This window comes from Schistocerca gregaria, chromosome 3, assembly GCF_023897955.1.
Source record: "Schistocerca gregaria isolate iqSchGreg1 chromosome 3, iqSchGreg1.2, whole genome shotgun sequence".
In the NCBI taxonomy this organism is placed as follows: Eukaryota; Metazoa; Arthropoda; class Insecta; order Orthoptera; family Acrididae; genus Schistocerca; species Schistocerca gregaria.
This window is the reverse complement of record NC_064922.1, coordinates 388082218-388370575: the sequence shown is the minus strand read 5'-3', so window position 1 is coordinate 388370575 and position 288358 is coordinate 388082218. Positions and strand designations below refer to the sequence as shown.

Sequence of the window (288358 nt, the reverse complement as noted above, 5' to 3'; positions counted from 1 at the left end):
TTAGAATGTTCTTAAGTCTTGGTAGTGACTGCATGCAAAGGATTCCGAACCTCTATCTGAATATCAATGTTTTCAAGAGGATTGATTTTTTTAACTGTGTTAATTAACTAAAAATTTTATTCGTGTGACATACAAAACAAATCATGTGTCTAGGTCTTTTGTATGTCGCGCACTGACCCTTCTTACTTATTTACCAACACATAAATAAAACTTTGCTTTTTGGTAGACTCGAGGAGAAGTTGACCTCATGACATTCGTGAATGCGACAAGAACGTTGCCTAATGAAAGCAGTAATAACTTGTCACAGTGCCTTCAGCAACAATACTGGAGCCGCGTGACGTAGCCGCGCCGTCTTAGGCGCCCTGTCACGGTCCGCGCGCCTTTCACCGTCAGAGGTTCGAGTCCTCCCTCGGGCATGTTTGTGTGTGTGTGTGTGTGCGCGTAATTTTATTACCTTCTGCAACTTGTGGAAAGTAAAATTTGGTAGGAGGTACCCAACTGTACTTTAACCACTGAAATATTTCCTCGTCTGTCAGATATCGACTTCTTTTCGCCAAATGACCGGTATCGTGTTCATCCACAGTATTCTCGTCATCACATAAATCACTCACATTACTTACAGATTAATTGCTAGTAGACGCTGAATCCGCAATTGCCGGAAGTAATGCCCCTTCTCCAACATTAATTTCACTTTCACCTTTTAAGTTTTTAACAGTTAAGTGGATTTGTCGCTGAGACCCACTCACACTGTCTCCTGTTTAATGAACAGTGGGAAGCAAACACAATAACGTCTGCTTAGAAACAGGTGTTGAAGTGATCACGTTCGTCACGTTCATTGCACAAGAAGCAGATTGCATCGAACAGGAATAGCAGTGCCTCTACAACAACCATATACCGGCGGTAGTTGCAAGTACATACGTGCAAAATACTTGGGTCATGTATACAATATTCTAACGAGCGATGTTTTATGTTTTGCACAAACCCTGTGGAGGGGGGGGGGGGCACGTGCCCCTGTGCCCACCTCTCTAAATCCGCCACTCCTTCGAGAGAAGTACAACAGCACAAATAAATTACAGGCAGACAGAGTGTCAGAAGATGTAAATTTGAGAGAAGGGTCAGCAGAGGGAGCGCAAGAGGAACGTGACAAAACGTAATTAATGAAGATGGGGAAAAGAAAGCTGCGTGACTAACTGAGAAACGAAAACAGAAATAAGCTTAACCGGTAGAATCTGGGAGCATTTGTTTCTCTATCTAACAGAGGGACACTGGCTACATTCGTTACTTTAATACCGTTTATTTTGCGATTGAAAGTGGTATGACCACTGACCCTGAGAGTACCATTCAGCTGTGTAGTGCCATGGGTTACTACATGAGCTTTCTGTTCACATTAATCTGAGGATTGGCCACAACGTCGAGTCCAACAGCAGTTTTCTGCCTTCAGATTGTACCCGAACGCATTCTCTTGTGCTCGCTGCCCTTCACTTTTCCGTTACTTAGACGAAGCGATCGTAGGGCTATTGGGACTCGTCTCTGTTACTGGGCTTCGTTAACTTTGCTGTGGCCAACGATAGCGACGCCTTGCTTTTTCTGAGACAGCACCAGCTAGAATAATTACAGTGTCAAAATACTCTTTTATTGTGATTAGATGTTTTGGCATCTTACAACCTGTCTCGTGGTCTATGTCTACAACTTACGGACATTATCAGAGGACAGTGACGTGATGTGTCCGTTTCCGCCCAGTTATTGTTGATCATTTCCCTGTTACTAATTACGTTGAAATATGTGAACCAGTCCCCCACTTGGGACCAAATGATACAAGTCTTTTTTTTAATTTTTTTTTTTGGTCTTAATCAAGACTCCGACATGTCTCCACATAGTCTGCGATTATCTGCATACTGGAAACTAAGAGTGGTGTTCTCATGGGTCGTCTAATTGCTGGAATATGGAATTCATGGAACAGTTAGTGAAATGGTGTTCTGTGCATGCTAATCTCTCTGTAATGTAAAAGGCTGTGTTTACATTTTTCCTCTCATATGTAGGGGCATCTTGTAAGCTTCAATGATGAGGGCACTGACTATCGCTATTTTTATTACACATGAGAATTTGCCGAAGATGCAGTATTGTAGCCTATCTATCTTGTCAAGTTGTCTGATGTGGGGATAAATAGGAAGTAATAACTGCTAAGTGAACATAAGTGAGCCACCTTTGTTTTGCTCATGACACTATGTTGTTTGTATCTAAGGCAGATAAGCATGAATAATGAATAGAGCAAGGCTGGAAGTATGCCTGAAAATCAATTTTAATAACATTCAAGTAATGTAAGATTGAAAAGAAAACTGGCTATGAAATTGCAGAACCGGCTGGTACCTTTTTTGTCTAGGGAAGATGTAGTCAATGATTGGATGGAGACGGAAATAAACAATTAGACAAGTAAACATATCTGGAGTGCCATTAGAAATGTGCAATTTTAAATCTAAGATTCTTATGTGTTTGTAAATTAAATACTGTAATCAAAGTTTATTGTCGGTTTTGTTTTATGGCAAATAGACATGGAATTCCAAGGCTAGGAGCAGTCAGAAACCAAAGGCTGCTCAACGAGTAATAGATTGATGCTCCTTGGGAGTTACCAGGAGAGGCAGAAAACAAACAAAGGATCAGCGAACTTAGAACTTACAATGGAAGGCGTAATGATGTCCCTAACGAAAATGAAATGGACATTTGTGGGGACAACGTACAGGAGCGGTATAGGTTCGTGAAGTTGAAGATCAAAGCGAGCGGAAAAGTCCAGTAGACGCCTTTGGCCAGCAAGGCGTATTCCAAAACCAGCGCCCGTTTGGGCATAAAAAAATAAGCTCATGACAAAAGCTTTTTATTGGCCGTAATATTTTACTTCAAATCTACTTTGTTTTTCCACATAATAGTCGTTAACATCTGTTCACTTTCTGTAGCGCTGCACCAGCTTCTTTAAACCCTCCGCATAGAGTCTGCCGCCTGGAAATAGAACCAGTTGAAAACTCAAGTCTTGAATTCTACGCCGTTTCGAAATCGTTTTCCACCCAGCCATTTTTTCAAACGGAAGAAGAGGAAATAGTTGCTTGTTGCAAGGTCGGGACGGTACGGAGGGTGCTCAAAAAGTTCACAACGAAAACCTTGAATCTCATCCTTGATTTTGGCTGCGGTGTGAGGACGTGTGTTGTCGTCAAGGAGGATTATGCCAGACGACAGTTCCCCGTGGCGACGATTTTGGATTGCACATCTCAGTTTCGTTAGCGTTTCACAGTATACGCCAGCTGTAATTGTTGGCCCATGGTCCATGAAATCAAAAGGATGCCGTTGTCGTCCCCAAAAACGGTAGTCATCATTTTTCGATTCGAGAACGGAGGCTGCTTAAACTTTTTTGGCATTGGTGAACCAAAATGGAGCCACTGCATTGACTGCTGTTTCGATTCTGCATTGTTGTACGGCATCCACGTCTCGTCGCCCGTAATAGCGTGTGAAAACAAATCTCTCCATCTTGTCTGTAGCACTCCAGAAACTGTCGTGCGCTACGCATTCTTCGATCTTTGTGCTGATCAATGAGTATTTTTGGAATCCACCTTGCACACAGTTTGTGATATCAACGCCGTTCAGTGACAATCCTGTAAACTGAGTTTCGAGGAATATTTTGGAATTCAGTAGCCAGACCACCAATTGTCAATCACCAATCACTTAACAGTTTTTGGTTCACTTGATCAACGATGTCGTGGATCCGAATACTGGGCCTGCCACTCCACTGTTCGTCGTGAATATTTGTGAGGCCATTTTACAATTATCGCCATCATTTTCGATCCTGTTTGTCACTCATTATTCAGGTCCATACACTAAGCCCAACTCACGATGGATATCAGGAACTGAATATGCTTTTGCCAGCAAAAATCGAATCACACCGCACACTTCACAACTGGCGGGCCATTGCGATCTGCTCTCACCGATTGGTAAACGAAAACTGATCAAACCAGCACCGCAGTAGTTTCCTAACATGTCGATAGACAGGGCCGCACGCGTGAAACTTCTTTCAGGCCCACCATGGCCGTACTGTTCACCGAACGTTAATTTTGGAATGCGCCTCGTATGTCAAATGGCTGATGCTGATCATGAATGATGCTGATATAGTAATCCGGATACGATGTTGTACATGGTTGGTTGGTTGTTTGGGGAAGGAGACCAGACAGCGTGGTCATCGGTCTCATCGGTTTAGGGAAGGATGGGGAAGTAAGTCGGCCGTGTCCTTTTAGAGGAACCATCCCAGCATTTGCCTGGAGTGATTTAGGGAAATCACGGAAAACCTAAATCAGGATGACCGGACGCGGGATTGAACCGTCGTCCTCCCGAATGCAAGTCCAGTGTCTAACCACTGCGCCACCTCGCTCTGTTGTACAGGTCTTCAGTTGATGCTGTGGAGTGCGTGTACATTACTCAAAGCACTGCAGTAGGGTACGTCACTAGCCCCACCAGTTGACATATTAGGCGACATTTCTCTTCTTCTTCTTCTTGTTGTTTGATGCAGCTCAGCACTCTACCTGCCCATCAGCCGACATTCCCGCATGAATGTCGAGAACCTATGGCGCTACCGAAGGGAACACAAGACTATCAAAATATTTAGTAGTATATGAAACGGTGGAAAGGTCGTTTTTACCTCACAAATGTTTTCCATCACATTGAGAGCACGTGTCTCTACGGCCCTGGAACCTACATCCATTTGAACCTGCGTTCTGTAGTCAAGCCCTAATTTCATTCTACAGTTTTTACCAATTGCACTTCCTTTCATTAACAAATTGTGCCACAAGTTTCTTTTCTCCTCAGTTCGATTCAGTACGTTTTTGTTATTTATCTAATCTACCCATCTAATCTCAAGCGTTCTTCTGCAGCACCGCAATCCAAGAGCTTCTACTCTCAGCTTGTAAGGACTGTTTATCTTCCACGTTTGCGTTCCGTACAAAGCTACACTCCAGACAGCTACCTCCAGAAAAGAATTACAAACACATAAAGTTACATTCGGTGTTAACAAATTCCTCCTTTACAGAAATATTCTTGTTGTTGACAGTTTGTACTTTTTTCTACTGCAGCCATTGCCAGTTGTTTTGCTGTCCAACTATCGGATTTCACACTGTTGACCAAAAGAATGAACTATCCAGAAGTGGAAAGGGAAACGAAACTCCACTGTTTGAGAGCTATGTGACTTTATTTCAGTTGTAAAATGGAGTCAGATCTACAATGAACTTAGCTATATGGGCCTAGTTATCAATACGACATTGGACACCCTTTGGTCTTGATACACGCATTGATTCGCTAGGTAAGGATGCCCCTCTCTTGAGGAAACTGGGCACAACAGTTGTAATCAATCCTTTATATCCGGGACAGTGGTACTGGATGGAGTGGGCATCAGAGCTTGTAATATACATGTTCTATCGGCGACAGGTAGGAGACTCTTGCTGGCCCCGTGAGTACCTCAATATCACGCAGACAATATACACTAAGTGATCAAAAGATTCGGACACCTGGCTGAAAACGACTTACAAGTTCGTGGCGCCCTCCGTCGGTAATGCTGGAAATCAATATGGTGTTGGCCATCCTTAGCTTTGATAACAGCTTCCACTCTCTGGCATACGTTCAGTCAGGTGCTGGAAGGTTTCTTGTGGAATGGCAGCCTATTCTTCACGGAGTGCTGCACAGAGGAGAGGTATCGATATCGGTCGATGAGGCCTGGCACGCAGTCGGCGTCGCAGAATATCCCAAAGGCGTTCTGTAGGATTCAGCTCAGGACTCTGTGCAGGCCAGCCCATTACAGGGATGTCATTCTCGTGTAACGACTCCGCCACATGCCATGCACAATGAGCAGGTGCTCGAGTGTGTTGAAAGATGCAGTCGCCATCCGCGAATTGCTCTTCAACAGTGGGAAGCAAGAAGGTGCTTAAAACATCAATGTAAACCTGTGCTGTGATAGTGCCACGCAAAACAACAAGGGGTGCAAGCCCCCTCCATGAAAAACACGACCACACCATAATACCACTGTTGGCGCTACACACGCTGGCACATGACGTTCACCGGGCATTCACCATAGCCGCACCTTTCTGCCATAGGATCCCCACATTTTGTACCGTGTTTCATCACTCCACACAACGGTTTTCCACTGTTGAATCGTCGTATGTTTACGCTCCTTACACCAAGCGAGGCGTCGTTTGGCATTTACCGGTGAGATGTGTGGCTTATGAGCAGCCGCTCGACCATTAAATCAAAGTTTTGTCACCTCCCGCCTAACTGTCATAGTACTTGCAGTGGGTCCTGATGCAGTTTGGGTTTCCTGTGTGGTGGTCTGGATAGATGTCTGCCTATTACACATTACGACCCTTTCAACTGTCGGCGGTCTGTGTCAGTCAACAGACGAGGTCGGCCTGTACACTTTTGTGCTGTGCGTGTCCCTTCACGTTTCCACTTCACAATCACATCGGAAACAGTGGACCTAGGGATGATCAGGAGTATGGAAATCTTGCGTACAGGCGTATGTCACAAGTGATACCCAATCACCTGACCACTTTCGAAGTCATTGAGTTCCGCGGAGCGCCTCTTTCTGGTCTCTCACGATGTCTAATGACCACTGAGGTACTGATATGGAGTACCTGGCAGTAAGTGGCAGCACAATGCACCTAATATGAGAAACGTATATTTTTGGTGGTGCCCGGATACTTTTGATCACACAGTGTATGTGTAGAAAGTTACACTGACGTTGGACCGTAGCTTCTGCGTACTTTACTTTTTTAGCCAGGCAGTGTGGTTTCTCCTTTCGCTAATCTCCCAGTATATCTTTTTTTTAAATACATTATACAAACCATGATTTACTTTTCTTAATATCAGTCTAATGACCTTCTTCAAAAAACTGCCCTTTCCCTTCAGTTGATCTTCCAAGTCCGTTGCTGTCTTTGACAGAAGAAGGAGGAAAGAATAGAGTTTAACATCCCGTCGACAGTGAGGTCATTAGAGTCGAGGCACAAGATCGGATTATGAAAGAATGGGGAAGGATGTCGGCCGTGCCTGTTTCAGAGGAAGCATCCCGCCATTTTCCTAAAGTAATTTAGAGAAATCACGGAAAACTTAAATCTGGACGGCCGAAAGGGGATTTGAATCGTCGTCCTCCCGAATGCGAGTTAATTGTGCTAATCTGTTAGAGAATCACGATGTCATCAGCAAACCTCAAAACTATTATTTCTTTTTTCTGAACTTAAATTCCCTTTCCCAAATTTCACCTTGGTTTCCTTCAGTGCTGACTCAGCGCACAGATGAGATAAAATGGGAGACAGGCTAAAATCCTGTGTCACCCCTCTCTCAACTACTCCTTCTCTTTAACGTCCTTGGACTCGCACGACTGCAAGTTGGAGGTAACCGTTCATTCCCTGCTACCTTCATCAGTTCAAACAGTTTATTCCAGCCAACATTATTAATAGGAACGAGTTACAGACCAATATTCACAGTTCCGTACATAAGACAGAGTCCTAGTGGTAATCATTGCTGGTCCTTCTTATCATTTTCTACCCTTTAAAACACGCGTTTTGGGTTTGTTCCAGCTCTAACATTGTAGTGCAACGTGGAGGTACTTCCGACCAGAGGGTCAGACCTACAGTTTGCCGTCGTCGCGAATTGCTGCTAGCCCCAGCTGAAACCACTTTTTGTATGGGAATGTAAAGACTGAGGCTGCGTGCATAGTTCTCTGAACATTCGGTACTAAATCACCGAAGACTTCGTCGAACCGCGCTACAGTCAGAATGTCCACGCCTTCTCCGTAACACAGCATGGTTTTGTTGTTTTCCTTGTTTTTCGTTATGCGTCGATCGAACGCGTACAGAACAGTTCCTTACCAAAAATTTTTCCTAAGTGATTCATTAACTGCCACACACACAACATTCTTCACATACGAGGAGCATTCAAGTTCTAAGGCCTCCGATTTGTTTTTCTCCAGACTGGAAAGAGATAGAAACATGCGCATTGTTTTAAAATGAGGCCGCGTTCATTGTCAATACGTCCCAGAGATGGCAGCACCATACGGCAGATGGAATTTTACCGCCAGCGGCGAGAATGAGAACTGTTTTAAATACTTAAAATGGCGACGTTTTCCTTACTTGAACAGCGTGCAATCATTCGTTTTCTGAATTTGCGTGGCGTGAAACCAATTGAAATTCATCGACAGTTGAAGGAGACATGTGGTGATGGAGTTATAGATGTGTCGAAAGTGCGTTCGTGGGTGCGACAGTTTAATGAAGGCAGAACATCGTGTGACAATAAACCGAAACAACCTCGGGCTTGCACGAGCCGGTCTGACGACACGATCGAGAAAGTGGAGAGAATTGTTTTGGGGGATGGCCGAATGACTGTTGAACAGATCACCTTCAGAGTTAACATTTCTGTGGGTTCTGTGCATACAATCCTGCATGAAGACCTGAAAATGCGAAAAGTGTCATCCAGGTGGGTGCCACTAATGCTGACGGACGACCACGTGGCTGCCCGTGTGGCATGTTGCCAAGCAATGTTGACTCGCAACGACAGCATGAATGGGACTTTCTTTTCATCGGTTGTGACAATGGATGAGACGTGGATGCCGTTTTTCAATCCAGAAAGAAAGCGCCAGTCAGCTCAATGGAAGCACACAGATTCACCGCCATCAAAAAAATTTCGGGTAACCGCCAGTGCTGAAAAAATGATGGTGTCCATGTTCTGGGACAGCGAGGGCGTAATCCTTATCCATTGCGTTCCAAAGGGCACTACGGTTACAGGTGCATCCTACGAAAATGTTTTGATGAACAAATTCCTTCCTGCACTGCAACAAAAACGTCCGGGAAGGGCTGCGTGTGTGCTGTTTCACCAAGACAACGCACCCGCACAGCGAGCTAATGTTACGCAACAGTTTCTTCGTGATAACAACTTTGAAGTGATTCCTCATGCTCCCTACTCACCTGACCTGGCTCCTAATGACTTTTGGCTTTTTCCAACAATGAAAGACACTCTCCGTGGCCGCACATTCACCAGCCGTGCTGCTATTGCCTCAGCGATTTTCCAGTGGTCAAAACAGACTCCTAAAGAAGCCTTCGCCGCTGCCATGGAATCATGGCGTCAGCGTTGTGAAAAATGCGTACGTCTACAGGGCGATTACGTCGAGAAGTAACGCCAGTTTCATCAATTTTGGGTGAATAGTTAAATAGAAAAAAAAATCGGATGCCTTAGAACTTGAATGCACCTCGTAGTTTATCAGCTCTCCCGTAAGGCCAACCGCCTCGTGCAAGGCGTAGGAGATGCCACGAAGTAAGGGATAGTCTTTAGGAGTGAAGTACAATGCCTCCACTGCGTATTCCGTGTTACATTTTCGTCTTGTTTATTCGTTTTAGTGTACTCTGGTTGTCAAATTTCTTTTATATCGAACCAGCCCTTTGTTAAGCCTATGTAAAGTCGTACCAGGGTACGAGTTAAACTAATGTCTACCACGAATTGTCAAAACAAATTGTGTTATAACATTTACTATGTTAAGACGGCTATGTGGGATCGTTCCGAAGCCAATAAACTAAAAAAAAAAAAAAGTGCGTGCTCCGTGCTCTGAGGCCGCTACCGTAGCTGCGAAAGTCTTAAAGGAATCTCGAAAAGGAATAGCTATTGGGACTCTGGTGAAGACATCGACGACAGCAGTAATAGAGTGATTGTCTTCGCAACTGTAGAGCTGACGCAATGGCATCCAAACAGTTGTTTGTGGAAGAGGAGGGTCTTCGAAGGCTATGAGAGTACAGGCAGGAAATCATGCCAGCCTGAAGGGGCAGAGGGGGACCGTGCTCCACTTCATCTACCATATGAGGTACACCGTCAGGTGGCTTGCGGATTATGGATGTAGATGTAATAATTCCGCTGCTCTTTTGGACAGGTTGCTCGAGTCCTAGACTCAAACGTGAAGATGGATGCCATTCACTGCGCCACACAGGGTAAAGGATGACCACAATCTTGTGAAACCACCCGTATTCATTGGCTTGCTGACAACATGTTAGCAACTGACAGAAACTCTTTACCTATGATTGATAACAGATTTTTTTACCTTTTGTGGGAACATTCAAAAAAGATTTTTAAACCACTTATTTTTCATCTGCGGAAGCCCTGAAAAGTACTGGTTGTGCTTATAAAATTTATTCCAAGACTGACTGGGGAACACCTTCACATCAGGTAGGGAGCTGCTTGACATTACGTCACCGAAAGTAGCACTGTGAAGACCACAGGGAAGCAATCTTTACGGCTACCTAAAGCTTTAAACGTAGTAACTGCGTATGACAGATTTTCGCTTGATTAATTATGTCTCTGTTCTGATTGTTGCTGGATGATAAATCCTCCTAGTGTTATTTCATCTGTAAAATTAATAACAACTTTTATTATTCTCTTTTTTTATTGTTGTTGATGTGATCTCGACTTTTTCCATGAAGTTGAAATTCGTCCTTCAATTTTCATGTCTCGTGAATTGTTGTCATAACCCTGGTTGATCTAGAGTAGCGGGTTTAGCATAGAAATTTTTACAAATCCGCTGAGACTGAAATGAGAGGCTGCAGTGAAAGTGACCAAAGAGGACGTCTCGTCTTGTTGCCAGGGACAGACACTTTTTTTTTTTTAATTTGTGGCGATTTTATGTTTCCAAGGATAGCGGGGCCAGGACGTTACAGCTGGCACTTAAACGTGTGCTGTTATGTCGTCGCCATCTTTTACTCTGAATGTACAATTGATAGAATAATGAGTCTGATTGAATATGGTAAATCTAAAGAAGTCCGATAGACATAAAATTGTGGCGACCTGCAGAAAAAGAGAAGGAAGTTTTGTGATAACTAGCACTCGGTGTATTACAGGTCGCAAGCTCGTAACATTTCCCAAGCATTAGTGAGCTTACAATCTCATGATATGTTTTTTTTGTGAGGGTCTCTGAAACACACTGTCAATGTACCCCTGCTGCAAACAAATTTAGGTCAACTGCGATGTCATATAGCAGGAGCAGTGTACCCATCAACCTCAGACATGTTCACAGAAGCATGAGACGAGCTTGACTAACGTCTGGATATTTATCGCCTATCCACTGGAGGGCGCATTGAACGTTTGTGATGCATAGATGAAAAAATTCATCTTAACAGTAGTTGTAAAAAGTACATCAAGGTTTCATGCGGATACATGCAGTCTTGTAATACTAGATGGTTCTTTTGAGAATTTTCGCTGATCATCAGGGCTCAGTTCGAAGCAGGACTCATCTTTGAGATCCATTCTACTCTAGTCAATGAGACTACAGTGCGAAGGCTTGTATGGAGGCGACCCAGACAGTGTTAGGACTGCAACCTGAGTGTTTCCCACTACAGGATTCGACAACTAGGAGTAATGGTGTGGGGTGCCATTTCGTTTCATAGCATGACCTCTTTGATTCTCATTCGCGGCACCCTTACGGCACAGAGGTATATCGACGATATTCTACGTCCCGTTTTGTTTCCCTTCATGTAAGCCATTTTGGGCTTACATTTCAGCTAGGTAATACCCTCCCGCACAGGGCGAGAGTTCCTACTGCTTACCTTCGTGTTTGCCAAGCCTTACCATGGCCAGCAAGATCGCCGGATCTCTCCCAGTTGAGGACTTATGGAGAATCATGGGCAGGGTCCTCCAACCGACTTGTCTTTTGATGATCTAACGTGGCCCCTCAGGTCAACAACTCTGCCAGTCAACGCCAAGCCGAGTAACTGCTTGCATAATAGCCAGGGGTGGACCAACGCGCTAATGGCTTGCTCAGTTTGTGAAGCTCTTTCTTCTGAATAAATCATCCAATTTTTATGACATTCTAATCATCACATTTACTGATTTCCGTCCTATTCGAATAATACCCACGCCTGCCGTTGTTTCTCATCGAAAAACGGTACTTGAACTCATTGTCCGGTTGTGAATGAAGTCATCTTATGGCATTATTGGCTAGGAGCCACCATCTGGAACTGTTGGAATGTTTTGGGCAAGTCTTTCCATTTTGCACCACTTCGGCGACTTGCGCATCTTTTGTGAAGAAGATGAGATGAAATGATTGGGGGAACACAAACACTCAGCCAGGAATCGAGCCGAGGACCCCACGATCCAGAAGCAGTGACGCTAGCCACCCGATCACGAGCTGCGGGCTGTCCGATAGTATTCATATTCATCCGTAATGGTTAAATGGTCCAGGATCAGGATGACTCCAGCACACTTGCAATATCTCGTAGCCTACAAGTCACTACTCTTCACCGCCACCATCAAAATGAAAGTGGATGCTACAACACTTTTTAAGGTATGTGCCTCTAATGGAAATGTTTTATCTACAGCGCTGGTCATTTAAACTGAAACACCACGAAGGTGGTGCGCAACAAATGTCACATTAGCATGATTGTAATGCAAACTTCAATATGCAAATGATTAGTATTTAAATAGTATCACGCAAGATAAGCAGAGCTAAAGGGAAGATTATGCAGAGCGTTTATCTTTCATAAATCACATTTGAATGTTAGTTTTTGTGACGGGACCGTGTTATGCCTGTTGTAAGAATGAGCAAAGCGCACCAGCACGTGTCTAAATCCGATAGCAGCATGATCGTGCCCTGTCAAGGCTGCTGTTTATCATTCGGCAATATTGCTGCTCGCATTGATCGGAATCCTACGAGGATCTTGCTAACGTGGAATCGATGGGCTCAGGAGGGCCAGTCTCAGCGCCATGCAGGGTCTGAATAGCTCCACGAGATTAGCATCCGAGAGAACAGACATACTGTTTACATGACGTGCAGCATCGTACAGCCATGTCACGAAACTTTAGTAAATAATGGGCTTGTCTGGTTTAGAGCAAGATGATAGCCATATGGACAGCAACGAGAACTGTCAGTATGGTGACCTTTTGTGCGGCCTTTCATGATGCACTAGTAGAGAGAGGCGTACCAGCAGTGGTGCACCCAACAACAGCACTGGACGCAAGAGTGGTACGACGTCGTCTCCTCAGACGACTCCCGGTTCTACGCACTGTATCACGATGGATGTACCAGCGTGTGGAGGCTCCAAGGAAAATTAAGGCTACCGGATTGTTTGGTTATGTGGACCCAGCAACTAGTTTGACGTGTGGGGAGTCCCCAATGGGTACACAAGACGGTCACCTATGAGTCACATGGCCAATGGTTTGGGGAGGCCCCAATGGGTACACAAGACGGTCACCTATGAGTCGCATGGCCAATGGTTTGGACATCAGCCGTAACATTTTTTGCATGTCAAGACTAGGGGCCGTGCTCTATCTTCTAGGTCCTCATGGCGTTATCTTTCAATAAGATAATGCTGAGCACTCTCTCAGAGATCCTGGGTGACCCAACGACTTTGCAGCAGGTAGGGGATTACCGTGACTGGAAACGTGTCGCCCGGTCGGATGGTTCACGTTTCTTATTACAGCAGGTCGATGGCCTTGTGTGGACAGGCCATCACTCAGGCGAACTGCTACTCGAAATCGCATCGCGCCACAGACGCAGCGCGGTGGATGTGGTGTTATGCTATGGAGGATATGCTTCCTTGGAACCTGCGGTAGTAATCGATGGCACCGTGACAACTGTGGACCACTTGCAGCCAATCATGCCGGTGTCTTCCGCGGCGATTGCATCTCCCAGCAGGTCAGCTATCCGTGTCATAAGGCCAGAATCGCGGTGTAATGGTTTCAGGAGCATGATAGTGAACTCACGTTGATGTCTTGGCTACCAAATGCGACGTAAAACATCTGAGACGCGCCGGATCAGGGCCGACAAACCGCCGGCCCGTAATTTACTTAAATTGCGTGACCCGTGCGAAGACATCCGGTGCCACAAACCTCCAGAAACCTATCAAGGACTTGGCGAATGTATGCCGCGCAGAAATGTTCCTTTACTGCTTTACGAAGGTCGAGCAACATACTACTGAGTACGTGGTCGTAATGTTTTTGCCTCATCCGTGTATGTTGCGCACTAGTGCTGAATTATAAGTTGGTTTCTCTCCATATTAGGGGTAAAATTTGAATACATAAACTGGGTCATCTGAAGTACAACATTAGTTCAAAATCAGGAAAGTACATCAGAGTAAAGGCTGAAGCCGTATAAATTGTTTTGACTTCACAATATATGAATCATTGATCGTTTCAACGTCTGTTTTTATATATTGTCCGTATCTTCACAATACAATTTCCTTCAGGCATGCCTCTATGTTGAAGGACATTGTATTTTGAAGATACAGACACTGTGTAAACACAGACATTGCAACCTGTGCGGTAATCACAAATAGTGCAACTATAACGGTTGACTACGTGTCTTACGGAAGTCAGAATCGGTCTTGGAGGCGTGCTCGGATAGCCGAATTGTTAGGTCGACCGCTCGTGATAAGCGGGAAATCTGGGTTCGAGTCCTAGTCTGTTACAAATGTTCATGTGCAGCAAACAGCTGACGTCAATGCACAATCGCATAATACAAATCTATTTCGTATACTACAGTGTGTCTCAACCCTTTTGGGTCAAATTGAAACAAGTGATAGTGGGTCCACAATTGATTATATTGAGACGGGGAACCAATGGTCGGAAATACATATTTATTGTGTTATGGGTATACACAATAGTAGCTCATAGTGATTGTCCAAAGAGATGACCACCAATCTCAATGCATGCACTCTCTCAAAGATCCCTGGTGTCTGTTGTACTAGGAGATGGGCAGCTTGGACCCTAGCAATCAGGTCTTCAGCCAGTTCTACACGGGTTTTAAAACACAAAAGTCTTGATATAATACCAGAGGGAAAAGTCCAGAGGTGTGAGACCTGGTGATCGCGCTGGCCATGGAACAGGACCTTCCAACGCAACCGCGGTGGTACGTGTTGGTCAGGTGCTCACGGGCATTAACAGAGAAGTGGGATGGTGCACTATCGTATTCAAACCACATCCTTTTGTGAACAACAAGGGGTACAGTCTCCAAAAACTGTGGGGAATGTCCTCACTCCAAACATGGCTGTTGAGAACACAATCAAGGGTAAATGAGGCCTCATCTGTACGAAGGTCGGCACTAAGCATTACGGTGGATAATCCATTACCACAAGTCAACACAGAGAACAAATCCATTGGTCGCTGTGCTTGAACATGTCCTTTACCGGTTTTTTTTTTTTGAGTTATCAATGTTCTGAGTGGTTTGATGCGACCCACCTGTGGCAACCTCTTCATCTCAGAGCAGTACTTGCAACCTACGTCCTCAGTTATCTGCTGGACGTATCCCAATCTCTGTCTTGCTCTACAGCTTTTACCATCTACAGCTCACTCTAGTAGCACGGAAATCATGCCCTGATGTCTTAACAAATGTCCTATCATCCAGTCCTTTCTTATTGTCAGTGTTTTTCATACATTCCCTTCCTCGTCTATTCTACGGAGAACCTCCTCATTCCTTAACTCATCAGTCCACCTAATTTTCAACATGCTTCTGTAGTACATCTCAAATGCTTCGATTCTCTTTTGTTCTGGTTTTCCCAAGGTCCATACGTACACTCTCAGAAATTCCTTCCTCAAATTAAGACCTATGTTTGATACCCAGGAATACCCTTTTTGCTGTGCTAGTCTGCGTCTTATGGTCCTCCTTTCTCCGTCCGTCATGCGTTCATTTTGCTACCTTGGTATCAGAATTCCTAAATTTCATCTACTTTGTGATCACTAATTATGATAAGTTTCTCGCACTTCTCATGCCTGCTAATCTCATTACTTTCGTCTGCCTTCGATTTACTCTCAATTCATATTCTTCACTCATTAGAGTGTTTATTCCATTCCGCAGATCCTGTAATTCGTCTTCACTTTCTTTGAGGATTGCAATGTCATCAGCGAATCTTATCATTGATATCCTTTCACCTTGAACTTTAATCCTATCTGCAACCCTTCTTTTATTTCCGCCATTGCTTCTTCTATGTATAGATTGACCAGCGGGACAAGATCACATTCCCGTCTTACACCCATTTCAATCTGTGCACTTCGTTCTTGGTCTTCCACTCTAATTGTTTCCTCTATATCCTTGTACATATTGTATACTGCCCGTCTTTTCCTTTAGCTTACGCCTATTACTCTCAGAATTTCGAAGATATTGCGTCATTTTTCATTGTCAAAAGCTTTTCCCAAGTCGACATTGCCTATGAACGTGTCTCGATTTTTCTTCAATCTTGCTTCCATTATCAAACGCAAGTCACAACTGCCTCTCTGATGCCTTAAATTCTCTTCTGTTATGGTTTTCCCACGGTTCATGTCTCACTACCTTACAACGCTGTGCTCCTAAAGCAAAACTGATCATCATCTAACACATCCTCAGCTTTCCTTTCCATTCCTCTGTAAACTATTCTTGTCAGCAACTTGGATACATAAACTGTTAAGCTGATTGTGCGATAGTTCTCGCACTTGTCGGCTCTTTCAGTGTTGGGATCTGCGTGGATGATTTTTTTTAACGGAAGTCTGATTATATATCGACAGCCTCATACATTCTACACACTAGCGAGAATAATCGTTTTGTTACCACTTCCCCCAGTGATTTTAGAAATTCCGATGGAATGCTATCTATCCCTTCTGCCTTATTTGATTTTAAGTCTTCCAGAGCTCTTCTAAATTCTGGTTCTAATACTGGATCCCCATCTCTACACTGTTGATTCCTGTTTCTTCTTCTATCACGTCATCAGACAATCTCTCCCCCTCATAGAGGCCCTCAATGTATTCTTTCAACCTACGCGCCCTCTCCACTGCATTTAACAACGGACTTCCCGTTGCTCACTTAATGTTACCGCCGTTGCTTTTAATTTTACCGAAGGTTGTTTTGACTTTTCTATATGCTGAGTTAGGCCTTCCGATAATCGTTTCTTTCTAGATATCTTCACATTTTTCACGTGCCTATTTCGCCTTAGCTTCCCTATAGGTCCTATTCATTTCATTGATAAATGTCTTGTATTTAAGTATTCCTGAATATCCTGGAACATTTTTCTATATCCTTCTTCCTTCGATAGGCTGAAGTGTTTCTTGTCACCCAAGGTTTATTCGCAGTTACCTTCTTTGTACTTTTGACTGTGTTTCCAACTTTCGTGATTGCCCTTTCTAGAGATGTCCGTGCCTCATTTAAGGATCTTCCTGCTCAGCTATTCATTATTGCAGTATCTACAGCCTCGGAGAACCTCAAGCCTACGTCTTCGCTTCTTAGTATTCCCGTATCCAACTTTCCTAAGCACTGAGTCTTCCTGACTGGTCTGTTAAACTTCAGCCTACTCTTCATCATTACTAAACTCTAATCTGAGTCCATTGTGATAGGGATGTAACACCTGATCCAGCAGTACTCTCCACGCTGTGTCGTTCAAAGTGTGCGTTCACGGGCAAGTTAACAGGTGATTTTTGCTACGTTGTCAGCTACACTATTCAGCACCACCTCCTCAAAGTCTGGTGTGCGGACATGTCTTTGGCTGGCTCAAATGGCTCTGAGCACTATGGGCCTTAACATCTGAGGTTATCAGTCCCCTAGAACTTAGAACTACTTAAACCTAACTAACCTAAAGATACCACTCACGTCCATGCCCGAGGCAGGATTCGAACTTGCGACCGCAGCGGCCGCGTGGATCCAGACAGAAGCGCCTAGAACTGCTCGGCCACAGCGGCCGCCATGTCTTTGGTGGGAACCTTGGCGGGCTCTCTGTGGTGTGAACGACCCCGTCTCCCGTAAGCTGGTATTACGGAGGTAAAGTTCGTCCAGTTAGAATGACGCTCGTTGGGAAAGCGTTCTCTGTACATTCGAGCTGCTTTACGGGCACTACAATCTGCCGCGCTGTACATTAAATTCGTGTATGCCAACTCTTGTGACAAAAAACGTTCCATCTTTGATTACGCATCATGCACTGTGCACAGCAATACACCTCATCATGGACACATGACACACTGTCTGATGCTATTGACAACTCACACCACGGATAGAGGTGAGTGTGCGGCACAGGTTAAGGGGAGCCGGAACGATGAAAATGACAAAATTAACCTTTTTGTATTTCTTTATTATAAAATTATTTGGAGTTTTCTGAATAAAACAAATCAAGTTTCACCCTTCTAAGTGAATTCTAAGTGTGTTTTTTATCGCTGCATAGTTGACGCGCCGCTAAACGGTTGTAAGGACTTGGTGTGTCACCTCTGACGGCGCCGCTCGCTGGCTGCAAGCAGGGTATCTTTGCGGAATTAGATAGTGTTTTGTTTTCCAACGTTGTATGGCTAATGTGATCAGACGGGTTTACTCACCTACTAATTTGAGGGTTAAATGGAGTAGCGTTTACCGATATGAACAGTCACTTGTCACAGAGATAAACGCTGTACCAAGTGTTGACTTGTGGAGTTTGCTTTGTGTTGTTCAGCGGTTCAATTTTGCGTATTTGGCGAATTTTGCTCGTACTTGTAGCATATGAGGAGAGTAGTGTTATTTTTTCATACTGCATCAATAAATGAGCACCCACAACATGCGCTGTGCCCCACAGGTTAAGACAAATCGTGCAAGTACCAATCAGGAAAGGAAGTCCATAAAAACAGTTTGCCAAAGTCTGTAATTGATGTAATTAAACCCATATTTAGAGATTTATCACAGCCAAGTTTATTGGAAAAGTGTTTACATGCGAAAACACAAAATCCAAATGAAAGTGTAAATAATTTAACTTGGATTAGGATTCCCAAAAGAGTGTTTGTATAGATAAAAACATTATAGTTTGGAGTGTATGATGCATTGGCAACGTAAACTGAAGGAAACATTATCAAAAGGGATGTTGTGGTGTCACAACTAGTGCGCGATCGCCCATTTGTCTATTAAAAGCTTTACTTCAGAATGTATGTGGGCTGCAATGTAAGTCGGTAGAGTATTATACGGTCAGTAACGGACGAGTTGTGTCCTGCAGACTGACGTCACGACCGTCTGTTGCAGCTGCGGATGTGAAAGCAGTGGAGTAGCGCTGGCAGGCCACTTACATTATACCAAAGTAAAAATATTAATAACTAATAAAGGAATAACCTGAGGAACGTCATATTTGATGTACATCCTTCTGTTGCGAAAACAAACAATATGTCAAAGTCTGAAATCAAAAATAGTTGTATTTTGGAAGTTAGTAAAATTCCAAAAAATAAATACAGTGATGTAATAGTTCACCTTCAGTGACTTTGTACGATGATCAGATAACACTTTGTGTTCATATATAAATTTGGAAAGTTTTTAGTTTCAGAAAACCTCTGTAACTTTTCTATAATAATAATTTTAACAATTCTAAGTAAATATGTGTATTGTGTGTTAGGGTGCGTGTGAATGAGAATGCGTGCGTGAGAGTATGTGGGACGTTCGGCATTATTAAAAATCATTCATGTAGTTCTCTACAGGAACTGGCAAGTGTTCCAACTCGGTAACGAATCCACTAATGGTCCCCCTACTAGTGAATGTCGGATGTCCAAGTATGAATGATTATGTATAAGACAGCCAGAACATTCCCGACTAGATAATAAATTTCCAGATGTGGAGCAACGCTTATAGTTCATTTTGGTTTGTTTATTTAATTAGAGAGTTTTGTGTTACTTAATTTGATGACGTCAATGAGCCTAGAGAAGTGGATGGTGCTTGCTAGATTTTGGTGCGAGCCGCGTCCTAGAAGTGAGTTCTCATTGGTCGTAAGTGCCGACAGCCAATGAGAAGCGAGACGGTTGGCCGCCTAGCTAGGAGATATAGTTTTGAGTGTGGGAGAGTGAAAGGAGGCGGTTTTGCTGGATGTGACTTTTTGCATTATGTGTAAGATGAAATCTTGGGATGACTTCTGCGTTATGATCCAGTGTTAATGGTATCTGGTTGTGTCCAGAAACTGTTTATGAAAACTTTAGAGTGTTGTGATAATTCGTTCCGACGAAAATCACGACTGAACTTTGAATTATATAGCGTGGCGTTACTGAGTATATTCTTACTGAGTATTTTATGGCGAGAATAAACTTTAACTAAAAACCTAAAGACAACCACTGAATATCGTGTGCAGAAGTAATTGGCCGATCATTGTCTTTGTTACAAGTAATTGGTTTCGGAATTTGGGAAGGTAAAAGTTATGGCTGTTTTAGGTATGGTGATAACTGTGAGCAGAAACTTTAGTAATTTTCATAAATATGGGCTGATGATATTGCTTAACGGCAATAAAGATCTATTGAAGGTTTAAATTTGAACTTCATGTTTAAAGTAAGACTGACATCCCCTTTCCGAATCATTTCTTTAAAGTACATAGAAAATTTTCAGCAAATTTTACTTATAGCGGCCTCCGGCGTGTAGCTATGAGGTTACAGTTTCCTCAACACTGCTTTTCTGTGCTCTCATAAGTAGCTGCAGTCAGAAGTTTACGTGCAGAGATCTACCGCTGTAAAGAGGTAGATTATAAAAGAGGTAAATTATAAAAGAAATTGCATTGCAGAAGCAACGAAAAAATCCGTCGCAATTGGTGCATCGCACGCACGTAAAAAAAAAAAAAAAAAAAAAAAAAAAAAAAAACGTAACGTTTAGGTTTCCAACCATGACACAACACATTTTTCACAATGTGCCTAATTGGTGAAGGAAGGCCAATTAAGAGGTGCAGGAAGAAGAGACAAAAGCCTACAACACGAAGTAAAAGGGAAGAAAAGACCAGTGAAAAGGAAACTGACACTGGAAAAAGAAGAGGACGCTGATAATCCATTATATGGGGCAGGAATGTATTAAAAAATCTTTGGTGGTCATTTTCTGTAACTTCAAAATTTTCATTTTTGAGGAACATTTTCTCAAAAACTGCTAACAGTATATCAACGAAATTTATACACAATATTTTATACTTCTTTTCTTTCATTTTTATAACAAATTGTAAAAAAAATATTGTATAATTCAAGAGTTATAGAGGAAAAAGTGCAAAATTTTAGAGAAAAAATAAGCATCTGTTTAAAAAAATTGTAAAACAAAAACCAATAAATATTTCTTAACATGGCATTATAACTTTGTAGAAAAATATTCACTGAACATGTAGTCCAAATTTCAGAGCAATATGTTTAATGGTTTTAGAAAAAATGTTCCTTCTATTTGCTAAAATTAACATGGAGGAGATGGATCGTTCCGGCTCCCCTTAATGAGCCCGCGTGATGCATGTGGTCGTCACATGACACATCCTATGAGCTACCTTGTGTACTGTATGTAACCTAAGGACATCACATACATCCATGTCCGAGGCAAGATTCGTACCTGCGACCGTAGCAGTCGCGCTGTTCCAGACTGAAGCGCCTAGAACCGCTCGTCCACCGTGGCCGGCTACGAGAATGCGGCATGACCGCATTGAGCTTGGCTGTCATCGCTTTGAACAATTGCTATGTGCTTCGTTGCTGTTATTCGGTATACTTTGTGTATGTTTATAACAATATAAACAGGTATTTCCGATCATTGGTACCTGTCTCAGTATAATCGGTTGTGGTTCCATAACACCTATTTCGATTTAACCCAAAAGGTTTGAGACACCCCGTATATGAATGTCGAAGATACCTGTTGTTTTTGCTGATATCTGCAACCAACTGTCAAGACAGAAATTGCGTCAGGGTTTTATAGATATGGCATATTGAGGATGGGCAATTCCGCCAGCGGCAGCTATCAGCGACATTGGAAGATGCCCTGCGGAGAGCATAAGTTCACAAGGCGGAACCAACGGCGGGGAACCCGCAGATGTCCAGATAGGAAGAGCAAGTCTCCTGACTTGCCCGGCTAGGCGGATCTCCGCAGTCCCACGCGCTGCCCAGCGGCATCTGATGCTGCTGGGCGAGCCGTGTGCCTCCGTCCGTGTCATTTAACTGCCCACGATGTGTCATGAGCGTTTTTAAGGGGAGGAAATGATGAATTGTCGTAGGAATTTCGTAACCAGTAGGTGCAACCAGGAACAGATCTCATGTTGCTGGTCAGGCCAATGACATTCTAATAATCGAATCCAGGAGTCAGTCTATCTTTTTGATATTCACGAATGACAAGTTGATGTCGCTGAAGACATCCTCACAAAAGATGAGGATTCATACATCGACTTTCCGAGAAAGAGGATGAAGTTTCCAGTGTGGCTGGTGAGCGTTCAGAGGAGATTACACGCCAAGTGTTCGGCTTACAGTCGGTTACTTTTTTGTATCAGTAACAAAATGTTGCCTTTTTGTCTAATCTGCACATCAAGAATATACTTCGAACAATACAGCGCGAGGAAAACCTGTGGAATATCTTTTACACCCCTGTAAAAACCTTGTGAAGAAGCTGTGATGGTAAGTAGAATGAATGGATTATTCAGCCCAGTACTGGTGTGCCGAACTTGCAGTTTGTATCGAGCGCGAATGAGTACTCTTTCAATCGAAATGGTATATTCAGCTGCCATAGTTGCCATATCTGAAGTGAGGAAAAACTACACGCCACACTCAAATCACTAGCAACAATTCTCTGTAAGCTCCTGGGCTGGAATTATACAACACCAATTAACAGGACCTTATTTCCTGCCACCATCGCATGTCACCTGGTGTTCTGTTGAGATGTTCTGCTAGAGTTGTTAGACTTTTTTTTTAATAAAGCCGTCTAGATCGCATAATATTGTAAGATGATTATGATGATTGGTTTGTGGGGCGCTCAACTGCGCGCTTATCAGCGCTCGTACAAATTCCTAACCGTTGCTCAGCCCAATCTCGCCACTTTCATGAATGACGATGAAATGATGAGGACAACACAAACACCCAGTCATCTCGAGGCAGGTGAAAATCCCTGACACCACCGGGAATTGAACCCGGGATCCCGTGCTCGGGCAGCGAGAACGCGACCGCGAGACCACGAACTGCGGACAATATTATAAGATATTGCCATCATCAGATCACAACTTTGTTCTTGTAAAACATCATTATGAGTCGGTTTCAATAAAAACTGTGCCTAAGAGACGCCCTACTTAGACTTAGGTTTTATTTAAACTATGTGTTACGAGTTATAAGTTATGATGTGATGATGTCAATCACCGAAACGGCGCTATAAATAAAGAAATATACTAAGCAATTATTTTTGAGGTATCAGCCTTCTGACTGGTTTGATGCTGCTACCCACGAATTCCTCTCCTGCGCCACCCTTTTCATCACAGAGTCGCTCTTGCAACCTACGTCCTCAATTATTTGCTGGATGTATCCCAATCTCTGTCTTCCTCTACAGCTTTTACCCTCATCAGCTCCCTCTGTTGCCATGGAAATTATTTCCTGATGTCTTAACAGATGTCCTACCATCCAGTCCCTTCTTCTTGTCAGTGTTTTTCAAATATTCGTTTCCTCGCCAGTTCTGCAGAAAGCCTCCTCACTCTTCACCTTACCAATCCACCTAATTTTCAACATTCTTTTGTAGCACCACATCTCAAATGCTTCGATTTTCTTCTGTTCCGATTTTCTCACAGTGGACGTCTCACTATCATATTACGCTGTGTTCAAAATGTGCATTATCAAAGTTTTTTTCCTCACGTTAAGAACTGTGTTTGATACTAGCAGAATCGTCTTGGCCAGGAATGCCCATTTTCCAGTGCTAACCTGCTTTTTATGTCGTCCTTGTTCCGTCTGTCATGTTTCATTCTGCTACTTAGGTAGAAGAACTACTTAACTACGTCTTCTTTGTGATCTCTGTTCTCATGTCTGCTACTTCTCTATACTTTCGTCTTTACTCGAATTACTCTCACCCCATATTCTGCAATCATTAGACTCTTCATTCCATTCAACAGATCTTTTAATTCTTCTTAAGTATCAATGAGGACAGCAATGTCATCAGCGAATCTTGTCACTGATATGGTTTCATCTTGAATTGTAATCTCACTCTTGACCTTTCTTTTATTTCCGTCATTGCCTGTTCAACGTATAGATTGAACAGCAGGGGGTGAAAGATTACAACTCTGTCTTGCACCCATTTCAATCCATGCAGTTAGTTTTTGGTTCAAAACGGTTCAAATGGCTCTGAGCACTATGGGACTTTGTTTCTGAGATCATCAGTCCCCTATAATTTAGAACTAGTTACACCTAACTAACCTAAGGACATCACGCATACCCATGTCCGAGGCAGGATTCGAACCTGCGACCGTAGCGGTCGCGTGGTTCCTGACTGTAGCGCCTAGAACCGCTCAGCCACTCTGGTTGGCTTAGTTCTTGGTCTTCTACTCTTAATGTTCCCTTCAGGGTCTTGTACATATCGTATATTATCCGCCTTTCCATATAGCTTACTCGAGTTTTTCTCAGGATTTCAAACATAATGCACGATTTTACATTGTCGACCGCTTTTTCCATGTCGACAAATCGTGTGAACGTGTCTTGATTTGTCTTCAGTCTTGCTTCCATTATCAATCGCAACGACAGATCTGCCTCTCTGGTGCCTTTACCTGTATCTAGACCGCTTTATTCCAAAAACATCATGATCATAGACTCCTTCACGAATATGGAATACCATAAAAAACTTGTGCTATGCTTGATTGAGGCTATTGTCGTGTCTAGAGGTGGTATTACCCTCGTGTCTCATAGCCCTGACAAATTTTTTATCCACTATGCTTATTTAGATGTAGAACTGGATTTCATCGTGTGTCAGGTTGTGGATGAGGAGCTGCTTAAGGGGAGACGGAAGGCAATTTTTATCCCTATTCTGCCAATGCTGTTATACCCTTTAAATAGGTACACTTTTCAAAAGAACTATAAGTGGTAAAAGAATGAAATTTTTACTGCACATATAAATCCTATATGCCTAAATTTACAAGTAAAATGAACATAATACCTCTTATGGTATTAAAGAAAAAATTATTCTTTTACTAGTAAAATTTAACTTTTTTCTACATAAATTACTATAAAACAGTTTCTGTTTGTTTGGTGGTTCTTAATTTACTTGCAATAACTTATTACCATCTGCAGTACAAACTGACCAAGTTTCATATTTCTGACCCAATTAGTTTATACCTGATACCTGAAAGTAAAAAAACGTAGTTTTGAGAAAAATCCATTTAAAGTTTAATATTGCAATTCTAGAACAGTTATTTATTAGAATTACTTACCACTAATATTTTCCTGCACCATGCTGAGCATCATCTGAATCATATTGATCTTCTCTTCTCTTCGTCGCTCCTCTTTTCTGTCTGGCTTCCTTTGTGCATTTCAAATTAGCAATATCTGCTTTGCGGATTCTCTCTTTATCTATTTGAACCATGGATTTTGCAGTATTTCCACTAGATTTTATGCCCAACAATTCCGAAACATCCAGTTTTCTAATTACTCCGCATTGAGGCATAAAATAGCATCAGAAACACCAAATTTGAGGTCTGTAAGCTGAAAAAAGCCGTTTTCGGTAACCGGTTCCAAATGTCAGAATTCACACGTTCATTTAAACTCTGGGTTTTCCCATGAAGACATTTCTTCAACAAGGTATCTTTACAGAGGTCTCTAGATATGGGTTTAATATCATTCGTTACTGATGCAGGTAAAGAATGTTTGTGGTCATTTCTGGCACTTCTCCTGTACTTGCACCAAGTGTCAGTATCATTCGGGCAAAGCTCGTGCGTCAGGAAAACCATCTAGCAATACTATTATTGACCCCATTCTCTTCTGGATATGTCCAATGCACTCCAATTTAGAAATTTTGACATTAGGACCATAAGGTTGTTCTGCACATACCCGGTCATAAACCTTGCTGTCACCGACCCCAGATTGCACAGAGCGTCAGGAAAACCATCATATCTCACGAAAAAATAGTCGTATTTATATAAAACAAAAACTGTTTCACGCAGGAATGACCACGCATTTCAAATATGCTAAAATCTAAAAACCGAATTTTTGACGTCCACTTGCTTTGTGTCTCCCCTTAAGGAGAAGCACTTTCGCCGCTACAAAAGAAGTAGAGTTCCTGCGCAGCAAATGAAGCTGGCGACAGTCTAGGAATGGCTTTCTGTTAGCGGCGGCGAGATGCCGTAATTCTGTCAGCTGCGGCCCGTTCTATTCTGGGCTGCCGCTCTGGCGCGACTCCCACACCAGCAGCCGACATCCTGTGCGCGAGGCAGCCGCCGGGCCCTGCAGGGGTAAACACCGCCCTCTGCGTTGGGTGCAGAACCGACGCGACGCGTGACCGTCACGAGGCGCTGGCCAGCCGCCAGGTCCGCTCAGCTGACCGCGGAAGTGCCGGCGGTGGCAGCGGCGGGGGCGGACGCTTCTCACAGTTTTCTCAGTCAACTCGCGACAAACGCAATATTTCCTGGGAGGTCGAACACTGCTGTACTGCGGCGACTTTTGCGAAATCGCACCGAATTGTTCAATGAAATAGCTGTGGTACTGAAACGTAGCAAAATGGTTCAAATCTTATATCTCTGGCAGGAAACAAAGGGTGTTATTAGGAAAGAGACATGTATCAAGCTATCAGGCATCATTCAACTGGGAACTAATTACATGTGCGGTCCCACAAGGTCCCATTTTGGGGCCCTTACTTTTTCTTGTGTATATCAATGACCTTTCATCAGTAACATTACCAGATGCCAAGTTCGTTTTGGTTCAAATGGCTCTGAGCACTGTGGGACTCAACATCTTAGGTCATAAGTCCCCTAGAACTTAGAACTACTTAAACATAACTAACCTAAGGACATCACACACACCCATGCCCGAGGCAGGATTCGAACCTGCGACCGTAGCAGCCTCACGGTTCCGGACTGCAGCGCCAGAACCGATAGGCCACCGCGACCGGACAAGTTCGTTTTGTTTGCCGATGATACAAACATTGCAATAAATAGCAAGTCAAGCGTAGTCTTAGAAAGATCAGCTAATAAAATATTTGTGAACATTAATCACTGGTTCCTAGCCAATTCTTTGTCACTAAACTTTCAAAAAACACACTGCATGCAGACCAGAACTTGTAAGGGGTGTCCCACGAGTATATGTAACATACGATGACAAGAAGATAGAAGAAGTGGACAGTGTTAAATTCTTGGGATTACAGCTTGTTAATAAATTCAACTAGGAGGAGCACACCACAGAACTGCTGAAGCGTCTTAACAAATCTCTGTTTGCAATGCGAATTTTGTCAGACATAGGGGATATAAAAATGAAAAAGCTGGCATACTATGCTTACTTTCATCCCATAATGTCATATGGGATTATTTTTTGTGGTAATTCATCAAGCCAACCTAAAGTTTTCCGGGCACAAAAACGTGCAGTAAGACTTATATGTGTTGTGAACTCAAGAACATCCTGCAGAAGCCTCTTTAGGAAACTAGGGATACTAACTACTGCTTCCCAATATATTTATTCCTTAATGAAATTTGTCATTAAAAATATATCATTTTTTGAAACCAACAGCTCAACTCATGGAATCAATACTAGAAATAAGAATAATCTTCACAAGGATTTAAAGTCACTTAGTCTTGTACAAAAAGGTGTGCATTATTCAGGAACACACATTTCAATAACTTCAGTTTAAGAGAAGCCTAAAGGGTTTATTGGTGGCCAACTCCTTCTACTCCATTGATGAATTTCTCAGTAAAACCAACTGATTTATATATATATATATATATATATATATATATATATATATATATATATGTGTGTGTGTGTGTGTGTGTGTAAGTACGTACAATCTAACTTCTGCACCATTTCAGGGCAGTAATGTGTCCATTTAAATAGGTATTATAGTAGTTGTATTACATGTTTATTACCTTATAAATAAATAAATAAACTTTTTTATTTTAAATTCAGTGCATTAGTATTTGTAAAATGACTTTCATACAGTGTTCAATAAAAAATGACGATCATTCCACTTGGGATCTGTGGAATGATACATTAGCTTATTTGTTTTAGTTGTAAATATTTGTCATGTATTGTTGTTTTTCTGACATGTTCCACATCCTGGAGGACCTCCTCACTACGGATCAATTGGAATCAAAGTAAATCTAATCTAAGGTGGAGTGACTTCGTTTCCTACAATATCACTCCTCAAATAAACGTTCTGTTTCCCTTCCTGATACCTCTTCCACGAAGGGCGTTCAATATGTAATGCAACACATTTTTTTGTTTCTGAAAGCAGGTTGGTGTATTCAGGATTACAGTGCGTCATATTAATCCCCACTCTTTGCTACGCAGTCCTGTTTTTCTACATAATCTCTCTCCAATGTAACAATCTTACGCCAAGGGCCTGCAAGCCCGCAAGATACCACACTACCGATAGACATCAGAACCATCGGCTTCCTCCATCAATAACCTCCCCATCATCCTCGTACTGATTCCTCCAGAGTGCGTCCTTCATTGGGCCAAACAGATGGAAGTCGGAAGGAGCGAGATCTGGGGGGTAGAGTGAATGAGGAAAACAGTCCAGTGAAGTTTTGTGAGCTCCTCTCTGGTGCGCAGACTTGTCTGAGCCCTTGCATTCTCATGGGGAGGGAGAAGTTAGTTTGCACTCTTGTAGCGACGAACACTCCGAAATCTTTCCTTCAATTTCCTGAGGGTAGCACAATACACTGACTGTTGCACTGTGAGGGAGGACATCAGGCAGAATAACCCCTTCGAAGTCCCAGAAGACCGTCTCCATGACTTTGTCGGCCAAGGGCGCGACTTTGAACTTTACCTTCGAAGGGGGGGGGGGGGGGTGTGATGTTGCGCCGCTCCATGGATTGCGCTTTTGTTCCCAGTTCAGAGTGATGAACGCATGTTTCATCGCCTGTGGGTCTGCTATTTAAAAAAAAAAATGGCACTTTCAGCTTAGTAACGCGCATGTACACTACTGGTCATTAAAATTGCTGCACCACGAAGAAATGCAGATGGTAAACGGGCATTCATTGGACAAATATATTATACTACAACTGACATGTGATTACATTTTCACGCAATTTCGGTGCACAGATCCTGAGAAATCAGTACCCAGAACAACCACCTCTGGCCGTAATAACGGCCTTGATACGCCTGCGCATTGAGTCAAACAGAGCTTGGATGGTGTGTACAGGTGCAGCTGCACATGCAGCTTCAACACGATACCACAGTTCATCAAGAGTAGTGACTGGCGTACTGTGACGAGCCGGTTGCTCCGCCACCATTGACCAGACGTTTTCAATTGGTGAGAGATCTGGAGAACGTGCTGGCCAGGGCAACAGTCGAACATTTTCTGTATGCAGAAATGAAGATACAGGACCTGCAACATGCACTCGCGCATTATCCTGCTGAAATGTAGGGTTTTCCAGGGATCGAATGAAGGGTAGAGCCACGGGTCGTAACACATCTGAAATGTAACTTCCACTGTTCAGAGTGCCGACAATGCGAACAAGAGGTCACCGAGACGTGAAACCAATGGCACTCCATACCATCACGCTGGGTGATACGCCAGTATGGCGATGACGAATACACCGCGATGTCTAAAACACGAATGCGATCATCAAGCTGCTGTAAACAGAACCTAGATTCATCCGAAAAAATGACATTTTGACATTCGTGCACCCAGGGTCGTCTTTGAGTACGCCATCGTAGTCCCTCCTGTCTGTGATGCAGCGTCAAGAGTAACCGCAGTAACTGTTCGTGCAGATGGTTGTTATGTTGCAAACGTCCCCATCTGTTGACTCAGGTATCGAGACGTAGCTGCACGATCCATTACAGCCATGCAGTTAAGATGCCTGTAATCTCGAGTGCTAGTGATACGAGGCCGTTGGGATCCAGCACGGTGTTCCGTATTACCCTCCCGAACCCACCGATTCCATATTCTGCTAATAGTCATTGGATCTCGACCAACACGAGCAGCAATGTTACGATACGATAAACCGCAAATGCGATGGGCTGCAATCCGACCTTTATCAAAGTCGGAAACGTGATGGTACGCATTTCTTCTCCTTACACGAGGCATCACAACAACGTTTCACCAGGCAACGCCGGTTGTAAGTAGGCTGTTTAGGTTTTCATATTGGTAACGCCAGATAGCGCTCTGTATGAAAAATCACTGGCTGTGCTGTGCGCGGTCTGTGGCTGGTTGGCACTGTTGTAATACTCGCCATTGTAGTGTTGGGCAGCTGGATGTTAACAGCGCGTAGCGTTGCGCAGTTGGAGGTGAGCCGCCAGCAGTGGTGGACGTGGGAAAAAGATGGCGGAATTTTGAAATTTGTAAGAATTGATGTCATGAACTGATATATATATTATGACTATTAAGCTGGCAATAGTGGCGCTCGCTGTATTGCAGTAGTTCGAGTAACGAAGATTTTTGGTGAGGTAAGTGATTTGTGTAAGGTATAGGTAAATATTAGTCAGGGCCATTCTTTTGTAGGGATTATTGAAAGTCAGATTGCGTTGCGCTAAAAATATTGTGTGTCAGTTTAAGCAAAATCATGTAGAATTGTTCAAAGGGGACGTTTCATATGGACTACATTGGGTCTGCTCTGTGATGACCAACCTACCAATATTCTGCAAAACTTCGACTGACTCTGCTGTGGGTTTGCTCTGTTGTTGCCCATTACCTGTCAGCATGTCAAGAGTCAGCACTGTCTTTCCGTTGGAAGGACAACATTACTTCTTCAAGACTGCATGGAAATCCACTACTTCCGTGTGCATTTTCTTTTACTGTTCAGACATTGAGCAAAAACACTGCTATTTTACTGTGATGAACGATCAGGACTGTCTTTATGGACTGTGAGAAAAATTTAGCTTTTGACCAACATTGTATTAATAAGTGTGTGCATTTCATATCTTTGTTGTTGTAATTATGAAAAATTTTATCAAATCTGTATTGGCCACTGCCCAAAACAATTTGTAAATTTTTTGTGGGGAGCATGGGGGCTATGTAAGTAGGCTGTTTAGGTTTTTTTATTGGTAACGCCGTCGCCACGTAGCGCTCTGTATGAAAATCACTGGCTGTGCCGTGTGCAGTCTGTGGCTGGTTGGCATTGTTGTAATACTCGCCATTGTAGCGTTGGGCAGTTGGCTGTTAGCGGCGCGTAGCATTGCGCAGTTGGAGGTGAGCCGCCAGCAATGGTGGACGTGGGGAGAGAAATGGCGGAGTTTTGAAATTTGTAAGAATTGATGTCATGAACATATATATATATATATATATATATATATATATATATATATATATATATATATATATATGACTATTAAGGTAAATACATTGTTTGTTCCGTATTAAAATCTTTCATTTGCTAACTGTGCCTATCAGTAGTTAGTGACCGGTTGGAAACTTTCCTCATGTCAGCAGGTTGTAGGTTTCGCCACTGGCGCCCATCTTGTGTGAATGCTCCGAAAAGCTAATGATTTGCAAATCACAGCATCTTCATCCTGTCGGTTAAATGTCGCGTCTGCAGCACGTCATCTTCATGGTGTACAAATTTTAATAGCCAGTATTGTAATTCCGCAGAGATGTTTCTTCATTGCTCTTTATGATCTTCTGTTAAGCGGCGAGGAATCCATCGGGCATACGCCTTTGAGCACTCCAACTGTTGGAGGAGTGTGTCAGCACTACCGACAGAGACGTCCAGTTGGGCAGCGATGTGTTTGACCATGGTCCGTCAATCACCTGGGACGAGAGTGTTTGCACATTCCACCATTGCACGAGTCACAGCTGTGCGTAACGGCCGGCACACGGGGAATCGGACAGGTGTGCGCGACCTCGGTTCGGTGATGACAGGCGCCTCGCCCAACGATTCATCGTGCTTTTGTTCAATAACAGGTCTCCATGGACATTCTGCAAGCGCTTATCAATATCTGCGATGCTCTGGTTCTCTGCCAACAGGAACTCAAAGACAGCCCTCTCTGCCTGAAGTGCACCTCCATTACAGACGCCGTTTTGAAAATTACGTACAGCGCCGCCACTGATCGGAACTTCGTGAAAGTATAGGGGGCTGATGTTTCACAAAAAACATCGCATTTTTCCAGCCGAAAGCGGCTGAGAAAAAAATGTGTTGCGTTAGTTGTTGAACGCCCCTCGTATACATAAGGCATATTTCATTTTTACTTAAAATTGCTAAATCCTTATTCAAGCTGTATTGCGCTAAATTTTATAATTCATTGTATAGTTTTCGGACCATCGTGATAACAGTAAAATTAGTTTTTGATAAACATTTTGTTTAAAGAAATATTCCCATAGGAGAGACACCCAGTAAATTAGGGTGTCCCAAAAAACATCGACAAGGTTTAGGAACAGTTTCCTTACATCAAAACAAGAAAAAATGTCTGGTAAAAATGAGGTATATAATGCATACCTTAAGAGTTGTGATCACTTGTTCATCTTCGATACTATGAAACACATCTCTTCTACAGGGTGATACACGGGAGACGGACGGTTTTTAATGAAATAATACTCAGCCAACTTTAAAATTAATGCATGTTTATTTACACAAAAACAAAGCTCATTATCTACCATTTTAGTTAACAAAGTTATTTGCGAAAAATTATGTCGTCAAGGTGATGTCCATCATTTCGAATGCAGGACTCAAGTCTCTTCTCAAAATCCTCCATCACACGGACTAAAATCTCTGCAGGGATGTCAGCAATTTCTTGAATGATTGCATTCATCAACTCGTCCCAAATTTCGTGGTTTGTGGTTATAGACACAGTTCTTAAGGTACCCCCACAGAAAAAAAGGCACATACTGACAAGTTGGGAGACCTGGGAAGCCAAGGAACAATGCCAAAACTTTAGATAATCCGGTCAGGAAACATGCGTCTAAGAACTGTCATTGAAGCAGTAGGCGATTTGTGCTGTTACCAGTGGGGGGGGATGTCTTAGGGGGTTAGTATAATTATATATGTTACTAGCTTGGACCGTTGTGTTACCCATGGTTAAACAGTTATTTATAAATAGATGTTAATGCCGAAACTCACTATTCACGCGTATGCACTATCAGAAAAGCCACCCCTTGTTATATCTTTAAAAGTAGATTATAGGTAAGGCTTATTTAGACAATCATCTACATACAGGCATATGAGGGAAATTCAAAAAGTAAAGGCACATTTGTGAAAAGCTGTAGTTATTCTGATGATAGAAAACTGAAACATGTTTATTTGGACTTCAATGCAGTTTTCCCGACGTTTTACAAGGGTTTTTTTTTTTTATTTCATCACAAAATACGTTTTTCGGTTGCATCTGTAACCAATTTTGCACCGCAGTAATGACGTCTTCATCACTTTCAAATCTTCTTCCCTGTAGTGCTTCCGTTAAAGGTCCAAACATGTGAAAATCGCTTGGACCCAGTTTTGGACTGTATGGTGGATGTTCCAGCACCTCGAATCACAACGAAAGCAACAACGACAACATGAGAATGATGATTTAGTTCTAAATGTTTTGAAATGCTTAACTACATAACACTTTTTCAAAATTAATAAGCAAATCTATTATTAGTATTAATAGTAAGACTGTACTAAAAACTTTCAGTGTTCGGTTCCACAAATTTAAATTATATGTAAAGTTTTACTCCAGTGCGTGGGAAATAAACATCCCAGGTTGGGATGCATAAACTAAATCCAGAGGAGGGGATGGTCTGATGCAGAGGGGGGGGGGAAATCCCCCCCATCCCCCCCTGCAAATCGCACACTGCATTGAAGTGTTTTCAGTGTGCGACATTGCCCCATCCTGCTGGAACCAAACGCGTTTTAAAGGGATTCTTCGTCTTCTTAGTTCTGGTTTAAAGAATGTTTCAAGCATACGAATGTAACGAACCGCATTAACAGTAACCGTGGCGCCGTTCTCTTCAAAAAAAATAACGTCCAATAATGCCAACAGAGCCAAGAGCACACCAGACTGTTACGTTATCTGAGTGTAGAGGTCACTGGTGGATAAGGTGTGGATGCTCTGGAGCCCAGTAACGTAGGTTTTGCTTATTCACGGTCCCGTTTAAATGAAAATGACCTTCATCACTCATCAATAAATTTTCATTTTCATTCAATCCCAAAATCACTTGCATTCTGTAAGCGAAGTTTCCTCATACAGCAAAATCAGTTTCCTTAAGTTGTTGGACAATGAACATTTTGTAGAGATGGAATTTTAATTCTTTATGCAAAATTCGTCTAACCAATTCACGATTGATTCGTAACTCACTAGCATGACATCTAGCTGACCGTCCTGGGCTTCTGACTGCCGCTTGCCTTACCCTTTCAACATTTTCTGGTGTCGTTACTCTGCGTCTCGAGCCACGATGCTTCTTATCCAGTATGCTTCCAGATGATCTGAAGTTTTCCACCCATCTGAGGATTGTGTTACGGCTCTGAACAGCTCCATGTCGACCGACATTAAACCTCGCACGGAACAATTGCTGCGTAGCAATAATAGACTCACCACTTTTCACGAAACTATCATAGACAAACACCCGACGTTGTCCCCCTGCGCCGTATTGACTGAGTAGGTGAAATGGCGTCTTGTGTGGATCAGAACTATCCCTACCATGACCACCTCCCACCACCGCGCACTCAGTACTACGCAGTTCAAAACCGCCCGTCTCCCGTGTGTCACCCTGTACTATAAGGACTTTCATTTCCAAACCAAGAAAAAAATGTCCGGTAAATATAGGATCTAAAATGCATAATTTTATAGCTATGACCATTTCTTCATCTTCTACTGAACAAATGCTCTTAGCTCTTAATGTTGTGCAATTTACAGTCCATGTTTGCTAGATATTTTTTGCTTGTTTTGGTCCATACTACCTCCTCTCTGAATATTAAAAGCAAAGAACGTGAAGTAGAAGAGATATATTTCATGGTATCGAAGATGAACAAGTGCTCACAGCTTTCAAGGTAAGCATTTTACAGCTCATGTGAATCTGTCCCTAAAGTTTGTCGATGTTTCTTTGCGACAGCCTATATCAATGTAAAATATATTTTATTAGTGTTGATACCGCAAACCCAGAAACTGTATTACGATGCAAAAATTCTTTGTATGTCGTTCAACAGAGAACAAATGAACCCACTGAAGATGGAGAAACTTCTCCGAAATATGTTTGGATATTAAAATAAGAAGTACTGTGTTTGCTCAAGGCATAAACACATTTTTCGAATTGTATATTAGGAAGCAAATACGGCAAAAATAAAGAATTCAACCAAAAGATGAAAAGAGTCACGGAAACCACGAGCACTTTAAAATTACACCCCGCTAATAATTATTTGTTTTAGGATTGACATGTCTTTTTTAAAATCCCTTCTCCTCCTTTTTGAAACGTTGCATCTGTTCTGGCATAACCACTCTAGCACGTTAGATCGCCGGGCACTGACGTTTCCTAGCAGCTAATTTCATCTAACAAATGTATCGCTACGCGTGAGAGCGTTCAAGTTAATGGGAAGACTTGGTTTTAATGGATACAGCAATCCGGGTGACAGTTACTAACTTTTTAATAGAACTAATTAAGGACTGGCAAAAGTGGGCGAAAAAATATCTATGCCTATCTGTTATCATTATCTATTTATAATCTCTCGACAGCCCAACACACTGATACATTTTCTCTCTCGTTAATTCTTCAAGTTTGTGAACTAATTTTTAGCTTCAAGCGTCTCATTTTGCTTCATGTAATTAATTTCGAAATTTTATTGCTACCCCATGAGGGAGTGGCTTCACAGTATGTGTATTTAATTGAAGTGCTCTTGACTCCGTTACATTAGATTGGGCGTACTTTTTGTTCCATAGATCCATAGTGAGGAGATCCTCAAGGATGTAGGATGAGTCATAAAATAAAAATACGCAGCAAATATTTACAAAGAAAAAGAGATAAGATAATTCGCCTTCCACAGATCCCAAGTGAAATGGTCCTTATGGATGTGGAATAAAAAACGTAAACATATTTGCATTTAAAACGTATTTTAGGCTATCGTAGTCATGCATCATCAAATAAAAAATCAATTTACGACATTTATTTACTTTGATCATATTACTGCACATAAGATGCATGGAAATTAGATTGTCTGTAATACTGACATTATTTGTTATCATTAGTAACATACACACAGCAATCGGTTCTAATAGGAAATTCATCAATGGAGTAGGAGACATGCCTCCACAAATTCTTGAGGCTCCTCTAACCTGAACTTAATCAGTAGATATTTTGAAGCTGATGGTTTATTACTGAAAACGTGTATTTCCGAATATGGACACCTTTAGAGACAAAAGTAAGTGATTGCAAATCTTTGTGAAGATTATTCTTGTTTCTAGTATTGATGAACGAACTGAGTGGTTGGTTTGAAAAGAGAGATATTTGAAAAAGAAATATGAAAAGTGACACACAAGATATGGAAGATATGGACGGTTTTTGAATAAAGATTAGTCGGTCAATTTTTAAATTAATGTACTTTTTTGGCATCAAATCAAAGCTCATTACTCACATTTAATGTCAACTTATTGCGACTTATTTTTGAAACATAATGTCATCTAGATGATGTCCATCATTTCGAATGCACGATCCAAGTCTCTTCTCCAAATCCACCAATTCAACCAGTCACACAGACCACTGTCTATGCAGGAATGTTAGCAATTTCTATAATGACTGCATTCTTCAGCTGGCCCAGATTTCACGGTTTGTGGTTATAGACACGGCTCCTGAGGTGCTCAACAGAAAAAAGTCACACACTGATCAATCTGGAGACGTGGGAGGCCAAGGAACATTGCCAACACGTGAGATGATCTGCCCAGGAAACATGCGTCCTAGAACTACCATCGAAGTGTTCGCGGTGTGTGATGTAGCGCAATGCTGCCGGAACCAAACATCTTTTAAAAGAATTCTTCGTCTTCTCAGTTCCGGTTTCAGGAACGTTTCAAGCATATTAACAGTGACTGTGATTTTTTTTTTAAATGTGGTCCATCTTTAACGTCGCGAGTCAATAAGCAATAGCATTTAATGCACTATTTGGCAGTACAGCTCGCAGCTTTGGAGCCGTTGGCGGTGATAGAAACAGCAGCTTGTATCTCAGCGTGACTCACTCGCACTTGTCGCTAGCCTAGCCGTGGGAAGCGGTACCTGTGTCAATTCAAGCGACAAAATATTCAAACCCCTATGAATTTAAATAAAGTATATTAAATATTATTCAATATTGTTAAAAGTCAATATACTGCCCTTTGTAATTCAAAAGAAGATGGTGTAAAAATCTCAGCTTTCTAGCTGGCATAATTTCAGAGTTAGAAAAGAATACCTAAAACACTCCAAATCGACACTTGTAAGATTAAAGTCAGTTAGGTTTCATAACAGTTTTATCTTTTAGTATCATTTGATACTAAAGTTCACAGAACGTTAGGTCGATTTGTTTAGAGTTTCATAATTTAAAATGTTAACTATTTGACATTTCTCGTAATATAAAATTCAGATAAGATCAGTATTTATTTAATGTGTTGTTGTGTGAGTAAATGAGAATGTGTGAGAGTGTGTATGTGGGACATACGAAAAAATTCAATATTATCTCATGTTAAACATTACGTAACTATGTCACAGGAAAGTGTTAAGCAAGCAAGTTGCAATGAAAAATGTAATTTCCCCACCGTGCTGACGACGTACGTCCAAGGGTACTTGCTTTTGTAAGAAGGCAGCCAGAATAGCCATTTGAAGAGTAATAGTTTTCTAAAGTTATTTCAAGATTAGTTTTCTTTTCGTTTGGTTTTGTTAAACATTTTATTAATAGTTGCATGATGAAGTGACATAAATGCAGCTGTGAATGTTGATTGGCGTAAGACAGTTTTAGTGCGAGAAAGAACTCGAAGGTTTTGATTGGCTGGTCATTTTGAACAACCAATCAGAGTTAAGCATATTCCGTGTATTGCAAGTAGTTATAGGCCCTGGAAGGAACGGCAAAAAGGAGTCGGTTGCTAACTATCGGACATGAAAGTCATGTTGGACGTGTGCGTCTACGTTATGACTAAAATGAAGAAGTTACTGGTTTCTCGCGTCCAGATTGTATTGCCGTGAAAACAGCTGCATTTATGGACAGATTATGAAGATTTGAGCTTCGTGAAGTGTTTTGTTGAAAAAAAAACGCGTGTGAACTTTCGGGCTTTATAGAATTCTGTGTGGCATGTTTCATATTCCTCTATGGAATATTTGGCGCTCAATTTCTTTATTAGTAATCCACTGGAAAAGGACCAAATGTGAAACTCGTATATTGTAGCAGAGAAATGACTGTAAATAGCGTAGTATTTCGGGTCAGACTTAAGTACAGTTCTAGCTGCCTTGCGTGTGTACTGAGTTGTATGAACTGTGAGCTGCGGACAGTGATATTATTCGTTAATTAAATACGGGCTGATGGCAAGTGTTTAATTTTGAACCTAAAGAAATAAAATAACTCGTTGCAGAATTTTTCTAAAGAGATGACGTAATCGCCCTCCTCCCGAAATTTTTTATAAGGTATTACAGGATAGCTTGCTACCAGAGTTTAAGCGTACTTTGCAAACGTAAGTATTGACGGTGTTTTTCTTCGACGCTGCTTTTAACATCGTCTGGACAGTCTCTACGTATGCAAGGAAACGGGCTGGTGATCGGACGCCGTACTGAGATAGGTGGAACATTTGTAGTGGACAGGACGACGAGAGACAGTGATCAAACATTTACGCAACAATTCAAGCCCACCCCGCCGCACAGCCATGCTGAAAGACTCAAGAGAACATCAGACTGCCTTTCTCAGAGTTGTTGAATAAGATGTGGATGCTCGGGAGCGCAGTAACGTAGATTTTGGTTATTGTGGGTCCCATTTAAAGAAAATGAGCTTTACCGCTCATCAATACAATCACATTATCACTAAACATCACTTCCATCCTACAAGCGAAGTCTTCTCGTACAGTAAAATCTGTTTGCTTCAGTTGATGCACAATAAGTAGTTTGTATCTACGGAATTTTAATGTATGTAACCGATTCACGACTGATGGCTACTATGACGTCTAGCTGACCGTCTTGGGCTTCCGACTATCGCTTCTCTTATCCCTGAAACATTTTCTGCGTTACACTGCATGTCGGGCCTGTGCGCTTCTTATCCAGTTGATCTGGAGTGTTCCACTCATCTGAGGATTGTGTTACGACAGGGAACAACTACGTGTCCACCGAGAATGAATTGTACACCAAACATTCGGTGCATAGCTGAAACAGACTCACCACTTCTAACGAAATCGCCGAAAACGGACGAACAATGTTGCGAGACCTACTGCTGCACTTAACTGAAACGGCGTCTTCTGTGGAGAAGAACTACCCCCAGCACGATCTCCCACCACGGCGCTCTCAGTGCTACGTTGTTCAAAATTGTCCGTCTTCCGTGTGTCGCCCTATGTTATTTACGTCAAATTTCATTGACCAACAAATACACTCCTGGAAATTGAAATAAGAACACCGTGAATTCATTGTCCCAGGAAGGGGAAACTTTATTGACACATTCCTGGGGTCAGATACATCACATGATCACACTGACAGAACCACAGGCACATAGACACAGGCAACAGAGCATGCACAATGTCGGCACTAGTACAGTGTATGTCCACCTTTCGCAGCAATGCAGGCTGCTATTCTCCCATGGAGACGATCGTAGAGATGCTGGATGTAGTCCTGTGGAACGGCTTGCCATGCCATTTCCACCTGGCGCCTCAGTTGGACCAGCGTTCGTGCTGGACGTGCAGACCGCGTGAGACGACGCTTCATCCCCTCCCAAACATGCTCAATGGGGGACAGATCCGGAGATCTTGCTGGCCAGGGTAGTTGACTTACACCTTCTAGAGCACGTTGGGTGGCACGGGATACATGCGGACGTGCATTGTCCTGTTGGAACAGCAAGTTCCCTTGCCGGTCTAGGAATGGTAGAACGATGGGTTCGATGACGGTTTGGATGTACCGTGCACTATTCAGTGTCCCCTCGACGATCACCAGAGGTGTACGGCCAGTGTAGGAGATCGCTCCCCACACCATGATGCCGGGTGTTGGCCCTGTGTGCCTCGGTCGTATGCAGTCCTGATTGTGGCGCTCACCTGCACGGCGCCAAACACGCATACGACCATCATTGGCACCAAGGCAGAAGCGACTCTCATCGCTGAAGACGACACGTGTCCATTCGTCCCTCCATTCACGCCTGTCGCGACACCACTGGAGGCGGGCTGCACGATGTTGGGGCGTGAGCGGAAGACGGCCTAACGGTGTGCGGGACCGTAGCCCAGCTTCATGGAGACGGTTGCGAATGGTCCTCGCCGATACCCCAGGAGCAACAGTGACCCTAATTTGCTGGGAAGTGGCGGTGCGGTCCCCTACGGCACTACGTAGGATCCTACGGTCTTGGCGTGCATCCGTGCGTCGCTGCGGTCCGGTCCCAGGTCGACGGGCACGTGCGCCTTCCGCCGACCACTGGCGACAACATCGATGTACTGTGGAGACCTCACGCCCCACGTGTTGAGCAATTCGGCGGTACGTCCACCCGGCCTCCCGCATGCCCACTATACGCCCTCGCTCAAAATCCGTCAACTGCACATACGGTTCACGTCCACGCTCTCGCGGCATGCTACCAGTGTTAAAGACTGCGATGGAGCTCCGTATGCCACGGCAAACTGGCTGACACTGACGGCGGCGGTGCACAAATGCTGCGCAGCTAGCGCCATTCGACGGCCAACACCGCGGTTCCTGGTGTGTCCGCTGTGCCGTGCGTGTGATCATTGCTTGTACAGCCCTCTCGCAGTGTCCGGAGCAAGTATGGTGGGTCTGACACACCGGTGTCAATGTGTTCTTTTTTCCATTTCCAGGAGTGTATATTGAGAATAGGTCACCGTAGAACGTTCTTGAGCTCCCACCACGCTTTTAGATTCTGAAAACTTTTGCTTGCCTCCATGAGTCAACCCAAAAAATGATCTAGTATGATGCGGAACGAAAATTAGCAAAGTATTTTTCTTTATTTCCAAATCACCAACGTCTGACAACATCGGCCTTGCAAATAATGATTTGTTTACGTGCCAGAGGTTCTGTGGTGCGCTCCTCTCAGTTGAATGTGTTGATGTCTTACAGTTCTTCCTGTCTTGTGCTCATCATTTATTCTGTAGCCGGGGTGCTAAACATTGTTCTTCACCTCCTCCTCCTCGTTTATTCGCCTTATAACTACTGGATATACATCGTCAAGAATAAGCAGGATATAAGGGAGCAGCGCTACAGAGGACTACGAGAGATTCTAACTGATACAGGACACGTCTCCCTCATCAGGACGCGAAATATCCGAAATCGCTCTACAAATCTGCTGAGAACCCGGACACACGCAAGTAGCGTGAGTAAAGGGTCGCTATGTGTAAGGTGCGTGAAGCGCACTTTGAATAAGAAAATGCTATCAAACATTGAAATCAACGTAAAAGATTAGGTCGCCACCAACTCTAGCCACACAACAAATAAGAGGTTGGTCTGAGTAGGAAAATCACTTAATTTATTCATAAGAAAAACTCATAAAAGAACATTCATTATAAAGTCATTCATAAAGAATGGGATGTAATTATTAATATGATCCAGGCATTGTTCACGTGAAATAAAGTAACAAGTGCGTGAACACTGTGCATAAGAGCAGCTTGCAGCAACAGCCCTGAAAACAAGATCTATTCTAAAGCTTTTGTTTCAAATAAAGAGGGAATACTAATTATTGGACCTGTGTGCATGGAAACGCTAAGGATGGGCTAACAAGGAAACTACAAGGTAAATGGCTTAGGTAACAGAGACGTAACATCGGTACACTGGATAAGATTGGAGGTAAAAATATTTATTCCTTAAACATTGATGTAAGACTCGTGTACCCACCTGGTTCGTGGAGACACATTTTAGTAACATTAAGCCACGCAGTCGCGAACAATTAACATTTTACAGAGGACACATTTGAATAGTAAAGGATAATGACAGAGGGCCAACAAACTCTAATATTAACCCATGTGGATGGTTTCTACCAGACATAAAGTAATGAGAGAAAGAAAATTCACAAAGAAGCAAAAATTACCAAGATTCGGAAAAGATTAGAATGCATACACACGCAGTTGCAAGCACACAAATATTCACGCCGAGCCGAGGGCGCTTCAACATGTGAAACACCTTTGCGATACGTTCTCCTTACGGATCAAAGTCAAGTCTGCATTAGGAATCAAACTGAAAGTCTGCAAAAGCCTTACATTCCTTGCTGCGATCCAGAAAATCAAACTTTATAAGATAAAACGCGAGAGCAAAAGCTAAAAGCCCTCCTCTTGCTATGAGACAAAGCGCCACGCTTCGGCTGCAGATCATCGGCGAGCTGGAAGCTGGCTGACCGTCTCACACACTCCAACGTCTCCCACGCGAATCCGTGGCCAGGAAAACCCAGAGATGAGGTTTCCGTCACCAACCTAACACCGGTAACTTTCACACAAGGGGAGCAAACCTCTCTGCCTAACTGGAAACTACAAGGATTGGCCATTCTGTACGACTACCACTGATTCTCTGTAGCAGACTAAACCACCGTAAAGCAAATTGTAACACACCCACATTCATTCACTCACGCATGCCTGAGAGTTCTGTATCACTGGAAAGCAAATAAAATGATAATGAAAGGGGACACATGGGGTGCCTCCGACATTTAACCTTCCGCCGACTGCGGGAAGCTAGGATAGGATAAAGATGAGGAAGGAAATGGAGCGTGTCTTCTCCAAGGAGGCAGGTTTCTGATTGGTTGATTGACTGATTTGGAGGGGTGGGGGGGGGGTGAAGGGACCAAACAGCGAGGTCATCGGTACCATCGGATTAGTGGCGGGATGGGGAAGGAAGTCGGCCGTTCCCTTTCAAAGGAACCATCCTGACATTTGCCTGGATCGATTCAGGGAAATCACGGAAAACCTATGGCCGTACGATTGGTCCAGTGTGCTAACCACTGCGCCACCTCATTCGATGCACATTTCTGAAAAATCACTGAAAGCCCCAGTCTCGATGGCCAAGCAGGTGTGTGATCCCCACTCCTCCTGAGTCCGCGTCCAGCGTGTTAACCATTGCATCACCTCGCTCGGTTCGTCGAGAAAGAGACTAAAAAATTCGCGTGTAGATAACCTTAAGCGGCCCCCCGTTATGTACTATGAATATTGTGCCTCAGAACTGGCGTATGAAAATTCTGCCGAAGAGAAAACGGAAAAGACTAATATACTATTTTATTATTATATTGCTTCAATAAATAGGTACCGAAAATAATATGTCGCTTTTTACTTTCCGTCTCTTATATTTCCACAAAACGTAAATAAATGTAACATATTGTGCATAAATAGGCGAAGATATTTATCACTGTGTGACGGCGACAAGTCACTGGAAACATTAGCTACAGTAAAATACTTAGGAGTAATAAATCGGACCGACCTAAAATGATATGAGCATGTAAAACAAACAGCAGGAAAAGCAATTGTCAGGCTGATATTAAGAGAAATAATCTATAGAAAATTTAACTCATCGATGAAACAAGTGATTTAAAAAACACGTGTCCAACCAATTCTTGAGTGTTACTCATCCGTGTGGGACCCTTATCAGACTGGATCAATAAGAAGAGAAAAACAAAATCCAGCGAAGAGCGGTGGTTTCATCAGGGGATCGTTTAGTTGGCGTGAGAGCAAGGCGGAGATGCTGCAGACAATGCAAGAGACGCCTTGGGCAACAAGAGAGGCTTACTATCGAAATTCCGAGATAGTACGTTCCGTGTAGAGTCGGACAACAAATGCTCTCCTCCTGTTATCTATCGCGGAAAGCCCACGACGAGAAAATCCGAGAAACTAGAGCTAATACAGAGGTTTATCGACAGTAATTCTTCCCATGTGCAGTTCGTGAATGGAATAGGGAAGGGGAGGGTAGATAGTGGAATGAAAAGTAACCTCCACACACTGTAAGGTGGCTTGCAGAGTATAGCTCTAGATGTAGATACAGATACGTAGATTCCGACACTCTTTAATCAGTTTGATTCCCCAATTTCGTTCTGTCTTCTGAACATCTATATTGATAGACCATCCGGTGTTCTGGAAAATTCTTTGTTCATTTTGTGTGTTCATATTCCGCAAAACAGCTCACGCTGTAACAAGAAAAGTACTGGATATATTCTTAAAAATACCCCAGCACTCAAGACGCATTGTTAGATGGTTTACAGCATGTGTCAGAACATTCTCATACGAACTATAAGAAATGGAAGACGCGCCCTAGTGTTTCATTAATAACCATTCTAGCTTTTAATACACAGATTAGTCTTCTGCCTCTTCGCTCATATTGCTACAAAATACACAACGAACTGTTGAAACATTTCATAAAATGTTGCAATCGCTAGTGCTGTCGACTACATCCGCTCTGATGAACAACTAATAGCTGTAAAGATGTTTCCCCAGATGACAACTGTTACTAGCGCTACAATTCCTATTGGCAGTTGCCGTTGAGCTCTGTGGCTATAGGAGTCTGCTCAACTGCCGCAGTTCGCGGGTTGCCTAAACATGTTTTTGTAGGCGTTAAAGGCGCCAAAATGCAACGGCTTGCCGTCATTTATACTTAACACGTTCTTCCCAGCTTAGTTACTTCCGTATTCGGAATTTTTATCTTCAGGCGTTCCTGAATGCTGTTAGTGAAAAACGATTGTTCTCTAGCAGTACTTGTATCTTTGGAAACTCCTGTCAATAATTTTAAAATCACATTAAGCCGAGGTACTTGTAATTTGCCACAAGCCAGACAAACACATTATGTCCCACTCCCAATCCCTCACACGCAGAATCGTCGATCACAACTACTATCAATAAAACTTGAAGTAAAATAGCGATCACTATAGCAGGTTCCAAGTTTATTTCAATAGATAGAACATTGTAAACTAACTAGCATCTCACTGTGTAAACCGAGCGAAGTGGCACAATGTAACACACCGGACTCACATTCTGGAGGACGACGGTTGAAACCCGCGTCCGACCATCCCGATTTGGGTTTTACGTGATTTCCCTAAATCGCTTCATGCAAATGCCGGGATGGTTCCTCTGACAGGGCACGTCAGAAATCCTTGCCCATCCTTCACTGATCCACGGGACCGATGACCTCGCTGTTTTCCCCCCTCCCCCTCCCGAAATTAACGAACCACTAACTGTGTAAGCATTTTCAAATATTTATGTATTACACTGCAGTGAAAGTAAGTGTTATGTGTGATCTTAAGCATTCTGGGCGAATCAAATATCTGTATTGCTCTCGGTGTCCAGTCTGATACAACCGTGAGCGTAACACTATATTTCGACGACGTACCTTGCCTTCTTCAGGTGACACCTGTAGAATGAGCGTTTTCGTTACATCGCGCCTCCCTTTTATGACGCTGTCGGTCTTAGCACTTCCGTTTGTTCATATTTCATTAAGTACCCTAAACTCACTGCAGGCACGAAATGGCTACTAGGGTAGTGGAGTACATGTACCGTTCACTTGTGGGTCTTTTAGAATACAGAAATCGCTCAACAAGCCCAATTTGATACATTCTAATTTGCGACAAGGAAGAATGTCAGCCCCTGTAATTAAAGAAAGTAGCTTCATCATGGCAGATCAGAGAAATAAAATGTTAATATATTCCTGGCATGTAGAAGCTTCCACGGAAAGGTTCCAGAACTAATCACACTTACAAATGACGATAATGCCCACTTTAGTACTAGGGACCGATGTTAATAGCAATGAAATTTTAAATACCAATTGGAATGTACATCACAATGATCGGTTGAACGCCAGTGGTGGAAGCGTTTATAGCTGTAAAAAATATATCTAGTGAGGTCAAGACGAATTCCGAATGAGAAACAATATTGGTGAAGACAAGAGTTGAATGTGGATGAAACAAGGTAAACGGTTGCTTTTATGTACCCCCTGCCACAGGAGCAGCAGTGGCGCGGGAAACTGAAGATGAGATTTCGCTTAATTTCCCTAGTTTTCTTACAGTATTACGGGGAGATTAAAACTTACCAACTGTAGACTGAGGAAATCAAGAGATTAGGGCGAGTAGTAGGGACAAGGAACAGTACGAAATTGTTCTAAGTGCTTTATCTGAAAATCAGACAACCGACTCGTGATTTGCTTATCAACAGGCCAGAACTTCTTGACTCAGTAAGCGTAGAACAAGAAATCGCCGTTAAAGTATCAATGAGTACGCCAATAAACAGAAATGTAAAGAACGACGGAAAGATATTTCTGCTTAGCATGCGCTACAAAAAAAAAAAAAAAAAAAAAACGGATAAGATTACCTGAGCGGCCGCGGTGGTCTCGCGGATCTAGGCGCGCAGTCCGGAACCGTGCGATTGCTACGGTCGCAGGTTCGAATCCTGCCTCGGGCATGGATGTGTGTGACGTCCTTAGGTTAGTTAGGTTTAAGTAGTTCTAAGTTCTAGGGGACTGATGACCACAGCTGTTAAGTCCCATAGTGCTCAGAGCCATTACCTGAGCATCCACACATTCATATCTAGGATTGATAATTTTGAGTAAAAAAAGACAAAGTTAAAGAGTATTGTATAATACTCTTTAGGCACGTATGTGTCGAGCAAAGTTATGAGGGATGTGAAAGACCCACTGTGGTTCGACAGCCGTGCTGGAGAAATGCTACGGAAGCAAAGAGTGTTTCACTGTAGATTTAAAATGCAGCTAAAGTCTCACAGACAAACAACAACCGAACAAAGCCAAAATTAGCATAAGAGTACATAGTGAAGCGTTCAACGAAATCGAAAGTAAAAATCTACACTCCTGGAAATTGAAATAAGAACACCGTGAATTCATTGTCCCAGGAAGGGGAAACTTTATTGACACATTCCTGGGGTCAGATACATCACATGATCACACTGACAGAACCACAGGCACATAGACACAGGCAACAGAGCATGCACAATGTCGGCACTAGTACAGTGTATATCAACCTTTCGCAGCAATGCAGGCTGCTATTCTCCCATGGAGACGATCGTAGAGATGCTGGATGTAGTCCTGTGGAACGGCTTGCCATGCCATTTCCACCTGGCGCCTCAGTTGGACCAGCGTTCGTGCTGGACGTGCAGACCGCGTGAGACGACGCTTCATCCAGTCCCAAACATGCTCAATGGGGGATAGATCCGGAGATCTTGCTGGCCAGGGTAGTTGACTTACACCTTCTAGAGCACGTTGGGTGGCACGGGATACATGCGGACGTGCATTGTCCTGTTGGAACAGCAAGTTCCCTTGCCGGTCTAGGAATGGTAGAACGATGGGTTCGATGACGGTTTGGATGTACCGTGCACTATTCAGTGTCCCCTCGACGATCACCAGAGGTGTACGACCAGTGTAGGAGATCGCTCCCCACACCATGATGCCGGGTGATGGCCCTGCGTGCCTCGGTCGTATGCAGTCCTGATTGTGGCGCTCACCTGCACGGCGCCAAACACGCATACGACCATCATTGGCACCAAGGCAGAAGCGACTCTCATCGCTGAAGACGACACGTCTCCATTCGTCCCTCCATTCACGCCTGTCGCGACACCACTGGAGGCGGGCTGCACGATGTTGGGGCGTGAGCGGAAGACGGCTTAACGGTGTGCGGGACCGTAGCCCAGCTTCATGGAGACGGTTGCGAATGGTCCTCGCCGATACCCCAGGAGCAACAGTGTCCCTAATTTGCTGGGAAGTGGCGGTGCGGTCCCCTACAGCACTGCGTAGGATCCTACGGTCTTGGCGTGCATCCGTGCGTCGCTGCGGTCCGGTCCCAGATCGACGGGCACGTGCACCTTCCGCCGACCACTGGCGACAACATCGATGTACTGTGGAGACCTCACGCCCCACGTGTTGAGCAATTCGGCGGTACGTCCACCCGGCCTCCCGCATGCCCACTATACGCCCTCGCTCAAAGTCCGTCAACTGCACATACGGTTCACGTCCACGCTGTCGCGGCATGCTACCAGTGTTAAAGACTGCGATGGAGCTCCGTATGCCACGGCAAACTGGCTGACAGTGACGGCGGCGGTGCACAAATGCTGCGCAGCTAGCGCCATTCGACGGCCAACACCGCGGTTTCTCGTGTGTCCGCTGTGCCGTGCGTGTGATCATTGCTTGTACAGCCCTCTCGCAGTGTCCGGAGCAAGTATGGTGGGTCTGACACACCGGTGTCAATGTGTTCTTTTTTCCATTTCCAGGAGTGTATCTACGAGATGACACTGAATGCTAAGGAGTTTAGGTCTTATATTAAATCAGTGAACAGATCGAAGCCATCTGTCTAGACACCATAACAGCATAGAAACGGAAGTTAACACAGGGAATGCCGAAATACTGAACTCCATTTTCCAAGATCTTACTGCGGTTCCTCCTCTAACTCGTCGTACGAATGTCGGAACAGCAGATATCGAAAAGAAGCGACCACGTAGCAGAAAATCTACTGAAACTCCTCAACAGAATAAAGGAAACTGCACCTGATGGGATACCAATGCTACTCTATACACAGTACACTACAGAACTTGCTCCTCTTTTAGTAGCAATGTGCCGTAGGCCGGTGAAAGAGTGGAGCATTCCTAGTGATTGCAGAAAGGCTCAGGTCATTCCCGATTCCCAGAACGATCGCTGAACAGACGCACAGCACTACAGGCCTACATCGTTGACTTCACTATGTATTCCTGGAGAACGAAACATCCTCTGCGGGAATTAAAGCGAATTCCGCAGACAACCGTCGTGTGAGACCTAGCTCGTTCTGTTCGTCTGTGACTCATAAAAGGCAGTAGATACAGGCGTCCACGTTGATGCTCTCTTTCTTGACTTCCAGGAAGTGTTTTATACAGTTCCGCACTGCTGTCTGATAAACAAAATACGTACTAAGTATCAGACCAACTGCATGATAAGATTGACGAGTTTCTAGGAAAAAGAGCTCAGCATGTCATTCTTAGAGGAGAGAAGTCGTCAGATGTAGTGGCAGCTTCAGGTGTACCCCACAAGGAAATGTTAGACGACTATAATTTTTCCGCTGCAGTCAGGGACTGTGCGGCTGGTCCCGGCTTAGGTTCGAGTCCTCCCTCGGGTATGGGTGTGTGTGTGTTTGTTTGTCTTTAGGATAATTTAGGTTAAGTAGTGTGTAGGCTTAGGGACTGATGACCTTAGCAGTTGAGTCGCATAAGATTTCACACACATTTCCATTTTCTCACAACATACATAAATGGCGTAGTCAATAACGTCGGAAGTTCGATGAGGATTTCCGTGGATAATGCTGTTGTAGACAGAGAAGTCCGACAGTAGAGATCATTGACGCTTGGTGCAGGGTTTGGCAGTTGACTCTCAGCGTAAACGTATGTGAAGTATTGCACATAAATAGGCAGAAAGACCCATTAGTCGGCCGCGGTGGCCGAGCGGTTCTAGGAGCTCAGTCCGGAACCGCGCGACTGCTACGGTCGCAGGTTCGAATTCTGCCTCGGGCATGGATGTGTCTGATGTCCTTAAGTTAGTTATGTTTAAGTAGTTCTAGGGGACTGATGACCTCAGAAGTTAAGTCCCATAGTGCTCAGAGCCATTTGAACCCAGACCCACTACTGCATGATTGCACAATTGCAGAACAGTCACTGGAAGCAGTTAAATCCGTTACATACACCCTAACAGAAAAAACCGACGCACCACGAACGAATTATCCAAATTTTAAATGGGATGGAAATCGCTAGATGTGATGAACATGAACAGACAAACGAAGGATTATAATTTCACAAAAACTGAATTATTCATTCAAGCTAAAGAGGTTCACAAACTGAGCAAGTCAATAATACGTTGGTCCCCGTCTGTCCCTTATGCAAGCAGTTACGCGCATTGGCAATGATTGATAGAGTTGTTGGATGTCCTCCTGAGGGATGTCGTGTCAAACTCTCTCTAAATGGCGCGTTAGTCGTCAAAATTGCGAACTGGTTGGACGGTCCTGCCCATAATGTTCCAAACGTTCACAACTGTTTGGCAAACATAAAGACAAGCAGAAGAAACTCTCGCCGTGTGCGGGCGGATATTACACTAATGGCCATTAAAATTGCTACACCACGAAGATGACGTGCTACAGACGCGAAATTTAACCGACAGGAAGAAGATGCTGTGATATGCAAATGATTAGCTTTTCAGAGCATTCACACAAGGTTGGCGCCGGTGGCGACACCTACAACTTGCCGGTATGAGGAAAGTTTCCAACCTATTTCTCATACACAAACAGCAGTTGACCGGCGTTGCCTGGTGAAACGTTGTTGTGATGCCTCGTGTAAGGAGAAGAAATGCGTACCATCACGTTTCCGACTTTGATAAAGGTCGGATTGTAGCCCATCGCGATTGAAGTTTATCGTATCGCGACATTGCTGCTCGCGTTGGTCGAGACCCAATGACTGTTAGCAGAACATGGAATCGGTGGGTTCAGGAGGGTAATACGGAACGCCGTGCTGGACCCCAACGGCCTCGTATCACTAGGAGTCGAGATGACAGGCACCTTATCCGCATGGCTGTAACGGATCGTGCAGCCACGTCTCGATCCCCGAGTAAACAGATGGGGACGTTTGCAAGACAACCACCATCTGCAGGAACAGTTCAAAAAAATGGTTCAAATGGCTCTGAGCACTATGGAACTCAACTGCTGTGGTCATCAGTCCCCTAGATCTTAGAACTACTTAAACCTAACTAACCTAAGGATATCGCACACATCCATGCCCGAGGCAGGTTTCGAACCTGCGACCGTAACAGCAGCGCGGACTGGAGCGCCTAGAACCGCACGGCCACCGCGGCCGGCACGAATAGTTAGACGACGTCTGCAGCAGCATGGACTATCAGCTCGGAGACCATGGCTACGGTAACCCTTGACGCTGCATCACAGACAGGAGCGGCTGCGGTGGTGCAATCAACGACGAATCTGGGTGCACGAATGGCAAAACGACATTTTTTCGGATGAATCCAGGTTCTGTTTACAGCATCATGATGGTCGCATGCGTGTTTGGCGACATCGTGGTGAACACACATTGGAAGCATGTATTCGTCATTGCCATACTGGCGTATCACCCGGCGTGATGGCATGGGGTGCCATTGGTTACACGTCTCGGTCACCTCTTGTTCGGATTGACGGCACTTTGAACAGTGGACGTTACATTTCAGATGTGTTACGACCCGTGGCTCTACCGTTCATTCGATCCCTGCGAAACCATACATTTCATCAGGATAATGCACGACCGCATGTTGCAGGTACTGTATGGGCCTTTCTGGATACAGAAAATGTTCGACTGCTGTCCTGGCCAGCACATTCTCCAGATCTCTCACCAACTGAAAACGTCTGGCTAATGGTGGCCGATTAACTGGCTCGTCACAATATGCCAGTCACTACTCTTGATGAACTGTAGTATCGTGTTGAAGCTGCAGGGTCAGCTGTACATGTACACGCCATCCAAGCTCTGTTTGACTCAATGCCCAGGCGTATCAAGGCCGTTATTACGGCCAGAGGTGGTTGTTCTGGGTACTGATTTCTCAGGATCTATGCACCCAAATTGCGTGAAAACGTAATCACATGTCAGTTCTAGTATAATATATTTGTCTAATGAATACCCGTTTATCATCTGCTTTTCTTCTTGGTGTAGCACTTCTTGCTGAAATGAAAGCCCAGGATGGCTTGCTGTAAAGGGCAACAAAGCGGGGCGGAGAGTATCGTCGACGTAGAAAACGAAAGAGGTCCTACTATGAAATTGAATGGCACTCCTGGCCGTCTAACCGTAATGCGAGCGGCAGCCAGGTTGGTTTAAATGGCTCTGAGCACTATGGGACTTAACTTCTGAGGTCATCAGTCCCCCAGAAGCTAGAACTACTTAAACCTAACTAACCTAAGGACACCACACACATCCATGCCCGACGCAGCATTCGAACCTACGACCGAGCCAAGTTGGTATCCGACTGGTGTTCAGGGCGTCTCCAGACTCGTCTTCACTGGTCATGGGGGTTATTGAGAAAAGGGACTCATCAGTGAAAACACTTCTACTCGAATCAATGAGACTCCAGGCCAAAGACACGTCTGGAGGCGCCCTGGACAGCGGTGGGGTACGAACGTGACTGTAGCCCGTCATACGGTCTGACAGCCAGGTACGATAGTCTGGGATGGCATTTCGTTTCACAGCAAGACCCATGTGGTTGACATCCGCGGCACACTCACAGAACAGCAGTAAGTTCACGAAATTATATGCACCGTGTTCTTGCTCTTCATGGCAAGCCAACATGGTTTTACATTTCAGCAAGATAATGCCTGCCTGCTCAAGGCGATAGTTTCTACTGCTTGTCTTCGTGTCTGCCAAGCCCAGTGCCAGGGTTGGACCAACGAGTTGTATGTATCTGAAATTTTAATCATTTGTTTGTCTATCCATCTACAGTTCATATAACGATTTCCTAACTTCCACACCATTCGGATAATTCCTTCGTGGTGTCTTTTTATTTTTTTATTTTTATCTTAGGGTGTATCTAAGAGTGTGCGTACGGAGCTATTTACGGCAGAACGACCAAATGAAACTAATCGCAGGTAACGCAGATGCCAGAATGAGATTCACTGGAAGAATCCGAAGTGTAGGTCAGGCACAAACGAGGTCGATCACAAAACCCTCGACCAATACTTGAAAATTCCTCGTCGGTTTGGGATCTCTACCAGATAGGATTGATAGAGGGAGCAGATAAGATCTCAAGAAGAGCGCCGTGTTTCGTTACAGGTTCATTTAGTAAGCACGAAAGCACCACGGAGATGCTCTTTCAACTTCAGTTACAGAGGCCTGTAGAGAGATGTTGTGGATTACGTTGTGGTTTACTGGTAAAAATTCCGAGAGTGTACTCTCCTTCAAGAGTCGGCCAATATATTGCTTCCGCCTACCTACTACGTAGGCAAAAAAACGTGAAGGTAAGATGAGAGAGATTCGACTAACATGCGACGTAAGCCAGTTGGAACATGAAAGGGGTGAGCGAGGGGGAGGGGGTGAATGACAGTGGTATGCAAAATACCCTCTTCCACACATCGTAAGGTGGTTTGTAGTATATAGATCTAGATATATGTGCTTTTTGATTAACACATGTGTGCATTCGATTGCACGATAGCGTCTAGAAACACGAGACCTATTCGGGAAGTAAGGAACGATCAGTCGCGAATTGAAAACCACTGTGGAAAACAGTGTCTCCCGCCAAGTAGGGGTACCTGCCGAGAGATGTCGCCTTATTCCAAGCAACACCACATAACGTAACTATAATTCAGTTCCTTCTTCATGACAGTTATCGCCCCACACAGCAAGGGAAATGAGGACGCTCCTGCGGCGTTTACGATGGTAAGTGTTTGATGACCCACGATACCGACTGGTTTTACTCTCTCTTCAAATGAACAGCCAGCTTTGAAGACAACATTTTGGCACAGCCAACCAGCTGCAGTCCAGCGTAGAAAATTGTCGGAAAGCACAGGAGGCTGCCCACTATGATAGGGTATTAGAAAGTTGGTACAACACTACGACAGATGTCTAAGTCGTAGCGGCGACTATGTAAACGAGCTAGAAGGTTTTGTAAATAAAACAGTTTTAATTTTGATTGCTGTTTGCATTTCGCCACCGATCGTTCCTTACTTTCCGATTAGCCCTCGTGTATAACGTTCTTGCCATTTGGTCTTGGCTATTTCAAGAGCAATCTTAGTTGCAGGAAATTCAGTTCAATCTTTTATTGCGGTCGCTACTTCCCAAAAGGCTTTTAATACCGTACTCTGCGAAACACTAATATTTCTGCAACGTGACACTGAAAACTATGGTCTCCTGTTGTCGTAATAAGACCCTCATCTGCTATTCCACTTTAAGGGCTGCACCTCATGATTTTGTTGTTGAAATAATCATTAAACCATTTTAAATTTACTCTCTTGAGTCTGTGCGCAGATTAGAGTTCCACAGGCCCTACATATTTCATAACACTCTCCCGTGCTGAGACGCGAATTGTTGTGGCTTAAAAGGATGTGCGAGCTGTCTCATTTGTACGAGTCGCTGTATACTAGCTACTCAGCAACTGGCCTTTCAGTCTTCATGTGCATGAAGTAGTCTACCTACAAATTGTCGAATTGGATTTTAGATCATGACAGCTTCCAAAAATACTGATTATACTGCAGCTGTAGTTGACAGAGCTTTAACTATCAAATTACCATTGTTGGTAATTTGAGAATTTATTCTCATTTCTTCACTGAAATTTTCGTCAGGAGATTCGGTGACATTGAGCGACACGGAAAGCTAATAACGAACAGTTACCCTGATATATATCTTTCGTGCGTGCGAAGCAGCAAAAAATGAGGGAATATTCTGTCTATTGGAAAATAACCTTAAAAACCACACAAAGAGACACGTTTTGTACAATAAGGCACAGAGTCGAACAAGGGTCCACCGAGAGAAAATATTTAACACCATGCTCCATGGTGAGATCGGTTAGCCACAAAGGAAACGCTGTCACACATCGATGCTTACTATTTACGAGCACCTATGTCGGACTATAAACACTTACAAGACCGTGACGGTGAGTGCGAGCTGACAACTTCGCGAAGGCGCGACAACAGAGGTCAGATTGTGAAGGTCAAAAATCAAAACAGTCCCTTGAGAACGGTGTTCGCAGACCTTCCTCCAACAAGCAAAAATAATATTCTGAAATCATTATTACCTCAAATTCTTCGTGTAACGACGAAGCGCGATGTACTTTGCTGCAATAGTAGCCTATTAGAATTTTTAGGCGCCAGCTATATCCACATACTACTGTAACAGTTGCGCGTATTTGGTGCAATCTGATTTTTTTCCTTAGTTTTGGTTATCATACCTTTATTGCTAGTCAATAAGCGTTAAAATCGCTTCCAAAATGATAACATGCACATAACATTAAAATAGCGTTACTGTGACAACTGGTATATCATTACTTATTTGCGTATCTTTCGTTGGCACTGGTCAAGCAAAATGCAGCAACGAGCCCTGCTGTCTAATCTAAACAAAATGGAAAATACAATTCGAAAGCGCTGCTAATCGCTTTTACTAAAACTTTCTAAACTGTCCGTTACGTTATCTACACGGCATAACATGCGCAGAGAAATAGAGAACCAACCTGTCGGAGCTGCACAGCTTTAGCGGCGCCAGGTTCTATTAAATAAGAGCAATCAGAATGAAAAGAAAAATTCTTCAGTAACGACAGCACTCCAGACGACCCGCCCTCTGTCGCAAGGACGCAACAAGGTCGCTGTGGCTAGCAGACGACGCACCGAACAACGCGACGGGGGGGAGAGCTTGACCCGGCAAACACAGCACAAGGAGTAGCGCCACGGTCGCAGCGCGTCCGCTGCTACAGAGCTGCGAACACAGCCCACGGCGCCATTTCCTTAACGAACTGTGAAAAGAAATGGGAGATGCAGTTTTCTGCACTTCTCGTGTTGACAACTACTGGTCGAAGTGCAATCGACAGAACTGCCGATATCCTAACCCGCAACGAGATTATCCAGGGTTGGAACCAAAGTTGCTCATGTTGCTGACACTTGCTTCGCTCCTAGAGTGTATAGTCTTTGAGACGCAAGAGCCCAGACATACACAATTGACAGATGCACTGGCAAAGTGGGCGTCGTAGCTGTGCGAGTCCAATGAACAAGTTTCCCGTACGCGGAGCTCCTCCCCGTGATCGCAGATATGTAGTGATTTGAGAGATATGAACAATGCTGCATTTAAATAGACTCCCTGGTATTGTGTATAATAATCGCTATCGTGCTTTAATATGCTTGCTGTTGATCATAATAGCAACGTATTATCTAGTTCAGTGGGGCATAATGTGTACAAACATAGAAAGCTGGCAACATGTTGGCAAACTGGTAAGTCACATTCTGGGATCTCTTAGTGACATTTATTTTTCTCGTAACTTCCCGACTAATACCTAACTATATATTAGCTTACATACATCTAATAATTCTCTTTCTTCTCCAACCAAACTAACATAGTGCCAACTATACAGAAAAGGAGAAGCTACCGGTAATTTATGCAAACCTCTGTGCATAGACAAACAGATTCGTTCTCTCAAGTGCCACGCTTTTCATGCCGGAAAGGAAGCAGTCTTCTCGGCCGACTGGGAGGGAACACGTCTCGTATTTAAAACTTCGCAAAGGATAAAGGATGAATACACGGAACCGGTAACTTGGCTCAAAACTCGCGGCCTAGAAAATTACCCAAACGAAGACGAATTTAAGATGATGATTCGCGACGTTATCGCCCTGAAATTAAATGTGTCAATATCAAATGATCAGCTGAAAAGGCTCAGTCGTTTAGGCTTCTCCAAACACAATGATATTTCCGAACGGCATAATGAAATGAAAAATATTTGGGCTCTGTTACAGGATAATGAATATCTGTGCTCAGTTTTGTATGCCGACAGGGATCTATTCCCACAACTGATAGGCACATGTGGGCCATTTTTCGCTGTTGAATATGTGGAACCCATTAAAAGTGCACCAACAATATTATCACTGTCTGACAGCCGTGATGAATGGGCTGGTCGTGTGAAAATGGCAGTCATGATTATGGACCTACTAGACGAACTAGATACAAATCTGCCTGAGCCTTTTCACTTGTGTGATGTTAAGGTGAGTCACTTCGGATTGACAAAGGGTGAACAAAGAGTCAAGTTTTTAGACCTGGACTCCGTTTTGCCACGTTCAGTTGTGGGCCATATCACTGGAGGTGGACAGCAATGTACAAAGCATGAAGACTGTGATTACTTCGATTGCCGTTCCAAGTGTAACCTCAAGAAATTGCGCTGCGATGCTCCAGTGGTGAATAACAATTTACAGATAGTGTGTGAAAAAATTTTTCTGGGATGGACATTATCAAATACACTTGTTCTACCTGGACTACTAATGTCAGAACATACTCCTCCCTCTTTAGCAGCTTTGCTTCGCATTTGTGCTAATCCAGAGCATAAGAAAGAAGGGCTTGCAAGGGCACCTGCCTCAAGGGATGTGCAAAGACGACTTTATGCAACTTTAACTGAAATGCGAAATATTCTTGACAATGATTTATTTGTCTGAATTTGTTAACTTTTCTAAATACCATTTCCATCCTGCTTGTGTATATGTGGGCTTAACCTCCTCCTTGTGCATTGTGTAGACTTTTACTGGAAGAAGCATTAACATATACATTCCAGTGTCCGTATGTAAATGAAACCACAGAGTGCTGCAAAATGCTGTTAGCTAATGACCTAGAACAGCGTGCATAAAAATGAATTAAAAATGTGTTTTGGTATTCCTACATTCTAACCAATGTTTTGCAGAATTGGAGACTGTTCTAAAACTGATTCATAAGTGTAAGACAGATGGAAACACAAGTGTGTACTAAAAAATAAATGTTGCAGATGTGTCTTCAATGTTTTACTGCAAGAGAAATTTTATGATAAATTACTAGAAAATGTGATGGGAGTTATTCGGCTACTAAGGACTGTTGTTAATTTCTGGGCAACAGCAAAGAGCAGTGCATAAGTTAAGTCAGAGCTTTTTGTAGGCCTATATGTTTTCATGGTATCTCTATTGTAGTTATAGTGTGCATAACAGAAAGATTAGCTGTTAGTGTATTAAAAATGTATGTTATCTGGCTTAGTTATGATTTAACAGTTCGAGTACATGCCTATTTCTGACAAAAAGGTCCCCATCCAGCAGACAAACCAACATCAATATTTTCTTACACTAAGACATACTGTAGAGAGATAGACTTAATCCAGTATGTTGGCAGACGAGCCTGAGGACAAAACTCTACCCTCCCACCATTTTTATCCAACTGACCATGAACCAAGGATGAAATTTTTTATAATGGTAGAACTTTAAAGGCCTAACATTGTTTCAATGTGCCACTGTGATTTTGCAACCCCAGTTTCAAGAGCAAGTGAGTAGTCTGAGGTTACAGAAATGACATGTGAAATGAGCTGGTGAGCAAAAGCGTACAGTTGATAGTAGTAAATGTGTGAGAACTAGAAAAGCATGGAATTAATCACAGGCTGGTGTGGCACACAGCAGGATGCAAACCTTTTGTAACCATTACGACAGCTTACTTGAATGTCAGCTCTCAAGCGACCTTGTGTACATGTTAAGTGACTGGAGTATGAGCAAGCAAGTGCAAGTGCAGTGCTCTCTCTCTCTCTCTCTCTCTCTCTTCCCTCCCTCATAACATGTGGGGGGGGGGGGGGGGGGCACACAAAAAGGAATCTGCTTCCCACGAAACACTTTTACACTACTGTAATATGTTGTGTAACAGTATTTACTTTCCCCCCTTCCTTTTGCTAAGTGCACCTACCTTTTAGATCATTAGTACCCCTGTAGTCTGGTGCTATGCTATTGTCATTCCTCACTTTCATGCATGCAGGTTCTTAACTTGTGTAACTTTTTTTTCAAGAGGTACAGTATAATTGCACTTTCACTGTAGCTGCTAATTTTCGTATTAACGAAGATTAATTCCCTTATCGTGCATAATGATATTTCCAGTTGGAACTACACTTTTAGATAACCTTTTGCATGCTATGGTAATCATATAGCATTCACCTGTCCCCTACCACACCTCTCTCAGTTTTGAGATGAATGTTACTTATTCCCGAAGGATTCTATCACCCTGCACAGGAATATGGGCTGTTTTGAAACATTGTCAGATTTATTTCCTCTGGTCTGGAGGTCAAAAAGTTTTTTTCTCTCTATCTGTGTAGTTCTTGTTTTAATCTTCATGAAACTTGTTACAAGGGCCATTACTTATGTTTGTAAAACAGTATAGCATACCTAACATGTTTAATAGGCTACAAAACTTTCATATTATATCAAAGTACTTACGGACAGTTGAAGTCACCTTGATGTGAATATCCAACATTTTATGCAATTGTTTACTTTAAATTTTTAATGAACTAATTATGTGGAAAGAATGAGATATGTAAGAATATTCACTTTTCAACATTTTTCGAAATTCTTGACTTATTTTAAGGGTTCTTCACTACTACTTATAAAACATGAAATGTATCAGCACAGATATTTACTGAATTTAATTATTATTTTTCTGCATAAAGCTTCATGCTAAAGGGAAGATTCGAACCTCCGGCAGGAGGGTGAAATGGTGCCTCAAACCACGTGGCTACTGTGATCTGTGATCTGCGATCTCTCTCTCTCTCTCTCTCTCTCTCTCTCTCTCTCTCTCTCTCTCTCTCTCTCTCTGTGTGTGTGTGTGTGTGTGTGTGTGTGTGTGTGTGTGTGTGTGTGTGTGTGTGTGTGTGTGTGTTTTCCTTCTTAAGAAGGCTTTGACCAAAAGCTAAATCATAATCCTGTCTCAATTCAGTGTTTAATCTTTACAGTTAGTACCAATCCATTCTTTTCCTTATATTGTTGATATTGCCACCTGGAGTTTCCAGTGTAAGACAGTTTTCCCTACTTGAAAAAAAAAAAGGCACAAAACATTACATTGATATTGGAGCTATTACATTTTGAAATAATTCTGCTAATAAATGTCATAAAATTGTAGTTGCATGGTTGGTTTCCTTTTTGTATGAAATTGTCTAGCTTTATCCATATTACTATCGGTGACTACAGGGAAATGTAGCATGTGTTCCATTTTGTTGCCAAAATAATGCAGTACTGTATCTTGTGATAAAATGCTGTCACCAAAACTCTCCTTAAACTATGCGTCATGTTACTGAAGGTATTTGGAGAAAAAAAAAACTGTATCAACAGGTGTCACATCTGCTGATGCAAACTGCAACACTGTCTTATTGCTCATCACAATCTCACATTTTTATAATACTGTTTGCTAGAGGTTCACAGTTGCATATCAAAACATGTTATTTGCGTGGTTCGTGGGATAAAGCCAAAAATTATTTTTTACAGAAAGTGCTCCTCAATGGAAACGAAAAATTATTTCTAGTTCCCTGCAGTGTGCCTAATGCCTCAAACTAGTCTCATATCCAGTTCAGGGATAACAACTGAGGCTGACACAAAAGCTATGTTTGCTGTTCCGACTTAAGTCTTGTTTCACAGCAGTCATACAGTCTCTGCTGGCAATATTTTTGAGAGGGAGTGTGTGCTGCTACACACTTGTGATGGGGCAAGGTTGATAGAGAATTAAAAATCTCTATCCAGATATGTTACCATAATGCACAACACAAAGGCCAGACTGGTTCCTTCAGACTACTGCTGCTGTCCAGCCCCCTCTAGCAAGCTTATACATTGTGGCTAATGATTTTTTTAAAATTATGAACAAAGCACAGAAGTTTATGTACTCTTCCTTGTGATGTTAGAAATGTAATCTTTGACCTGCACAATTTAACTGCATTCAGTTATACTACATAATTATGTCTCCTTGAACATAATAGAAGTAGAGGATTATGAAGTGCCGCAATTATTTCATATTGCTGTCTTTTACCGTGTGAAACCTAATGGTATTAACCAAGCTATTGACTGAAAATGGAATTTTTTGAGCTTGCCAAGTTGTGACGTATTATGACTAGTCAGGGCACACACATGAATGATTGATTGATTGCCTATATGTATTTACTTTGTTAAATGTTCTTGTGCTGGTCCCTCAGTATTCAGCAATGTAAATAACAGACATTTTGTACATGCTGCTATTGAAGTGAAGGAAAAAATGGTACTAATACATTTTGAGCAAACTGTTCTGCCTATATGTATCAAATAAAGTACATTTTACCTATAACTACAGTGCATTTTTTCCCCTTCAGCCCCATGAAATTTATGCATAAACAAGGAATTGCGTCAACTGGTATACCCACAGGCAATTATTTCAACTGACTGCTGTGTCCAACTTCATCTGACAATAAATGGTACACCAAATTACATAATGTCTTTATTTGCAAATGACTTTTTTACAGTTGAAAGTAATTACAAAATATAATAAGCTAAAAGTTTTGCACTTCAGTCTTATTTTACAAAATGTCGCTACGATTTGAAATGTGTGTGTGTGTAATTTCAACACACTCGATTCCACAAACTAGTTGGAAGTGTTGGTGTCAAAAATATTCCACATACTTAACATATGTGACAATCTCTTACAACAAACTTAAAAGAAGGTGATGTGTACGAGCTATATTTAATTACAGCTCATAACAGTATATTATGGAAAAATAATTGCAACAGCAAGCTAATTATAAGTACACAGATAAATGTTTCCCTGATGAAACTTGCGTAAGTTGTCAACTTAATTTTACACTGCAGTAATGCACTAAAGATCCATTTGTAACAATGGAAAACTGGCTTCAATAGGCTACAAAAAGGTGTGGTGCTTTCACATCATGAAATGTTTAACAATGAATGAAATACGAACACGGTAAAATAGTTTTAATAAAATTAACTGAACACACTTATTTTTAACAAGGTATTGCTAATGAAATGTCACTTTATTAACAAGTAGATGTAAGCCTAAAACCGATTTAGAAGGAAGTTATAATTTACTTGTACTACCTCTGGAATAAAATATTCTTACAAATGTTTCAAAAATCATTACAAATTTTTCATCTTTACTATAATATAGAAGAAAAATAAATATGCACTTTTATAAAAATTACCTACTCCATCCTCTCACAAGTATGCTTGATCCAAAGTTACCAAAATAGAAAAATGTATATGACAGCAAACACAAAAAGAGACTTGATCTTAGTAAGACATCAACAATGGTGACTTTAAAAAGAAAGTGTGTGAACAATAAATAAATTTATATGGTGAAAAATACACAGTTCATTAGCATGATCAGTTCTAAAAGACTTTATTTGAAGTCTCAGAACCAACAAGTTCACACTCCTAGGAGGGACAAACACCACCAGAATGACTGCACAACATTTATCTATACAAATATGACGTTTTCATTACTTTATCCCTTCCCACATGTGAGTGAACACAACACATGTAACAACATCACAAGTAACATTGTGGCCTATGATTTATACCACATGAGACACAAAGAGAAATGTCTTATTGCTTACAATGAGCTTTTAGTTTCTGCTAATGTTTCCAAGCGTTTCATCACTTTAGACATGTCACCATTCTTTGACAGCCTCAAATACTTAGCTGTCCTTACCATCTCAAATTCAACCCAACCTGGCACACTTTTGATCAGCAGCTCAATGTGCACCTGAAGCTCAGCTGTAAGTAGAACAAGTAACGTAGGGATAAGTATCATATAACCCAATGTCACAGCAAAATATATCATGACATAAACTAAACATTGGTTCTACACGGTAAGAGCATGTTGTTTAATCATACAATAACCAGTTACGTATGTCTACTCAAGGCCCCTTCCAGTATAGTTGTCTTTTTAATAAGATATTTCTTTAACCTTTGGAGTAAGCGAACAATATTTTAGTAACCTTTATGTACACCCAAGTTAGTTCTTGTGCACGGCAATGCTTTCTTCATCTGACACGTGCAGCATTTTAAAACTGGAAACAGCATGCTTTTAAGCAAGCAAATAGTTGGTGTAGCTTGAATCAGTGGAATAAGAGCTGTTTTGCTTATAATATGCAAATAGTTTCTATGGCCATGGTAACACAGGCACAACAGCAGTTGCTCCGTGAAAAACGTGAAATCTTGGGAAGCACCTCTATGGAGTGTGGTACTACTACAGAAGAGAGGAAGTGGTGCAGCAAAGAGTTGTGTATAATGTAAGGTGTGCGACTTTCTTAATTTGAAGCACATAAGTAGAATCCTTACCATTTCAATCATGCAACTAATGACTCCAGTCTCTTAACCATCTCCTCGAAAATGGCTCTAAGCACTATGGGACTTATCTGAGATCATCAGTCCCTTAGACTCAGAACTACTTAAACCTAACTAACTAAGGACATTACACACATCCATGCCCAAGGCAGGAGCCGAACCTGCAACCGTAGCAGCAGTGTGGTTTGGGACTGAAGTGCCTAGAACCACTCTGCCACAATGGCCAGCTCTCCTAGAAAGATGTCATAAATAAGGTGAAGAATTAGTCCTTATACATTATGGAAAGGAGACAAAAATTGGGGTTTAATGTCCAACAAAGACAAGAATACAACATACTGAGCACAAACTCAGATTTGCAAAGGCTGGAAAAGGAAACTGGCCTTATATAGTCAAATTAACTATTCTCACATTTCACTTAAAGATTTAAGACAATCACGGAAACCTAAATCTGGGTAGCTGTGAGAAGATTTGAGCCCTGCTCCACCATAATTTGACACCAATGCCTTCACCACTATGCTACCTCATTTAGTGTACACACCATGAGTATGTATTAAAGTAGCAGAATGAATGTCCTGTATGTTAAGTATCTACTTTGCTGGTTTCCAAACCAACTGTGAACACTTCCCTATTTCTCAAACAAATACACCACATTAATTGATTCTTCTCTATTTGGATATGTTGTTGACAAACACGTCTGTTACAAATATAGTCCTGAACACATCAGTATAAATCAAATAAAAAAAATTCTCCAAAACAAATCTCTCCCCCATGGACATCTTATGCAGTATACCGTATTTACCTGATAGTAAGATGAGGGTTTTTCCCAAATTCATCATTCAAAAAACACAGGGTCATCTCATATTCATAAATTAAACTACTGCTGCGGAGGTAAACAATTTTAAGTTGTTTAGTAGAGTATGCGGGAGTTACTTACTTACAGATGAAGCTTTGGCTATTGAGGTCATGTGCAGATTTAGTTTGAAGAATTCGGTAGGGCAGTGCTAGGCTGGATCACATGTGCAGCGCTAGTGCAAAGGAATGCAAGAAACTATGGACTAGCCACTACAATAATCTGTTGCTCCAGTTAAAATTTGACAATTTTGTGGAACACAGGAGGAAACAGCATAAAATTCTATTGTCTTACAAACTCTTGTTCTATCTGAACAAGTTTGCAATAAAAGTCCTCATAAATGTATGGATATCATGTACAAACCTTAATGGTGCCTTTTACATAAATGTAACATTGAAAAGTGGAAGTATGTTGGTTTTCAATAACCATTACTGGATTCTGAACCCAGATCAATACTTTGTTTGATTATGAGAGACTAATGATTTACCAAGTGGGTTGCAAATAAGAAATTTTGTTGATTTTCACACATTAGAATGCCTACCAGTAAAAATGTTACCAGCTTTTAATCAGTTTTAGAACATGATGCTGACAATAAGATGAAACAAGAAGGAAAATTACTCTAAAATGAAATATCTAACAAATGAAATAAATCATATTAAACTGACTTACTTTTGTCATGAGGATAAATTACAGCGGTGAGACCTATCATTGAGACAATAGTAGATTGCAGGACGAGTGAAAGTTCAAAAATTGGCCTGAAACATGATTGAAACCTTTTATTCATGTATTAGTTGCTGTTGTTACATATGACTTGCACCCTAGAAGATATTGGAGTCTGTGTTTCACACTTATTTAGGCACAGAGTTACCGAAGGATAAGAGGTGGAACAGTGATACCAGCTTGACCGAGTTCTAGGTTAGAGCAGGGAGTGGAGTTGTGAGCAGGCAGCAAATTACTTCGTGCTGCTAAGCACTGGAATCCTACTAAGCACTGGAATCTATACTGCATACTTTGGATTCAGGCAAACTGCAATCTAAATGTGGTAGATGTTCCTAAAAAGTCATTTCTGGTCATAATTGAATTGACTTAAAAGTTGGACAAATACTCTACAATAGTATTCATTTCTGCAGGAGATGGTAAAAGTGTGGATATGGACCAGGGACATACAAAAGTGTTTGAAACCTGCAATGCTGTCAGCACTCACCGTGATGTATGATGGGAACAAGAGGGGGTTTTGTCAGCTGCTGTTCCTATGCAGCCAACGGAAAAGCAGTAGGCAGACGATAAGTTTGGAAGCAAGAGACATTGTAACATCCTCAGGTTGGCTGAGAAGTGAAATCTGATATGTATTTAAACAAAAACAGCTGTGTTCTTAGATGCCAGTGACCACAACGTGAGAAATCAACATATTTGAAAGAAACTGCAAAATATCTGCAATGGCGCAGATATAAATTTCAGCTGTTAGGGTGAAGATGATTGAAAACAGCGACACCACTGGGTTGGTTAGTGAAAAAACAAGGAAAGGAAACAGTCCACAAATTTTTGTTATATTCTTCCCTGGATTTCCACTGTCTGAGTTTGTAATTTGGTTTTCAGAATAATTTTCTCAAGAAGCCTGTTAAAAAAAGGAGGTGCATCTTATACTAGAGTAAATACGATATTTAAAAAGCAACTGTAGTGTTTATATAAAATCTATAACATTTCAAAACACAAAAACTGAAGGAAAAGCTAAACCCTGAAACAATATAACACATGCACCAGTTGATAGTTGTCTGTTTATCAACTGCCACACTGCATCATTTGGAGCAGGGCCGATAACAGGTGATGCTGAAATCTGGAATTTTCTGAATTTAAGATGAAATGGCAGCCAAATGTAAGAAACACTAAAAAGATTCTAACTGGGGATAAAGTCATGAATCACTACACAATACTCATCTATGCATTTCACTTTACTCAGTCTCTTACTTACGTCATGAAGAAAGACCTTTGGGCTCTATAAGCATGAACCCACATGTTTTCACATTAATTTAGTGATGGAACAGCAGACGCCGTATACAGGCCCCATAAGAGCTCTGACAGTGTGATTCAGAAAGTAAGGTTCTGAGCTACTGCCTTCACTACAAATTGATTTTACTTCAACTGTAATCCATGTACTTACATGAAGAAAGATTTTCTCTTGTGCTGTCTCGCAGCTTATCCAGGACAAGCTCCACTGGTAAAACTCTCCTGCGTTCCGCAACAAAGAGAGTACGTAAAATACGAGCTATTTCAGGAAGCCTAGTGTACCTTAATATTTCTTTCTCTTCTTCTGGTTTTATAGTCATTTCTTTAAGTGTCTTTGCTGCTTGTTTTGCTCGAACCTAAAATTGAAGGAAAGTACTGTATTAATTCTTTCAAAATAGCTTGTGCAGCAAAAAAATTAATGGAAGATAGTAAACTGAGTAGCAGTAAAAGTAAATCTTTATTACAACAAAGAATCAGAAGCGTGACCCCCCCCCCCTTTTTCCCAAACATTACGAAACTAGAATTATGTACAACACTAGAATTATGTCCAACACCTTTTTGACCCATTTAAATGCTCTTGACAAGTAATGACTTCAATTCCTATTAAGAAAAAATGTGTGAACTGTAAAAAGGTAATCCTAACTGGGCATCAATCAACACCCTACAAAGATGAATGTGGACGTGTGGTGACAATTTTATGTTAAATAAAATCTGAACTGGCATCCATCAAATAATGTTACATACCCACTAAGCTTGGGCTTCAGTACTGTGTAAATGGCAAGTTCACAACAAAAGAAAACAAAAATAAATTGAAGGCTACCATTGAATACATACATATAGCAAACAAGTTTAAATCTTTCAAAATCTTAGAAAAAACCCAAAGTTATGAGTTGAACTTTGTATTTATGATCATCACAATTCCCATTCTTAGGTAAGAGGCACAAACTAAAGAAAATAAAAAAGATCATTATTTAAGAAACTTTTGAGGCAAAACTATTTTTGTAATGTTAATTTCCATTTGATTTGTAGCACTCACTCACAAATTTCCACTTTATAATTGAAAGCTTAGAGCAATAAAATTACAGGTTAGAAAGAAATGATAAATAAAAGCCAAATTCAAGACTCATAAATTAACGAGACAACCACATACTGTGATACCAGCTAGGTAGAAGTATATATTCTCAAAAACTGCCAAATCCAGCATTAGTACTGCTCCAATTGAAAACTTTGCTGTACAGTTATTCATTGTCTTTTTTATGTAACTTAGAAAATGAATGCATTTGTGGCATCCATATGGTTTGTAGAGCCATACAACATTGAGGGATGAAAACATTAAGTTACTCCTTCTGTTGTAACATGTCACATCATATCATATTTAATGGAACAAAAGATGCTAGCCAACATCTAGGAAAACTGTAATGTCAAGACAGGTACGTGTGGTTTAATTAAATTTTCTCACATACATGAAATGTATTTGCATTTGCGAATATAGACCATCATCAGCTGTACAATGGAATAACAACAACGAAAATTAAAGGACTCAAACCTGAATTTCTCGCTTATCATGAGCAGCCACCTTACCATTAGGCTACCCGAGCACAACTCGTGGGCAGACCCAAACTTACACACGTCATCAACTATGTGCCTATAACGTGCACTCGTACATTCATTATGTATAGTCCCGTACAGGGGAGACACTTCAATTGAAGTTTGCTTGCCCGGCATCATTGAATAAATATGATATTGCATTGCCTGTGTTGTTCAGAAGGACAATGTAAAGTTCCTTCACATATGGAAGGAGGGGCTGACGGTGAGTCATGCTCAGACAGGATAATAGTGAGACGACAGCTCGCGATAAGCAGGAAATTGAAATTGAGTCGTGGCCCGGCACAAATTTTTATTGTTGTCATTCCATTACAAATCTGATGGTGGTCTGTATTCGCAAAAGCAACACAGGCATTGCAATATCATAATTTTCTAACAAGTTATCTGTAAATAATTTTTCATTTTGAGAATTCTCTAGGGTGAAATCAGTCTCAATTTTATGATATGGAATTAAATACGAATTGGGTATGTTCTTTGGAAATTTCCCACATGCAGTTTGTTTGAGAGTCGATGAATCAAACAGTGGCTGAAAGATGAACCCACCAAACAAGCTGCTGAATGACAGTTCTCGATGGGTGACATGTAAGCCAAACATGCAGAAGAGGGAAGCATCGGTATCAATCATGTTTAAAGAAGGCTTGCACACTGCTCTGCATATATGGCCACGTATTGTCCTACTGAAATGTGCCACATGGAGATGCCTGAAGAAAGGGCACTACTATTGGCTCTGAAGCAGCACTGATTTAAAAGTTGTTTACTTGTCATCAATATACAGGAACAGAGATGGCATGTTTTATGTAACTGTATCCAAAAGATCACACTTGGCTTTCGTACACCCGACATCACAAACTGCCCAACAGTGTTGACCATGGTAACATTTAATGTGAGTAAAGCCATCACAGGCGACACTAAAATGGCCGACTTCCAAAATAACTTCAACTTTTCACTCAGCATGCCAGCAACAGATTTAGGGTTCCCATTGCTTTTTAGTCACTTCTTGTTTCTGGACAATGGAAGCCAAAGCACGGAATGCATGCCGTCTATTCTTCATCAGACTGCATCAATCTCTGGATTTGGCAATTCACTGGTCACCTGTGGTGCCCAAGTATCTGCCAGTTACTGCAACAAACTACCTCCTACACACTGGTTCTACACACCCTTCACTGTCAAAGCATCAAACTCTGTACATGCTGTAAGTATGGCATCACAACCTCATTTCATGAAAACAGTTCAAATTTTTATTTTTCTTATGGTTAATCTCAATCTTCCCCTATGACTGTTGCCTCAACAGCTCTCATTACTACCATCTTCTCTGATGTCTTAACACGTCTTATCTTCCTATGCCTTTTTTTGGTTAGATTGCGAAAGGGAAGGACACAATGCTGCTGAAAATTAGTTGTGAGCAACAGTGAGTTTCCGGGGTTGGGGCAATTTTGATAAGAGGCTGTAAATCCCCAGTGAACCTACTTAGGTTTCTGCACTGAATCAGTTCAGAATGCAGGACAGACTATTGGGCATTATAAATCTAAATTTGGACTTTAGAGCAAGGAGGAGTTTTATGATGAGATCAGGATGAAAATTTGCAATCAGTTTGTGCAAATTAGGATCCATACAGCTTCTCTTTGTAGTGGGGGGAGGGGGGGGGGGGGGGTTAGTACAGACAGATGAGTTTTGAAATCTGGATTGTAAGAAAAATATTACTGCAACCAGGAAATCAGAGAAGTGAAAGAGAGAGCTTCAAGTGGAATAGTTCTTCAGTTATGACTTCACTAATTGCACAGCGCGCACATTGGAGGGAATATGAAAAGAACAGCAATTTAAAGTTTGAAAAAATATGCAGAAAGTGACAGAAAATACAGCACCATGAAAGGTAATTATTTTTTGTTGATATAACTTGTTGCACAAAGGGGATGGTAAATGACAGATTCAAAAACATTAATGTGCCAATTAATGCCTAAACTGCACAAAATATGCTCAGATGGCCAACAGACAAAATGTCTGTGCTAGGACATTATTTACAGAAATGTATTTGTTGGAATGCAATTAGAATAAAAAGTTTATTTGAAGCATTTAAAATTAAGTAACCATTTCCCTATAATTATCTAAAAACAAAGATGATGTAACTTACTAAACGAAAGCGTTGGTATGTTGATAGACACACAAACAAACACAAACACACACACAAAATTCAAGCTTTCGCAACCCACAGTTGCTTCATCAGGAAAGAAGGAAGGAGAGGGAAAGATGAAAGGATGTGGGTTTTAAGGGAGAGGGTAAGGAGTCATTCCAATCCCGGGAGCGGAAAGACTTACCTTAGGGGGGAAAAAAAGGACACACACACACACACACACACACACACACACACACACACACACACACTTGTAAAGGCAAAGAGTTTGGGCAGAGATGTCAGTCGAGGCAGAAGTACAGAGGCAGAGATGTTGTTGAATGACAGGTGAGGTACGAGCGGCGGCAACTTGAAATTAGCGGAGGTTGAGGCCTGGCGGATATCGAGAAGAGAGGATATACTGAAGGCCAAGTTCCCATCTCCAGAGTTCTGACATGTTGGTAAGTATCCAGATAACCCGTACGGTGTAACACTGTGCCAAGATGTGCTGGCTGTACACCAAGGCATGTTTAGCCACAGGGCGAACCTCATTACCAAACAACACTGTCTGCCTGTGTCCATTCATGCGAATGGACAGTTTGTTGCTGGTCATTCCCACATAGAAAGTTCACAGTGTAGGCAGGTCAGCTGGTAAATCATATGGGTTCTTTCACACGTGGCTCTGCCTTTGATCATCTACACCTTCCGGGTTACAGGACTGAAGTAGGTGGTGGTGGGAGGGTGCATGGGACAGGTTTTACATCGGGGGCAGTTACAAGGGTAGGAGCCAGAGGGTAGGGAAGGTGGTTTGGGGATTCATAGGGATGAACTAAGAGGTTATGAAGGTTAGGTGGACGGCGAAAAGACACTCTTGGTGGAGTGGGGAGGATTTCATGAAGGATGGATCTCATTTCAGGGCAGGATTTGAGGAAGTCGTATCCCTGCTGGAGAGCCACATTCGAAGTCTGATGAAGTCCCGGAAAGTATCCTGTCACAAGTGGGGCACTTTTGGGGTTGTTCTGTGGGAGGTTCTGGGTTTGAGGTGATGAGGAAGTGGCTCTGCTTATTTGCTTCTGCACCAGGTCGGGAAGGTAGTTGCGGGATGCGAAAGCTGTTTTCAGGTTGTTGGTGTAATGGTTCAGGGATTCAGGACTGGAGCAGATTCGTTTGCCACGAAGACCTAGGCTGTAGGGAAGGGACCATTTGATGTGGAATGGGTGGCAGCTGACATAATGGAGGTACTGTTGCTTGCTGGTGGGTTTGATGTGGATGGACGTGTGCAGCTGGCCATTGGAAAGATGAGGTCAACGTCAAGGAAAGTGGCAAGGGATTTGGATTATGACCAGGTGAATCTGATGGAACCAAAGGAGTTGAGGTTGGACAGGAAATTCTTGAGTTGTTCTTCACTGTGAGTCCAGATCATGAAAATATCATCAATAAATCTGTACCAAACTTTGGGTTGGCAGGCCTGGGTAACCAAGGAGGCTTCCTCTAAGCGACCCATGAATAGGCTGGCGTACGAGGGGGCCATCCTGGTACCCCTGGCTGTTCCCTGTAATTGCTGGTATGTCTGGCCTTCAAAAGTGAAGAAGTTGTGGGTCAGAATGAAGCTGGCTAAGGTGGTGAGGAAAGAGGTTTTAGGTAGGGTGGCAGATGATCGGCGTGAAAGGAAGTGCTCCATCGCAGCGAGGCCCTGGACGTGCGAAATATTTGTGTATAAGGAAGTGGCATCAATGGTTACAAGGATGGTTTCCGAGGGTAACAGATTGGGTAAGGATTCCAGGAGTTCGAGAGAGTGGTTGGTGTCTTTGATGAAGGATGGGAGACTGCATGTAATGGGTTGAAGGTGTTGATCTACGTAGGCACAGATATGTTCTGTGGGGGCTTGGTAACCAGCTACAATGGGGCGGCCAGGATGATGACAGCAATAGGACACGTGATGTAGTCAGCCAATAGCAAGATCACTCTTCAGTAGTGTGAATACACAATTAAGAAAAGTTATGGCTTAAATTAATACACACAGCATTTACAGATAATATTGGTCTTGAAGGTTAATAAGTTGGAAGAGAAGCTAAGCTTCCACATATAATGTTGATCTTTTTTGCGCGTGTTACACTTTAAGGTACATCACACAAATGTGCCAGTAAAATTTTTAATAACAACACAAATGTCTCATCTTCTGGCCTTGAAATTCTTCTAAATGGTCATCCTCAAAGAGTTGATTTTTTAAATGAGAGTCAAACGCTTTGTGATTTTGAGAAATTCATCGTGCATTGTCGCACATGGTTCATGTTGCGTAAAAGGAAATCTGCTCTGAGTGTAACGTTTTTCAAACCACTATTCGCAATATTTTCCCGCGACCTGTTAGAAATAGGTTCGTTTCAGCAGTTGCAAGAAAGCGCCAGATAACTGGCGTCACCGTGCTTGTGCACCTACGATGACGCAGGAAGCCCATATGTTCGTACGTGTCAAACATTATTTCATAAAAGAAACAAGACATCGAAGGATACTTCAAGAGCGTCGGGATTTCGCGAACCATACTAAAATGCACAATTCGGCTTAAAATGCACATCTGTATGTAAATTTTCTTGGACTACCAGTTGAAACTAGCCAATAGTGTGAAAATAAACTCTTTGTTTCAAATAATTGACTGCCTCAGTAGAAAGGATTAATAAAAGCCAAATCTCTTTAGCAAACCGGCAAAAATAACTTCATTGTTCTGTAAGGCGATTAATGCTTCACTGTAAAAGTTGGAAATAAAATCTGAAACTATTAGCATATTTTAGCCTGCCGTAATTATGCGAACGTATTTTAATTCATTTGATATCTCCCGGCTACAAAAATCCGTTTTGTTATCATTTAAAAACAAAATCACTGAACGTAAACACAGGTCACGTGGAGACGACACACCTCCCCACCACAACTCTGATTGCTCTGTGCATCAGGCACGGATCTACGACATTTCCTAACAGGGGCAATATTAAGTAGTGGCGCCCAGCCACACTTCCTTAACCAGAAGCGAGAGAAGGTACTACTCCTACGCGACTCAACTACGCATGCACAAGAGCCCGCCCGCAACTGCTCAAATGAATCTAATTTAAACAGTTGTCACGTCACGCTCATCGGAGGCAATTTGTTGTTATAAAGCATTGCATAGTGTTCCTAAAGCCTTTGACACACTTTATTGTTGGCAGACGCTTGTATGAACACTGTTTTGTTGTTGTATACAGCGCATTTCCTTTGCAACTTAAGTTTTATTTTCTTTTTTTCCCCTCCCATTCATGTTTTGTTGCTGCAGTATTATTCTGCAGTAGCGGGATACAATAATATCCTTTGTTAGAGTATTCGTTCTTACCAGTCAAAATTACAAAAATTCAACTGAAAATTAAAACAATGAAAAATTCCCGAAATTCTAAACAATTCCCGGGTTTTTTCCGGTTATCTCCCGGATGAAAATTTTCCCGGATCTCCCGGGTCGTACACACCCTGTTCTATTCTCTTCTTGTCTAAACTATTTATCGTCCACATTTCACTTCCGTACTTTGCTACATTCCATACAAATACTTTCAGAAACGACTTTCTGATACTTTAATCTAAGTTCAATGTTAACAAATTTCTCTTTTTCAGAAATGCTTTCCTTGCCATCGCCAGTCTACATTTTACATCCCCTCTACATCGACCATCCTCAGTTATTTTGCTCCCCAAATAGCAAAAATTATTTACTACTTTAAGCATCTCATTTCCTAATCTAATTCCCACAGCATCACCTGATTTCATTAGACTACATTCCATTATCCTCGTTTTGCTTTTGTTGATGTTCATCTTATGTCCTCCTTTCAAGAAACTGTCCATTCCATTCACTGAGCTTATGGGGCTCCCCATAACAATGCCATCTTTCTATTTCTACAACCCTTTTGTTCCCTTTGAAATATGTGGCTGTGAGACAATATTTACACAGTTCCGCAATATCAGGAGGGGAAAGTCCAATTTAGTTATTTCAACACTTCATTAATGGAACCATGTTGAAAAGTGATACTAATTCAAATCTGACTACAAATCTACCTGAAATATACTGTAACAAGTATACGAAGGACGCTTGCAAACTGGTGGAAGAAGTATGAATTTATAGGATATTGTGTAGTTGTAGAAACATGGCTGTGGATACTACTAAAAGGATGGTAAAAAAGACTAGAAGAGCACTACAGCAACTGCAGAAAAGGAGAAAAGGACAGACCAACAGTTGGGGGAAATGGAGACCACGTGATTCAACTCATTTACTAGCAGTCACAAGTGAATACCATTAAAGTCTCTACAGAGAGGCCACAGAGTTTACTAAACATCTCCATAATTTTAACCAGGAGGAAAGGGGGGGGGGGGGGGGGCTGAAACTGGTATCCAGAGTCTGGTGCTGAAAAAGATGTCTTCCATGATAGGGTGACAGCAACAGCAGATAACAGCAACCTGCAACTACAATTGCACTAGAGTTTAAAAAAGGAATACACCATGCCTCTGTGTGGGAGCACGTAAAAACAGCTACCTATGGTGTGCATATAAAAAAAATCTTTGAAAAGCTGTAACCCCCTTGAGAAGTCTTCTGCAGATGAGAACAAAATGTTGGGCTTCCATCGAGAAATTCATATGAATAAGGCACTATAGCCCAGAGCGTTTTAGTAATTGTGTCATTTTCAAATATAGAAGCTTCATTTTACAAATAGGAGGGAACACCACAGGATGTGGAAACTTCATAAGCAGTCTTGCAGTCAGGAAAGAAGATTTTAATTGTAATGCTTCTACATAAAGTTTCTTATTACTAACCTTCTCAAGCACAGATTTTGGAATTCCCTTATACAAATCTGTCTTAAATGCTTCAACCCTCTCATTCACTCTAGCTTCAGTTTTGCTTTGAGACTGTTTTTCACTTACAAGTTTTAAGGCATTTTCCATTCTTTTATTGCACTGAAAGATATCCTTTGCACATTCTGAAACAAAATAATAGTCATATGCCAACAAAATAAGTAATAACTAGCATGGCATTTGATATTTACATGTATATCTGAACTTTGTAAACCACCCAGTTACCAGTAGAATATACATACAGTACCAAAATAAGTAATAAAAGGAAGGGATTAGTTTGCACTACAGACTTGCCAAGAAAAACTCTGACCATCCACATGAAAAAAATACTTTACAAAACACATCTTACAGTGAGTTTCATAGTCAACACACATTCTTTTAAAATAGGTAGAAATTCTACAACAAGTCTTTAAATGCAAATCAATCAATATTATATAATTTTGTTTTCTAAATTAATAAACAAAAATTTCTACAATCGTCTCTATTTACCAAAAAATACTGAAAATACCATTATTTTCATATATTTGTGACACACTTATAATTACAGAATCCAAATATTGGAAAACATTTATATTCAGTAACAGACACAAAAGTCGCACTTAGGTGGATTGAGTCACTTTTGACTAGAGTGAAAAAGCTCCAAACCATGGAATTAGCCAATGCACACCAATGATTATCATAATACTTACAAGCACTACTTTAAATGATGTCCCTTATGTCAGTGATTTATCCTATTTTGTGACTGTAGCATCTACAAATATGGCAAATGGCACAAATGCTGCCCTAAGCTGTTCAGGAGCAACACAAAGAATTTTATGCTTGAGAGATCCTCAGTGCACTGAAAACCAAATGTCTTGTCTTTCTATATATTTTTGCTTTGAAATTGTCATCAGAAGACTGATTGCCTGTATAGGCCCTACCTCTTTAAAAGCCCTCATTTGCCACAGTATAAGGAACATTATTAATATGTTGCTACTAAATTACTGTAAACACAGAGACCATTGCCAAATACTTGGGATGTATTTGCAATTGCAAATATTGAGAACCATCAGCTGTATAATGGAATTTAAGGTGGTATGCCTGAGATATGTGAACAAACTACCGTATTTACTCAAATCTAAGACACACTTTTTCCCGGTCTTTGTGTGTGTGTGTGTGTGTGTGTGTGTGTGTGGGGGGGGGGGGGGGGGGGGGGGGGGGGGAATCCACCACCTGCAGCTTAGGATCATAGAATCGATGCAAAGTAAGTGGAAGTTCTGAACACTGTTTGTAGGTGGCACCACAACTAACTTCTGCTGTCAAATATACACAGCACTACACAGGCACAAAGATAAATACTGGCACCAAAACCTCTGCGTCAGGAAAAAAAAAAAAAAAAGAGTATCTTCTTTTTCCCCACCCCAAGTTTCGACAACTGCATTTTCATACATTATCCAATGAAGTAAATAGAAATTCCATATTGGTCATCTTCGAACGTAGCCGTCTTTCAAATATTCATAGGCAACAAAAATAAATTTCTGTACACAAAAATACCAACAATGCACAAGGCTTTAGGACTGTTGCACGAGTTGATACACTGGGGCTCATTAAGATTTCACGTAGCGGCACCTATTGCTTCGTGGAATTTTGTGAAGTGCTTGTTGGTGTTAGTGAACCATAATGAAGTGCTTTCAATTATAGTGCCAAATTCAAGACGGGAGTTATTTCTTTTGCGGAACAAATTCTAATCATGCTGCAGGTATGCAATACGAGATTGATGAGACCAACATCAGGCGATGGCAACTGCAGAGAGACAAATTATTTGAATGTTCAAGTAGCAGAAAAGCATTTAGTGGGCCAAAGTGTGGCTGATATCATGCACTAGAAATGATTTTAAATAAATTTGTTAAGGAACCGCGTCACAAATTCCTGCCTGTGAACAACGAAATTTTAAAAATTTAAGGCACATGAAATTACTAGAGAGCAAAAAATCGAAAATCTTAAGGCTAGTTGCAGCTAGATTGATCTGTTTATGAAACGCTGGGGGTTTTCACTTCAGAGGCGAACTTTAGTTGCACAGAGGCTGCCGAAAAATTATGAAGAAAAACTTGAGGAATTTCAGCACTTCATAATTAGGCAGCGCACAGAAAAGCAATACCTTCTCGGTAAGATAAGAAATGCTGACCAAACTCCCGTATATTTTGACTTGCCGTCACATCATATGGTTGACGCCAAAGGAAAGAAAGACATAAGTGTTCTTACATCAGGGGGTGAAAAACCGCAGATGTCCATCATGCTTGCAGATGGACATAAATTACCCCCACTCATAATTTTCAAGTGAATGACTACCGAAATCTGTAACTGTACAAGCAAACGAAACTGGGCGGCTTTCGGAGGACATGGTGCTGGAATGGATTAGGCGTGTGTGGAATAACATCCTGGCACAATGCTTAGTTTACGCAGTCTGTTGGTATTAGATGTGTACCCAGGCCATACAACACCTGCAGTTAAACGAAAATTAGAGGAAAATAAAACTGACTTTGCAGTTATTACAGGTGGGATGAGGTCAATTCTGCAACCACTTGATGTCTGTCTGAATAAACCATTTAAGGACAAGCTTAAACGCACATACACAGACAGGTTTTCAAAAAGCAATAGACAACGGACACCAACAGGACATGTAAAATGTGCAAGTTTGTCACAAGCGTGCCAATGGATTTATGATGCATGGAAATGTGTTCCAAATTAGGCTGTGCAACAAGCATTTAAAAAATGTTCGATATCCAATGCACTAGATGGTAAAGAGGACGATGCTCTGTATGAAGAAATGAGCAACAAAGAATGGAGTTATAGTGATTCAGAATCATGACTGATATTTTAAACATTTCATATTAGATGTATTACAAACCTAATAAAATTTTGTTTTAATTTCAGCATTTAATTTCTAAGTTATTTTCATTCTTATTTTATAAGTGTTGCTACTCTGCATTGCACAGGATAGAAAAGCGTGGAAAGCTGCATGAAACAAGTCTATGGACTGAAGACAACAACACACTCTGCGTTTGAAGTCATCAGTGAAACTCTACTACGAAAATCCGACTGGCAAGATTGTTTGGGATGTATGTCAATATGGCCAACTCTACGTTCTGAATTTTTTTCTTACCTATGACAAGAGGTGGTTGCTAATAGGAACTTTTCTGAATCGTGAACCACGTGCAGTATTCTCTTCACCATATGAATAAAACGAGTGTAAACATTATGCCATGTATTTTTTCATGTTTGCTGCTATCTCATTCAAATCCTGTCTGCCTAATAAACTAAGAAACTAGAGTGAGACAACAGTAAATGCGGAAGAATATACATATAATGTCAAGTTTATATTATTATTGTTATGCTGAATAGTGATACAGTCAGAAATGGCAACTGACTAGATTTGTAAATCTAAGATGACTAATTTCTGTGCAGAATGTAATGTACTAAAGAGGCGTCTCCAAAGATTTTCAAACGGAGAAAAATTTTCCCTAAATTCTCGTTCAGAACATTTTCTATTATACACAGTCTATTATTTGGTTCTTGTTGATCACTATCAAAGAAAGCAGCAGTGTAAGTAACAACAAATAACAGTCTCTTGCCATGGTTTCACTAATGAGACAATTCCTCTCTCTCTCTCTCTCTCTCTCACTCACTCTCTCACTCTCTCTCACTCTCCTCCCCCCCCACCTTTTTTTTTAAATTTTAAGTGGTGGTAGAGCACACAAAAGCAAGCCATGCCGTGAGCGGCGACAGGTCGTAAACACTCATTATCAGAAAGCGACAAACAATGCATGACAGTACAATAATGCGTTTGCAGCTTAGAGTGACAAACACCCATAACAAAGAGAATGGCAATTATCAGATCAAAGCAAAATAAGCAATCAATTCAAACCAGACGAAGTAAGTAAAAAAGGAAGAGCGCCCATGTAAATATGGCTGGAGCGCCTGACGCACAGCAATGGCTTCACTGCTAAGCTTATGACTCGAACCAAACTACTGTAGCTGTATCTTCATCCATTCGACCTAAATTGTGTCTCTTGTTACAATGGTCCGAATCTGTTTCGATTTGGTGGTGCAGTCTAACACTTATGTCTCCCCTTGAATTTCGAGTCTCAAATTTCAGGTGCAGCTTAGATACGAGAAAAATTTTTTCCTTAATTTCGAGTCCCATTTTTCAAGTGCGGCTTAGATTTGAGTAAATACGGTATTCTGCTAGTTATGGACAGATGTGCATTTCAAAGGGGAATATCACTTTATATTACTAAGCTTTCCTGCTCACAGAAGTCAATCTCCAGAAACATCCTACGACAGCAATAGATTTGAAAACCCCTACAATAATGACTAGGAACCTCAAAATGTCCCAACAAATGATTGATTATGCTGAGAATCGGCAGTATTTTCAAAAGGTGCACAACATGCTCACCTTATTTATGATGTTTCTCAACATTACTTTTCTTTACCCACCCAATTCAATAATTACAAAATTGGCAGAATGTTCTGTTAATGATAATGTTAATGTCCTGTTGTCATTCATAGCTGTCTGACCCATACTTGACAACACTACAGATAAAACCAACAAGGTACTTAATGTAAAAGTAGAACCAAAAATAACTATTTATACACTAGGAAATGACTGTTCAGTGTGGTTGAAGTACTTTGAGAGGTATTGTTTCCCAGTCACTAAAGTGCAGAATGCAGATACCATAAACGCAGTAAGGGCAAGTGTAAACAGTCTCGCCAAATGCCTCTGAGAAAATCCCACAAAAGGCAATCGAAAATAAGCTACTTTGCATTGAAATAAGTCAGATTGTACGGATATTTTGTTATATTTATAGGCATTAAAAGGCAAGCACTTAAATGTTATTTGTAATACTATTTATCTACCGCACATTTTTAACACCAAGCAAAAACAACAAAAGAGTAAAGTACTTAATTTAAACAAAAATTCCTGCTGGAACCTCAGGTTCAAATTCAAGTTCTGTGATAAATAGAAATGAAGGTGTGCATGCAGTCATGCTCAAAATATCTGTGGCTCTCAAAGATGAAGCTGAAGTTGTGGGCAAGATACGAAAAAACACTCTTGTATGCAGCAATAGTTTGTAATTTGCTTAATACTTCTGATAAAACTTGCAGTTTTTACAACAATTTCCCACCTGACTAAGCCATCTTTTATTATAATTATTGAGCTTAACACTTCTCATGACATTCTGTTGTGCAGTGTTTTTTTTTCACAATGTTCATGCTACTGAAAATTCTTCCCACCTCTGCATTTGACCATGGCAATACTAGAAAAAAAGTTGCTACATTCACTAAACTCTCAAACAGATTAACACCTCAAACATCTTTATATTTTGCTACCTCATGTCAGAAATTCAGGATATCAGAACTTTTTTCCATTTAATAGATGTTAAATTTTCTCACTTAAATTCTGCTTTTGTGATTGTTTCGTTGCGGTCTCCTAGATGCATCATTATTGGTATAAAAAATTCTTTGACTAGTTGCAAAGAATTTGAAACTAACAACACTGACATATTTCTCAAAACTTGAATATTATCAGGAAGTCTTGTTTGAAGTTCACTACGTGACTTAACCCTTACGCAGTTGCGCGGAGTGTTCAGAACACCACAGTCATCCTTATCAGTGGATTATTACATAATAGATATGAGTGTAACGTCATGTTCTTTGGTATCTTTCTAGGACATAATGTGAAAGCTTTGAGTAACAATAGAATCTACAATGGAAGCACAAGTTCCAAGAAAACACAACAATGTGCCTTAGGGTGTTGTCAGCATCCCGCGTGACTATGTTGCAGTGCTGCAAGAAAGCGCACAGTTGTGTTCCATAGCAGCTGCTTGTATTTTGTCGCTCTGTGCAGTTAAAACAGCTATGGATCGTTACATAATGGAACAAGAAGGAGTGTGGAAACTTCTGGAAGTGGTCTTAGACGAAACTTTTGAAGGAGGAGGAGGAGGAGGAAACAGACAGTTGTGAAGTTATCTCTCATCACAGTGACACAGAAACGGAGGATGAAGATAATCTGGAACTGGAACCACAAATAAGTGCAGCAGATAATGAAAGCAAGCAATATATATATTTTTTTTTTTTTTTTGAAAGAATAAGGTTACAAAATGGATGAAAAGTTGTCCTAGTTGCAACGTAAGAACTAGAAGTTTAGTTCTCATTATTCATCTCCCTGGTGTGAAAGCTATCACAAAATCTGCAAAAACTGCTGTGGACTGTTTTTCGATATTTATAAATGACAATAATTAGAATGATTACATCATGCACAAATATTTACATGCAACACACTGCATCAAATTTCACTAGAGACCATGATGTCAAACCAACAAATGAGAAAGAAATCAAATCTCTTCTAGGTCTGTTGATAGTTGCTGGGCATTACAGGGCAGGACACCAAAATCTAGAAGACTTATGGGACACAAATGGTTTTGGAATTACAATATTTCATGCCACACTGAGTTTATGGTACCTTCATTTCTTCTTGCGTTGTTTGAGATTCGATAATATTCGAGACAGACCACAGCGTAGAGAACGTGATCGCCTAGCTGCATTCAGAGAAGTGTTTGAATTATTCATGTCAAACTGTGTCAGTAATTATACTATGAATATACGACAGTGGATGAACAACTGGTTGCATTTAGAGGCAAATGCAATTTCTGACAGTATATACCGAGCAAGCCTGCGAAATATGGTTTGAAGATTTTCACCTATGTGATGCAAGAACATGGTACACTTTGGGGATGGAAATCTATGTTGGGAAACAGACAGAGTGTCCCTTTGCACTGTCGAACTCTCCTAAGGAGATAGTAAATAAGAATTGTGCGGCCTACCAAATGTACAGGATGTACTCCAGACTTGGTTTACACCAGAGGTTGTGAATTTACGAACAGCCTTTTTGGATTCAGAAAGGATATCACCGTAGTTTCATATGTGCCAAAGAAGAGCACAAACGTTATTCTCCTTTCATCTATGCATCATGACAGTGCCACTGACACTAATACTGTGGAGGAAAAGAAACCAGAAATTGAAACAATGTACAATAAGAACAAAACAGGTGTGGACACAACAGATGAAATGTCTGCTACTTATTCAACCTCAAGAAAAACTACAAGCTGACCACTTACCCTATTTTTCCAAATGATTGACATTGCTTGCATTCATGCCTTCATCATATACGCAAATAACAACAATGAGAGGATTTCCTGAAGAATGTTTTTACGTGATGCCGGAAGGTCATTAGTATATCACATAGTGTGCAAGACAGCAGCCAATTACTCCCTGCCTAAACAAGTTAGACGGAAAGCCGCTAAAATGGCGGGAATTGAAAACAGCAACTACGCACCACCTTCTGAACAAAGAATACATAATTACGCCCAAGCGATGCACAGTTTGTCCTCGGAGTGAAGATATGAGTTAAATCGCACTGTGCTCGATGTTTGAAAGTTGTGTGTGTGAAGCACATGAGAAATGTGTGGGGAAAGTGTTACAATAACGCACCTCTTGTAGCCAGTGATTGTGACCAATTTCATAAAATGTTTGCACGGGTTGACTGAACAAATGTTTAATCATATGTATAATGCCTTATGCCTGTAATACAGTATGAAGAATAACAGACATAACTAATTAAACAAAATATTGTAAGAAAATGGGAATTATTGCATATATTTCAAATAACCCGATTTCAATACTAAGGTAATATTCAATGAAACGATAATGTACCGGGAGGTAACATTCTAAATGGCCATTTGTGAAGTAAACACATTCATATCAGTGATATGCTGCACAACGTCATTATAGCCACTTTTATTTGGGGTGTTAGCAACACCCCGCGCGACTATTAATGTTACAAAAAGCATGAATCATACGTTCCATCACCTTGCAAATGCAGCTGGTAAGAGAGATCGGGCAGTCGCTAGAATTATGGTTTTCGTCCTTACCGGGCTTAGGTATGCGTATGATGGTCGCTCGCATCCAGGAAATGTGCTTTCAGCCCAGATGCAGTTGTACGTTTTAAGCAGGAAGTGCTTGCCCACAAGAGAGAGGTGCTGCAACATCTGAATGTGGATAGCGCCTGACCCTGGGGCAGAGGACCGAGATGAACAGAGCATTATCTAGCTCCCTCATAGTGAATGTGGCATTGTAGCACTCGTGATTCGGAGAGAAGAAGGGTATCGCCCGCGCCTCCTCCACTCATTTCCGATGGATGAAGGCAGGGCGATAATGGGAAGAGCTTGAAATTTCCGCAAAATGGCAGCACAAGGTGTTGGAGATAGCAACAGGATCCACGGATGACATTGGCACTTACTGTCAGGCCAGAAATGAGGGAATGGATCTTGGTTCCAGAGAGCTGTCGGAGATTGGCCCACATGACAGAGGAAGGTGTGTAACTGTTAAAAAAACTAGTGAATGAAATCCAACTAGCTCTTTTGCTATCCCGAAGAACTCGACGACACTTTGCACACATCTGCTTATAATAAATGCAGTTTTTCCCATAGGGTATCAGTTAAAAATGCGGAGAGCGTGTATCTGTGCACAAATTGTGTCACGGCATGCCTCAGTCCACCAAGGGACTGAGACAACATGGTAAAAAGGAAATGCGAGGAATGGAATGTTCTGCTGCAGTAAGGATAACAAGGATAACAATGGTGAGACTGTCCACCTGGTCATCACACCTAAGGAAATCTTGTTCTGTGAAGGTCGCCAGGGAGGAGTAAAGCTGCCAGTCAGCCTTAGTAAGCTGCCATTTGGGCATGCATATGGATGGGGTAGGAGTCAGCAGACAGAGAGCAAACAGGAAATGGTCGCTCCAGTAGGTGTCAAAGAACGGACCACTCAAGACGATGGGCAAGCTGAGCAGTGCAAAAGGATAGGTCCAAATGGGAATAGGTGTGTGAGGAGTCAGAAAGGAAAGTGGGTGCTCCAGTGTTAAGGCAGAAGAGGTTGAGTTGGTTAAGAATGTCAGCCACGAAGGCACCTCTCTGGCATGTCCTGGGAGAACCCCAAAGGGGATGATGCACATTAAAGTCACCAAGGAGCAAAAATGGGGGAGGTAGCTACCCAATAAGCTGAAGGAAGACTGCCCTGGTGACATCGAAGAACAGAGGTACATAAATAGTACAGAGGAAGAAAGTCAGGTGGGGAAGGAAAAGGCGAACAGCAACAGCTTGAAGATGGGTAGTCAGGGAGATGAGTTGACTATGAAGGTCATCCTGTATGAGCAGAATGACGCCCCCATGAGATGGGATGCCGAACTCAGCGAAAAGGTCAAAACAAATTGGTAAGTAATATGAAAGCTCAAAGCAGTCTTGAGTGCACAATTTTATTTCCTGAAGGCAGAGTACAAGGGGATGCTGTGATGCTAGGAGCAGCCATAAATCCTCTTTGTGGGACCAAATGCCGCGAACGTTCCATTGGAGGACAGTGATAAGGAGGAAGAGATGTAGGGGTGTCAACTCTGTGACCGCCAAGAGACTGCCAGTGGAGACTCGCTATTACAGGGCACAGAAGCAGGAGGATCCTGCTCCTGGGGACCACAGGGGCATCGGAATGCTTGTATGATCGGTCTGCGGTGTCCAACGCTGAAAAACGGTTGGTGGTGCGCACTGGTGAGAAAGGCCGGCCAGGCTAAGTGACCATGTGGCGACATCGTTAAGCAGGTTCTTCGAGTTGGTGAAGGAGAAGACCGTTTGTCTTTAGCAGACTTCTTCGAACCCTTCTGGTTATAGGAAGACTTGGGTGTTGTTTGGCTGGAGGGACAGAGGATGTCTTTTCGGGAGTACTCCTGCTGTCCTTTCCCGCCTACCAGTTGTGTAATGGGTAGGCCCCTTTAGGCGAGAGTTTGACTTTTTGTTGCACAGCAGGACGAGGGGACAACGATGCTACCTTGACACTGGGCAACTTCACAACCTAAGAGCCAAATTTGAGGTCACGTGTTTGCATGGCCATGTCCTTCATGGAGCGAGGGGTAACCAGAATTGAACTATAGGTGCCAGATGGGAGAACACATGGTTTGCGACTAGCCAGTAACTTGAGAGCTACTGGGTAAGGCACTTTTCCTTTACCCGAATCTCTTTAACAGCCCCCGCTCATCTAGATACACGGAACAATCCCGGGAGGAGGCGGCATGGCCACCCTTGCAGCTGATACAGCGGGGAGGAGGAGGCGGATGTTCGACCTCATGTGCATCCCTGCTACAGGTTCGCATGTGGCTGGGTGTCGACAAGACATTCTAGTGTGACTGAACCGATGACACTGGTAGCAGCCCATCAGATTCGGAATGTACGGCCGGAATGTGACGATTTCATAGCCCGCTTTAATCTTGGATGGCAGCACCACCCTATCAAAGATAAGGACAAATAGTGTGGGTAGGCACCACGGAGGAATCGACCTTTTTCATTACACAATGGACAGCAATGACACTGCTCATAGAGGTAAGATTGTATTTCCGTCTCTGTTAGACCGTCAAGCAACCTGGTGTAAATTACACCACAGGAAGAATTCAAGGTTCTATGTACCTCGACACGAACAGGATAACCGTGGAGAAGTGAGGCAAGAACTAGTTGTGCTTGAGAATCAGACACCGTCTCCAAAAGCAAAGAGCAGGACCAGCAATGGCATCAACACCTTTCTGAATAATAAACGGATGGACCATGGCAAAAGACTGACCACCTGCAGTACGTGCATGTTTACGTTTCATCTACATCGATGGAGGATGATTGACTCGTCGTGAGGAAATCCCCCACGATTGCCAGAGTCTCCGACGGCGCGCTCCTTCCAACTGGGTGACCCCTTCACAAGATTGTTCACACCTCAGGTCACACCTCCAGAACACCTGACAGAGGGACCAACGGGGGTGATCTGGGAAGGTTACAGCTCAGTCAATTACCCCTCCCTTGGTCTGTACCGGCGGTGCGTGTGAACCCTACCTGTCGACCCAGGGCTGGGAATTATGCGTTACCCAGTCACCTTTTACGCATCAGACACATGGGGCGGCCTTCAGGGGCGCACAGGGAGAAAGAAGAAAAACAGAAGATCCTTAAACACTGAAGCAGAGGAACAAGAGGAGAAGAGAAACAAAGAAAGGAAAAAGGAGTGAAAAAGAAAATCTAGACTGTTCGCAGGTCAGCGACAGAATGCAGAAAATTACTAATAATACCCCAGACATGTTCCCCGAGGGAGGGAAAAAAGAACAGCAAGAGGATAGACATACAGCACGGAAAGGAAAAAGTGCTGTAAAAACAGGGGCATCGAGGTAGCCAAGCACCAAACCTACGAAAGAGTGGCGAGCCGCCTCGGTGGGGTTGGAGGGGTCTGACATGCTAACATTAGAGAAAATGTAGGCATTTCTCAAAACTTCGCACTTATGATATTCCTCTAAATAAAACTGGCTACTAAGGTTGAGGAAGTAAATAGCAAAAACTCTATTACACTTCTTACTGTACCCTGAAACATTTTAGTAATGCAAAGCTGAAAAGGAGATTTTCTTTTTAGACCTGAGTGCTTGGTGAAATCTGGCGCTAACACAACCAAAAATAAGCAGCAATTCCTGCAGAAACTGACACCTCGTAACTCTGAACTCTACTGCTCATGAGCAGTATGCAAAAACTGCCAAAGGCCTACAGAGAGAGCGTGCGCGAGAGAGAGAGAGAGAGTGCAAGAGAGAGAGAGAGAGAGAGAGAGAGAGAGAGACTGAGACTTACCAAGGACATCTTTAGCAGTCCGATAACTAATTTCATTTGGCGGTTTTGGCAGTGATTCTGTTGGCACATCAGGCAACTTATCAATATCAAATTCTGGATGCCAACGTGTCAACTTTGATTTCTCCAGTATCAATGGTGGATCCAAAGTCCTTAAAAAAGCCTGAAAAATCAATTTAAAAAATCAGGTTAATTACTGTGAGAGTAAAGATCTCTACATAAATGTTGTAGTATGGGATCCAAAGGGGAAGTGAATAGTGTAAAATACATCTCTTCCATGTTTTAATGAAGACAACAAACCACTGTTTGCACCTTTATTTTTACACCAGGGTTCATTGCATGCAAAAGACGGAAATTACAACCAAAAATACCTGTCTGAAAGCAACTTTGCACAAGCACTGTTCCAAACATACTACTCCACGTGTTATACATAAATTATTTTTTGCTCCTTGCTTATTTCAAAGTTGTAATTATTTTCAATAATTTAACAAAACAATAAAACACTACTGAAACAATCAGAAAAGCATCTCTTGTTAATCTAATTCCATAGGCTATTTCAGGAGACATGACAAAGGCTTCTTCTGAGGAAACATTTCTGATCTTAGACTGCAACAAGTGTGGCTATGTTGCCCATACATTCCAAAAACTAGGAGAAAAAAAAAAAATCGCTATTGTTGTCACTTTAATCAGTGGTGGGGAGAAAAGTGAGTGTTCTTGCAGAACCAGAAGTAATAGTGATACATAGGTATCGCAATTTTAAAAGTGAATAACTGCTACAGGGTAAGTATGCAATTATGCACAACAAACCTCGGCTATTAACATATTAGTGCTACAAAATCAAAAGAACATTTTTTTTAAGGTGTGTATACAGATTATACCAGCAATGGAGGCACATCAGTGATGTCATACTATGAATCACTAATATGTTGACTTCATAGAGACTAGAACTTGTGTAAGAATGCAACAATGAAGCTGTCAACACTATTTACTTTTACACATTGACCATCTCATACTTTTATTATGATTTGCTGGTGGTTTCGTCTCCCTTTACTGGCAAAATTTGATTTGCATTATTGCCTATGAGTGAGTTTCACTTCTACAAGTGTACCTTCTTCATTGTCCTTTGCAAAACCATTGTCAATTCAAGTCCATATAAGCACAATACAATTATAAGTTTTTTTTGTGATACTATATCTCATGTTTGTTGCATGAAATGTAACCAAAAGTAATTGTTTCCCCACCCATAAACAGCTGCTGTACATGACAAGACTTTCAACTCCTAATAAAGGCAGCACATTTGGGGCACATATAGCACAAGAAGTGGCTAACAAAACAAATTGTTGACAAATCAAGGCTCCCAAAAAGTTTGCAAATGGTTGGCCAAAGGTGTAAATAATTAACAGCGCCATGATTGAGACACTGCACTAAATTGTATCATTCAATTATCAGAACCCCCACCTTATCAAAGAATTCACAATTCCGCACTTAGATTTAAATAAAGATAATAAAAATGTTGACTTACCTCATGCTGATCTTTCACTATTTCCAGTAATTTACTATGGAACACTTTCCTTCGCTCCAGAAGATAAGAGGGTGTCATTGTTGGTTCAACTTTTGAGTTATCTGCACCAACTAGAACAAACATTTCTTGTGTTACACATAATAAAAAGCCAGAGAAAGGAAGAAATTGGTCACTGAAACTAACGTACCTTCCTGCATTTTTAACAACACTGGCACCAGTGTAAGCTCATATTTCTCTTGCTTCACTGCACACCCAAAAACATGGCATTTCTGCTGAGTGTAAGTATATGCTTCTGGATATACATGCTTTATTTGACCCAGGTGAAATTCTGTGAATTCTCTAAAATGGAAGAGGAAACAATTACCAGTTCAGAATACAGAAATTCTTGCTCCTCACACCTTAACAAATGTATGCTTCAGGTACAATTCAACAACTCATTAATAGTTTTGCCTTTCACAAAATATTTCTTGAAACCAGGTACGAAAGAGAAAAGCTAAAAAGAATGATATTTTTGCAAGTGATTCTTACTACATTTTGTTAAACTTTTAAACTAACTTAAATTTGTGAATCAACATGTGCAGCGACGGCAGGTGCCATTGCTAGAGCTCTCACAAAAACAATATAGTGCAATAAGTTATTTTATTCAGTAAACAATAAGGTTGTGAATCTCTGTAGAGACCCCAACCTTACACCACGATTTCAGTGGCTGTCCACACTCCTCTGGGATTGGTCAAAATGCTTCAGCTGAACAGGTCCCTTCACAACATTATATAGATGTCATGTAAGGTGAAGCTGTTATTAGTGGTGCCCCCCTCCCTCCCCCTCCCCCCATGAGTAGGTGCATTACAATAGTAACATATCATTTCTTGTGTACGGTGTACATCGAATTTATTAAATACTGGAAAGTGGCGCAGACACACCTCCAACCAATCTACTTAAAGAAGACCATTAAGATGTGATACATTCCATAACAAAACACCAGATTTGTAGGAATAAGTACTACCTTGCAAAGTGCCTTGTTTCCAATGAGGATCTACAAATTCAAATAATATATGATGATAAATTTGACACAAGCATAACGTGTTTTATCACTCACCAGCACTTAGGGGCATCGGAGGATTATTGCTAAGAATCACTACTGATCACTGTGTGTGTGTGTGTGTGTGTGTGTGTGTGTGTGTGTGTGTGAGAGAGAGAGAGAGAGAGAGAGAGAGAGAGAGAGAGAGAGAGAGAGAACCCAGCATAGTAAAAAGCAGTCTCAAAAACTTACTTCCTAAGCATCTCGCGCACAGCAGGACTAACTTTGTTGAATGTGACAGCTTCTTTGCGGTTGTGCATCATGGAGACAACTGTATCAAGACAGCGGAATGCCTCAGCCAGACAACGGTAAGAGTAAGGCAAAGGTAATGATGGCACCTCAGATCGTGCAAGTGCTGCATATCGCTGATGAGCAGGTGATTTCAGAGGGCTCTTGAGTGGACTCAACAACTTCTGTGGTGTGCTGCTAACACTACTCTGAGGGCTGAAAAAGCAGCAAGAATTTAAATGCTACATTTCAAATCATCATTATGAACAGCTATATATTGAAATAATAAGGCCAATAACAAAAAATCATCAAATAAAACAGTATGCAAATGAAATTAAATTATTCATTTATTAAAGATAAAAACATTACACTATGAAAATAACTATTATTATACAGTATATCATTCCTAATTGAAGTTAAGTACCCATTCACACTGTACTACACTTCAAGAAAAAGTCCAAGTCAAAAATTGAAATACTGGAAATGATAAAAACAAGCACAGTACACCCATGTAGTTACTGTACAGGAAGTGGCATCGCACAAAATGAGGAGGTAAAGTGAGGAGGGGTGCGATCGGAGGTGGAAGCCACATAAATTTAGCCAGAGACACGAACAATGTTATGGTGAAACACAGCAAAACTACCCTTAGGTGAATTGTAGATGTCCTTTTGCACAACACTAGCACTGATCTACATCTGCATCCATACTCTCCGAACCACCGCTAAGTGCATCGTGGAGTATGCATCCCATTGTACCAGTTATTAGCGTTCCTTCTCGTTCCATTCATGTAAGGAGTGCAGCAAGAATGATAACTTAAATGCCTCTGTGTGTAATGTAATTATTCTAATCTTGTCCTCACTGTCATATATGAGTGACACACAGGAGGTTCAACATATTCCTAGAGTCATCATTTAAAGATGGTAGTTCACATCTGTCTTGATAAGTCTGCCAGTTCAATTTCTTCAGCATCTCTGCGAGATTTTCCCATGGGTCAAACAAACCTGTGATCATCATACATCATACTGCCCTTCTCTGTATACGTTCAATATTCCCCACTAGTCCTCCTTGGTACGAGTTCCACACACTTGAGCAATATTCTACATCAGGTCACATGGGTGTTTATGAGCAATCCCCTTTGTAGACTGATTGCACTTCTCCAATATTTTACCAATAAACCTAGGTCTAGCACCTGTTTTACCCACAACTGAGGCTACACGATCATTCCATTTCATATTCCTACAAAGCGTTATATGCATGTATTTGTAATCTTATCAAGATCTGACTGAATATTTGTGCAGCTTCTTTCAGATAGTACCTCATTATAGATAACTACATCACCCACAAAAAGGCCAAGTTTACTTTTAATATTGTCTGCAAGGTAATTAATATACAACATGAACAGCAGGAGTCCCAAAAGACTTCCCTGAGGCACATCTGAAGTTACTTCTATATCTGACGAAGACTCTCCATTCAAGATAACATGCTAACACAAAGTTTTCAATCCAGTCACAAATTTCACTCAATACCCAATATGATCAAACTTTTGACAATACTCATAGGTTTGGTACTGAATCAACTGCTGTTTGGACATCAAGAAATACTGCATCTACACAACTGCCTTGATCCACAGCTTTCAGTATGTCTTGTGAAAAAGGTGTGAGTTTGGTTTCACACGATCGATGTTTTCGGAACCCATGGTGGATGGCATTAAGCATTGTTATATTTGAGATCGCAACAAGTCTGAAGATTCTACAGCAAACTGAGGCCAAAGATATTGGATGGTAGTTTTGTGGATCACTCCTACTACCCTTCTTGCAGACTGATGTTACCTGCGCTTTCTTCCAACTGCCAGGCATGGTTTTTCGTTCAAGGGATCTACGAGAGATTATAGTTAGAAGGGAGACAAAGTCAGCCACAAATTAAGTACATAATCTTATAAGGATTTCACCAGGCCCTGGACCTTTGTTAAATTAACGATTTCAGCTGTTTCTCAACACATTTGACACAAATGCGGATTTCATTCACTTTTTTTAATGGTAAGAGGATTACATTGGGGCAATTCTCTTGTGCCTTCCCCTGTAAAGAAACATCTGAAAACAGCTTTTGCTTTGCTGCCCTCAATTTCAGTTCCTGTCTCATTTCCTATGAACTGGACACTAACTCTAGCGCCACTAACAGCCTTTACAAACACCTGAATTTCTTTGGGTTCTATGGAAGATCACTTGATATTATTCTGCTATGGATGTTACTGACGGTTTCAGTTATTGCTCAGCTGACAGCCAAACGCATTTCATTCAGCATCTCTATATCTAGAGTCTTATACTTTGTTTTATATGTATTGTGCAGTAGTCTCTGCTTCTTTAGTTCCTTTACAGTGAGTATGTACCACAGAGGGTCCCTCCCATTATGAACTGTTGTACTGGGTACATATCCATCCAGTGCATGGCCCATTATTATTTTAAATTTGAGCCATAGTTCCTCTAATGCCCTGGCCCTGTGATGAAATTCCTCACTGACGTATCACACTCCTGACTTTTTATCTAGTTTATTGCACATATACACTCCTGGAAATGGAAAAAAGAACACATTGACACCGGTGTGTCAGACCCACCATACTTGCTCCGGACACTGCGAGAGGGCTGTACAAGCAATGATCACACGCACGGCACAGCTGACACACCAGGAACCGCGGTGTTGGCCGTCTAATGGCGCTAGCTGCGCAGCATTTGTGCACCACGGCCGTCAGTGTCAGCCAGTTTGCCATGGCATACGGAGCTCCATCGCAGTCTTTAACACTGGTAGCATGTCGCGACAGCGTGGACGTGAACCGTATGTGCAGTTGACGGACTTTGAGCGAGGGCGTATAGTGGGCATGCGGGAGGCCGGGTGGACGTACCGCCAAATTGCTCAACACGTGGGGCGCGAGGGCTCCACAGTACATCGATGTTGTCGCCAGTGGTCGGCGGAAGGTGCACGTGCCCGTCGACCTGGGACCAGACCGCAGCGACGCACGGATGCACGCCAAGACCGTAGGATCCTACACAGTGCTGTAGGGCACCACACCGATACTTCCCAGCAAATTAGGGACACTGTTGCTCCTGGGGTATCGGCGAGGACCATTCGCAACCGTCTCCATGAAGCTGGGCTACGGTCCCGCACACCGTTAAGCCGTCTTCCGCTCACACCCCAACATCGTGCAGCCCGCCTCCAGTGGTGTCGCGACAGGCGTGAATGGAGGGACGAATGGACACGTGCCGTCTTCAGCGATGAGAGTCGCTTCTGCCTTGGTGCCAATGATGGTCGTATGCGTGTTTGGCACCGTGCAGGTGAGCGCCACAATCAGGACTGCATACGACCGAGGCACACAGGGCCAACACCCGGCATCATGGTGTGGGGAGCGATCTCCTTCACTGGCCGTACACCTCTGGTGATCGTCGAGGGGACACTGAATAGTGCACGGTACATCCAAACCGTCACCGAACCCATCGTTCTACCATTTCTAGACCGGCAAGGGAACTTGCTGTTCCAACAGGACAATGCACATCCGCATGTATCCCGTGCCACCCACCGTGCTCTAGAAGGTGTAAGTGAACTACCCTGGCCAGCAAGATCTCCGGATCTGTCCCCCATTGAGCATGTTTGGAACTGGATGAAGCGTCGTCTCACGCGGTCTGCACGTCCAGCACGAACGTTGGTCCAACTGAGGCGCCAGGTGGAAATGGCATGGCAAGCCGTTCCACAGGACTATATCCAGCATCTCTACGATCGTCTCCATGGGAGAATAGCAGCCTGCATTGCTGCGAAAGGTGGATATACACTGTACTAGTGCCGACATTGTGCATGCTCTGTTGCCTGTGTCTATGTGCCTGTGGTTCTGTCAGTGTGATCATGTGATGTATCTAACCCCAGGAATATGTCAATAAAGTTTCCCCTTCCTGGAACAATGAATTCACGGTGTTCTTATTTCAATTTCCAGGAGTGTATAGCTTTCTGCTTGTTTTAGTTGTTCTTTGTACTTTGGTAATCATTGTTGCCACAACTGTGTCATGATCACTGATACCAGTTTTGATATGGACATCCTCAAAGAGGTCAGGTCTATTTGTTGCCATTTGATCCAAAGTATTTCCATAGTGATTGGGGTTCCAAACTATATATTCTAGGTAGTTTTCAGAGGAGGCGTTTAGTAATATTTCACAGGATACCTTATCATGCCCACCACTAGCAAACTGTAATGTTCCTAATTGATTGTTAGATGATTAAAGTCTCCATCAATGATTACAATGATTACAGTATGGTAGGAGAACTTACAAACAAGTGAACTAAGATTTTCTCTAAAGTTTTCATTTACCTCAGGAGACGAGTCTGGTGGGTGATAGAAGGATCCAATTACCATTTAATGCCCATACCTGATACTGAGTAGTGCTCACACAATCTCAAGTGCAGCTTCAATTTCTCTCTCAGTGGATTTGAGTTTCTGGTCTATTGTGACAAATAGATGACCTCCATTTCCCATTAGCCTATTCTTTCAATGTACACTTGAATTTTCCCCCAAAATCTCACTGCTATTAATTTCTGGTTTCAACCAACTTTCTGTACCTAGCATTATGTGAGCTCCGCCACTTTTCAGGAGTGCTTCAAACTCTGGCACTTTGTTGCAAATACTTTGGCAGTTAACCGTTACAATTTTAATACTCTCACCTACAAGAGGTGTTTCTTTCAATCTTACACTCAATGTTCTCCGTGTCCTACAGCTATTGTTATCTGTATTGGATGGAGAGTCTCCTAATCTTAAAAAAAAATAAAAAAAAAAATTAACAAAATAAAAGAAGGGGGGGGGGGGGGGGAGAGAAGAAGAAGATCTTCTGTGCATCCCACACAGAGGGAGCCACCTGGGTAGCAGCCTTTGATGTAAAGTGCACACCTGACCCATTTAGGGGCACCCTGCAGCTCTCAGCCCTATAACATTAAGTCATTCCACTTGACTTACAACCAAGGGACCACACTTAATTCTGGGGACAATGCTGCAAACTGTGAGCTTCCTTGAAACTGTGTGCAAGGCTGGTCTTCTCAATCTTCTCTGCCATTCACTGGAATAATCCAAGTATGACCTTGAAACCCAGACAACAGGCATCTTGTGTTCCAATGTACGCCACAATCTGCAATTGCTTGCACCCTATAGGATAGTACTTGAGGTACCTTTGGTACCAGAACCACAGTTACATGACTTTCAGGTGCCCTTCCTAAACACCGATTCGCAGCACCTGTAAATGATTTGACAGTATTCAGAGCGATTTCCAGCTGCTTACAAACGTCAACCAACTCGTCCCGTGTTTGAGAACAGCATTCATAGTGGGGCTGCATTTAGCTAATGCAGTTAAGTCTGCTGATTATCTTTTAATCTGTTGAGCTAGAAAGTTGCTAATTACCTATAATAATTGAAGCAAATACACAAAATGAGATTTCTATTAACCCTAGAAACATCCAGCACGGGAAAAATTTCCTGTACATTTTTATTTTTTAAAAAATGGCATGGCAAGTATTTTTCTATGCTTTTGGGTCTTTTTCTATTTGTCTGTTGCCTATGCTGTGTGTTTCTATGGTTAAATTTTTATAATTGCAAGTACAAAATAGGAATTTTAGGCCCATGGGCACATTCTGCCCGGGCTTGGTACTCCACGCAACCATAATTCTTATTATCTTCCCTACAACCACCAAGCATGGGCAAAATTTGCCCGTATGTTTTTCTTTCTTTTATTCAGTTTGCAATCTCAAACATGAGTTTTACTGTGGTTTGTTTTGTTGAGTTTCACTTTCATTGTTGATTTTAGACTTGCCATTATTACTGTTAGCAGTTTGTCACAGTAGAGCAACCCCTTTATTGTAAAGTAGATTTTGTAAGATGAGATAGAGGCTTGAACAACGCAGAAGTTCTTGCAGAACTTTTTCTCAATGACGAATTATCAGATTTAAGTGATTTTGAGTCAGATCATACAGAAGTAGAAAACGATTCCAGTGAAGCAGCGGAGGACAATAAAGAAGAAACAAACCATGCAGGTAACGCTACAAATAAATATGTTACAAGTTCTGGCAGAGTGTATCTTGCAGATGCTCCGAGACATAGTAAAAGGGATTTTGGTAACATAGTCCATGAATGTCAAGGAATAACCAGTGCTGGGAAAGTAACAAGCATATGTGAATCATTTAAAAAAAATTCACTCCTGAATTAGTATGGAAAATACTTGACCATACAAATGAAGAAGCTGAAAGAGAAAACTTATCTCCCTTTAGCGATTCTGGAATATATGCATTGATGGGAATTTTAATTCTAATGGGATTTTACCAGGACACCAATATTCCTTTATCTGATTTATGCTAAAATTTATTGGGAAGAGTGATTTATAGAGGAGCTATGGGTAAGCTATTGAAAATTCTTCACTTTGATGATAAAGGCACCAGCTCAGAAAGACGTGTATGTGACAAATTTGCGCCGCTGCGTAGAGTATTGAATGGAATATTCACACGGTACTTCAGTAGTGGATCTGACAAAACAATTGATGAAATGTTGTCTTTTCAGAGATCATTGTCCTTTCAAAGTTTTCCTCAAAGACAAACCTGGAAAATAGGGAATATTAGTCAGAATGTTTGTAGTGCAGTTGAACAATACATAATAAAAATGGAAGTGTATGCTGGAAAAGATAGTAGACCTGCCAGTGGAGAAAGTCTTCTTGAGATTGTAAAGAGACTGGTGAAGTCAATAAAGAACATAGGCTACAATGTCACAACTGACCTCTCCTACACTTCTGTGGAGTTGGGGGACATTCTCTATCAAGACTACAAACTTACATTGGTTGGGACACTTAGATCAAACACAAAACATGTACCGCACCGAACTTTAGACGACAGCAGGCAGAGAGCTGTATTCCTCCAAATTCGCATTCACAGACCCATCTTCTAAGAAGCCGCCAGTAACAATTGTCTCTTACGTCACAAAGAAAAATCTGTTGATGTTGTCTACACAACATTGTAATGCAGGAATAGAAGTTGATACACCAAAAAAGAATACACGCATAAACCTGTACTATAATTGCACTAAGGGAGGAGTGGATGCTGTAGATCAAATGGTTAGGACATACTCTACAAAAAAGGGGTACAAGACGATGGACACTGTCAATGTTCTACAGCATACTTGATATAGCTGCAGTTAACTCATACACACTGTTCAAGATGAATGCGCCTAAATGGAATGAAGGGAAACCAAACGCCAATAAACTGTATCTCCATGAATTAGGCCACGAACTTTTGAAACCATACGTAGACGAGTGAGCCATGGATTTGAAAGGACTCCAGTTGCCTATTATTTGCGCGATGTGAGAAATCCTAAGAAAGAAAGCAGAGGTAAACAAAATTGCGGCAAATGAAGAACCAACTAGGAAAGCAGGGTGCTACTTATGCTTGAAAAATGCAAGTAACCAGAGAGCAAGAGACAACATCACAAAAACCAAGTTTACATGTGGAAGCTGTGGACGCCATCTGCGTCAGATTAATTCAGAATCAGCCATTTTGTGTGCAGAATGTAAATGTCATCTGTAAGTGAAAATATTCTCTCCAAGTAAAAAGTGTTTTCTGAGAGTTTTCAATGTACAATAACATGAATTTCAGCAAGTGTTTTCATTTCTGTTTTTGAAACTCTCTCAATGACAAAGCTGTGCTATTCATTTAATAGATCAAAGAGTGCATAGAAACTTTAGACAGCCTTTGTATTCAATTAAAAACCTTATCTTGTTTACGCAAACTTTCAGCGACCAAGATTTGGCCATTCTCGGTTTTTATATTCACCCAACGAGTGTTAAAAAATTAAGCTGTCAGTTACGTTGTCACTATTTCCTGTTAAACTAATATCTCAATGGAAACAGAATTACATAAAATAAACACATATTACAACAAATTACAGAATTTACAACTTATTGTAACACGGGCAAAAATTGTCCTTGGTTGGTGCTCTGTGTAACCTATAATACCTTGGTGTTTCTAGGGTTAAGGCAACAGAAAAACCTGTGGTAAAAGTTACTCATTTCCTAAAACTTATTGAGGTTAATTATAGTTATTTGGCAAACTAGAAAATGGAGTTAATTTACAATAAATGTAGGTAATATATACCCATCTTTAAGGGAAAACCAGATGTAACACAATATGTTTCTTAGAATATCTGCTATAGTAACTAAATCACAAACATCTATTTACTACAAATGAGATTATGCACAGGACAATGGTAATTTCCAAAATCCTTGATGAGCTCATTTGCCAGTACTGTCATGACCTCAATACTCATAACATGGAGTAACTAGGCTACAATATTCCAGAAATCAGGAATTAACAATGAACTTTCACTGAAGTACTGTGGAAACAAATATTTACTGAACACACCAATTTCATGAAGTACAGCAGGTCTTGTTCCAGCTTGTAGGAACATCGTAGAATATTGTATAGCTGGCAGAGACTTCATCATATTTGTTTGAAACAAAGATAGCTTTCTTGTATCATTAATCATATGATGTCAGTTTCAGTCTACTTCCCTCTATTTGCAAACATTAAAATAAGATGGCCAGGGGCTTAAGAGCACATAAAAAAGGAAGTTTAGCAAATAAAAGACAACATAGCAAAGACAATTTGAATTGAAGAACATATACTTGATACCATAATGGATGGGCATGAGATAACTAACAATCTGAGTGATGAGATTTCTTGTCCTCCTTACCGATAAGAGAAGCACTATAACACCATTGAACACTGGAAATTGAAAAAGTTACAACACACTAAAATCTTAAAACAGTCATCGACATACTATTGTCTCCATATTTCTTTCCTAATTTTGGATATAAATCCAGTTAAGTACACTGAATACATGTGTATATATGAAACTATATTATTTACCTAACTGGAACCTCTATGTCAAGTGCTTTGAACTTCTGTATTTTAGGTGTGCCAGGAGTTTCCAATGCTTTCCTTCTTGTTTCTAGTTCTTTCAGTTTTGTAGCACATCTGTTGATTTTGGTAACTTTTTCTTTCAGCTCAGCTAGTCTGGTGCTTCTTGATAATTTGTTTCTAATTTCAGCCAGCGACAACTCCTGTGATGGGAGACGTAATAATCATAAAATCTGGTTTGTTGACACAGATAAAACAAATCCAATACTCCAAACATAAAACAAGACATTTGTACTGAATTATTTAATGTATTTTGTTTTCTTCACTTAAATGGTTTTAAATAGCTACCTTTGGAAGACAGGAGTTCTCCTGCAGCCTTTTAGGAGTCATGAGTCCCAGTTCTTGGCGAGCATTGGTTATGTCTAGTGGCTTCCCAGCCTGTACCTTGTCCTGACCACTTTCAAGTGGTTCCATGGATTGGATTGTGTTAGATTTCTTTTCACATGGGGAAAGCTATAAGCAGACCAATAGAAAAATTAACAGCACAATACAAATCTCAAAATAGTGAAGACTTTATTCACTACACAAACTAACTTAAATGACTAATAACAAATTTACCTCATGTAGTAACTTATGCCAAGATTTCATCTCATTTTTCAGTATACTTTCAGTTATATTTTATTCAAACATGTCTCAAAAGTAATGCTGTAAGCCATTCAACACACTTCCATATTCAATCTCAAAGGAGATTCACAGTGGGGAGCATTTTATATTTTCCAGTATCAGAGTATCCAGTATTCAGAGTATCACTTACTTCCCTTTCATTTTTTTTCCTTCTTCATTGTGCTGCAGATGTGTGTTAAATAAAGGGATAACAAAACATGACTATTCATGGCAAGGGAAAGTGACGCAGATAAAAGCAGCCTGTTTTAACTATAAGGGAAATGCAATGAAATTACAGGAATGGAGAGCTGAAACAGACTTACCATTTATTTACAATTAAAAATACATTTATACTAGGGCTATCCACAAAGTACATTACATTTTGGAATTAAAAATAAATAAAGTATTGGAATTTTTTTAATTATATACAGATGAAAGCCTCACTTAAATACTACTTTTCTACATCGAGGCATTTAAATTAAGGTACTTATCGTAGCGATGGACGAGCTTGGAAATTCCTTCGTCGTAAAATTCGGCCACCTGCACCTTCAACCACGTGGTTACCTCTTCTTGAAGCTGTGCATCGTCATCAAAACGCTGCATAGCCAACCACTTCTTCATTGCTGGGGATAAGTGGAAGTCGCTCGGTGCCAGGTCGGGACTGTACGGCGGATGAGGAAACAACTCCCACTTAAAAGATTCGAGAACTTCACGAGTGGCATTTGCCGTGTGAGCCCGGGCATTGTTGTGAATCAGCAAGATCTTTGAGCCCAACTTTCACCTGCGCTTGTTTTGTATTGCTCTTCTGAGGTTGTGCAGAGTTTGGCAATATCTTTGAGAGTTTATGGTAGTGCCTCTTTCCAGGAAATCAACAAAAATCACACCTTTTCTGCCCAAAAGAGGTAACCACGTGGTTGAAGGCGCAGGCGGCCGAATTTTACGATGAAGGAATTTCCAAGCTCGTCTATTGCTACGATAAGTGCCTTAATTTAAATGGCAACTATGTAGAAAAGTAGTATTTAAGTGCGGCTTTCATCTGTATATAATTTTAAAAAATTCCAATACTTCATTTATTTTTAATTCCAAAACGTAATGTACTTTGTGGATAGCCCTCGTATAACATGCCTAAAGTGACCCCTGCAACATCAATACAGAGCTATGCATGTCTGAACTTTACATCGGGTGTGTCTGAATATGCTTAGATATAGATGGTGGCAACTTCAAGGCTAATGTTATCGTTCAGTTCCTGCATTGTACGTGGATTTCTGTTATGGACCTTGCTCTTCAAGTGTCCCTACAGGGAAAAAAATCGCACACTGTTAGAGCCGACAAACCTGGTGCCATAAACATTTGCTGACAGTTCATTCCTCAGTGAAGACCTTGTGGACTTATTCCTGGGATATCTTAGATGTGTGTCATTTTAGCCCATCTTGGTAGAAGAAGCAGTATAGTTTTTCATATTCAGTGAGTTGAGCACAAAATGCATCAAAAAATTCCACATTGAAACCATTTGAGCTTAGAATCAAAAAATTCTGGTCCAGTAATTTGTGTACCTGTTACACTGCACTAAATGCCAATTTTTTCCATTGTGATGTGGCTGCTGACATACAGTGTTAGGGTTGTAATTTCTTAGACTTTCCCGGCGGTTTGATGACATCTCGTGGAAATCGGGTTTTCTGCCAGATATCAGCATCTTCCAAACACAATATTTCGACGTCATTACTTGACGTCTTCATCAGGTGTTCCCTGAGACTGGCTGCTTGCTGGACCGGGTCGTATATTTATGCCTGCCCGGGGCCTGGTGTTCTGTTTGCCGTTCCCTAGTCGGTCCGCCCCCGCTAGTCGCGCTATCCTGCCGCTCTAGGTGTTCTCTATTCCGTCCGCGCCCGCTCTGGCCGTCTCCAACTGCGGTCGTGGCCTCCTGGTGTTCCCTTCTCGGTCCGCACCCGCGAGTGGCGCTCCAATGCCGCTCTGGACCACGACCGCAGTTGGAGACGGCCAGAGCGGGCCGGGGTCTACACAAAAACCACGGAGCAGCCACAATGGGCAAGAGTGTGGATGGACTCCTCAATAGCCATCACAAGACGAGAGCGAGGAAACCACTGGTCAATAGCTCGTGAACTGCTCAGGGAGTCACTATAGATAACGAAGGACTCACCTGAGCAGGAGCAGCTATACTGTAGGGCACAAGAGATGGCTACAAGCTCCACAGTGAAAACACTGCAGCCATCCAGCAATGAGCATTGTTCAGATTGTTCCCCATGAGTAAAGGCATAACCAACTCGACCAGTAACCATCGAACCATAGGTATAGATTACGGCACAGCCGGAAAACGTGGCAAAGATGGAAAGAAAGCGTCAGTGGAGGGCCTCAGGAGGGACTGAGTCTTTCGGGCCTTGTGCTAAATCCAGCTGAAGTCATGGGCGGGGCACATACCACAGGGGTATACACATATGGACCCGGAAAAGAGGTGGGAGAGTGAAAAAGTCAAGCCCAGAGAGAAGAGACCGGGCGTGAACCACATTTGGACATCCTGACCAGGGCCGCTGTTCAAGAAGATGGACGACTGAGTTGGGGAACAGGAGACGGTAACTGGGATACCCAGGCAAGCTACAAACATGCGCAGCATAATTGGCCAGCAGTCGTTGGCGCCAGATCCGCAACGGAGGGACACCAGCCTCCACAAGTTGGCTTTTGACAGGGCTTGTGCAAAAAGCTCCAGTTGCAAGTTGGATTCTGCAGTGAAGGAGGGGGTCAAGCAACTGCAACGCTGAAGGCGATGCCGAACCATAAACCAGGCTCCCATAATCGAGACAGGATTGAATGAACGCGTGATACAGTCGGAGAAAGGTAGACCTATCAGCACCCCAGCTGGTGTAACTCAAGCATCAAAGAGTGTTAAGATAGTGCCAGAACTTTTGTTGAGACTGCCGAATATGAGGGAGCCAAGTCAACTGGGCATCAAAAGGCAAGCCCAAAAATGAATTAATCTCCATCACAGCAAAAGATTTGCTGTAAAGATAAAGTCATGGCTCACAGTGAACAGTGCAGCGCCGGCAGAAATACATGATGCAGGTCTTGGTGGCCGAAAACTGGAAGCTGGGCGTGACGGCCCAAGACTGCACCCTGCAGCTGCTGTTCAGCAACCACAATGCCAGTGGAGCTATAGTACGGGCAAAAGCCATCAGCATAAAAAGAAGCCGTTACGGTCGTTCCCACAGCTGCAGCTAGCCCATTGATAGCAACTAAAAAGAGGCAAACACTCAAGACAGAGCCTTGCAGGACCCCATTCTCCTGGACTCGGGAGGAACTATGGGAGGGACCAACATGCACGCGAAAGGAACAAAGCGATAGAAAATTTTGAATAAAGTTCAGGAGCGGGCCCCGTAGATCCCATCCAAGCGTGGCAAGGATGTGAGGCCGCCATGCTGTATCGTATACCTTCCGCATGTCAAAAAAGAGAGCAACCAGATGCTGATGGCAAGCAAATGCCGTGAGGATGGCAGACTCCAGGCAGACCAGATTATCGGTGGCAGAGCGGCCCTTATGGAACCAACCCTGGGATGGAGCCAGAAGGCCCTGAGACTCAAGTAGCCAACTCAACCTCCGGCTCACCATGTGTTCGAGGAACTTGCACGGAACGTTGGTGAGGCTAATTCAGGAAAAGCCCAGGTAAGCTAAAGGGGGTCCAATATCCATGAAGTCGCCTAATCTTGGCCCAAACCTGCGTTTGAGAGGTACGGATGCCAATGGTGGAGATATACCTTTCCCAGTACTCCAGCTTCCTGCGGCGAATAAGGCGTCGGGCTTGGGCACAGAGCCGCTTAAAGGCAATGAGGTGGTCCAGTGACGGGAGCCACTTATGACGTTGGAGAGCCCACCTGCGATCGTGAATTGCTCCAGCAATCTCTGGTGACCACCAAGGCACAGCCCTCCACCAAGGGGATCCAAAAGAACAGGGAATTGCAGATTCCGCTACAGAAACGATGCCGGTGGTGATCGTGTGAACCACCAGATCAATGGTGTCATGAGAAAGAGTCTCAGTAGTGGTAATGGAGGTGAACAAGTCCCGATCAGCCTTATTCAAAGCCCATCTGGGGAGGTGCCTAGAAGAGTAACGCCATGGCAGTGACAGAAAATCGGAAAGAGGTCACTACCGCACACGTCATAATGCACATGCCAATGAATGGATGGAAGAAGGCCAGGGCTGCAGACTGAAAGGTAGAGGGCTGAGTATGTGCCATGCACGACACTAAAATGTGTGGAGACACCATTATTTAAGAGAAAAAGGTTGAGCTGTGCCAACACTTGCTCAACGACTGTGCCTCGGCCTGTTACCACCAATCCACCCTGCGAAGGGATATGGGCATTAAAGTTGCCCAGTAACTGAAAAGGTGGTGGCAGTTGGGCTATCAGTGCAACCAATACATGTTGTTGGACATCACCATCCGGTGGGAGATAGAGACTGCAGACAGGAACAGCCTGAGGTGTCCACACCCTAACATTGACAGCCTCTAAAGGTGTTTGAAGATGGACACACTAGCTGCAGGCTCCACCAGATACCCTCTCATAAGCTGCCCGATTCTTATAATGACCCCAATAGCCACGGAGGGCAGGGGTTCACATTGCCAGAAACGAAGTTTCCTAGAGAGCAATGCAGAAGAAAGGGTGAAGGCTGAGAAGTTGTCAGAGCTCAGATAGGTGGTGGAAAAAGCTGCTGCAATTCCACTGAAGAACAACATCGTCTGCAGCCGAAAAAGGTGTGAAGGGACTGAGGAGTCAGATTACACCACCAGGTCATATACCTCCACCAAAGGAGAGCCTGAATCTAGAACCATTGCGTCTGAGGTAGAGGCGAGATTGAGGTCATCAGGGGACGTCAGAAATCTCCACCTCATCCACAGTCGCAGAGATGGTAGGCAGCGGTTGTAGGGGGAGGGGGGGGGGGGTGTCACCCAAATTTCCTTGGTCTTAGGGTCTTTCTTTTTTGACTTGTCTCACTGCTCCTTTGGTTTCTCTGGCTGGGAGGGTTGCACGGATTCAGTCTCCGGGACTGAGGAGGATTGTGAAGCCATACGATCAGCTGCTTCTGGACATTTCAGCCACTGGCAGGTGTCATCCTTCCCACTAGGAGAAACCTGGGGAGGAAGGGACCCCCTTCCAAGCGAGAACAGCCGAAGAAGTGGCACACTTCTCTGGCTTAGAAGTGAGGACAGACGAAGAATGGGGTCAAACCCTACAGGGGACTAACACATAAATGCCAAAACATGTGAGACTCCTGTTAGTTGTCTCTCAGGACAGGGAGAAATACCACGAGCCTATTCTTACCCCCGAAACTGCAGAGGGGTGGACACTGAGACGTTCCCAAGATGGTAAAATATATGAAGGGCTGCAGACTGAGTGGCAAAAGAAGTTTTGATAAACGGCAAACTCTACCTACTCAGACTCCAATTCGCCAGACTTGTCTTCAGAAGTTTCCACGAAAAATTGGTGGTGTTGGAAATGTCCCAATCAGTCCTGGTACAGACCAGGAAGTGGGAAAAGGGTTTCACCTCAGGGGCTTAAGGGACAGCCAGGGAACTGAAGACATCAGGGCCAAAGATGCACCAATAGATGTTCCACTGCCAACTAAAGAGATAGCTATAGAAGAGCAGCTAGTTTTATGAAGTTGGTGCGTTTCATATGAAAAACCAACCACCCTTATACCACTCACTCCAATCTGCGACTCTCCTCCATAGGCACTACCCCAGATCACATACAGGGAGTATACATGGTCAAGGAAAAAATATTCCTGGCTTTTTCCCGAATTTACCGGTTAAAATACACTTTCTCCCAGGTGAAAAAAAACAGGTTTTTCCCTGTTAAATGACAGTATAGTTTTCCTTGGCAGTGTAAAACTTATCAATCCTTTGAATGTTTATGGTTTTATACATAGACACAGAAGCTCCCAACACTTTACAAAACGAAAATCAGAGGGGGGGGGGGGGGGGGGGGGCACATTTTGGAAAGGTCTTTGATGTGCAGCGACATTTACACTGCATATTTTTGTGTTACGAACGTATAAATTCAAGTATCATCAATCACTGCATGTTACTTTCCTAAGTATTGAAATTGAGATTGCGGCGCACTTTTGTAAGCCAGTCATAGCTGATTTAATGTGACCTCGCCAGCTGATGACAGCATAGGACATGTGATGTAGTCAGCCAATAGCAAGATGACTCTTAAGTAGCACGAACACACAAATAAGAAAAGTTAATGGTTTGAATTAATATACATAGTGTTGCTACAAGAAACGAAAAGCTTTCACTTATAAGATTGGTCTCTAAGCTTAATAAGCTGCAAGAGAAACTAAGCTCCCACATATAATGTTGATCTTTCTTGCGGAGGGAAGACTACCCACCTCCCCACTACAACTAAGACTGCTCCTCGCATCAGCCCCAAATGTACAATATTTCCGAACAGGGGCAATACTAGATAGAAGCGCCCAGTCGCACATTGGTAGCCATAAGTGGGAGAAGGTACTACTCAGATGCGACTCAACTGCACATGCACAAGAGCCCACCCGCAACTGCTCAAGAGAATCTAATGTAAAGAGCTGTCGCATCACGCTCATTGGAGGCAATTCATTGTTAGAAAGCATTGCATAGTCTTCCTAAAGCCTCTGAAACACTGCTCTTGGCAGACGCTTGTATGAGCACTGTGTGTGTGTGTGTGTGTGTGTGTGTGTGTGTGTGTGTCATCATACCAACGCTTTTGTTTGGTAAGTTACATCAGAATTGTTTTTAGATAGATTTTTCCCACGTGGAATGTTTCCCTATTCTTTTTTTTCTCTCATTCATGTTTTGTTGCTCCAGTATTATTCTGCAGATGTGAGATACAATAATATCCTTTGTTGGTTCTTACCACTCAAAATCATAAAAATTTAAGTGAAAACTAAAACAATGAAAAATTCCCAGGTTTTTCCCGGTTTTTCCCAGATGAAAAAATTCCCAGGTCTCCCGCGTCGTATACACCCTGATATAAGAAGCAGACTGGCATCTGCTTGTTCCAATATGCAACCTTCAACAGGAAACGACCACCACGTGGTATCGTGGCAACTGCATCACATCCTTACTTGTGGCATCAACCATTAGGTGGCACTCTGGTGAAACTCGTGGCAACCTTGCGTGATCGCAGCAGGCCCAAGTCACTACCCTCTGGATGGTGCCTCAAGTGCAGGTGTTTCCAACAAAAGCATTGCTAGTGAACCGAGTCATCATGCCAAGTGCCTAAAAGTGTATCAAATGAGGAAAGACAGGAGGATACGTCCTGAACTAAAAATGTTCAGATTTCTCATAAAAGGTGAAGAGAGGTTATGGAGGTGGATTTTGAATTCAGTTGAATGAATATATTAATTATAATTAAGAATCTGACCGGAAAGATCAGTTTGTATTCTGTCGAAATGTTGGAACATGAAGCAATATTGACCCTATGACTTTTCTTAGAAAATAGATTATGGAAAGGTAAACCTACGTTTCTAGCATTTGTAGACTTAGAGAAAGCTTTTGACAACGTTGACTGGAATACTTTCTTTTAAATTCTGAAGGTGACCCAGGTAAAATACAGGGAACGAAAGACTATTTACAATTTGTACAGAAACAAGATGGCAGTTATAAGAGTCGAGGGGCATGAAAAAAATGGTTCAAATGGCTCTGAGTACTATGGGACTTAACATCTGTGGTCATCAGTCCCCTAGAACTTAGAACTACTTAAACCTAACTAACCTAAGGACATCACACACATCTATGCCCGAGGCAGGATTCGAACCTGCGACCGTAGCAGTCTAGGGGCATGAAAGGGAAGCAGTGGTTGGGAAGGGAGTGCGACAGGGTTGTAGCCTCTCCCCGATGTTATTCAATCTGTATATTGAGCAAGCAGTGAAGGAAACAAAATAAAAAATTTGGAGCAGGAATTAAAATCCATGGACAAGAAATAAAAACTTTGAGGTTCGCCGATGACATTGTAATTTTGTCAGAGACAGCAAAGGACCTGGAAGAGCAGCTGAACGGAATGGATAGTGTCTTCAGAGGATATAAGATGAATATCAACAAAAGCAAAACGAGGATAATGGAATGTAGTCGAATTAAATCAGGTGTTGCTGCCGCAATGAGATTAGGAAATGAGATGCTTAAAGTAGTAAAGGAGTTTTGCTATTTGGGGAGCAAAATAACTGATGATGGTCGCAGTAGAGAGGATATCAAATGTAGACTGGCAATGGGAAGGAAAGCGTTTCTGAAGAAGAGAAATTTGTTAACACTGAGTATTGATTTAAGTGTCAGGAAGTCGTTTCTGAAGGTATTTGTATAGAGTGTAGCCTTGTATGGAAGTGAAACGTGGATGATAAATAGTTTAGACAAGAAGAGAATAGAAGCTTTCGAAATATGGTGTTAGAGAAGAATGCTGAACATTAGATGGGTAGATCACATAACTAATGAGGGGGTATTGAATAGAATTGGAGAGAAGATGAGTTTGTGGCACAACTTGACTAGAAGAAGGGATGGTAGGGCATATTCTGAGACATCAAGGGATCACCAATTTAGCATTGGAGGGAAGCGTGGAGGGTAAAAACCATAGAGGGAGACCAAAAGATGAATACACTAAACAGATTCAGAAGGAAGTAGGTTGAATTAGGTACTGGGAGATGAAGAAGCTTGCACAGGATAGAATAGCATGGAGAGCTGCATCAAATCAGTCTCTGGACTGAAGACCACAACAACAACAACAACAACAACAACAATTAAGAACTGATAAAGAGCCCTAAGCTCTCAATCCTGTTCAAATTCTGTTGATTTTCTATGATGACACAATGTGGCAATTACACTTCCTGCAAAGGAATCACACGATATCATTTGCAAATGAAATAAATCCCACCTCTCATCTGTAAGTTTTCGTTATTTATTCATCAGGATTTTGTTTGTAAAGCCATTTATAAGTGCAATGTGAAAAACAATGAAACATACTGACAACAAAGTTTAAGGCATAGTTTGATAACATTTGATGAATACATTTTAAGGAGAATTACTTCAACTTTCACCTTGCAAATGAAAATGGTTCAGCGCCCAAAATCATGATAGTGAAATAAATACATACAGACTTACAGTCAAACGGCAACAGTTACTTCATTTAAAAGAGTAATATGAGTGTAAAGCCTTGTTTACATCATAGCAAACGGTAGCAGTCACATGTTAATGAGCAATCACAGAGACCTGCATGTGTTCACTACCAAAAGTTCATATCTGCGAGCAAGTGAATCCTCATAAGGACTTTACCCAGTAACAACACTAGTTATAGCTACAATTAATAATCTTTGACACTGAGATATGATTATTCACTCGCTGCTTTTAACAAAGCAAGCAGATAAGTAAGAAGGTGTCTGAATTTTTTGTAAGCATGAAATGTGTGAAGGTAGTGCACTTAAAACTGAATTGCAGCTCCAGCCCTGTTTAGCATTATTCCAAAACTTTACCCAAATGTTGGTCGATGCCAGTCACTGGATGTTCATTGCACTTGACATGGAAATTTCAAAGCAGAGTATTAGTTACCAATAATCAATATAAAGCAGTTCACTTGTGAAACAGCAGATAAACACACTATGATGATAGTGTCAACACAGGGAGGATCCAAGCTTTGTTTGATGCTTCCCTAAGAGGCCAGCAACATCCTAAACACAAATGAGCACCAGTAAACGCGCATCAAACTTTTCTTTGATGTCTAATTTCACTAGGAACCATCTGCACCACGACTGTATTATTGTCAATATATTTTGGATAAATGGCAGTATTGGTCGTAAAGATTGAAAACTTTTATTTTACAGACTGATTTCAGTCACTGTGTGACCATCTTCAGTGCACACTATTCAAACCTTGAATGCCTGTATCATAGCAACACAACAAAATTTTCAATATGGTGTTACATGTACTGTGATAATTACTTCCAACAGATATCTTTACTTTCTGTTGGAAGTAATCATCACAGAACGTCGCCAAATTTTTTTTTGTTGATGCTTGGGTTCACTCCAACAGAAACTTGACTGTCAATTGTAATGAGCCTTCTATGACAGCAGTTAGGGAAAAAAAAAAAAAATTATTTGTACTGCTGCTAACGTCAGATAAGCGCCAATCAGGGAGAATCACTATGACAGTATCGGGAAGTGATTATTGATCATAAAGAGGAATTTGTCAGTAAATTATCGTAAGTAATTTAATTCAAAGAAGTTGAAAGGAACTTGAAACCTTTCTCGTACTGCATCTGCATTTGGATTTTTTTTTTTTACCCTCCTAAGCCATACTGGTGTCAAACAAGCCATGTAACAGAGTAAACACACAATATGAAGGATGACAAGTGTGTTGAATATGCAACTGCGTAGCTTTGGCAATTTATCGGAAAGCTTTTACTGCAATACAGCCTGCTTTCAAACACTAACTGATGAAATATGTTACTTTTCAATCATTTCATTTATTTATTCCATGTATAATTGTAAGAAGTATCTCTGCCGTAAAAATAAACTTCATTTGTAGACTTATGGAAGCTGATCTACTACTGTTACCTACAGCTTGAGTAGGCTGTGGGGTGAAAGCACTTCGTGTACAGCACTCCAGCTTCTGCTAGTCGTCAGCAAACACACCCTCAGACACTTCACCAAAGAAACAGCGTTGTCAATTCCATGACACTTTTAAATCAACAAACATTGTAACATCACCAGCAACACTTTTTGTACAACAATAAAATTATTCATGAGGCTGCTTGTTCCATCGTAAGAACGGGCAATCTTACTTGATCTGGACACTACTCAGACACAGCACAGGCCATCTGGCTGGGCAGCTGTTGCTGACTGTACCAATGGACCAGAATGACAAGCAACCACTCCTAAGCATACACAAAGAGGTAGCAGCTCAGACATCAGAAGTGTCATCCCTACGTTGTCAGGGAGCTCAACCAAAAGGTTACGAAACTACCCCACTACACGGACTGGCTACTGTGCTGGCTAAATACCACTAAATGACAACAGTGTTGAGGAAAAGATGGAAGAGGCAGGAAGGCCACATGCCAGAGATAGTAAGCAAGCTGTTTTCTCCCAGTTGGCTCACACTATCGAGACAAGATGAGGGAGAGAAGGTCAAATCCTAAGGGGGGACCAAAAATTACAAAAAGAACAGGTAAAGAGAAACAAGAGTAACAGAACTGTATGAGATAGCAGAAAGCAAGAGGATAGCTGGGCCCACATAAATAAGGACACCGAAAGAGGGAAAGGAGGAGGCAAAAGGAAAGAAACAAGGACAGCGAGGGAGAAGCACATGGAAGGAAATGCAGCCTGCAGAGAAAGAAAGGCCCACAACAGCTCAGGTCCCACATGTGTCACAGATGAACTCACAAAAGAGCCGTGCTCACCCTTGTGGGCATTGCCCTTTTGACAGCCGAATGTGTTTCATTTAGTATCTCTGTATTTATACCTCTATGCATCACTGTATATACAGGATGGCCCAGGAGGAGTCCTTAGTATTCAGGAATATGACAGGAATGATCATTAAAAGCAAAAGAATCTAGTAAATATGGGCTCTAAAATGCATTTGTTAAAAGCTGTGAGCACTCCATCTTTGATACTATGAAAAAAATCTCTTCTACTAAAGGCTCTTTATTTACCTTATTTTGTGAAATGGTGGCACAGACTATGCAAGAATGAATGTTTACTACACATGGGTTCGAAAGAGCACTCCTTAAGTGATAAGAGCACTTTTTTTATCTTTGCTGAAGTGGAAATCATCAGTTCCACTGAACAATACAGTATGCATTTTGGAGCCCACATTTATTGGACAATGGGATGGGTTGGGTACGGGGCAGGGGGCGGGGAGAGGGGGGGGGGGGTGAGAGGCAGGAAGCAGGGTTGGGTGTGGGTAGCTAGCTGCTCACAGGGAGGCAGCCGGTTTAATGGCTAGGAATGAGGGAGGGGTCTCCTTTGTCACAGAACCTTTGTCTTCTCTGACTAAACTGTCCACTCAGCTCAGAATGGGGGAGCCACCATCAGCTCCGAGGGAAGGATCAGGTAAAAATGAAATGAAATGATGGTGGACAGGACATTTTTATATGTGCATGGATGGTCAGATAGACCAAAGAAGTTCCTTGCTGGATTTCAAGTAATGAAAAAAGGCCAAGATGATGATCTAATATAATGTGAGACATTTATATCGGAAAATGTTCCTTACAGTGTTATAGTGTATTTATAGAAATGGTAGATTGTGATTCTACTACACTGCAGATTCAGCACTGCTTAATGCGACAGGAAATATTGTAGTGTTAGCAATTGCCGTGTAATATGGGTTTATCGGTTGTCAGGCTGTTCTAGAAAGATTAGAGTTTTCCGGACGTGAATTTGGTTTTGATACTGTGTTCAAGGTGGATGCAACCCTTTGCAGAACATTGTTGAAATAAAGTCTACAATCTTTTCAGTATCTCTTCCTCACACAGCACTTACTGAGCTACAGCAAGGGACCATTCTAAGACCATGGCACAGAGGTTCTTCCACAAGTCAAAGTATTAAACAAACTTTGTTACAATATGCTCCCAGAAATTCATCCCTGATTCACATAAGCAGATCATCCTCCCCCCCCCCCCCCCTCTGCTGCTGCACAACTTAATCCTTGCAGTACTTAATCACTTGTTTACGAGAAGAGGGAAAATGTGGAATTTACAGTTCAAAAAGATGTTGTCTCCAAGAGTTGTCTTCTCAAACTTCACAGTTTGTGGGGCGAAACACTGTCTAACGTGCAGTTAAAGAGTTACAAATACTACAGTTGTGTTAGTATGGCTGCACAACAATGGCTTCAACTAGGGAGATGACAACTGTCTCAGTTCAATCCCATGCTGTTAATAGTCGCTTCTAACAGCTAATTTCAGAGTTGTTTCCTAAATACATTTTATTCAACTTTAGTAATGCCATCAATATGAAAAAATAGATGACATTTATATAATGCAGTAAGTTAATTAACACAAACAGATGTGAAGTTCTGTGAACATACAATGTTATAGATGGAATCAAAGTTTAATAAACTTTAATGTTTATTTTCTGTTTTTCCCATTCAAAGACTTCACTAGTCATCTATGGCATATTACAGTTATTTTTGTTGTTTGTCCAACACAGTTTCTTCACTGAGTCCGAATATTTTTTCTAATGTAAATGGAAAGAAAATCTACTCACCAAGTGGCAGCATGGAAAAAACAAAGTCATCCAGATCTGGGTGACTTTTCTCAACTGTACCCTTTTCCTTAAACCTCTCCAGTCCTTTTCCTTCACCCCTCTTCCTTCCCATTCAACTATTGTGCCAGAAGAAAGAGCCACTGGCTCTGAAGGCTTGTGAAAGTTTAATCCTTTCCCTGCTGCCACTTGGCAAGTAGATTTTTTATCCTTCCATTTAAATTATATCATCAATAGGTGATTATTTTTGTTTAATATTTTTTCTGTTTCATATTTTCCCCCTGATAAGGATATGGGCTCATATGGAAAAAAAGTCTTCAAGACACAAAATTTACCAGTAACAATTATTAATAATTTTCAAAAACAGAAAGTAGGATATGATAGTTGAGGAAGGAACAAATAATACTCCTGTCCACCTATGTCGTAATAAAACAAGGTATTTTTACACTCATTACCAAATAAATTATATGAATGTGGATTTTAACACAAAGATCTGTTGATATCAGTATACCTGCAACACCACCAATTCTCCAGCTTCAGGAGAAATACCCTGGTTGAGCTGTGAGCTTCCATTCTCTGACGGTTTACTTTCAAGCAAAGTTTCCTGTAACCACAAGCAAACAATTTCGAAATCTAGAATGTAAAATTCACACAAAAAGATCTCTATAATTCAACAACATGTAAAATCCTATACTAACTGGTCTACCATCTTTCTCACAATATGAAAAGCAAATTGGGTAATTTTATCTGTAACACAAGAAATACACCAAGGATGTAATCAAATATTTCTTCTCTTGTTTTATTTTAAGTAGACCAACCGTGTGTGTGCGCGTCAAGACGAGTTAGCCATCATAATGGTACAAGAAACAGAAACAATAAGACCCATAGAGGAACTACATGAAATCACAGCCAAGACTGGACTACAGATATCACAAGAAAACATAGTTCATGAGCACCCAAAAAAACATATCACTACACACAAAATATGGGACAATACACAGAACAGAACATTTGGACTCAGTCAGCACAAGGAGAAACAACAAATGGATGAATGAAGTAACAATATAGATTACAGGAAGAAATAAGGTATCTAATGAAGAGAGAAACTAGAGAAGGCCAACAAACTGACTTGGAATCACTAAAATAAGAAAGCTACCTCACAAAAGGCCAAGCTACGACACAGCGGTGCTACCAGAAGCACTATGTGCAGCCGAGACCACAGTAGTACAAGGACAGACACGAATCAAACAGATAGAGAAGATGGTTGAGGGGGGTGGGGGAAGCCACCCCTCAGGAAAATATTCGGCACGACGCAAAAAGACGGGGTATGGATAAACTATATGAATACACAGGAAACGAAGACTACAGTTTTATGGACACTTCAGCAGAATGGCACCACACGGGATAACGAGACAGACCTTGGACTCAGTCAGCACAAGGAGAAACAACAAATGGATGAATGAAGTAACAAATGACATGGAACAACTCAACATCACACAGGAAACAATACAAAACAAAACACTCCTTAAGAACCTGATCAGAAGTGGAAAAAAAAACTACAAGAGACACCACACAACAAACGAAGACAACTGACTGAACAGAGACAACAAGAACATAGCCAGAAGGTGAAGGAACACTGGGTGAGCAGGAAAAAAGAGAAGCCGAAGGGACCAAAGGAACTCTGAATCGGCAAAGTTATCAACATGTAACTGACTAATACACCACACTTTTTTCTGTTATAGGGCCTATAGGCTCCAGTTACATGCATCAAACTGCAGGAACAATACATAACCGACTCAGGAAAATAAACTTTCTCCTAATTCTAATTTTTCCCCCCTGTTACAACACAAAGGAGGTCTCTTATTGAAGTTTGTGGAGAAACAAATGACAACTTCAAGGTTTGTTGATAACATCTTAATTCTGTCAGATACAACAAATTACTTAACTGGATGGGTCATACAACTAATTGACAGACACCAAATCAAATTGGTAAGAAAAGAGCTACTTTACAACATAACTTTATCAAAAGAAAGGATAATTTGATAGGGTGTAATAGAGGAATATTTACCGTTTGTGCAAACTATGTTGATACTTTGTGTGATGGCGGTTGGGAGCGACTGTAAATAAGAGATGCCTTTACAGTACTCCCAACAGCCACTGTGCCAAATGCAAACTTAATTTGCACGTAAAGTAGTGCAATTTGGTGATCATAGGAAGGTTATACCAGATATAGGTTGCAAGAGTAATGTAGAAATGAAAAACTTACAAAAGTTAGATTAACATGGAGAGCTGCATCAAACCAGTCTTCACACTGATTACTACAAAATCTCTGCCAAGCACTTAAATGTGAATTACAGAGTAGTCATGTAGCTGTAGATCTGATATGAGATACAATAAAAACTTGGTTCCATTTAAACTGCAGGATTGGGTGTACACACATTTGTAGTAAGTGGAGTTAGCATACAATGGCAGTCCAATCAAAATCTCTAGCCATTGCAGAGCAAACTGTTGATAACTATGCCTGAATAATGACACAAATGGTATCCGGTTGATGTATAACAAACTAGACCAAACTTACAACAACAACAGAAAGACTTGCTGTTGAGTTAAATGGTGAACATAAATGGTTCACGTAAAGAGCATCAGGATTGGAGGGGGTATAGGCAGTCAGCAAGTGAAGAAATATGTAGGATTTGGGAGCACAGTTACAAACGTTACGGTAAAGCTTAAAGTCAAAAAGACCACATCTGCATGCCTAATGGACATATTTGGGACTATAATGTTAAAATTAAGCCTTCAGCTATGGTTTGTTACAATGCTAATGAATTTGGAAACACTAAAGACATAATTTCTAAACGTTTCTGACATATCCGACGCAACTGTGCAAAATGTCTAATGTTAAAAATAGCACAACAAAATCAGTTTTCCCCACGCTAGACACTTTGGAAAATTTAACCCTTTAGGGACAATTGTAAATTGTGGCTGAAGAAATCATTCCACGTCTGTGGGGCACAAGCGCAAAGTGTCATTAATTTACTTAATACAACGGTTCTTCTTGAATGTGTCTGAAGGCTACACAAAAGCTGTGCTACACTTTCACTATATATTTCTGGCACTAAACACATCACAAGTTAAAAGTAAACTGCAGTTCAAACACAGTACAATAAGAAAGTCATTAAAACAGCTACAATGATTAACGAGTATACCTGTGTCCCACTTTTCTCGACGATTGGAAACTTCTTGTTTGCATTTTGAAACGATTCTCTGATATCACAGTTAAATGAAACTCTCTTTTCTGGGAGCGTCTTCTTTCCACAACGTCTAATGTTTGACTTATTTTTTTGTTCACTTAAAGTGCTTTTTTGCACAGGATTCTGGCTGTTCGAAGAACATTTCAATATAATTTTCCTGTTACTGTTTTCTCCATCAGCTTTAGAGTCACCTCGTAGTATCGTTTTGCATGAATCGTTTTGTATGTTTTCGTTTCGTTTATCAATGATAAGAACTTTAGACTGCGTTTTAACATCGTCTGCTGTATGTCTTTTGCGTTTGATAAAGTAATTTGTAATTGCACTCTGTGACATTTTTATTTTGAAATCTCACACACTACAAACACTACACTTCACACTCACTCTCCCGCCACTGCACAGTTCACAATATACCGCGTTTCCGGTTTATACTACAGCGCATCCAGTGGCAATACTATAATCAGGTGATGTAGCCTTTTGTTAAAGCTATGTTGGCAAAAATGATAATTTACATAAAACAAATATTCAACGAAAAGATGCACGCGCTCATACAATTACTGTTAATCAATTAAAAACAGGTAGTAATCTTTAGAACTAATTGCTACACGCAGTGGAAGTTGGTAGCATTTACTGCTTTCCTTTTTTTTATGCACTGTTGAATTTTCTTTGGAAAAATTGCTACTTGTAATGTTTCTAGCAATGGCGATGTCAGTGTATCTGTGTTTGAGGATGGTGAAGTTAAGTTGTGAAGTGCCTCCTAAATAATAGTGTGTGATAAACGTCTCCAGGTGTAGTAAATGAAGTCCAGTATGCTATTTAACCATATCATCATTGTGTTCATTGCGTCAGAGGGAATATCTAGGGTTTTGTTGTCACCGGCCGCCATGCTCAAACAATAACGATCGTAGTTTGAGGGATGTGTGTCAAATATTTGTATGTTTAAATTTGAGAAACATAAGTTGAAGCGTTGCTATGAATTCGAAAACTGATGTGAATCGGAGAGTATTTGCTATTAAAGCTAAAAAGAAACGCCCGAAACCTGGCAAAAGAAAAGGAAAAAATGAAAGAGATGGAAGAGCATACTCAAATAAAGTAGAACCATCTCATTCGTCTTCAAACGAAACTATAGAAGATGAGGATGATTATTTCAGCTCCGACGATGATGAGCAGGAGGATCCTGCAGATTATTGCAAAGGTGGTTACCATCCAGTCAAAATAGGTGATTTGTTTAACGGAAGATATCGTGTCACACGAAAGTTAGGTTGGGGTCATTTTTCAACTGTATGGCTTTGTTGGGATCTGTATGACAAGAAATTTGTGGCACTGAAAGTTGTGAAGAGTGCTTCACATTTTACGGAGACTGCCTTAGATGAAATAAAACTGTTGAAAGTCGTGCGGGAAAGTGATGTTAACGATCCTAAACGAAACAAAACAGTACAACTCTTGGACGATTTTAAAATAAGCGGTGTTAATGGAACACACGTGTGTATGGTATTCGAAGTTCTTGGTCATAATCTGTTAAAATTAATCATCAGAAGTAACTACCATGGCATTCCAACAGAGAATGTAAAATCTATTATTCGACAAGTATTAGAAGGTTTGGACTACTTACATACCAAATGTAAAATTATTCATACTGATATAAAACCTGAAAACGTTTTGGTATGTGTAGACGAAAATTATATTAGGAGACTTGCCTGCGAGGCTACAGAACTTCATACAATGGGCCTTAAACTGCCTGTATCATTAGTCAGCACTGCACCAAGGGAGGAACCGGATCCAAATGTAAAAATGTCAAAAAATAAGAAGAAGAAATTAAAAAAGAAAGCAAAGCGCCAGACTGAACTGCTGAGAAAGCAAATGGAACAGATCGAAGAGACTGAAGAACAGAAGAGGAGAGAGATGGCACTGGAACTGGAGTGCCAGTCACCAGAAGATAATAGAGAATCTGCTGAAACTCAGTCTGAGGTGTTTGATGAGGTGCATGATGAAGATGATGATGATGATGCCAGCTCAAAGGTAATAGACACAGCATATCAAAATGGGATAGATAAAAAAGAACACAGCAAGTCAATGGGAGATGGTGCTGCAGAAGAGACCTCAAGTTCTGATTCTCAGAAGCTGTGTAACTCAGAAAAATGTGATGAAGGAGCTGGTGAGAGTGGAACATGTCCTGTTAATAAAACAACAAGAAAGAAAGAAACAAAATCTGTTACTGGCAGACCATCCCGCCAATCTTCTGGGTATACATCATTTAGTCATGATGCAAAACCTGAACTGGACCCAGCATTTGTGGTGTGTGATATTGAAGTAAAGATAGCAGATTTAGGAAATGCTTGCTGGACTTACCGTCATTTCACCGAGGACATACAAACACGCCAGTATCGTTCATTGGAGGTCCTTCTGGGAGCTGGATATGGCACGTCTGCAGATATCTGGAGCACAGCATGCATGGCATTTGAACTTGCTACAGGGGATTATCTCTTTGAGCCACATTCAGGGGAAGACTATTCTCGTGATGAAGATCATTTGGCTCATATTATTGAACTTTTGGGTGAAATACCTCGAAGGATAGCTATGTCTGGCAAACATTCCCGCCAGTTCTTTAATAAAAAATGTGATTTGCGCCGAATCTCTGGTTTGAAACCGTGGGGACTTTTTGAAGTCTTAACTGAAAAATACGATTGGGACCCAAAGGAAGCAAGAGAATTCACAGCTTTTCTTCGCCCTATGCTGGACTTTGATCCAGAACGTCGTGCAACTGCTGCAGAATGCTTGAAACATCCCTGGCTAAATTAGTTTAACTCTCCGATTCGTTAGACATATAGCTCCAAAGACAATCTTAAAAATGTTTAGTGACGACATAGTAGCTAATTTAAAACTTGACTGGATCTTTTTACCTTGATATTAATTTCAGCAATTTTACTCTTTTGTGTTTCCTTCTGTAAATGTACAAGTATACAGAGAAGCAAAAACTTTCACCTTTTTTTATGTATATTTAATCATTCTTTCGAAGTGTTGTGTTTTTAAATGTGTGCAAGTGATGCTGAATACCTGTGCAGAAAGTTTATACTTCATTAGACATTTTGGAAGTACCGGTATGCATTGTGAACTTGAGTTTTTCCAAGCTTACCTTAGAACTGGAAAGAAAGCGATCGCCGATTAACATCTTTTAGATATTGTGTAAGTATACATATGTTTTTTCTTAAGAAAGATAGTTTTAGAGCTGAGACAGCACATTTGAAATTTGGTACTCTTCCTTAAACGAATTTTTTCTTTAAACAATAATTTTCTAGTTTGAAATTTTTGTGTAACAATATATGGAGCCATTGATTTGTTGGTTGCAGGGTTCCTTTGAATGCCACCAAGTAATAATAAATTCCTAGTTATGGAACAGTGTTCTTAAGTTCAACCTGAAATTGAGTTGTTCTTGTCCTTTCCAAGACAGCTCTCATTTCAGTACCAGTATGAGGAATTGCAAAGGGTGCCTGTAGACCTGTAATGCTATAATTAGGCTATATTTTAACCTTATAGTTACTTTTTATTACTATGCAATTTCTTCATACTTTAGATACTAATGCTAAGTATAAAATATGACTGTCAACTCTTTACAGGTCTCTGATTAAGATATAGCAATCATGCTTTTTTTCGGAATTAAATTCTTTTTTGTAGCAGTAAGAGTCTTTTTTCTGTTTTTTCGCGGCCTTCAGTTTCCTCCTCATTACTAAATTATCTGTGAATTTTTAATTCACTTGTAGTTTCTTCAGAAAAGAAGGTTAAATATTTAGCTGCTTTTCAATTACAGTTACACAGTGCCTTCTCTTAGTTGTATATTTCATAATGTGCACCAAAATACTACTTCGATATTTGTTATGCTGTACAGATTTATTGAATTTATTTTTTCAGTTCAAGTTTTTATGATGAAAATATGTTGAACACGGAACAAACATGGATGTAGACATCAGGCTACACTACAGATCAGTACACGTTTTCCACACCCTTTATTCCACTTTTGTAGGGTTTGTCAATCCATAACCAAATTGTCAGCTACCAATCTAACACATCTCTCGTACTACACTACACACAGTCTGACATCGCATCAAGGTATTTAAAAATGGGGGTGGAGAAGAACTAGGGCAGAATCACACATCACACACTGTTTCCTGGCATCTACTGATGGAATGAGGAAAAATCTAAATGTGAAGTCACTTTAAGAATGTTGCAGAAATTTGATTTCCTGGCATGTTTCCTGTTTCCGTGGATGCACATTACCAGCAGTTTCCACTCAGGTAGCCTGAGTGTTAATCAGCAGTGAGTGATGGCTTGAGAACAGTGTTTTGCCATTGTTTTGACTTCTCCTGTATGTACAATAACAGTCGTTTCCAATCACATTATCAGAAAGCATTCATATTTCTCTGCCTTAATTTGTAATGTATTCTGTCCAAAATACAGGATTTCTTCAAGACTTCAGCCAACAGGCCGAATAGCTGAAGAAATTTTATTAGAGACAACTCACTGTCTCCCATCATCGCCGACAGCCGAAAACTGTTGACCTTGTCAGTCATATCCACACCTACAAAGACATAAACAAAGCGATTTACCAAAATTCACACATGAATAACAGAAAAAAACTAAAATAACGTCAACATAACAAAACCAAAATCGTTAACACGGTGAAAAATATTTCGCTGAAAGCACAGTCACCACCGATACCACACATGTACAATGCTACCATGCAAATGAATCCCATACGCCATATAACACACTAACCATAAACACACCACCATAGAGAACCACCGACCACAACAATATGCCATCTATGAATACGCCACACACGCAAACTAAACCAAAAACCTCACCTAGCACACAACATACACACACCACCAATCATATCAAAATGACACCTACAGACACGCCACTATCACAAACTAAACTCTGCGCCATCGTGATGTCACACACCACAACAGCCTTACATCACAGGTCAAAGCCGACGGGTGGAATTGGACGCTTTGGTTAACCCCTAAAATTTAGTACCATGCCCATATTTCCATTGATAGATCTTTACTCCAAATAATTTACCTCTATGGAAATGGCAGCAAGGGAAAGGAAGAGCCACCAGGTGCACTCAATGTATATGTCTGGGGGGGGTTTGAGTCAATTGTTGAAGAGGCTGTTCCAACAGCCATTGAAGGAACAAGGTGCAACCAAAGGCAGATTGTGGCTTATGTTGGAACAAATGATGTCTGTCTTGGGTCATTTGGGTCATGGTTGAAATGACCCGTATTGTATGTGTAGTTTGAATGAAGGCCACAATTTGTACCATTTTCCTGGAACGGAACCATTGTCCCCAGAACTGATCGTGGTACTTGGGATCTGAGGCCATTGGAAGGATTGAATCAAAGCTTATATGACAAGCTATCCTCAGACTCTCTGGACTCGCACCATTGGGTTGAGAGCTGTAGGGTCCCCATAAATGGGCCAGGCATGCACTACACACCATTGGATGCTACTCAGGTAGCTGTGTGCAGGGTGCACACAAGGGTTTTTTTTAGATTAGGCAACTCTCCATCCAATTCAAAAAAACAATTGCTGTGGGAAACCCAGAAGTATCAGTGTAAGATCGAAAGAAATGCCTCCCATCCATTAGAGTATTAAAATCCTAATGGCAAACTGCTGAAGCATTCTCATCAAAGTGTCAGAGTTTAAAGCACTCGTAAAAAGCAGTGAAGCTGACATAATACTGGTACAGAAAGCTGGTTGGCACCAAAAATTGGTAGCACTGAGATTTTTGGAAAAAATTTAAATGTACATTGAAAGGATAGGGGTAATGGGAAATGGAGGTAGTGCATTTGTCGCAGAGGACAAGAAACTTGAATCTATCAAGATAGAAATTGAAGCTGTATGTGAGATTGTTTGGACATGACGCAGTATCAGGTGTGGGCAAAAAAGAATTAGAGCCTTCTATTGCCCACCAGACTTACCTCCTGAGTAACTGAAAACTTTAGAGAAAACCTCATCTCACTTGTACGTAAATTCCCTAATCATACTGTGATCAATTATGGAAGATTTAATCACCTCAGAATTCATTGGAAAAATTACAATTTTGTGGGTCAATGGAAGCATCAGATTCCACCCGTCGGCTTTGACCTGTGATGTAAAGCTATTGTGGTGTGGGACATCATGATGGAGTGGAGTTTAGTTTGTGAGAGTGGCGTATTTGTAGGTGTCGTTTTGATGTGATCGGTGGTGCTCTCTGGTGGTGTGGATAGGAGCGGTATGGGATTTGTTGTGAATAGTAGTTTCCACCATATTGGTGATGTCATTGGTCAAAGCAGAGGGGTGGAATTGGATGCTTCCGTTATCCAAATTTTGTTAGTGGTGGTCGTGATAAGACTTCCTGTGAAACTTTACTAAATATCTTCTCTGAAAACTATTTGAAACAGATAGTGATGCAACTGTGGCAACAATGATTACCAAAGAACAACTAAAACAAGCAGAAACATAAATATGTTCTGTGAACTAGATAAAAAATCGGTAGTGTGATATGTCATGAGGAATGTGAAACTGCGTGATTTCATCTCAAATCGTACAGGTCATGACAACTCGAGGTCATTAATTTCTCTGGGAAAAGTATATATTAGACCTCTATATCATAAGTGTTAATAAATAATATATTTTCATTTCATCTGAATTTTTTGTAGATTGTATGGCCTTTTCAAAAATGTATAATTTGATGATAACTCTTAAAACAGTAGAGGGGAGATTTCATGGTGACTCATGTTACATTTTGAAATCAGTGTTTTATTATGTTGCCTTTTTAGCAATCTAGAAACCTATATTTTCCTTTGTAACTCATCATTATATATTGTGTTATTCACGCAAAGATCTTGAATGAATATTAAAGCAGGGAAGCACATTAAAATTACAGGACAAGAATGTACTTTATAAAGTGACTCATATTACAAATGTGGGACATCCTATTGCTAATGTACATTTTAGATCAAAAGTGTCAGACTATTAGGGAGTATGGGTCTGGTTTTTATTACAGAAAATGCATATTATGACACAGTTACAGATTTCTAAAAATATTTATACTATGTAAAACATTGTAAAATATTGAAAAAAGCACATGACACAATGTTATGTGACTCATGTTACTTGCTACTTATTGTTGGAAAATCTTTTTCCTGTGAGCAGAAAAATGAAAATGCGTCATTATTTACCAAATAAGGTACTTATCATTAACATTTCACTTGGTAAACACTATGATAAATTATAAGAGTATGACACCTAGGAAAATAAACTGTAATTTAGTTAAAAGACAGTGAATTGAAATTATCCTCTTGCATTGACAACATCGGGTAGATTAGTTTTCTTATAATTTTGGCTATGTGTACAGAATTTCATCACATTTTGCAGGCCCATTTCCAATGGTGACCAGCATGCTCCATTGCACTGATTGAGCAAGAATTTCCAAAAATTGCACGTACCTTTCCAGCATATAATTTACCATTATATTCTACTTGGCACCAGCCTCCAATTTTCACACTTTCTAGTTTCTTCAGTATGATGATCTGCAGCAGAGAAATTCTCTGGAGATAGTAGATATCTTTGTAGTACTCCTTATCTTGTAGTGAAAGCAGTGAATGCTTTTTATGTTTAGTACTGATGATACTGAAGAAAATATTTGAGCCTCTAAGTAACTAGCCGGATTAACTCTCAAACTGATTCCTTGAATTTCATCAGCAGACATATGAAAAACCTGCATAGTTGTCGTACTGGCAGCTGTCTGAGCAAAAGGTGATGAATCACCTACTATGGATTTCATTTTTTTACCCATTCCACACTTGCCAATTTTCAACAGTATCAATTCCATCTATGGCTCCTTTACGATGGGGTGTAACAAAGTTCCAATAGATTTCCATGTTGTGGAACAGTTGAATTTTAGGTACAGCAACAGTAATATATTTGTTTTTAAATTGTGTGGCAGGTCCATCTAACCAGATTGAAACTACCTTCACATTTTCAGGTATAACCAACACTCTTGCCAATGTAAGTAATCACAGTATCCTTGGAATGGGTTAAATTTTCTGAAACAGCAACTATTAGTTGATGAGAACCTAAATGCCACAGTGACAATACTAACTTGTGCCTGTGCCCAATGTGCACTTTGTACCTCATATTGATAGTTACAAGTGTAACTTTCAGCAAAATAAACATGCAGCAATGCAAATGGCTTAGAACTTTCGCTCAGAGCCATTTCCTTTTGCTGATAATAAGATGCAGGCTGAGTGCTCTTTGTATGATAATGAAGAATAAACTGAGGAATTAAGGAAATTATGTGCTTCACTGTATCAGCTGTAGAGTCTTCTTTGACTTCAATAATTTTGAACCATTTTCTTACATAATTCAAAAATACCACGATAAATTCACAATTTCCGTATCATCAATTTTATAGGCTTTGTTGAAACCTCTACCATTTTGGCATGTGTTACCTTCATTCCACCAACAATAATAGAAAATGAACTAATGCAATTTTTACGTAAACTAAAAAGAAATGGAAAAGAATTTGGAAAAAGGAATTGATGCGTTCTACGCAGTGGGTGTCGAAAAAATGAAAAAAAAACTGTCCCACATTTACTTTCAACTAAAGCGGATTAGTGCTGTTGTTCTTACCTTACGTGTGTTTTCTGACGGTTTTGTAGTGAGAAGAATTAACATTAAATGGTCGAAAACTTTTTTCGAAAATTAGTAATTTCCATGTGGTTTTTCGTTTCTGGTACGTAGCTCGCATGACATGCAACAGAAACAATATGTTGTAGTGGCAATAATGGATGGCAAGAAAAAAAGCTTAAATATTTCAACTAACAATTCTACTGATTTTTACTGAAATTATGGTCCTGTTACGGTCGCCATTGTAACGTTCCCTCTTTCTGTTTATTTAGGTTTGATTTGTTTGATTGTTATTCTTTATTTCTATTATTCGGAATCTTTTTTTTTTTATTAAATTGAGCCTGAAACTTACGTAATAAATACTTCGTGTGAAGTACGATTTGCAGCATAAACAAAAATTAATTTCGGAAATGTAATCCACTGAATATTAAAAGTAAACCTTTTGAACAACGCGTGTGACTGTCTAGATACATTCAGAGGGTACGTACATTCGCGTGCGAGTGGTTGCGGTCTGATGAGAAATTTTCATTGTGAAATAATTTCGTCGTAACACACTCGGAGATTGCGAACGTACATTCAGAGTAGAGGCACGTACGTTCTATCATTCCCCGTGGCCTGGGTAAAAGAATGGCAATTATTTAAATCTAAGAGTATTTCTTTTGCATCGGACTAGTATTTTTATAAGAAAAAGAAGATTGTAGGTTCTGAATGTCCCGGCAAAACGAATCAGAAGTAATTTTAGCGGCCACGAAAGGAAAGTAGAGAGCACAATCACGTACCTCTATTGTTGAGCAGCGCCGTTTTGAAGATCTTCGGTTCCATCTAAAACTCGCCTTCTCTGCTTAACATAAATACTCCATAGGCATGGGAGTAAGGCTTGTTGTGCGATGAAAATAATATAAAACACATCTTGCATCTTTTAACTCATTCATTTACCACACACACACACACACACACACACACACACACACACACACACACACACACACACACTAGTAATTAGACAGTACGACATCCCACCAGCCCATCAGAACAAAAAGTAGTCGTTCATACAAGAAATAAAAAACGAAGGGCGAAATTGTTCCTATGTCTCTCAAAGATAAAAAGTTTACCAGATATTTCTCTGGTGTGTCACTGTAACAATTTTTCAGCACCTCTGCGATTAAATCACAATATTTTCAGTTCCTTTACACAACAAAGCTCACTGGGTGGCTGGCATACGATGGTCAATACAAATGTGATGCTGTAAGCTGAAATATTATCGTGTTTCCTGTGAAGGCTGCTGATAACATTTATGAAATTTTCATGATATTTACTCAACATACTTTATGAGGTAGTTTGCTGCTTAACTGCTTATGTGGTGGTTGTACTTCTGCAAACTTAAATTTCCCAATTTGAGCTTAAGGGTGTTCTTATTTGAATGCTTTGTGTTTCCGTGATGGACACGTCTTAAGTGATGAATATGAGTGGTTATTTTCTCATTATTTTCGCCAATAACTGTTGTGTTCTTCCTGCCTGGTGACTGGTGATTAAGGTCACGACAGTAGAAATCAGCTACCAACTCTGTATATTTAGAATTAAGACCTCTATTTTGTGAACTACTGCCATGGCTGGGTCTTTCAGACTTTCCATCTGATGAATTTCCACACAAGTCACGGAACAACTTATTAACAACTAGAACTTCATGTCCTGGTGAAGATGAGAAGTAGTTATTGGCTCAAGCCATGGCTTTACCCAGAGCACTATGTGACTTATACAGCGACAAACCAGCATTACTAGGCTGCGGATCTTGCTTCTTATGTTGCCTATGTTTTCTAACTTTCTCCCTAGTTTTAGCTCTTCTTTCTTTTAATAATAACAGTTGTTGCTTATGTTGACTCAACTGAAGGAGTTTGTTTCTGCTTCTGTTGTCCCCCCCTCCCCCCGTAGGTGCTTCTCCTTAAATTCTTCATATTATCCTTCACGCTTTAACTCTCCCCCTCCCACCTTCCTTTTCTGTCTTTCTGCTGCTGGTAAGAGCAGCATCATCTTTTTTTAAACTTAAAAATATATAACTATGACTCAGATTACACACATTACACATTTAATTTTCTGTTCTTACTATATTGTTTGAAATTGGGAATTTTTTAATAGTGTTGTTAGTTACACATTCACACAGAGAATTAAATTGCTGAACAAGAGAAAGCTAGCTCTAACATTCCAGAAAGCTAGCTCTAACATTCCTCTTTATATAAAAACTTAATTACGTGAAACTGACTAATGTTATATGAAAGTTCGTGCTGTTGTCTTATGTCATTTATCCTTACTTATAATTTACCTACATCAATTTTATACTGTTTTTGCAGTACTTTAGGGTATGTAACTGTAATATAAATAATGATGTACTAATTTTTATCTGCCACTTAGTTGAAATGAAGGTCCAGAATTTCCAATAATTCACATTCTTATCACATGAAAAACATAAGACCTTATAAAATAGCTATGAATTATGGAGGGAAAGCAATAATAGGCAACCAACCATTGTTGCCATACAATAAAAAGTCTGGCCTTTTGAAGCACTATGTATAAAGTACCAAATTTTAAGCTTTTTAAATCATCGGTGTGTCCTATTTAACACGGAATATCCTATAGGCCAAAAAATATATAACTAATAAACCAAAAGTACTGGAGACCTGGCAGGGGTTTGGCATTAAACTACCTCTTAGTGTGTTGAAATTCAGTTATCACCCGTACACTTACGAACTTCCTTTAGCTTACAAATTTAAGAGAAGAAAAAAAAAAAAGAAAAATTAACCTTAAGTTTTTCCACTTAAATTTTTTTCCTAATTTGAAAAGCCACATACCACTGTTTTTTCTGCCATATTATCAGATATTACTGGCGTAATTATGAACAATATCTATTCTGCTCCAGCTCTCTGTATTATGTAAGTATTTATTACTAAAAATGTAAAAAAATTGTGTTTTTACAAATTTTTTACTCCAAAAACCCCATCTGAAGCCTTTTGAGAACTACACACAATATTGTTTGCTTAACATATTAGTGATTAGTGCAAAGACAGTGGGTAATATTTTTCTGTGTAAGTATTAAAAATGTTTCAACATTTTGCATATCTCACCGAATTCCTAGTGTGCAATATGCATGTTGGCAACACTGTTTCCTGCATTCTTCTGTTTAACAAACAAGTGAGAATTTGCTCATAAACCATTCTGCATCGCATTTTGTATTTGATTTGAACTTCTTTCCTAGATACATTGTTAGTGAGGAAATACAGTAGTGAAAGACTGGAGTGTGTGGAATACAGAAAAAAAAGGAGCAAGAAGGTGGTGTTCATGGGACATAGAAAAACGCTTGACAGTTATTGGAAATCTTTCAGATGTGCTGCAGAAATATATTGGTCATCAAGTAACAGTATTAGCATCACATCCATTGTTCAGGAATTGCTACACTCGCTACAAGTAAAAATTTAGTGACCACCCACCTGAATGATAACAATCACCCAAATGTTAAACTGAAGAAGACATTGCAGATGTTTATATTCCTGGCTGTGAAGTTGTTGATGCATTGAATGTCAGAATTTTTGCTATAGCGCCTACTATATACCCTCTTAAACATCCAAGAAAGGTAAGAAGCACAAGAAGAAAACATGATTTAAAAGTAAGAATGGAACAAATTGAAACAAGTATTACATAAGCAACATCTTAAAAACTTTGTGAATTGTGTAATGTAGATACATTTGGTGCAGAACCTGAAGATAGTGATACGCGTACGGAATGTGATGTGTGGTGTGAAAACCTAAATACTGCTAGCTCAGCAGCCACCTATACTGAAAAGGTACAGTTACTGACTCCGATACAAGGTAGCTGCTCCAAGCAGCAGATACAGAAAGACATACCCACTTCCTCACATTATTTGATTTCAAAAGCTCATAAAATAAAGAATGAGAAAGGTATTTGGGCATGCCCAGATTCATACTGGAATCCATTGCAAGATGATATGCTTATTGTTCCTCTGGAATATTACCTAAGTAATGACAAAGATTGCAACCGGCAAAGTCCTAACCAGGCTGATGTTATCTCTGTTAGTGAAAATTGTGGAAAAGTTAAAAAATGTAGCTCCTAATGAAAAAGGAGGACTTAGATTTAAAAATTGGTCTTACAAAATTCTACTCCTTATGACCAAAACGGGTAAAATGCTAGCCAGTGAAGGAAGTATCCATATGTATTTACTGCACTAATTTGAAAAGTGTTTGCTTCGCCATAACCGTGTCCCAGGAAAGAAGTGAACAGATGGACCTGATGCTATTGTGTATATGTCCCGAGCCCCAAGATAATGTTGGTTGCACGAGTGTGCAATGTGTCATGGTGCTGGAGTGATGGCTGTTGAAGCATTACACTGTCAGGATACTGACAATGACATAACCTATGCATTGTGGGAGGGAGGGGAGTTGGTGAAGAAGACAGTAGAGCCAGAGAAGTTTGTTACAGAGGTTAGGCGTTTGGATCATGAAAGGAATAGCTCACCATCATATCTGGAGGATTCAGAGATAGGTCATAACAAAAGTAAAATCAACCATATCCCAGACTACTGACACATTAGTTCTTCATTTTGACTTTGTTGGTAACTGGTTTGTTGCTTTGCAGAACAAAATTCAAAATTACCACTGGCACACACTACAGGTATCAATATTCACATGTGTTGCCCAGTTCTTTGAAGCATCGCACTGTTTTGCTATTGTCAGTAATGATCTCATTCATGACTCCACACGCATGCTTCACTGACAGTATGATAATTGATTACATTGCATCTAGGGGCCATGCATTCCCTAAACGCGTGTGTGACTGATGATGCAAAATCTCTTTTTAAAAACTGCTAGAGGACTTTGTAGCGAGCCACTTCATTTCTTGTGTGTATGACAATCAGTGATGGGTGGGACAGATAAGTGACTCTCATAAGCTGCAAGATATAACTGTGTCCTTTATGACACCTCATGGTCCTGCTAATGCTTTCAAATGGCAATCATCAAAAGATCAGTGTGCAGTTCCCATTTCCCAAGTACTTCTCGTGTTGGATCATCCTTGTCTGTGTGCAAATTCAGCTCAGCTATACGAGTTCGATGGGAAGCAGATGGAAAAAACCAAGTGAACTCCTATCAACAGTGCAGTGTTGTTACATTGTAGGCAGTTTTAATTCATAGAAAGTCATGAAGAAGTACAATCATGACAGAAGACAATAATAATTTGTAAATAATTGGCATAAAATGCTTTTGAACGAAATTATGAATTGTTTTCCCACTCACTTGTAATGTTGTAAAGTAATTATTTTGATTCAGAAATACCAGTTTTGCATGATATTTACTTAAAATCAGCAGTCAATTTAAGTACTCAAGTGTCCATGATTTTTTTGACCTAGCGAGCAGAGCTAGTCTACCTAGCTTATTTCTCACATTTTGTACAGACGAGCAAGTTCTAAAACATTTAGGATGGTGGTTTTGGAAAAAATAATTTCTAAATAACCAAAAAATTTCAGATTCTTTCATCTTTAAGTACAAATATTTTGGCAGTTTAAGAATTTAATGCATTAATGTCATAGCTGACAGTTAGCAATCCTTCCACATTATCCTATCTCAAGACAGTTCACATCCTGTGGCTGTTCATATTTTCAAAACATAATTTTGAAAATTGCAAAAAGTTTCAAATTTTCATAGTTCATCCCCCCCCCCCAAAGATATAAAATAAAAATCATAAATCATGTCTCGTAGTATTGGGAACAAAGTATTTACTGAAAATAAATTCAGATCTGTATCACTTTTGGTGTCTTTATTACAATTTTTCAATTTTCCCCTCTTGTTGTGACATTTTCTTGAATATTCTCTTGTAGAGAGGTCTGTAGCATTTTAATAAATCATCAGAAAATAGAAATATTGTAGTTTTGTAGGTTGTGGATCTTCAACATGAATTTCTTGCAGCAAACTTTGAAATAACTGTGCGACACACTCTCTCTTGACCTGTATGGTTTGAGATGAAATCGCCCAACTTTCAGCACAGGACAGAAGCATGTAGAGGAACTATGGTTAAAGTTTAAAACAATAGTGGACCATGAACTGAATAGATATGAACCCAGCAAAACAGTTCATAATGGGAGGGAACCTCCATGGTATATAGTCACAATATAGAAACTTACAAAGAAACAGAGATTACTGCATAGTAGGTGTAAAATGAAGCTTAGGGCTATAAATAGAGAGAGACGGTGAATGAAACACATTTGTCTGCCAAGAGGACAATGTGTGATACCTCCAAATACTACAGTGGCAGAATATTGTCAAGTGATCTGTCACAGGACCCAAAGAAATTCTGCTTGTATGTAAAGGCTGTTAGTGGCACCAATGTGACTGCCCAGTTCCTAGCAAATGAGACAGGAACCGAAATTGAGGGTAGCAAAGCCAAAAGCTGAAATGTTTAACTGTGTTTTCAAGTGTTCCTTTACTAAGGAAGACCCACTGAATAGATGAATGAAATAAGCATGAGTCTTGTCACTGAAGGGGTGGAAAAAAAACACTTAACAAAGTTCTTGAGTCACTATAACCATACAGTAATTGTACAAAGGATGTTCACTAAGTAATACAACAGTTTTTTTCTCCCCTGAAAGCAGATTGGTTTTATTCGGGATCCAGTATACCACATATTAGTCCCTGCTCTTCTCGCTACAAAACCCTATTTTTCTTTCAACGTAATCTCTGTTCAATGTGACAGCTTATGCCACCTTAGTGGAAAGGCCTTTATGCCCCCCTGGTAACATTCTACTGGTCGATGTTGAACCCAACATCTTGCTGCGTCAATAACCTCACCATCATCCACATACTGCTTCCCACAAAGTGAATTGTTCATTGAGCCAAACAGATAGAAGTCAGAAGGTGCGAGATTCGGCATGTAGGGTTGATGAGAAAGTAGTTTTGTGAGCTGCTCTCGGGTGCACAGACTTCTGTGAGGTCTTGTATTGTCATGGAGAACAGGAAGTTAGTTTTTATTTTTGTGGTAATGAACAAATTGAAGTTGTTTTGTCAATTTCCTGCCAGTAGTACACTACACTTAAGAGTTGATCATTGCACTATGAGGGAGGACATCAAACAGAATAACTGCTTCAGAGTCCCAGAAGACTGTTACAATTACTTCACTGACTCAGGGTGTGGATATGAACTTTTTCTTTGGAGGGTAGTTGGTGTGGCACCACTCCATGGATTGCGTTTTGTTTCCAGTTCAAAGTGGTGAAGCTGTGTTTCATCTGTGATAAAGTTCGACAAAAATTTGTCCCAGTCAACCTCCTAATGTGCAAGCAGTTCCACGCAGATTCATTACTCTTTATTGTTTTCTGTTAGGTGGTGAGGAACACAGCAGACACACATCTTTGAATACCCCAACTGGTGGACAAGTGTGTTGGCACTAACACTCAGGACATCCTGTTGTGCAGCGAACTGTTTGATTGTGATCCATCGATTACCTCGAATGAGTGTTTCCACATGTTCCAACATTGCAGGTGCCACAGTTGTGTGCAGACAGCCAGCATGTAGGAGATGGGACAGATTCGCCCAACCTTGTTGCACTGATGACAGATGCCATGCCCAGCGACTTACACGGTTTTTGTTCATTGCCAGGTCTCTATAAACATTCTGCAAGTGCCTATGAATTTCCGTGATGCTCAGTGATACTGTCTGCTTGGAACACACCTCCATGACAGACACCATTTTGAAGGCTACATGTAGTGCCACCACCTATTGGAACTTCATGAAACTATAGGGGTTCAAGCAGGAATGTTACACAATGTCTCACAACCAATTCAGCTCTCTTCTCCCCCCCCCCCCCCCCCCCACACTCCAACCAAAATTTAATTACTCATTGAACACCCCTCTTATAAGACCTTATCCAAATACAGACATTTCTTGCAGTCAGCTGAAAGTGTCTAGATCATTTTGAATAACCCTGTATTGATCTATCTGCACCACACCCATCTTCAAATTAAATGATAGCTTATATTTTAACTAATGTTCAGTCTTGATCACAACACTTCAACATGACTTTGTAACAGCTGAGGAGAGCTCCACCTACCATCCTCCAAGGAAGCCATGGGTCTGAAGATGGTTATATAAATATAAGCGAAACCGGTCACCTATGTTATTGAGACATAAGTGTTGTGATCAAGACAGAACTTTAGTTAAAATATAATACCCTATTGATCACTGTTTCCAAAAATGTTTACCAAAAATTATAGCTTAATTGTAAGGATCTCTTCAGTTGGGTTACTTTCCCTATTGCCATGGTTAGCCTGACTCACTATTTTAAATAAGCTAAGAGTGAACAAGACAACTAGCTGGATAGTAGACACGGTGAGTCATCAGCCAGAACATAAAAAGGAATTTCTTAGACATGCTGGTAACTTCATCGTTATACCTAATAAACAAAATATGCTGTGTGATATTTCTGGGAAGATTCCAAATGAATACAAGTTATCCCAAAACTGGATGCTAGAGCAAAAATGAAAACAAAATGTGTAGTATTGAGCAAAACAAGATAGAAACATGCTTCATGACATAAAAGTATTGACCAATTTCCTCATTATTCATCGTCATTATCTGTAAGATGATGTATTGTTTAACACTTGTAATTTCAACATATATCACTTATGTGGGGAGTGATTTGAACATTAACTTGTTGAGGGACGGTAAGGCTTGCCGTATCTGTAGTGTTAAGTTAGCTTCACATGCTTTCACCACTTACGCCAAATGCAGAGTCCCCATTGTGTTTATAAGTAGGTGCTATTATATTGTTGTTGTAAACTCATTATGTGAAATCAGACAACAGAGCATTGTGTGTAGAGTTCTTAAGTATATGTATTACAAGAATGTTAGACAAGCTTTTTTTAAAAAGTCAGGAAGCAGTTTGGTGCACACTCTTAAGTGCTCTTTCAGGCTCGTAACACCCAACTTACAGAGACATAATTTAGTGCTTCTGACAACTCCTTTAGAAGGCTGTGATAATGATTTACAAACAGTAAAATCCAGGAAGGGTATCCTATAATGGTTGGTGATACAATTATCTTAATTTTGAGGTTTTCTTTCAGAATGATGTTATGGTGATGGCAATAAGCATAGAGAGTTACACAGTTAGTAGAAGGAAGAAGGGGCAGCTCAGCCAAAGTATTTGTAAAAATGCAAATTTTCTGCGATTCTCATAAACCCTTTCCAATAACTGGAATGGTTCATTGAACAAGTCCGATTTATTTCTTCCTCTTTCCTTTCCCAATCTGAGCTTGTGCTCAGTCTCTTCCGATCTCAATGTTGATGTGATTTTTAATCTTATCAACAGCGATCCCAACATATATTACAGCAAGATTATCACCTTCAATGTGATGCCTTATATTCCATATACTATATAAACAGTGGGGCAAAGAAAGTCTGCATAACAATTACACCATGCAGGTAGGAGGACTTTCGTTTGCTTAAGTTGTAAGAGCACATGCTGTCCAGCTTAATTTATAAATACCAGCTGAATTGAAGTGGTTTGTTGAGTGCAGCTGCAAAAACGCACTGCCAAAGCATTAAAGAACTCTATTACACTGAAAAGTCTGCTGTGGACATCTAGCATGGGGGAAGCAATTACTTTTTGGAAAGACTGACATTTTGTGATTCAAGAATATGATTAACTAAATGGTGTCATTTGACACAATTACAAAATGTTAACTGGTATCGACCTACACTGGTCATAATGGAAACAATAAAATGAAAGCAGAGGTCATGGCACACAGTATTTTGCTTGTATCATTGGTAAAGTTACAAGGCACATAATGATGGCAGGGTTAAATCATATTATAAACTGTAAGCAGGACATGAAAATATATGTAGTCTCAAGAAGAAACGAAAAAAGAAAGAAAATGTAGCAAGATTGAGATAATGTCATGATCAGAACTATCCACAAATTTGCACACATTTTCAGTAACCTTTTGTGTCAGTAGCCAAAAATTGAAGGCTGCACTCTTCCTTAGTAGTTTGCCTGTATTTCTTAAGAAAAATATTCCTTAACAAACTTTATACAATTCAACAGCATCATATGCCATCAAAAGAGATTTAAAGATTACAAAATATCTTAAAAATCATTCTTAAAGAGGTTACGATGAAATTGATAGTAAAATAATCAAATTATATTCAGTTGAGCTTTATAATATTTGTATATTAAGTTACTTAAGATACCAATTTCTTCATAGTGTTTTTTTTTAGCCAGACTAGGGTCCACTATTGCCAAACCACTCCACAAACAATGAGGAAAAACACTGGTGAAGAATTACTGTATTGCTAGTATTTTCGTCCATTCCCATCATGTATAAACAGATGGTACAGTAACATCAGTAAATCTGAATTTATTACTGCTGGAAATGTTTGAGTTATTGGCTAAGGAATTTGCTTGTGTGAATTAAAATATCCTCTGCAAAAATTGAATTGAAATATTACAGGACAGCACAGCCAGCTCAACTCCAAGTCATCAAATAGCAACAGGCTATCAGAATTTGTAGCTGTCGGGCATGGTGTATCACAAGGTTTTATTCTGAGTATTTGTAAAGATTTTCCACATGCATTCTTAAATACAAGTACAAGAAGTGAAAAGTAATACCCATAGCTTGTTAAAAGGGTAACTAATAAAATATTTGAAAACCTCGACAGATAGTGCGAGGCAAATGGGTTATTGGTAAATTTTGACAAGTCTCAGTACATAAATTTAAGTTGTTCTCATTGAACTCCACAAGCTATAAAAACATTTATTCACATATTGAAATACATGAAATAGAAGTGCTAAGTTGTTGGCATGGCAGATAGATTGCAGCCTTAATTGGAAAATTCACACTCAATAATTGGAGCACCTTATTTCAGCTAGATTTGCAGCACAGTGGTTACTGTTGGGTGTGATTTTTTTTTAAAAAAAGATAAGGTTTTCACATATTTCCATTGACTTATGAGTTAACATAATGAATCTGGGGATAATATGTTCAGAGTATGGAAACAATTATAAAAATTACATCTGATATTAGTTCTGAAATGTCATGCCGAAAACACTTTAAAAAACTTAATTTGGTAACTAGTTCACAATGCGTTGGCCTTTATATGTTTAGTAGTATCCTTTGTCAAGTTCATAACATGAATATAACTCTAGGCTTAATATCAAGCCCGCAAAGACGTTTAAGGGGGGTTGACGTCAGTACAGGAAGGGATTGGATACATGGGTACCCAAGTTCTGCAACATACAAGAGCATAGTAATGTCTTGTAGATAATGAGATGGAATTTAAGACTGGCTAAGGAACGGTGTTGGGCAACAACTTCTACTTCCTTGAAGAATAATTATACAGGCACTATTTATATTTTTTGATCTATTTAATAACATTAAGTAAATTCATTGTATTGCACTCAAATAAAATGCATGTCTTTGACTTCTTTCCACATCCATGAGACCACACTTTGTGAAATTGGTTGACTGTTGCTAATATAATATAATATAATATAATGTAATGTACCTTAGCAGTTGAGGACAAGTATGGGACTGTGTGGAACTTTAAAGTAACTCACTAACAGAAAACCCTATAGCATTTCCAAACTTAAGAGCAAAATCAATTCTAAAAGAACATGCCTTGGGGAGTATCCATTGTTTCCACTCTTGCAATAGAAGTTTTTCGGTCAATGAAAATGGTGGAACTGCCATATTAACAATCAATGAACACTCAGGGCTATGGCTGTAGCAGTGATGGAACACTTTACTGTTACTATCTCAGACTGAAAGGGAAAAAGAAGGGAAAAGACTTAGTATCTTGGGCCATCCAATGGCTGAATAAGATTCTTTCTCTACACGAAACATGACCATCAGACCACTGCCCCCCTTTTTTCTTTAAAAATAAATAAACAAACATTCCTTTGCTCTTTTGCTAAAATCTAGTCCGACACACAGCATGTCAATGCTTGGAATGTGGCAGCAATGGTTCCCTTCTGGAACAGTGCTAAGAGTTGTACCGACCCAATTAGCGATATTGCAGTGCAACACTAGCAGGTTTTTGGAAATGAGACACTGACCAGATGATGAACCACCATCTCACCTGGCTCTTTAGACACCCAAAAACTAGGAGCATATTACATTACTCCGTCTATGAAATCTGAGCCAGCTGGATGCAACTAGACCAATCTTTTTCACGTGAAACTCATTCAATTGTCATTTGTCTTTGATTGGCGTGTCAGATTGCTTTATTCAAAAATACTGTTGTCACCAAGGTACAAAAAAGAGAGCAAAGGCAGAACACCATTTAACCCATGATGAAGAGTCAGTCCAATTAAGTCAGGTGATTCAATATTTCCTGCTATTTGCACATTTGTTCTAGCTCATCGTTGAAAAATGGACAAAAAACTATAGGTTTTAGATGAAAACTGATTTGTACAGATATTAAATATTTAATGTTACTAATACTGAAGGGGGGGATACACATGACGTGTATTAACAACAAACAAAATATACTCCATGCGAGTCATTTAAGTCTATGAAAGCAGCAGGCCTCCCCCTGCTAGATGAGGACATTTTAATGCGCGAGTAGGACAAAAATTCAATGAAAAGGTTTTTTAGTGGGGAAAGAAGGCGTGGCAACAGAAATGGCAATGATCGGACACTAGCAGAATTTGCTGAGAACATCATGCTTTTTATCCCAAAAGAAAATAAATTGTAGATGGATTTGACAAGGATCAAGTAGAACAACTATTTAAAAAAATGTGCTTGATGTGCTAATCCCAAACCACTAAGTTCTCATAGAATGGTAATATTCAGAGCAAAAGGATGTACAAAACTGAAAAGATGTGAACCTATAAGGCAGAAAAAAATGTGTGTTATGTGAGACTGTTAGTAATAGGGTGGGACACCTGATAAAATAAAACAACAAATTAATCAACTTGGAAAATAATATTTACATTGGAATAGATAAATGAACAGTTATTCATGACTGGCACTTACACAAACAGCAAGATGTTGCACACAGAAAAAAAAAAGGCAAAAGAAAAGAATATTTCAAATGGAAGGAGGTAGTTACCAAGAGAAAGTGACAGCTTCAAAAATTGTTTCCTCGCAGCGTACAATTTAAGCAGAAACAGAAACGTGGTAGAATCTGTTGAATTAAATAACTCTTAGAAATGTCTTTAAGAGGATGTGATGAGGTATAATGAATAGTATTCCAAAACTTTGTCAAATTTCTGCATAGTCAGTGAAACAAATACTAACAAAGAGAGGGGCTGGCCAGCACTTACCTCAGCTCAGTACAGCCAATAGATACACAAAACGGAACATAAAATTTTTATCCTAGCTTTCGATACTTTGTTCCTTCATCAGGAAGGAAAGAGGAGGGGGGGGGGGGGGGGGGGGGGAAGAAGGGAAAGTGGATTCAGTTACTCACAACCCAGGTTATGAAGCAACAGGTGCAAGGTAAACAGGGAGGGTGTCTGTACTGAGCTGAGGTAAGTACTGGCCAGCCCCTCTATCTCTTTGCATAGTCAGTGATATTGACATAAACATGCACAATGATTACTAACCATAAAACTAATGCCAAATAAAATGTACGTAAAATAACTTACAAAATGACAGTGGAAGAAGACAAATCTATGAAAATTGGAACAATATAATTTTTCTACTTCACAGAAAATTTAAACAGACAAAATGTGAACTGTAAACTTACTAGTTCCTCTCAGCGATGTACAATATATTCACCGAAATTATTATGAACCACATGGAAAAGCAGGTTGGATTTTAATCCAACACAGGATGAAGCTGCTGTGGTAGAATGGCCCAGTTGCATATCTTGAATGAAATTTATAGAATGGAACATTGAGTATGAGATAACAATTTCTAGGGGTTCATTGTGATTGAGAAAGCCTTGGAGCAGGTTTTAGCAAAATGTTTACTAATATCTCTTGAAAAATAAAGCATTGGTCAAATCTTATGTTAAAATACTGAAGAACAAAAACACAACACTGCTACAGATGTCATTAAACTTCATTTAGATACTGAGAAATCCAGAATTGATAAAAATATATTGCAAGGAAGTTCCATATCACAAAACTGTCCTCAGCAGACCTAGTAGTAGTCTTTAGACACTAACTTGGGAGATGGAAAAGAAATACTTGTTAATGAAACCATGATGGTGGTGGTGGTGGTGGTGGTGGTCTTCATTTCAGCGATTGCTTTGTTGCCAGTCTCCGTATTACTCTTAACTTACGCAAGTCTCTGCACTACTACTGCAACGTACATCCAGTGGAACATATTTATTGTCGTGTAGCTTGGGTCACCCCTCTTACTTCTCACAACATTAGTGACTTTTCATTTATGCCTTAGAATGTGTCCTGTCAGCCAGTCCTTTCTTTTAGCAAAAGTGTGCCATAAGACTTCTAGTTTCATTCAGCCACCCAGCCAGTGATCATTATGCAATGATATGGGATTTGTCATCATAATACAATGAAAATAAATATTTCCAGTACAAATGCGCATTGAATATATTAATTCCAGTATGTTTTATGAGGGTGTTTAGCAATGACCTTGGCTAAGGAATCATACCACCATTTGCCTGAAATGATTTAGAAAATACACAAACTGTAAATCAAAATGGAAATGGTAGTATGACCTCAGTGGCTGGGAGTTCCCAGGGGGGGAAGTTGGGCCACCAAGTGAAAGTGCTACGCCAGAATGGGTGACTTGCACATAGACAAGGGGGGTAAAATGATGATGAAGATAGCACAACACCCACTCCCTGAGGGGAGAGAATCTCCCGCCCCAGCCAGGAATTGAACCCGGACCCCGATGCGTGGCATTCAAATGTAAATCAGAATGGCCAGCCAGAGCAACTGCTTCGTCCCAGATATATAATCTGGGTGAACAACTGCACTGTCTCAATTGGTTGGCCCCTATTGTGCAATGTTCTTTTGATCAGACACAGTTTGCACCAAATATCTTATAATACAAAACATAATTTTATAGTTCACCATGGTACACACAATGGACACCTACTGATGACTCTAGGACCAGGGAAATGCAAGTCTGCATATCCTCCCTTCAGTCCATCAGGAAAACTTGACTCAGTATTCCTCCTGATGCATGAGATGTGAGCTCAGCAGAATGACAAGACACTTCTACCATGCACTGTTGGTACTGGCACATTTACGTGTAAAACTATTACATTGTAATTATGTATTGTAATGTGATATGGTGTTCTAGTTGTCCTCTTCTATTATTAATGCCCACTCTTCTTCTTCTTCTTCTTCTTCTTCTTCCTCCTCCTCCTCCTCCTCCTCCTCCTCCTCCTCCTCCTCCTCCTCCTCCTTTGGCACTACATCCCAGGAAGGGACTGGACCGTCTTGATCACTTTCCGCCATTTCTCTCTGGACTTCGCAGTACACCTCCAGTTATGGCAACCAACTTAGGCAGTGTCTTCTGCAACCTCATGTCCCTTTAACAGTGCTGTGTCATTGTCCATTTTCCATGAATCAGTTCGGCTGGTATCTGAACAGGTTAGCCACTTGCCCAACCCCCAACTTGGAGGACCAAGTTTACTCCTTTAGGGAAATTGGCTTCACTACACCTCTAGAGCCCTCTCTGCCCCATGTTATGGAACACACCTTGTCTGGCACCTCTGTCAAGACCACTCTGTCTTGGGTGACCCTGCCAGTAGCTATGATGCCACTGGTACAGCTCTTGACTAAGACGCAAACCCTCCCATCTGACACTGAAGGTGCCTCCAACAAGGTGGCATACACTAGGAGGGCTTAATGCCTACTCTTGAGTATTCTAAATCATCTTTCATTGTGTTACATGCACTACTTATAAAGTATGTTTTAGCTGCATTTTAAATAGACATATTTTATTAAATCTTCATTAGTTAATCATCATAATACTTCTGTAGCACCAAATTTCAAAAACATCTACCTTAAAAGATTAATTGCATAGCCTGTTCTTTTATTTTGAAATAAACACTTTTTTTGTTTTTTTAACCCCCTTTTGTCATTATCAGCCTACTTGGCAATAAAAATTGTTATGCTTTCATTCTGATGTATTCCACATATGAGTGTAGGGGAAAGCAACATGTAATTACATTACTAATAAGAGTTTCATGCAACCATAGTATGTAAAGGCACCACTATCACATATTGAAGTCTAACACCAAAACAAATTTCTGGATGGATAAGGTAAAAAATAAAGGGAAGCCAGCTGACTGCTGTGTAAATGCTGTAGGAAAGTTCGGTAGAATGAAAATTCACTTTGATTAAAGGAGACCACTTACCAAAAAACAGAAACATTGAGTCATCAATAGGCACATACAAAAAGAAAGAAAAAAATTGCTTGCATTCAGAGTGATCCATTTTCAAGTTAGAGCAAAATACACTTGACTATGTCCCTACATGGTGCTGGCTTGGTGAACACTGCCAGTGCTGCATTTTGGCAGATGGACTAGGTTGTGACATGGGTAGTGTTAGGTGGAGGGGGGGGGGGGGGGTCAGGGGGGAAGCAGGGAGAAGCATTGGGGTGGGGGGGGGGGGGGGCCGCTAGTGACCCAGAGGGAGGCAACTGGTTTGCCTGCTAGGAATGCAGGAGGGATGGGTGGCAGGTACACAGGATAGATGTGTGAGGCAGGATCATCAGGGATGGTAGGGGTGGTGTATGCTGAAGGTTACATGAAGTGGTAGGGTGTGACAGGATGGAAGAAAGGGAACTGTTGGGTGGAAGGTGTGGGGTTTGTGGGCTACCGGAGATTGAGTCCAGGATGATTACAGGAATGGAGGAAATGATGCGAGGATAACTTCAGTCTGCATTGTCCAGGGAAGCTGGCAGTGGAGGGAAGGATACAGATGGTGCAGGTTATGAAGCAGCCATTGAAATTGAGCACCTTATGCTCAGTTGCAAGTTGTGCTGTCGGATGGTCAACTTTGTTCATGGCAACAGTTTGGTTTTGGCTATTCATCCATGTTGACGGTTGGTTGGTAGTCATACCAACATAATAAGCTGCTTAGTGTTTTCAGCAGATTTAGTTTATAACATGACTGCTTTCAAAGGTGACCTGCCTCGGATGGGGTAGGATAAGCCTGTGACAGAACTAGAGTAGGCAGTGTTGGGTGGATAGACTGAGCATGAGCAGGTCTCACACCTTGCCTACCACAGGGCTGTGATCCCTGTGGTAAGGGACTGGGTGTGGCATAGGGATGTGTGGTGCAAAGAAATGCAGAACAGAAACAGCTATTTAGTAGCTTTTGAGCTCTTGGTCATATGTAAAATGGAAAAAGTGCAACCCAAAGTGGGTTTTGTCATTGTGTCGGCATACATCACACATGGGATATTTTTGGACATACCTTATACGGTTATGCGAACCTCTTATTAGGTACATCATCATGTGTTATTTCCCCACACAATGATGTGTGGGATGTAACATGCTGTAAGTGTAATAATTTGTTTATTGGATTGTAGCTTGATAATACCCAATGGGATGAAATTATCTAACTGCTAAATAATGAAATAAATTGTTTATTTTGGAATAAAATAAGTCTTTGCAGGAAAAGATTTCCTTAGAAATATTTACAGAGACTGTGGACCATTGTGCACAAAAGGAATGCTTCTACTTTCTTCTTCTATCACCCAGATTTCACTTTCATATGAGGCTACATTTCAGAGAAATAGTTACAGAAGAGAGTTTCCAACACTTAAATTTATATTTGATGCAAACAAAGGTTTCTCTTTTTAAGAAACACTTCTCTTGCCATTGTCAGTTTGCATTTTATATCCTCTCAATACTGGACATTGTCAATTATCTTGCTGCCAAAATAGCACAACTCGTCTATTTTTAATGTCTCATTTATGAATCTAGTTCCCTGACTATCACCCTATTTAAGGTACTACACTGTGTACATTGTTTTACTGCTCATGACAGCCGGCCGGAGTGGCCGTGTGGTTCTAGGCGCTACAGTCTGGAACTGCGAGACCGCTATGGTCACAGGTTCGAATCCTGCTTCGGGCATGGATGTGTGTGATGTACTTAGGTTAGTTAGGTTTAAGTAGTTCTAAGTGCTAGGGGACTGATTACCCCAGAAGTTGAGCCCCATAGTGCTCAGATCCATTTGAACCATTTTTTGCTAATGACATTCATTTTACAATCTTTCTTTAAGATCCTGTCTACAGTGTGCAGCACATCTTCCAAGTTCTTTACCTTATCTGACAGAATTAGTGTCCTCGACAGACCTAAGCATTTATGTTCCTTTTTTCTGAACTTTTAATTCCCTTTCTGAATTTCTTCTTGTTTTCCTTTACCACTAGCTAATTTATACAGAGTGAATACGCTAATATGAGCAATAGATAGGTAACAACTTCATCTTACTGCATTCCACAGTTTCTGCTCACCTTTCATATCTTTCCACACATGTGTTTGCATTCTGGTTTCTGTGCAAGTTGTAAATAACCTTCACTCACTGTATTTTATCCCTACTGCCTTCATGACTTCAAAAATATATTGCAGTCAGTGTTGTCAAAAGCAAAGAAATTATATTGACTCCAAATGAAATGACAGTGATACATAAAACATGCACACATTTGTACAAAAGTGAAAACTCCTCTACAATCTAAAAGGACGCCTTGTTTAGGTTTTCTACCTATCTGGATAATCTCATTTCTCAGTATCAAACAAAGTGAAGCACCCAGAAGAGGAGAAAGAATGAAATGGAACTTCATAAGTCGAGAGGGTACGTGATATTATTTACAAAGAACTTTGCAGTAAGGGCCTACTTATCAGTATGACTCCCTCACACGTAGGCCTGGAATGCCTCCATTGATTTGCGTGGTAAGGGTACCATAAAGCCATTGTATAATATACTGAGGCAAGCTGGCCCACAGCTGTACCTGTCCATTGTATCCTGGATACTGAGACCGGGACAAAGTTGATGTCCAAACTGATCCCACACATATTCTATCAGGGACAGATCTGGGAACCTTGCTGCCCACTGGAGTACCTCATCACCCCATCACCACTACGAAAATACTGTTGCATGGGAGGTAACACCTGAGGATGCAGGATGTTCCTGACATAATGTTGTGCCATCAGAGGTTCTTCAGTCTCTACCAGCCATTACCTGAAGTCATACCTGGTGGCTTCCCATACTATGATGCCAGGAATAACACCACTGTGCCTCTGCAAAACAGTGGAAAAATGAGGCTTCTCCCCAGCTTAGTGCCATACTCATTGAAAGTAGTCATCCAGGGTAGTGCAGAACAACAATTCATCACTGAACACAGTGTAACGCCATTCACCAACAGTCCATGCTTCCTGTCATGACGCCACTCCAGACACAGCCGTTTGTATTGTGGTGTTTATGGGCACCTACTCATGGGATGGTAATTCCCCAGCTGTGCTGCTGCTGCTAGTCTCTGACCAGTTGTGTGGGATGACACAGAATGTTGTAGGGAGTCCATTACTCATTTTTGGATGGTAGGTGCACAAGTATCTGGATTGCATTGTACTTCATGCACAATATGGTGATCCTCTCTTGTTGTTAGATGTGGTTGGCCAAAATCTTTACCTTGTGTATGCTCGCACTCATGTTCAGATGCAGTCCAGTATCAGACCACTGTCACATCAGAGTGCTCAACACATCTGGATACTGCTCAGTTCAACCAGATGGCCAAATGAAGACCCACTGTGTCAGGTGCTGATAATGCTGTCTTACACGATTACATAGCATCGGAATGTTCTCCACAGTGATGACACAACATGAACTGTTTGTGCCACTTACCTAGGTCTACTGACCTATGATGTAAATGTGTACGAACTAAAATTGAAATCTGACCATGTCTTCTGAGTGAATTAGTGTAGTTTTTTAATTATTATTATTAATTCCAATGTCTTTTCTGTTATCCTTGGCCATGTCTGCATGTACATTCCCAGTTCTACTACATACCCATCTGTTATGGCCAATTCATCAGTTTACCAAGTCAATAATTGCTTGAAGTTTATTTCTTTTGTTACGTGTTCTTCCAAGCCAGTTGAATTTTTATTTCCTTAAACTTGCTTAAGTTCAAACATTTCAGCTGCTTTCTTGTAACTTCTTGAGTTTCTAAAAGCATGTCATTATTACTGGGTTACTTTCACTATTAGCTGTGTAACTCTCCCAATTAAGTATGAAATATGGTCTGCAATCTGCCACAGGTGAGTAGAACAGCAGAAGTAGAACTGGATACACTAACAGCAGTGAAACTAACAATATTTTGGCCATGAAGTAAAAAATAAATAAAATCCGAAAGAGACTCAGTTCCATAAACTGTTTGACAGTGCTACACTGCAATAGGTCCCCAGGAAAATTTTGAAGATCCTGTAGAAGTGCTGTAGTAAAGATTGGAAATCTGCAGAAGAGCTTGAGACTCACTGGCACGAAAAGCAAAATTCGTCCTTCTGAAGCAAGACAATCGTTGTGTTTGAATGAACATGCCCTTTGAGAATGGATCCATTATTGTGTGCAATGAGTACATTCCAGTTGTAATTTTAGTCTTGGAGCATAGAATAAAACATACTCAGATTGTGAGTACTTGCATCTATTTGCAACAATCCACAGCCAGTTGTTCTTCGTGTGTGTGTGTAGGGGGGGGGGGGGGGGGGGTGTTTCAGAACCCTTGGGCAATATACTGACAAAATTGGTGTGCAAGAGTAATCTGGTTGCCCTTGGTTTGTTCTTCTGTCTAGTTGTTCAATGGGACCATGTTGACTGGCCACTATACTCATATTTTTATTGAAGTTTAACCCTGATAGTGGCTTGTAGAACTCCACACTTCATATAGCATTTATTGACACACAGTTTTAAGAGTTTGGGTACCTTATTTGGTGAGGACATGGCATCTGCAAAACTTCACAATTGTTAAATGTCCTCAGATGCCTAAATGGGAAGGCTATCCTCCCATCAGGTGCAACAAATGTGGTGTTATAAGTTGATTAGTTCATAACACAGAAAATTATTCTGCAGAGAAGAGCTCTTTGTGAGACTCTTTACACAATAGCCGTAGAAAAACCATTTACACAATAGCCATAGAAAAACCATTGAGCTTAAAATAGTGCAGGGTGGCCATAATACAACTTTCTTCACTTGAGAGAGCCCCCATGGAAAAGCTAGAAGGTAGGATAGTGAAACTGCGTGGAAACAGTTGAAAGGACATGCGTAAAAGAAATAACAAATAAATTGTTGAAACTAATACATTTTAATTTCCACATGAGAGGATAACATTCATTAATCGCATACCATGTGTATATTCCAGGTTATAAACGTTGCTCAATGTGACAACCCTCTGTATCCACGACATCCTGAAACTGCTCTAGATTGCCAGGCTATAGGGAAATGGCGCTTCAACAGCTGCTTAACTGGATTTGCAATGTGCGGAGGTCCGCCATCTTGCATAAAAAATGATCCTATCCACACATCCATGCTGTTGGAGAGCTGGAATGATGTGGTTGCACAAAAGACACTAATTCTGCTTACCAGTGACTGTACTGGTGACAGGACTGGAAGCACCTGTGTCTTTGAAAAAATATGGCCCTGTGATAAATTATGCCCTAAACCTGCACCACACAGTGACCTTGTCAGGATGAAATGGTACTGGTTGATTTGCGTGTGGATTTTCTGTTGCCCGTATTTGACAGTTCTGTGTATTAACATATCTTGGGTGATGGAAGTGGGCTTCGTATGGCCACAAAATCTTCCATGGTCAATCATTGTCCACGTCCATGTGAGCAAGAAATTCTAAAGCAAAGGCTTGCAGGTCAACAGGACTCAACTGGATAGCAAAGAAAGATGTTTTGTAGGATTTCACGCACCGCGCTCACGGGTATGTTAAATGTTTGGGCAATTCTCCATGCTCTACTGTTTGCACTCTACCACTTGTCTCCTCCTGCATTGCTGTGGCCACTGGTTCCACTGATGTCGAATCAATTCGTTCTCTCCCTCTACTAGACTGCACACCAAAAGAGTCTGTCTTTTGAAATTTCGGAATAATTTTCTTGAGACCATTGCAGTCATCGGACCAACACCTTTTTTCAAACCCTTCAGTGTCCGGAACTTGCGCAGAGCAACGTTTGCACACTCATCATTCTTGTAATACAGCTTTACAAGCAGAGTACAATCCTTCATTGAGACAGTCATAGCAAACGTTGCAGATGTGAAAAGAGGAAAAGCCATGTACCGGGTGTGTTTGTACCAACTTCAAAGAGTCGTGTGCATGACAGGTTTTTCATTTACGTATTCTGACACATACAGCACCATCTAATGGTCAATTTTCACACCATTTTTTCTTCTGCCATACGTTTTCCCCCTTCTTCAGTAATATTCCGTTGTAATTTTACGTCATTCTGACCAGTGGTGTTATTTCTACAGCGTTCTGAAACTTTAACTTTAATTATAATCACCCTGTATCGGAGCTCCATTACTCCTAGTTGACCTACTTCTGCTGCAGAGCGAGCAAATTTTAAGCCTCTGGGATCTTCAGATTTTGGCTGAGATTGGCTGAAGTGATGCATTTGACACCGCTCATGCTGTGAAAAGTTTTCCAGTCACTAATAGTGGAGACAATGAAATCGAGATAGTTGAGTACATATTGCCAGCATGATAAACTTGGGCAGTCTCTTCAATGTAGCAAACAATTGATAGCTCCAGCTGTTCAGCTTTTTTACATTCCCTGAATGGAGGACCTTGTATACACTGCAGAACACCAACCGTGCCAGATCATTGCTGCTGCTCCATAACACAAGTGAAGTCCCAGTGCTGGTAGCTGGTAGAAATGATGAATTGCTTTTGAACAAGTATGTCAAGGCAATATTGTTGGTTGAGCCACTGACCATTGTCTAATAATATCAGCTAAAATAGGATTCCAAATTTCACTTAAGGCCCTTGTATCTATAATGTTATCTGCCAGTTTAACTTTGATTGATTCCTTTTCATACACAGCCCAATAGTGAGACGCAGGGGCAACTATCTGTCTCTTTCATCATACACCGGTCTGTGTCCCTTTGTTTGACAATGCTCAACCATTGCAGATTTATGAGATTGTAGTAATTGAGTGTGGCAGTGGTGCTCAAAACGTTTTGGAAACAGTGAATTGTCTGAATGGCAGGAGACTTGGTAAATGCTGGACTTCCTCAATCCTAGACAATCTTTTATCAAGCCAAGGGACTCTCTGACAGATGAAATATAGTTTTAATATTAAATCTCTTTAAAACCCTTCCTATCTTTGAAGATGTGCCGCCGCCACCCCCCCCCCCCCCCCCCCCCCCGCCCCATCAACCCACTACCCCTACACAGTAACTGATCTGTCTACATTGTTCTTCTGCTGGTCCAAACTCTCTAAGACACAAGTGACCTGTTTGTCAATGTAGCCATTTTGCGTAAACATGAGCATGAGGTGTTCTTAAGTCAAGCTTTCTGGGTCCAGGAAGGTGTAGGCCCTCCTTGTGTGTGTTTGTACAGCAGACAACAACTTGTATAAAAATATATTAGTCCATGTGCAGATCTTCGATGCAAAAAAGTACAATTTACAACTTGGCCATTACTGATTTTCATCAAATTTGGTATGTTTGTTGTACATGGTGAGAGAGTGATAAAGGCCAAATTACAGAATTGCAGCACAACTACACAACAAAAGTTATGGCCATCCGAAGTTCTGAAAATGAAAACACAAAAAAACACTGCTGACAGGAACGGCTGTAATTTCTGTTCTAATAGAGATGCACTAGTGAAACACGTAAATTTGGAAATGACTGGGTAAAGGCTTTTAAATGCTAACCAATGTAACCATACTTAAACAATGTATACAGTTCAGTTACGTTGACCCTTCACCTTGAATATTTCAAAACATGTCACAATCATACAAAACAATCAAGTTGTAATGACATTTGTATTAGCTGATATAAATTAATACGTACAGCCATGTGATACAATAAGGCAATACAAACTGCAACAAAATGACATAAACTACTGAAAAACATCTTCACTGTTAAAAAAAAAAGTCGTGATAGTAACACCTAGTAAGGCAGCAATGTGAACAGGCAAATAGCAAGCATTTTTAATTTGACTAATTACTGGTCAGCTTGTATGGTGAACAGGCTAATAACAAGCATTTTTATTTTCACCACTCACCGTTAAGCAGGCAATATGAAGAGGCCAATGGCAAGTATTCTTGTTTCGAACAATTACAGGTAAAGTTGTGAGGCGGATTTTTATTTTGACTAATCTTTCAAAAGGAGCAGGCCAGTAGCAAGCATTCCTGTTCCCTGACTGTTAAGTCAGAAGATAGGAAATTGTGTGAGTGAAGTGTTTTCATTCAAAGCTTGGATGACATTGTGGATTTTACATGTACAGAGGAAGTGTTGTTTTTTTGTGCCTTTACAAATCTACCAGGTGAAGATGGTGTTTGATAGGATTGTGTCTGCTGTAACTGCTTCAGGGAAAATAGACACAACATATGCAAGAAAAGTATATGTAAAGTGTAAATGTTGATGGTTGGTAAGATCAGTGGCACAATGACAGACCGCAAAATATGTGACAGGTGTAGGAAAAAATTAACAGTGGCCCATCCCAAGTACATTGAAACAAATAGGGATCAGTTGCATTAAATCAGTCTGCTATCTGTTGGTGAATCCCCAGTGAAGGAGAAAACATGCACACAGATAAAGCATGAGAAAGTGTCAGAGGTACTTCAGAGTAAATATATACCCAGTGTTGGAGAAAAAGTGGAGGGTGAAACAAATTCGGAATCTGTAATTATAACACAATTGAAAGAGATGTTAGGTACTAGCACCATAGGCAGTGAGAAGATCCAGATGTTGACACTTCTTCCAAAAGTTGGAGCATTCGAAGAATTGAAATTTAATTTTGGGGCCTCAAAACTATTTATTGAGGAAAGCTAAATAGTTAGTCAAAGTGGTTTCTTAGCAACTTCTATTCCAATACCTAGATGTGTCCTAAAGGAACTCATTGTGAACTATGTCATCAAATTTTGTAACAGAGAATAGATGAGCCACTGTTTGCCTGGGGAAAAAGGATTTTGTTACTGTCAAGGAAATGGTTCCAGGGTTCATAAGTAAAAATAACTGGTGTCGGGGAACCTGAATAAGCTTCATCAAGTATTCAGAGATATACATCCAGGGCTGACAATAAAATTATCAAAATTTTGCCACTTACGATCCAAGTACTGTGTGTTGGCTGATGCGAATGGTACCCAAAGTGTGTGTTTGTAGTATTCACCAAAATGTGAAGTTCATGTTGGAATGCTGCAGATGGAAAGAGTTGACATGTGATGCTGACTGTCAACCTGTACAAATACTGCCTGGTGTACATTATACGCAATCCTACACAGCCAACATATTATATGTCAGCATGTGAAAACTCTCCAGGTACACATTCTTTCACAACATACCTGGGAGAGTTGTTTGATGAAAATAGAATTAATGAAGTAACACACAAACTGCTGACATATACAGACAGAACAACTCTGCACATTCGCTTGTCTTCTACGGAAGACTTCTTGGAAAATGTCATCAACTAATTAAAAAGTTGTCACTGCTGCACTCCTTCAAAGCCACCTAACAGTCTGAATTTCTTCAACATGTGAAAGTGACATTTTGTGACAACGGGTACATTGTTATATGTGACTTTGCGGAGAATTATACATTTGTGTTTGAGGATGAGGTCCAAGGGTTTCACAGAAATGATGCTTAGGCCACTATTCATCCATTTTTTCTTTATTATAGGCATCCAGAAACCCATTTCATTTATCACCACATCAGAATGCCTTAAACATGACACTGTGAGTGTTCACCTTTTCCATCATTATTTGGTTAACTTCATAATATCTCATTTCCATAGAACACTCTAGTACATTTATTACTTCTCAAATGGTACTGCAGCCCAGTATAAAAACAGCAAGAATATTGCAAACACTTGCTGATGTAAGAACAGCAACAGGCTGAATATATGTTATTTCACCAAAAGAGACACAAATAGAGTTGTTTTGAAGAGGCGATATTACCCCACCAGGGCAGAGGTCAACGGAGTGCATGCAAAACCTCTTTCCTGGTTTCTTCTGCTAGATCCTCAGGAAGGTTGGGTACTGCTTGCTCCACAGAGCGGAAAGGATTCAGTGACCTTCTTGAGAGAGGGGGGGGGGGGGGGGGGGGTTCTTGGTGTGGGAGCAAAATTTAGGTATTCCTCAAAACTGATAGCTTGGCTTCATCAAATTCTTCACTAGTAAGATTAATCACAAGCCATCGATGTGTGTCATAATCAGATGTCATGGGTCGAGAACAACAGAGTCAAAATTTTGAAGACTGAGAAGTGAACATGCTCCTGTGTACTCAGTCTGATAATGCCTAAGGAGATCAATCCAACAATTCCCTAGATATTCTTAAGACAAATGAATGTGTCCTGTCACTAAGGCAAAACTAACATGCTTCTTAATACTGTTACCCATTTTGATTATTAATCTTGCAAATTTAGGTATATCATCTTGGGTACAGGGGCTCCACAGAAAAGCAAGTGCACACAGCATTGTCCCCTTCTTATGTTCATCAAACTTCCTTACAATTTCAACCATCTCCTCTTGTAGAAGCCCTCGCTGTGGTGAACAGTGGCCTTCGACTCTGCTGACAGTATGTATCAATGTATGCATCGTTTCAGCCGGCTTTACTACTGGGTAACTGTATCTTCAGTTGCATTAATGGACAGCATCAACAATTCATGGCACATGCGCTGTCGGTTTTCCACAGTATATAAAAGGGCTGCAATTCATGGTGTGATCCAGTTCCAGCATTCCCATCTGATGACGGCAGGCAGATGTACTATCTGTGACCTCCTACCCTTTCTGACACCTCCCTCTTCATTTTTGTTTATCCTTGTCCTCACTGTGTGTAACACACTCTCATTCTTTCCTTTTTAACCTTCCCCCTTCTAACCCTTACTCCTTACTGAGGAAGGAACCAAGTTCTAAAATGTGATTCACATTCAATATTAGAAGTTAACTGTTCTCATAATTGTTGGATTACCTGGTTCTAAAGTGAGGTCTCACCATCCCCAATAGAACCAACAGCTCCATTAAATACAATGTTCATACTGACCATAGTTTTGACGGAAGTTTTACTTTTGTGCTATTGTCAGCGAACAAATTATTTCGTACCTTATGTCCAAGTTTGCATGTTAATGAAGTCATCCCTTGTGCTTTTTCTTCACTGGATACAGATTAGTGTGCTATGTGTATTGTCATACTCAGAACCAAGCATTTTGTATAAAGGGTGTCCCAAGAGAAATTGCCAGTATTCAGGGAATGATAATTCGAAGCAAAACAGTCTAGTGAAAGTGGACTCTAAAATGCATACCTTAAGAGCTAAGAGCATGATCATTTGTTCAGTAGAATAGATGTGTTCCACAGTATCAAAGTTGAAATAGTGCTCATAGCTCTTAAGGCATTCATTTTGGAGCCCATGTTTACTAGACTTTTTTTTGCTTCGAATGATCATTTCTGTCGTATCCCTCAATATTGACATTCCTCGTGGTACACTCTGTATTTACATATTCTTCATTTATCCCCTCCCTCCCCCTGCCCCCCCCCCCCCCACCAGCTCTCGTGGGCCCCCTTCCCCTTGTCTCCTTTTTTTTCCATTAGGTTCCTATCTAGTATGGCCCACCAACTCTCGTGGGCCCCTCTTCCCCTCCCCCCTTGTCTCCTTTTTTTCCATTAGGTTCCTATCTAGTATGGCCCACCAACTCTCGTGGGCCCCTCTTCCCCTCCCCCCTTGTCTCCTTTTTTTCCCATTAGGTTCCTGTCTAGTATGGCTCACTCTTTATATCAACTTATCGCTATAGGCTTTCAAGAATCAACTATAATGATTTATTCTTTACTCTCCACAAATCATTCTTATTTTGAACAGGACAAAACAATTCAGAGAATGTTATGCATTACCACACTTGTCTTCATATCTGTACATGTAAGCTGGAGCCATCTACTAATTATACCATTCCTCATGTGGTGTTCACCATACCTTTAGGATCTGGGACTAACTGGTAGCCATTTCACAGCAAGTCTTTCCTCATTTGGAAGTATTTCTGCCTAATTTTGTCTCCATTTGCTCCTGTCCTATGCAACATTCTTGTGGAAACCAGTAAAAGTTTCCATATTGTGCCAAGCTCTTTCTGACAAGTTTCTAATCAGAAAAATAATCTTTGTGGCAGTTACCATGCAGAAGAAAGGAATTTGAGTTATTGCCAATCTTTTATGTGCCTTTCAACTGTAGTCTTTAATTAAGGTTCGCAAATCCCTTATCAGCTCAAAAAGTGCTTTCTTGCTACCGTCAATAAGTTTATTTTTGCTTCCACTTTTGTGTTTAATGTAAGTCATTTCCCACAAACTGTATATTTAGTAATCCAAAATTGAATGATATAGTTGGATGGATAAAAAAAACCTACTCACCAAGTAGCAGCAGAACACACACTTAAAAGGAGGTTATAATTAGGCAAGTTTTCAGAGCCAGGCCACTGGCTGATAACTTGGTGGTAGTCATGCCAATGTAAAGCACCGAACTAAGCACTGTTTAGCCTTTTGCATCGGCATGACAAATAGCAGTTTATAAATTAGGATGAAAGGGCATAGGCAGAAGGTGTATACTGCCAACATGTAATATTATGTTGCAGAGTATGCACTCAAACATGACAATCATGACCTCAGTGCCTGTTTCACCACATGCACCACCTGGATTATTCCCCCAGATACCAGTTTCTCAGAATTCTGCAGGTGGGAACTAGCACTACAACATGTCCTCGGTTCTCAAAACCCACCTGGCCTTACTTTTGCATTAATTTCTTCTGTTTCAGCATTTCTTCACAGTAACAAGTCCTTTCTTCACTCCATTTTAGTTTTCTACATCTTTCGTTTTCTTGCCTGTCTATTTTTCGCCTCTTTCATTCCCACCTCCGTTATGTACAACGCACTAAGCCTTCCACTTTCATTAACTCGTACACTATGTTTAAGCAGTAATGTGTCTTACATATTACCCTGTCTTCCACCTTTGAGCTTTCAGGTTTTCAAATCTCAGCGGGTGCAGTTCCCAACAACAGTCAGTCTGTCCTTGTCATCCTATCTGGTAAGTCTCCTCAGACCCACAGGTCTGGGTGACTTTTGCAAAATCTTCCCCTTTTCCTAGACCTCTCCAATCCTTTTCCTTCATCCCTCTTCCTTTCCCCTTCAATCATTCTGCCTGAAGGAGGAGCCACTGGCTCCAAAAGCCTGTCTAATTATAACATCCTTTCGTATTTGTTTTGCCACCACTTGGTGAGTTAATTTTTTTGATCTGTCCAACAACATTATTTTGTCAAAAATCCAAAATTGGAGCTATACATAGTGTGAACAGACTAGCCCCCACTCTCTATGCCAAACTACTTAATAAGAAGCACCTACAGACTGGTTTACTCCATGGCAATAGAGTGTGCGCACTTGCAAGGAGGTATTTATTTTCCACTAAATTTATTAACACTATACAGATTATAGAAATTAGTAACTAATGTAAGAAAGAAACACCCACAAATAGAGTTGTGTAAATCAGCAGTGCATTAAATTGCATTGCACCACTTGATGGAAAATTTATTCTTAGTCATCCTGTTGGGTAGTTGTAACATTGAAAGCCCACTTGCCATGTCACAAGCACTGCTCACTCTTTAGTTTACAGACAGTTTCTTATTTTGGAGAGTAATGCAAGAGATTTTACCTTTGCTCATCTAAACTACATACTGACTTACCTAACTTTCACTGAAAAGTCTTTGTCTTTCATGCTGTCCTGGCTTATTTCTCTGGCTGTCAGTGTTTGTCTTAAGAAATAAAGGAGTCATAAGCCAGAATATTTATTCGAGCGCCTCGGGCTAAACCAAAGACTGTCTTCTTTCAATTGCCTTGACCCAGACTTTCCATTATTTATTAACAATCGTTCCTAGATCTGTATTGTCAGTCCTACAGAAAAGGAGCAGTGTCGGTGGTAAGGACTGTCCCCAGATACAAGCTCTTTGTTATGTAAAGCAATGTTAATTTAGGTATCACTTTGTCTGATGACTTCTCTTCAATTTCTGAATTTTACTTATGCCAAGTGCAACAATTGTACGTTATTAATGTAGTATTGATTTAAATATGTCTGTATGCTGACAGTTTACAGATCTGCTCTTATAACAAAACAAAGTAATTTGGTAGCAGAAGTAGTATGTAATACTTTTCAACCAAATAAGTTTCTAAATAAAAATTATTCAGTGGAATAATAGAAGTTGTGACAATGAAATTTCTTTCGGTTACTTTTGTATTTGTCAGATGTTTAACATTAGGAAAGTAACCAGAGTTGCTTGCAGCATTATTCACGACTTTCTAAACTAATGGTAACTCTAATTATGAGGGATTTTTTTCTTCTGGTATTGTAGTTACGGATATTATTTGTCCTAAACTCTTACGGGTTATTTATTACAATTTTAATGTGAGAAAGTATGTAATGTAATGCTGTAGTTAAAATACCTAGCTCCTTAACCAACTGTCTACAAGATAACAGTGAGTGAGTACCCTATACTATTTTTATAGAAAGCTTTTGTGCAATGAAAACTTCCACCCTAAGAAAAGAGCTACTAAAATTTCATAATAAATTATTGAACGAAAATAGGCAAAAAATATTCACTTGTGGGTTTGTGTCTGATCAGTGCTTGTCACAAAGTGCAGGAATTATTGAATTGGCCTGTTTAGGAAGCTCTAAGGCATATTTCTCTAGTTACATACATGTGTCCAAAATATTGGAATATTCTGTACACACATTATTTACTGTGTTGTCTGTGGCTGCATGAGTTGTAAATAATTATAATATTTGTGTTAACAGGAAAAAGAAGTAATTCTGTTTGATGTATATTAAATGGAAGCCCATTCACATGTTAATAAGAGGGCCAATATTGAACCTCATGCAGCTCCATTAAAGATGTCTACAGCCCTCACCCCCCCCCCCCCCCCAATCCCAAAAAAAAGCCCCTGTCTACAGTTGTTGAATTTAATTGTGTACGACAACGCTCTTCATTCTTTTTGTTCAGAATAAAGTGAGCCACTTGATTTGTTAGCTATACCAGTACTGATAATGTCATAAAATCTTTGTTTTTCTGCTAAAATATTGTGAATTGCATTGTCATAATCCTTGCAAAGATAGAAAATACGACTAAAACTGTCTTGTTATTTATTCCCAAGACAAAACACTCTGTATAGCATATTAATTTCATTTAAAGTGGTAATTCATACTCATTGCTCCATTTTGTAATTTCACTCACAAATTATGTATGGCCCAATGTTGTTATAGATTACTTCTAGAGCCTGCTTCTTCCTTTGCTTGATTCAGATTCCTTTTTTTTTGTGTATTTTTTGTTAGTACTTTGTATATTACAGATAGGATAGAGATAAGTCTTTTCTTTTGTGAAATAGAAAATTTACAGTGGGCCTATCTTTCTATTTTTGAGAATTGTTGTCTTTGAAAGCCATCCTGCAAAAAATTTTGCCAGTTCCGGATGTATTAGTAAGAACTCCGCACATGCATAGATTATCTCTGTTGTTAATTAGTATGCAAGCTACCATCTTAACTGGTGAAATGTGATATCTGCCCAACTTAAATTATGGGGAAATGTTCATTATATCATCTTGAAGATTTATCCAATATGTACAGACCTCTGTGTGAATTCATTTACTATCACCAATTGAAGAGTTACTTACTCATCATTGTTCTGCTTTAATTTGGGCTAGAAACAGTTGGATCATAGGCAGAGTGTTCACCAGTACAATGCAGGCTAGTGTACAAAATAGTTATTGTTCTCCAACTTACATTACAATTCTACTTTAAAGATCAATCTTGCACTGTTAGGAAAATTGTATGTATGAAGTTAGGAAGGGGCACAGATGAAAGGACATAACCCATCGAGGATAAGGGAAGAACAACTGCTGCTGTCCACCTCCAAGGAAAATATCTTTGCAAACTGAACCTGCCCTGCCAGACAGACATAGTTCAAGTAAGATTATTGTTCACTCACAATGTGAGAAAAATAGTTATTTACTGAGGATCAGTTCGCTCAATAATGAGGAAAGGGGAGTAAGGAGGGGGAGAGATGAAGAGAGGCTCACATAGTTGGTTAAAGTTATCAATAAAGTGAAAGCTGTTTGTGTTACACACAACAAGATTGTGTGCTTGGAAAGTTTATTTTGACCTTTATACTCTTCGAGTAAGACAGAGACAAATGAATTACAATTAAAATGCCGGTCATACGCCTAACTTGGTAAGGTTCACAAGTTTGTAACTACCCTTTTTCGTGCATCCAAACGAAGTTGTTTCTGAACACTTCCAAAATCTTCACTGTCGCGAGTATCGTATAATGCAAGAAACTAATTCATTAGACATCCTCCAGAGCTGATATTGGCAGCTGTTTTTGTAATGGTGAACAATTTGAACTTAATGGCACGCGAAACTATCATAATTGTACTGTAGCTATCATTCTTGGAAGTCGTGTGTAGGTACTTCTTTCCATTGCGTACAACGTATGCTACTGCCGATAAACAGAAGACCCCACAAATAACACAGCGTAGTCCTCATGTATTCGTTACGTAATGTTTTTAACCTTGAATGTGATAAGGTTTGCAGTAGCCAAGTGGACAAACAGATAAGATTTTAACAATTTCCCCCGGTTTTCATGATGAGCCTATTCGCTTGACAATATTTCAGGTAACCGGTAAGTAATGCTCTGTATACGGTTACACGTCCTTCGTCACGGAAAATTAACCGTGTAAGAAACACGCTATAACACGCACACAAGTGTCCGGTTTGCGTTGTCTAGCGTAAAAAAAGATACTGTATGTCTTTATGCTGATGTAGATATTTTAACCATCCAGCATATGCTTATGGACATTTGTTTGGTGTTGTTAACCTTCCGCTAGTCGAGCCTCTTTTCGTGCCACACGTAATTGCGCCGCAGCTGGGAGGTGCTTTCCAATTAATTAAAAAAAAAATCGCAAACGTCTGGGCCCGTTGTAAACCCATGAATAAACTAGGAAACAACAAATTGTATGTGAGTGACTAACTTCATTGCATTTTAAAGTGAACAAACAAGCGCATAACTTAGAATCCATGCACTTAGACGCGTGAACTTTTGAGGTACGCGCGAAGGTACGAATTGTCAACTTGCATCATTGTGTGTCTAGTTTTGACCCGAGGTTTTTTTAGAGGTTACAATATTTATCATTTAGGCAACAAACCGCTATTTGTAACAGCTAATCGCGATAGGAATTTTTAATTTTTCCGTTATAACGGTGTTGACGTCAGAGATCGCAAATATACTCTTCTGTCGGATAAATCTTGCGAGACTCAAATTCTCTTTCCATCAGAGATACGCAAATACACTGATTTGACGGATATACCTTGCAAGAGTCGCGTTATTGGAGAAGCTGGATTAGGTCACTTTATATCTGAGTCCTTTTCCCTGCACAGTCTGGGTCCTAGTTCTGAACTGATAAAGGTTTTAGACGGCTAGTATTTAGTGACTGCTTACTAAGACAACACTGAACTACAAATTTGAAGCGAGTGTTTATAAATTGCATGATTTTGAGTTAGTTATGTTTATTTCAGCATAAAATTATACAAAATCATCATCTGCATAAATATTTAGCACTAGTTTTTGAAAAAAGTAATCTATATTTTGGTATAAATAACTCACCAACTAAATATGCATTCATGTTCCAAGATCCAGCATAACAAATTTCAAGTGAATAATTACTTGTATTATGTTATGTGCTAGCCATTTATAAATTTCAGTGCCATTCTGGAAGGACAGAAGGAAAATATTAAGAAAAAATGAAGATAATATTACATGAATGAAAATACTTTTTTAAGTCTGCTTTGTACCAGAACTATGTAATGCATAAAAGAAAATATATAAAGCAGCTGGTCACAAATGTGTATAAAGGATAACAAATGTTAAATGTCCGTATGTACTGTATATACAATTACATATTTTGTTCAGAGAGAAATTCAGAATGACCATCATCGCTTGGCCATACAATTGTACACAAACTCGGAAACATCCCATATGACAGTCCACGAGTAATCGGCTAAAATGGTAGGGTTCACTTTCCGGCATACCTCTTATCAAATGTGGCAATATCTTGATGAAATTGCTCCACATGCTCATCACTTGCTGTGCCACAATCTTTGGTGAAGAAGTCAATATGACTATGTAAGAAATGCATTTTCAATGACATGTTGCAACCAAGTTTTTCATAAAATGACAACATGCGATCTACAATCTCCTTGTAATTTATTGCTCATTTGTTCCCTAAGAACTGTAAACAGACTGTCTTTAAACATTCCCATGCACATTTCTTATCACCTTGTATGGTTCTGTCAAAAGTATGGTCTCTAAAAAGCTCTCGAAACTGTGAGCCTATAAAGATGCCCTCCTTTACTTTAGTATCACTTAAGTAAGGGAATTTTTGCATTAAGTACTTAAACACGTCACCATCATCATTCATTCCCTTGACAAAGTTTTTCATGGGACCCAACTTAATGTGCAAGGTCGGGAGCAGAATGTTTTTAGAGTCAACTAGAGGTTAACTCTTAATGTTCTTTATACCTCATTAAAGAGATTTTCTGGTGGGCTATTCATGTTTACTGTAATGAGATGCACGAGCTCGGCGATCCCATGCACAGAGAAAGCAGAAATATTTAGTATACCCTAACTGCATACCTAATAGCAGTGCAACCACTTTAAAGTCACCACAAATCTGCCATTGAGAGTCATTGTACTTGATGGCTTCGAGCAAAATTTTCATGTTTTGGTATGACTCTTTCATATGCACCACACTATCCCCAACTGGAATAGAAGGAAACTCATTACCAATATGTAAAAGCACTGATTTTAAGCTCAACTTTGACAAATCAATGAAGAGTGTCCATTCATCATGGTTGTAATTGATACTGACCATTTATGTCTACACAAGACACAAGAATATCTTGCATGTTAAAAAAAAATCAATTGTTGCTCTCTTCTGCAGTAGAATGAAACATTTACACTGCTTTCCGGAAAACTGCGCTGCTGAAATCTTGATGCTAAAATCTCAGCCTTATCTTTAGAGAGCTCCAAATCTCTAATGAGATCACTTAACTTATTTTGAGACAATTTTTGTGGATCATCAGTTGATGATATATTTGAAAGAAACTCTGGATTGTGTGATGTACATGGTTCAGGGCATTAAGAATACCCATCAGAAGTAATCTCATACTGTGTCGGTGGTTCAGGTATTGGCAATCCTTCCCCGTTTAGAACTGGACATATGGCAGATGGAATGTTAGGATAGATTACTGTTCACTTCTTAATCTTAGATATTCCCTTCTTGATAGTAACCATGCAAAAGTAGCAGTCACAGATATGGGTTGTTGACTCATACCATATCATGGGCACTGCAAAGGGCACTGAACATCCTTTCCCATGCATCCAATTCCTGAGATTGAGGTTGCTGGCACAAGTGTTGGAGATCACATGTGGAACCCAGGGTTTATCCTGATGGCCTATTTTGAACCCAAAATAACAACTGTAAGCTTTTTGAATCAATGGCATTATTCACTGTTTTTGTGAAGCAAATGCCACTTCTCCACACACATGGCAAAATGTGTCAGCACTGTTAACATAAACTCGTGGCGTTTTTGTTCACTTCATTAGCAGTCAACTTGAACAACTGGTGGTTTATCTGGAAACAAATGTACAAAAATTATTACATGCATCAATAAAGTCACTGAATTTGAAGAGGAAGGAGACAAAAAGATCACTAAAATTGGTATCAAAATGTTTATATCCAAAATATTGCACACAAGTAATTATTGTTGTTGTTGTTTTTTTTTGTTGTTGTTGTTGTTGTTGTTGTCTTCAGTCCTGAGACTGGTTTGATGCAGCTCTCCGTGCTTCTCTATCCTGTGCAAGCTTCTTCATCTCCCAGTACCTACTGCAGCCTACATCCTTCTGAATCTACTTGGTGTATTCATCTCTTGGTCTCCCTCTATGATTTTTACCCTCCACACTTCCCTCCAATACTAAATTGGTGATCCCTTGATGCCTCAAAACATGTCCTATCAACCGATCCCTTCTAGTAAAGTTGTGCCACAAATTTCTCTTCTTCCCAATCGTATTCAACACCACCTCATTAGTTATGTGATCTACCCATCTAATCTTCAGCATTCTTCTGTAGTATGACATTTCGAAAGCTTCTATTCTCTTCTTGTCTAAACTATTTATCGTCCATGTTTCACTTCCATACATGGCTACACTCCATACAAATACTTTCATAAACAACTTCATAACACTTAAATCGATACTCGATGTTAACAAATTTCTCTTCTTCAGAAACGCTTTCCTTCCCATTGCCAGTCTACATTTTATATCCTCTCTACTTCGACCATCATCAGTTATTTTGCTCCCCAAATAGCAAAACTCCTTTACTACTTTCAGTATCTCATTTCCTAATCTAATACCCTCAACATCACCCAACTTAATTTGACTACATTCCATTATCCTCGTTTTGCTTTTGTTGATGTTCGTCTTATATGCTCCCTTCAAGACACCATCCATTCTGTTCAACTGCTCTTCCAAGTCCTTTGCTGTCTCTGACAGACTTACAATGTCATCACAAGTAATACTAGGAACAATAACATAATCCATTGTTACTAGTTATTATGACTTTGACAAACAATTATAATATTTGATTTTAAACTTAATGTAAAAATCCATATATAATTATATCACAATTATCTCACCATAATAAAACAGCATAAAATGAAAACTAGGGCTAATTTTGAATTGTCTTTGTGATATCCGCAATCAGCACATTAGAACTGATTGGAATTGGCTATTTTCAGTCGATTTACATTTTCGTTGTGGCACAGTGCAATTAAACGATAACTAGCAACCTGCCCCAACACCGCTCGAGGAGCATTAAGTGGCAGGACGACGTGACGGCATGTCGAGCATAGGATAATAAATTATATAATAAACCTTCTTTGTGAATCAGCCTACCTATTAGTGAAAGCCGTACCCAAATCCCTATAATAGTTCTGAAATTAGCCCTCACACACAGACAGAAAAACTCGGCGGGGAACTTTAATTTGGTAATATGTGTAGATGCATGCAAATAATACAAAATGTTTTTTCTAAAAATTACGTGGAACAAATAGTCTGAAAGCTATTTCATAACAAAAATACATTAAATGTAATGGCAACAAATAGACTTGACTTCTTTGAGGACATCTGTGTTCAAACTCGTATCAGTGACCATTACTCAGTTGTGACGATGATGATTACTAAAGTACAAAGGGGAACTGAAACCAGTAGAAACACAAATGTTCAATAACTTGTTTAAGCAGACAAAGAGACATTCATGGCATATCTCATTAAAGAGGAGCTCGTAAGTTCTGACAGTCGACATGTACGTGATTACATTACAGAGCTTACTCAAGTGTTTCACAGAGTGTTCATTATACCACTTTGACTGTTTCTTTATTGTTCCACTCTTGAATAGCATGTAAGTCAAATGAACACCAAAATCTCTCCATTCAAGTTTAGTTTACTCCTATTTTACTACAATGGTCATTTCTCGCAACATAGGTGGGAGGCAGAACTGTGGCTCAAGTTTAAAAGAGCAGTTGACTAAGCACTGGACAGAGATGGAGCTAGTGAAACATGCCATGTTCTTCTTGAACAAGCATGTATTTCTTCGGACAACTTATCGCATTTGGGTGCACGTTAATGCAGAATACTTTGCAGCATACATTTACTGTGATACACATTAAGGATAGGTAATATTAGCTCGTTACCTTTTTGTTTGCAAGATTGACTTTTACTAGTCGTTTGTTTCACAGTAAAATAATTAGGATGGCATAGCATATATATTGAAACAGTTTTCCCATTCAGACAATGTCTCAAAGGGAAACCATTGAAAACCTTGAGAGACAAAAGCCAATCATACACTTGTCCATCTCAAGGATACTGTTGTTGATGATTTGAATCCTCTGATAAGTCAGAGAGGTCAACAATTTAGGAACTTACTTAGGTTGTTAAATTTGGGTAGCAGAGGTAAATAAATTCATAACTATAAAAACATCAGATAAGTAAACATATTTGAAAAATTCATGTTCATAACTCTGGAGAAGCTGGTGGAAAAAGAAATTACAAATGCTCCATTTGAGCAGCTTCTTGACAGATACGGTGGAATGGTGTCAGAGGTATAGGCATGAGTAGGTGAAGTTCCAGACATTCGAGAAGGCCACAGAAGAATAACCCATCTTGGCAGTGTGGCAGTGGAGGAGTGTGAATGAATCAGGAACAAGGTTGACAATGCTTAGAGTACGTGAGTATGGTGGGATTGGGGGGTGGGGGGTGGCAGAGTACGTAGAATAACAGGAATTAATATTGAGAAATTGCATAGTTCTTCAAAAAAGAGGGATTACTCCACAAGAATGATACATATGTTTCCCATAGTGAACCATCAGTTTTGGAAGTCACTCACTGAGCAAAACGTCCTAGCTGGTCCGGTTGTTAGAATAGGCCCGAGGTATCCCTGCCTGTCATAAGAGGCAACTAAAAGGAGTCTCACAGTTTTTGGTCTTATAAGTTCAGGTTCCATTTTAGGGTTTGACCTGCCACTTTCTAAATTCTACAGAAGTGCGGGCCATATGTGGAAGGACGTCTTACCTGATGCATGAGTTATCAATAGTGCCCTTAAATTCAATCTCTTGTCATGGGTTTGCGTCTCCACCTGCAATTCAGCTATTTGGGTGAGGACACTTTCCGGAGTATGTCATCTTCTTACATTGTCTCCTGTCCTCTTTCGCCTCCATGACAATACTGGATTTCTCTGCACCCAATATCCAGCATGGTAGCCAGTCCATTGTGCTGGGGCCATCATGTACCTATTTGTTGGTAGCCCTCTGATAACCCAGGGATCGCACTGCTGATGCCTGAGCTGTAAACTCCTTATGTATGCCAAGGAGTAGATGTCTGTCTTCCTGGGGCATCAGGACTCCCAGCAATGGCCATCATGCCAGGTGACCTTTGCTGTGGCTGGGTGGTGCCCATGGGGAGAGCCCCTGATCGGAGTAGATGCATCCGAGCGAATGACCCGCAATGAAGCGGACTAAGTCATCCTTTGCTGGTGACCGTATGGCGCCAGCAGTCTCTAAAAAGGGCAAGATTGAGTACAATGCTGACAGGTATGACCCTAAATGGTTTCTCTCCCTCGCTACACCATGGGAGGAACATAGGGCTACAGAAAGAAGAGAGCCATATTCGCCTCGGTATTTAGTCTGTAGCAGAATGGATTGGGACTTCTTTCTACCTATGTAGCCTCAGTTTTTTGTTGAACATCTTGAGAATAGGTGTGGGAAAGTGACAGCACTGTCCAAGATGAGAAGTGGTGCAGTCTTGATTTAGACAGCATCCCCAGCCCAATCCCAGGCGTTACTCACTTGTGACCAGCTGGGTGATATTCCTGTTCCGTCACTCCCCACAAAAGCCTTAAAACATGGTCCAGGGTGTTATTTTCCCTTGCGACCTCCTCTTGCAGTCTGACAACAAGCTCCATGCCAATCTAGAATGGTGGGTTGCTCATTTCATTTGGCACGTTTACAGGGGACCCAAAGACAACAGGGTTGCTATTGATGCCTTCATCTTGGCCTTGGGGGTAGTTCATTGCCTGAAAAAGTCAAGGTAATGGTTTACCAATGTGATATTAAACCTTACGTCCCTTCCCCTATGCGGTGCTTTAAGTGCTGGAAATCTGGGCACATGTCTTCCCACTGCACTTCCAGCATCTCATGTCAAGACTGTGGACGTCCACTGGGTCCAGATACTCCATGTGTGGCTCCTCTCAGTTGTATCAACTGTGGCGAACACCACTCCCCCTGCTTGCCAGACTGCACAGTACTCCAAAAGGAGTGGAAAATCATGGAGTACAAGACCTTGGACCAGTTGACTTACCAAGACGCTAAATATAAATTAGAATGATTACACCTCATTCGCTTGACTTTCACATATGCTGCAGCTACGTTACCATCGCCGTCACACATATCAGTTGTACCACACTGTGTGCCACGAACTGTGGGCCCTCCGGGTCTTCGCAATACATCTGCCCCCTTGGTGGTAGGGGGAATGTCTCCTTCTGTTGCTCCCAAAGCACCTACTTAGGGAGCAAGCACCCCCCCCCCCCCCCCTCAAAAAAAAAAGGGGGAATTTGGTTCCCTCCCACCAGGCAGAGAAGCAACAGCCTCCTCCCAAAATCTCCACTAATGCCACAGCAGACACTCACCAGTGGTTAAAGGACCCAAAAGCTGCTGGGCGAGGAGCTTCACTATCTTCCTCTGTTCCTGAAGCTACTTTGGAGAAGTCTGCTAAGAAAAAGGACCCTCCGGTGGCCCCAACACCACCACCACTCTGTACCAATTCTGCACCTGCGGATGAGGTGGAGATCTCAGTGCCCCATGAGGGCCTGGATCTCACTGAAGCCTCATCCCCAATAGGATAGATACAAATACTCAGTGGCAGCAGGTGACCCTGAGGTGTAACCTGTCTCCTAGTGTGCTTCATGCCTTCCCAGCCTCATGATAACGACATCCTTCAGTGGAATTGCATTTTTTTTCCGCTACCTGGCTGAACTACAGCAAAGTTTAAGCTATACACCCGCTTTCTGCATTGCCCTTCAGGAAACCTGGTTCCTAAGAATGCGGACCCCTGCCTTTCGCAGCTATAGGGGCTATTACAAGAACCTTAGTGACTATAATAGAGTGTTAGATGGAGTTCGTATCTATGTCCTGAACTGAATATTCAGTGAACCTGTGCCCCTTCAAACACCCCTTGAAACTGTGGCTGTCAGGATAAAGATGATGCAGGAAATAACTGTCTGCAATGTATATCTTTCTCCAGATGGTGCATTACCCCTGAAAGCATTGACTGCACTTATTACTAACTCCCTATACCTTTCCTACTTTTGGGAGACTTTAACACCATTAACCCCTTGTGGGGTGGCACTGTGCCTACTGGATGAGGTAGAGATGTCGAAACTTACCTGTTTCAACTCGACCTCTGCCTCTTACATACGGGGGTTGATTTATCCCTCTGCAGCCCAGGACTTCTCCAACCTTTCCACTGGAGAGTCCACGATGACTTGTGTGGTAGTGACCACTTTCCGATCTTCCTGTCACTCTCCCAGTGCCATTCCTCTAGACATGTACCAAGTTGGACTTTAAACAAGGCAGACTGGGAAGCTTTCACCTCTGCTGTCACTGTTGAATCTCCCCCACATGACACCATCAATGTGGTAGTTCAGCAGGTCACTAGAACGGTGGAAAACATGATCCCAGCGAAAGTCAGTACCTTGGTGGTCGCCGGAAATAGCCGAGGCCATTAATAAACGGCTCTGTGCCTGCATTCACCGGCTTACAAAAACATGGAAACGGGAATGTTGGGAGAGGTACGTCTCAACAATTGGCTGCAATGTGTCACCTTCCCAAGTGTTTGTGGGTACCATATCCTGACAGGTGTTACTGGCCTTAACATCAATGGTGTGTTATCTACCGACACAAATGCAATTGCCTAGCACTTTGCTGAACACTATCCTCGAGCCTCAGCATTGGAGAATTATCCCCCAGCCTTTGACTGTGTAAATCATGGAATTCTTTTAGATAAGCTAAATCATCATGGTTTGAGGGGGGCAGTGCACAAATGGTTTAATTCATACTTAACTGGAAGAATGCAGAAAGTTGAAATAAGTGGTTCATGTAATGTTAATACAACAGCTGATTCCTCAAACTGGGTGGCTATCAAGCATGGGGTCCCACAGGGTTCGGTCTTAGGTCCTTTACTGTTCTTGATATACATTAATGACTTACCATTCCATATTGATGAAGATGCAAAGTTAGTTCTTTCTGCTGATGATACAAGTATAGTAATAACATCCAAAAACCAAGAACTGAGTGATGTAATTGTAAATGATGTTTTTCACAAAATTATTAAGTGGTTCTCAGCAAACGGACTCTCTTTAAATTTTGATAAAACACAGTATATACAGTTCCGTACAGTAAATGGCACAACTCCCGTAATAAATATAGACTTTGAACAGAAGTCTGTAGCTAAAGTAGAATTTTCAAAATTTTTAGGTGTGTCCATTGATGAGAGGTTAAACTGGAAGCAACACATTGATGGTCTGCTGAAACATCCGAGTTCGGCTACGTATGCTATTAGGGTTATTGCAAATTTTGGTGATAAGAATCTCAGTAAATTAGCTTACTATGCCTACTTTCATTCACTGCTTTCGCATGGTATCATATTCTGGGGTAATTCATCGTTGAGTAGAAAAGTATTCATTGCTCAAAAACATGTAATCAGAATAATTGCTGGAGCCCACCCACGACCATCTTGCAGACATCTATTTAAGGATCTAGGGATCCTCACAGTATATATATTCACTTATGAAATTTGTTGTTAATAATCCAGCCCATTTCAAAAGTAATAGCAGTGTGCATAGCTATAACACCAGGAGAAATGATGATCTTCACTATGCAGGGTTAAATCTGACTTTGGCACAGAAGGGGGTAAATTATGCTGCCACAAAAGTCTTTGGTCACCTACCAAACAGCATCAAAAGCCTGACAGATAGTCAACCAACATTTAAAAATAAATTCAAAGAATTTCTAGATGATAACTCCTTCTACTCATTGGCTGAATTTTTAGATATAAATTAAGAGAGGGAGAAAAACTAACTTAACCATTAGTGTCATGCAATATTTTGTGTAATGTAATATCTTGTACAGACATCTTTCATTAACCTGAAACGTTCCACATCATTACAAAGTGTCGTATTCATGATCTATGGAACAAGTATTAATCTAATCTAACCAGCATTTCGCACCCTCAGACAGTAGATGGAAAGGAAACCCCTCTCGTACACTGAATGTTGCAGTGAACCCTATAATGCTCCATTTACAGAGTGCAAGCTCCTCAGCATCCTTGCACATTGCCCCGGCACAGCTCCTGGGCCAGATCGGACCCACATTCAGATGATCAAACATCTCTTGTCCGACTACAGACAACATCTCCTCGTCATCTTCAACTGGATCTGGTGCAATGGTGTCTTTCCATCGCAATGGTGAGAGAGCACCATCATTCCAGTGCTGAAACCCAGAAGATGCCTGCTTGATGTGGATAGCTATCAACTCATCAGCCTCAACAATGATAATATTTGTAAGCTGTTAAAATGTATGATGAGTCGGCTCAATGCCAGAGCGGTTTCCGCCAGGACCGCTTTACCATTGATAATCTAGATTCCCCCAAGTCTGCCATCATTTTTTAAAAATCTATGAAAGGCTTACGACATGACCTGGCTCCATTGTATTCTTGCTACATTATATGAGTTGGATCTCTGAGGCCCACTGCCGATTTTTGTCCAAAATTTCCTGTCGCTCCGTACTTTCTATGTCCAAGTTGGTGCCTCCAATAGTCCCCCCCATATCCAGGAGAATGAGTTCCCGCAGGGCTCTATATTGAGTGTATCGCTATTTTTAGTGGTCATTAATGTTCTAGCAATAGCTGTCGCGTAGTCGGTCTCATCTTCTCTGTATGCAGACGACTTCGGCATTTCATAGTGCTCCTCCAGTACTGGTGTTGACGAGTGGTGCGTACAGGGAGCCATCCACAAGGCACAGTCATGTGCTGTAGCCGATGGCTTCCAGTTTTCAATCGTGATGTTGTGTGCCATACACTTCTGTCGGCATCGTACCATTCATTTGGAACAAGAACTTTACCTTAATGACAATCCACTCACTGTAGTTTAGACGTATTGAATCTTAGGGCTGGTTTTCGACACCCATCAGCTGAAGAAAAAGTGATAGCAGCACCTCAATGCCCTACGCTGCATGAGCAACACCAACTGGGTTGCAGATAGCTCTACGCTGCTGCAGCTCTACAGAGCCCTTGTTTAATCCCACCTTGACTATGGGAGTCTGGATTATGGTTCAGTTGTGCCCTCAGCTTGCGGTTACTTGACCCAGTGCACCACTATGGCATTAGACTGGCAACAGAAGCCTTTAGGATGAGTCCGGTGACCAGCATCCTGGTGGAGGCCAGAGTACCTCCATTGAAGGTTAGGTGTGCACAACTGCTTGCCAGTTATGTTGCACGTTCGTATTTCTCCTGAGCATCTGAATTACCATCTCCTTTTCCCACCCACGGCGGTTCATCTCCTGCATTGGAGGCACAAGTCAGGGCTTAACAATAGCAGTTCCTGTCCAATCTCTTCTATTTGAAGTGGAGTCCTTCCCTTTACCACTTATACTGAAGTTCCATACACGTACACCTCCGTGGTGTAAACCTAGGTCGAAGCTTCACCTGGACATTTCCCATGGTCCTAAGGACTCAGTTAACCCTTCAGCTCTCCACTGTCACTTCCTGCCGATTCTTGATGTGTGCTGGGACCATGAAGTGGTTTATACTGATAGCGCAATTGGATGGTCATGTTGGCTTCGTGTATGTTCATGGAGGACATATTGATCAGCACTCCTTGCCATATGGCTGGAGTGTTTTCACTGCAGAACTGGCGGCCATTTCTCGCATTCGTGAGCGCATCTGCTCATGCCCCGGCGAGTCATTTCTTCTCTGTACTGGCTCCTGGAGCAGCCTACAAGCTATCGACCAGTGCTGCCGCTGCCATCCTTTGGTAGCAACCATCCAGAAGTCCATCTATGCCCTGGAATGGTCCAGTAGTTCCATGGTGTTTGTGTGGACCCCAGGCCACATCAGAATCCCAGGAAATGAACTTGCTGATAAGCTGGCCAACGTGACACGGAAACCGATTCTGGAGATCGGCATCCCCGTAACTGAACTGAGATCATTGTTACACCACAAGGTTTTTCAGCTTTGGGAGACGGAATGGTATAATCTCAGTACACACAACAAACTGCGTGCCCTTAAGGAGACTACAAATGTGTGGAAGATCTCCATGCAGGGCCTTTCTAACCTTCTGTTCCCACTCATTTTTATTTGAACATTTGGTATTCAGTTGACACATTCATTCCTTTCCTCCATCATTTTGAATGGTGTATAATGTGTCGTCGTAACTGGAAGATAATTCATGATCTCTTCAAATGCTGGAAGATAGTCAATCCATGCTGTCTACACTCCTGGAAATTGAAATAAGAACACCGTGAATTCATTGTCCCAGGAAGGGGAAATTTTATTGACACATTCCTGGAGTCAGTTACATCATATGATCACACTGACAGAACCACAGGCACATAGACACAGGCAACAGAGCATGCACAATGTCGGCACTAGTACAGTGTATATCCACCTTTCGCAGCATTGCAGGCTGCTATTCTCCCATGGAGACGACCGTAGAGATGCTGGATGTAGTCCTGTGGAACGGCTTGCCATGCCATTTCCACCTGGCGCCTCAGTTGGACCAGCGTTCGTGCTGGACGTGCAGACCGCGTGAGACGACGCTTCATCCAGTCCCAAACATGCTCAATGGGGGACAGATCCGGAGATCTTGCTGGCCAGGGTAGTTGACTTACACCTTCTAGAGCACGTTAGGTGGCACGGGATACATGCGGACGTGCATTGTCCTGTTGGAACAGCAAGTTCCCTTGCCAGTCTAGGAATGGTAGAACGATGGGTTCGATGACTGTTTGGATGTACCGTGCACTATTCAGTGTCCCCTCGACGATCACCAGAGGTGTACGGCCAGTGTAGGAGATCGCTCCCCACACCATGATGCCGGGTGTTGGCCCTGTGTGCCTTGGTCGTATGCAGTCCTGATTGTGGTGCTCACCTGCACGGCGCCAAACACACATACGACCATCATTGGCAACAAGGCCGAAACGACTCTCATCGCTGAAGACGACACGTCTCCATTCGTCCCTCCATTCACGCCTGTCGCGACACCACTGGAGGCGGGCTGCACGATGTTGGGGCGTGAGCGGAAGACGGCCTAACGGTGTGCGGGACCGTAGCCCAGCTTCATGGAGACGGTTGCGAATGGTCCTCGCTGATACCCCAGGAGCAACAGTGTCCCTAATTTGCTGGGAAGTGGCGGTGCGGTCCCCTACGGCACTGCGTAGGATCCTACGGTCTTGGCGTGCATCTGTGCGTCTCTGCGGTCCGGTCCCAGGTCGACGGGCACGTGCACCTTCCGCCGACCACTGGCGACAACATCGATGTACTGTGGAGACCTCACGCCCCACGTGTTGAGCAATTCAGCGGTACGTCCACCCGGCCTCCCGCATGTCCACTATATGCCCTCGCTCAAAGTCCGTCAACTGCACATACGGTTCACGTCCACGCTGTCGCGGCATGCTACCAGTGTTAAAGACTGCGATGGAGCTCCGTATGCCACGGCAAACTGGCTGACACTGACGGCGGCGGTGCACAAATGCTGCGCAGCTAGCGCCATTCGACGGCCAACACTGCAGTTCCTGGTGTGTCCGCTGTGCCGTGCGTGTGATCATTGCTTGTACAGCCCTCTCGCAGTGTCCAGAGAAAGTATGGTGGGTCTGACACACCGGTGTCAATGTGTTCTTTTTTCCATATCCAGGAGTGTATTTTGCATGACAGTAGGTTCACATTCTGAATCTGTTAAGTTCGCTATTTACTCGTCTGATGGGATTTTCTTTGGTACGGTACTGGGCAGTGAATATCGGTCAGATACCTGCTTGACTTCATGCTTCCCCCCTGCGGGTTCGGGGGTAAGAATAGGCCCATGGTATTCCTGCCTGTCGTAAGAGGCGACTGAAAGGAGTCTCAACCTTTTCGGCCTTATATGATGGTCCCCTCTCGGGTTTGACCTCCATCTTTCTAAATTTTTGTCGTGCATTGAGACCTTTAGCCGGCTTTCTCGTCGTTGCAATGGTGTCCCACTCGTTTTCCATCTCTTGGGCGAGGATACGTCCTTGGGTGCGATTACCACGCTGCGCTGTGCAGTGTTGCTTTTCGCTGCGACGACGACCTTATACATTTTTGCACCTAAGATCCAGCACGGTAGCCAGTCCGTTGTGGTGGGGCCGACATGTACCCTGTTGGTTGTAGCCCCCTGACAACACAGGGATCGCTCTACTGATGCCTGCGCCGTTTACTCCCCATGTATGCCAAGGAGTAGATGCCCATCTCCCTGGGGCATCAGGACTCCCGGCAATGGCCATCCTGCCAGGTGGCTCTGCTGTGGCTGGGTGGCGCCCATGGGGAGGGCCCTTCGTCGGAGTAGGTGGCATCAGGGCGGATGTCCCGCAATGAAGCGTGGTACATCATCTCTTGCTGGTGGCCAGCCACCAGCAGTCTCTAAGCGTTCAAGGGCTCATTTTAAAGCTAACGTTTATGACCCCAAATCGTTCCCATCCCTGGCAATGAATGATAGTGACATGTATTCGCCCAGGTATCTCGTCTGTACCAGAGCTGATGGGGAATCCTTTGTATCCTTGAAGCCTCAGTTCTTTGTAGATCATTTGGAGGACAAGTTTGTCTAAAATGTGCTCTGGGTCAGTTTTGATAAAAAACAGCATCCTCCGCCCAGTCACGCAGGTTGCTTGCTTGTGACAAGTTGGGGGATGTTAACGTTACCATCACACCACATAAGAGTTTAAATATGGTCCAGGGTGTTATTTTCCATAGGGACCTACTTCTGCAGTCTGATGACGAGCTGCACGCCAACTTAGAGCGTAGAGGTGTTCATTTCGTCCGGCGCGTTTATCGGGGTCCGAGGGACAATCAGGTTGCTACCGGTGCCTTCATCTTGGCCTTCGAGGGTGATACATTACCGGAGAAGGTCAAGGTGATGGTCTACCGTTGTGACGTCAAGCCCTATATCCCTCCCCCGATGCGGTGCTTTAAGTGCTGGAAGTTTGGCCATATGTCTTCCCGCTGTACTTCCAGCCTCACATGTTAAGATTGCGGACGCCCATCTCATCCCGATACTCCATGTGCTCCGCCTCCCATCTGAGTCAACTGTGGAGAGCCTCATTCACCTTGCTTGCCAGACTGCAGGATCTTACAGAAAGAACGCAAAATCATGGAATATAAGACCCTGGCCCGACTGACTTACACTGAGGCTAAGCGGAAATTTGAACGGCTACATCCCGTGCGCTTGATGTCATCTTATGCCTCCACTGTCACTCCTGCTCCAGCTCCTTTGGCTGCACCACAGACAGTCAGCTCTCAGTGTCAGAGGACCTAACCTGCCCCCTTGACAATGGAGGCCCCTTCTCTTGCTGTTGCTCCCACGCCATCTACCTCGGGAGCAGCACCCACTAAACCACCAGGGACACCAGTCCCCACTTCTAAGCCGGAGAAGCGTAAGTCTTTTTCGGCTTCCCTCGCTCGGAAGTGATCCCTTGTGTCACTCCCTTCCCAGGTTCCTACCAGCGGCACAGCGGACACCAACCAGTGGCTGAAGAAGCCACAGGCCGCTGGTCGTCGAGCTTCGCGATCATCTTCGGTTCCGGAGACTGACTCCTATAAGCCCTATCAGCAACGGCAACCAAAGGAACAGCGAGACAAAACGACACTGAAGCCCCATAAGACCAAGGCACCTGCGATGGCTCCGACTCCTCCACTACCTACAAGCTCTGCGTCTGAGGATGAGGTGGAGATTCTTGCGTCTGCTAAGGACCTCGCTCTCGCCGGTCCCAACAGATAGCATTTGCATGGGTGCTCCATTGGAGGCAGCAGGTGACCCAGCGGCGTAATCTGCCTTCCCAGTCCCATCACGCCTTTCTCAGCCATGGACAACACCATCCTCCAGTGGAACTGCAGCAGTTTCTTCCACCATCTAGCTGAGCTCCGCCAACTTATCAGCCTTCACCCTTTCCTCTGCATTACTCTGCAGGAAACTTGGTTTCCGGCAATGCGAACCCCCACCCTCAGTGGCTACCGGGGTTATTATAAGAATCGGGCAGTTTATAAAGGGTGTCTGGTGGCGTCTGCATATATGTCCTGAACTCTCTTCACAGCGAGTCTGTCCCTCTCCAAACACCTTTAGAGGCTGTCGCTGTTCGGGTGTGGACGCCACAGGCTGTTACCGTCTGCAGTCTTTACCTTCCACCGGATGGTGAAGTCGCGCAGCATGTTCTGGCTGCTCTGATAGCCCTATTGCCGCCACCTTTCTTGTTACTGGTTGATTTTAACGCCCATAACCATCAGTGGGGTGGGTCAGTGGCAACAGGTTGAGGCGCCATCGTTGAGCATTTATTGGCACAGCTCGATCTCTCGATATTAAATGATGGTGCCTTCACACATTTCAGTGTGGCGCATGGCACATCCTCCGCCATTGACCTTTCCATCTGTAGCCCTAGCCTCTTACCGTCTGTCCAATGGAGAGTACATGACGACCTGTGTGGTAGTGACCACTTTCCGATCTTTCTGTCACTGCCACAGCGTCAATCTTCTGAGCGCCCTAGCAGATGGGCTCTGAATAAGGCTGACTGGGACTTGTTCTCCTCCACTGCCGCTATTGAGCCTCTCTCTAACGATGACATTGATGCAGTGGTTCAATCGGTCACCACCGGCTTCATTACTGCCGCTGAATCTGCCATTCCCCGTTCTTCTGGGTCCCCTCGGCGGCAGACTGTGCCTTGGTGGTCGCCTGAGATCGCTGAAGCGATTAAAGCTCGCCGGCGGATGCTCCAGCGTCACAAGCGACATCCGTCCATTGAACACCTTATCACCTTCAAACGGCTGAGTGTGTGAGCCCAGCACATTATCCGTCAACGCAAGCAGGAGTGCTGGGAGCAGTATGTGTCCACCATTAGCCTCCATGTCACTCCATCGCAGGTCTGGGCCAAGATTCGCCGCCTCTATGGCTATCGGACCCCTGTCAGCGTCCCTGCGCTCTCACTGAATGGAGCAGTTTGTACTGACTCCGATGTCATTGCAAACCGCTTGGCAGAGCACTTTGCCCTGAATTCTGCTTCTGCCAACTACCCCTTGGGCTTCCGCTCCATTAAAGAGCGGATAGAATGTCGGAGTCTTTCTTTTTGCACTCACCATCCTGAATTGTACAATGTTCCATTCATTGAGTGGGAATTTCGCAGTGCCCTCGCCGCTTGTCTTGATATCGTTCCTGGGTCAGATAGCATTCACTGTCAGATGCTGAAACACCTTTCAGTGGACTGCCAGCGACGCCTCCTCGACCTTTACAACCGCATTTGGGTTGAGGGTGAGCTTCCGTCGCAATGGCGGGAAAGTCTTGTTGTCCCCATTCTGAAACCAGGGAAGAACCCTTTTGAGGTGGACAGCTACCGTCCCATTAGCCTCACCAACGTTCTTTCCAAGTTGCTTGAACGGATGGTGAGCCGGCGCTTGAATTGGGTACTGGAGTCTCAGGGTCTTCTGGCTCCGTCTCAGGGTGGGTTCCGTAAAGGCCGCTCCGCCACCGACAATCTGGTGAGCCTGGAGTCGGCCATCCGTACTGCCTTTGCCCGCCGTCAGCATCTGGTCGCTGTCTTTTTCGACATGCGGAAGGCATATGATACGACATGGCGTCATCACATACTTTCTACACTTCATGGATGGGGTCTTCGGGGCCCTCTGCCGATCTATATCCGCAATTTTCTGTCGTATCGTACCTTCCGCGTGCACGTCGTGGCCTCATATAGTTCCTCCCAAGTCCAGGAGAATGGTGTGCCGCAGGGTTCTGTTCTAAGTGTCTGTTTTTAATAGCTATTAACGGGCTCGCTGCGGCCATGGGAAATTCTGTCTCCGCTTCCCTGTATGCTGACGACTTCTGCCTTTACTACAGCTCTATTGGCATTGCAGCTGCTGAATGTCTGCTACAGGGCGCAATCCGCAAGGCGCAGTCTTTGGCTGTAGCGCATGGTTTTCAGTTTTCGGCAGCCAAGACCGGCGTTATGCATTTCTGCCGGCGACTCACTGTTCACCCAGAGCCGTGGCTTTATCTCGACGGCGAGCTTCTTACAGTGGTGGTGTCACATAGGTTTTTGGGGGTGGTTTTTGATGCCCGGTTGACTCGGTTGCCTCATATTCGGCAGCTTAAACAGGCATGTTGGCGGCATCTAAATGCTATGCGATGCCTGAGCCACACCAGGTGGGGCGCCGACCGATCTACTCTCCTACGGCTTTACCAGGCGTTAATCCAGTCCTGTCTGGTCTACGGGAGTCTGGCTTATGGCTCAGCATCCCCATCTGCGTTGCGGGTGCTGGACCCAATCCTCCACAGTGGGATACGCCTTGCCACTGGTGCCTTCCGAACCAGCCCTGTGGACAGCATACTTGTGGAGGCAGGTGTCCCTCCACTGTGGTTACGACGCCAACAATTACTGGCTGCTTATGCTGCCCATGTTTTTAGCTTGCCCGGGCATCCAAATTATCGTGTCCTGTTCCCGCAGTCAGTCGTTCATCTGCCAGAACGTCGGCCCCGGTCGGGTTGTCCGATTGCCGCACGTGTCTAACAGCTTCTCTACGGGCTTGGGTGTTTGCCTGTTCCACCTCCTTTCTGGGCCCCTCTGCGTACACCCCCGTGGTGTGTGCCGCGCCCTTGCCTTCGGCTCCACTTGGCACAGGGCCGCTTTTATTCCATCCTGGCCACATATTGGCTCTGGCGTTGTCTACACCGACGGTTCGATGGTTGCTGGTCGTGTCGGTTATGCACTAACTCTAGGGGACCATTCTGAACAACGTTCGTTGCTGGCTGGCTGCAGTGTTTACACTGCTGAGCTGGTCGCCATCTTTCGTGCCCTAGCGTATGTCCGCTCCTGCTCAGGTGTGTCCTTCGTTATCTGTAGCGATTCTCTGAGCAGTTTACGAGCTCTCGATCAGTATTTCCCTCGCTCTCGTCTGGTGATGGCTATCCAGGAGTCCCTGCATACTCTTGCATGTTGCAGCCGCTCTGTGGTCTTGGTGTGGACCCCAGGCCATGTTGGGATACCCAGCAATGAGAATGTTGACCGCCTGGCGAAAGAGGCCACCAGTGCACCATCTCTGGAGATTGGCCTCCCAGCGACTGATTTGCGGGCAGTCTTAGGCCGCAAAGTTCTCTCGTTTTGGGGTGCTGAATGGCACGGTATGACCACCCCTAACAAACTCCGTGCCGGAAGGACACGACGAGCGTGTGGCAGTCCTCCATGCGAGTCTCTCGTAAGGAGTCTGTCGTCCTCTGCCGCCTGCGCATTGGGCACACATGAATGACCCACGGCCACTTATTGCGCCGTGTGGACCCCCCTCTATGCCGCTGCTGCTTGGCATTGACAGTGGCCCACGTTTTGTTGGCCTGTCCACTTTTATCTGTGCTCAGGCAGACGTTTGCGGTGCCTGACACGCTCTCTGCTCTTTTATTAGATGACTCTACCATGGTGGACTTGGTTTTGCGTTTTATTCGGGCAGGGGGTTTCTATCCTTTAATCTGAGGGTTTTTTTTTTAGTGTTGATTCTGGCTTTTAGCCTCTGATTTTAAGCTGAGTTTTTAATATGTTCTTGGTGGTTGGCTTTTCCTTTTTTTTTTTTTTTTTTTTTTCATGCTCGGCCAACCAACGTCACACTGTGTGTTTTAATTTGTTTTGTCTGGTCTGTCAGAGTATTTCATGTCCTGTTTTGTCTGCTGTCTTTCCTGTTCATTTTTTTGTTCTCCTTGGGTGGTTTTAGGTTTTTTTTTTTCTCCAAAAGGGACCGATGACCATGATAGTCTGGTCCCTTTCATCCCACAAACCAACCAACCAACTTCATGCATTTCACTAGGAAAAGCATGTGAAATTAGTTGCATTATCAGATAAAATTGCATGCAGTTTACCAATGTGCAGAACAAAGTCTTCGAATAGCCTCCTCAGTATGGGTGAACACATTGCTGTTTCCAGTAGATAGAGCTTCACATACTTGCTAAATTCATGAAAAAAGGGAACCATGTACTTCCAGCCACCTATAGATGTCAGCTCAGGGCTACTGTCGTGCACACACAGTTATGAGTGGATTGCCTGGAATGATTGAATGCATCAGTCCTTGATACCTCTGCTGTATGGCTTTGCATTTTGGCAGATCTGACAAGACCTTATGTTGCATTGAACCTTCTTACATCTGGAAGGTAGCAGTAGACTGGAACTTTCTGGGCACACATAAGTGCTCCGAAGTGGTCCCATGAGTGATTCATATCAGATGAGTTTCTTTTTGTACACTTCCTGGATGCTTACGCACCTACTCATAGCATCCACATTCTTTCTGTGAAATAGTACAGTATACACTAGCTTGTAAAACTTATACAGTTTGGAATCCGGTAGCTGTTAAAGTTTTCAAATCATAGTAGACGACGGTTGATCTTGCTCTTGCAATGCTGTCATACTTTTGAATAGCTATAAATAGTAATTCTGGTTTATCTGATCTTGCAGTAACATGACAGGGAATTCCTTGCTTTGATCATCAAACCTGTTTTCTTATATTTAGCCCTTTGGGTAGCCTCGACAGGGCACCTGCAATAATGTTGTCTTTTCTTGTAATATATTTAATTTGGCAGTTATATCTTTGCAGAGATATTACCCATTAAGAGAGTCATGCACGTAACAGTTTATGTACCAGAAGAAGGCTTAAAGGATGAATGCTCAAACAACTGTGTGGGACCTATACAAATAGTAGTTGCACTTTTGAAAGGCCAATACAATTACCAATGCTTCTTGCTCAGTTGTATACAAGTGTTCACACAGTGATAAAGTTTGACTGGCAAATGCAAAGGGACAGAATGTTTGTGCTCCATTGATGATTGAGGTTTGGAATAAACAAGACCCTAACACTATGGAGGATGTGTAAGTAAATAAAGCAGATTCAGTTGACATGCCGTGCAGGTAGAGAACCACTGAATTGACCAGTGTAGTCTTACTATAATTGAAAAGTGCTTTGCATTCTTTTGCCTAATGCCAAAGCATGTTTCTCCGCAGTAGACTCAACAATGACTAGGTGTTCAGTGACTGATCTGGCATAAAATGCTCATAGTTCTAGGTTATGGAAAGTTTTTGATTCCTCGAATCTTCCTGAAGTCAGGCATAACCCCGTTTTGAATCTAGAAGATAACAGGGAAACCAAAGTAGGACTTCCGGAGGTTAGCTGTTACTCAATATTCATGAAATATCTCTAGTCCGTGGGCTAAAAGAAAAACATGTTTGTGTCATGATGATATAACAATTAGTGGATCATCAACAAACATGCATTTTCACAACAAAGACCTGAGCATGTAGTCAAACACAGAAATAAACACAACAGAGCTCACATGGAGAAAATGGCAGTGCATTTAAACTGATAGCTTCATCTGGTGAACAAAAAGGCCATGTACTCCCTCGAGGATAGTCCGAGGACTACTTGCCAGAATGAAGCTCTGAAATGTGTACAGAAGTACCTAACACAATTTAACTTTAATATTAGTTTGTCTGTATTCTCTGGATGTGTGTGTACTGAAACTGTCATGTTATTCACCATCCGGGTGTTGGGTACCAAGCAAACCTTCCCACCAGGTTTGGGCCCCATGAGGAGTGAACTGTGTATGGACTATTTGATGTATCTTCTATTTTATTGCATATTTTAGTTTGCAAGGAACAAGATAATAGCTCTGAAAAAAAGTTGGGTGGTGTGGGTAAACCTCAAGATAACAAATTTATCCTCAGATTATAGGTAGTGGGGTGAACCTCAAGATCACATGTGACCTCAGATTATAGCTGGCTTCTCTTCAGAAACACTGCAATAATCACTAGATTATTTGCTAACTGAGTCCTCTGCTCCGACATGAAGTACTCTGGTTGTTTAATTTCTCCTGTAATTGGTCAGGTACTCTGGCTTTGGATATCGCAGATTTCTACAGCTGTTACCCGTAATTAACTGAATAGACTCCCCATGCCAGCGTCGCTAGTGTTTGTCTTCACTCTGTAGTAGGTCTAGAAGGATCTTTGGAAGCAGCATTATCAGGAACCCCTGTATCTAAAATTACTGCCACAGGAATTCCTTCCTCTATAAGACTGCGTAGTGTCCTCATTGGTTTGTGTCTGCGTAGAGTTCATAATCTTTTAGACACTCTCCATCATCGTAATACATGAAGTTGACCATTTGTCTATAGCCCCAGCAAACACTATTGGCCGCCTCCTTGGTGCCTGAAATGGTCAGAAGTAGTTTAACTCACTCGTTCCACATTGTGGGGCATACTCCTCAGGAACATCATGGCTATCGACATTTAGTTCATTTGCCTATTACTCTTGTCAAGTCTAACTCACTGAAGTACATTAAATGCTCACTAAGATTGTTAAATTGCAGTTCATTAAAGTCTGTTGTACAGATATTTTCCATTTCCTGTAGTGAACTGAGGAGGGGGGGGGGGGGGGGGGGAGGAATTAACGAAATAGATCTTTGACATGGATTCCAACAGTCTGAATGCAGTATATCTGTAGTGGTAATTATCTCTTCAGGTTGAGTCGAAGAAAAGTGTTTTACATTGTTAAATATTCTGAATATATTACCAGAAAAACGTTTGCTATAACTGAATCCTTACCACCTTGTAAATAATTCTTCTCATCACATAAATGAATCAGAGATAACTTAGCACCTCCAAGTAACACAGCACCCATAAGAGTTTATATATTGTTATTGCCTCTTGCAAGTAACACACTGTGGAAAAAACATTTGTTTACAATTGTTGCACGGAACATGCCATAAATCACATTTAAATAAATTGTCTCTCAGGTCTGCAACCTGTATTAGTACCATTTCATATCAGTATGTTTTACCACAAGACAAATTAATATGAGCACATTGTGTCATTATGTTTGATCCATAATATTTGTTGGAAAAAAATTTGCTGATTGTGGTGGCTTGTGACTTGTGGCTCGTTGTGGCTCCTGTTGAGTGCCTTCTGTGATGGTTGCTGGAGTGGCATAATGGTGCGATGTAAATCTAGAGGTCAGGCTCGACTGAATAGAGCCAGTGACCTGATAGATATAGAGCTGCTGGGCATGGCCTCCAAGGCAGTTCCCTGAGCGCTCTAAGATCGTGGGATAGCATGTCACCAATTTATCCAGCCTTTATTGACAGTAGTTGACTGCTGATGATGCCACTGCTTCTGTATTCTAGCGGCTCCTGATTTTGCCTCACACAGGCTGAGTTAACCCCTTACCACACCTCCCTATCCCAGATAAAGTATGTACTAGCATTCAAACTGGAGTCCTTGCACACCAATGGCAATGACGCTATCTGTTCGGCTTGACTAACTATAAATACTGAACAAGTTCAAATAATGGCAGCCTGAATGGTCACCACTTTGCGTGACCCACAGAAAAGCTCCCCTAGGGAAACATGTTTGGCTACCATGCGGCCCCATTACGTCCTTTTTGTGCTGCATGCTTCTACTTTCACTATCCCTTTCCCCCTCTTCTTCTCCATCAGATGATTTTCTTGGTGCTGACCCTGCTTGGATCTGGTTTATGATTGGGCCTTGAGTTTCCACTTCTAGTGTATTCTACAATTTTCCATTAAATAAACATATGATACCCATTTTTAGGGTTGACCTGCTGCCAACTTTCAAAATTCTCCATAAGTGTGGATTGTGCAGGAAAGTCACCCAATGTGGTGTGTGCTCCACCTTGTGCCTTTCCATCTGTGATGCCTTCCCTTTAAAGTGTTAAAATGTCCAAAACCGAGCACCATTGTGGGGGGGGGGGGGGGGGGGGGGGGGGGGGGTTGACGTCAAGTGTCTGCATAGTGGTAGCCCCTGACCACGAAGGGATTGCACTGTTGGTGCCTGATCTGAAAACTCCTCTTGTATGCCAAGGAGTATGTGCCCATTGGGGCTGGGTCACAGGGACTCAGAGCTACAGCTTTACTAGCCAGATTGCCATTATTGGCTGGAGACTGGGTGGTGCTCATGGGGAGAGCCCCCATTCAAAGCAGGTGGAACCACAGTGGATCAGCATCAAGTGAAGTGAATATAGTTATTGCCTCCTGGTGGCTGTTCAGCCTCAGCAGTCGCTATGGAAGGACAGCCCTCTTTCAGTGCAGAGAGATACAACCCTAAAATGTTTCCTTCCCTGGCTAGGCCATGTGAGGAACTTAGGGCTAAGCGGCAAGCAGAACAATACTCCTCGCAATACTTGGTTTGTACAAGGATTCATCATGATTCCTTCTTGGCCTCAAAGCCCTTGTTCTTTGTGGAGAACTTAGAAGACAAATTTGGGGAAATGGCAGCCATCTCTAAAATGAAAAGTGGGTCAGTTTTGATCAAAATGGCATCTCCTACCCAGTCACAGGCACTGCTCGCTTGTAACAAGCTGAGTGATATACTGGTGACTGTCACTCTCCATACCAGTCTAAATTTAGTTCAAGGCATCATTTTTCACAGAGACCTGCACTTACAATCTGATGATGAGCTACATGCCAAGTTGGAGCTATGCGATGTACACTTCGTTTGTCGCATACATATGAGGCCAAGGGAAAATAGCGTTGCTACTGTTGCCTTCATCTAGGCCTTGCCTGAAAAGGTGAAGGTGATGAAATACTAATGTTATGTGAAACCTCCAGCAACACAGATCCCAGCCCTTTGTGGATACTGGATATATTATAAGACTCGTGCTGCATGTGACAGGGTATCAGGCGGAGTTTGCACATATGTTATAGACACACTGTATAGTGAATTCACACCTCTTAATACACTTTTGGAGGCTGTGGCTGTTCGAGTAAGAGTATTTCAAGATATTACCATCTGCAGTGTCTACTCCATTCCAGTGGTGAAGTGTCTCAGAACACACTGTTTGCTTTGGTTTTTCAGCTCCCCCCCCCCCCCACCTTTCTTAAGCTGGGGTGATTTCAACGACCATAACCCTATGTGGGGTGGAACCATGGTCACTAGCTGCAGTAAAGACATCGAAAATTTACTGGCACAACTTGATCTTTGCTTGTTGGATACTGGTACACCCCCCCCCCCCTCCACTTTCTGTTAGTAGCCCTTACCTTCTCCCACCCTTCCACTGAAGGATTGACACTCACTTGTGTGGTATTGACCATTTCCTCCTGATCTTCCTGTCCCTCCTTCAGTGTCACTCCCCTGGATGCCAGGCCAGATGGGCTCTCAACAATTTTGACTGGGATGCTTTTGCCTCTTTGTCAACCTTGCCTCCCCGCTGCATGGAGATATTGATGACAGCCCAGAATTCAACTACAGCCATTCTTCCAGCAGCTGATTTGGCAATCTGCTGTTCCTCAGACACACCATAATGGAAGGCAATACGTATCATCCTTGAAAATCGCAGAGGGCATTCAAGATTATATGCGGGCTCCCATTGAAGAAGCATCTTATTGTCTTTAAATGGTTCCGTGCCTGGGTCCGCCATCTAGTATAAAAACCATAGTGAGAATACTGAGAACAGTAAGTTTCAACCATTGAACCACATACCTATCCTTCGCAGGTTTGTACTAAGGTCAGATGTCTATTGATACCATACATCTGCAGGTGTAACTGGTATTACTTTGAATGGCACTGTCTGTACTGACCCAGATGCCGTTGCGAAACATTTTGCTCTGCGCTATGCTACCCACCTTTGCCACTCTCCTAAGCATCTGAACTAATGTCTCCTCTTTCCAAACATGGTAACCCAACTCCTGCAACAGCACCCCCAGTCAGGGATTAAGATTGCAATGCCCATCCGATCTGTCCTCTCTTAACTTCAGTTGTTTCCTCTTCCACCTCTCCTCTGGGCCCACTCACGTATGCCTTGGTGCATCCCTCGGTCACAGCTTCATCTTGACCTATCACAAAGTCCAAAAAACTCAGTTCATCCCGAGGTCCTCTGCCACCAATTTTTCTCCATTTATGGCACATACCAGGGTTCAGAAGTAGTCTATACTGCTGACTCAATGGTTGCTGACCATGTACGCTTTGCTTATACTCAAGCAGGACATTCTGAATTGTTCTCTTTGCCGGATGGCTGTAACGTTTTGATCGGGGAGTTGGTTACCATATCTCATGCTCTTAACCATATCCTTTCCTGCACTGGTCTGTCCTTTTCAATCTGCAGCAACTCCTTGAGCAGTTTGCAAGCTCTCAACCACTGCTATGCTCGCCATTCCTTGGTCATTGCTATCCAGGAGTCCCTGTATGCCCTTGAACAGTGTGGACACTCAGTGACCTTTGTCTAGGCCCTGGGCCACGTCGGAATCTTAACTAGTGAGCTTGCTGATGCCTGGCCAAACTGGCTACCAGTAAACCATCACTTGAGATTAGTATTTCCAGAAACGGACCTCTGCTTGGTATTATGCTGTCAAGTTTTAGGTACTTGGAATATGGAATCGCTCACTCTGACTTCACCAAACAAACTAAAGGTGATAAAGGAGACGATGAATCTGTGGAGGTCCTCCATGCAGTCCTCTCACAAGGACCTAACAGTCCGTTGGCTCATCAGCCATACTTGGCTGACCCACCGTCATCTCCTCTGTCACAGGGACCCATCCAACTGTCATTGTGGCACTCATTTGGCGGTGGTCTATGTTTTGCTGGACTGTTCCAACCTAGCCACCTTGCGGCAGTCTCTTAATCTCCTTGACTCTTTCCCGTGGTGTTAGGAGATGATGCCCCAATGGCTGGCTGACTTTTGCATTTTATTACTGAGGTGGGCATGTACCACTCTCTTTAAGAGAAGTTTGCTTACTCCTATCGACCCATTGAGGGGTTGGCAGAACACTGTTGCTGCCTCTGCCCAGACTAGGCTGCAGCGGCTTGGTGGTACAGCCCAGTCATATTAGACTTGTTCATTTTTTGTCTCTCTGTGCTTTTGTTGCCCTGTTCATGTTGCTAGTCTGTCCTAGGCAATCTCGGAGTAGAGTACCCCTGGTAAGTGACAGAGGCTGTGGGTGTATGTCTCTCATTGCACTCTGCTTCCAGGGGCTTCCGGCTGCTTCCTAGGTGGGGCATGTTTTTCGCCTTTCTTCTTTTTGTCCATTACCTCAGCTTTTCTGACAATGGTAGATCTTAGGGTTATCTTCCCCTGGGTTCCATGTGGTAAGTGAGGACAAAGGGATTGATGACCTAATGTCTGGTCCCTTTATCCATCCAAACAACCACCAACGAACTCGCAGAAATGCTGTAAAGCTTGAACTGACAGAAGCTTAAAGATACAGTTGTTATCATCCAAAAACCTGCTTGTTAAGTTTCAACTGTTAAGGGAAGAACCTAGAAATAGGTTAACATCCAGCATAACACTCCCATAGGGACCACAAATACAAGATTAGACTAATATAGTGGGCACAGAAGTATTTAAACAGTCATTCTTCCTACACTCCATACGCAATTGGCAAGGTAAGAAACCTCCATGTGATACAATCCAAAGGGCCTTCTGCCGTGCACTTCACAGTTGTTTGCAGAGTATGTATGTAGATACAGAAATTTTAACTTACTATCCACATTGAGGAAAGATGATCATTGTCCAGCACAAGCATAGGAATAGTGTTTGCATTGAGAGTAGGAGACAATACCTTCTCTCTTTGCGGCAAGTCCTTGCATGGCACACTTGCCTGGTGGAGCATTCAATTAAAAGTGTGCACACTTAACATGTTGTGTTGATTATATAGTTTAGGAATTAATGCTGAAATCTTTAAAAACTGAAACATATAGTGGCATTTACACAGGATGTAGTAAATTTTGTGGTGTTATCATATTTTGCAACAAATTTCTTTCAATGTTCTTGCAGGGATATTTTATTGACAAAGAAAATGCATTCATAGACCATTCCAGGATGGAGATACTTGACAAAACCTTCGAGTTAGTTATATGTTATATAGAATATTTGCATGATTTATGTTTAAATAATGGGGGGGTCATTTTACAGGTTATGTGCACATAGTTTATTTTATTTTTGTGGTTGAATGCTTGCCATTTAAAGAATTCTAAATAGGTCAGTGGCCTAAATAAAACTGAACACATTAACCATTGTGATTACTTGTATTTTGTGAATGCCATATGGCATGTACTGTTCAGTGTGAGGTACATTTTTTACATATGGAAACATAACAAGACCTGACATGTCATGGAAGAAAAATGAGAGAGAAGTCAGTGATTCAAATCATAGTGCTGCCGAATGGTGTCTAAACATCCCTGGTACCCACTGTCCAGGAAATCTGAGGGAGTCAGGCCCTGATACTAAGTCCCTTGCACCTACATTCAACACACAAGACCAAATCTACATCTACATCTATATTTATACTCCGCAAGCCACCCAACGGTGTGTAGCGGAGGACACTTTATGTTCCACTGTCATTACCTCCCTTTCCTGTTCCAGTCACATATGATTTGTGATAAGAATGACTGCCGGAAAGCCTCCGTGCACACTCGAATCTATCTAATTTTACATTCAAGATCTCCCCTGTAGGTATAAGTAGGGGGAAGCAATATATTCGATACCTCATCCAGAAACGCACCCTCTCGAAACCTGGACAGCAAGCTACACCGTGATGCAGAGCGCCTTTCTTGCAGAGTCTGCCACTTGAGTTTGTTAAACATCTCCGTAACACTATCACGCTTACCAAATAACCCTGTGACGAAACGCGCCACTCTTCTTTGGATATTCTCTATCTCCTCCGTCAACCCGACCTATGGATCCCACACTGATGAGCAATACTCAAGTATAGGTTGAACGAGTGTTTTGTAAGCCACCTCCTTTGTTGATGGACTACATTTTCTAAGGACTCTCCCAATGAATCTCAACCTGGTACCCGCCTTACCAACAATTAATTTTATATGATCATTCCACTTCAAATTGTTCTGCACGCATACTCCCAGATATTTTACAGAAGTAACTGCTACCAGTGTTTGTTCCGCTATCATATAATCATACAATAAAGGATCCTTCTTTCCATGTATTCACAATACATTACATTTGTCTATGTTAAGGGTCAGTTATCACTCCCTGCTCCAAGGGCCTATCTGCTGCAGATCTTCCTGCATTTCGCTGCAATTTTCTAATGCTGCAACTTCTCTGTATACTACAGCATCATCTGCGAAAAGCCGCATGGAACTTCCAACACTATCTACTAGGTCATATATATATTGTGAAAAGCAATGGTTCCATAACACTCCCCTGTGGCATGCCAGAGGTTACCTTAACATCTGTAGACGTCTCTCCATTGAGAACAACATGATGTGTTCTGTTTGATAAAAACTCTTCAATCCAGCCACACAGCTGGTCTGATATTCCGTAGGCTCTTACTTTGTTTATCAGGCGACAGTGCGGAACTGTATCGAACGCCTTCCAGAAGTCAAGGAAAATAGCATCTACCTGGGAGCCTATATCTAATATTTTCTGGGTCTCGTGAACAAATAAAGCAAGTTGGGTCTCACACGATAGCTGTTTCCGGAATCCATGTTGATTACTACAGAGTAGATTCTGGGTTTCCAGAAACGACATGATACGCGAGCGAAAAACATGTTCTAAAATTCTACAACAGATTGACGTCAGAGATATAGGTCTATAGTTTTGCGCTTCTGCTCGACGACCCTTCTTGAAGACTGGGACTACCTGTGCTCTTTTCCAATCATTTGGAACCTTCTGTTCCTCTAGAGACTTGCGGTACACGGCTGTTAGAAGGGGGACAAGCTCTTTCGCGTACTCTGTGTAGTATCAAATGGGTATTCCGTCAGGTCCAGTGGACTTTCCTCTGTTGAGTGATTCCAGTTGCTTTTCTATTCCTTGGACACTTTTCTATTCCTTGGCTTCGGTGTCAGCCATTTTATCGTTTGTGCGAGGATTTTGAGAAGGAACTGCAGTGCGGTCTTCCTCAGTAAAACAGCTTTGGAAAAAGGTGTTTAGTATTTCAGCTTTACGCGTTTCATCCTCTGTTTCAATGCCATCATCATCCCGGAGTGTCTGGATATGCTGTTTCGAGCCACTTACTGATTTAACGTAAGACCAGAACTTTCTAGGATTTTCTGTCAAGGCGGAACATAGAATTTTACTCTTGAATTCACTGAACTCTTCATGCATAGCCTTCCTTACGCTAACTTTGACATCGTTTAGTTTCTGTTTGTCTGAGAGGTTTTGGCTGTGTTTAAACTTGCAGTGAAGCTCTCTTTGCTTTCGCAATAGTTTCCTAACTTTGTTGTTGAACCACGGTGGGTTTTTCCCATCCCTCACAGTTTTACTTGGCACGTATCTGTGTAAAACGCATTTTACGATTGCCTTGAACTTTTTCTATGAACACTCAACATTGTCAGTGTCGGAACAGAAATTTTCGTTTTGATCCGTTAGGTAGTCTGAAATCTGCCTTCTATTACTCTTGCTAAACAGATAAATCTTCCTCCCTTTTTATATATTCCTATTTACTTCCATATTCAGGGATGCTGCAACGGCCTTATGATCACTGATTCCATGTTCTGCGCTTACAGAGTTGAAAAGTTAGGGTCTGTTTGTTATCAGTAGGTCCAAGATGTTATCTCCACGAGTTGGTTATGAGTCATTCCATGTCAAATCAATACACTTTAAATAAAAATTTTACCCCACCCTCTTAGATTTTGCTGAAAGTTGGTATACTTGTAATGGGCACTGAGACTAAGAAAAATACCAAATTTCAATTTTTTTATCTTAAACCATTCCTGAAATATGGCTATGTAAACTTTTCAAAAACTGACCAAAAATGTGTGAACGGACTTTTTTAAAAAAATTGTCCTAGGACCTGCCCTAATTGAGCTAGAGAACTGGGAAAGGTGTCATTTTGCAGCATTTTTCATGCTCTTTCCAGTGATAGACAAAAACATAGCTTCTAATTAATAACCTTTTTCAAAATGGTAATTAATAGTTTGATTTAATTTTTTTACAAAAAGTACATAATTGAAAATTTTCAAAATATTTCCATAACTACTTCATACTGTTGTAAATCACATGGCAAAATATAAATGTTGGATGATGATGGGTTCATTGTTGAAAAAAATTATTCCGGACACTTGTTTTTCACTAACGGCCCAAGTTTGACCAAACTGACCTTTAAGGTAGTACGTCACTGCTTTGCAACCCATCATCAGTTGATTGCAACATGGGAAACTTGTGAATACTGCCCAGGAGAAACTGTCATACGTAAAATTTTAAAAGACTCTTTTCGTGAAAACTTAATTGAACAAGTTTAGTTCCGACAGTGGATGTCAGTTGCCTGATGTAATCTGGAAATTGTTCAGAAAACTTCTGAAGAATTCATAGATTTATTATGTATTAAGATGTCGACTTTGATTCAGCATGACTTCATTGCCAAGCAGCAATGAACATTCCTTAACTCCACAAGAGGAAACCTTATGGAATCTGAATTTGTTGTCATATGTGATTTTTCAGGAAATTATAGTGTAGTTCTACAGGATCAAGCTCAGAGTTTCCACTGGACAAGACAACAGATTACCATTCATCCTTTTGTTATATATTACAAACAGGAAGACAAAATTGAGCATATGAGCTTTTTCATTGTTTCTGATTGCCTGGAGCACAATACAACTGCAGTTTACATCTTTCGAAAGAAGCTAATTTCATATCTAACAAATAAATTTCAAAAGATTCCAAGAAATATATACTATTATTCTGACAGTTCTGCCGCTCAGTATAAAAATAAGAAAAACTTCCTGAACCTTTGCCTTCATGAGGAAGACTTCAGCCACAGCACATGGGAAAGGGCCTTGTGATGGAGTAGGGGGTTCAGTAAAGAGACTGTCAGCTCGTGCAAGTTTGCAAAGGCCATACCAAAATCAGATCCAAACCACACAAGATCTATTTGAGTGGGCAGTAGATAATATCACAAATGTTGGTTTTGCATATTCCACTCAAGAAGACTACGCTGCTTCTGAAATATTCTTAAAAAGCCGACTTGAAGAGGCATTGACAATCAAAGGAACACAGCAATTTCACGCTTTCATTCCCAACACTACATCAAAATTAATAGTCAAATACTTCTCAGTTGATATGCAGAGTTGGGAGAGGGAAGTAACTACATCACCAGACAAACTGAAGTTACAAGATGTATCCGGCTATGTCACCACCAAAATTAATAGTCAAATACTTCTCAGATGATATGCAGAGTTGGGAGAGGGAAGTAACTACATCACCAGACAAACTGAAGTTACAAGATGTATCAGGCTACATCACCACTGTGTATGGCAAAAACTGGTGGCTTGGGTACAGTAAAAAAAAAAAAAAAAAAAAAAAAAAAAAAAAAAAAAAAAAAAAAAAAAAAAAAAACGAAGAACTTGATGAAGTGAAAATAACTTTTCTTCATTCATGTGGACCAGCTAAGTCATTCTCTTATCCTGCACATGCAGACGTCCTGTGGGTGTCAGTTGTGGATATTCTCACAAAAGTGAATCCATTTACTCCGGCAGGGAGAACATACATTCTTAATGAAAGTGATGTAAACCAAACCCAGTCAGCTTTATTAAAATGTAATATGTGAAGTTCCAAGACAATTTATTGGGAAACTGCTTTCAATTCAAAACTTAATTTTTGTCCCAGGTTAGTGTTAATGTATATTTTATAGAAAGTTATTTCAGAATTATTGTTAGTACCTATTGCGTTAAATTTAGCTATGTACAGATACCTGTTACTAAAAAACAAGCATTACGTATTTAATTCGTTTAATAGTTCCATTTCAAACATCATGGACCAGAACTGTTATGTAAATACTTGTACTTATTCATACTTTATTTCAGTTTGTAGTGAAATGCTCAATTTTTTTGTTTTTGTTATATCGATTGACATACTGTTAGTGAAGTTGTATGAAATTAAAATAAGAAATCAATTATAAAATATGCTGATTAGTTTTGGTTTAATAAGGTGATGTTTTGATACTTTTAATACTTTTTTTACTTACCTTTCAGTATATTTTAAAGAAATTCCTGTTTGTTAAAGGTCAATTTGGTCAAACTAGGGCCGTTAGTGACAAACAAGAGTGTGGAATAATTTTTTTTTAACATTGAACCCATCATCATCCCAGATTTATATTTTGTCATGTGATTTACAATAGTATGAAGTAGTTATGGAAATATTTTGAAAATTTTCAATTATGTACTTTTTGTAATAAAATTAAATCAAAATATTAATTACCATTTTGAAAAAGGTTATTAATTAGAAGCTATGTTTTTGCCTATCACTGGAAAGAGCATGAAAAATGCTGCAAAATGACACCTTTCCCAGTTCTCTAGCTCAATTAGGGCAGGTCCTAGGACAATTTAAAAAAAGTCCATTCACACATTTTTGGCTGGTTTTTTAAAAGTTTACATAGCCATATTTCAGGAATGGTTTAAGATAAAAAATTGAAATTTGGTATTTTTCTTAGTCTCAGTGCCCATTACAAGTATACCAACTTTCAGCAAAATCTAAGAGGGTGGGGTAAAATAGGTGTGTTGACTTTACATGGAATGACTCTTCTCTGTTTAATTGCTTGAGGTAATTTTTGGATAGTGCACTCAGTATGTCACTCGATGCTCTGTCCCTTGTCCCTACCACCTGTCCTAAACATCTGAGTGTCCCAGTCTATATCTGGTAGATTGAAATCTCCACCTAAGACCATAACATGCTGAGAAAATTTATGTGAAATGTATTCCAGATTTTCTCACAGTTGTTCTGCCACTAATGCTGCTGAGTCGGGAGGTCGGTAAAAGGAGCCAATTATTAACGTAAATCGGTTGTTGATTGTAACCTCCACCCATAATAATTCACAGGAACTACCTACTTCTATTTCACTACAGGTAAACTACTACTAACAGCGACAAACAGGCCATCACTGGTTGCATGCAATCTATCCTTTCTAAACACCATCTGTGCCTTTGTGAAAATTTCGGCAGAATTTATCTCTGGCTTCAGCCAGCTTTCCATACCTATAACGATTTCAGCTTTGGTGCTTTCTATCAGTGCTTGAAGTTCCGGTACTTTACCAATGCAGCTTCGACAGTTTACAATTACAATATTGATTGCTGCTTGGTCCCCGCATGTCCTGACTTTGACCTGCACCCTTTGAGGCTGTTGCCTTTTCTTTAGTTGCCCAAGGCCATCTAACATATAAAAAAAAAAAAAAAAAAAAAAAAAAAAAAAAAAAAAAAAAAAACACGGCCAGTCCATGCCACACAACCCCTACTACCCGTGTAGCTGCCTGCTGACCTATCCAGCGGAACCCGAAACCCCACCACCCTATGGTGCAATTAACATTGTAGCTGCTTGGACTGTGAAAGAAGGGTGTCAGTGACTATGACAGGACACATCATGCAGAAGCAGCAGGAGGAGGAATAATGGAGGAGGTGAGACAGAGAGCATGCCTTCCCAATCAGCTCCCTGTTGCAATTGCGCATGGAAAAGGGCGAGGGGGTTGATTGCGGCAGTAACTCCATTTGCTGATCCCTGCATTTTAAGTATTAAAGAGACCTCTCACAACATTGCTTAATAAGCATTTCTAGGCTATTCCTTGATGTTACTCCTGTCACCCTGTAGTATCAGCTGTTCATTGTCTCTCTCTGATTGTACTCATACTACCTGCTCTGTTTTGTACTATGAGTCCTAAATCATGTGAGTATCCTGTGAAATATAGAAGTGGTTACTTACCCAACATTTGATTTGATAATATCAGGAGAAAAAATGGTGTCTGCACAGAGATGGAACATCATCTGGTGCGCTACAATCCCTTGTAATAAATTCGGTGCTGTCAGGGAGACTACAGTTACATGGAACTACTCCTTCATTAAATCATAGATTTATTTCATGTGATGAGCCACCCTCAAATTGCGGTTATGGAGTCTTTCAGACAGTGAATCTTCTGGCTCTCCACACCAAGCTTGTGCTTTCTTTGTCTCTAATGTTGGTGGACAACATACAGGCAGTTGGACTGGGTCTCCATTTCTACAGAAAAAATTGTTTCTGTTCTCAAATCTAATGTTTTAAACTGCTTTTTGGCTGTGGACGGGATGATTGGGGTGCCTTCCAGTGTTTGCTAGGTCCTGGGAGCCCTTGACCCTTCCTTCTCCATTTACTGCCCCGGGTATCCCTCTTTCACATTGTATGTTTTTTATATGAATAGTCCTTACTCTGTTGCAACGGGGAGGGGGGAGGGGGGGGAGTACCCTTTCAGATAGCACTCCAGCGCATGCAAGATCTGAAGGATTCATTACTCTTGATAGTAACTGATTAGGAAAGAACAGTTGAACAGTCTTCTATGCACCTCTGAGAGGATAGGTTCTGTTCTCATCTTTAGCACTTTAACCATATGTGATCCATCGAGATTTTTCTAAATGATACTGCAATTCACGGCAACACTTTTTACCTAGTACAGAGCTGTCATAGGTTTTTATTAATACCCTAATGAATTGACCTCAAAAATTCAAAGTAACTCAGTGTTTCTTACAGTAAGACAGTGAGCATTTTCATTTTAACTTGCAGCTAAGTAACTGACATCTGTATTCTTTTCATGATAGTGTGGCTGTATCTTCATTAAAAGCTGTATTCCTTTTAACATCTGGTCATTTCTTGATAAAGAAATCCGAAGGACTTGCACAGTTCCAGCAGTACAATGTGACATCCCACATGTCCAGAATTGCTACAGAGTGGCTCCGGGAACACACTTCTGCATTTAAACATTTCCGCTGGCCACCAAACTCCCCAAACGAACATTATTGATCATATCTGGGGTACCGTGCAATGTGCTGTTCAGAAGAGTTCTCCATCCCTTTGTTGTTGTTGTTGTTGTTGTTGTTGTTGTGGCCTTCAGTCCTGAGACTGGTTTGATGCTGCTCTCCATGCTAATCTATCCTGCGCAAGCTCCTTCATCTCCCAGTACCTGCTTCAACCTACATCCTTCTGAATCTGCTTAGTGTATTCATCTTTTGGTCTCCCTCTATGATTTTTACCCTCCACGCTGCCCTCCAATGCTAAATTTGTGATCCCTTGATGCCTCAGGACATGTGCTACCAACCGATCCCTATTTCTAGTCAAGTTGTGCCACAAACTTCTCTTCTCCCCAATACTATTCAATACCTCCTCATTAGTTACGTGATTTACCCACCTAGTCTTCAACATTCTTCTGTAGCACCACATTTCGAAAGCTTCTATTCTCTTCTTGTCCAAAGTATTTATTATCCATGTTTCAGTTCCATACATGGCTACACTCCATACAAATACTTTCAGAAACGACTTCCTAACACTTAAGTCTATACTCAATGTTAACAAATTTCTCTTCTTCAGAAACAATTTCCTTGACATTGCCAGTCTACATTTTATATCCTATCTACTTCGACCATCATCAGTTATTTTGCTCCCCAAATAGCAAAACTCCTTTACTACTTTAAGTGTCGCATTTCCTAATCTAATTCCCCCAGAATCACCCAACTTAATTTGACTACATTCCATTATCCTTGTTTTGCTTTTGTTGATGTTTATCTTATATCCTCCTTTCAAGACACTGTCCATTCTGTTCAACTGCTCTTCCAAGTCCTTTGCTGTCTCTGACAGAATTACAATGTCATCGGCAAACAAAGTTTTTATTTCTTCTCCCTGGATTTTAATGCCTACTCCAAATTTTTTGTTTCCTTTACTGCTTGCTCAATATACAGATTGAACAACATCCCTTTCATGCCCCTCGACGCTTATAACTGCCATCTGGCTTCTGTACAAATTGTAAATAGCCTTTCGCTCCCTGTATTTTACCCCTGCCACCTTCAGAATTTGAAAATGAGTATTCCAGTCAACATTGTCAAAAGCTTTCTCTAAGTCTACAAATGCTAGAAACGTAGGTTTGCCTTTCCTTAATCTTTCTTCTAAGATAAGTCACAAGGTCAGTATTACCTCAAGTCTTCCAACATTTCTACGGAATCCAAACTGATCGTCCCTGAGGTCGGCTTCTAGCAGTTTTTCCATTCGTCTGTAAAGAATTCTTGTTAGTATTTTGCAGCTGTGACTTATTAAACTGATTGTTCGGGAATTTTCACATCTGTCAACACCTGCTTTCTTTGTGATTGGAATTATTATATTCTTCTTAAAGTCTGAGGATATTTGGCCTGTCTCGTACATCTTGCTCACCAGATGGTACAGTTTTGTCAGGACTGGCTCTCCCAAGGCTGTCAGTAGTTCCAGTGGAATGTTGTCTACTCCGGGGGCTTTGTTTCAACTCAGGTCTTTCAGTGCTCTGTCAAACTCTTCACGCAGTATCGTATCTCCCATTTCATCTTCATCTACATCCTCTTCCATTTCCATAATATTGCCCTCAAGTACATCTCCCTTGTGTAGACCCTCTATATACTCCTTCCACCTTTCTGCTTTCCCCTCTTTGCTTAGAACTGGGTTTCCATCTGAGCTCTTGATATTCATACAAGTGGCTCTCTTTTCTCCAAAGGTCTCTTTAATTTTCCTGTAGGCAGTATCTATCTTACCCCTAGTGAGATAAGCCTCTAAATCCTTACATTTGTCCTCTAGCCATGCCTGCTTAGCCATTTTGCACTCCCTGTCAATCTCATTTTTGAGACGTTTGTATTCCTTTTTGCCTGCTTCATTTACTGCATTTTTATATTTTCTCCTTTCATCAATTAAATTCAATATTTCTTCTGTTGTCCAACGATTTCTACTAGCCCTCGTCTTTTTACCTACTTGATCCTCTGCTTCCTTCACTACTTCATCCCTCAGAGCTACCCATTCTTCTTCTACTGTATTTCTTTCCCCCATTCCTGTCAAATGTTCCCTTATGCTGTCCCTGAAACTCTGTACAACCTCTGATTTACTCAGTTTATCCAGGTCCCATCTCCTTAAATTCCCACCTTTATCCAATTTCTTCAGTTTTAATCTACAGTTCAGAGTCCACATCTGCCCCTGGAAATGTCCTTTGCACTCTTACATATTTGTGGATAGCCCTGCAGGACTTAGGGTGTCAGTTCCATCCTGCACTTCTTCACACGTTAGTTGAGTACATGCCACGTCATGTTGTGGCACTTCTGTGCTCATGGGGGCTCTACACAATATTAGACAGATGTTCCAGTCTCTTTGTGTCTTCAGTGGAATTTAATCATTTGGTCACACCATAAGGCTTCATAGCCCCTAATTCCATTTAAAATATGTGGTTGTATCACTAACGTTGTCCTTACAACAGATATATTTATCATCATCCTGGAATAGACATTTTCTTTTGATTTGTGCGCCATGTGTCTTGGTATCTTGGCAAAGTGCTTGCCTATGCTCTACCATCATCTTACTGCAGAGTGAAAGTATTGGGGCCGAGTAGATTTTTACAACCGGTGTATCTCATATGTCAGTTATAAGTGACTAGTTCATAATATAAAATTGGGAAGTGATAATAAGAATCCTTAGTAGCTTACATTGTAGCAAAGTGCTTGTGTGTAGTTACTCTTGGGTTTGATATACTTTTGATATAGTCAATGCAGAGGGCTGCCAGTAAGTGTAGAAAAAAAGTGTTTACAGCACAGAAGCAGCAGACACAAACATAATTTTATTTGATTATGATTTTCAAAATTTATTCAGATCACCTTCAGATTCAACAGGATGCAGTACTTGAAAAATACACTGTCCAGTCATGAGTGTGACCACCTGCCGAAAGCCTAATAACAATTTATTTCTGTGTGGACGGCTGCAAGACATGCAGGAAGAGAATCACTGCGGTTCTCAAAGATACCAACACCAAGGTAAAGCTATTTCGACCAGTACTGTGGCCAGCTGCACTGGGTTTATCAGGTGGGGATCCATGGCACAAACAGCCTGATCGAGCTGGGATTCTCGATTGGGTTTAAATGCAGAGAGTTTGGTGGCCAGGGGACTACTGTAAACTCATACTGGTGCTCTTCGAACTGTGCACATACTTGACATGTTACTTTGTCCTGCTGGTAGGTGCCATCATGCCAAGGAAAAACAAACTGCTTTTAGGGGTGGACATGGTCCCCAAGGATAGATGCATACTTGTGTTGATCATTCTGTACCTTCCAGAATGAGGTGGTCAACCAAGGAATGCCCTTTGGTCTGGACCCTTCTGATGATTGTTGCAGGGTGTTTGCTTTCAGACATTTCATGCCATAAACACCAATGGTCTTCTGTCCAGTGGATCATAAAATGTGATTCATCTGTAAAAACCACTTGTCACCATTTAGTGGATGTCCAGTTGCGGTATTGGGATGCAAATTAATGCCTTTATTGCCCATGAACAGCTGTCAGCATGAACCAGGCACCAGTTGTGGACACCTATACACAAAAATGTATGCTGAACACTTGTTGAGGAGATATCTTGGTAGCCCCCTTGGTTCATCTAGGTGATCAGTTGCTCAACATTTGCATGTCTGTTCACTCATATGCATCTCTGCAATCATCATTTAGCCCAGTCATAATGCCATGATCCACCACAGTTGTCTTGGCACCCATTTTGGATAGCATCATTTTGCCATACATAGTACACTTTAACCACAACAACACACAAACAGTACACAAACTTAATCATTTCGACCATGCTCCCACCCTTGGCCCAAGATATAGTGGTCATGCCCTTTCACATGTTACATGAATCTCTTCTTTTGTGCATTAACGACAATGACTGCACTGTTTATCATGCCCCGCTGACACACTTTATATACCCAGCACTGCTAGGGCTATGTCCTGCTGTCTGCAAGTGGTTATTGCTTGTTGTTGTCGAACGTAGGCAGTGGTCACATTAATGTCGCTGGGCCCCAAATTTTCAGCTGTCTCTGCATAAGTTTATGCTGTAAAGTCTTTGAAATGGACATTTATTGTATCCTTCTCATGGATCAGTGGTGCGGCAGTATTTGGGAGCGATACTCAGTGTTAAATCAATTACCATAATAGTGTAATGCACCATTTTGTGGAACAGCTTTCAGTTACGGTCAGTTAATTTATACAGTTACTTTGTTATCTGCTTAGTTCTATAAATTGTTTATGACTGCCACTATTCTTCCATTGTGTGTGTGTGTGTGTGTGTGTGTGTGTGTGTGTGTGTGTGTGTGTGTGTGTGTGATGGGTCTTTTGCCACCAGCACAGTATGCATTCTAAAATGTGTAAATTCATGTTCCAGGATCACCATGTCTAACATACGCATTGGTGTCTTGGGAGCAGGCGTGGTAGGTGTGACAACTGCTTTGGAACTACAAAAGGAATATCCTTCAGCTTCTCTAACTATTATTGCTGACAAATTTGGTCAGGAAACTACAAGTGATGGTGCTGCTGGCATGTTTAGACCAGCCTCTAGTTTCTGTGGTCCTACTGAAGATATTAGCAGGTAAGTAACACTGTAAATGTCACTATTTGACAGTGTTGTGGCGATTGTGATATATTTGGTTCTCTGAAAATAGAAGTAATAGACTACTCAAGAGGATGCCATTATCAGGAGAAAGAAAACTGGCGTTCTACGGATCGGAGCGTGGAATGTCAGATCCCTTAATCGGGCAGGTAGGTTAGAAAATTTAAAAAGGGAAATGGATAGGTTAAAGTTAGATATAGTGGGAATTAGTGAAGTTCGGTGGCAAGAGGAACAAGACTTCTGGTCAGGTGACTACAGGGTTATAAACACAAAATCAAATAGGGGTAATGCAGGAGTAGCTTTAATAATGAATAGGAAAATAGGAATGCGGGTAAGCTACTACAAACAACACAGTGAACGCATTATTGTGGCAAAGATAGATACGAAGCCCACACCTACTACAGTAGTACAAGTTTATATGCCAACTAGCTCTGCAGATGACGAAGAAATTGAAGAAATGTATGATGAAATAAAAGAAATTATTCAGTTACTGAAGGGAGACGAAAATTTAATAGTGATGGGTGACTGGAATTCGATAGTAGGGAAAGGGAGAGAAGGAAACGTAGTAGGTGAATATGGACTGGGGCAAAGAAATGAAAGAGGAAGCCACCTGGTAGAATTTTGCACAGAGAACAACGTAATCATAGGTAAGACTTGGTTCAAGAATCATAAAAGAAGGCTGTATACATGGAAGAACCCTGGAGATACTAAAAGGTATAAGATAGATTGTATAATGGTAAGACAGAGATTTTGGAACCAGGTTCTAAATTGTAAGACATTTCCAGAGGCAGATGTGGACTCTGACCACAATCTATTGGTTATGACCTGTAGATTAAAACTGCAAAAAGGTGGGAATTTAAGTAGATGGGACCTGGATAAACTGAAAGAACCAGAGGTTGTACAGAGTTTCAGGGAGAGCATAAGGGAGCAATTGACAGGAATGGGGGAAAGAAATACAGTAGAAGAAGAATGGGTAGCTTTGAGGGATGAATTAGTGAAGGCAGCAAAGGATCAAGTAGGTAAAAAGACGAGGGCTAGTAGAAATTCTTGGGTAACAGAAGAAATATTGAATTTAATTGATGAAAGGAGAAAATATAAAAATGCAGTAAATGAAGCAGGCAAAAAGGAATACAAACGTCTCAAAAATGAGATTGACAGGAAGTACAAAATGGCTAAGCAGGGATGGCTAGAGGACAAATGTAAGGATGTAGAGGCTTATCTCACTAGGGGTAAGATAGATACTGCCTACAGGAAAATTAAAGAGACCTTTGGAGAAAAGAGAACCAGTTGTATGAATATCAAGAGCTCAGATGGAAACCCAGTTGTAAGCAAAGAAGGGAAAGCAGAAAGGTGGAAGGAGTATATAGAGGGTCTATACAAGGGTGAGGTACTTCAGGACAATATTATGGAAATGGAAGAGGATGTAGATGAAGATGAAATGGGAGATACGATACTGCGTGAAAAGTTTGGCAGAGCACTGAAAGACCTGAGTCGAAACAAGGCCCCCCGAGTAGACAACATTCCATTGGAACTACTGACAGCCTTGGGACAGCCAGTCCTGACAAAACTGCACCATCTGGTGAGCCAGATGTATGAAACAGGTGAAATACCCTCATACTTCAAGAAGAATATAATAATTCCAATCCCAAAGAAAGCAGGCGTTGACAGATGTGAAAATTACCGAACAATCAGTTTAATAAGTCACAGCTGCAAAATACTAACTCGAATTCTTTACAGACAAATGGAAAAACTAGTAGAAGCTGACCTCGGGGAAGATCAGTTTGGATTCCGTAGAAATACTGGAACACGTGAGGCAATACTGACCTTGTGACTTATCTTAGAAGAAAAATTAAGGAAAGGCAAACCTATGTTTCTAGCATTTGTAGACTTAGAGAAAGTGTTTGACAATGTTGACTGGAATACTCTCTTTCAAATTCTAAAGGTGGCAAGGGTTAAAATACAGGGAGGGAAAGGCTATTTACAATTTGTACAGAAAGCAGATGGCAGTTATAAGAGCCGAGGGACATTAAAGGGAAGCAGTGGTTTGGAAGGGAGTAAGACAGGGTTGTAGCCTCTCCCCGATGTTATTCAATCTGTATACTGAGCAAGCAGGAAAAGAAAGAAAAGAAAATTTTGGAGTAGGAATTAAAATACATGGAGAAGAAATAAAAACTTTGAGGTTCGCCGATGACATTGTAATTCTGTCAGAGACAGCAAAGGACTTGGAAGAGCAGTTGAACGGAATGGACAGTGTCTTGAAAGGAGTATATAAGATGAACATCAACAAAAGCAAAACGAGAATAATGGAATGTAGTCAAATTAAGTCGGGTGATTCTGAGGAAATTAGATTAGGAAATGAGACACTTAAAGTAGTAAAGTAGTTTTGCTATTTGGGGAGCAAAATAACTGATGATGGTCGAAGTAGAGAGGATATAAAATGGAGACTGGCAATGGCAAGGAAAGCGTTTCTGAAGAAGAGAAATTTGTTAGCATCGAACATAGATTTATGTGTCAGGAAGTCAGTTATGAAAGTATTTGTATGGAATGTAGCCATGTATGGAAGTGAAACGTGGACGATAAATAGTTTGGACAAGAAGAGAATAGAAGCTTTCGAAATGTGGTGCTACAGAAGAATGCTGAAGTTTAGATGGGTAGATCGCATAACTAATGAACTAATGAAGTATTGAATAGGATTGGGGAGAAGAGAAGTTTGTGGCACAACTTGACCAGAAGAAGGGATCGGTTGGTAGGACATGTTCTGAGGCATCAAGGGATCACCAATTTAGTATTGGAGGGCAGCGTGGAGGGTAAAAATCGTAGAGGGAGACCAAGAGATGAATACACTAAGCAGATTCAGAAGGATGTAGGTTGCAGTAGGTACTGGGAGATGAAGAAGCTTGCACAGGATAGAATAGCATGGACAGCTGCATCAAACCAGTCTCAGGACTGAAGACAATAACAACAGACTGAAAGCAGGCTGAAACTGTATTCATATGGCTTATGGTTGGAAACTGAATGTGTATTAAGACGGTGCCAGACTGAAAACTATAAATATTTACATTAATGAACATAAACCGAGGAAAAGCAAATACTGGCACAGAGCACACAGATATATAATGAGTTCACAAAGGCTTATGGAAAAGATCGAACACACACCTTCTCTCTCTCTCTCTCTCTCTCTCTCTCTCTCTCTCTCTCTCTCTCTCTCTCTATATATATATATATATATATATATATATACACGCACACAATCACCTGCCTGTGATTTCTTCCATATTATGTAATATTTTTTCTAGATAAGTAGTTTTGTAAATATTAAGTTGATGTCATAGTTGATATTCCACCTGTGCCTGGATAGGTGATTGGAAAATAGTCGTTTGAAACAATAAACTTCCACATTCTCAGAGAGGATTTCTTAAAATAGTGGTATTTTATTATTTTCATGTGTATTCAAAATAGTGCAGCATTATTCATTTTCTCCCAAGATGCCTGTGAGATTTTCAGGAATTTGATTGTTTTGCTCAGTACTTCCATGCAAGAGAAAAATCCATCTCTACTAATGTGTAATGGACATAATAATCTCACAGAATAAATATTATATTACTTTATTTGATCTATAAGTTATTGGTGTATTACCTCAGATATACATTGTGCTTTTTCCCCAAAGTACAGCCCTGAAGAATTGGGATGCAATTTACTTGTGTGACCCCTCAGCTGTCAGTATATTTTCATAACATAGAAACTGCAAAAGCAGTGTTTGTAAATTCATTGTTGTATATGGTCCCTTGTTCAAAATGGAATAGTAATATCACCAGTGTTTGTAAATTCATTGTTGTATATAAGGTAACGTATAATCAACTGTTGACATTTCATTTTTGCACCTACTATTGTCATGTTCACGGTTTCGATGTTGTATGACAGGTTCACTTTTTTTGTAACTAAAGGATAAAATTCAATCTTCACCACCGAGTAGTAACATCAAAAGAAAATCAACAACAAACTTCAACACAGTTATGCTTCAGATTTCAAATTCTCAGTTTGTTGTTATGCAAACAGTAGATCTAATAGACAAGCTGCAAAATGTATGATTCAGACAAATGTAATATGCAGTGTTGGATTGCATTGCAGAATAACATCAGAGAAGGGCCAAAAGCTGGGAAATATTTTAACATAAAAACTAGGTTCAATCTTCTGTAAAATTCCAAAGAAAAGATGGGATATAAAACTTGACAAGTAATCTATCTAAACCCTTTAGATAAAGCGAAGACTTTAAACATATCACGGACAGAATTCCTGGGGACTTTCAGCTGATGCCACAGTTTAATTCATAGAAGTGGCCCCTGTGTTTGATGAGCTACTTCACTTGCAAAGATTGTATTGAGAAATGTGTCAACTTCATGAGACATGTAATCCAAATGCAGCAGTGGCACCTATATCTCTACACTAGATATGAAACACCACTGGGACAACCTTCTTTTGGGGCATACCGAGCAATACAACACTGGACTATAAATGGTCAAAAAGCATCTCATTAAAAACAAGAAAAGAAAAAGAATTACTGTAATGGTAGGAGGTATGCAAGTGAGGGAAGCTGTCCCACTTTGTTGTTGTGAAGTGTAAAAATAGTCAAAAGAAAATTTAGTTTAGGGATTGGTGATTTGTTTCCAAGAAAGAGACTAGGAAATGACAGAATGAATGAAGGACTGTCTAGCTCCTGTTTGAAATTGCATACTTGATGCATTGCTAAGTAACAGAGCTGTGCTAGTGTTGGATACCTTTAGAGGTCATCTGACATCTGAAGTAAAGAACAGAGGTGAAGACATACCTATTCATAGTATGTGTTGATTGGACTTCTAACTGTAGACTGGGTTGATATACCTTTGGAAGGAAATCGTGCACTCACTCAACCTAGCAAGCTTAAACGCCATCAGTTAGCCTTATGTGTTAGTGGATTATCTCTCATGATGTACAATACACCATATTCTATCATCAAAGAGTGCAAGAATTGCCATGTGTCAAATTCTGTGGATGCTAGTAAGGACTACACATTTTTGGAGCAGAGTGACAAAAAATACTGACAGTTATGAAAAAAGTTCTGGTAGTGAAGTTGAGTGACATCAGCAAAGACTGGGAGGATGGTATTTCTGTGTAATTTATCTATATAACAACACTATACAAGCTATGATATAATTTTCATATTCAGTTTCTGTAGATTACTTAATAGTCATAGTTTACTATTTTACTTATCTTGTTGAACTGTGTTCAGAAACAAAAAATAGGATTTCATATATGCAAATTATGATGAAATATGAAATTAGATTATGACGATGTATAATAAAACACAAAATTAGATTGTGAAGCTCTTTGGTGAATGATACATCAATCAGAATGTGGTATGCTGTTTATTAACTCACTCAAATTTATCATTTTGCTCCATTGCCTCCCTGCCATTTACACCCATTCAGCACTGTAGATGGGCATGGCATGGCATGGCATGGCATCTACTTACACATATTCGGGAACTGGCATCACAAATAAAAATATGCTCGTATTTGAATGTTCTGTAGAGTAACTTTCACAGTAGAATGGGCATGAAAGAGGAAGAAAAACATAGATTCTCTGTCATTTTCTCACTATGGTTTGCCTCCCACCAGCCAATTAGTTGTGCAGTTTACATGTCACACCAACATTATTTAACCAACCAAACAACAATGTCAAATGATGGCTCATTTGAGTTAGACTCCTAAAGTAATTGTCGCCCAAAGGGAATCTTTTTAACTATGAAACATAAGTGGTCCACTTTTACTTTGGAATAGGAGGTCCTTTAACAGTCTGTATTAATGTTGATCCAAAAACTGCTTTCTGACCTCCTGGGTATTTTCATTAGTTTCTGTTTAGGGGTTACTGATATTTGATACAGAATTTGTTATGAACTTACAGTTTCTCTTGTTATTAATTTATAGTTTCATTGTTTTCTTGTAAGTCAGGTGTAGAAGGCAAAGGATAGTGTTAAAAAATTCCTGTCTACATGAGTTAAGATAATTTTGTGTAAATATTCCCCAAAATGTTAATTACCATTTTGTGGGCTTTGTATTTAGTGATGTGTTCTGTGACTGAATAGATTTTTGGCCGTCAGATGCCCCAAAGATTCAGAAAAAATATAATTTGATGTAGAATATGTATTAATACAAAAGTAACGTAGTTAAATTTAATACTGCTGATTTTCACCCAGGCAGTGGATCAATGACTCCTACTACTACTACGAAGATATCAGAAAATCAGCTGAAGCAGCACATGCTGGTGTAATCCAGATATCAGGGTACATACTTTCAAGTATCAACGAAGATATTGTTCAGGTAAGTAGCCGTCCTTGTGACATATTTCTTCAGGTTTTCCCAGCGATATGATGATATTTAGACGGCGTGACTCATTGTCTTCCTCAGTTGCTCTCCGAGACTGGTCTTTTGGACACACACACACACACACACACACACACACACACACACACACACACACACACATTTACAGACACAAGCAGACACTCTAGAATTTATTTAATTTATGAAAAAATGAATTAACTGTTATATTTTAAACTTCATGTTTACGAAAAACACAAATTTTCTAGTTAATTACCTCAATTTTTACCACAGTTTTTAATAGATTTGGAAAATTCTAGAGTTTCATACACCTTTAAGTTTGGTTTGTATGTCGTGCAAAATTCATCGAAGAATCTCTTTCCTATGAAGAGAAGTGTACCTATAGCAACAAATGCTGCCATTAGTAAGTAAAAAAAATACTTCGTTATTTTTTCGAACTTCCATTGCTATGAGTGTGGATTCTGAATCCTTCCTCGTCATTCTGACAAAGTTTTATGAATTTATTTGTAAAAGTATAGACAGTGTAAATTAAAATGTCCTGTGGTGCCTCTCCTGCTCCAAGACGGTTCGTTTGACGTCCTATCCCCCTTAATTGACATATTGTCACAAAACTACAAAACTCAACATTCTTATAGAAAACTCCAACAATTTAGTACTGTTCAGGCTGTACTTCAGATTTATGCCATGAGAGCACAGCATTGAGCACTTAGTCAAGATGGTGGCAGGCACTGAGAAAGTGTATGTTGTGCTTCAAATACATTCACATCAGTCTGTTGTTACACTGTCACTCCAGAACAAAGTTCAACAAAGATCCACCTACTGTCAACTCCATTTGGCGATTGTATGCAGAGTTTAAAGCTTCAGGATGCCTCTACAATGGGAAATGAATGGCTCGGCCTGCAGTGACTGATGAACAGATTGACCACATATCAGCAAGTTTCACACGTAGCCCACAGAGGTCAATGAACAGAGCAAGCATCGAGCTGAACATACTACACTTGAACTTCAGGAAAATCTTAAGGAAACAACTGATCCTGAAACGTTGTTGTTGTTGTTGTTGTTGTTGTTGTTGTCTTCAGTCTGAAGACTGATTTGATGCATCTCTCCATGTTATTCATCTGTGCAAGCCTCCTCATCTCCATATAACTACTGAAACTTATATCCTTCTGAATCTGCTTACCGTATTCATCTCTTGGTCTCCATCTACAATTTTCACCCTCCACACTTCCCTCAACTACTAAATTAGTGAGCCTTTTATGTCTCAGACTGTGTTCTATCAACTGATCCCTTCTTCTAGTCAGGTTGTGCCACAAATTACATTCCTCCCCATTTCTATTCAGTATATCATTGTTAGTTATGTGATCTGTCTATCGAATCTTCAGCATTCTTCGGGTTGCACCACATTTCAAAACCTCTTGTTCTCTTCTTGTCAATTATTCACTTCCATATATGGCTAAACTCCATACTTTTGGAAAAGACTTCATAACATTAAATCTATATTTTATATTAACAAATTTCTCTTGTTCAGAAACACTTTTCTTACCAGTCTACAATTTATTCTTTCTACTTAGGCCGTCATCAGCTAAGCCCATTTTACATAATTGACTTTCTGCTTAAAAACAACTACTGCTTATAAATCAGCAACCAACCATGACACAAATATGTCTATGATGTTGGTGATTGATAAATTGTGGTGCATGTCGAGTTCTAAATTTTTGAGTATACTGCACATTTGCAGAGACAAGGAACTGTGGCGGTGTCTGATAACATCAGAAGGGAACTATGGCGGTGTCTGGTAACATCAGAAGTTATAACTTAGTCTCGTTGAGCTGTCTTCTATTACAGAAATGAAATTTGTGCCTTTGTATCCTCTTAATATTTGTTATGTTGTTTGCTTTGTTTTTGTGGCACACTGAAAAGTTACCCAGGGTCTTGGTATTTTTTCGCGCAAGTCTTCTCCTACAAGAGAGATGAAAGATCTGAAAGAAAAAAGTATTTACATTTTACAGCAGAAAAAACCTACACTATGCATACAGAAGAACATAAATAGGTAAACGTGCTTTAGTGAAAAGTATTTCAACAGTGAAAAAGTCAGAATTATTGGATGAGAAAAATAATTTTCATTGTTACCTGGTGCTTATCTAGAAACTAAATGTATAGGATAAAGCCGAAAGGTGCTACCTACTGCATTCTATGTTATCTGATGTGTTTGCAAGTAAATATTATCATGACCAAATAAATATATATGTTCTGAAATCTTTTGGCGACACTTTTCTTATTCTTTCAGTTCTCAGGTGTGTGAACAATTTACCAAACGACCTTTCACATGAACTTACGCTATGAATTCTGCTTTAGTCATTAATAAACTCTAGTGTCATTGCTTGTTGTTTCACTTTGTTGCTGTATTTTGATTTATCAGTAAATAGGATAGTTGCTCATACTCTCACTTTCACCATTCTGATGATAAACTGCACACCAGACAGTTCTCACAGCACTGTCTAGTTTGGTGTTGATGTGAACAGAAATGACCACTTGAAACTGACGAGACTCAGTACAGGAGTAAAGTGCCAGGGACATTGCAGTACACAACCTTGTCTCGAGTAGTCCATTGAAACAAGAAAGTCAGTTGTGTAAAATGGCCTTTATTTTGCTGCCCAAATACCAAAACTCATCTACTGCTTTAAATGTCTTGTTTCTTAATCTAATTTCCTTAGCATCGCCTGATTTAATTTGTCTGCATTCCATTATCCTTGTTTTGCTTTTGTCCATGCTCATTTCGTATCCTCCCATTCTGTTCAGCTGCTCACCCAGGTCCTTGCTATCTATGACAGAATTACATTGTCATTGGCAAACCTCAGAGTTTTCATTTCCTCTCCCTCTATTTTAATTCCTGCTCCAAATTTTTCTTATGCTTCCTTTACTGCTTGCTCGCTGAACAGATTGAATAACGCCACTGCCTCTCTTTTATGCCCTTTAACTCATATAACTGCTGTCTAGGTTCTGTACAAGTTGTAAATAGCCCTTCACACGTTGAATTTAACGTTGATACCTTCAGAATATCAAAGGGAGTATTCCAGTCTGTATTGTCAAAAGCTTTCTCTAAGTCAGCAAATGCTATAAATGTAGGTTTACCTTTCCTTAACCTATAATCTAAGATAAATGTAGGGTCAGCATGGCTTTGCATGTTCCTGCCTTTCTCTGGAATCCAAACTGATCTGCCTCAAAGTTGGCTTCTACCAGATTTCCCATTCTTCTGTAAAGAATGCATGTTAGTATTTTATGACCAGGACATTGATCAGATAATTTGGTAATATTCACATCTGTCACCACGTGCTTCCTTGAGAATTGGAATTATTATTTTTTTATTGAATTCTTAGCAAATGTCTCCTGTCTTGCCTATATTGCACACCAGATGGAAGAATTTTGTCATGGTTAACTATCAGTAGTTTTGATGGAATGTTGTCTACTTCTGGTACCTTGTTTTGACTTAGATCTTTCAGTGATGTGTCATATTCTTCTCAGAATTGTATCTCCTATCTCATCTTCATCTACCTCCACTTCCATTTCTGTATTACCATCTTCTAGCTCATCTCCATTGTATAGACCTTCTACATACTCCTACATTTCAGCTTTCCCTTCTTTGCTTAGGACTGGTTTTCCATCTTGCCTTTTCTATTTATTTGATCCTCTGCTGCCTTCACTATTTTATCTCTCAGTGCTACTTATTCATCGTGTACAGTATTCCTTTCCTAAGTTTCAGTTAGTCATTGCCCAATGCTGCCTTTGAAACTGTGAACAACCTCTCATTCTTTCTTCTTAACTAGGTCCCTTCTCCTTAATTTCCTACGTCGTCGTAAGTTCTTCAGTTTTTTTCTACAGTTCATAAACAGTAAATTATGTTTGGAGTCTACATCTGCCCCTGGAAATATCGTACAGTATAAAATCTGGTTCCAAAATCTCTGTCTTACTGTCATATAATCAGTCTGAAACCTTCCAGTTTCTCCAAGCCTCTTTCATAATTCTTAAACCAAGTGTTAGTGATGATTAAATTGCGCTGTGTTAAAAATCTACCAGGCAGCTTCCTCGTCCATTTCTTTCCTCTAGTCCATATTCGCCTACAATTTTTCCTTCTCTTCCTTTTTCTAACTATCAAATTCCAGTCCCCCATCAGAATTAAAATTTCATCTCCCATAACTATCTGAATAATTTTTTTTACATCATTGCACATTTCTTCAATCTCTTCATAATCTGCAGATTTTTTGGCATATAAAGTACCACCACTTGCAATTGCTACAAGCCCTGACTCCCGACATCAAAGTCTAACACTTTAAATTTTTGGCACATTCGCAGCAGCTTAAGACAAAGGATGGCTTATGTGAGAAACTCATCCTCAAAGTAGAGGCAACATTTTTTTGTGAACAGCACAGTGAAGAGGCACATTGTGCAAATTTGGTGGCAAATCCCCATGCTACTATGCAGAACATATTAGATTAGATTAGTTTTTCGTTCCATAGATCCGTGTTGAGGAGATCCTCATGGATGTGGAACATCTGTAGTTTTTTTCCCCCTAAGGTAAGTCTTTCCGCTCCCGGTATTGGAATGACTCCTTACCCTCTCCCTTAAAACCCACATCCTTTCGTCTTTCCCTCTCCTTCCCTCTTTCCTGATGAAGCAACTGTTGGTTGCGTAAGCTTGAATTTTGTGTGTATGTTTGTGTGTCTATCGACCTGCCAGCACTTTCATTTGGTAAGTCACATCATCTTTGTTTTTATTAAAAACAAAGATTCCAAGACTTACCAAGCGGGAAAGTGCCGGTAGATAGGCACAATGAATAAAACACACACACAGAATTTCGAGCTTTCGCAACCGGCGCCTCCTTCGTCAGGAAAGAGGAGCCGCCAATTGCGAAAGCTCGAAATTCTGTGTGTGTTTGTGTGTTTTATTCATTGTGCCTATCTACCAGCGCTTTCCCGCTTGGTAAGTCTTGGAATCTTTGTTTTTAATATATTTTTCCCATGTGGAAGTTTCTTTCTATTTTATTTACATCTTTGTTTTTAGATATATTTTTCCCATGTGGAATGTTTCCCTTTATATATATTAAAAACAAAGAATCCAAGACTTACCAAGCGGGGAAGTGCCAGTAGACAGGCATAATAAAATAACACACTAACACACACACAAAATTTCCAGCTTTCGCAACCAACGGTTGCTTCTTCAGGAAAGAGGGAAGGAGAGGGAAAGACAAAAGGATGTGGGTTTTAAGGGAGAGGGTAAGGAGTCATTCCAATCCCGGGAGTGGAAAGACTTGCCTTAGGGGGAAAAAAGGATAGGTATATACTCGTGCGCCCACACACACACACACACACACACACACACACACACACACACACACACACACACACACAAGCAGACATATTTAAAGGCAAAGAGTTTGGGCAGAGATGTCAGTCGAGGCGGAAGTACAGAGGAAAGAAGTTGTTGAAAGACAGGTGAGGTATGAGTGGCGGCAACTTGAAATTAGCGGAGATTGAGGCATGGTGGATAACGAGAAGAGAGGATATATTGAAGGGCAAGTTCCCCTCTCTGGAGTTCGGATAGGTTGGTGTTGGTGGGAAGTATCCAGATATCCCGGACGGTGTAACACTGTGCCAAGATGTGCTGGCCGTGCACCAAGGCATGTTTAGCCACATGGTGATCCTCATTACCAACGAACACTGTCTGCCTGTGTCCATTCATGCGAATGGACAGTTTGTTGCTGGTCATTCCCACATAGAAAGCTTCACAGTGTAGGCAGGTCAGTTGGTAAATCACGTGGGTGCTTTCACATGTGGCTCTGCCTTTGATCGTGTACACCTTCTGGGTTACAGGACTGGAGTAGGTGGTGGTGGGAGGGTGCATAGGACAGGTTTTACACCGGGGGCGGTTGCAAGGGTAGGAGCCAGAGGGTAGGGAAGGTGGTTTGGGGATTTCATAGGGATGAACCAAGAGGTTACGAAGGTTAGGTGGACGGCGGAAAGACACTCTTGGTGGAGTGGGAAGGATTTCATGAAGGATGGATCTCATTTTGGGGCAGGATTTGAGGAAGTCGTATCCCTGCTGGAGAGCCACATTCAGAGTCTGATCGAGTCCCGGGAAGTATCCTATCACAAGTGGGGCACTTTTAGGGTTCTTCTGTGAGAGGCTCTGGGTTTGAGGGGATGAGGAAGTGGCTCTGGTTATTTGCTTCTGTACCAGGTCGGGAGGGTAGTTGCGGGATGCGAAAGCTGTTCACAGGTTGTTGGTGTAATGGTCCAGGGTTGGCAGGCCTGGGTAACCAAGAAGGCTTCCTCTAAGCGACCCATAAATAGGTTGGCATACGAGGGGGCCATCCTGGTACCCATGGCTGTTCCCTTTAATTGTTAGTATGTCTGGCCTTCAAAAGTGAAGAAGTTATGGGTCAGAATGAAGCTGGCTAAGGTGGTGAGGAAAGAGGTTTTAGGTAGGGTGGCAGATGATCGGCGTGAAAGGAAGTGCTCCATTGCAGCGAGGCCCTGGACGTGCGAGATATTTGTGTATAGGGAAGTGGCATCAATAGTTACAAGGATGGCTTCCAGGGGTAACAGACTGGGTAAGGATTCCAGGCGTTCGAGAAAGTGGTTGGTGTCTCTGATGAAGGATGGGAGACTGCCTGTAGTGGGTTGAAGGTGTTGATCTACGTAGGCAGAGATACGTTCTGTGGGGGCTTGGTAACCAGCTACAATGGGGTGGCCGGGATGTTAAGGTTTGTGAATTTTAGGAAGTAGGTAGAAGGTAGGAGTGCGAGGTGTCGGTGGGGTCAGGAATTTGATGGAGTCAGGTGAAAGGTTTTGTAGGGGGCCTAAGGTTCTGAGGATTCCTTGAAGCTCCGCCTGGACATCAGGAATGGGATTACCTTGGCAAACTTTGTATGTAGAGTTGTCTGAAAGCTGACGCAGTCCCTCAGCCACATACTCCTGACGATCAAGTACCACGGTCGTGGAACCCTTGTCAACCAGAAGAATGATGATGGATCGGTCAGCTTTCAGATCACGGATAGCCTGGGCTTCAGCTGTGGTGATGTTGGGAGTAGGACTAAGGTTTTTCAAGAAAGATTGAGAGGCAAGGCTGGAAGTGAGAAATTCCTGGAAGGTTTGCAGAGGGTGATTTTGAGGAAGAGGAGGTGGGTCCCGCTGTGATGGAGGACGGAACTGTTCCAGCAGGGTTCAATTTGGATAGTGTCTTGGGGAGTTGGATCATTAGGAGTGGGATCAGGATTATTTTTCTTCGTGGCAAAGTGATATTTCCAGCAGAGACTACGAGTGTAGGACAATAAATCTTCGACAAGGACAGTTTGGTTGTAGGACTAAGGTTTTTCAAGAAAGATTGAGAGGCAAGGCTGGAAGTGAGAAATTCCTGGAAGGTTTGCAGAGGGTGATTTTGAGGAAGAGGAGGTGGGTCCCGCTGTGATGGAGGACGGAACTGTTCCAGGCAGGGTTCAATTTGGATAGTGTCTTGGGGAGTTGGATCATTAGGAGTGGGATCAGGATTATTTTTCTTCGTGGCAAAGTGATATTTCCAGCAGAGACTACGAGTGTAGGACAATAAATCTTCGACAAGGACAGTTTGGTTGAATCTGGGAATGGGGCTGAAGGCCCTTCAATATATCCTCTCTTCACGTTATCCACCAGGCCTCAATCTCCGTTAATTTCAAGTTGACGCCACTCATACCTCACCTGTCATTCAACATCATCTTTGCCTCTGCACTTCCGCCTCGACTGACATCTCTGCCCAAACTCTTTGCCTTTAAATATGTCTGCTTGTGTCTGTATATGTATGGATGGATGTGTGTGTGTGCGCGCGAGTGTACACCTGTCCTTTTTTCCCCCTAAGGTAAGTCTTTCCACTCCCGGGATTGGAATGACTCCTTACCCTCTCCCTTAAAACCCACAGCCTTTCGTTTTTCCCTCTCCTTCGCTCTTTCCTGAAGAAGCAACCGTTGGTTGCGAAAGCTAGAAATTTTGTGTGTGTGTTTGTGTGTTATTTTATTGTGCCCGTCTACCGGCACTTTCCCACTTGGTAAGTCTTGGATTCTTTGTTTTTAATATATATAAGGGAAACATTCCACATGGGAAAAATATATCTAAAAAACAAAGATGATGTGACTTACAAAACAAAAGTGCTGGCAGGTCGATAGACACACAAACAAACATACGCACAAAATTCGAGCTTTTGCAACCGGCGGATGCTTCGTCAGGAAAGAGGGAAGGAGAGGGAAAGATGAAAGGATGTTGGTTTTAAGGGAGAGGGTAAGGAGTCATTCCAATCTCGGGAGCAGAAAGACTTGGGAAAAAGGGATAGGTATACAATAGCGCGCGCGCATCCACACACACACACACACACACACACACACACACACACACACACATTTGTAAAGGCAAAGAGTTTGGGCAGAGATGTCAGTCGAGGCAGAAGTACAGAGGCAAAGAAGTTGTTGAAAGACAGCTGTGGTATGAGCAGCGGAAACTTGAAATTAGCGGAGGTCGAGGCCTGGCGGATATTGAGAAGAGAGGATACGGTCCCTTCCCTACAGCCTAGGTCTTCGTGGCAAACAAATCTGCTCCAGTCTGGAATCTTTGAACCATTACACCAACAACCTGAAAACAGCTTTCGCATCCCACAACTACCCTCCCGACCTGGTACAGAAGCAAATAACCAGAGCCACTTTTTCATCCCCTCAAACCCAGAACCTCCCACAGTGCCCCACTTGTGATAGGATACTTTCCGGGACTGGATCAGACTCTGAATGTGGCTCTCCAGCAGGTATACGGCTTCCTCAAATCCTGCCCTGAAATGAGATCCATCCTTCATGAAATCCTCCCCACTCTACCAAGAGTGTCTTTCCGCCGTCCACCTAAGCTTCGTGACCTCTTAATTCATCCCTATGAAATTCCCAAACCACCTTCCCTACCCTCTGGCTCCTACCCTTGTAACCGCCCCCGGTGTAAAACCTGTTCCATGCACCCTCCCACCACCACCTACTCCAGTCCTGTAACCCAGAAGGTGTATACGATCAAAGGCAGAGCCACGTGTGAAAGCACCCACGTTATTTACCAGCTGACCTGCCTACACTGTGAAGCTTTCTATGTGGGAATGACCAGCAACAAACTGTCCATTCACATGAATGGACACAGGCAGACAGTGTTTGTTGGTAATGAGGATCACCCTGTGGCTAAACATGCCTTGGTGCACGGCCAGCACATCTTGGCACAGTGTTACACTGTCCGAGTTATCTGGATACTTCCCACTAACACCAACCTGTCAGAACTCTGGAGATGGTAACTTGCCCTTCAGTATATCCTCTCTTCTCGATATCCGCCAGGCCTCAACCTCCGCTAATTTCAAGTTTCCGCCGCTCATACCTCGCCTATCTTTCAACAACTTCTTTGCCTCTGTACTTCCGCCTCGACTGACATCTCTGCCCAAACTCTTTGCTTTTACAAATGTCTGCTTGTGTCTGCGTATGTGCGGTTGGATATGTGTGTGTGTGCGAGTGTGTACCTATCCCTTTTTCCCCCTAAGGTAAGTCTTTCCGCTTCCGGAATTGGAATGACTCCTTACCCTCTCACTTAAAACCCACATCCTTTCATCTTTCCGTCTCCTTCCCTCTTTCCTGACGAAGCAACAGCCGGTTGCGAAAGCTCGTAATTTTGTTTGTGTGTTATTTTATTGTGCCTGTCTACCGGCGCTTTCCCGCTTGGTAAGTCTTGGAATTTTTGTTTTTAATATATTTTTCCCATGTGAAAAAGTTGATGTGACTTACCAAACAAAAGTGCAAACATACACACAAAATTCAAGCTTTCGCAATCAACGGTTGCTTCTTCAGGACAGAGAGAAGGAGAGGGAAAGACGAAAGGATGTTCGTTTTAAGGGAGACGGTAAGGAGTCATTCCAATCCCGGGAGCGGAAAGACTTACCTTAAGGGGAAAAAAGGACAGGTATACACTCGCACATACACATGTCTTCCAATGTAACCAACCAGTAAATTGAAGATCTTAAATGGGTTTCAGCTTCATCACTAGCAGTTGAAGCAACTTGTGATAAAATGATACAGTGCAATGGTTTACCTTTTTGTATGATTCATTTCATCACCAAGTCACAAAGAAGAACTTTTAGGATTATTGCCACTCAACGGACAAAGAGCACTACGTAATGGCGTACATTGGGTATCAAGAGTAAATGCTTTGGAATGTTTTATATTCTTATTAATAGAAATTAAAGCATTTCTCCTTGAGAGGGTGTTCACTGTTCAGAATTAACAGACAGTCAGTGAATCCAAAAATTTTATTCGTGGTGGGTGTTACATAAGTCCAAAGCCACCTTAAATGTAAGCTTCAGAGGACAGTAAACAGTTTTTTCAAAGTTACAAGAGGGAAACAAATTCTCTCTTTTCTCTCAAGCTCTTGAAAGAGAAACTTTGATTCACTTTGCAAACTTACTGAAACATCGGCAAGAAAATAATTCTGATGTTGACATTTGCTATTTCCTAACTCCACTTTTAAATATAAGGATAGTTTTCTTAACAGGTTCCAGGAATTCAGAAACAGCAAAATGCTGTTAGTGTTTGTTTAAAAAAATCTTCTTAATGCTTCTGTAATGGAATTAAATTTTTCTTCCTTTAATACAGACGCTGATACTTCAAATGCAATTGCTGAATTTGGGGGGGGGGGGGGGGACAAGAAATTGTGGAGCTCAACAGTTCAATGTCTTTGTGCTAATGTAGAAATATTGGAGGAAAACAAAAGTGAGCTTAGTTCACAGCATAAGTGGTCAGCTTTGAAAGACCTGGAGAAGAAAGATGCGTTGGTTTTTAACATCTGAAATAGTATTCCTGAGTCACATAATCAGCAGAAAAAACTAATGTTTGCTATGCTGCATATTCATGTGAACAGTCATTTACAACCATAAATCTTTTCATGGGAATACTGGGAATTTGTCATACTGATGAGAATCTGGAAATCTGCTTGATATTAAAAACAACGTACAGACTTGCCTTACCCAAGCCTCCCAGGGAGATTTATTCAGGCCCTTGTTCACATTAGTGTTTGTCAGTAATTTTCATGAACTAATTTTATGAGTACTATATTTATAAGTATGGTATCAAGTTTTATTCAACAGCCCTACAGTATAGCCAAGGCTTAAAAGTTTACTTGAAGTTTACTAAGTTAATTTTAGGGAGCTTTGAGGAGTGAGGTGGTGTAGTGTTGAGATGGTTTGGACATGCAGAGAGGATGAACGACCATTAATAGATGAAACAGGTAAACAAGACCAGTTTGGGTCAAGGAGTCAGTAGGTGTTGACCTCTTTGAAGTATCTCAATCAAATTGAAGACATTTCTACCAAATGCCAGCTTAGAAGTTTCCTAATTAAGTTAATAACAGTGTACCTGTGTATATAGAGTAAGTTTAAAAAATGTGGCTCTCAAAATAAATTTCAGTCATTGTACTGCTGATATTTGACTCTCTTGACTAATGAGTTTGCTGACCACTGTACTAGGCCACATGATTAGTGTTGCTCAGACAACTGTTTATTTTGATACGCCTTCAAGTGATACTGTCAACATGAAAGGGCAATGATGTGAATAGTGATGAGAAGGCCTGCTAGACAGTAATTCTGGGAATGATAGTAGATGGAATGAGACTGAGGAAGCTGCCCCCTATGTGATTCTTACTAGGAAAATCATACAAAAGGGGAAACTGCCTGCAGGTTTACATCCAGATGTCAAGAAAAGTGTGGATTACAAATGACGTAGTGGTAAATTAGTGCAAGGTTGTTTGGAACAGAGTACCAGGCTCTTGTCTTAACAAAAGACATATCTTGGCACTAGATACTTTCAGGGGACACCTACCCAGGAAGATAAGGATCTGATACCAAAAAGCAACACAGAAGTGTATGTGATAGATCTTTTAAGTCTCACTTCTGACAACTTTATAATGAGTTGTTTCTTCATGGGGATTGTGCGTCACTCTGGCGGTCAAGTTATAGAAACCCTCAATATCTGTGCTGTACCAGTGGCTCCTTAATTTATGGAACAGAATCACAAGTGAATCTATAATGAAAGGATTCAAGAAGTGTGCTGCATATCCATTGTATTGAATGACGTAGATTACTTTTATTTGATCATTTCATTCTAAATTTGCTTCGGGTGCGTTTCTTGAGATATTTCATAATTTTGGCTGTTACCAGTAATTTATCAACAATAGGGAAAATAATATGTGAGCATAAAATGTGTTCCGTAATTTTACAACAGAGCACCATCAGGTATGTAGGTCCATTGTTATGCACATCTGTTTGATGACCCTTCTCAAAAACAGAAATTATCTCTGTCTTTTTTCAGTCTCTTGGAATGCTTTGTTGCTCCAGTGACATTAAGTAAACTTTTCAAGACAGGGAGCAAGTTCATTTGTATTTTCATCTAAAATTGTAGAGGAGTCAGATCCTACCACCTTTCCTTGGTTGAGTGATATTAAGTGATTTTCTGTTACACTCTCGTACGTGACAATGTATGTTTATTTCAATTAAACAGAAGCACACAACGTATTTGAAATATACTCTTTTATTTACAAATGTCTTGATCACATTTGGCAGATATATCACAGTTAACAGATATTGACTCTGTATTTGGATTTTTAGTTATGATGATAATTCGTCAAAGGCATCATGATGCACTTATTCTGGTTGCCTCAAATTGTAAATTGCCTGAATGATTGCTTGATGATACCTAGATATGTCATTTCTGTTAAAAGATACTTGAGTTTTAGTTATAATGACGACTTATTACAGTCAATACCAGTTAACAAATTTATTCACCAAATGCGACCAAGACATTTGCGAGTAAAAGATATGTCAATTTGGTGTTTGAGCAGTAAACAAAGAACAACTTGTGATAAGATCTTCCTCAGTGTATAATTTTGGAAGACCAAAATCAGCACTGTCATCATGATGACTGACTGACAAATTTTATCTATTTACTGACTGTACAGAAGACCAAATAATCTAATGTTTTTTGTCAGATAGTTCTTAAAATTTACTTTAAGCTGAGAGGATGAACTGGTCAGATCATTCACTCTGGCAGAATAGTGACATCATGGAGCCCTATTGATGTGATGTCCGAATACTGCTACAGTTGAGGGCAGCAGCCCGAAACCTGTTGTTCTCCACAAGGTTGTTTCTAGTTGCTGATGGGCAGTTGCCAACTCTCCCCTGCATAAATGTCATTTCCATGTCTTCTGTTACTGACAACTGTACAATAACACAGGGAACAAACTGTAGTTGAGTTGGCGTTAAGTTGATACTCAACAGTTGCACGGCTGCTTCATGGGCCAACCTCAACCAATAATGTAACGCAATTTTATAAATATCTCTATGGTGTTGCTTCAGCATTCTCACATCTCTGCAGGTGCCTACTGTTTTCACTTGCAGCCATTAGTGCTTCACAGTTGAAAGGGGGCAACGGTTCTGCAAGCTGTCAGGGACCTTCTTGTGCTGCCTCTACTGTACACAACTGTGACACTATAAACATTGTAAAATTTCACTGTTAAAAGTATGAACTACAAAGAACAAGAATAAAAATTAGTCCTGGTGCCTTTTGGTCAGTGCTAACACTCTTTTACAAAAGCAAAAACCCAAGCTACAACACAAACTGCATACAGGCAAACAAGCGACCACTTTGTTGTTTATTGTCATTACCAGCTTTGAACAGCCAGTTCACCGTCAGATGGATGCATTATGTTTATTAAAGGTATCACTTAGCATCTGTTGCATTTTTTGAGAGTTGATACTCTACAGCATTAATTTCATGAATGATAGCTTTTATTACCGTTCAGCAGTTGCTACCCTCATCATAGTAGCCATTAACAGAAAAGCTTTAGAATATGTTTTGTCGTGTATTTTGGTTTCATGAAAGTGATGAGGTCATTGACTCAAATATTTGTTTTAGGAGAGCATAAACCTAAGCAGATCCTTTATGGTAGAGTTTAAAAACAGAGGGTGGATCCATAAGGCTGACACTTTAAGTGAGCCAAGTTAAGACAGTGATTTTCTACAGAATATGCGTTGTGACATTTAATGAGGAATTAAACTCTTTAAATCTGAAAATAACAAGCCCTGCCTGATTGAAACAGTTAATTTTTTTTGTCATTTTCTTTGGGGAGGGGGAGGGATTAAAAGTCTGTCTTTCAGGCAACATAAATAATGTGGAAATGATTCCAGTACATATATTGTGAAGTTGTGTGCTTGTAATTGTAAGTAATTTTATAACTGCTGTGCATGGTTGCAGGGATATGTTGATGAAGATGTTAGTGAAAGTAGCGTCCATCTTTTCAGAGATGGTTCGGGATCACGGATGTTCAGTACAGAGTGTCAAACTGACAACTTTCATTCGTCTAAATATACAGATTGTTATTTTATTGGGCACCAGTTTTGATGTGATATATTTCAGGCCCCCTGACCGATGTGTAGGAAGATTCCCACCTCGCTTCCTGTCAAAATAGGGGCCAGCATTCAAAGATTGGTATCTGTAGATTTTTGAGAAAGCGATCACTTCAGCAGGTGATGTCTGAAGTTATCACTGTCTCAAAAATGTACAGATACTAGTCTTGCTGTCCCCTATTTTGACCGGAACCGAGGTTGAAATCTTCCTAGACGTTGGTCAGGGGCCCTGAAGTAGAGCAGGGCCTGGTATCCCATGAGGATGCTGTAAAGTATTGCTACAGTCAACAGGGAGACAAACCTTAAGGTGTTCAAATATAGGCCAGCTGATGGAACATCAGAGAAACATTGCAACAGAGATAACATAATAGAGGTTTGTAGTGGAAATAAAACTTGCAGAATTATTCAGAGACGGTTTGCACAAGAAGACCAAAAATAATATTTCAAAAAACTAATGTTGCTAAACAAATTGACAAGAATGGGAACAGTAGATGTGAAGACATGTAGGTCCTGGACCTCTTTAAATTGTTGGCAGTACTATACAAGTGTGTTACTTAAATCTGTAATAGCTACATTGGAGGGGGGGGGGGGGGGGGCGGCGGTGCAGATTATACTTTATTTGTGCAAATTATTTCAGAATTACTGAAGTGAGATGAAGAAACATTTCGTGTAAGTGACTCTTATTATCTGAGGTGTACCGTAGTGGTAATGCACTGGACTCATATTCAGGAGGAATGTAGGGCAAATCCCCCATTCAGTCAACCAGATTTAGATTTTACAAGATGTCCCTAAATTGCTAGAGGCAAATGCTGAGAAGGTTCATTTGAAAGGGTGCAAAATGTATCCTCCCTCAGTCCAAGTTTGCTCTAATGACCTTATCATTAGTGAGATGTCAGACCCATCTTCTTTCTTCCATTTTATCTGCATCACCATAACTGGATCCACGTACCTGTACCCATTTAAATTGTGAATAACATTGTTTTAATTGCTTAAAATTCAGAACAATTTAATAAAAGAATGGAGAAGAGAAAAATATAACAATTATAACAATAGGCCTGAAAATTAACTCCAAAAAACCAAAATTAAGTAATGTCAATATGCTGACATTAAATCAGAAAAGATTAGTTATAACTTGAATCAGCTGATGAGCTTATGTTTTTAGGGGAACTGCAAACAATTAGCAGATTGGCTCAGAAACAGAAATAGGGGAATTTTGTCTGGAAGTTCATTGGGAAAACTTTATGATATGTTCATTAGCAAATTCACAATTGGCCAACAACATAAAGTATATCTAATGCATGTGTACTGCCAGGTCAAACTATGACTAAGACATGAATCTTAAATAGTAAGGAAAAAACGTTTAGAAATGCTCAATGAACAGTTGAAGAAAGCATGTCAGAAATAACCGAAAGTGATAGTGATTTCAGAAGGAGTTGGTTGCGGTGCGTAGTAAAGGTGTAAAGGTAATTGACTAAAGAAGAAATAAATAAACACTCTGTTGGACTCATTACTCTAAGAGATGGCAAGGACAATGTCCTCGTGGTAGATGGTTGAATGTTAATGAGGATAAATGTGTGGGCATGTGTAAAGCTGAAACTCACAGTACCTCATGAGCTCTGTGAATGCTCCTTATCCAACCAGCTAATTAAAAAATTGCCCGCTGATGATGAGATGTAAAAGCAATTGTGAGGTGACAAATTGCAGTTTTGCAGTCATGATGTGTCCATTGAAGTTTACAATAAGAAATCCATGTTCGAAATCCAAAAGTCTGTGGAGCAACTGGTGTTGAAAATTTTAGAACAGACTTTGTGGGAACTCCATCAGAAAAACACTGACACACCTCTCTCCAGAGGTTTGGATTCTCAAACGTTAGGGTGAAGGTGGTGGAACAACTTCTTTGTGACGCTTCCCGGTGGGTTAAAACTATTTACTGAGCCATGACTCGAACTCAAGACCTTTGTCTTTTGTGGACATGTGCTTTACCAACTGAACTACACATGCACGAGTCACGAACCATCCTCACAGCTTTACTTCTGCCAGAATCTCATCTCTTACCTTCCAAACTTCACAGAACATCTCCTGCAAAAGTTGTAATACCAGCACTCCTGGAATGCCAGTCTTCCGTGAAGGTTAGAAGGTAGATGATGAGGTACTGGTGGAAGTAGAGCTGATCGGATGGGTTATGAGTCATGCTTGGGTAGCCCCGTCAGTAAAGCACTGTCCCATGGAAGGAAAAGGTCCTGAGTTCGACTCTGTCTGACATGCAGTTTTGATACGCCAGGAAGTTTCAGATCAGTGCCACTCCATTGCAGAGTGAAAATCTCATTCTGGAAACTTCTTTGTGGTCAGAAACTACCTATATATCTTATGCAAATAACAATATAAAACCAATGAATTTTCAAGCAAAGAGGATTTTTGAGTACAATAAGAAGATTAAACAGTGGTTTTGAAGGACAAAGAAGCACAAAGCATGTGGCGCAAGTTGTTTTAAAGATTGTAAAGTTGAAACTTTTTGATAGTATTCCTTGCTCTACAGCATGAGGGCAGGAACATTGTAGCCTACTTTAACAAATTGACTGTGAAGATACTTGCTCTCAATATTGTCACTTCACTGTTACAGATGGAAGTTAGACATAATTTGATTCTGCAATCATGAGACAACCAGTTTGTTACTAAGTAGTAATGCATGCTGAAGAAACACCTGTTTATTTTTACTTTCAAAAATATTCTGCTTCCAGAATCACTACCTGGAAAAACTTTTGCCTCTATTCAGAAGAGCAACAGAAGAAGAACTCTCTTTGTACCCAGGAAACTGGAAGTATGGAACCTTTTACACAACGCTTGTGACGGAGTGTCGAAAGTTCTTGCCTTGGGGGATGCACAGGTAATTTCTGTAGTCCTGATTGTCTACGGATGGATAAATAAATAAATAAAAAATAAATAAATTGTGTGTTATATCTTTATTTGTGTAGCACTGTGGTTAAGTCAACTGCAAGATCTTTTCCTTACTTCATTTTTGATACATAGAAAAACAGTTTTATTTGCCATCAGCTGAACACAGAGGAAACATTAGTTCACAAGGCTAACTTCAGTGCTGGCACCATGTGATTATTATCAACAAACACCATCCTGTGAGTGCAGCGCAAGGAAAACAAGGGCTAACCTACACTAATATTCAAAACACGTCAAGCAAGTAAATTGTACATATGAACGCACATATGAAAATGAAATTTCACCAATTATTATATTATAGCTTTTTTTGTTGTTGTTCTATTAGACACTACTGTCATCCAAGGTACATAGCCAGCGATAGCAGTTGGCTGTTAAGTACCAGGAGTGTATGTGCAGCTTACTTAACCTCCCCCCCAAGTGCTCCCCCTCCCCCCCAAGTGCTCCCCCTCCCCCCCAAGTGCTCCCCCTGCCCCCCCAAGTGCTCCCCCTCCCCCCAAGTGCTCCCCCTCCCCCCCAGTACTCCCCCTCCCCCCAAGTGCTCCCCCCCCAAGTACACCCCCTCCCCCCAAGTGCTCCCCCCAAGTGCTACCCCCGCCCCCCAGGTGCTCTGCCCCAAGTGCTCCCCTCCCCCCCAAGTGCTCCCCTCCCCCCCAAGTGCTCCCCTCCCCCCCAAGTGCTCCCCTCCCCCCCAAGTGCTCCCCTCCCCCCCAAGTGCTCCCCTCCCCCCAAGTGCTCCCCTCCCCCCCAAGTGCTCCCCTCCCCCCCAAGTGCTCCCCTCCCCCCCAAGTGCTCCCCTCCCCCCCAAGTGCTCCCCTCCCCCCCAAGTGCTCCCCCTCCCCCCCAAGTGCTCCCCCTCCCCCCCAAGTGCTCCCCCTCCCCCCCAAGTGCTCCCCCTCGCCCCCCAAGTGCTCCCCCTCGCCCCCCAAGTGCTCCCCCTCGCCCCCCAAGTGCTCCCCCTCGCCCCCCAAGTGCTCCCCCTCGCCCCCCAAGTGCTCCCCCTCGCCCCCCAAGTGCTCCCCCTCGCCCCCCAAGTGCTCCCCCTCGCCCCCCAAGTGCTCCCCCTCGCCCCCCAAGTGCTCCCCCTCGCCCCCCAAGTGCTCCCCCTCGCCCCCCAAGTGCTCCCCCTCGCCCCCCAAGTGCTCCCCCTCGCCCCCCAAGTGCTCCCCCTCGCCCCCCAAGTGCTCCCCCTCGCCCCCCAAGTGCTCCCCCTCGCCCCCCCCCCTAGTGCTCCCCCTCGCCCCCCCCTAGTGCTCCCCCTCGCCCCCCCCCAAGTGCTCCCCCTCGCCCCCCCCCAAGTGCTCCCCCTCGCCCCCCCCCAAGTGCTCCCCCTCGCCCCCCCAAGTGCTCCCCCTCGCCCCCCCAAGTGCTCCCCCTCGCCCCCCCCAAGTGCTCCCCCTCGCCCCCCCCAAGTGCTCCCCCTCGCCCCCCCCAAGTGCTCCCCCTCGCCCCCCCCAAGTGCTCCCACTCGCCCCCCCCCAAGTGCTCCCCCTCGCCCCCCCCAAGTGCTCCCCCTCGCCCCCCCCAAGTGCTCCCCCTCGCCCCCCCCCCAAGTGCTCCCCCTCGCCCCCCCCCCAAGTGCTCCCCCTCGCCCCCCCCCAAGTGCTCCCCCTCGCCCCCCAAGTGCTCCCCCTCGCCCCCCCAAGTGCTCCCCCTCGCCCCCCCAAGTGCTCCTCCTCACCCCCCCCCCAAGTGCTCCCCCTCGCCCCCCCCAAGTGCTCCCCCTCGCCCCCCCCCAAGTGCTCACCCTCGCCCCCCCCAAGTGCTCACCCTCGCCCCCCCAAGTGCTCACCCTCGCCCCCCCAAGTGCTCACCCTCGCCCCCCACTAGTAGGCTGCCCCCCCTACTGCTCTACTGCCACCCCACTGTTACCCTGGCTCCCCCTCTGGGACCCTGGCTCCCCCTCTGGGACCCTGGCTCCCCCTCTGCGACCCTGCCCCTCCCCCACACTGGACCTTGCCCAGCCGAAACGACTCCTCCCCCCTCCAACTGTGTAGCCTCCACCGACTGTGTAGCCTCCCCCCCTGCTGCGACGTCTCCCCCAGCTGTGATTCCTCGCCCCCCCCCTGCTGCGACGTCTCCCCCAGCTGTGATTCCTCGCCCCCCCCCCTGCTGCGACGTCTCCCCCCGCTGTGATTCCTCGCCCCCTGCTGCAATGCCTCAACCTCCCGTTTCGACGCCTCCCCACTGCGACGCCTCCCCACTGCGACGCCTCACCCCCCTCCACTGTGATGCCTCACCCCCCCACTGCGATGCGTCATTCCCCCTCCACACGACGCCTCTCCCCACCATGCCCCCTCCCCTCCCACTGCAAAGCCTCCCCACCTCCAACTGCGAAACCTCCCCACCTCAAACTGCGAAACCTCCCCACACCCCACAATGAAACTTCTCCCCCACTGCACCCCTGTCCCCCTCTTGCGCCCCTCCTACGTCGGTGCCCCCTCTCCTCACATCATCTACTCTCTCACCCCTCTCTACACTCTTTCACCCCTCTTAACACCCAGGTGTAATAATAGGCTCGAGGTATTCCTGTCTGTTGTGAGAGGCAACTAAAAGGAGTTCACACGTTTCAGCCTTTATGTGATGGCCACCTGTAGGGTTTGACCTCCAATCTTCAAAATTTTCGCAAATAGCGAATCAGCATTGAGATCCTTAGCCCACTTTCTCATCGTCGCATTTCAGTCCCGCTCATTCACCATCTGTTGGTTGAGGACATCTTCCTGGACGCGTTTTCCACCATGCATTATGCAGTGTCAGTGATGGCCATGGACGTCTTTGCACCTAATATCCAGCACGTTAGCCAGTCTGTTGTGGTGGGGCTGCCATGTATTCTTTGGTTGTAGCCCCCTGACCGCACAGGGATCTCTCTGCTGATGCCTGTGCCATGATTCCCCATATAAGCACACGATGAAGTGTAGTCCATCATCTTTTGCTGGCGGTGAAACACCAGCAGTCCTTAAGCATTCACGAGCTCAATTCAATGCACAGAAGTATGGCCCAAATTGTTCCCTTCCCTGGCCACACCGTGGGAAGAACATCAGGCTAAGGATGACAGCGGATCTTATTCACCCTGGTACCTTGTATTTTAGAGAGCTGATGGGGGAACTTTTCATGATGATGAAGCCTCAGGTTTTTGTTGAGCATGTGGATGACAAGTTTGGGGAGATAGAGGGATTATCCAAAATAAGATCTGGGTCAGTCTTCATCAGAACAGCATCCTCTGCCCAGTCACAGACATTACTCGCTTGTGACAAGCTGGGGGGATGTTTCTGTAACCATCACACCCCATAAGAGCTTAAATGGTCCAGTGTTTCATATTTAACAGGGACCTTCTTTTGCAGTCTGACAATGAGCTGCGGGCCAATTTAGAGCAGCAATGTGTACATCTTGTCTGCCGTGTCCACCAGAGTCCCAGAGATAAACATGTTGCCACCGGTGCCTTCATCCCGACCTTAGAGAGGGTGTTACATTGCTTGAGAAGGTCCAGTGATAGTCTACAGCTGTGATGTAAAGCCTTATATCCCTCCCCCGATGCAGTGCTTTAACTGCTGGAAGTTCGGCCATATGTCTTCCCGCTGTGCTTCCAGCGTCACATGTCGAGATTATGGATGTCCATCACATCCCAATACTCCATTTGCTCTGCCTCCCATCTGTGTCAGCTGTGGAGAGCACTGTTCACCCTGATCGCCAGACTGCAGGATTCTCCAGAAAGAAAGGAAAATCATGAAGTATAAGACCCGATTGACCTACACTGAGGCTAAGAGAAAATTTGAACGTCTGCATCCTGTATGAATGGCATCGCCTTATGCCACCGCTACAACAATTCTGGCACCATCAGCTCTGCCAACCCCAGTCACGTCTCAGAGCCGGAAGACTACACCTGCCCCCTCGATGGTAGGGGGCATTTCCCCTCCATGTTGCTCCCACACCACCTACCAGATTAAAACTGTGTGCCCAACTGAGACTCGAACTCGGGACCTTTGGCTTTCGCGGGCAAGTGCTCTACCAACTGAGCTACCGAAGCACGACTCACGCCCGGTACTCACAGCTTTACTTCTACTAGTACCTTGTCTCCTACCTTCCAAACTTTACAGAAGCTCTCCTGCGAACCTTGCAGAACTAGCACTCCTGAAAGAAAGGATATTGCAGAGATATGGCTTAGCCACAGCCTGGGGATGTTTCCAGAATGAGATTTTCACTCTGCAGCGGAGTGTGCGCTGATATGAAACTTCCTGGCAGATTAAAACTGGCATTCTGGATGCTCTGGATGCTGGTTCCCAGCAAAGCGGGGCCCCTGCCCTCCGTGGCTGTAAGGGACATTACAGGAACAGTAGTGACCATAATCGAGTGTCAGGTGGAGTTTGGGTTTATGTCCTAAACTCAGTGTGTAGTGGCACTGTGCCCCTTCAAACTCCTCTTGAAGCTGTGGCTGTCAGAATGACGACGACACAGGAAATAACTGTCTGCAACGTATATCTTCCTCCAGATGGTGCAGTACCCCTGAATGTATTAGCTGCACTTATTGATAAACTCCCTAAACCTTTCCTACTTTTGGGAGATTTTAACTCCCATAACTCCTTGTGGGATGGCACCGTGCTTACTGGCCGAGCCAGAGATGTCAAAAGTTTACTGTCTCAGTCAAACCTCTGCCTCGTAAATACTGGGGCCGCCACACATTTCAGTGTGGCTCAGTGGTAGTTACTCGGCCATTGATTTATCAATTTTCAGCCCAGGACTTCTGTCTATCCACTGGAGAGCACATGATGACCTCTGTGGTAGTGACCATTACCCCCATCTTCCTGTCACTTCCCCAGCGTCAGGCCCTCAGACGCCTTCCAAGATGGGCTTTAAACAAGGTGGACTGGGAAATTTTCACCTCTGCTATCACCGTTGAATATCCCCCACACGCTAATATCGATGTCACGGTTGAGCAGGTGACTACAACAATTGTTTCTGTGGCAGAAGACATGATCCCTCACTCTTTAGGATGACAGAGGCGTAAGGCAGTACCTTGGTGCTGGCCGGAAGTCGCTGAAGGAATTATGGAGCATCGGTGAGCTCTACAGCCGCATAAGTGGCACCCTTCCCCGGAGCACCTCATAGCCTTTAAATGACTCTGTGCCTGCATTTGCCAACTTATCAAATGACAGAAGCAGGAGTATTGGGAGAGATAAATCTTGGCCATTGAGTTCAACACGTCACCTACCCAAGTCTGGGCGAAGATCAAATGTCTTTTCGGGTACCAGACCCCAACAGGGGTTCCTAGTGATATCATAAATGGCATGTTATCTACTGATGCAAATGCGATTGCCGAGCACTTTGCTCGAGCCTCTGAGTCGGAGAATTACCCCCCAGCCTTTCGCACTCTCAAACGGTGGCTGGAAGTGAAAGTCCTCTCATTCACTACATGCCACAGTGAATCCTATAATGCCCCATTGACAGAGTGAGAGCTCCTCAATGCCCTTGCGCATTGCCTCGACACAGCTCTGGGTCCTGATCGGATCCACAGCCAGATGATTGAACTTCTCTCATCTGACTGCAAGTGACATATCCTCGTCATCTTCAACTGAATATGGTGCAATGGCATCTTTACATCGCAATGGTGGTAGAGCACCATCATTCCTGTGCTTAAACCCGGTAGAAACCCGCTTGATGTGGATAGCTATCGGCCCGTCAGCCTCACCAACGTTCTTTGTAAGCTGCTGGAACGTATGGTGTGTTGGTGGTTGGGTTGGGTACTGTAGTCAAGAGGTCTACTGGCTCCATGTCAGGGCAGTTTCTGCCAAGGTCCCTCTACCACTGATAATCTTGTGTCCCTCGAGTTTGCCATCCGAATTGCCTTTTCCAGACTCCAACACCTGGTTGCCATCTTTTGTGACTTTGTAAAGCATATGACACAACCAGGCGACATCATATCCTTGACACATTGTACGATGGGATCTCCGGGGCCCACTCCCGATTTTTATGCGAAACTTCCTATCATTCCATACTTTCCACGCCCAAGTTGGTGCCTCCCATAGTTCCATCCATATCCAGGAGAATGTCGTCCCGCAGGCCTCTGTATTGAGTTTCTCTCTATTTTTAGTGGCCATTAATGGTCGTGCAGCAGCTGTCGGGCCTCCATCTCACCTTCTCTTTATGCAGACGACTTCTGCATTTCGTACTGCTGCTCCAGTACTGGTGTTGCTGAGTGTCACCTACATGGAGCCATTCACAATTCACTGCCATGGGCTCTAACCCATGGCTTCCAGTTTTCCACCATGAAGATGTATGTCGTGCACTTCTGTCAGCATCGTAACATTCATCTGGAACCAGCACTTTACCTTAATGACGATCCAGTCACTTTTGTGGGACATATCGATTCTTAGTTCTGGTATTCTATGCTTGTTTGACTTGGCTTCCTCATCTTTGTCAGCTTAAACGGAAGTGTTGGCAGCACCTCAATGCCCTTCACTGCCTGAGCAACACCAACTGTGATACAGATCGCACCACACTGCTGCAGCTCTACAGAGCCCTTGTTCAGTCCCACCTTGACTATGAGAGTATGATTTATGGTTCAATGGTGGCCTCAGCATTGCGTTTGCTTGACCCATTGCTCTATTGCAGAGTTCGACTAGCAACAGGAGTCCGGTGACAAGCGGAGTAGGTTACGGTGCACACATTCATAGCTCTCCTGAACATCCTAATTACCGTCGTCTTTTCCCAACCACAGCAGTTCACCCCGCATTGGCAGCCCAGGTCAGGGCTAACAATTGCAGTTCGCGTGTGATCGCTTCTGTCTGAACTAGAGTCCTTCCCTTCATCACCTCTCCTCGAGGTCCATTTACATACACCTTCGTGGTAAAGCTGTAGGCTGAATCTTTGCCTGGAACTTTTTTGTGGCCCTAAGGACTCCGTTAACCCAGCGGGTCTCCGCTGTCACTTTCTCTCGATTCTTGAAGTGTTCCGGGGCTCTGAAGTGATTTACACCAAGAGCTCGATGGCTGATGGTAATGTTGGCTTCGCCTTTGTCCACAAAGACTGTATTGAACAGCATTCCTTGCCTGATGGCTGCAGTGTTTTCACTGCAGAACTGGTGGCCATATCTCGAGCACTTCAGAATATCCATTCATGCCCCAAGGAATTGTTTCTTCTGTGTAGTGACTCCTCGAGCAGCCTACAAGCTATCAACCAGTGCTACCCTCACCATCCTTTGGTGGCGTCCATCCAGAAGTCCATCTATGCCCTGGACAGGTCCCGTCATTCAGTGGTGTTTGTGTAGATCCTAGGACAAGTCAGTATCGCAGGCAATGAACTTGCCAACAGGCTACATAGGAACCACTTCTGGAGATGGGCATCTCTGAACCTGACGTGCGTTCTGACATGTGCTGCAGGGTTTTTTGTCTTTGGGAGACAGAATGGCATAACAGTATGCACAACAAATTGTGTGTCATTAAGTAGACTACAAATGTGTGGAAGTCTTCCATGCAGGCCTCTCACAGGGAATCAGTTGTCCTCTGCCGGCTCCACATTGTCCATGCTTGGGCGACCCGCAGTTACCTCTTGCACTGTGAAGACCCACCTCAGTGTCAGTGGGGTGCGTGGTTGACAGTGGCCCATATTCTGGTACACTGTCCCACTTTGACTGCCCAGCGACGAAATCTTGTGGTACCAGACTCGTTGTCGCTCATTTTATCTGACAACGCCTCATTGGCTGATAAAGTTTTACGTTTTATTTGTGAGGGTGGGTTTTATCATTTGATTTAAGTTTTATCTCATATCCTATGTCCCTCTGTGTCCTCCACCATAGTGCTTTTAGGGTGGCGGTTTTAATGTGTTGCAGAGTGGCTGGCTTTTCCTCTTTATTCACTGTGTAGCTGCTACAGTCACAGGTTCGAATCCTACCTCGGGCATGGATGTGTGTGATGTCCTTAGGTTAGTTAGGTTTAAGTAGTTCTAAGTCTACGCGACTGATGACATCAGATGTAAAGTCCCATAGTGCTTAGAGCCATTTGAACCTTTTTATTGTCGTGGTCGGCCATCCACTGTAATCTGATTTCTTGTTTTACTCTCTTCTGTTTCTAGTGTCTCTCTGTTGTTTCCTTGTCCTCTTTTGTTCCTTTTAGTGTTCATTGCTTTTCTTTCATTCTTGTGGTTTTTCCTTTCTGTCCATTTTGTGTTATATGTCTCGTCCGTTTTATTCTCACACTTGTGGAATTGTTTTATTAGGAACAAGAGACTGATGACCTCGTAATAGTCCCTTACCCCCTCTTTTAAACCATCTAACCACCCAGTCATCCCTCTTAACCCACTCTGACCCTGCCCCAACCTCCCTCTCCCCCTTCCTCCTCCCACTTTCCCTCTGTCCCTCCAACTCCCTTTTCTCCTTCGCCCCTCTCCCCCAAACCTCCTTCCCCCCTCCTCCATGCCCCTATCCACCCTTGCTCCCCCTCCCTTCCCCCTACCCCTCTCCTTTCTCACCACGTCTCCCCCTGCTCCCTTCCCTCCACTCCCTCCCCCACACTTTTGCTTCCTCTCCCTCTCTCCCACTCCCTCGTTTTTGTGGCCTAAAGCTTCACAATTTGAGACTTGTCCCAACTGAGTAATATAGCTTTCTTTAGTTCAGATCGTTCTGTAGAATATATAAACAGTTTTATTTTCTTCAATACTTCAAAAGTGCCAAATACTGCTTCACTTCAAATGTAGCCAGCATTGCATGAAAACCTAATTCCCTAGTGTAATAGCCTTTCATTCTGTCCATTGATAGTGATGTACAAATGATTTTTTTCTCATTATGACTTACTTGCATAGACAAAGAACTTGCTGGGTAACAAATGTGCAATCTGCTATAATTTTTGTTGGTCTGGAAGTAGTTGCTGAGAGATGAGCCTAACTTAAGTTTTCATTTTACACCATTTTTCTATGTGTGTGTGGGGGGGAGTGAAAGCGGGAGCGTGTGTGCATGAGTGCATAAGAGAGGGGGAGGGGAAAGTGAGGACGATGGCGATGAATGGAAGAAAGCATTCAAATAACATCCCTAGTGTTTTCTTACCAGCAGTTTCTGAGATATTCGAAAGGTTCCTTGGCAGCCATGATCCATTAGCAACTGGCACTCTGTAAAATCTATAAAGATCCCATTTGATGAATTTGCCATCTAGATTAAGGCTGTACCAAATAGGCCTCAAACATCATATGTCTTTCAAAGAAAATCAGTTTACTAGTTAGTTGAACATTCAGGCAAACTTCATAGCACAAGACAAGGCTTCAGTCTTTCACAAGTTCTGTACCTTGCTCAGCAGCATCCTCTGAGAGATGATAAGAATAACTCACTGTCAATACATCATATTCTTCGTTTTAGTAATAATTTTAATAGTAAACTTTTTTTTTTTTGCAGGTTTGAGGAAGCTGGTGGACAAGTCAAAAACAAACTTCTTAGCAGCTTTAATGATGTTTCTGGTGACTTTGATATTGTTGTTAACTGCCTTGGTTTGGGAGCAAAATATTTGTGCTCTGACCGTATTATGGTACCCATCAGAGGCCAGGTTCTCAAGGTATAAAATATAAATGAAGTATCTTTATTTCTTAGAAACTAGGTGTTTCTTTATACCATTGCAGTACTTGGTTAACCCCTCACTGCAGCAGATGGCTATCTGCATTCTGTGCTGGGGGTGGCTTTTGTTGTAGCTATACTGCTTGCCAAATGCAGGTGCTATTGCTGAGAGACAGCATTCTGACCAATATGAAATATTTATCATCCAATTTTTGAAAACTATTCAGTGAAAAATTATGACTTTCGCACATCTTTCAGTTTGATATCCTCACTCAATAAAGAACGGAGTTTCTTTTCCTTATCCATCATACTTACTGCACTGCATCAGATTAAGTAAATTGTTGCAAACAATTTTAAAGATTTTGTAGATGTAAAAACACATTGCTTATGGTGATTTTAGCTCGTACACTGCAGTGAATGAAATGTAGATAAGATAATGAAAAATTATTTTAAACTAAGATCAGATTGAGATCTCACTTCGTTCTCAAGTTATTGAGTTTAGTATCTGATAGATGGTCGCGTGTGACATACCCATTCCTGTCCATACACATAGCAAATCACATGGTTTTAGCAATCACCATATCTCATAAACAATACCAAAGAAGGAAAGTTGCTACTCACCATATAGAGGAGATGCTTGCTGAGTCGCGGTAAGATTTACACAATTATAGCTGTCAGCCAGCCATTAAGACCTTTGTCAGCAGCACACACACACACACACACACACACACACACACACACACACACACACACACACACACCTGCAGTCTCAGAGTACTGACACCACATTGCGAGCAGCAGAACTATTGCACGATGGGAGTGGCGACTGGGTGGAGGTACGGAGGAGGCTGGGGCAGAGAGGGGGAGGGATAGTATGGTGGATGGTGGGAGTGGTGTACAGTGAAGTGTTGCAGTTTAGATGGGCGGCACGAGAGGAGGTATGGAGGGGGAGGGGGTAAGTAGCGGAAAGGTAAGAAATTAAAAGACTGGGTGTGGCGGTGAAATGACGACTGTATAGTGCTGGGATGGGAACAGGGAGAGAGTTGCATGGGTGAGGACAGTGATTAACGAAGGTTGAGGCCAGGAAGGTAATGGGAACGTAGGATGTATTGCAGGGAAAGTTCCCACCTGCACAATTCAGGAAAGCTGGTGTTGGTGGGAAGGATCCATATGGCATAGGCTGTGAAGCAGCCATTGAGATGAGGGAGATCATGTTTGGCAGCGTGTTCAGCAACAGGCTGGTCCACTTGTTTTTTGGCAACAGTTTGTCAGTGGCTGTTCATGCAGACAGACAGCTTTGTAGAATGCAGCACAGTGGTTTGCAACGTATCTTGTAAATCACATGACTGATTTCACAGGTAGCCCTGCCTTTGATGGGAAAGGTGATGTTAGTGATCAGACTGTAGTAGATGGTGGTAGGAGGATGTATGGGACAGGTCTTGAATCTAGGTCTACTACAGGGATATGAGCCATGAGGTAAGGGATTGGGAGCAGGGGTTGTGTAAGGATGGATGAGTATATTATGTAGGTTCGGTGGACGGCAGAATACCATGGTAGGAGTGGTGGGAAGGATAGTGGACAGGACATTTCTCTTTCCAGGGCACGACGAGAGGTAATCGAAACCCTGGCATAGAATGTAATTCAGTTGCTCCAGTCCCAGATGGTACTGAGTTACGAGGGGAATGCTCCTCTGTGGCCGGACTGTGGGACTTTGGGAGATGCTGGGAGACTGGAACGATAAGGCACAGGAGATTTGTTTTTGTACAAGAATGGGAGGATAATTATGGTCAGTGAAGGCTTCATTGAGACCCTTGGTATATTTTGAGAGGGACTGTTTGTCACTGTAGATGTGACGACCATGGGAGGCTAGGCTGTACAGAAGGTACTTCTTGGTATGAAATGGGTGGCAGCTGTCGATGTGGAGGTATTGCTGGTGGTTAGTAGGTTTGATATGGATGGAGGTACTGATGTAGCCATCTCTGTGGTGAAGGTCCACGTTTAGAAAGGTGGCTTGTTGGGTTGAGTAGGACCAGGTGAAGCAAATGGGGGAGAAGTTGTTGAGGTTCTGGAGGAATGTGAATAAGGTGTCATCACCTTCAATCCAGATAGGAAAGACGTCATCAATGAATCTGAAGCAGCTGAGGGGTTTAGGATTCTGGGTTTTTAGGAAGGATTCCTCTAGATGGCCCATGAATAGGTTAGCATAGGATTGTGCCATGCAGGTGCCCACAGCCATACTGCGGTTTTGTTTGTAGGTAATGCCTTCAAAAGCGAAGTAATTGTGGGTGAGGATATATTTGGTCATGGAGACTAGTAAGGAGGTTTTTGGTTTGGAACCCATAGTGACAAGCAGGGCACCGTGTGGTAAAGGGACAGAAACTGTGGAGAGTGGGTCGAGGAAATGGTTGGTATCTTTTATATAGGAGGATAGGTTCCAGGTAATAGGTTGAAGGTGTTGGTCTACTAGAGCAGAGATTCTGTCAGTGGGGGCACAGTAGTTGGCCACCATGGGGTATCCTGGGTGGTTGGGTTTATGGACTTCAGGAGGAAGCATGTAGAAGGTGGGAGTGCATGGAGTGGTAGGGGTAAGTAGAGAGATGGACTCTGGGGAGAGGTTATGTGGGGGGCCTAAGGATTTGAGTAGTGACTGGAGATCCTGCTGGATTACTGGAATGGGGTCACTGTGGCATGGTTTGTAGGTGGACATATCTGACAGCTGACAGTCCTTCTGCCACGTAATCCTTGCGGTTCAAAACAATGGTGGTGGAGCCTTTGTCTGCAGGTAGGATTATAAGATTGGGATCAGTTTTTAGATAGTGGGCTGCGGCTCTTTCTGCAGGTGTAAGATTAGTTTGCATGTTGATGGATTTGGGGAATGATGATGAGGCAAGGTTCGAGGTTAAGAAATTCTGGAAAGTTAACAGGGAGTGGTTTGGAGGTAGTGGGTGCGGATCACAGTTGGATGGATGAGTGATCTGAGTTAGGCAAAGTTCAATATTGGTCTTTGGTTAAGTCTGATTGGTCGGGTTGGTGGTGAAAAAGTATTTCCACTGTAGGGACCGGAAGAAGGAGAGAAGGTCTTTAACTAGTCCTGCATGGTTGAATTTGGAAGTGGGGCAAAAGGTGATGCCTTTGGAAAGGGCTGATATTTCTGTGGGACTAAGGCTTCTGGAGGAAAGGTTCATAACTGTGTTGCGGCTCTGTTTAGGTTCTGGGTTGTGTGTGGTGGTGGGAGGGAGATTTGGAGGATGGGGGAAGTGTAGTAGGTCTGCGAGACAGGGTTTGTTACCTATGAGAGGGCATGGGGGAAGTTTGTAGGTTGTTGTAGAAGTGATGGACAGTGGTACTCAGAGGTGGGAGTAGGAAGTGAGCAGGATGGAGAGCTTTTTGAGGTGGCATTGTGCATGTTGCTTAAGTTCCTGCAGGACAAGAGTTTCAATGTGTGTTATGGGTTCCAGGAATTTGGGATTACATAGCAGGAGAATTTTGGGATGGAGAGAAGGTACTGCAAGGAGGATTGCGCTTCTTTGATATACTTTTGCAGGACTATGTTGGTGAGGGCTAAGGATTGGTGGAATCTGAACAGGTGGAGGTCATTGTGAAAGGAGGGGTGGAAACCAGATATGGGTAATTTGATGGTAAGGTCATTAGGGGGGATTTCATGAGACAAGCAACAATGCAGGAACAGTATGTGGGACTGGGATCTGGCTAGGGATGAGGAAATTTTTCTCCCACCTTCTACATGCTTCCTAAAGTCCATAAACCCAACCACCCAGGACGCCCCATTGTGGCCATTTACTGAGCCTCCGGTGAGAGAATCTCTGCTCTTGTAGATCAACACCTTCCAACCTATAACCTGGAACCTATCCTCCTATATAAAAGATACCAACCATTTCCTCGGCTCAGTCTCAACAATTCCTGTCCCTTTACCACAAGGTGCCCTGCTCGTCACTATGGATTCCAAACCAGCAATCTCCTTCCTATTCTCCATGACCAACTACATCCTCACCCACAATTACTTCTCTTTTGAAAGCATTACCTACAAACAAATCTGCAGTACGGCTGTGGGCACATTCATGGCACCATCCTATGCTAACCTATTCATAGGGTATCTAGAGGATCCTTCCTAAAAACCCAGAATCCTAAACCCCTCGCCTGCTTCAGATTCATTGATGACATCTTTTCTATCTGGATTGAAGGTGGGGGCACCTTATTCACATTCCTCCAGAACCTCAACAACTTCTCCCCCATTTGCTTCACCTGGTCCTACTCAACCCAAGAAGCCACCTTCCTATATGTGGACCTTCACCACAGAAATGGCTACATTAGTACCTCTGTCCATATCAGACCCGCTAACCACTAGCAATACCCCTACATTGACAGCTGCCACCCATTCCATACCAAGAAGTACCTTCCGTACAGCCTACCCACCCATGGTCGTCGCATCTACAGTGACAAACAGTCCCTCTCAAAATATACCAAGGGTCTCACTGAAACCTTCACTGCCCGTAATTATCCTCCTATTCTACATTTACATCTACATCCATACTCCGCAAGCCACCTGACGGTGTGTGGCGGAGGGTACCCTGAGACCTCTGTCGGTTCTCCCTTCTGTTCTAGTCTCGTATTGTTCGTGGAAAGAAGGATTGTCGGTATGCTTCTGTGTGGGCACTGATCTCTCTGATTTTATCCTCGTGGTCTCTTCACGAGATATACATAGGAGGGTGCAATATACTGATTGACTCTTCGGTGAAGGTATGTTCTCGAAACTTCAACAAAAGCCCGTACCGAGCTACTGAGCGTCTCTCCTGCAGAGTCTTCCACTGGAGTTCATCTATCATCTCCGTAACGCTTTCGCGATTACTAAATGATCCTGTAACAAAGCGCGCTGCTCTCCGTTGGATCTTCTCTCTCTCTTCTGTCAACCCTATCTGGTATGGATCCCACACTGCTGAGCAGTATTCAAGCAGTGGGCGAACAAGTGTACTGTAATCTACTTCCTTTGTTTTCGGATTGCATTTCATTAGGATTCTTCCAATGAATCTCAGGTGGCATCTGCTTTACCGACGATCAACTTTATATTATCATTCCATTTTAAATCACTCCTAATCCATACTCCCAGATAATTTATGGAATTAACTGCTTCCAGTTGCTGACCTGCTATTTTGTAGCTAAATGATAAGGGATCTATCTTTCTATGTATTCGCAGCACATTACACTTGTCTACATTGAAATTCAATTGCCATTCCCTGCACCATGCGTCAGTTCGCTGAAGATCCTCCTGCATTTCAGTACAATTTTCCATTGTTACAACCTCACAATACATCACAGCATCATCTGCAAAAAGCCTCAGTGAACTTCTGATGTCATCCACCAGGTCATTTATGTATATTGTGAATAGGAACGGTCCTATGACACTCCCTGCGGCACACCTGAAATCACTCCTACTTCGGAAGACTTATGTCCATTGAGAATGACATGCTGCGTTCTGTTATCTAGGAACTCTTCAATGCAATCACACAATTGGTCTGATAGTCCATATGTTCTTACTTTGTTCATTAAACGACTGTGGGGAACTGTATTGAACGCCTTGCGGAAGTCAAGAAACACGGCATCTACCTGTGAACCCGTGTCTATGGCCTTCTGAGTCTCGTGGACAAATAGCGTGAGCTGGGTTTCAGACATCCGTCTTTTTTGAAACCCATGCTGATTCCTACAGAGTAGATTTCTAGTCTCCAGAAATGTCATTATACTTTAACGTAATACGTGTTCCAAAATTCTACAACTGATCGATGTTAGAGATATAGGTCTATAGTTCTGCACATCTGTTTGACATCCCTTCTTGAAAACGGGGATGACCTGTGCCCTTTTCCAATCCTTTGGAATGCTACACTCTTCTAGAGACCTACGGTACACTGCTGCAAGAAGGGGGGCAAGTTCCTTCGCGTACTCTATGTAAAATCGAACTGGTATCCCATCAGGTCCAGCGGCCTTTCCTCTTTTGAGCGATTTTAATTGTTTCTCCATCCCTCTGTCGTCTATTTCGATATCTACCATTTTGTCATCTGTGCGACAATCTCAAAACCTAATTCATCTATAAGCGTGAGACGTTGGCAGCTCAGGACACATAGAAACATCCATAGCACTGTAGAAAAACCAAAGCAGCACATACATATATACATCTGCAGCACCTGGAAAACGGCATAGCAGGAGGTGTATACACACTCACAGAAGCAAAAGGCTTAAAAACTCTAAAAGTGTTGGTACATTGTCACAAAAACTATATTTTTAATGGCCAACAGCCCTATCATTAGATAGGACACACTACTTTTGTTCTTGGTATGGCAATGGGGAGTTCTTAACATAAATAATGGAATGAGCACAGGTAACAACTTGCCATATAACCGAGTGGTTGAGTGGTTGTTAGGCCCACGAACAGTGATGCTGATCTATCAGGCCAGTCCATCAGATATAACAGAATACATGTAGATCTGCACAGGTACATTGTCCTGGCTATGGCATTACCTTCCAATCATAATCCACAAACAGGTCTTCTGTTCCATATCCTCATATGTCCTTAATCTTCTGAAAACCTCCATGAAGTAGCTACAAAGGAGCATCCTCATCATTATTTACAATCACCCTGTACTGGAAGAACTATACTATATCCATTACTTGGGCTCCCACTACTTACTGTTTTTCCTGGAAATGAAGAAAATCATATCCATAATCATTCTCACAATTCCCAATCTGGAATTTCACCACCCTCCCAGTCTATGAGATACCCTCATCCATCCTTATGTAACGTTCATTCCCAACCCGTTTCCATATTGGTCATTTATCTGTGAAAGACTCGTGCAAGACTTGATCAGTCCAGCTACCCAGCACATCCTATTCCAGTTTTGTCACAGGCGTAACCTGCCCTATCAGAATCAGGGACATCTGTAAAAAATGTCAAGTCACATACCAGCTCTGCCATAACTTTTGCATGGCCTTGTGTGTGTACATAGCCACTGACCAGCTGTCCACCCAATTGAATGGCCACTGCCAAACTGGCCAAGAACAGGCTTGACCGCCCAAATACAGACATGCTGCTGAACACAGCATGTTCAACTACAGTGGCTGCTGTACAACCGCAGAAATGTTGATACCCTGTTCCCAGTACTATCTTCTCTGAACTACGTAGAAAGGATCCTCCTGGCCTCCGTCTCTACTAGCCCCCATTCCACACTAATCTCCATCTCTGCCACCATGCCCTCTGCTTCTCTTGGTCTATACAGGCAGCCTCCTCTCTGTGGTTGCTCCTTCCTCTGTTTTACCTCTCCCTTCTAGGCCACTCCTTCACATCATTTTGTTTCATGTGCAACTCTCCCTGCCTGCATCAGAGTGAGGTCACTGGTACCACATTTCCATCATGTGCGAGGGCTGCTTTTCCCTCCCAGCCATCAAGCACACATCCTTCCAAAACTCCCCTCTCTGACATCTTTCTCCCTGTGGTTAGTCGACCCAGTATGCCTACACCCTGGATGAGCTGCATTGCTGGTACAGTGTAGTCAGGTCAGACTACACTCCTGGAAATGGAAAAAAGAACACATTGACACCGGTGTGTCAGACCCACCATACTTGCTCCGGACACTGCGAGAGGGCTGTACAAGCAATGATCACACGCACGGCACAGCGGACACACCAGGAACCGCGGTGTTGGCCGTCGAATGGCACTAGCTATGCAGCATTTGTGCACCGCCGCCGTCAGTGTCAGCCAGTTTGCCGTGGCGTACGGAGCTCCATCGCAGTCTTTAACACTGGTAGCATGCCGCGACAGCGTGGACGTGAACTGTATGTGCAGTTGACGGACTTTGAGCGAGGGCGTATAGTGGGTATGCGGGAGGCCGGGTGGACGTACCGCTGAATTGCTCAACGCATGGGGCGTGAGGTCTCAACAGTACATCGATGTTGTTGCCAGTGGTTGGCGGAAGGTGCACGTGCCCGTCGACCTGGGACCGGACCGCAGCGACGCACGGATGCACGCCAAGACCGTAGGATCCTACGCAGTGCCGTAGGGGACCGCACCGCCACTTCCCAGCAAATTAGGGACACTGTTGCTCCTGGGGTATCGGCGAGGACCATTCGCAACCGTCTCCATGAAGCTGGGCTACGGTCCCGCACACCGTTAGGTCGTCTTCCGCTCACGCCCCAACATCGTGCAGCCCGCCTCCAGTGGTGTCGCGACAGGCGTGAATGGAGGGACGAATGGAGACGTGTCGTCTTCAGCGATGAGAGTCGCTTCTGCCTTGTTGCCAATGATGGTCGTATGTGTGTTTGGCGCCGTGCAGGTGAGCACCACAATCAGGACTGCATACGACCAAGGCACACAGGGCCAACACCCGGCATCATGGTGTGGGGAGCGATCTCCTACACTGGCCGTACACCTCTGGTGATCATCGAGGGGACACTGAATAGTGCACGGTACATCCAAACCGTCATCGAACCCATCGTTCTACCATTCCTAGACCAGCAAGGGAACTTTGCTGTTCCAACAGGACAATGGACGTCCGCATGTATCCCGTGCCACCTAACGTGCTCTAGAAGGTGTAAGTCAACTACCCTGGCCAGCAAGATCTCCGGATCTGTCCCCCATTGAGCATGTTTGGGACTGGATGAAGCGTCGTCTCATGCGGTCTGCACGTCCAGCACGAACGCTGGTCCAACTGAGGCGCCAGGTGGAAATGGCGTGGCAAGCCGTTCCACAGGACTACATCCAGCATCTCTACGATCGTCTCCATGGGAGAATAGCAGCCTGCATTGCTGCGAAAGGTGGATATACACTGTACTAGTGCCGACATTGTGCATGCTCTGTTGCCTGTGTCTATGTGCCTGTGGTTCTGTCAGTGTGATCATGTGATGTATCTGACCCCAGGAATGTGTCAATAAAGTTTCCCCTTCCTGGGACAATGAATTCACGGTGTTCTTATTTCAATTTCCAGGAGTGTATTTAGCGATGCAATCTTGTTTATGAACTTGTTTATTACTCAATGCTTCAATGTGATGGTGAGTTGTTACAGTTACTCCTTCTGTTGATGGTCTCCCACTATCTTGTTGTCCTCTTATCCCCCACCGCCAACTGCCTTTATTATTTCCATCTGTGTTTTGTCATTCCCTCCAAGGTCTTGCTGTCATCTTTCACCTGTCAGTTGCATGCAGCCCATTGTTAATAGTGTGATAGTTCAGTCTTGACTGACTGCTATAGTCCACTTTTACTTCAACTCCTTTCATTTCTCTCTGTCACGGAACTGCTTGAAACATTGAAAGGTCGAGTGCCCATACAGCTCTGTAGTCAGTCTCTCTCTCTCTCTCTCTCTCTCTCTCTCTCTCTCTCTCTCTCTCTCTCTCTCTCTCTCTCTCTCTCTCTCTCTGACATCAACTGTGTTTCCTGTGTCTCTTGTACTTGACAGGTGCTTATCTTCAGTTCCTCATAAATGTGAAGCTGTTAGTTTGAACACCATGATTGTTTACTAATATGAGACTTGATGAGCAGAAAGTATCCAGCTCAGCTTCAGGAGGCAGCAATCAGAATAGATCATGAGGCATGGCTTGTAGACCATTTTATGCAAATGATTGGTCATGTGTGATAGTATGTATTTTGGCAAAATCGCATATAAAGATGTGAAACAAATACTAACAAAGAGATAGAGGGGCTGGCCAGTACTTACCTCAGCTCAGTACAGCCGATAGATACACAAAAAACAACCGAAAATTTATGTTCCTAGCTTTCGGAATAAATGTTCCTTCATCAGGGAGGAGAGAGGGGAAAGAAAGGGAAGAAGGGAAAGTGGATTTAGTTACTCACAACCCAGGTTATGAAGCAACAGGGAAAGGAAAACAGGGAGGGTAGCAAGGATGGAGGCATGGTTGTCAGAGGGAAGCCAAAGATATTCTGTTGTAAGTACTGTGCCAGCTTCAAACCAAAGAGGATGCATACAGAAGTAAAGAGGTATATAGTATAAAGATATAGGTTGAAAAGATGCATGAATGGCTAAAGAGGAAAGAGAAAGAGAAGACTGAAGAGTAAATGGAGTGAGGTTGTTTAACGTAGGTTCAGTCCAGAGGGATGGCGGGATGAAAGGCTGTGTTGGAGTGCAAGTTCCCATCTCCACAGTTCAGAGGGACTCGTGTTGGGTGGGAGAAGCCAAATAGCACATACGGTGTAGCAGGTTCCTAGGTCCCTAGAATTATGCTGGAGGGCATGCTCCGCTACTGGGTATTGGATGTCTCTTAGGCGGACAGTTCGTCCGTGTCCGTTCATGCACTCAGCCAGTTTAGTTGTTGTCATACCAATGTAAAAGGCTGTGCAGTGCAGGCATGTCAGCTGATAAATGACATGTGTAGTTTCACACGTGGCCCTGCCTTGAATTGTGTATGTTTTACCAGTAGCGAGGCTGGAGTAGGTGGTTGTGGGAGGATGCATGGGGTAGGTTTTGCAGCGGGGTCGGTTACAGGGGTAGGAACCGCTGGGTAGAGAAGGTAGTCTGGGAACATTGTAGGGTTTAACAAGGATGTTACGCAGGTTAGGGGGGCAACAAAAGGCAACTCTGGGTGGTGTGGGGAGAATTTTGTCAAGGGATGATCTCATTTCAGGGGTTGACTTGAGAAAGTCATATCCCTGGCAGAGTAATTTATTGGTGTATTCTTGGCCAGGATAATATTGGGTGACAAGGGGGATGTTTCTGTGTGATCTGAGGGTAGGAACATTGTTGTTGGACGGGGAGGAATGTATTGCTCGGAAGATCTGTTTGTGGACAAGGTCTGCAGGATAGTTGAGGGAGAGGAAAGCACTGGTCAGGTTATTGGTGTAATTGTTGAGGGTTTTCGTCACTGGAGCAGATATGTTTGCCACGAATACCTAGGCTGTAGGAAAGGGAGCGTTGGATGTGGAATGGATGGCAGCTATCAAAGTGAAGGTACTGTTGTTTGTTTGTGGGTTTGATATGGACAGAGGTGTGGATGTGAGCTTCAACAAGATGAAGGTCAACATCCAGGAAGGTGGCTTGGGTTTTGGAGAAGGACCAGGTAAAATTCAGATTCGAAAAGGAGTTGAGGTCATGGAGAAAATTAAGGAGCGTTTCTTCACCATGAGTCCAGACCACAAAGATGTCATCTATAAACCTATACTAGGCCAGGGGAAGCAGCTGTTGGGTCTTCAGGAAAGCCTCCTCCATGCGGCCCATGAAGAGGTTGCATAGGACGGAGCCGTCCTGGTTCCCATGGCCATTCCCCTGATTTGTTTGTAGGTCTGGCCTTCAAAAGTGAAGTAATTATGGGTGAGGATGAAGTTAGTAAGTGTGACAAAAAACGAGGTTTTTGGAATATCTTCGGGTGGGCCTTGGAAGTGGTAGTGCTCAAGGGCAGAGAGACCATGGGTGTGTGGGATGTTTGTGTAAAGGGATGTAGCATCTATTCAGATGGGGTGATGTTGGGGGTTGTCGGGATGTTCTTCAAGAAGGACTGGGAGGCAACACTGGATTTGAGGATTTCCTGAAATGTCTGCAAGGGATGGTTTTGGGGAAGAGGAGGAGGATCCCTTTGAGAAGGTGGTGGGAACTGTTCTAGATAAGTTTCACCACTGGGTCTAGTATTTGGGGGCTGTGTTTGGGTAGTGAAGTGATATTTCCAGTTGAGGTTCCAGGTGAATGAGAGGAGATCTTTAACCAGGGCAGTGTGGTTGAATTTAGGTGTGGGGCTAAAGGTTAAGCCTTTTGATAGAACAGATGTCTCTGGAGGAGAGAGGGATCTGGATGAGAGGTTTAGAACTGAATTGGGGTTGGTGATATGTGGCAATTGACTGTGGTTATAGTTGAGATTTGGTCTGTGTGGGGTATGTGCTGGGATGGGGAGATTGAGTAGGGTGGCTAGGCTAGGTTTGTTGGCTACGAGGGGGGGTTTGTTGACGGTTCTGTTGTGGTTGGTGTTTGTGAGGGATAGGGAGAGGGACCCCACTTCTTAGGTGTTGCACTAGCACTGTGGATAGTTTTTTCAGGTGGTGTGTGGCATGGGACTCAAGTTTGCAGCTGGCTTCTAGGATGATGGTCCTGGCTGTGTCTCCAAGCAAGGGTTTGAGAGGTGGAGGACTTTGAAGAGAGATTAGAGCTGTTGAGAGTGGTGGTTACATGAAGTAGTGTAGAGATTCAGGACGAGTTGGGTGAGGGCTAAGGAATTGCACCCATAGATGGGAACTTTTAAGGTAAGTCCTTTAGGGGTAAGTCCAAAGGTTAAGGAGGAACGGAGGAAAAGTTTGTGGGATTGCATTTTGGCTACGGTAAATCCACCAATCTTTCCTGGACTTCCAGAACCTTAAATCCTTAGCCCTCACCCAACTTGTCCTGAATCTCTACACTACTTCATGTAACCACCACTCCCAACAGCTCCTATCTCTCTTTAAGTCCTCCACCTCTCAAACCCTTGCTTGGAGAACATTCCTCCCCGTCCAACAACAATGTTCCTACCCTCAGACCACACAGAAACATCCCCCTTGTCACCCAATATTATCCTGGCCTCGAATACATCAATAAATTACTCCGCCAGAGATATGACTTTCTCAAGACAACCCCTGAAATGAGATCATCCCTTGATAAAATTCTCCCCACACCACCCAGAGTTGCCTTACGTCGCCCCTCTAACCTCCGTAACATCCTTGTTAAACCCTACAATGTTCCCAGACTACCTTCTCTACCCAGCGGTTCCTACCCCTGTAACCGACCCTGCTGCAAAACCTGCCCCATGCATCCCCCCACAACCACCTACTCCAGCCCCGCTACTGGTAAAACATGCACAATTCAAGGCAGGGCCACGTGTGAAACTACACATGTCATTTATCAGCTGACATGCCTGCACTGCACAGCCTTTTACATTGGTATGACAACAACTAAACTGGCTGAGCGCATGAACGGACACGGACGAACTGTCCGCCTAAGAGACATCCAATACCCAGTAGCGGAGCATGCCCTCCAGCATAATTCTAGGGACCTAGGAACCTGCTACACCGTATGTGCTATTTGGCTTCTCCCACCCAACACGAGTCCCTCTGAACTGTGGAGATGGGAACTTGCACTCCAACACAGCCTTTCATCCCGCCATCCCTCTTCTGGACTGAACCTACGTTAAACAACCTCACTCCATTTACTCTTCAGTCTTCTCCTCTTTCCCTTTCCTCTTTAGCCATTCATGCATCTTTTCAACCTATATCTTTATACTATATACCTCTTTACTTCTGTATGCATACTCTTTGGTTTGAAGCTGGCACAGTACTTACAACAGAATATCTTTGGCTTCCCTCTGACAACCATGCCTCCATCCTTGCTACCCTCCCTGTTTTCCTTTCCCTGTTGCTTCATAACCTGGGTTGTGAGTAACTAAATCCACTTTCCCTTCTTCGCTTTCTTTCCCCTCTCTCCTCCCTGATGAAGGAACATTTATTCCGAAAGCTAGGAACATAAATTTTCGGTTGTGTTTTGTGTATCTATCGGCTGTACTGAGCTGAAGTAAGTACTGGCCAGCCCCTCTATATCTTTGTTAGTATGTATTTTGGGCAATCCCAAGGATACAACTGCTCAAGTTAGAACTGTTAATGAATATGTACATCATACTTACCTAACAGTTGTTCAAGAGACTGGGCTGGAAATGCAGGAGCTAGTACGATGTCTCTGCTAACCTCTTGATTGTCATGTCTTTCTGCTACCTGCTACTGGTTCCTCCATAAATAAAACTGCAAGGTAGCCTTCCTTAGTGCTTCTGTGCTCCCTGGAAAGATGTTCCTCTGGAGGCCAGAACAGTTTGTGTGAACTAACCTAGACTTAACGTTATACAGGGCCAGCTTTCTGTTAGTACCCATTGGGGAGCTTGTAAATTGTCTTGTCTGCAGATGCTGTCTGGCTCATACACTGATGAAAAAAGAATCACAGCACCAAAGAATAATTAATGTAGAATGATGAAATTTCAGGAATTTATTTGTCTAGGTAATATATTTAAGTGATTAGCATCACTAGATCACCAGTTAATGTAAGCCTGAGATAAACCAAAGCAAATTAGAAGTTGTGGTATGAGCATGTTGAATGCAAGCTTGCAAATGTGCCTGCATTGTATTGTACACGTGTCCCTCATTCAAATCTGTTGTGGGGTTGATAATGAAATCTTTGTCGCTTTAAAGGCATTTAACCAACAACTCACCTAGTCCAATCTCAGAGGTAACTAATGCTCATAATGGTTACTGTGTATATTTAAAGCAAATCTGATTTGCAATCTCATAATGGCACTACTAGTGTCCCTCTCATGCAACTAGTGAAAAATTTGAATAGATTTCATCTTTTGGATGTGGAAACACACCTACTATCTTCCACTTATGTCACACACCTTGCGATTTTTTTTCCTTTCCATCAGAGTGCTTCTGTGCTGACTGCTGTATACATTTGTGGTGTTAGAATTGGTTCTTACATTACAGCTTATGCATTGGTACAAGCTTCATATTACATGATCAGAATAAGAGCTGTACTACAACCTACAACTGAGTTGGAAGGGGGGGGGGGGGGGGAGACAAGGGACAAACAAAAAAGTACACAAGCAAGCATGCACTCAAAGACAGACAGTGGAGGGGGGGGGGGGGTGGTGAAACAGAGAGATTATTGAGCTGTTGAGAAGTGGTGTAATAGTGTACAATTTTCATTATCAACTTTTGTAGTCCTGTCTTCTTCAGTTGCGTGCATTATTACGGTATATTGATAATTTTTACTTATGGACCTCCTGACAGCAACTGAATAAAACACAATTTTAGTGCCATATGCGTTTTGCCTTTATTTTCTGCAAGGCATCATCAGTGGCCTGGAATATGTGCATATGTTTGCTATTTGATTTACATTTTGGTCACTCTACCTATAGGTTATAAACAGTTCTGATGGTTGGTATTTCCTATCAAGTAGTAATGTGTTGAACTGTTCTTACAGGTTGCATTTACAATTTCCTACATATTACGCTTCTGTTGCATTTTTGGTGTTGTTCTTCTTCTTATAAATTCCAATTTGTGGTTTTTTTTTCCGCATTTCACAGCACTATGCACTGAAAACTTGTTTTGATGCAATGTTTTGGTTTCTGCTGCCGAGTGTCAGATGTTTTGCAAAACATCAAATGTTACTGCCAAACTTTTTTTTAATTCCGTGTAGTAAGGAGCCTTTGCTGATGTGTGTTTGTTCATTTATCACATGTTTTGTTTTCAGCGATGGCTTTCTGAATGTTGAAGTTTTCTTGCATTTGTATAAGATGTTTGTCATGGTTTCTTATTCTCATAATTTTTATTTCTTGTTCCATGTTTGTAGGATGGAGATTACGGTGTTTAAAATGTTCTGCAAATGTGGAATGGTTTGTTTCGTACTTCCAACACCTGATTGTTCTTTGTATCGTGTTTTAAAATTCCTGCATGTCATGCCTATGTATACTGCATCACAATTTTGACATTCAAGTTTATATATACCTGATTGTTGGAATTTGTCCCTCTTGGTATCTGGTTGGCTTAGATGTGATTGGAGGGTTTGCCCAGACTTATATGCTATTTGGAAGCCCTGTCTCTTTAGGATATTTTGAACTCTGTGTGTTAGTTTATGCGTGTAGGTCATGGTGTACCATCTGGTTCTTTTCTGTGGGGAGTTGTCATTGTGTGTGTTTGTAAGTTTTCAGCTTTGAGTTCCCTTGTATTCTGGAAATGTTGTATTTGTTTTGTATTCGTGTTTTTATTTTTTGATTGAGCCTGTGGACTACATGCGTGTCATATCCATTGTTCCTAGTTATTTGTATGATTGTACTCATTTCTTTTTCATAGTTTTTCTTGTTGATGGGATTCTATGTAACACATGTCTTAGTGCTGCAAGTTTCTGGCTGTAGGGGTGGTTAGATGTGGAATGTATGATTGTGTCTGTGACTGTTGGTTTTTTAAAGATGTTAAATTGATGTACTTAATAGGAAATACCAACCACCAGAACTATTTATAACCTGTAGGTAGAGTGACCAAAATTTAAATTAAATAGCAAACATATGTACATATTCCAGGCCACTGATGATGCCTTGCAGAAAATGAAGGCAAAGTGCATATGGCACTAAAATTGTGTTTTATTCAATAGTTATCACATGGTCCATAAGTAAAAATTATCAATATACCGTAATTTTCATTATGTGTATTCCCCTATCCTCCACCTAATGCAATAGCATTGTATGAGAATGAGAGGACTGTAACTCCTTTTTAATGATTTTACAGAAGAGATGAAAGAAATTTCACGTTTCAGTGGCATAATAAAAACTTCATGGACAGATGTCTACACCACTAAGTTAGACACTTAAAAACTGTGTGATGGTAGTGCACCTTTAAAAATATTCTTTACTCGCTGAGCATTATTTACTGTTTGATGTAGTGCTAAGGATTCTAAGCAATTCAGTCTAAATAAATGTATTACACTTTGAAGATAAGCACTTGGCTGAGAAAAGAATTAATTTTCACACTAAAAACAGATGAATTCTAGCTAAAATAGATGCATATTGGTAGATGTTTGTACGAATGCCGCCACTGAATGTTAACTTCCTCATTACCTTCATTACAAACGTTACTTTCGCTGTCTGAATATTTAGCTTTCTCCGCTTGAAAACTTGTGTAAAATGCTTCGTACTCTTCGTTGATAATGCCAGTGCAGCAAAGATTCTCTTTCTGAATTTTTGTGTTCCCCGATATTTTGGTTCTGTCTGGAAGAATGTGTCAGAATTATAGTATTTTCAGGAAACTGGCAGACTTTTGAATTGTTGACCACGAAATGATTGAAAAGGATATTATTAATATAACTTCTATGATATTGAATCTGCAACACCTTAAGACATTGTACTTTAGTTTCTTCACTGGCAGTTTTCGTATTTTTCGACTGTTCCTTCTGTAAAACTCCAAAATTCAGTCCTTCTAGTCCATTTCCACTACTTCGTACAGCGTTTGTTTTTTATGCAGTCTGAACAATAGTATACCGCTAAAGATCATAGATGTTAAAAATTTTTGCAACCCTCTCTATACTGGCACGAACTGAATCGTACTCCATTGTGGGAATGTTCAAAGTTTCTACACCATGAAGAAAAATTAATTTCATATTGACTTCTCAATTTTGTTCTCCACAGGTGTCTGCGGACAAAACAACTGGATGGTCATCTGCAGTCTTCGGGCGTTCTTGAAATTTACATAGTGCTACTTCAGTTGATCCATATTAAGCCACACCTTCATGCCCCATGTCATTTGTAGCTTTTTTGGTGTCTTTATTTTATACTGAGTGTCGTATACAGCTATTTTTCTTCTGTAGAAAATGGCCTTAGCTGCTATATTTGGACAGTACCCTAAAGTTTCTAGATCCTATTCCAGTAAACGGCATTCTTCTGTTCAGGCTTGCTCTTTCATATAATTTTTTACCTTGTTCTGTGTGCGGGTTTTTCTCTGCCTGATGATTTTCCTCTGAAAGATATTGAAAGCGACAGCAGTGGTTGCATATATCTTTTGTAGTATTTGAAAATCTTAGTTAAACCCTGTATTGAATATTTCTCTGTGGAGCCAATATTTTTCAGGAGTTGATTGTTTCTGACATAATTTATGCCTTCTTTGTACAATCAGATCTCACGATGATAACTGTCACACCTCTGTTGGCAGAAATGCGAAGGTGCAGTGGGAAATGAATTTATGTGGTTTCTTATTCTCTCTCTTGTCATATTGGATCTCCTTACATCTGGACTACGATGCCCTCTCTTTTCAGCAGTCAAAATCGTGTTGCTGTTGTCTCTTTTCTTCTTATGTATCGCACAAATGTTTCTGATATATTAAAAGTTCTAAGGAGAAACCCTAGACACATATGAACTTCAGTCACCATTCAGGAGAAAGTACATCTTCGTCAGGTTTCTTTGACATTTTGCACCAGCAGAATGTGACCTTGCTTCATGGACCTCCTTAATAAGTGTAGCTAAATATTGTCACTGAATTTCTGTATCTTTCAATATCCAGAATCCATGGAACATCCTGCTCACTCCAGTCTCACTAATGAGCTCACTACACTTCCTTGGGTTTTTCAGCAATTCTTGTCCTCAAATGTTTGGCCGGCACTTCTTTTTTAGCAGTTGGTGTGTGTGCCATTCCTGACTGCCTATTCATTTTTCTTATATTCCTCCTCCAGTAGTCTGTTATAAAATGGAGCAAGAACACAGAGTGTGTGCACTGGCATTAACCTCTTTGCAGTCTGCCCTTCAAGAAACTAAACATAATCTGATGTGACAACGAAAGCAGTATGACCGTGTTGACAGTGCCTACAAAGGATAGTCTTTGTTTTGTCTAGTGTTTCTCCACTTGCTGATACTCACTGGGAAAGTGAAATAACTTGAAAGCATGTACGTGAACTGAGAGAACTGATGGATAGGCAAATGATTCAGCAGTGAGACACGATTTGACATTTTCACCTGACATCGCAAGATTTGTTATTAGGTGCTTGTCAACATACACTTCTCTTTCAGTATATCGGAAACTAGCACACAAGTGCAGTAACGTGGAATTATGCAAAACAAGCAGATATCAGTCTCTGCTGGATTAAAATGCATTTCTAAATTAAGTGATTAAATAAAGAGCCAGAAGAACATAAGTTCCGATAGATTTTGCTGGTTCCAAAATTGAGATGCACTTTGTTGAGGCAGAAGAATGTATGCCAGTATGTCTATATCTCTCTAAAATAAACTTGCAACATGGAGGTACACTGTTTTGACACAATATACAGCTGATTGCCATAAGAACGTAAGTAAACAAAGTCGAAAATGGCCATTTTTGGAGATATGTTGCCTTCTCACACGACATTAAGGTATTGAAATGTTTAATTCATCAAAACACAACAATATTGCACAGAAGACTAAACACATAATATGTTATAGATTTCTGTTATTCCTAATAAGAGACCAACATCTGATATAGAATATTGAAGTGATTCTTGGCTTAAATAGAATAATGTGCATAGTCTTAAAAAAATTCAGTAATCCTTCATTGTATGTAATTGTCCAGATGGTATGTTTCTCTCATTGTGATTGTGACTGGAGAAAATGTGTTAATCTTTCTACACTTCCTCTAATGAATTGATTGAAAGTACAAGAATGCCAGTCTGTTAGTACGCTACTCTTAAAAGTTCTAAATGTCATGTGTTGCAGGTGAATGCACCATGGATAAAAACTTTTCTCCATGGTGATTTTGATACTTACATAATACCTGGTATAGAGGCTGTAACCCTTGGTGGTTGTCGAAATTACGAGAGTTATGATTTGCGAGTGAACCGTTACGATACATCGTCTATTTTAGAACGATGCACTGCTCTTGTCCCAAGTCTCAAGAAAGCTTCTATTATCAGAGAATGGGTTGGACTGAGACCACATCGCAGTCCAGTTCGAGTGGAGGCTGAAAACATAAATGGCCTGAAGGTAATACTTTCGTTTGCAGTGGTTTTTGTAAGCTGTTTTTATAGTCTGCGTGTAACATCTCTCTGCATACCCTGCTGCTTGATATTGGGAGATTATTTGTGCATCTCCTTTTTCTAACCTTATCTCACACTTGCTGTGTAAATGTTTCTTGTTTAAAGCCTTTTTTGTGGAGTGAGTTAAAATATCAGCTTGGCCATTTCAGCGAAAAGCAGACAGGTTTATGAAGTAACCATTTAGTTATTAAATTCCTTATTTCATGTACATGGTATGTTATAGTGATGTGAAATAAGTTAATTTAACAGTCAAATATGATTGTGGTATAATCATTGCATTGAAGGGTGTGATGCAGTAATTGTTCTTGTAATAAAACGAATATGAGTGTGTTGTAAACAGGTTCGCTGTTGAGAATTATGTAATAGTCATTATTTCTGAATACCAATGTGAAAATTAGTTATTGTAAGTATACAGTCTCTGAAATTGTCTGCAAGAGACAACTGCGTCAGTAATATATACCAGGGTCAACTGATATTTTACCACACAGATTGCAGCAGAGAGATGAAATTATGTTACATGCAGTTCACTGTCTAAGCTTCTTTTCATCAAAAATTATTTTGATAATCAGTATGCTACAGGGCAGCACTTATCCTAAGCTGCTAAAATCAAACCAGTTTCATTAGCCTTATATTTGATTTTTTTTTTTGGAAATTAGTGAAGTGCAGTGGCAGGAAGAAAAAGATTTCTGCTCAGGTGAGTTACAGGGCTGTCACCAAAAATCAGGTAGCCATAATGCAGGGGTAGGTCTAGTAATAAATAATAAATGAGAAAATAGGAATGCGGAAAAACTACCGTGAAAACCATAGTGAACACATTTTTGTAGCTAGGGTAGAAAGCAAAGACCTACCACAGTTGAACAATTGTGTATGCCTACTTGCTCCACAACCAACATAACCTTGCTATGTTGGTACTGAAAATGGCTTAAAGCTAGGGGAATCTAGTCATTATTATTTCTGAAGGAATGGATCTTTACTCTTTGGCTTAACGATGGTAGCATCCTCTTGGGTAGAGTATTTAGGAGATCAAAGTCCACCATGCATATCTGTGAGTGGGGACTATTCAAGAGGAAGCTGACATTGGGAGACACAAAAATACCATTCTTTTAAAAAGGCCAGTTGGGAAACTATCGCAGAGTAACTGGATAAAGGCATAGTAAATTTCGCCCCAACCCCAGAGAATTATCAGGCATTTGTACAAATGCTATAGAGAATCTCCAGACAACATATACCACAAAGATGCCGACAGCAGTTCATTCCAGGTCTTTCTCATGACTCCAGGCATCTCCTAGCCAAGTATGAGGACTTATACAAAAAGGACCCCTTTAATCAAAAAACAATAGCTTGTGGTAAGGCTTTAAAAGAAATGCTAAGTGAAGCTCGGCAAAATAGATGTATTGAGACCCTGGAGAGGATGGATATGACCCATAGCAGCAAAAGAGCCGGGAATCTTATTAAAAAACTTGACAGAGACCCAAATGGCACCAAACAGTCTCCCGCAGTAACACCTATCCTCCAACAATTCTGTATTTACGACACTCACTATATTAGTGTGAGATCTTGGATATCCTAAAGGTATGCTGTTTTTCCAGTTTTTAACATATATGCCACTGCTGCTGCCTCCATTGTTACCCAAAGATGGGAGCATGTCCAGTATCATCTTCATCCCACAAGTGGGTTTGCTGCTTACATCTGCCTGTATGGCTAAGCAGGCAAATTTTGCACCTTGAAAAGCTCCTTGGCAGTTCCTTCTGTTCTGCTGTATCCCACCATACTGTAGTCCTATAAATTATCAAGGCCGTATTATAGTAGTGCTTATCCAGTACATACTCCTGGAGCTTACAAACCAGTTTTTTCCGCAGAATCTTCTAGTGCTCGTAAGAGCACCTTTTTCCTTGGAACAGATATTCTTTATGTGAAGAATCCATGATAATTTCGCATCCAGGGTTACCCCTAGATACTTTACTATTTCCACTACTGATAGAGTTTTGTCTAGAAGCTTGAGATTCCAGTGCATATACCGGATACATTTCCTCACAAATATATTAGTGGGACTAGAAAGTAATGTCATTTCTATGTGTGTTGATATTCATATGTCATTTATCAGCTAATTGTGTTCTTCAAAGTCACGTTAAAGACATTGTAAGGTTAGAGTGACTTAATTACTCATAATTAATATATACTGCAATTTATGGCGATATAGCAAGCCAAATACCTCAAGAGGTATGTGTCCGGCATCATTTTTGAGCTTCGCAAGGGTAGTAATGCAACAGTTGCTACAAAAAACATTTGAGGCCCTCCAGCATGCTGCATATGAAATAGGCCAGCAACTTTTCCTTTATTGAAATAAGAGTAGGAATTAAGTCAAAAGTATCATTAATAAGTATCCTTAATTTATTGTTGGCGACAAGTTTAAAACATTATGTCCTTAGTAAAACCATATATCTGTGTAAGTAATTAAAATATCCATGCTCGCAAATAGCCACAGCGTTCAATTCAGTATGGATACACAGATATGTTGTGGTGTCTTCTGCCAACAAATGTATCAGGATTATCAAATGTAGCGGGAAGACACTAAATATAGTGGGTGGGTGCGTGCTAGGAGGTGCCATATTAAATCTCGGCGAGAACTTTCCAAATGATTTATTTGCTTCCACTACAGTCCTCCATTCACCTCGGTCTGCATCACATGGCCCTGCGATGCTGAGGAAGCACCCCAGCGGCCTGTGTAATGCAACGTTGTGTTGTGCTGGCCTTGTACGCCAGCGGAGTTGTAGCATCATCAGGGTGCCACAGTTGACTTGACAGTCTGCATCCATGCCGACTCAGCGCTGCTCGGTGTGAACTGCAGGCGGCCAGCTGCGTCCTTCTTCTCGCTGGCATGGCTGAGATGATGGTGACAAACAAGCGCCCACTATCCGGCGTCCACATCTGCGGCCCTTGCCTTGGAAGTCTCCGGCATGTGTCGGGAGCCGAGACGACTGCTCGCAGTAGCGAGCCGAAGAGTGGCCCGCCCTGGCTGGCTGCGGACCCCACCTCAGCGTCAGAGGGTCGAACCAATGACCTGCCATGGACTGGGACAATGTTACTGCATGTAGCCCGGCAGTGTGATAAGACCCGCTGTCCAGGAGAGCTGCCACACTTGAATGAATCTCATTAGAAAATGTCACCTATTTATACTCGGCTGTACGCCTCTGTTTTGTCAAGTGCTCCGGTTCACATCGCGTACGCGTAACAATTAGGTTGGCCAGTGGCCCTCTTCTGCCTGTGACTTGCGCCATGGAAACTGCTGTGTGCGCCCTCTCCAGCAGTTCTATGCCCCCGTGGCCTCTGTTTGCCTTCGCAACTGCTGGTATATGTAACTTATTGAGTTCCAGCCCACACCTGACTGTAACTCGTGCTCCGAATATTGCACAAAACTTACTTTCCCTATCCTAAACAGTGGTGTCGCTACATTATTCTCCTCTTCGGAAAGACCTGGTCCCTGAGTCATCCTTTAACTAACTCTTCAACTTGTTTGGTTGGCACTTATGACATATTTTCCTACTACTGGAAGGGTCTAGTGCCCTCTTAAAACCATGACATGAAACAAAACGTACAAATTTCTAACTGCACTGCTTGATCGACCCCTTACCTACTCGTCTCATGCCCTTGGTATCCATTCCACTGGGTCTTGGACTACACTTGGTTCCCTCTTGGAATTAGCTCTCCGCCTGATCAGAAAGAAAATAACACATAACAAAGTTAAGGCTGCGATGGCACACGCACAGAGGTGCTCAAAATGATTATTATTTGCCATTGCCTTTCCCTATACTGAGCGACATGTTGCACAAGCTGTCCGGCTGTTATGCGCCCCTTTTGCTCTAAAATGAACTGGTTTACAGATCTCAACAGACCTGGCTCCAGAGTTTGATTTAACAAGGTCAGATTCTGCCTTGGCAAAAATTCTAAAGTGGCTTCTGGCCAGTACAGCTGTGGCTGCATAACATTCAATTGTGTGACTCCTGAAATTGACGCTGGCAGATGGAAGGTTGGTCCTATTATGTTACACTTCGTTCCATTGATTAAAATTCCGCTTCCTTCGAGCTCTACATGTTTCGCTTGTGTAAACACTCCTTGCTCAAAACAACTTGCTACTACTACCAAATTCTCGTAGGTGGAAAAGATCCAATGCATCTCAACCTGTGGTAAGCTCAATTTTGGCACCACAATGTACCTTGGACAGTCTATTCCTTTTCCTCTGGCTAAAAATAACTGAACCGTGCATGTGTCCCATATTTGTAGCTTCACAGATTTTCTTCCAACGTTCACTATTTTTGATCCAAACTCATCACCGATCGTGTGACTACTTTTATCCTTAAATTTACATTATATGAACTGGTGCAATAAACAAGACTTTCCTGACCCAGCGCTTTCGATAACAAAGAATTTAAACAGGAAATCGTACAACTCTTACATCGTTCAACACATATTTAATACGGCTTTGCTGCAAAATTTACTCCAATGCATTTATTTCTCCAGAACTGCATTTGATTTCTCCTCCAACAACATTCCACATACGTCAGCTGCTACACTTCCCTTTTCAGTGACCTAAGGACAGGGATCGCCATTGCCCTTCCTCCCTCTTCAAAAAGACTGCTGTTCCTAGCAGGCTCACAATACTCGAAAACACGTATAAAATACAATGCCCAGTTACTCTACGGCAACCCAATGATACATGACACAAAAGATAAAAAAAAAACTAAAAATACTCTACTTCTTTCTAGATCACAAAGCATACGATACTTCATTCTGTACTCTTTCTTCCTGGTTTTCTCTGTGCTTAGCAACTTCTCTTCACTCTCCCTTTCTTCCTCTTTTCTTCCTGTGACATGCCTGGAATCACATCCAGGCAACCCTTAAATGGCTGTAACCGCTCAGTGTGCGCTATCGTTGTTCTAGTTGGCAACTGAAGCTTAACATTAAAGGGAGATGTTGTTTCAACAACTTGGTATGGCCCTTGGTACCTACTGAGGAACATCTTCATTTTCCCTTTTTGTGTGTTGGGGCTGGACAGCATTACCCATTGCCCCACTTTGTACTGCGGTAAACTTCCTTTTCGCTTTACTGCATCTTCCTGCATTTCCAGAGCCTTTGTATTCAGCTTTTGTACCCGTTTCCAAACATCTCGAATTGTTCTCGTGGATTGACATACAGATTCACCGGTCCTTTCTTTCTGTAGCTTCACTGCATCAAACGGTGACAGCCTGTATGGACTTTTGCATTGTATGCACGTTCAATATGTTTCAAATACTTGTCCCACTGATGGTGATGAGACTCCACATAAAAACGCAGCATCTTCCCGATTGTTCTGTGTACCCGTTCTGTCCTTCCGTTGGCCTGTGGATGCAACGTGCTCATCCTAAACTTCTTTACGTTCAACAGTTTACACAGCTCCTTCATTAAATCCTACATGTGATTGGTCCCTTAGTCAGTAATTATTGTCTTCGGTACACCAAACTTCAAAATCCAGTTGTTTACTAACACTGCCTATTGACCTGACATAGCCACCATCTCCACATACCTTGAAAAATGGTCTATTATTGTGAGAACGAATTTGTTCCCCGATGGTGTTCGCCTAAAAGGTCCTAAGATATCGATCCCCAGAAAAGAAAACGGACATGTTACTTCCGGTAATCATTGTAGCTGTATCTGTTTCCGACTCAAATCTGCTCTCTGTGCACACGGTATACAATTCTTGACACACTGATCCACATCTATTTTCCTACCTCTCCACCACTCTCCTATTCGTCGCTTTACACCCTCCATGACCAGATAACATTTGATCATGTGCTTCCTTTAAAACCTCATCCCTCAACTTCGCTGGCTCTGCTACCCTTGGCCCTAGCTTCGTTTTCCTTCAAAGAAGACCGTCAAACACTTTAAACTGTGGCCGTGTCTGATACAATTTACACTCGTTTCCGTGTCCTGTAATTTTTGCCATACCGCTAGGGCATAACCTATGACTTCTACTTTTTCCACCTTGCTACTCAGTGCATCCACATTACTGTGCTTCTTCCCAGGCTTGTGCACCACCTCATAATCGAATTCACTAAGCCTCACAGCCCATCTAGCAAGTCTAGTGGACGGATGCTACAACCACTTCAACTCAGCATGATCTGTCGCTACCCGAAATCTTCTCCCATATAAATAACATTTAAAATATGTGGTTCCATAGATTACGCTAAGCATCTCCCTCTCGGTTGTTGAGTAATTCCTCTTTGCTGCATTCAACTGCCTAGACGCATAGGCTAGGGATGTTCTTTCCCATCAATTTCCTGACTAAGAACACACGCTAATGCTTGTTCGATGCATCGCATGCTAGTATAAATCCTTTTCAAAATCTGTAAACACGAGAACCAGACTTGATGTTAACACTTCTTTCAGTTTGTCAAACGTTTTCTAACAGTCTTCTGTCCTCTCAAATTTCACACTCTTCCGTAACAATCGCGTCAATGGCTGTGCTAAATCTGCAAAATCTTTCACAAACTTTCAATCGAAATTGCAGATTCCGATGAATAACTGCACTTCCTTAACTGTTTTCAGTTCTCGAAAATCCCTTACAGCCTGTACCAACCTCGGATCTGTTCACACTCCGTCCTTACTGATAATATGACCCAAATATTTTACATCTTCTAATGTGAAACGACACTTCTCGAGGCTCAACAAGAAATGAACTGCTCTTAACCTCATAAAGACTTTCCTTAACTGCTGTCTATCTTGTCTCGTACTACTTGAAAACACTATGTCATCCAAATAGACAAGACACTGTCTAGCAACCTCTGAAATGTTGTCAGAGTGTTTTTTTAAACTGAATGTCATTCTGATGTACTAGTGATGGCCTCCAGGTGTAGAGAAAGCAGTTTTTGGACGATCCTCTGGAACCACCTCTAACTGATGATAACCACTTCTCAAATCAATCATAGAAAAGTACTGGCACTGTCCTCAATGATCCAAAGTCTCCGATATGTTTGTAATGGTGTATGCGTCCGTTACTGTCTTATTATTGAGGTATCGGTAGTCACAACAGAACATTTATTTCTTAGTTCCATCCATAGATTTTTTAGGCACAGTGACAATGCCTGCTTCCCAGCAACTATTACTATGCTCTATAATACCATCCGCAAGCTGCTGATCAAGGAAATCGTCCACAATTGGCTGCAAATATCTCGGTATTCTGTATAGTTTATGGTAAACAGGTGCTTCACTCCTTGTTGGTATCCTATGTTGCACTAATGGAGTTGCTGGTAAAGGCCCTTGTGGAAAAACAAATCCTTAAATTCCCACAATAATTCCTCCATATGCTCTCTTTCATCTCCTTTCAAATGCTTCATTTTGTCATACAATGCATTTCTATCGGCAGTTAGTGATTTATCGCTTCACCTGCCTCTCCAACACCAATCTTCATCATCTGCTACATCTAAATTTGCTACTAAAAACTCCTTTCCTCAAATTCGCGTCTAGAGCGCTAAAATTATCCACGTTCATGGGAACTACTCACCCATCGTTACCCTCCTGTACATGTACAACACTACGTTTCACAAAACACTCCAATGAATCCAAATCTTCATTATCTTCCAATGGTTCAGTAACACTTACTGTACCCACAGATAGATTTGACTACACTTACACAAAGCGACTTCTTGGTGTCACTAGACACACAGTCATGCGAATTAAGCCTTAAAGCTAATGTACGCGGTTCAATTGGTTTGTTCATTACGCTAAATGCCCCTCGCAACAGCTCTGCATTGACAACAGTTTCCCCTAGCGGAAATAACATTCCACCAAGTTCCACAGTTCATTATCCGAGAGCAATTTTGGCATGATGTTGATGCAAGAACTCTACTCCTAGGATCATGTTGTAGCCCTCGCTTACCCATGGTACCACCTCCTTGCATGCATTAAATCGGACTTTCCCTATGCGAAAGTCAACTGTCACTGACCCCAAAGGCATGACCTCCTTATCCCCCACTCCACGCAACCTATAACATGGTGGGTGTAACTTCCTCTATCCCATTATATTTTTAGTAGCCACTGACATTTGTGCCCCTGTGTCCAACAAAATCATAAACTTTTTAGGTCCTACGGATCCTACCACTGAACATTCCACCCCTGGATACGTATTCATAGCATTGAAATTAAACGGGAGCTCCCTTTGGTGGGTCTTGGGCCCCCTCTGCCATTTAACTCTTGTCCACCTCTCCTATCTCCACTTCTCCATCCTCCACGATGCTGATTTCCACCCCTTCCTCTATTCCTCGGTGACTGGGTACATTGCCTCTGCACATGTCCCGTATGACCACACTTATAGCATTTTATACTGCTGCAAATACTGTCGCCTCTCACGTACCCCTGTTGCCAAGTCTATTTCCTCACATAGAATTGCCAGCTGAATGGCTGAATACAAATCTTTCGGATTCCCTTCAAGCACTTTCTGTGACATATGCGCTGGTAACACTCTCAAAAATACATCAAGTGTCCTTTGCTCAACCTCCTGCAACTGAACACTATTCGCTTCATTGTTCTGACCCACCTCGTAAGTATATTCATTAATTTCCCTTATCCTGTCTGTAAATTTCTCCATCTCCCCCTGTCTCTTTATCATTGTGCTTAACCTCTCCCTAAAGTACCGAGCACTATTCTGTTTCTTGTACCTTTGTAAAAGCCCTTCCTTTAACTGTTTAAACTGTCCTGCCTTCCTTAATGCCTCAGAACACCTTACATATGTTTTTGCTTCACCCGTTGGTCTAATCTTGGCTATATGTAACAACTGCTCATCGGATCCCCCATTCATCACCGCTGAAGTCTCCAAGTCCTCCACAAATGAAAACACATCCTCAGATGCCTTGCTATAAAATGGAATAATCAAACTTGTGGCAGCTGGATCAATCTCCTGCACCCTAGGCAACAACAACTGATCAGATGCGGTTTCCTGCTCACTTCTAGAAGTTAATTCATTTCTCAACTGCATACTGACTGCTGTCAATTGTGCTACTTTTTCCATCAAAATCCGCACCGCTTCTCGTTCCGACACACCTCGTGTCCTTGACTCTGCCAATGTGTTGCTTTCGTCCCCAGTTAGTCCCATTTCAACTTATAAAATCCCAAAAACCAAAACATTTAACTGCAAAAATTATCTGATTCCGTATACCTCAGTCCCATCACACTCAAATTAACCCAAAGGTAATTAATACCTCAGTCCCATCACACTCAAATTAACCCAAAGGTAATTAAATATCACAAAAACAATGTTAAACATCAAAAAATGTGACTTGCCAGGAGACATACTCGAAAAAACAAAAAAGAAAGAAAACGTCCGACACTCAAAAAGAACAATTTTGTCAGCACTCACCACATCTTGTGACTGTACTGCAGGCAGTGGGCTGGAACGTCGTACTGGACAGACGTCATGCTCTATTCTGACACCAAATGTTGTGGTGTCTTCTGCCACCGAATGTATCAGGATGACCAAATGTAGCGGGAAGACACCAAATGTAGTGGGTGGGTGCCAGGAGGTGCCATATTAAAACTCAGCGAGAACTTTCCAAATGATTTATTTGCTTCCACTACAGTGCTCCATTCACCTCAGTCCGCGTCACATGGTCCCAGAATGCTGAGGAAGTACCCCAGCGGCCTGTGCCACGCAACGCTGTGTCGTGCCAGCCTTGTATGCCAGCGGAGTTGCGGCATCGCCAGGATGCCGCAGTTGACTCGACGGTCTGCGTCCCTGCCGACTCATCGCCACTCGGTGTGAGCTGCAGGTGGCCAGCTGTGTCCTTCTTCTCGCTGACATGGCTGAGAACGCGGTGACAAACAAGTGCCCGCTATGTGGTGTCCGCATCTGCGGCCCTCGCCTCGGAAGTCTCGAGCGTGTGTCGGGAGCCGAGACGATTGCCCACGGTAGTGAGCCAAAGAGTGGCCCGCCCTGGCTGGCTGCGGACCCCGCGTCGGCCTCAGAGGGTCGAACCAACGACCCACCATGCACTGGGACAGTGTTGCCCCATCTGTTGTTGTATGTAGCCCGGCTGTGTGATACGACCCACCGTCCAGGAGAGCTGCCACACTTGAATGAATCTCGTTAGAAAACATCACCTATATATACTCGGCTGTGCACCTCTGTTTTGCCAAGTGTGCCGGTTCACATCATGTACGCGTAACACTTAGGTTGGCCAGTGGCCCTCTTCTGCCTGTGACTTGCACCATGGAAACTGCTGGTGTGCATAACTTACTGCAATCTGGCCCACACCTGGCTGTACCTCGTGCTCCGAATATCGCACAAAACTAACTTTTCCTCTCCTAAAGGGTGGTGCTGCTACAGATAGTTCAAGACACAATAAACAAACTATGCTGAGCACTACAGAGTTCTCTCTGTACAGTTCAGCATAGTTTGTGTATTACAAGTTCAACTATCAGTATTGCTATTGTGGACTGTCCTCTGTGGCTATTTCTAGGAACACAGGATGCAATAAACAAGCTGTGTTGCACAGTTATAGAGTTCTGCAACAAATAAACAGTCAGCCATCAATTTGAGTGATATTCCAAATTTATTCAAGCACCTAATTAGTAGTCGCGAACATAAGGAGAAATCACTCAAAGTATTTGTCTCCTAATACATCAACCAAGCTTCTGTCTCACCTAGATTTTAGTTACAAACATGGTGCACTTGGTACAAAGCCAATACAATGTTTACATGTTAACCTCTTTATGCAGATTACTAGTAAATGTTCAGATCTGTGTTAAATGTATAACAGATGTTGGTAATTTCTACTTCTTTGGAATGATCAGTAACAGTAAAGATATAATTTACTATTACTGCTTTTAACAGTGCAAGGAAATTGATGTATTTAATTGTTTAGGTACTTTTCTAATAATGTTACAATTTAATGCAGACCTCAAAAAGAGTTTTGCATAACCTCGGTTCCGATAGTTCCAGATCCTGTACAGAAAATTGAAATAGAGATCAACATAAACGTCATATCCGCTCTTTTTATCGCTCATGAAAACCAAACTTTATATGTTTTATCACCATACAGCGAGACCTTCAGACGTGTTGGTCCATATTGCTGTACACATACTATCCACAAGTTCATCAAGGCACTGTTGGTCCAGATTGTTCCACTCCTCAACTGTGATTCAGCATAGGTCCCTCAGAGTGGTTGATGGGTCATGTTGTCCAGAAATAACCCTTTTCAATCTATCTCAGGCATGTTCGATAGTGTTCATGTCTGGAGAATGTGCCAGCCACTCTAGTCGAGCGATGTCATTATCCTGAAGGAAGTCATTCGCAAGATGAGCACAAGGGGGTGTGAATTGTCATCCATGAAGATGGATGCCTCGCCAATATGCTGCCGATATGGTTCCATTATCGGTCAGAGGACGGCATTCACATATCGTACAGCTGTTAGTGTGCCTTCCACGACCACCAGTGGCGTACGTCAGCCCCACATAATGCCACCCCAAAACAACAGGGAACCTCCACCTTGCTGCACTCGATGGACAGTGTGCCTAAGGCATTCAGCCTGACCGGGTTGCCTACAAACAAGTCTCCAACAATTGTGTGGATGAAGGCAAATGAGAGACTCATCAGTGAAGAGACGCGATGCCAGTCCAGAGTGGTCCATTCAGCATTTTGTTGGGCCCATCTATACCGCACTGTGTTGTGTCATGGTTGGTTGGAAAGATGGAGTCGGGACTGAATTTGCGCATCATGCATCCTGTGGCTACATGAAGAGCATATTTCAATATACTGGCGTTGCTGTCAGGGTTCCTCAAAGCTATAATCTGTAACGGTCGTCCACTGCAGTAGAAGCCCTTGGGCAGCCTGAGCGAGGCATGTCATAGACAGTCCCTGTCTCTCTACATCTCCTCCATGTCCGAACAACATCACTTTGGTTCACTCTAAGACGCCTGGACACTTCCCTTGTTGAGAGGCCTTCCTGGCACTAAGTAACAATGCGGATGTAACTGAACCATGGTATTGGCCGCCTAGGCATGGTTGAACTATAGACAACTCAAACCGTGCACCTCAATTCTGGTGGAATGACTGGAACTGATTGGCTGTCGCACCCCCTCCATCTAATAGGTGCTGCTCATGCGTGGTTGTTTACGTCTTTGGGCTGGTTTAGTGACATCTCTGAACAGTCAAAGGGACTGTGTCTATAGTATAATATCCACAGTGAACGTCTATCTTCAGAAGTTCTGGAAACCGGGGGGATGCAAAACTTTTTGGTTGGTATATTTGTTTCTCTGGAAATGACTTTCTAGGTTTTAAATCTTGTTTCAGATTTATAAAAAACTAAGTAAGATGTTAGTGTTAGTATTTGTGTGAATTATAAGTGTATGTTAAAATTTCAATTTGAAATGCAATGTATCTATTTAATATTTGGGTTATATCCTTCCACAACAGTTTCGACATGATTTGCAGTACATTGTGAATACCCCATCCTATTTAATATTTGGGTTATATCCTTCCACAACAGTTTTGACATGATTTGCAGTACATTGTGAATACCCCATCCTCTATGCTTTCTAATGAGCTGTAAATTAAAAATACATAGATTTTGAAGCTAAGTTTTTCATCACATTATGTGGCATTTTTTCTTTAATAATTTGATTGGGTTTTCAGTTTTTGACTCAAGAGGTGGTCATTACCAAAGTAAACCAAGTATTTTTCACTGTTAAATTGCATATCAATATATTATTTTTAGATATTTACATGCCACAAACAAAGAAAAATTATAGTTTGTCAGAAACCTTCCTATTCTGTATTAACTCGTGAGAATATAAACGAAACATTATAAAACTACATAAACATAAATGTCAGAGGCAGTGTTCTTAGGTTTATTTCTTCATCTAATCATATTCTGTGCGACAGTTGAGCATGCAAACTTGTAGTGAAGAACCTGATACACAGGTCTGGCTCCAGCTGCCAGTGAGGCGCGTGCGTGTGTGTTTTGTCATCTTTTTTTGACAAAGGGCTTGTTGGCCAAAAGCTCATTTTCCAACAGTCTTTTTGTTGTGCCGTTCTGTGTCTCAGCATCTCTGCTATATGGTGAGTAACAACTACCCTTTCCGTTGTATTGACACAGTTTAAAATGTTACAGAAGACAGACTGAAATATGGCATATCTAGAATTTAAAGTATTTATAGATTTAAAAAAAGCTTTTGGAAATGTAGACTGAAATACTCTTTCAAATTTTGACGGTGGCATGATAAAATTCAAGGAGCAAAAGGTTACCTACACCTTGTAGAGAAACCAGACTGCAGTCATAAGTATTGAAGGACAAGAAAGAGAGGCAGCAGAGAAGGGAATGAGACAGGATTGTAGCCTATCCTCGTGTTATATCTACTCATAGAGCAAGCAGTAAAGGAAATTAAAGAAATTTGGAAAAAGAATTAAAGTTCAAAGATTGAAGTTTTTTGATGACATGCTGGAAGAATGGAGACTTTCGAACTTTTTATTATGAAAGACTGCTGAAGATTAGATGGGTAGATCAAATAATTAAAGGAGAGGTACTGAATCAAATTGAGGAGAAGGGAAATTAATGACTCAAACTGACTAAAAGAATTGAGTGATTGATTGGCATTGGGTAATTGTTTCAGTAGGCAGCTTCACCAGCTTTATCCTGTTCTGTGCCAATTGTTCCTCAGTTTTGTGATTCATTTTGCTGCAGTCATTTTTGTTGCATCACACATACCTGCCAATATTATTGCAAGTTCACTTTGTTGTGTGATTTGTACCCTTTACTTCAATTCAATTAGTTAATTAAAATGAAGAGTACAAAAACTGACCTGAAACATGCAAATTTGTCAGTAATAATGGCATTATTGACAATTATACATTAATGTAAACTAAATACATGGGAATCGTTCTGAATGAATCACTTCAGTGATGTCAAAATCTACTGTTTCCAAATACCCTTAAAATATATAAATCCAAAAGAGAATGGTACACCACTTTCAAAAATTCTTACCACTGAAAAATTGTTTAACTCTTGTAGTAATATGTAACATTCAGTTTCTATCTGGTGATTGCATTTCATTGCTGCCTTGTAGTTCATTTGCAGAGTTTAAAATAATCTACAACAATTAATTCTTACAAAACCATATATTTTACATTTTCCACATTACTCTATATTCATTCACCTGTAGATTTACTTTGAGCTGATATGATGTGCTGCTATCTACCTAAAGCAGTGGCTGTTAATGGGCATATATTCTGTGCAGTCTGTGTTTATGGTGCTGCCACTTGTTTCAGTAATTGAGCATCTTGTGTCAAATGTTACATTAGGCACAGGTGTCTTTATGCTCACTATCATGTTCAAAGATTTGGGCATTGCTGTGGATGCTCGCCTGCATCCACTGTCCTTGAATCCGTACTGTATCTCATTTTGCCATTGAATCCTTAATGTAACTCATTTTAGATTTATAGTAATGAGATCCTCACCCAGTTAAATGTACCTCAAAAATTTACGGGATGTGACATGACAACATAGAGATCGCAATACCAAAATCCGTTGCAGTTCTTTCCATTACCAAATTGACAATACCTTGATGCCTCAGGATGAGACTGTCAACCGATACCTCCTTTGCTTAACTTGTGCCATAAATTTTGTTTTTCCCCAGTTCGAATCAGTACATCCTCATTAGTTATTTGATCCACCCATATAATCTTCAGCTGTCACGTGTAGTACCACAACTCAAAAGCTTTTGTTCTACTTTTATCTGTACTATTTATCATCCCATTTCACTTTCACATAAGGCTACACTCCAGACAAATACCTTCCGAAAAAACTTCTCAGCACTTAACTTTATATTAGTTATTACCAAATATCTGTTTTACAGAAATACTTTTCTGCTATAGACAGTCTGCATATTATATCCTATCTACTTCAGCCATCATCAGGTTATGTTATTGCCCAAATAGCAAAATTCATCTACTGTTACTGTTTCCTTTCATAATCTAATTCCCCCGACATCACCTGATTTCATTTTAATACATCCCACTAGCCGTCCTTTACTTTTGTTGATGTTAATCTTATAACCTCTTATCAAGACACTATCCATTTCCTTCAGCCACTCTCTCAAGTCCTTATGTCCTCTTACAAGATCAGAATATGGCATTGGCTGTTGCACTGTCTTTCTTTCCTCTTCCAGCTTTGTTACAGACAACAGTCTCTCCTGCTGCCTCCCTTCCCTCTCTCACACAGATTCACAGATTGAGAGAGTTGGAGGGGGAGGGGAGCAGAGTTACTGTTTCGGAATTGTTGACACTGTTAGACTAGAGCGTTTAGTGGAAAATAATATTTAAATTGTGTCCTTTATTTTCTCCTTCAGTATTCATGTATTTTTAGTACATGTAAGCTGTAGAGTTGATATGATTGAAGAAAGATGATGTTGAACATAATTGGGGTTGTAAAGTACAACTTTCTTTCTGTGAATATCACATCATATATACGAGTAACAGCATTTTCTGTAATTTTACGTAGAGAGAGAGAGAGAGAGAAAGAGAGAGAGAGTGGGAAATAAATGCACATACATTCAGAACAGATGTAAGATTAATTACTGGCAACAGATTTGTTTGTAATTCACGAAAGTATCACAGAAATAGTATAGAATTAAAACAAGTAATTTTTGTGTTCTAGGTTGTTCATAACTACGGTCATGGTGGTTATGGAGTTACATCAGCACCTGGAACAGCAAAGCATGCGGTTCAGCTTGTGAAAGAAATGCATTCTGCACGCAGCAAATTATAAGAGCTTGTTATTAAGAGGAGGAGATGTTGTTCCTGATCACATTTACACATACTTGCCACTCCACAAGACATTGACTGTAACACATAACATCTTAATACTGTTTAGCTTAAGAAAAACTCAAAGTTTACAATGTACAGAAATAAAAAAGTTCTTATGACGTGCTGTCTTTATGTTGCTTTGAATTTTTTACCACCTGTTACATACAAATAAATAGCCTGGCTTGTACTCATGGAATTGAAAGTTAACAGATGCAAAAGCAGTATAGTTTTAGGAAACTGTTGTCATAACTTGAGTAAATGTTTGAATGTCATCGTTGTAAAGCAATTCATGTCTAATTTTCTTCTATAAGTGTAATTTTGTGACAGTGCTTAAGTGTTTAATTGCACCTATGTTTTTGTAGCACATTTTAATGCACGTATGATACTATTTTAATCTAAAAAGATTGGTTTCACCGTTGTTTCTTTTATGTCACATTCCATAGTAATGTAATTTTGTGTTCCTCATTAGTGCGTAATTTTGTCCTTTTTTTAAAATAAAAAATTTGGGGAGGTATTAGACTCCTGAATCACACACTTACATGGGGGTGTTATACAAAAGTCAGTTGTTTGGAAAGCATACATTCTGAAAATTATGGAAAAATAAATCATTTAAATTTTTCTGCAAACTTTTGTTTGTGATGTGTAATTGTTAACATAATTTATCTTGTCCATAGTTTTCTTCAAGGGCATTATTCCACTCCTTTTCAAGTTTGGTCAACTTTTGCTTTTCATTTAAATAGTTTGTTAGCCAATTCTGGTGTAACAATTACTAATTACATCATGTTGCCTTCATCCTTCTAATTGACCTATTCAATCCAGTATAAATTTCACCAGGTCATGGCAATACATTGCTTCCTGAAATGTGGGTGTATTTCATTAACAAATTAAAGATCATTTTCACTAAATTCCCTTTGAAAAATGAATGAATTACTACCAGTTTGTTAAAATGCATAATTGCCTTAGTTGATACCCAATTTAATTCATGTGAAGTGAAGAATCCTGTTTAATTAGTGATTTTACTAATTTCTACTCTTGATTTGTATTTCCTATCAACATAATAGTAATTTTTATTTATTTTGTTCCTTTCTGCACACTTTTGTTTATTTTTTAGTAACTGAAGCAGCAGCCTAACTAATTAAAACAACAATTGTAACATTTTCCATGAATGGAAGTATGTGTCACTCAATCTATTAGACTCAGCCCGGAATATTACAGTCAACGATCTTTCGCTGACATATGATAGAACAGAATCCATTATACTTGCTACTCTTGCTTGTGACAACTACTGTTTGCCCACACCAAATATATTGTTTGTTTTTTGTGTTTTGTTTCTCTCTTCATTCTTTAATATCATTTTTAAATTCATTAAAATTATATTTTTATAGCTTATAATTTGCATTCTAATTACACTAACAACATTCCAAGCTAGTACAGAAATTCCAAATTCATTATGACCATTAGTCAATTGTGTTCTGTCCCACAGAAAACAGGAGAGCTTGTTAAAACATTCATTTGGTATCCTACAATGAGCTCTAATACCTTGATAGAGTAGCTACATGGTACAGCTGCTATATGACAATGCATCCCAGCCTGCCTGATTTTGTTTTGAAGTTGTTGTCTTCAACCTTTGAAGCTGCTTCTCCATAGGTCAGTGTGGAGACCTTTCATTCATCAACCCTGTCACGTTGAAGAGCATTTTCTCTGCTGCCACTGAAAAGCTCATTGAATCCACCTTAGCACTACTTTTCAGGGATCCTATATTTTTTACTGAAGCACATAAAATCCCAACTTCGTCAGTAAAGGTCTTATGTTGTGCTATTGCTCGTCTCCCATGACTTAAGTGAAGGTTAAACATTTAGGATTCATGTCTATTATACTTATGTAGGTTGGTATAAGTAAGCAAGATACTTGTTTCTTTTTAATTGAAATAAAAAGTTGATAAACTATGCTGACAATCTGATTATATATAGCTTTTAAAAGCTGTGCGCAGTTGTATATTAGTAGTGGGCATCAGAAAATGCATTATGGAAGACTTTGTGGATCTTCGTCAAAGATTTTATTGAGATCAATGATGAATTTAGGAAAAACACAGCCAGCACATTTTACAGGCTATTGTAATTACAATGTTAATTCTGTAACTGAAGTTATGTCCAGTTGTTAATGAATAACATCTCAAACGGTGGTACGAAATGAGTATTTGACACAGCTCAGCATTTAGAGGTGCAAATAAAATTTGTCTCATCATATAGTGTACTCTATCTTGATTTTTAATTGTTCCTGATTTCCTCTCCCTTGAGAAAAGTGACTCAATAACTTTTCAAAACTGATAGTGGAAATGAGAACTGGATTTTATAGCAACAAATAAACTGAAGCAAGTCATGTAATCTTAATTATTATTTCCACACAAAAGTAGATCATTAGTATATGAGGAGATTCAAAACAAAAGACACACATAAACTGAAGCAAGTTACATCATCATAATTATTTTCACACCAGATTTGTACCATATTTTACTGGTTATAAGACACTATGGACTATAAGATGCACCTTAATTTTCAAGCAGTTTTTTAAAATAACATTTTTATAATTTTTGTTATTAGATTGTGAAGATAGACTTTAAAAAATCTCAGTTTATAAAATCGAACTGACCTTTAAATGCCCTGACAGTTTCTGTATGAACTTTCTTATTCTTCCTCTTCATTGTCATCATTGTTCACTATTCTATTGCTTTCAATTTATAGCCTGCATCATATGAATACCTTGTATTTTTTTCCACTTCAAAACTAGCTACTAACAAAAAAATTGTACTGTTACCGATAACACACAACTTTTAGTGAATCCGCGCAACTCTTGTTTGTTGCATCAGCACGCTGCTGTTGCCAGTTGTATCGTTTTGCCAGATAGAGATAGGTTTCCTGTGGCATACAATATATGGCCATTTTAAAGGAATTTTAAATCAAACATTGGACTTTTTTTTGTTAATTTAAAGTATAAGATGGACCTGATTATTGGAGGGAATTTCTTGGAGAAAAAAATGCATCTTATAGTTCATAAAATTCATAAATAGTAAAATGCAAAAAAAAGAGGATCTTGGAGTGGTTAAATGATAGTGGCAATGGTTTGCATCTGATATTAACTGGAACTTTAGTTTGTCTTCGTGGAGCATTCAGTTTCTCACCCACAGTGTAGGTATAGGCACGTGCTATGAACTGTGAAGGTACTCTGATTATGAAATACCAGTAGGCATTAAATCATGCTGGATATTTATAACTGTTCTATTTTGCTCACTAATCCAAATACCACTAAAGTTAGTAAGAGGACTGAAAAGTATAGATATAGGAGCTTCAATGGCAGAGATGGGGAGACCCTACGTCTGCTGTTGGAATTTTTTTCAGCACCATTAGAATCGACAGAAAGTAATCTGCCATACTTGCTGCAACAAGTACAAAGCCACATTTCCCCGACTCCAGCCATCACCAGCAACATGACATGGTGACTGCAAGTTTTTTGTGTACAAAGATCTCAGCACCTGTGCACGTGTAACGCTGAAGACAGATGTATTAGGTACCCCTCTACAACCACTATATGCAGAGCCATAAGATGGGACAAACATATGATACAATGTAACAGCAAATAATAGACATTGTCCCTAGAAAGTGAGAAGCCTGCATATAAATTGGCATCAGACAACAGATTATTTTCAGAAAAGACAGAAGAAGGAGCGAAATTGGAGCAAATAAAACCCTCAACATGGCCAACAGACCTAGATGAAATGCCACGAAAGCCAGTAGTTCACATCAGTGCCAGTTGATGCGTGCAATACAGATACCTGTAAATTCCAGCAGCTCCACTCTGCTACGGGGGGCTGTGTAGGAATCACCACACAAAAAATAGATTGCACACAGTGTATTTTAATGTGTGTGAAACAGACACTGTTGACAGTATGATTACTCTTTGGGATTGGACACTATGCTTAGCCTTGTTAAGTTCACTGTCGACAGTCTGTGAAAGCAAATTATGTAAAAATAAAAAATTTTGTTGTAGCATGCACAAGAGAGTTTTCATTGTCTAAAATGATGAACATACAGGATCATGAAAACTTTGTAAATTTTGGGAAAATTTCCATTGTTACAATCATTTACATTAGAGATTAATCTCTACTTTCAGAATCCTGTCATACCTGAACCTCAACATGTGCAAATGTTTCACAATGCTGGTGCAATACTGCACTTTTTTAATGAATCTTCAGTAGAATATAACTGTTCAACATACTCCTCACCTTGCTGTGAATTAGGCTATTATCACATTTTTTTTTTTCAAACTTCAGTATGTTTTAACTAACCTTACAACAACAAAATTAAACACTGCAAAAGTTGAAGCAAAAGCTTATTTATACCTACATATTTGGTAGTCAAGGGCACACATAGCTACACAGTTTAACAGTATTTGACAGTGGCATAGCAACTAGTGGAAATACTACCCTGATGCATTAAAGCACCAGAAGCAGGCATGCTGACTCCTCTGTGTACAATTCCACTATCAGGAAATACAGCCAGTTCAAAACGTGAGGCTATAATTAGCATACTTCCTGTTTAAGAAAGATGAAAAGTAAGTCAACATGTGCTGATCTCCAGAACCACAGTATTCTAATACTAATTCTGGTATATTCAGAAGTTCCTGTAAGTCACATGACAGTGGCACATATCCTGTGGAAATGCAGAGTTTAAACATTTGATGTGGACTGCAGATGTTGGGCATTGCTGGGTGGTTGGACAGATGCTTTGTAATATTGTTTTTAAAAGCATGGAACAAAAAGGACTATGACATAATAATAAGGGATACGCGATGGTTTGGGATTTGAATGTATTAATAAGTGATGTGATGTAGTGAGCATACCTGATACATGCTACCTGAATATTGTTAATAAAAAGAAATACACATTGTGAAGTGCGTCTTAACAATTGTTGGTATTTTAGCAGAAGTGTTAAATTTGACTGAAACTGCGTATAAAGGATAAGAGTGAGACTCCAGGTTGGAGATTAACATGGAAATGTAGTCTGAGAAATACGACTCGGGTAGTAATAAACAAGTGACCACTTGCAAGAGGTTTCCATTACAGTACTCTGGACCATAAGTCAGGAAAATCAAATATAAAGAAATTTATTGGTTATATTGTTATGTCATGGAAGTGAATAATTACTATTATTTTTAGAAGAAAAAAACATTTTCAGTTCCTTGGAATAAAGTCACAGAAATGAAACTGTGGTTACCAATGGATCTAAACATGTATCAACAACAGTTTCTGACTATATTTGGCTCTACCGAGCGAGGTGGCGCAGTGGTTAGCACACTGGACTCGCATTCGGGAGGACGACGGTTCAATCCTGTCTCCGGCCATCCTGATTTAGGTTTTCCTTGATTTCCCTAAATCGTTTCAGGCAAATGCTGGGATGGTTCCTTTGAAAGGGCATGGCCGATATCCTTCCCTAACCCGAGCTTGCGCTCCATCTCTTAATTACCTCGTTGTCGACGGGACGTTAAACACTAACCACCACCACCACCATATATTTGTCTACTATTACTTTCATGCTTAATGTTTTGAAAAAGAAAGTGAGGAGAAAGCTTTAATAAGCTAATTTTAACAAAGTACTGAAGGAAATGGAGAATACAAAAAAGAATATTATTATTTGGGGTGCAACATATGACATGAAATGTATACAGTGCTCCAAAAGAAGAAATAAAATGGAAGACAGAAAAAAGAAGAGAGAAAAATTGTGGTACTTCTGAGCAAGTACTTATATTCAAAGAACAAAAAATGAGAAGAGCCAACCTTCTCCTATTTGATATTGATGCTTGGTTGTGCTGGTAGTACAACTTTACCCCCAACAGGGATCCTGCTGCCATGAACTGTCATCAGGAGCACCAACAGAGATTGGTGCAGTTGCTACAATGACAGCTGTGAGTACCTGATCTAGAATTACCATCCATCTGCTGCTATTTCATTTGTAAGATTGACAGTGTACAAGAGTTGCTTGTTTCATTACACAAAACAAAGTACACAATGTTTTTTTAAAAAAAAAAAAAAAAGAAAGAAAGAAAAAGAAAAATCTACTCACCAAGAGGCGGCAGGAGGACACATACATAAAAAAATTACTTATGTGATCTTTTGGAGCCAGTGGCTCCTTTTTCTGCAAAAGGGTTGAATGGGAAGGAAGAGGAGTGAAGGAAAAGGACTGTAGAGGTGTATGAAGTGGGTTAGAATTCAGAAAAGTCATTCAGAACCCCGGGTCAGTGGGTACTTACAGGACAGGATGAGAAGGGAAGACTTGATTGTTGGAGACTGCACCAGACGAGATTTGAAAACCTGAGTGTTTAAAGGTGGGAGACAGGGTAATGTGCAAGACAGAGAGTACTGGTAAAACATCATGTACGAGTCAATAAGAGTGAAAAGCTAAGTGCACTGTATGTAACAGAGGTGGGAGGGGTACGGAGGAATATAGACAGGAATGAAAGATGTAAAAAACTAAAATGGAATGAAGAAAGGAGTAGATACTATGAAGAAATGCTGAAATGGAAGGAATTAACACAAATTAAGGCCAGGTGGGTGTTGAGAACCAAGGACATGTCGTAGTACTAGTTCCCACCTGCAGAGTTCTGAGAAACTGGTGTCTGGGGAATAAACTAGATGGCACATTTGGTGAAACAGGCACCGAGGTCATGCCTGTCATGTTGTAGAGCATAGTCTGCAACAGGATACTGTGTGTTCCTGGTATACACCCTCTGTCTACATCCATTCATCCTAACTGATAACTTGGTGGTAGTCAAGCCGATTTAAAAGGCCGAACAATGCTTACATAACAGCTGTTGTATGATATGACATGCGTCATTTCACAGGTGACTCTCCCTTGGATAGTATATGTTTTGCCAGTCACAGAGCTGGTTTAGGTGGTGGTAGGAGGATGCGCACAGGGCAGGTCTTCCAGGGGAATGTTCAAAGGGGCAGGATCCATAGTGTAGGAAGATAGGTGCAGAGAGAGCATAGAATCTAACAAGGGTATTGCGGAGATTAGGAGGGTGATGAAAATCTATTCTAGATGTGCTGGGTAAAACCTCAGACAGAATGGATCTCATTTCGGGGCAAGGTTTTAGGAAGTCATGGACTTGTAGAGCTAGTTAATAAATACATTCAAGATGAAGATAATACTGAGTGGTAAATGTGTGCTCTGAAATTTTTTTTTATTATTATTATTTTAAGGGATCAGCAGTACTAGGATTGGATGTGAAGGTCTGGGAAATCTGCTTTTGAACCAAACTGATGGGGTAATCACATCCAGTGAAGGCTGAGGTGAGAATTTTGGTGTATTGCTGTAAAGAGTCTACATCTGAACAAATACATTTGCCTCAAATACCACAGCTGTATGGGAGGGAATGTTTGATGTAGAAAGGATGGCAACTGTCAAAACTGTGCAGGTGCGAACTAGAGCTGCAGGTAGGAACTAGTTCTACATGTCCTTGGTTCTTGCCACCCACCTGGACTTAATTTACATTAATTTCTTCTATCTCAGCATTTCTTCACAGTAACTTCTCCTTTATTCATTCCATTTTAGTTTTCTAAATTTTTCATTTTATGATCAGCCTATTTTCCAACATCTCCCTCCCATCTCTGTTATATACAATACAACTAGCTTTTCACTCCTATGCACAATGTGATAGTAGTAATCTCTGTCTTGCATATTACCCTGTCTTCCACCTTTAAACTCTCAGTTTTCAAATCTCATATTGTGCAGTCTCCAACAATCAGTCTTTCCTTCTCATCCCATCTGGTGACTGTGCTGATGTTCCACAAACAATTAAGCATATAGCAGTGGATTGCCCTTCCATGCCCTCCTGGAAATGTGGTGGATTTGAACCTGGTTACTTCCAAAGTGGTGGATTGGATCAATGGTTGAGATATAAAGATCTAAACTGTATTTTAATGTGTCTGTGGTTCTGTATTTTATGTGTTATTGTGATTGTTATGTATCATACACTAAATAAATAAATAAAATCCCGTCCGGTAAGTCTCCCCTAACGTGGGGTTCTGAGTAACTTTTCCAAACTCCAACCCTTTTCCTAAATCTCTCCAATGCTTTTCCTTCACCCTTTTCCCCCTCAACCCTTCTGCCTTCGGCTGCAATATTTTATTGGCCAAGCAATTGCAAGAACAAGTCACAACAGTACAGTGTTCTCAACCTCTCGTCTAAAGCATTCTCCCCTCCTGAATTATCTATATTATCCAAGAGTCTCACTTTCAGCCCTAAATGTGCATTTAATCATGCTGCATTCCTGAAGGACCTACTTTCCTTCACACATAATGACAACTTATAATATTACTTTGCAACCCAATCTCAAAACCTTTCTAGCAGCAAACCTGACATTGAACCCTGCTTTGAAGAGTTCCGACCATGATCCCCACTTGATCTGTCACCATTGCCTGAAAATCATCCCTTCCAAGAATTCCTCACATCCAGTATTGCTTCACAACCCTTCCTCAGGTACCTACAATATGACCCTAATCTGTCCTCTCCAAAACGCCAGGCTCTGTGTGACTCCAAGTATAGTTCAAAAAATTCAGTTTTCTGTAAGATTGATTAATTTCTTGAGAATGTAAAGATAACAAATTCTAGTAACAGAAGTTATTGATGAAGTGTCTGTTGTGGTATAGCAGGAAGAGTGCTAGACTCCAGTTCTGAAGGTTCTGGGTTCAATCCCAGGTAAGAGTGGGGATTTTTCCTCATTCCAATCCTCCCAGGACACCCAATCCTCCCAGGACACTCCCAGGTCCCACCAGTCTGATATCAAATTGAATAATGGGGACCTTTCTAATAGGGGCTATGAGCTCATCACTGTCCCCCTCCTTGTGTCATGGCCAACCATAGACTTTATCTTCTACCTTTTTAGCTGGTAATGAAGATGATGCATCGATGCTAATATTGGATGTGAATGATCACCACCAAAGACAAAATCAGAATCAATTTAATTCATTGGAAAGTATTCAGATTCAAGTAAACACTATGTTTGGCAGTCTCAAGCAATGTCTAGATGACACTATTACTCACTTGAATGGACGAGTGAGAGACACAAGTAGATGATTATTTAAAAAGGACAATGGCTTTGATGAATGATTTGAAACTGCTGAAGATATAACTTCTAACAGAGTGGAGCAAATGCAAGATTTACAACCCAGGACTATTAATTCAAAAGAAGAAATTCAGCATGAGGAACTACAATTAGATTTAAATTTGCATAATAGCAAGACTGACATTAAGGACCAAATTATGCAAGTAATTCAATGACAACTCGAAGCTGACCAAAAAATTGAAGATTTTAATAAAACATAATCTTATGTGGGTTATGTGATAGCTGAAGGTGGGACATTTAGGTCAATCAGTAATGTATTGTGAAGCCGACAAAATTGAAAAAAGAGTTTTACAAAACTTTTACAGAGTTGTTGGAAAATTTAGGAAGGAGTGTGGTGATTAATATATTCCCAAACACAAAGAGAGTATATGGGAGGCATTAAAGTTTGAGGCAGGCAGATCTGTAACATACAGGTTCCCCACATTTAAGCTACATGGAGAGAAACATCCAATAGTTTCTCTTAAATCCTTTAAGGGAGTCATTCCTGATTAGATTAGATTAATACTAGTTCCATGGTTCATGAATACGATATTTCGTAATGCTGTGGAATGAGTCAAATATTCCAATACATGACATAATTAAGTTAATTTAACAACATAATTAAGTTAATATAACAACATTTTTTTTTCTTAATTTATATCTAAAAATTCCTCTATGGAATAGAAGGAGTTGTCATTCAGAAATTCTTTTAATGTCTTCTTAAGCACTTGTTGGTTATGTGTCAGACTTTTGATAATATTTAGTAAGTGACAAAATATTTCAGTGGCAGTATAATTCACCCCTTTCTGTGCCAAAGCTAGATTTAATCTTGAATAGTGAAGATCATCCTTTCTCCTAGTATTGTAGTTATGCACACTGCTATTACTTTTCAATTGGGTTTGGTTGTTAATAACAAATTTCATAAGAGAGTACATATACTGAGAAGCTACTGTGAATATCCCTAGATCCTTAAATAAATGTCTGCAGGATGATCTTGGGTGGACTCCAGCTAATATTCTGATTACACGCTTTTGTGCAATAAATACTTTATTCCTCAGTGATGAATATGGTGCCATATGCAAGCAATGAGTGAAAATAGGTGTAGTAAGCTAATTTACTAAGGTGTTTATCACCAAAATTTGCAATGACCCTTATTGCATAAGTAGCTGAACTCAAACGTTTCAGCAGATCATCAATGTGTTTCTTCCAATTTAATCTGTCATCAATGGACACACCTAAAAATTTTGAATATTCTACCTTAGCTATATGATTCTGATTAAGGTCTATATTTATTAATGGTGTCATACCATTTACTGTACGGAACTGTATGTACTGTGTCTTATCAAAATTCAGTGAGAGTCCATTTACAAGGAACCAATTAGTAATTTTCTGAATGACATTATTGACAATTTCATGAGTTAATTCTTGTTTGTCAGGTGTGATTACTATACTTGAATCATCAGCAAAGAGAACTAACTTTGCCTCTTCATGAATATAGAATGGCAAGTCATTAATATATATTAAGAACAACAAAGTACCCAAGACCGACCCTTTTGGAACCCCATTCTTCATAGTTCCTCATTTTGAGGAGTGTGCTAATCTTTGCATGTTATGAGAACTGCTTATTTCAACTTTCTGCACTCTTCCAGTTAGGTACGAATTAAACCATTTGTGCACTGTCCCACTCATGCCACAATACTTGAGCTTGTGTAGCAGAATTTCATGATTTACACGATCAAAACCCTTTGAGAGATTACAAAAAATCCCAATGGGTGGTGTTCGGTTATTCAGATCATTCAAAATTTGATTGGTGAAAGCATATATGGCATTTTCTGCTGAAAAACCTTTCTGGAAACCAAACTGACATTTTGTTAGTACTTATTTTTTCAGGTATGTGAAGCTACTGTTGAATACATTACTTTCTCAAAAATTTTGGATAAAGCTGTTAGAAGGGAGATTAGACAATAATTGTTGACATCAGATCTATCCCCTTTTTATGCAAAGGTATAACAATAGCATATTTCAGTCTATCAGGGAAAATGCCCTGTTCCAGAGAGCTATTTCACAGGTGGCTGAGAATCTTACTTATCTGTTGAGAACAAGCTTTTAGTATTTTGCTGGAAATGCCATCAATTCCATTTGAGTTTTTGCTTTTAAGCAAGTTTATTATTTTCCTAATTTCAGAGGGAGAAGTGGATGAGATTTTAATTGTATCAAAATGCATAGGTATGGCCTCTTCCATTAACAGCCTAGCATCTTCTAATGACACCTGGATCCTTCTATATCCACAACATTTAGAAAATGATTATTAAAAATATTTTCAACTTCTGACTTTTTGTTTGCAAAGTTCAGAGTTGCTGATTTCAGACATGATACACATACTTCTGGATTTTTTAATAACTTTTCTTAATGTAGCACAGTAGTTTTTATAATGTTTGATAGTTTCTGGGTCACTACTCTTTCTTGCTGTCAGATGCATTTCCCTTTTCCAGTTACAAGATATTTTTATACCCTTAGTAAGCCATAGTTTGTTACATGGTTTCTTACAAGTATATTTAACTATTTTCTTGGGGAAGCAGCTTTCAAATGCATTTACAAAAGCGTCATGAAATAAATTATATTTTAAATTGGCATCAGGTTCATGGTACACCTCATCCCAGTCTAACTGCTGTAGGCTTTACCTGAAATTTGCAATTGTTAAATCGTTGACTGAATGTACTACTTTGGAGGACTGTTTAGTACTGCTGAATGGAGCTATGTCATATATTGTAACTAGCTGTGCACCATGATCAGAAAGACCATTCTCAACAGGCTGAGCATTTATCTGGTTAAACTTATCTTGGTCTATAAAGAAGTTATCTATCAGTGAGCTGTTATCCTTTACCAACTGAGTAGGAAAATCAATGACGGGTGTCAAATTGAAAGAACCGAGTAATGCGTCAAGGTAATTTTTCCTATTACCCTCTTTCAGAGAATCTACATTGAAGTCCCATGAAACATGAAATGATTCACAGAGGATTCGTTTTCTAATTAATCATTTAGAGGGGGAAGCATTCCAGTGGAGGATGTTGCACCAAGATGAATTTTGCATGTATAGCAAATTTGAGAGACAATTTTAAGAAACTACTGGTCAGGAGGAGCTCGGTGTAAGCTACGGTTACAGCTGCTTTGTCCACACCACTTAGGACATTTGGATGTGCTAGAAACACTGGAAAATGAGAATAAAAAACGCTTCAGTTATCCCAAATATTATGCTAGGGAGAAGGAAAATGGTGGAAAACTGACCAATAGAGAGTTACCAAATGGAAATGAAACATGGGCAATAGAGAAAGGAAATCTGAGAGAATGTTCCCATGCATGGCAGAATACAAATTCAACTAACAAGAAACATATTCAGGATTCACAGGGTTATCATAAGAATAATCACAAAAATAATTATTAAACAACAGAATGTAGCAACGATCAAACTAAACATAGTGAACAATGAGAGGTACACTTAGTGAGGTTTCAAGCTAGGTGAAAATTGTGAGACGAGCTGTTGAAAGAACAAGTGAGGGAAAACATAGAACTGTTTAAACCACTTTTTACTGGAAAAATATGACAGGACAGAATTAATGTGCTTCTTGACTCAAGAAGTGATATAATTATTAAAAATAAGACGTATTTTGAAGATGAACTGTGTGGCAGTAGTTTCCCTGCTTTACCAGCACCTGAAGTCAAAATATTTGGAGTTACAGTAATTACTAGGAATGTAATGACAGAGAAAGAGTGAGTTAGCTTTAAAATAGAAGGATTAGAATATAAGCAACCTAGGCTTGTACTGAACATTATAAAACTCTTAATTTTGGGTACTGATTGGATGATTACTCCTCATGTCGTCACTGATTTTAGCAGAGAAATTGTAAGTTTTGCAATTTTACTTTTTGTAGAAATGGCTTATCAATTTAAGATGCTGCATTTTGGCCTTTATGTCTCAGTTTCAGTTTTTATTACAGCTTTAAACCAAATAATTGGTAATGAAGTATGTGATATGATGTTGACGTAGGTTGAAGATATTGTGATTCTTAACTCTACATGGGAGAATCACTGTGAAACTATGGAGAGACTGTTTCAACGGCCAAAAAGTGGAGAAATGAATCTTAGAATAAGCAAATCACAATTTAGATGCCAGAGAGATCTGTAAATGTATTCTTAGGTTAATAACAATTAATTCTGAAATTGTATGTATTTGGTCCTAGTAGGCAGTAAGAGGTGGTGGAATTGGAAGCATATGTTTATCTAGATTGAATATTTGACTGCTCATGGAATGTAGTCCTGTACAAAATGACTATTAATCTGATTTTCTGAACAATGTACAAAGTAAACGATTTTATAAGTTGACTAACTTTACTATTTAAAACCATGGGTGGACATTAGGGGATGTCAATTCATGTTCTAAGGGTGCAAAAATTTGGCATCCTTCCTGTTCCATAGATATGAAAAGCAAGATGAAACACTTTCATCTCCAGAACTATGGTATTTTATTATTAATTCAAAAGCACTGTGAGTTTCAGATATTCCACTGAGTTATTAGGTGGTGGCATGGCTCCTGTCTTGCTCACCTACTGAGTTTAAATATTGGGTGCAAGCTGCTGCCAAATGTCAGATGGTTGCTGGCAAAGACCAAAAAGAACTGTGACATAATAATAAAAATAATGATGGAGTATAACAATATTATGAGAATATAGCAGAGATGCTAAGTCGCAGATAGGCACAGCAAAAAGATTTTCACGCTTAAAGCTTTTGGCCAATGGCCTTTGTCAACAATAGACACATCCATCCTGGATTTTCCATTTTTTGATAATGGAGTAAAATACATATATGTTGGATTCGAACTGGAATGAACTGATGTGCAACATTTTTAATGAAAAGAGCTCGTGTAAGCTACATGAATATTATTAATAAAAGTTAATACCTGTACATTCTGGTAATAATTGGTATTTTAACAAAATATATAATTTGATTTCATCTGTGTACAAGGGATATGAGCAAGGTTCCAGGATAGAGATAATACGGAAATATAATCTGATATCCATGACTCAAGAAGTAATAAGCAACTAGACCATCACAAAAATAAAATTTTTAACACTTCAAACAATGGGCACACCAGGTTGGGATTCAACAATGTAGGAAAAGGTAGTTTGCTACTTGCAATAGAATGAATTTTCACTCTGTAGTGGAGTGTGCGCTGATATGAAACTTTCCTGGTGGATTAAAATTATGTGCCAGACCGAAACTCGAACTCGGAACATTTGCCTTTCACAGGCAGGTGCTCTACCGACTGAGCTACCCAAAGATCGATCCGTCCTCACAGTTTTGCTTCCACCAGTACCTTGTCTCCTACCTTCCAAACTTCACAGAAGTATTGCAAGGTTTGCAGGAGAGCTTCTGTGAAGCTTGAAAGGTAGAAGTCATGCAAGGTCCACAGGAGAACTTGTGTGAAAGTTGGAAGGTAGGAGGTGAGGTACTGGTGGAAGTAAAGCTGGTAGGATGGGTCATGGGTTGTGCTTGGGTAGCTACGTTGGTAGAGCACCTGCCTGCAAAAGGTTCCAAGTTTGATCTCGGTCCAGCATACAGTTTTAATCTGCCCATAAAGTTTCGTATCAAAGCACACTTGGCTGCAGAGGGAAAATTAATTGTGAAAATAATCGCCCAGGCTGTGGCTAAGCCATTTTTTCTGCAGTATAATTTCCTCTAGGAGTACTAGTCTTGCATGGTTCTCAGGAGAACTTCTGTGAGGTTTGGAAGGTAGGAGATGAGGTATTGGTGGAAGTAAAGCTGTGAGGACAGTTCGTGAGTCTTTCTTCGGTAGCTCAACTGGTAGAGAATCTGCCCACAAAAGGGAAAAGTCCCAAGTTTGAGTCTCAGTCTGGCATGCAGTTTTAACCTGGTATGCCTTTTTCTCTCTCTTTCTTGTTCTGATTAAGGCTGTGAAAGCGTATATGTAAGTGTATTTTAATTGTGCCTACCTGCAACTTACTGTGTCATCTTTATAGTAAGTAGCAGTCTATTTTTTCTTACATCTTTAACATTTTAGTCATTCATTCATTCAGTTGGTCATTTATCTTACTGCCTTGGCTTTTGCTGTTACTAATGCACTCTGGTGAGAAACAGGGCAGGAAGTACAATTGAATGGCTTTGACATAAAAGGAACCAAGCCCCAGTTTAACATAGCTATACCCATACATGAACATGTGAACTCTTTTAACACACACAATATTTTATTTAAATAGAACCAAGTGCCACCCCATGAACCATGGACCTTGCCGTTGGTGGGGAGGCTTGCGTGCCTCAGCGATACAGATGGCCGTACCGTAGGTGCGACCACAACGGAGGGGTATCTGTTGAGAGGCCAGACAAACGTGTGGTTCCTGAAGAGGGGCAGCAGCCTTTTCAGTAGTTGCAGGGGCAACAGTCTGGATGATTGACTGATCTGGCCTTGCAACATTAACCAAAACGGCCTTGCTGTGCTGGTACTGCGAACGGCTGAAAGCAAGGGGAAACTACAGCCGTAATTTTTCCCGAGGACATGCAGCTTTACTGTATGATTAAATGATGATGGCATCCTCTTGGGTAAAATATTCCGGAGGTAAAATAGTCCCCCATTCGGATCTCCGGGCGGGGACTACTCAGGAGGATGTCGTTAGCAGGAGAAAGAAAACTGGCATTCTACGGATCGGAGCGTGGAATGTCAGATCCCTTAATCGGGCAGGTAGGTTAGAAAATTTAAAAAGGGAAATGGATAGGTTGAAGTTAGATATAGTGGGAATTAGTGAAGTTCGGTGGCAGGAGGAACAGGACTTCTGGTCAGGTGACTGCAGGGTTATAAACACAAGATCAAATAGGGGTAATGCAGGAGTAGGTTTAATAATGAATAGGAAAATAGGAATGCGGGTAAGCTACTACAAACAGCATAGTGAACGCATTGTTGTGGCCAAGATAGATACGAATCCCACACCTACTACAGTAGTACAAGTTTATATGCCAACTAGCTCTGCAGATGATGAAGAAATTGAAGAAATGTACGAGGAAATAAAAGAAATTATTCAGATAGTGAAGGGAGACGAAAATTTAATAGTAATGGGTGACTGGAATTCGAGTGTAGGAAAAGGGAGAGAAGGAAACATAGTAGGTGAGTATGGATTGGGGCTAAGAAATGAAAGAGGAAGCCGCCTAGTAGAATTTTGCACAGAGCACAACTTAATCATAGCTAACACTTGGTTTCAGAATCATGAAAGAAGGTTGTATACGTGGAAGAACCCTGGAGATACTAAAAGGTATAAGATAGATTGTATAATGGTAAGACAGAGATTTAGGAACCAGGTTTTAAGTTGTAAGACATTTCCAGGGGCAGATGTGGACTCTGACCACAATCTATTGGTTATGAACTGTAGATTAAAACTGAAGAAACTGCAAAAAGGGGGGAAATTAAGGAGATGGGACCTGGATAAACTGAAAGAACCAGAGGTTGTACAGAGTTTCAGGGAGAGCATAAAGGAACAATTGACAGGAATAGGGGAAAGAAATACAGTAGAAGAAGAATGGGTAGCTCTGAGGGATGAAGTAGTGAAGGCAGCAGAGGATAAAGTAGGTACAAAGACGAGGGCTGCTAGAAATCCTTGGGTAACAGAAGAAATATTGAATTTAATTGATGAAAGGAGAAAATATAAAAATGCAGTAAATGAAGCAGTCAAAAAGGAATACAAACGTCTCAAAAATGAGATCGACAGGAAGTGCAAAATGGCTAAACAGGGATGGCTAGAGGACAAATGTAAGGATGTAGAAGCTTATCTCACTAGGGGTAAGATAGATACTTCCTACAGGAAAATTAAAGAGACCTTTGGAGAGAAGAGAACCACGTGTATGAATATCAAGAGCTCAGATGGCAGCCCAGTTCTAAGCAAAGAAGGGAAGGCAGAAAGGTGGAAGGAGTATATAGAAGGTTTATACAAGGGCGATGTACTTGAGGACAATATTATGGAAATGGAAGAGGATGTAGATGAAGACGAAATGGGAGATACGATACTGCGTGAAGAGTTTGACAGAGCACTGAAAGACCTGAGTCGAAACAAGGCCCCCGGAGTAGACAACATTCCATTAGAACTACTGACGGCCTTGGGAGAACCAGTCCTGACAAAACTCTACCAGCTGGTGAGCAAGATGTATGAGACAGGCGAAATACCCTCAGACTTCAAGAAGAATATAATAATTCCAATCCCAAAAAAAGCAGGTGCTGACAGATGTGAAAATTACCGAACTATCAGTTTAATAAGCCACGGCTGCAAAATACTAACGCGAATTCTTTACAGACGAATGGAAAAACTGGTAGATGCAGACCTCGGGGAGGATCAGTTTGGATTCCGTCGAAATGTTGGAACACGTGAGGCAATACTGACCTTACGACTTATCTTAGAAGAAAGATTAAGAAAAGGCAAACCTACGTTTCTAGCATTTGTAGACTTAGAGAAAGCTTTTGACAATGTTGACTGGAATACTCTTTTTCAAATTCTAAAGGTGGCAGGGATAAAATACAGGGAGCGAAAGGCTATTTACAATTTGTACAGAAACCAGATGGCAGTCATAAAAGTCGAGGGGCATGAAAGGGAAGCAGTGGTTGGGAAAGGAGTGAGACAGGGTTGTAGCCTCTCCCCGATGTTATTCAATCTGTATATTGAGCAAGCAGTAAAGGAAACAAAAGAAAAATTTGGAGGAGGTATTAAAATTCATGGAGAAGAAGTAAAAACTTTGAGGTTCGCCGATGACATTGTAATTCTGTCAGAGACGGCAAAGGATTTGGAAGAGCAGTTGAACGGAATGGAAAGTGTCTTGAAAGGAGGATATAAGATGAACATCAACAAAAGCAAAACTAGGATAATGGAATGTAGTCAAATTAAATCGGGTGATGCTGAGGGAATTAGATTAGGAAATGAGACACTTAAAGTAGTGAAGGAGTTTTGCTATTTAGGAAGTAAAATAACTGATGATGGTCGAAGTAGGGAGGATACAAAATGTAGACTGGCAATGGCAAGGAAAGCGTTTCTGAAGAAGAGAAATTTGTTAACATCGAATATAGATTTATGTATCAGGAAGTCGTTTCTGAAAGTATTTGTTTGGAGTGTAGCCATGTATGGAAGTGAAACATGGACGATAACTAGTTTGGACAAGAAGAGAATAGAAGCTTTTGAAATGTGGTGCTACAGAAGAATGCTGAAGATTAAATGGGTAGATCACATAACTAATGAGGAGGTATTGAATAGGATTGGAGAGAAGAGAAGTTTGTGGCACAACTTGACTAGAAGAAGGGATCGGTTGGTAGGACATGTTTTGAGGCATCAAGGGATCACAAATTTAGCATTGGAGGGCAGCGTGGAGGGTAAAAATCGTAGAGGGAGACCGAGAGATGAGTACACTAAGCAGATTCAGAAGGATGTGGGTTGCAGTAGGTACTGGGAGATGAAGCAGCTTGCACAGGATAGAGTAGCATGGAGAGCTGCATCAAACCAGTCTCAGGACTGAAGACAACAACAACAACAACAACAACAGAACCAAGTGATGTCTAGGCCATGTTGGCATGTGTGAACACTTGAACTAACTACCAAATAACACACACACACACACACACACACACACACACACACACACACACACACAGCACTAGATATGTGGTAAAATTGCCATGTCGACTGATCAAGAAGGAAATGAAGAAGAAAATAGTCCTCGGAGAGGGAGAAGTATAATAGAGAAAAGGAAGAGATATGATTTAGAGGTTAGTCTGGCATACTGTATTGTACAATTTTATTTATTTAGGCTACTGCAATAATTACCTTTCATTAATGCATTGCATTTAATAATAATTAAAAGCAATAATTATTGTTTTTGTACAGATTAGACAAATTCCTCTACCACCAACAGCAGAATTAATGGCAGTACAAGTATGAGTAGGCCACAATATAATCAGTTCTCATTTGTTGCTCATGAGCCTAGAGCAAGTGTGTTAAAGTATTTTAGTCACTATGATTAGCAGGGCTGTTATTTTATGATGATTACCTGTTCAATGATAGATCGTTGGACTTTTTATCGTGTTCCAGTTTTCATATTTTATATGAACAACATCAATATGTTTCACTGTTTTGGAAGTAATTGCATGAATATTTGATTTTGTGGCTACACGACAGTTCCACTAACAGATACAATTTTCCAATATTTCATCTGTGGCTTGTGTTTTCCATGCTTGAAATAAAGTTTTAGCACATTTTGTCCATATTATTAATAATAAAAAATCACAGTCCTCATAATTAGACATTGTTCAGGTTTGCAATGTAAAGTGAACAGATTACTCAGCACAAAAGGTGGCAAAGACGAATGTATCACATGATGTAATAACTCCTACTTGCTTTATTCTTAGAATAAAGTGCCTACTGATGTGGCCACATATTACTGAAATGAACGTGGATACAATTTTGAACAATCTGATGATTTACAAGATCCAGATTACACTCTAGATCACTCAGGTTTGAGTGATGAGGAATGGAATGGGAAGGAAAATGTAGAAGAGGACAAAGGTAATATGCAAAGAGATATATTTATTAATAGTGAAGAAATAACTCCAAATAAAGGAGCAGGTAGACGTAACAATGAAAGACATTTCAGTCTAGGAAGAAACTCAAGAACAGCCACAAACAGCATTTTTCAGTGACAGATGTGTACTGTATTCCAAAGATCTACAATGATTTTACCTGCAACTGTTCCAAAAAGGTGCAAAGATAATGTTCCTAGTGAATCCACAAAGCAAATATTTAAAAAGTTTTGGGACTTAGGATCTTATGATTGCCAGACTGTTTTCACTGCTGCACTTATTAAAGAGGTGAATACTAGAAGGAAGAAATTATTTTCTAATAAAGGGTAGTACATAAATTATCACAAACACTCTGGAGTGCATATTTGTAGGTAAATGTTTTTAGAAACTGTGGGAATGTCAACAAAATGAGTACACACAGCTCTCAGTAAAATGTGATCTGACTGTGTAATTGACAAGAAGGGAACTAACTGGAAATGTGTACATCATGTTTCTCCAGAAGAAATTCAGAGTGTGAAGAATCAGCTTAATAAGTCTTCATGATTTAAATCCCACTACTGTCGCAGGGAGAGTGTCAATACAGAATATATGCCCACAGAACATGACTTATACAAGGAAGAGAATGCACAGAATGACACAGGAAGTTGCACTTGCTGTAGGAAGATACTTCTCACAAATTTTAATGTAAAAAGAAAGAAGCTGAGGAAAGATAGCTGCAATGAATGTGACAGTTTTCATGCAAAGATGCAGATCTAAAATAATATTACTGATGGGAAAGAAATTGAGGTTGATTTCAATTCGCACTTCTTATAAGCTAAAGATACAAGAGAAGCAATGAATAATGACCTTCAAACTGCAAAAGAAAGTGAACACATGGAAACTTTATGTTATGACATACAGAAAACATTGCCCCTACCAAGAATCCCAACAAATTTTATTTTTTACAAAATTCAAATATTTATATACAGTACAGTAATCCACACTTGAAAAGAAAACGAAGGTTTATGTTTGGATGGAAGATACTGCAGGAAGTGGGTTGCTGCTTGTGAGAACACATTCTTTCTTGTGTTGGAAGGAATGTGACAGATCTAAGTGTATGCTCTGACTTGTGGATGGCAGAACTGAAACACAAAAAATGTACTTATGATGAATACACTGTTTGATGATCTACATATGCTGAATTCTCTGATATTAAAGTACCTTATTTCAAGACACATTTATCTTCTAAATGATTAGAGATGTAGATTCTGCCCTCAAAGACCTACATTGACTATACTTTGGAGGACTACAGTAACATGATGTAAGGAAGTTGAAAAAGGAGGTAATTTGTTGTGACATGAATGCAGAAGGATGAATTCAAAGGGAAACAAAATCAGCCGGTTCACATTTCATGCCATAAACTTTAGTTAAATTTTAGAAGACCAAAGAAGTTGTTCTACAAATGAAAACTAGTCATTTGCAAGAAAATTTCATTCAAGTAGATATTAATAGCAAAGAGTGAGGGAGAAGTTCAGACAGATTTTGTATAGCTGAGTTGACTTCCTCATGGCCAGAACAAAAGTTAATAAGCAAAGAGAAACTTAAGAATCTTGAATCTATCACTTCATACAAAAAGATGTCTGGCCTTTCTATAAGAAACTAAATTCCAGTATTGACTTGGAAGATGAGAGTGGAACAGTTGCAGAATTCACAATGGAAGATGATGAATGAGTGGAATGCTAATGTGTATCATATGTTAATACCCAGTGATCTATTATCAAACCATCCCTGGGTCCTTATACATAGAATCAATTTGAATTCATTTAAAGAGAACTAACAGCCAATTTGAATGATGAGTGTATGAAGAGAGGTTAATATTTCAATTCAGTGGAATATGTACTAGTAAAACAGTCTAATGTGCATCTCAGTTATCTTAATGCCCTTTGCCAAAAACAGAAGTTTTTAAATTTTTAAACTCTAGATAACTTTAAAGAGCTTTCTCTGAGTTTGAAAAACTCGAGCTTGATGCCTTTTATGCAAAAACCACCCAGTTGAGACTGGACAAATGGATGGATGAAGTCCAAAAATGCTGTCATAAAACAAGTGAAGCCAAAACAGTGGTAATGAAAGTGAATAGGGAAAGCTGATCTTCAAACATGAAGCTAGATAATTATCCCCTGGAAAGTGTAAACCAAAAAGCTGTTCTGATCTTGAAAGTGTAACTTCTTCAGACAATTTAATCATGAAAGAGGCTACACATGGGTTCAGAAGAGCTTATGCTTTTATGTAACATGTTAAACAACTTATTTGGAGTACCAAGAAAAGCAAAATCTCTAATATACAACAGCTACTTCTGGATAGTCCTAAAATATGCTTCAGAAACATGCATTCTCATAAGGAGTGACTCATCTTGACTAAAGATGTCATCTCATAGTTCTTGAGGTTGAAATGCAGAAAATGAAAGCGGACAAAAGGTGAAATGAAAGGGTAAGGACATGGCTGGGAACTAAACAGCATTACTAGAGCAAGTTGGAATATCTAGACTCAAGTGGTTTGGGCACACATTAAGGATGGAACCAATGTGGGCAGCTTCAGTTAATCTGGAGATAAACTGAAGGGAGCCAGACCAAGACAATTCTGGATGGTAATTATAAATGTGAACTTTGCAGTGAGAGGAGAAACACTGGATGATGGCAAGAATAATAAGATTTTTCTTGACAGGGAAGTATGGAGGAGACTTGTGTGCAACACCTGGGAAAATGGAGCTGTTAGATGATGATGATGAACATTTAAAAAATCATTGAGAGAAAGACCAATGATGTGAAGGTAGTGTTAAAAAATGTTCACACCAGCAGTTCCAAATTGTTTAGAGAATGTACACAGTAATGTGTGGGCATGTTGTCTTGTGTACAAGTCTTCCATTGTCAGTATCAGGCCTCAGTTTTTGATTGTCTTTAGTCCACATTACATATTATTCACATTCTGGGCACCAAAACATTCAAAACAACTCACTTATTTTGTTCCAAACTGTATCTGCCATGATTTTTTGTACATATTAAAGATATTTGAAATTTTTATTTTATAAGACATTAAATAATGCAGTTGTTTCAAGTCT

General features: G+C 41.4%; 4 protein-coding genes across 10 annotated transcripts; 3 read left to right on the top strand and 1 right to left on the bottom strand.

The window, feature by feature from the left end:
- The first annotated feature begins 55309 nt into the window (after nt 1-55309).
- Nucleotides 55310-59086, top strand: LOC126355188 (divergent protein kinase domain 1C). Its single transcript, XM_050005409.1, has 2 exons — nt 55310-55790; nt 55917-59086. The coding sequence occupies exons 1-2, from the start codon at nt 55638-55640 to the stop codon at nt 56997-56999; spliced, it is 1236 nt and encodes a 411-aa protein (XP_049861366.1). The 5' UTR covers nt 55310-55637; the 3' UTR covers nt 57000-59086.
- A 1262-nt stretch (nt 59087-60348) lies between these two features.
- LOC126355186 (DNA replication factor Cdt1) lies at nt 60349-115129 on the bottom strand. Its single transcript, XM_050005407.1, has 11 exons — nt 114657-115129; nt 111962-112054; nt 97908-98072; nt 97569-97762; nt 88602-88853; nt 87519-87670; nt 87332-87441; nt 85813-85972; nt 74042-74205; nt 65669-65870; nt 60349-62087 (listed from the first exon to the last, which is right to left on the bottom strand). Exons 1-11 carry the CDS (start codon nt 115032-115034, stop codon nt 61924-61926), a joined length of 2034 nt encoding a protein of 677 aa, XP_049861364.1. The 5' UTR covers nt 115035-115129; the 3' UTR covers nt 60349-61923.
- Nucleotides 115130-115588: 459 nt separating this feature from the next.
- LOC126355189 (D-aspartate oxidase) lies at nt 115589-265609 on the top strand. 7 transcript variants are annotated; one of them, XM_050005410.1, is made up of 7 exons: nt 115589-117881; nt 196542-196745; nt 202999-203122; nt 220366-220511; nt 229950-230106; nt 249342-249608; nt 265342-265609. In XM_050005410.1, the coding sequence occupies exons 2-7, from the start codon at nt 196549-196551 to the stop codon at nt 265450-265452; spliced, it is 1002 nt and encodes a 333-aa protein (XP_049861367.1). In that variant the 5' UTR covers nt 115589-117881; nt 196542-196548; the 3' UTR covers nt 265453-265609. The 7 variants fall into 7 exon arrangements, with proteins under 7 accessions (XP_049861367.1, XP_049861371.1, XP_049861368.1 ...); XM_050005411.1 differs by lacking the exon at nt 115589-117881 and adding an exon at nt 155671-156206; XM_050005412.1 differs by lacking the exon at nt 115589-117881 and adding an exon at nt 156113-156199.
- LOC126355187 (SRSF protein kinase 3-like) lies at nt 115671-117679 on the top strand. Its single transcript, XM_050005408.1, has one exon. The coding sequence runs from the start codon at nt 115671-115673 to the stop codon at nt 117495-117497; it is 1827 nt and encodes a 608-aa protein (XP_049861365.1). The 3' UTR covers nt 117498-117679.
- Nucleotides 265610-288358: the final 22749 nt, after the last annotated feature.

What these genes read in the sequence shown, in the direction of transcription:
- LOC126355188 (XM_050005409.1), top strand. Translation starts at nt 55,638, where the DNA reads ATGCTGCATTTAAATAGACTCCCTGGTATTGTGTATAATAATCGCTAT. An exon ending in GGCAACATGTTGGCAAACTG is followed by an intron (nt 55,791 to 55,916) that starts GTAAGTCACATT and finishes AAACTAACATAG; the next exon opens with TGCCAACTATACAGAAAAGG.
- LOC126355186 (XM_050005407.1), bottom strand. Translation starts at nt 115,034, where the DNA reads ATGTCACAGAGTGCAATTACAAATTACTTTATCAAACGCAAAAGACAT. An exon ending in TCGAGAAAAGTGGGACACAG is followed by an intron (nt 112,055 to 114,656) that starts GTATACTCGTTA and finishes TTGTGGTTACAG; the next exon opens with GAAACTTTGCTTGAAAGTAA. An exon ending in GTGCGCGAGATGCTTAGGAA is followed by an intron (nt 87,671 to 88,601) that starts GTAAGTTTTTGA and finishes CTTCCATTTTAG; the next exon opens with AGAATTCACAGAATTTCACC.
- LOC126355187 (XM_050005408.1), top strand. Translation starts at nt 115,671, where the DNA reads ATGAATTCGAAAACTGATGTGAATCGGAGAGTATTTGCTATTAAAGCT.
- LOC126355189 (XM_050005413.1), top strand. An exon ending in TCAACGAAGATATTGTTCAG is followed by an intron (nt 203,123 to 220,365) that starts GTAAGTAGCCGT and finishes TTCTGCTTCCAG; the next exon opens with AATCACTACCTGGAAAAACT. An exon ending in TTGCCTTGGGGGATGCACAG is followed by an intron (nt 220,512 to 229,949) that starts GTAATTTCTGTA and finishes TTTTTTTTGCAG; the next exon opens with GTTTGAGGAAGCTGGTGGAC.